This window comes from Odocoileus virginianus, unplaced genomic scaffold (assembly GCF_023699985.2).
Source record: "Odocoileus virginianus isolate 20LAN1187 ecotype Illinois unplaced genomic scaffold, Ovbor_1.2 Unplaced_Contig_22, whole genome shotgun sequence".
Lineage (NCBI taxonomy): Eukaryota > Metazoa > Chordata > Mammalia > Artiodactyla > Cervidae > Odocoileus > Odocoileus virginianus.
Window position 1 is genome coordinate 1139036 of NW_027224339.1, and position 288358 is coordinate 1427393.

At 40.2% G+C, this 288358-nt stretch overlaps 3 protein-coding genes, 1 non-coding gene and 1 pseudogene across 5 annotated transcripts in view; 3 read left to right on the forward strand and 2 right to left on the reverse strand.

Moving 5' to 3' along the window:
* The window catches only part of USP27X (ubiquitin specific peptidase 27 X-linked), a 2455-nt gene extending 572 nt beyond the window's left edge, over positions 1–1883 (forward strand). Inside the window, exon 1 of the mRNA XM_020897506.2 lies at positions 1–1883. This exon is cut by the window's left edge and continues 572 nt beyond it. Within this exon, the coding sequence (XP_020753165.1) occupies positions 1–999 (999 nt within the window). The 3' untranslated portion in view covers positions 1000–1883.
* A 54204-nt stretch (positions 1884–56087) lies between these two features.
* CLCN5 (chloride voltage-gated channel 5) lies at positions 56088–242283 on the forward strand. Of its 2 annotated transcripts, XM_020897507.2 has the most exons (14): positions 56088–56254; positions 58762–58918; positions 191605–191751; positions 213746–213897; positions 217035–217134; positions 221119–221306; positions 224741–224863; positions 225792–225998; positions 228838–228918; positions 229187–229729; positions 231870–232056; positions 233039–233437; positions 234085–234301; positions 235520–242283. In XM_020897507.2, exons 2-14 carry the CDS (start codon positions 58903–58905, stop codon positions 235608–235610), a joined length of 2451 nt encoding a protein of 816 aa, XP_020753166.1. In that variant the 5' UTR covers positions 56088–56254; positions 58762–58902; the 3' UTR covers positions 235611–242283. The 2 variants fall into 2 exon arrangements, with proteins under 2 accessions (XP_020753166.1, XP_020753167.1); XM_020897508.2 differs by lacking the exons at positions 56088–56254; positions 58762–58918; positions 191605–191751 and adding an exon at positions 211445–211635.
* On the reverse strand, positions 79844–80461 carry LOC110139561 (large ribosomal subunit protein uL23). Its single transcript, XM_070464280.1, has one exon. It carries the CDS (start codon positions 80454–80456, stop codon positions 79980–79982), a length of 477 nt encoding a protein of 158 aa, XP_070320381.1. The 5' UTR covers positions 80457–80461; the 3' UTR covers positions 79844–79979.
* On the forward strand, positions 125366–127685 carry LOC110139560 (polyadenylate-binding protein 4 pseudogene; annotated as a pseudogene).
* Positions 219486–219557, reverse strand: TRNAE-UUC (transfer RNA glutamic acid (anticodon UUC)). Its single transcript has one exon. It is a non-coding gene; the product is annotated as a tRNA-Glu (tRNA).
* Positions 242284–288358: the final 46075 nt, after the last annotated feature.

Here is a 288358-nt window from a genome sequence, read left to right on the forward strand (position 1 = left end):
CTCTCTGACAGGCACAGATGTGAAATGCCGAGTCCGGAGTTGTGTCTGGTCTGTGAGATGTCTTCGCTTTTTCGAGAGTTGTATTCTGGAAACCCATCTCCTCATGTTCCCTATAAGTTGCTGCACCTGGTATGGATACACGCACGGCATTTAGCAGGGTACAGGCAACAGGATGCGCATGAGTTTCTCATCGCAGCGTTAGATGTCCTGCACAGGCACTGCAAAGGTGATGATGCTGGGAAGGCGGCCAGCAATCCCAACCACTGTAACTGCATCATTGACCAAATTTTCACAGGTGGCCTGCAATCTGATGTCACCTGTCAAGCCTGTCATGGTGTCTCCACCACAATAGACCCATGCTGGGACATCAGTTTGGACTTGCCCGGCTCTTGTACCTCCTTCTGGCCCATGAGCCCAGGGAGGGAGAGCAGTGTTAACGGGGAAAGCCACATACCAGGAATCACTACTCTCACGGACTGCCTGCGAAGGTTTACGAGGCCAGAGCACTTAGGAAGCAGTGCCAAAATCAAGTGTGGTAGTTGCCAAAGCTACCAGGAATCTACCAAACAGCTCACAATGAATAAATTACCTGTCGTTGCCTGTTTTCATTTCAAACGGTTTGAACACTCAGCCAAACAGAGGCGCAAGATCACTACATACATATCCTTTCCTCTGGAGCTGGATATGACACCGTTCATGGCCTCGAGTAAAGAGAGCAGGATGAATGGACAGTTGCAGCTGCCAACCAATAGTGGAAACGATGAGAATAAGTATTCCTTGTTTGCTGTGGTTAATCACCAAGGAACCTTGGAGAGTGGCCACTACACCAGCTTCATCCGGCACCACAAGGACCAGTGGTTCAAGTGTGATGATGCTGTCATCACCAAGGCCAGTATTAAGGATGTGCTGGACAGTGAAGGGTATTTACTGTTCTATCACAAACAGGTCCTGGAACATGAATCAGAAAAAGTGAAAGAAGTGAGTACACAAGCCTACTGAAGTGACACACAGACCTACCTACCTGGAGTGGAAGATGACAGTGCCCATACTACAACTGGCATCAAGATTTAAAGGACCTACTTGCATGGCCCACGGGCCTGATAGAGTAAGAATTGAACAGTTTCCAGTGTCTAAAAGGTCCTGATTGTAAGAGGAATAGAAGGGGTGGGAGAAGAGGCTCTAGTCTAAGCAGTCACTTAAAGGAAGATTAAATGGCAGGATGCTCTGGGCGGGGCAGGCAGGAGTAGGGAAATCAGACACTGGTCCATATCCTATATTCCTCCAAAAGATTGTGTGGGAAAGTGTGGGGTGGGAGGGGGGTGGTGTGGGGGGGATGTGTGCCCTTGTAACTGTAAAACATCTTTCTCCATGGGTGTTTCAGCTTCAACTGACCAATCACATAACAGTTATATGTTTGGGGGAGAAAAAAGAAAAGCTTATACAAATGTAGCCCATTACATATATGGGTAGGAAAGTGGAAAAGCGGAGGAAGCAGGGATATTTCATTGACAAACACCTTTGCCAGTTTCTTTGTATTCGTGATTTTTTTGTGCTATTAAATGCAGTATTAAACAAAGAAAAGCCCATGTGGGCCTGTGAAACAAGAAAAGGGGGTTTTTGTATAAGGGGAGCAATTGCTCCAAAGGTAGAGAAGACAAGAAACACTGTAAAATAAACCAACACAGACAGGCCTCAGCTAAGAGTTTAGTGTGTGAGTGTTTAAAAAAAAAAGCTGTATGATATACTTGAGCAAATCAATGAACCTCTTTGCGATTGTTTTCTCATCTGTACAATGCAGATAATTCCTACCTTAACGGGTTATTGTTAAAGATTAAGTGATATAAAATGTGTCAAAGTATTAATTAAAAAGGCTTGGGACTTTGTACGGGCTCAGTGAACATTTGTTGCATCTGAAACTTCTTTGGTCCAGGACCAGAATGCGTTAGAGGTGAGGGTCAGCCCTACCTGAGACCCACGGACAAAAATGACACACACTGTGTCAGATGCAGTCACACACACACACTTATAACTTCCTCCCCAGTACTGTTTTTTTTTTTTTTTTGAGCCCCCAAGGCAGTGGATTCCACTATTGTCCCTTGGGTACAGGGCATTACAGTCAGTGCCACATTCAGGACTGGGGGGAGAATCACAGGTGTCCCCCCTCAAAGTCATTATTCTGTCCAGTTGGAAGACTCATGTTGTTATCATGACTCAGCACCCCAGGGATGGGACTCGGGGCCAGTAGGCTGCTCGGCTTCCACGTGAGGGTGTTGGTGGTCTTTGCCCTCCACAAGTGTTATGGACATGGCTGCATCCACCTGCTGGCATAGATCATGAAAAAACTTCCAAAGCTCACTGGTCTACCAGCCCAGGGATAGTGGGGGAGTGGCATGTTGGCCCCCTCCCTGATTCTCACAGAGGGCTAAGCCCAAACAGATGGGATGTGCCCAGGACGGGTTAAGCCCTGGTGGTGGTTCCTTCTTTTATCCTCTTCATCAGATACAAAAGGACATATTACTTAGAAAATATGAGGGGGAGGGGAACTAAACATTTCAGACCCGTGGGACTTGCATCCACTGGCTCTGGTAAAAGGCTGGGCTCCTCCCACAGCCCCCCAAGTCTACTTCATGGTCAGTTCATTTGGTAGTATATGTTTATTTGTGTGGTTGTGGCTGCATCCCCAACTAGCTCACAGGCATTTTTAGGACAGGGATTGTCTCTCCTCCTGTACCCTGGGCTGCATTCTCAGTCCCTAGAGCAGCCCCTAGGACATAGTATTTGAAACATTTTCTGGATGGATGAATGAACTCAAACACCTTCCTTTATAACCAAATTTTCCTCACTCCCCACTCCCAGGGCTCATTATCCTCAGGAGAAAATGTAAAAAGTCTTACTTTTGGTATCTTGTAGGCTGGGGGAGAGCAAGAGGCAAGTGGCCTCGGATGCCACTTGGCACCTTCATGCAGGTATCTGACTTCCCTTTGGGATGTGTGGGAGCCCTGCCTGGGCAGACAGCCACGTCCTCCTTCCTCATCCCTCCCACAGGAAGAGTTCAGTCAGGCATGTCCACCAGATCCTGACTGCTTGCACAGACACTTTGACATTTGTAAAACACTTTTATTTGGAAGTGATTTCTATTTTACAGGAAACTTAAACAGTTTAAAGAACATCCATATACCCTTTACCAGATTTACCTATTGCTAACATTTTACCCCCTTTGCATCTATGCACTCGTGTGTGTGTGTGTTTGGACCAACTGAGGCCAAATTACATCATGGCCTTTTATGCCCAAGTACCTCAGTGTGCACTTCCTACAATTAGGCATAATCCCTACATCACAGTATAGTTAACTGCTTCAGCAAATTTAACATTGATATAATATTGTTATCTACACTTGTACTCCAGTTTTGTCTGGTGACCCAGTAATGTCCTTAATAGCATTTTCCCTCTTCGTCATAGCATCTGGTCCAGGATGAGGTGTTGCTTTTAGCTGTCATGTCTCTTTAGCCTCCTTTAATCGGTAATATTTCCACAGCCTTTCTGCATCTTGTATGGCATTAGCATTTTTAATAGAACATTCCTCACTCTGGGTTCATCTGATACAGAAACTGTCTTTTAAATACCCTATACTCAGGAATAGGTCTAAGATATGAATGGCATTGAGACTGAAACTGACCTCCCTGTCCCCACTGGTGAAAGGCATAGACCACCAGAGGGAGCAGCTGTACCTGGCACTTTCTGATTGAAACATTCACCTCCTCTGTCTGGCAAACACCACTGTCCCTCAGCAACAGGGGAGCCATTCGAGCCCAGCCCTATGCTCTCCCCATCACGAACTCCCAACTGAACCGTGGAGTGTAACAGCAGCAGGGCCTGCTTTCAGATCACATCACTGTGGAGCCCAGGGCATCGTGTACTGTGCAGGTATGTGTTAGCTTGAGCTCAAATGCAATTCAGGCATGTTTGAGCATGTCTGATACACTGGTGAGCACCTCCATGGTCGGGGCCTTTAGGGGGTCAGGAGGTAGCACCCTTGGCACCTTCTTCAACGTTCCCATGGTGGGAACAGCAGCAGTGGGGTGGCAGGGGAGGGATAAGTAATTTTGAAGCAGCTTCATGGACAAAGCACACAAAAATGGGGCACAGACTTAAGTGAGGAGGAACATGGGAAAGGCCCAAAACAGATTGGTTTCTGACATAACTGAGGACTTTCAGACAGCATTGGGCTATTTTACATGGGCGCTGGAATTCCGGTAGGAGCAGATACGGGCAAGAGCTGGTGAAATTTAAGGTCGTTCTTTAATTGAGACTCTCTACTTCCACAAGCTGGTAAGGCCAGGGAATCTCAGTTCATATATGGATTTATGATCTGAGCCCAGAAGGGTACAGGCAAAAGATGGGTGCTTGCACCTGGGAGCTCATCCACACACAGAACTCACGGGGACTTACATTTCATCCACTGTACATGCTTCCTATGGGTTCTTGGCCTGATTTAATTGGAAATCCAGAACCCTATCACTTCCCATTTCCTGGAGTAACCAGGTGCTGAAACTTATTCTGGCTTACAGGTCACATTAGGTAACTGCTTTACTTCTTCCCCTTCCACTGGGAATCCTGATCAGGGATGCCATCAACCAAGAGGTCTTTTCCAATCAAGAAACAGAGTGGCCTCCATACTACTCATTGCCATAATACAAAAGACCTGGTGCTAGGAACCTATGTTTGCATCAAATGTATATTTCACATCCAGAAGCAAAGGCCCCCATCCTCCGAGAGTATGTAGCCCAGCACCCACAGCAGTGTATCATTTACACACTGACTTAATGCTATGTTTAAATTCTTGCATCAAAGCATGTCAGATATACAGGAAATGCATATATCATCAGGGTGCAACTTCATGAATTTTTGTAAAATGAGCACATCTCTGTGAACAGCACTCAGATAAAGAAATAGAACATTACCCATAAGTCAGGCCCCCTTCCTGCCTCCTTCAAGTCAATAACCCCAAAGGGTAATCCCTATCTTGACTTCTTTCACTGTAGATTAGTGTTGCCTTTTAAAATGCCATCTATAAATGGAAATGTTCAGTATGTACAGTTTTGTGTCTGGCTTCTTTTGCTCAACATTATTTTGTGAGCTTCAGATCTGAAGTCTTGTTATCAAGCAAAATTATGTGGAATGTCATTATTTCTGTCTAATGAACTGAAAGTAAGGATTTCGTACTCTTCCTAGTGATATCTCACTTATTGAACCAATTCGAAGGGACCCTGGTCATTGCAAAGTTGGACCTTGCGAGGGTCTATAATGGCCTTCATGCACAAGAAAACAGTGGATGGAAAACAGCCGGCCAGATAAGTTTGGGCTTATTTAAGCACCCAGAAATGTTCATCTTGGGCAGTACTCCAGCCTTGTTCCAATAGCTCCTGGATGGGATGCTCTATTGTAGTAAGGCCTCACACATAAACGTGCATCAGAGTCACCTAGAGGGCTTGTTAACACACAGGTGGCTGGGTCCTGCCCCCAGAGTTTCTGATTTCAGTAGATCTGGGATGGGGCCGGTGAGGGGGGTTGAGAATTTGCATTTGTAACACATTCCCAGGTGATGCTCATGCTTCTGGCTCTGGGACCACACTTTGACAACCACTGATCTATTCAATTTGTTTTCACACTGTGGTACTTGGGGCCAGAAGAGTCTATGAAGATGGCCTTGGGGAACAAGAGGAGGGGCAAATTAGTGAGGATCAGGAACTCTGAAATATAAAATCATTAAGAAGAGTTATTGATTTTGTATTTGGAAATTCCAAGTAATATTTGAAGAAAGTTCTGCTACTAAAATGTTTTAGAGTTGAAAATCACTCTGCTAAGGAACTTTAGACCCCAGGGGAATGATGTATTTAAACTATGTAGGTGGTATATCTGGAGAATGATGCAACATGCTGCAAAGATCTGGCCTCATATGTGCCCTTAATCTAGATGATCCCGAGGTGGATTAATTTCCTTGGAACTCAGAGAAGTTCATATTTATGAGGACGGATGTGATAAGGGAAAATTCTTAAAGTATAAACACAGCACAAAATCATATATATAAATATGATTTTCTTCTGGCTGTACAGTGCACTAAGATGACATAAATAGCACCCCCTCCAAATACAAACACATATTAACATGAGATAAACTAACAAAAATTTTAATTTATAGTCAAACTTAAAAAAATAAAAAGTAAAATCTTCAGAGAAAACGAAAAAAGCCAGTCTAGTAATTGTAAATGGACACTGCAATAACCTATTGTAGTTACTGGTTCCAGATATTAGGCCCTAGGGGCTAGGGGCTCTGAGCCGGGAATCTAGTGCTCAGGCAAGTACTGGCAATACAGCCTCAAGTCCACCAGAGGCAGAGAAACCTTCACTGAAACCTCTGGATAAAGCCTTAGTAGCTTCTCTGTTCATTAGAATGGGATTTGGAAAGTAAGCCATGAAAAGTCTTATGCTCTCTCTGGAGCCATGAGCAGAAATAAAAACCCCAGGCCTATGTCATATGTGGTTAGGAGGGATCTACATTTACCTCACTGCATGTTATGGGAATCACATACTGAAAAATTAAAACAAATATTGGAGCAGAATCATTGAAACTTCTAGAACCTCAGTGAAAGCAAAAATATTTTTATAATACACAACACATAGAAGCCCACAAAAAAAGACCATATCTGCTGAACATGTGCTCAGAAACAAGCAATAAAAATATTGTACTTGCAAAGAAATGAGACGCCATGAAGGTGAGTCACCAGTTGCCACAAGGAGGAGAATTAGTACCCCCAAGCAATATTGATGAGATGAACTTCTACTCTTTTTCTTTGAGAGTAGAATAAGGACATTTTCAGAAAAAATAAACCTAAGAAAGTTTACCAATAATAGACTCTTACTAAAATAACTACTGGAAGATATACTTCAGGAAGAAGGAAATTGAAATTGGAGAGAAGGAATGAGTAGGAGGCAAGGAACGGTGAACAAAAATTGGTAAATGTGAGGCAATCTAAATAAGCATATAAAACAATGATAATGTTGAATCATATGGAGGTATAAAAACAAGCTGGCACTAAAAACATTGGAGCACAAAAGCATGTAAAACAGCAGGAAACTATTACTATTTAAAGCATTCTAAGGCTCTTGTTTGGGAGGAGGGTAGGGATACTGCCTGCATTCGGACCTTGTTAAGTCAAATATGAATATTTAAACATTTAAGAGTGTGAACTTCTATTGAATAGTTTCTGGCAATGGCAGGCTTGGTTATTTGATTCAACTTTCCTATTGAAGTATTGAAATATACCAGATAAAAATTTCAAAACTGCTTAAAAAGCACTAAAGAGCTGAGAGAGGACAGAGGGAAATGTTCACGTCAATTTTTGGATGAAAGCTTATAATCAGGCAGATAAGCAGAGTATTGACACACCAAAGCCATTGGGTTTGAGGGTGTTTGCCTACATTGCCCACCTGAGCTTTGAATCAGTGGCCACAAAAGGCTGGAGGGGGAGAAGTTAAGGCTCAGGGCCAGCACAAGATAGGGGTTTAATATGACACCCTCTCTACATTAAAATGAGATCCTGAAGAGCTACACTGGCTGCATAAGGTTCTGCATCCCAATCAGAACTAAATCTGCCCTGTTTCCAACAATCCCAGATAACTATACAAAAGGCTGCCTTAGCACCAAGAAGGGCTCTCTTCCTAAAAATAAGGGGTATAAAAGGGGGGAGTGGGACGGAGAACCATATGGAGGTTCCTTAAAAAAAAAACAAAAATAGAGTTACTATATAATTTATGATCCCACTCCTGGGCATATATCTGGAGATAACTCTATAATTTGAAAAGATATATGCACCCCATATTCATAATGGAGGAGGAAATAGCAACCCACTCCAGTATTCTTGCTGGAAAAATCCCATGGACAGAGGACGTCTGGCAGGCTACAGTTCATCTGGTTGCAAAAGAGTCAGATATTACTGAGTACTGAGCACATGTTCATAGCAGCACTCTTTACAATAGGCAAGACATGGATGCAACCTAAATACCCATTGACAGGTGAATGTTTAAAGAAGATATAGTACATATACACAATGGAATATTACTCAGCCATAAAAAAAGAATGAAATAATGCCATTTGCAGCAACATGGATGGACCTAGAGATTATCATACTAAGTAAAGTAAGTCAGACAAAGACAAATATATGATATCACTTATATGTGGAATCTTAAAAAATTATACAAATGAATTTATTTATAAAATAGTAATAGACCCATAGATATAGAAAACAAAGTTATGGTTATCAAAGGGGAAAGGGAGGAGGAATAAATTAGGAGTTTGGGATTAAAATATACACACTACTAATATGTAAAATAGCTAACAAAGACCTACTGTATAGCACAAGGAACTATACTCAGTATCTTGTAATAACCTATAATGGAAAAGAATCTAAAAAAGAATATATATATTATATATATACACACATATATAATATATATTCATAAGTGAATCACTCTGCTATACACCTGAAACTACCACAATATTGTAAATCAACTATATTTCAATAACAGTTAAATAGGGACTGCCCTGGTGGTCCAGTGGCTAAGACTCTGCACTCCCAATGCAGCAGGCCTGGGTTCAATTCCCTGGTCAGGGAACTAGATCCCACATGCTGCAACTAAGAGTTTGCATGTCACAACTAAAGATCCTGAGTGCTGCCATGAAGACTGAAAATCCTGTGTGCCACAAGTAAAACCCAATGTAACCAAACAAATATGTACAAAAATAAAATAAATAGATTATAAAATTTTTAAAAGGGAGGAGTAGGTTAAAAATTCATCCCTGAGAAAAAGAGGCCACACTCCAGTCCTCAAATAGATTTGTAACCCCATCACTCATGGACTGAATCAGCCAGGGAACTTCAAGCTGTGACCTTGGATTTAAGTGGCTTCCAGACAGGTAGTACTCCATGGTACTCAGTAAAAACAAATACAAATACAAAGCCTCTGAAGGAGAATCTATCCATTACAGGTTTTAGGGAATCCCTACAAATAAGTTTTCAAGGGCACAATGACCAGAGAGCAGACTAAATTTGTCATACTAGGAACCAAGGAAACTTAGTTAAAAATTCAAGTTAAACTGAAGGGAACTCAAGTTAAGAACAGCAGGAACAGTAAACAACAGAAACAGACTCACACAGATTTCAGATAAGAGAATTACCAGACACATATCTTAAAACAACTAAGTGTACATGTTTAGAGAAACAAATTACTAATTTAAAAATATCCACAGGGAAGAAAAATCTATAAAAAAAAGTGGCAATGCATCTTGTGGAAAAAAATGAAAAATGACTTCTGGAAGTGAAAAATACTGACTCAGTGAATGTATCTGGCAGAAAGGTGGATAGTGGACATAAGTGAAGAGAGGATTAATAAGCTGAAAACATGATCAAGAATGCAGTATGGAGAGAGGAAAAAATAGAAAATACAGGAGAGAGAGTAACAGACAGGGAGGATACAATGAGAAAATCTAGCACACATCTGATTATAATGTGAGAGAAAAAGAATATGAATATTAATGGAGCAGAGTCAATATTTGAAGAGATAATAGCTGAGAAAGTTTCTAGACTTAATGAAAAGAAGTTAACTTACACATTCAAGAAGCCCAACAAATCCTGGGTAGGATAAATAAAGAGGTCTAACCCAGACACTGAAAAAAACCAAAGAGAGAGAAAATGAAGTCAGAGAAAGATGACAGATCATGTCATAGGGACAGCAATTAGATTGATAGTGGAATGATCTTCAATTTATTGATTGTTAACTTAGTATTCTAAAATCAGTAAGAAAAAAACTAGAGTGAAATAAAGACATTTTCACACAAACATTGAGAGAGTTCTTCACCAGCAGATCCTCATTAAAGAAAATCCAAAAGAGTGTACTGTAAGTAAAAATAGAAGGAAAATTATCCCAAGGGTAGGATGGCTTGGGAGATTGGGATTGACATATATACACTATTGACACTATGTATAAAATAGATAACTAATGAGAACCTACTGTATAGCACATATAGCACAGGGAACTCTACTGTGTTCTGCAGTGACCCAAATGGGAAGGAAATCTAAAGAGGGAATATATGCATACATATAGCTGATTCATCCTGCCCGTGGGGTTCTCCAGGCAAGAATACTGGAGTGGTTGCCATTTCCTCCTCCAGTGGACCATGTTTTGTCAGAACTCTTCACTATGACCTGTCCATCTTGGGTGGCCCTGCACAGCATGGCTCATAGCTTCACTGAGTTATGCAAGGCCCTTTGCCACCACAAGGCTGTGATCTGTGAAGGGGCAACCTACTCCAGTATTCTTGCCTAGGCAACCCTATGGGCAGTATGAAAAGGCTAAAATATATGACTGCCAAAGACCCCCCAGGTTGGAGGGTGTCCAATATGCTACTGGGGAAGAGCAGAGGGCAATTACTAATAACTCCAGAAAGAATGAAGAGGCTGGGCCAAAGCAGAAATGATGCTCAGTTGTGGATGTGTCTGGTGATGAAAGTAAAGTCTGATGCTGTAAAGAACAATATTGCATAGGAACCTGGAATGTTAGGTCCATGAATCAAGGTAAATTGGATGTGGTCAAGCAGGAGATGGCAAAATTGAACATCGACATCTTAGGAATCAGTGAACTAAAATGGACCGGAATAGGTGAATTTAATTCAGATGACACTTATATCTACTACTGTGGGAAAGAATCCCTTAGAAGAAATGGAGTAGCCATCATAGTCAGGAAAAGAATCTGAAACTTTGTGCTTGGGTGCAATCTGAAAAATGACAGGCTAATCTCGGTTTGTTTCCAAGGCAAACCCAACCACTATGGCCCAACCACTAATGCTGAATAAGCTGAAGTTGAATGGCTCTATGAAGACCTACAAGACCAACTAGAGCTAACACCAAAAAAAAAAAAATGTCCTTTTAAGCCTAGGGTAATGGAATACAAAAGTAGGAAGTTAAGAGATACCTGGAATAACAGGCAAGTTTGGCCTTGGAGTGAAAAATGAAGCAGGGCAAAGGCTAACAGAGTTTTGTCAAGAGAACACACTGGTCATAGCAAACACCCTTTTCCAACAACACAAGAGACAACTCTACACATGGACATCACCAGATGGTCAATACCGAAATCAGATTGATTATATTCTTTGCAGCCAAAGATGCAGCTCTATATAGTCAGCAAAAACAAGAACTGGAGCTGACTGTGGCTCAGATCATGAACTCCTTATTGCAAAATTCACACTTAAATTGAAGAAAGTAGGGAAAACCACTAGAACATTCAGGTATGACCTAAATCAAATCCTTTATGATTATACAGTGGAAGTGACAAATAGATTCAAGGGATTAGATTTGGTAGACAGAGTGCCTGAAGAAATATGGATGGAGGTTTGTAACACTGTACAGGGGGCAGTGACCAAAACCATTTGAAAGAAAGAAAAAAGTTAAAGAAGGCAAAGTGGTTGTCTGAGGAGGCCTTACAAATAGCTGAGAAAAGAAGAGAAGTGAAAGGCAAAGGAGAAAGGGAAAGATATACCCAACTGAATGCAGAGTTCCAGAGAATAGCAAGGAGAGATAAGAAGGCCTTCTTAAATGAATAATGCAAAAAGAAAAACAATAGAATGGGAAAGACTAGAGATCTCTTCAAGAAAATTGGAGATATCAAGGGAACATTTCATGCAAGGATGGGCACAATAAAGGACAGAAATGGTAAAGACCTAACAGAAGCAAAGAGATTAAGAAGAGGTGGCAAGAATATACAGAAGAACTATACAAAAAAGATCTTAATGACCCGGAAAACACCTAGAGCCAGACATTTTGAATTGTGAGGTCAAGTGGGCCTTAGGAAGCATTACTATGAAGAAAGCTAGTGGAGGCGATGGAATTCAAGGAATCTATTTAAAATCAAAAAAGATGATGCTGTTAAAGTGCTGCACTCAGTAAGTCAGCAAATTTGGAAAACTCAGCAGTGACCACAGGACTGGAAAAGGTCAGTTTTCATTCCAATTCCAAAGAAGGGCAATGCCAAAGAATGTTTAAACTACTGTACAATTGCACTCATTTCACATGCTAGCAAGGTTATGCTCAAAATCCTTAAAGCTAGGTTTCTACAGTACCTGAACCAAGAACTTCAAGATGTATTAGGTTTAGAAAACACAGAGGAACCAGAGATAAAATTGCCAACATCCGTTGGATCATGGAGAAAGGAAGGGAATTCCAGAAAAACATCTACTTCTGCTTCATTGACTACATTAAAGCCTTTGACTGTGTGGATCACAATGAACTGTGGAAAATTCTTTAAGATATGGGAGTGTCAGACCACCTCATCATCTTCTGAGAAACGTATGCAGGTCAAGAAACAAAAGTTAAAACTGGACATGGAACAATGGACTGGTTCAATATTGGGAAAGGAGTATGACAAGGCTCTGTATCATCATCCTGCTCATTTAACTTCTATGCAGAGTACATCTCATGAAATGCCCGGCTAGATGAAGCACAAGCTTGAGTCAAGACTGTGAGGAGAAATATGAACAACCTCAGACTTGCAGATAACACCACCCTTATGGTAGATAGTGAAAAGGAACTAAAGAGCCTTTGATGAGGGTGAAAGAGGGGAGTGAAAAAGCTGGCTTGAAACTCAACATTCAAAAAACTAAGATCATGGCATCCAGTCCCATCACTTCATGGCAAATAGAAGGGGGAAAAGTGGAAGCAGTGACAGATTTTATTTTCTTGGGCTCCAAAATCACTGTGGACAGTGACTGCAGCCATGAAATTAAAAGATGCTTACTCCTTGGAAGGAAAGCATGACAAACCCAGATAGCATATTAAAAAGCAGAAACATCACTTTGCTGATGAAGGTCTGTCTAGTCAAAGGTATGATTTTTCCAGAGGTCATGTACAGATGTGAGAGTTGGACCATAAAGAAGCTGAGTGCCCAATAATTGATGCTTTTGAACTGTGGTGTTGGAGAAGACTCTTGAGAGGTCTCTTGGACAGCAAGGAGATCAAACTAGTCAATCATAAAGGAAATCAGTCTTGAATATTCATTGGAAGGACTGATGCTGAAGCTGAAGCTCTAGTACTTTGGCCACCTGGTGGGAAGAGCCAACTCTTTGGAAAAAACCCTGATGCTGGAAAAGATTGAAGGCAAAAGGAGAAGGGCACAGAAGAGGATGAGATGGTTAGATACCATCACTGACTCAATGGACATGAATTTGAGCAAACTCCAGGAGATGGTGAAGGACAGGGAAGCCTGGCATGCTATAGTTCATGGGGTTGCAAAGAGTCAGACATGACTTAGTGACTGAACAACAATAACAACAAAGCAGTGATAATGAAAGGGAGGTCCAGTGGCCCCTCAGGTCTCCAAGATCCTTTTAGGGGTCCACAAAGTCAAAAGTATTTTAATGAGAATACTGAGATTCTCTTTGCATTTATCACACTCTCCATCAAGTGTTCAGTATTTTTCCAGAAGTTACGTGACCTATGTTATTGCAACAGATTGATGCATAAGCCAATATGAGAGTCCAGCTGTCTTCTATTCAGCCAGACACGAAAGAGATTTGCCAAGATGTAAAACAATGACATTATATTTTTGGATATTTTGGAATATATACTTACCTTTCATTGCAAGTGTGTTATTTACGTAACATGTAATGATTTTTCTACTGTTACTGTTTTAAATTCAGTTCAGTTCAGTTCAGTCACTCAGTCATGTCCAACTCTTTACGACCCCATGGACTGCAGCACGCCAGACTTTGCTGTCCATCACCAACTCTGGAGCTTGCTCAAACTCATGTCCATCAAGTCGGTGATGTCATCCAACCATCTCATCCTCTGTCATCCCCTTCTCTCCTGCCTTCAATCTTTCCCACATCAGGGTCTTTTCCAATGAATCAGTTCTTCACATCAGGTGGCCAAAGTATTGGAGTTTCAGCTTCAGCATCAGTCCTTCCAATGAATATTCAGGACTGATTTCCTTTAGGATGAACTGGTTGGATCTCCTTGCAGTCCAAGGGACTCTCAAGAGTCTTCTCCAACACCACAGTTCAAAAGCATCAATTCTTTGGCTTTCAGCTTTCTTTATGGTCCAACTCTCACATCCATACATGACTACTGGAAAAACCATAGCTTTGACTAGACAGACCTTTGTTGGCAAAGTAATGTCTCTGCTTTTTAATATGCTGTCTAGGTTGGTCATAGCTTTTCTTCCAAGGAGCAAGTGTCTTTTAATTTCATGGCTGCAGTCACCACCATCTGCAGTGATTTTGGAGACCCCAAAATAAACTCCCTCGCTGTTTCCACTATTTCCCCATCTATTTGCCATGAAGTAATGGGACTGGCCCCGCCCATCAACAGAAAATTGGATTAAAGATTTACTGAGCATGGCCCCACCCATCAGAACAAGACCCAGTTTCCCCCTCAGTCTCTCCCATCAGGAAGCTTCCATAAGCCTCTTATCCTTATCCATCAGAGGGCAGACAGAATGAAAACCACAATCACAGAAAACTAATCAAACTGATCACATGGACCACAGCCTTGTCTAACTCAATGAAACTATGAGCCATGCCGTGTAGGGCCACCCAAGACGGACGGGTCATGGTGGAGAGTTCTGACAAAACGTGGTCCACTGGAGGAGGAAATGGCAAACCACTCCAGTATTCTTGCTGTGAGAACTCTATGAACAGTATGAAAAGGCAAAAAGATAGGACACTGAAAGATGAACTCCCCAGGTCGGTAGGTGGCCAATATGCTACTGGAGAACAGTGGAGAAATAACTCTGGAAAGAATGAAGAGATGGAGCCAAAGCAAAAACAACACCCAGTTGTGGATGTGACTGGTGATGGAAGTAAAGTCCAATGCTGTAAAGAGCAATATTGCATAGGAACCTGGAATGTTAGGTCCATGAATCAAGGCAAATTGGAAGTGGTCAAACAGGAGATGGCAAGAGTGAACATCAACATTTTAGGAATCAGTGAACTAAAATGGACTGGAATGGGTGAATTTAACTCAGATGACCATTATATCTACTACTGTGGGCAAGAACCCCTTAGAAGAAATGGAGTAGCCCTCATAGTCAACAAGAGTCTGAAATGCAGTACTTGGATGCAATCTCAAAAATGACAGAATGATCTCTGTTCATTTCCAAGGCAAACCATTCAATATCACAGTAATCCAAGTCTATGCCCCAACCACTAATGCCAAAGAAGCTGAAGTTGAATGGTTCTATGAAGACCTACAAGACCTTCTAGAACTAACACCCAAAAAAGATGTCCTTTTCATCATAGGGGACTGGAATGCAAAAGTAGGAAGTCAAGAGATACCTGAAGTAACAGGCAAATTTGGCCTTTATGAAGCAGGGCGCAGGCTAACAGAGTTTTCCCGAGAGAACACACTAGTCATAGCAAACATCCTCTTCCTACAAAACAAGAGAAGACCCTAGACATGGACATCCCCAGATGGTCAATACCGAAATCAGATTGATTATATTCTTTGCAGCCAAAGATGGAGAAGCTCTATACAGTTAGCTAAAACAAGAATTGGAACTGTGGCTCAAATCATGAGCTCCTTTTGCAAAATTCACACTTAAAGAGAAAGTAGGGAAAACCACTAGAACATTCAAGTATGACCTAAATCAAATCCTTTATGGTTATACAGTAGAAGTGACAAATAGATTCAAGGGATTAGATCTGACAGAGTGCCTGAAGAACTATGGACAGAGGTTCATGACACTGTACAGGAGGCAGTGATCAAGACCATCCCCAAGAAAAAGAAATGCAAAAAGGCAAAATGGTTGTCTGAGGAGGCCTTACAAATAGCTGAGAAAAGAAGAGAAAGGAAAGCTGAAGGTAAAGGAGAAATGGAAAGATATACCCATTTGCATGAAGAGTTCTAAGGAATAGCAAGGAGAGATAAGAAAGCCTTCCTAAGTGATCAGTGCAAACAAATGAGGAAATAAATAGAATGGGAAAGACTAGAGATCTCTTCAAGAAAATTAGAGATACCAAGGGAACATTTCATGCAAAGATGGATACAATAAAGGACAGAAATGGTATGGACCTAACAGAAGCAGAAGATATTAAGAAGAGGTGGCAAGAATACACAGAAGAACTGTACAAAAAAAAATCTTCATGACCCAGATAACCATGATGGTGTGATCACTCACCTAGATAGTGCCAAACGCCCTAGAGTGTGAAGTCAAGTGGGCCTTAGGAAGTATCACTGTGAACAAAGCTAGTGGAAGTGATGGAATCCCAGTTGAGGTATTTCAAATCCTAAAAGATGATGCTGTGAGGGTGCTACACTCAATATGCCAGCAAATTGGGAAACTCGGCAGTGGCCACAGGACTGGAAAAGGTCAGTTTTCATTCCAGTCCCAAAGAAAGGCAATGCCAAAGAATGTTCAAACTACCACACAATTGCACTCATCTCACACACTAGCAAAGTAATGCTCAAAATTCTCCAAGCCAGGCTTCAACAGTACATGAACCGTGAACTTCCAGATGTTCAAACTGGATTTAGAAAAGGCAGAGGAACTAGAGATCAGATTTCAACATCTGTTGGATCATTGAAAAAGCAAGAGAGTTCCAGAAAAACATCTACTTCTCTTTTATTGACTATGCCAAAGCTTTTGACTGTGGAAAATTTCCACAATAAACTGTGGAAAATTCTTCAAGAGATGGGAATACCAGACCACCTTACCTGCCTCCTGAGAAATCTATATGCAGGTCAAGAAGCAACAGTTAGAACTGGACATGGAACAACAGACTGGTTCCAAATCAGGAAAGGAGTACATCAAGGCTGTATATTGTCATCCTGCTTATTTAACTTATATGCAGAGTACATCATGTGAAATGCCAGGCTGGATAAAGCACAAGCTGGAATCAAGATTGCTGGGAGAAATATCAATAACCTCAGATATGCAGATGACACCACCCTTATGGCAGAAAGTGAAGAAGAACTAAAGAGCCTCTTGATGAAAGTGAAAGAGGAGAGTAAAAAAGTTGGCTTAAAGCTCAACATTCAGAAAACTAAGATCATGGCATCTGGTCCCATCACTTCATGGCAAATAGACAGGGAAACAGTGGCTGACTTTATTTTTTTGTGCTCCAAAATCACTGCAGATGGTGATTGCAGCCATGAAATTAAAAGACGGTTGCCCCTGGAAGAAAAGCTATGACCAACCTCCTTAAAAAGCAGAGACATTACTTTGTCAACAAAGGTCCGTCTAGTCAAAGCTATGGTTTTTCCAGTAGTCATGTATGGATGTGACAGTTGAACCTCAGAGAAAGCTGAGAGCTGAAGAATTGATGCTTTTGAACTGTGAGAAGACTCTTGAGTGTCCCTTGGACTGCAAGGAGATCCAGCCAGTCCATGCTAAAGGAAATCAGTCCTGAATCTTCATTGGAAGGACTGATGCTGAAGCTGAAACTCCAATACTTTGGCCACCTGATGCGAAGAACTGATTCATTGGAAAAGACCCTAATGCTGGGAAAGATTGAAGATGGTTGGATGGCATCACCGATTTGATGGACATGAGTTTGAGTAAGCTCCGGGAGTTGGTGATGGACAGGGAAGCCTGGCATGTTGCAGTCCATGAGGTCGCAGAGTCGGACATGACTGAGCGACTGAACTGAACTGATAGGACTGGATACCATGATGTTAGTTTCTTGAATGTTTAGTTTTAAGCCAAATTTTTCAGTGTCCTCTTTTACTTTCATCAAGAGACTCTTTAGTTCTTCTTCACTTTCTGCCATAAGGGTGGTGTCATCTGTGTATCTGAGGTTATTGATATTTCTCCTTGCAATCTTGATTCCAGTTTGTGCTTCATTCAGCCTGGCATTTTGCATGATTTACTCTGCAAATAATATTTATTTTTAAGTGATTTGTAACTTCTATAATGGCAAATATTGATAGATATAATCCACATAAACAAAGCTCTTTAGGAATTTCAATAATTTTTAATTAAAATGAGCATATAGTAAAATTGATTTTGTTGGCATAAAATTTGATGAATTTTAACAGTTGTATAGGCTCATGCAACCATCACCACAAACAGAATAATAAAAAAAATTCCATTAACTCAAAATAAAAAATAGATTAATATGTAAAACAAAAAACTATGAAATTTTTAACAGAAAATATACGAAAAATAGCTTCATGACCTCGGGTTAGGTAAACTCCAGGTGCTGTCCTTTGGTTATACCATCTTCCCACCCCTAAGCCTTGACAACCACATATCCATTCTCTGTCACTATAGTTACATCTTTTTGATAATGCCATATAAATGAATCATACAATATGTAACCTTTTGAGACTTGCTTCTTTTCTTCAGCATAACGCCTTTGAGATCCATTGAAGTTGTTGGGCAAATCAATAGTTCACTCTTTTTTATTGCTGAGTAGTACCACAATTTTTTTTTTATCCATTCACTTGCTAAAGAGTGAATTTGGGGCTGTTACAAATAAAAATGGGCTTCCCAAGTGGTGCTAGTGGTAAAGAACCTGCCTGCCAATGCAGAAGATGTAAGAGATGTGGGTTCGATCCCTGGGTTGGGAAGATCCCTTGGAAGAGAGCATGACAACCCACTCCAGTATTCTTGCCTGGAGAATTCCATGGACAAAGGAGCTGCAGTTCATAGGGTCACAAAGAGTCAGACATGACTAAAGAGACTTAGCATATGTATACAAATATAGCTACCATGATCATCCATGTACAGGTTTCATGTGAACGTTTCTCTAAGGCAAATACTCAGGAATGGGATTGCTGATAAGTGTATGGTTAACTTTATAAGAAAATCCTAACTGTTTTCCAAAGTGGTTGTAACATTTTGCATTTATTATTTTTTTTTTTACATTTTGCATTTAGAAGAGCAATGTAACAGTCCCAGTTGCCCTGCATCTTTGCTAGCAATTGGTTTGGTCAGTATGTTTTATTTTAACCTTTCTAATAGATATGTAATGGTTTTAATGCATATTTTCCTAGTGGTTAATGATATTGAAAATCTTTTCATGTGTTTATTTTTTATCCCTATATCCTCTTTCTTCATGTGAATACTCAAGCTGTTTGGCCATTTTTTAATAAAATTTTTATTTTCTAACTCTTGCGTTATGCGAGTTCTTTACATGTGCTGGATACAAGTCCTTTGTCAAATGTGGGAATTGCAAATATTCTCTCCCAGTGTGTAGCTCCTCTTATCATTTTCTTAATGTGTCTTTCACAGAACAAAAAGTTTCCATTTTGATCAAGTCCAGTTTATCATTCTTTCCTTTTATGGTTCATGCTCATGGTGTCCTGTGAAAAAAAAAACAAAAACCTCTTTACCTAACCCTAGGTCATGAAGCTATTTTTCCTGTTTTCTGTTAAAAGTTTCATAGTTTTGTGTTTTACACATAAATCTATTTTTTGATTTTGAGTTAATTTTTGTGCAAGGTATGAGGTTAAGATTGAAATTCATTTTTTGTGTGCATCTAAGTCCAGTTGTTCCAATGTCATTTATTGAAAAGATTATTGTTTCTCCATTGAATCGCCTTTGCACTTTTATCAAAAATCACTTGGGTGTATTGGTGTGGTTCTACTTCTGGACTCTATCCTGAATTGATCTATGTGTGTGTCCCTTCACCAAATACCACACTGTCTTGATTTCTGGAAGTTCAAAGTAAAGTTCATAGTCTTAAAATCAGGTACTGTGATTACTTTGACTTTATTCTTTTCTAAATTGTTTTAACTATTTTCATTCCTTTGTCTTTTCGTATAAATTTTAGTATCGACTTGTCAATGTTGATAAAAAATATTATATTCCTTGGACTTTGATTGGAATACATTAAATGTATAGATTAATTTGGGGAGAACTGGAATCTTTACTATGTTGAGTCTTCCAATCCATGAACATGCTATGTCCCTCCATATTTAGACTTTTACTGATTTCTTCCATTAGCATTTTGTCATTTTTAGCATACACTTTTGGACTTCTGTGAGTCCACACCAGGTTACACCAGAAGAAATAAAATAGCAAACTTACTGATAATTCAGTGATACTACAAAATCTAGTCTTCTTCCCCAATCTACTCTATTATTTACTTTCAGAATACTCAAATAGCTGTTCCATGCATTCTGTCCAGGTTTCACAGCTATATTTGTTGTGAGAGACAGTTTGGAGTTCGTTTATTCTAACTCAGCAAAACAAAACAATAATTTTTAAAGTGTAAACAGATTATGAGATGAAAAAGCTTGAGAAATGCTGCATTGTAGGTACTGGAGTTAGAATACTGTCCCAAAGATTGAAGATGAGGCCACAAAGCAGGAACTGAATTTCATCCATTAAGCCCTTTCACACAAGGGGCACTAGTAAAATTTCACCTGCAGGGTCAGAAATACAGCAAGGGAACTCATCATTTGTCCAACAAAATAGGTGGGAAATGGTCACCGTAAAAGAAAGGGCATGCAATAAATTACTTCAAAATCATTAGAAAATTTTTAAAAAGTTATTAAGAGAGGCAGGAAGGGAGGGGGAACAAAAAGAAAGTATGATTCAAAGGTAACACAAGGACTTTCTCTTCCAATCATGGTGGACTAAAAGGAATTGGGTTTACCTTCTTGCCTTAAACAATGAAAAGGAATTAATAAATTATATAAAACAATGGTTTTCAGACATTAAACATCAGGCACCAAAGGACATTGATCATTGAGAGAAAGAAAACAAAAAAGTGAGCCTTATGATTACCTCAATTTACTGCCTGGAGAGTAATCTTGTAATACACAGAGGTTTGGACAGAGTCCTCAGGAAGAGTAGTGCCACAGTCTCAGTTAAGCTCAGTCGCTCAGTCGTGTTCGACTCTTTGCGACCCCATGAACCGCAGCACACCAGGCCTCCCTGTCCATCACCAACTCCAGGAGTCCACCCAAACTCATGTCCATTGAGTTGGTGATGCCATCCTACCATCTCATCCTCTGTCGTCCCCTTCTCCTCCTGCCCTCAATCTTTCCCAGCATCAGGGTCTTTTCAAATGAGTCAGCTCTTCGCATCAGGTGGCCAAAGTATTGGAGTTTCAGCTTCAGCATCAGTCTTTCCAATGAACACCCAGGACTGATCTCCTTTAGGATGGACTGGTTGGATGTCCTTGCAGTCCAAGGGACTCTCAAGAGTCTTCTCCAACACCACAGTTCAAAAGCATCAATTCTTCTGCGCTCAGCTTTCTTTATAGTCCAACTCTCACATCCACACATGACAATTGGAAAAACCATAGCCTTGACTAGACGGACCTTTGTTGACAGAGTAATGTCTCTGCTTTTTAATATGCTGTCTAGGTTGGTCATAACTTTGGTCATAACAGTAGAGGACAATATTAGCCTTTAACTGCTGTTCTGATCTATTGGAGAAAAACGAAAAGTAAACTTTCCTGCCAATCCAGGAAATACTCTCCATGAAGGTAGACAAGAAAGAAAACAGTTTTTTATTGAATAGGCATTAAACCAGATTGCTGCATTATAGACAATCTGCTAATGAGATTGGAAAGAAATAACTCCCATTCTTCTTTATGCAATGTCTCTATTACATACTTGTTTTTAAATTATAATGTGTTCTTATGTAAGAGGACTTGAAAGTACTATTTGCTACACACTCTTTCATAGTTCATCCTAAGTTCACCCGGTAATTGGGGTAACCATCTGTGCTAGTTAATTGCCTTTATCTGAAGAAAAAATACAGTTTCTCATATCTCTATGATGAACAGCTGCTTACAGCTTAGGGCAAAGCACCTAGGCTAAAATCCCAGGATGATAGAGAAATATAGGGGCATTATTGTCCTTGATGTTTACATTTCAAAGAGATGTCCCTTCAGAAATACATTTCTGAAGAAATACAGTCCCTTCTAAAATAAATTTCTGAATTATAAGGCTGGCAAAAGACTCATTTAATCCTTAAAAAAGATTTACATACATATCAAAGCAAAACAGGATGGATGAACAAATACTAGATTTCTCCAAAAAAAAAAAAAAAACCTCTAAGAAATGGGAGAGAGTAAAGGTCTCTTTCCATTTTGGCAATAGGGAAAATTCAATTTTATTTTTATTTACTCTTCCAGATTTTACCTTACAAAGATGAAAAGCAAATCTAAAAAGATCAAGTCCTTTCCAAGTAACTTAACTATATCCTAGAAGAAGCTAAAAATCATTAAAAGAAATTCAGAAAATGTAGTACCCAACAAAATAAAATTCACAATGTTTGGCATCCTATAAGACATTACTAGGTATGGAAAGAAGTAGGAAAATATGACTCATAATAAGAAAAGTATAATAATAGAAAAAGACCAAGAAATGGCACAGATGACAGAGTTACTAGTCAAGGCCATTAGAACAACTGATGTAAATATATTCCATATATGTAGAGGAAAGGATGAGTATGTAAAGGAGAGAAACAGAAGATATAAATAAAGATCCACACTGAATTTTTAGAGATGAAAATATACATCTATGATATAAAATACAGTGGATGGGATTAAGAGCAGATTAGACATGTCAATAAAAAAGACTAAAAAAAAAAAAGACTAGTGAACTTGAGGACATAGCACTTAAAATCATTCAAAAAGGAAACACAAAGAAGAAAAGTCTGAAAATAAATGAATAGAACATTAGTGAGCTGGGGGATGACTGCAATCAACCTAATATATGTATTAGGAGAGGCAAGGAAATGGAAAAGAAAAATTATTAGGAGAAATAATAGCTAAAAATTTCCCAAATATGATAAACTCTGTAAACCCCATAAATCTAAGAAACTCAATAGACTCTGAACACAAGAAACAAAGAAAACTACATTAATGTATGCCAAAATCAAATTTCTCCAAAAAACAAACAAACAAACAAACACCCAGTGTTAGAGGGAAAAAAAAAGAAACTCCTAAAAGAGACCAGAGAAAAGATATATTATATTCAGAGGAACAAATATCAAAATGATACATGTTTTTCATCAGAGACCATGAAAGGCAGAAGACAGCGAAGCAACATCTATAAAGGACTTAAAAAATTGTCAATGTTGAATTCTATATTCAGCAAAAATATTTTTAAAAATGAAGGAAAGTGAAGACCTTTGCTTAAACATACAAGCTGATAGAATTAATCATCAGCAGACCTGTACTACAAGAAAATTTAATGGAGGTTTTTTAGGCAGAAAGAAAATACCAGGTGGAAACCTGGATCTACATAAAGAAATTGAAGAGATTGTAAAAGACAACTATGTGGGTAAAGACTATTTCTTTTCCACATTTTACACCTTTCTTGAATAGATCATTGGTAGCTAAAAGCAAAAAGGATACAATGTTTATAGCATATGTAAAAACAAAATGTATGAAAACAACTGCACAAAGGCAAGAAGAGGAACAGAAGGATGTTGTTGTAAGGTTCTTATACTGTATATGAACTGTTATTACCTGAAGATTGATTGTGATAGGTTAAAGATATATACTGTAAATCCTAATACAATCAGCAAAGTAACACAACAAAAAATTACATCTAATAAGCCAGAAAGGAGATAATGTGGAATAAAAAAATACTCATTAATCGAAAAAGAAGACAATAAAAGAATAAAATGGGAACAAAGAACATATGGGATAGAGAAAAAAATCAATATCAAGGTGGCAGATTTAAATATCATATCAACAATCACATTAAAGGCTCATGGTTTAAACACCCCAATTAAGAGGCAGAGATTGCCTGATTGGATGAAAAAGCATCACCCAACTATATGCTGCCTACAAGATATCCATTTTAAATATAAAACCATAAATATATTAAAAATAATTCTATGCTAAGCAGAAGGAAGCTGAAGTGGCTATTTTAGTATAAGACAAAATAGATTTCAGGGCAAATAATTTTACCAGTGAAAAAGTTGGCTTAAAACTCAACATTCAGAAAACTAAGATCATGGCATCTGGTCCCATCACTTCATGGCAAATAGATGGGGAAACAATGGAAACAGTGGCAGACTTTACTTTTTTTTGGGCTCCAAAATCACTGCAGATGGTGACTGCAGCCATGAAATTAAAAGACGCTTACTCCTTGGAAGAAAAGCTATGACCAACCTAGACAGCATATTAAAAAGCAGAGACATTACTTTGCCAACAAAGGTCCATCTAGTCAAAGCTATGGTTTTTCCAGTAGTCATGTATGGATGTGAGAGTTGGACTATAAAGAAAGCTGAGCACCAAAGAATTGATGCTTTTGAACTGTGGTGTTGGAGAAGACTCTTGAGAGTCCCTTGGACTGCAAGGAGATCCAACCAGTCCATCCTAAAGGAAATCAGTCCTGAATATTCATTGGAAGGACTGATGCTAAAGCTGAAGCTCCAATATGTTGGCCACCTGATGTGAAGAACTGACTCATTGGAAAAGACCCTGATGCTGGGAAAGATTGAAGGTGGGAAGAGAAGGGGATGACAGAGGATGAGATGGTTGGATGGCATCACCGACTTGATGGACATGAGTTTGAGTAAGCTCCGGGAGTTGGTGATGGACAGGGAAGCCTGGTGTGCTGCAGTCCATGGGGTCACAAGGAGTCAGACACGACTGAGTGACTGAACTGAACTGAATTTTACCGGAGATAGAGTATCAGTCCTACTGATAAAATGGTCAATTCAGCAAATAACTGAACTTCAAAATGCATGAAATAAAAACTGAGATTTTCAAGGAGAAATAGAATTCACAGGTATGAGACTTCAACACCCCTCTCTCAATAAATGATAGAACAAGACAGAAAATCAATAAGGGTATAGAAGACTTAAATAAAACTATTAACAAAAATGGCCTAATTAACACTTATAGAAAGCTTTACCCAAAAGAGCAGAATATACACTATCAAGGGTCATATAGAGTATGACCAAGACACCAAATTCTGAGCCATAAAAAGTATCAATAAACATAAATTGATTTAAGTAAGACGAACTCTGACCATCAAATAATTAAATTACAAATCAGTAGCAGAAATATATTTGCAAAATCTCAAGATATTTGGAAACTAATTAATGCAACTATAAATAACCCATGGGTCAGATAATAGAAACAGCAGGAGGGATTAGAAAGCATTTTGAACTTAAAGAAAATGAAAATATGGCAACAACAAAGGGCAACAACAAAACAGTGCTTGGAGGGAAACTTATAGTCTTAAACATTTACATTATTAAAAGATAAAGGTCTCAAATAAATAACCTATGCTTCCATCTTAGAAAACTAGAAAAAGAGAAGCAAATCAAACACAAATTAAATAGAACAAATATAGCTAAATATTAGATCAGAAATCACTAACATAAAATTAAAAAATCAATAAAACCAAAAGCAGTTTCTTTGAAAAAAATCAATATAATTAATAAACACCTGCTTAGATTGTATAGGGAAAAAAAGAGAAGATACAACTTACTTGTATCAGAAATAAAACAAGGGAACATCACTACAGATCTTAGACATATTAAAAGGATAATGAGGGAATATTATGGACAACCAGTTCAGTTCAGTTCAGTCGCTCAGTTGTGTCCGACTCTTTGCAACACCATGAATCGCAGCACGCCAGGCCTCTCTGTCCATCACAAACTCCTGGAGTTTGCTCAAACTCATGCCCATCAAGTCGGTGATGCCATCCAGTCATCTCATCCTCTGTCATCCCCTTCTCCTCCTGCCCCCAATCCCTCCCAGCATCAGGATCTTTTCCAATGAGTCAACTCTTCGCATGAGGTGGCCAAAGTATTGGAGTTTCAGCTTCAGCATCAGTCCTTCCAATGAACACCCAGGACTGATCTCCTTCAGGATGGACTGGTTGGATTTCCTTGCAGTCCAAGGGACTCTCAAGAGTCTTCTCCAACACCACAGTTCAAAAGCATCAATTTTTCGGTGCTCAGCTTTCTTCACAGTCCAACTCTCACATCCATACATGACCACTGGAAAAACCATAGCCTTGACCAGATGGACCTTTGTTGGCAAAGTAATGTCTCTGCCTTTTAATATGCTGTCTAGGTTGGTCATAACTTTCCTTCCAAGGAGTAAGCGTCTTTTAATTTCATGGCTGCAATCACCATCTGCAGTGATTTTGGAGCCCAAAAAAATAAAGTCAGCCACTGTTTCCACTGTTTCCCCATCTATTTCCCATGAAGTGATGGGACCAGATGCCATGATCTTAGTTTTCTGAATGTTAAGCTTTAAGCCAACTTTTTCACTCTCCTCTTTCACTTTCATCAAGAGGCTCTTTAGTTCCTCTTCACTTTCTGCCATGAGGGTGGTGTCATCTGCATATCTGAGGTTATTGATATTTCTCCCAGCAATCTTGATTCCAGCTTGTGCTTCCTCCAGCTCAGCGTTTCTCATGATGTACTCTGCATATAAGTTAAATAAGCAGGGTGACAATATACAGCCTTGACGTACTCCTTTTCCTATTTGGAACCAGTCTGTTGTTCCATGTCCAGTTCTAACTGTGCTTCCAGATTTCTCAAGAGGCAGGTCAGGTGGTCTGGTATTCCCATCTCCTTCAGAATTTTCCACAGTTTATTGTGATCCACACAGTCAAAGGCTTTGGCATAGTCAATAAAGCAGAAAGAGATGTTTTTCTGGAACTCTCTTGCTTTTTTGATGATCCAGCAGATATTGGCAATTTGATCTCTGGTCCCTCTGCCTTTTCTAAAGCCAGCTTGAACATCTGGAAGTTCAATAGCTCACTCTAAAAGAAATAGATAACATACACAGACTTGGAACTAATAAAGAAATTAAATTTTTATTTACAAACCTTCCCACAAAGTAAACTCCCGGCAAGATGGCTTTTCTGACAAATTCTACTAAAGTTTAAGGCAAAAAAAAAAAAAAAACAAAAAAAACCCCAAATTCTATACAAAGTCTTCCAGAATATAGAAGATGTAGGGACACTTTCTAATGGTGTGCAGCCAACATTACTCTGATATCCAAATGAGACAAATAAATTCAAAAGAAAACTACAGACCAATACCTCTAATGAACATAAATGCAAAAATTCTTAAAATTTTAGAAAATAATGTAAAATATCATGAACAGGTAACTTATTCCAAGAGTACAAGGAGGATTTAAAATTTGAAAACCAAGAAAAGTATTTCACAATAAAAGATGAAAAAGTAATGAACCATACGATCAATTCAGTAGATTCTGAAAAAGTACTTTACAAAATCTAACATCCCTTCATGATAAACATTCTCAGCAAACTAGGAAAAAAAAGGAATCTCCTGAATCTGTTAAACAAAACCCACAAAAAACCTACGTGTAAAATCATACTTATGGTGAAAGATGGAATACTTTGAGGCCAATCAGGTACAAGGGAAGATTATCTACTCTCTGCTTATATTTGTTATTCTATTGGAGGTTTTAGCCAATACAATAAAGACCAAAAAAATTAAAAGGTATACAGAGTATAAAGGGGGAGGTGAAACTCCAAACTGTCAGATGACAAGAGAATGCTACGTAGAGAATGCTAAGGAATCCACAAAAGAGGCTACTAGGACAAATACGTGAATTTTGCAATGCTGTAGGATACAAGAGCAAGATGCAAAAATCAATTGCATATTTTATACAATCTGCATACTATTGGAAATTGAATTTTAAAATTCTACATCATAAAATACTTAGAGATAAAAGTCTAATAAAATATGTGCAAGATCTATGCATTGAAAACTAGAGAGACTTCCTTGGCAGTCCAATGGTTAAGATTTCATCTTTCAATGCAGAGGGTGTGAGTTCAACCCCTGGTTAGATAGCTAAGACCCCATGTGCCTCACAGCCAAAAAGCCACAACATAAAAAAAAACAGAAACAATATTGTAAAAATTCAGTAAAGACTTTAAAAATGGCCCACATTAAAAAAAACTTGGAAAAAAACAAAACTAGAAAACATTGCTGGAAGATATTACAAAAGATATAAATAAACCAAAAGGCACATCCTCTTCATGGATCTGAAGACTCAATATTGTTAGGATATCAGTTGTCTTCAAATTGATCTAAAGATTCAATTCTGTCTCAGTAAAAATCTTAACAGAATTTTGTAGAAACTGACAAGCAAATTCTAAAATTCATAAGTTAATGCAAACATCTAGAATAGTCAAATACAATTTTTTAAGGGACATGCAATTGATTCCAAGGGCAGATTGCATCTTTGTTTAAAATACTAATATTATATTTTATTCAATATGTATATTTGCATTAATTTTGATTTTTAAAATACTGTAATAAGCCACTACTTATTACTGAGTTTTTTGGTGCTTGCTTGAATTTTTCCAGCTTTTTTGAGATGCAGTTGACATATAACATTGTGCAAGCTTAACATTGTACAATCTGATGATTTGATACATTTATTCAAACACAATTTTGAAAAAGAATAAAGTTGGAATACTTACAATAGCTGACATCAAGACTTTTATAAAGATACAGTAATCAAGACAGTGTGGTATTGGCATGAATATTGGTAAATAGATCAATGGAACAGAATAGAGAGTCCAAAAATAGGCCCAAAGAATTGATTTTTGACAAAGATACAAAGGCAATTCATTAGGAAAGAATAACATTTTCAACAAACAGTGCTCAAATGTTAGATATCCACATGCAAAAAAGTAAACTTTGATGCATGCCTCTTTCCGTTTATAAAAATTAACTCAAAATGGTCATAAATCTAAAGCCATAAAACTTCTGGAAAAGAACATAGTAGAAAATATTTTGTTTTAACCTTGAGTTAGACACATATTTCTTGTACATAATGCCGAAAGGATGGCCCATGAAAGAATAAATTGGTAAACTGAACTTTATTAAATTGAAATTTGTCTTAGAGAAATGTTAAGATAATGAAAAGACAAACACCAGACAGATCAGGATAAAATATTTGCAAATCCATACTTAACAAAGGACTGTATCCAAAGTGTATAGAGAAGTTTCAAAAGCTGAATATACCTGTAACTATTGGGGTGGCCAAAAAGTTTGTTCGAATTTTCTTGTAACATGTTATTGAAAAGCCTGAATGAATATTTTGGCCAATCCACTATTAAATAAGTCAAAATGGTAGTAAAAAAAAATCCTTAAGAAATGGCATGAGGCCAAAATGACTTATGATGGCTTTCTTTTTTTTTTAAACCAACCTTAAAAAATTATATAACCTTAAATTTCCTGGTGAATAGGGCATTCAAACTTTTGTGGCTAGAATAACCTTCATGTCCAAACCTGACCAAGACAGGGCATGAAAAAAATTTTAAAGGACAATCTTGATTATAAACATAAATGAAAACTTCTAACTAAAATACAAGCAGATTTATTCCCTCACATTTAAAAAATATGAACAAATAGGGTTTATACCATTATTTCAAGAGTGATTTAGAGAATCTGTTAATATAATTCACCACACTAATAGTTAAAAAAGAGAAAAACCACACGATCATCTTAGTTGTAGAAAAAGTAACTATTAAAATTTAACACCCATTCATTCAGTTCAGTTCAGTCACTCAGTCATGTCCAACTTTTTGCAACCCCATGGACTGCAGCACACCAGGCTTCCCTGTCCATCACCAACTCCTGGAGCTTGCTCAAACTCATGTCTATCAAGTTGGTGATGCCATCCATCCGTCTCGTCCTCTGTTGTCCCCTTCTCCTCCCACCTTCAGTCTTTCCCAACATCAGGGTCTCTTTCACTTTTACCAAGAGGCTCTTTGCTTTCTGCCATAAGGGTGGTGTCATCTGCATATCTGAGGTTATTGATATTTCTCCCAGCAATCTTGATTCCAGCTTGTGCTTCATCCAGCCTGGCATTTCACATGATGTACTCTGCATATAAGTTAAATAAGCAGGGTGACAGTATACAGCCTTGACATACTCCTTTCCCAATTTTGAACCAGTCTGTTGTTCCATGTCCAGTTCTAACTGTTGCTTCTTGACCTGCATACAGGTTTCTCAGGAGGCAGGTAAGGTGGTCTGGTTTTCCCATCTCTTGAAGTATTTTCCACAGTTTATTGTGATCCACACAGTCAAAGGTTTTGGCGTAGTCAATGCAGCAGAAATAGATGTTTTTCTGGAATTCGATTGCTTTTCTATGAGCCAATGTTGTGTTTAGTCATTATGCCATGTCCAACTCTTTTGCTACTGCCAGCCTCCTCTGTCCATGGGATTTGCCAGACAAGGATACTGGAGTGGGTTGCTATTTCCTTTTCCAGGGACCCAGGGATCTTCCCGACCCAGGGATCAAACCCGCATCTCCTGCATTGGCAGGCGGATGCTTTACCACTGAGCCACCTGGGAAGCCCATGAAGCCACCTGGAATACATTCCATGATCCAGTGGATGTTGGCAATTTGATTTTTGGTTCCTCTGCCTTTTCTAAATCCAGCTTGAATATCTGGAAGTTCTCAGTTCACATACTGTTGAAGCCTAGCTTGGAGAATTTTGAGCATTACTTTGCTAGCATGTGAGATGAGTGCAATCATGTGATAGTTTGAACATTCTTTGGCATTGTCTTTCTTTGGGATTGGAATGAAAACTGACCTATTTATTATTTAAAAACAAATAAACAACAAAACACAAGAGATATAGAGTTTAAAAAGGGTATACACCTAAAACCTACATGAAACCCAGCACCATTACTAGCCAACATTAAATTAGAAATTCTAACAATGTACTAAGATGATAAAAAGAAAAAAAACTGGAACAAAGATCAAAAAAGAAGATATATATATATATATATATATATATATACACAATGTGGCTGTTTATATAAAAAAGCTATGAGGACCTACAAAAGTATTAGAATAAGAGAATTCAACAAAGTTGGTAGAGACAAGAATTTCTCATAAATGACAGTAGAGTTCCTATATGGTAACAATTAGCAGTTAAATATAATTTTCAAGGAGGATCTTATTGGGCGGGAGGTGGGAGAGGAGATTCAAGAGGGAGGGGACATATGTACACCTATGGTTAATTCATGTTGATATATGACAGAAATCAAACCAATATTGTAAAGCAATCATCAATCAATTAAAAATAAATAAATATTTTAAAAAGAAGTAAGTAGAAAAAAAAACACTATGAGGTGCCTAGGAATAAATCTAAAACCAGTATTTTACTTAAAGTAACATACATGTATATAATATCTTTTAAAATTTATTTCTATCTAATTATTTATACTTTTGTCTCCATTCAATCAACATTTTTACTACCTACTCTGTACAAAGTCATTCTTGTTAGGGCCATAGATGTAATGATGAATGAAAGTTCTAGCCTTCATGAAATTTACATTCTAGTGGGAGGAAGTGATAATAAATAAAATGGGTAAAATATATAGCCTTGTAAAAAGTGCTTGAAGAAAAATAAATCAAGGGAATTGATGACAAAGGAGGTGGCATTTTAGGAGTGGTAGAAGGGAAGGGTAACATATGTGATAGAGACCCAAATGAAGTGAGGAGCTTGCCAAGGGGATATGTGGTAGCAGGGAGGGGGAAGAAGAGCTTTCCAGGCAGAAAGAGCAGCGAGAGCAAAGGCCCTGAGGTTGAAGGGCATGGCAGGTCTAAAACAGCAATCCAAAATTATGTGTATCCAGAGGAGAGTTGTGCAGGGAACACATCATGGGGTCTTTCTTGCAGACCATGATAAGGTGTATGGATTTTTGTTTGAATAAGATAAAGACACTATTAGAAAGTTTTGAACACAGGAGTAGTATTATTTGATGTGTGTTATAAAAGGATCGATCACTTTGACGTCTGTATTATGAACAGAATATAGAGTGGCAAGGGTAGAATCTGGGAGACTAATCAGGAGAATATTACAGTAACTCATGTGAGACATCATGATATTTAGGAACAGTGAGGTAGTGTTGGTGAAGGTTAGAAATGGTGTAATTTTTGGTGTATTTGAAGAGAAAACCAAAAGGAGTTGCTAATAGGTTGAATGTAGGATGTGAGAAAAAGAGACAAATCAAAGAGAATTGAGGATACAATTAGGGTTAAGGCTATGATCAATGGATTTTGGCTTGAGGAAGGATAGTTTTCCATCAACTGAGATGAGGCATGGTGGGGGTGGATCACATTTTTAAGGAAAAATCAGGGCTTCAGTATCAAATATATTAAGTTTGAGACACCTATTAGACATCCAAGTTGAGATGTCAAGAAGGCAGTTCTATGATCTGAAATTTAAGGGAGATGGTAGGTTTAGAGTGATAAGCTTGGAAGTCATAAGCATATTTTTAAAAATGTATTTTATTGAGGTATCAGTCAGTTCAGTTCAGTCACTCAGTTGTGTCCGACTCTTTGCAATCCCATGAACTGCAGCATGCCAGGCCTCCCTGTCCATCACCCAACTCCCAGAGTCCACCCAAACCCATGTCCATTGAGTCGGTGATGCCATCCAACCATCTCATCTTCTGTTGTCCCCTTCTCCTCCTGCCTTCAATCTTTCCCAGCATCAGGGTCTTTTCCAATGAGTCAGTTCTTTGCATCAGGTGGTCAAAGTATTGGAGTTTCAGCTTCAACATCAGTCCTTCCAATGAACACCCAGGACTGATCTCCTTTAGGATGGACTGGTTGGATCTCCTTGCAGTCCAAGGGACTCTCAAGAGTCTTCTCCAACACCACAGTTCAAAAGCATCAATTCTTCTGCGCTCAGCTTTCTTTATAGTCCAACTCTCACATCCATACATGACCACTGGAAAAACCGTAGCCTTGACTAGACGGACCTTTGTTGACAAAGTAATGTCTCTGCTTTTTAATATGCTGTCTAGGTTGGTCATAACTTTCCTTCCAAGGAGTAAGCGTCTTTTAATTTCATGGCTGCAATCACCATCTGCAGTGATTTTGGAGCCCAGAAAAATAAAGTCAGCCACTGTTTCCACTGTTTCCCCATCTATTTGCCATGAAGTGATGGGACTGGATGCCATGATCTTAGTTTTCTGAATGTTGAGCTTTAAGCCAACTTTTTCATTCTCCTTTTTCACTTTCTTATTGAGGTATAGTTTATTTACAATGTTGTATTAATTTCTGGTTACAGCAAGATTACTCAGTTATACAAATATATAGTAGTTTTCGTCTGCTAATCCCAAACTCCCAATCCACCCCCCTAGTCCCCATTCCTCTTGGCAACCACAAGTCTGTTCTCTATATCTGTGAGTCTGTTTCTGTTTTGTAGGTATGTTCATTTGTGTCATATTTTATTTTATTTTTTAATTTTAATATTTATTTATTTTGGCTGCTCTGAGTTTTAGTTGTGGCACTCAGGAACTTTAGTTGTGGCATGTGGACTCTTAGTTGTGGCATATGGATCTAGTTCCCTGACCAGAATCAAACCCAGGCCCCCTGCATTGGGAGTGTGGAGTCTTAGCCACTGGACCACCAAGGAACTCTCTACGCAGTATTTTAGATTCCATATACAAGTGATATCATATGGTATTTGTCTTTGTCTTTCTGACTTAGTTCACCTAGGATGTAATCTTTAATTGCCTCCAAGTTCTTGCAAATGGCATTATTTCATTCTTTTAATGACTGAGTAGTATTCCATTTGTGTGTTAATATATATAATATATATATATATGTATATATATATATATATATATATATGCCACATCTTCTTTATCCATTCATCTGTCAGTGGACATTTAGGTTGCTTCCATGTCTTGGCTATTGTAAATAGTGCTGCTATGAACATAGGGGTGCATGTATCTTTTTGAATTATAGTTTTGTCCAGATATATGTCCAGGAGTGGGATTGCTAGATCATGTGGCAACTCTATTTTTAGGTTTTTGAGGAATCTTCATACTGTTTTCCATAGTGGCTGTACCAACTTATATTCCCACCAACAGTGTAGGAGAGTTCCCTTTTCTCCACACCCTCTCCAGCACTTACTGTTTGCTGATTTTTTGATGATGCCCATTGTCATTGGTGTGAGGTGATACTTCCTTGCAGCTTTTATTTGCATTTTTCTAACAGCGACGTTGAGCATTTTTCATGTGTCTGTTGGCCATCTGTATGTCTTCTTTGGAAAAATGTCTTTTTAGATCTTCTGCCCACTTTTTTGATTGGGTTGCTTTTTGCTGTTGTTGCTGTTATATTGAGCTGCATGAGCTGTTTGTATATTTTGGAGATTAATCCCTTGTTGGTTGCATCATTTGCAAATATTTTCTCCCATTCTGTGGGTTGTCTTTTCATTTTGTTTATGGTTTCCTTTGCTGTGCAAAAGCTTTTAAATTTAATTAGGTCCCATTTGTTTATTTTTGTTTTTTAAAAAATTTGTAAGACTGTTTCTGTTTTGTAAGTAAATTCAATTGTATCATTTAAAAAATTAGATTCCACACAAAAGTGATATCATATGATATTTCTCTTCGTTGAACTCACTTCACCTAGTAATGAATATTTCTAGGTCCATCCATGTTGCTGCAAATGGCATTATTTCATTCTTTTTTATGGCTGAGTAATATTTCATTGTATATATATATCACATCTTCTTTATCCATTCCTCTGTTGATGGACATTTAGGTTGCTTCCATGTCCTGGCTATTGTAAATAGTGCTGCAATGAACACTGGGGTGCATGTATCTTTTTGAATTATGGTTTTCTCTGGATATATGCCCAGGAGTGAGATTGCTGGATCATATGGTAGCTCTATTTTTAGTTTTTTAAGGAACCTCCATACTGTTTTCCATAGTGGCTGCACCAATTTACATTCCCACCAACAGTGTAGGAGGGTTCCCTTTTCTCCACACCCTCTCCAGCATTTGTTATTTGTAGGGAAGTTATAAGCATATTAGTGGTAATTAAAACCATGAAATAAACTCACCTAGGGAATGAACATAGATAAGAAAAGAGGAATAAGAGATGTTGAGTAATACAGTATCATCTTAAACCATTTGTTCTTGTGCAGTTAGGGTTTTTTTTCCTGTTCAGCTTTGTATTTCTACTTGTGTCAATGTTAGTGTGTTTCCCTATAGGTTCTGTTGGAAATACCACTGAGTCCCTTGTCTTTCCCATCCTCAGCTTTTCACAGGTTCAGTTCAGTTCAGTTCAGTCGCTCAGTTGTGTCCGACTCTTCACGACCCCATGAACTGCAGCATGTCAGGCCTCCCTGTCCATCACCAACTCCCAGAGTCCACCCAAACCCATGTCCATCGAGTCAGTGATGCCATCCAACCATCTCATCCTCTGTCGTCCCCTTCTCCTCCTGCCTTCAATCTTTCCCAACGTCAGGGTCTTTTCAAATGAGTCAGCTCTTTGCATTAGGTGGTCAAAGTATCGGAGTTCCAGCTTCAACATCGGTCCTTCCAATGAACACCCAGGACTGATCTCCTTTAGGATGGACTGGTTGAATCTCCTTGCAGTCCAAGGGACTCTCAAGAGTCTTCTCCAACACCACAGTTCAAAAGCATCAATTCTTCTGTGCTCAGCTTTCTTTATAGTCCAACTCTCACATCCATACATGACCACTGGAAAAACCATAGCCTTGACTAGACGGACCTTTGTTGACAAAGTAATGTCTCTGCTTTTTAATATGCTGTCTAGGTTGGTCATAACTTTTCCTTCCAAGGAGTAAGGGTCTTTTAATTTCATGGCTGCAATCACCATCTGCAGTGATTTTGGAGCCCAGAAAAATAAAGTCTGCCACTGTTTCCACTGTTACCCCCATCTATTTGCCATGAAGTGATGGGACTGGATGCCATGATCTTAGTTTTCTGAATGTTGAGCTTTAAGCCAACTTTTTCACTCTCTTCTTTCATTTTCATCAAGAGGCTTTTTAGTTCTTCTTCACTTTCTGCCATGAGGGTGATGTCATCTGCATATTTGAGGTTATTGACATTTTTCCTGGCAATATTGATTCCAGCTTCTGCTTCATCCAGCAAAGGGTTTCTCATGGTATACTCTGCATATAAGTTAAATAAGCAGGGTGACAATATACAGCCTTGACACACTCATTTTCCTATTTGGAACCAGTCTGTTGTTCCATGTCCAGTTCTAATTGTTGCTTCCTGACCTGCATACAGGAAATCAGACTGATTATATTCTTTGCAGCCAAACATGGAGAAGCTCTATACAGTCAAAAGAAACAAGACCGGGAGCTGACTGTGGCTCAGATCATGAACTCCTTATAGTCAAATTCAGACTTAAATTGAAGAAAGTGGGGAAAACCACTAGACCATTCAGGTATGACCTAAATCAAATCCCTTATGATTATACAGTGGAAGTGAGAAATAGATTTAAGGGACTAGATCTGATAGAGTGCCTGATGAACTATGGACAGAGGTTCATGACATTGTACAGGAGACAGGGATCAAGACCATCCCCAAGAAAAAGAAATGCAAAAAAGCAAATGGCTGTCTGAAGAGGCCTTACAAATAGCTGTGAAAAGAAGAGAAGTAAAAAGCAAAGGAGAAAAGGAAAGATATACCCATTTGAATGCAGAGTTCCAAAGAATAGCAAGGAGAAATAAGAAAGCCTTCCTCACTGATCAGTGCAAAGAAATAGAGGAAAACAATAGAATAGGAAAGACTAGAGATCTCTTCAAGAAAATCTCTATAGCAAGGGAACATTTCATGCAAAGATGGGCACAATAAAGGACAAAAATGGTATGGACCTAACAGAAGCAGAAGATATTAAGAAGAGGTGGCAAGAATACACAGAAGAACTATACAAAAAAGATCTTCATGACCCAGATAACCACGATGGTGTGATCACTCACCTAGAGCCAGACATCCTGGAGTGTGAAGTCAAGTGGGCCTTAGGAAGCATCACTATGAACAAAGCTAGTGGAGGTGATGGAATTCCAGTTGAGTTATTTCAAATCCTAAAAGATGATGCTGTGAAAGTGCTGCACTCAATATGCCAGCAAATTTGGAAAACTCAGCATTGGCCACAGGACTGGAAAAGGTCAGTTTTCATTCCAATCCCAAAGAAAGGCAATGCCAAAGAATGCTCAGACTACCGCACAGTTGCACTCATCTCACACGCTAGTAAAGTAATGCTCAAAATTCTCCAAGCCAAGCTTCAGCAATACATGAACCAAGAACTTCCAGATGTTCAAGCTGGTTTTAGAAAAGGCAGAGGAACCAGAGATCAAATTGCCAACATTCGCTGGATCATCGAAAAAGCAAGAGAGTTCCAGAAAAACATCTATTTTCACAGGTAGGCTTATTAATTTCCTCATCTGTAGTCATTTCAGTTTCAGTTCCCCCAAATAGTTCAGACTGGAAGCACAAAGAGTTCAGAAATATCAAAATCTTCCTCAGTGGCGCTTAGGATTCAGCTTTAGTCTGACTGGGAATAGAACTCCCTTATCCAGAGCTTTGCATCTCCATTGGAAGAAGTGAAGGGCAGGCCACAGTTAGCCACTCATTTCTCCTTCTCAGCACTCACAGACTTGCCACCACACTCTGCCTTAATATCACCAGAACTAAGCTCCTCATGACCTTCAACTTTATGTCAATCATTACAAAATGCCTGGGACTTCTTGGTCACTACCTGCATATTTCATGTTCTAGTGTCACACAATTTTGTGTATTCACCTAACCTATTCCCACTTCTTAGCCTTGAAATCCTTCCACTTTGTCCTGTAGAATCATAGCCCTGGTTTGCCCAGGACAATTCCAGTTTATACATGGTGTGCCACTGTCTCACCCAGTTTAATGTTTGTCATTTTCATAAGTATCCCAGCTTGGATGATAAATTATATAATCATCCTATATAGTACTCAAAGTCTTCAGTAAAACTCTATATTTTTCCCCTGTTTACTGAATGCTTCCCTCACCTTCTTAATCTGACTGAAATCTGAATCTACCCAAGGACCTTACAATCATCTTAAGCACTGGTTATTTTTATTCCCACAAATTGAAGTCCCTCACTGCTATTTTCAAATCATTCTCTTTCTCCTCCCTAGAAATCCCCATCTTTCTTTGAATTTATTATCACTTAATATGTTAAATATATTAAACATACTGTATAATATGTATGGACTTTCCTGGTGACTCAGATGGTAAAGAATCTGCCTGCAATGCAGGAGACCCGGGTTTGATCCCTGGGTCGGGAAGATCCCTGGAGAAGGGAATGGCAACCCACTCCAGTATTCTTGCCTAGAGAATTCCATGGACAGAGAAGCCTAGCAGGCTATAGTCCATGGGGTCACAAAGAGTTGGACACGATTGAGTGACTAACACACATATATAATATGTACAGTTTAGCTTCTGTCTCACTGCAACTCCCTGCAATTAAGCTTGTCTTAATTCTTCGTGATTTCAATATCTTAACACCTTATTCTTTTAACACTCTAGCCTCTCAGTCCCTTGAAATCCTCTCCTACAGTTTTGTCCTCCACCTAATTGCAGTCTCTTCCTCCATTTTGTCATTTCCAGTGACTCCTATCCCTCTCCTATATCCCTGGAGCGGAACATGGCTAGGGAAAAGCACAAAATTACACTTTCACTTTAAATTCAAGACCATCAACCTCAAGTGGGCACTTAATGTTGCCAGGAAATCACATAATATTATCCTAGTCCATTTACTCTCTGTTTCCTAGACAACTATTTCATACCTTCTCCTCTCCCTTCAAACCTCTAACACCTCCGCACCCGTGTCCTCACTCTCAGCTCATGACCTTGCTTCCAATTTCACTGAAAAAACAGAGGCAATCAGAAAACAAAGCCCATAAATTTCTACCACTGCATCTACTACTTACCTATCTAAATCTGTGTACATATTCTACCCTTTCTCCTATGACTATGGACGAACTGTCCCTGCTCTTAGCTGAAGCCAACCCCTCCACTCCTCTTCCGGTAATTCTCTCCTCTCTTGCCCCTCAAGCTTTTTTCCTGTTCTACAGAGTTTTCCCATCAGCTTCAACCATTCCTCTCATTAAAAAAATTGTTAAGTCCTCTTTTGAATCGCCTTCTCTTGCTCTCTACCCACCTGATTTCTCTGTCCCCCTTTACAGCAAAATTCCTCATCAGAATCATCCATATTTAATGCCTACAAGTCCTCCATTCTTTAACAAATTTTTTAAAATTTGAAATAATTATAGATTCACAGGAAGTTATGAAAATAATATGGAGGTCCTTTGTAAGTTTCACCCAGATTTCCTCCACAGTTACATGTTACAAACTATTGACAATGGTATAGGAAGTTGACATTGATACAAAGTGTGTGAATACTTCTATGCCATTTTTATCACAAGAGTAGATTTGTGTAACCACCACTGCAATCAAGATAAACAGCTGTTCTATCACCATAAAGATCTCCTTTGTGCTACTCCCTTTTATTCACTCCCCTTCCTTCACTATTCCTCATCCATGGCAACCATTAATTTATTCTCCATCTCTACAAATTTCTCATTTTGAAAATCTTAAGTAAATGGAATCCTATAATATGTGACTTTTTGAGATTGCTTTTTTACACTCACCATCCTCAATATCCATTTAAGTTATTGCATGTATCAATCGTTTCCCCCTCCCCACATCCTTGTGTTTTATAAATAAAAGGAAAGCATTGCATGGGGATGATGACAATGTCCCTGTGTCTAGAAGTGGGTGGTGATACTGTAAGTCTCTATCAGCTCATCTAGGACAGTGCTGGGTATGGTGATCTTGGCCAGCTCACAACACTCCAGTTTCGAAGTGAAGACAGCTGTTGAGCATCTGGGACGAGGATGGTCAGCACCACATTCTATAGAATGTGATAGTCTATGCACTACACCTAACCACCATGGGGCTTGAGGCCAGCAAGATGTGGCAGCATGGTGGTCAGCCTGTTCTTCAGCTTCGGTAGCCTCTGAAGCCCTATGTCACTGCCCTGTGTGACAAACCATGTGACATGCTTGTTCTTCCACACCACTGACTTTTTTGGTGGGCCTTTAGGTGGCCTTTCACCCAGGGTCCTCTAGATCATATTCACTTAGGTGCCCACGTGGAAGCCTGCTTCCTGCAGCAGGCACATGCCTCTGGAACTCTCCTTGGCTTTCAGCAGGTACAGGTAGACGATGAGCTTGTGGTCTTGGGCAGACATACTGAATCCCAGCTGAGTATTGTCCACCATGAGGTCTACAATGTACACCTTGAGGGCTTGTCATCCCAAAACCAGAGGCTCAGAGTCTTGCTCTCCTCCTGATAGCATAGCAGTTGAAATGCTCTTCATAACAACCATGGCTAGGATGAAATGCTCCACACTAATTACCTGGTGGAAGTACAGTTGTGTGCTAATAAAGACCATGCCTGTCAGCTTGCTGGGCCACATGCTCCATAGAAAGCTCTTCTGGTTGATGGCTGCCATCAGGGGGCAGTTGCAGTGACACAGGGTGGTCATGGGCCCCTTATGTTCCTCCTCATACAGCACCTTGAGTTTATTCTTGGTTATATGCTAAGTATATGTTTAGTTTATTAAGAAAATACTAAGCTATTTCCAGAGTGACTACCATTTTACATTCCCACCAGAAATGTATAAAACATCCAGTTTCTCCACATCCTTGCCAGCATTTAGTGTTATCAGGTGTTTTGTTTTGTTTTGTTTAGCTTAGAAGTTCTAAGAGGTGTCTAGTGATATCTCACCATAGTGTTACTTTGAATTTCCTTAAATGCTAGTGACATTGAGCATCTTTTTAGGTGTTTATTTACCTTCTATTTATCCACTTCAGTGAAATGTTTCTTCATGTTTTTTGCTCATTTTCTAATTGGATTATTTGCTTTATTTTACTGTTCAATTTCAAGTGTTCTTTATGTATTCTATTCTTTTGGCACTTGAAAAGTGTTGTTCCACTTCCTTCTGGCTTCCATTGTTTCTGATGAGAACCATGTCTTAATTCAAATAGCTCACCTCCTCCTAAGTAAGGTGTCATGTCTCACTTGGTGCTTTCAAGGTTTTTTTCTCTGCTTTTAGTTTTCAAAAGTTTGATTATGATGTACCTTGGTGTGGATTTCTTTGCATTTATTCTGTTTGTGGTTTCCAAGCCATTGGATCTGTAGGTTCATATCTTTCCCCCAAATTTGGAAAATTGCATATTTTCCAGTTCTAAAATTTCCATTTGGCAATCCCTATCAAAATATCCATGACATTTTCCACAGAACTAGAACAAATAATCCTAAAATTCATATGGAACCACAAAATACCCTGAATTGCCAAAGCAATCTTGAAAAAAAGAACAAATCTAGAGGTATAATCCTCCCAGAGCTCAGACTATACTACAAAGCTACAATAATCAAAACAGCATGGTACTGGCACAAAAACAGACACATAGCTCAATGGAACAGAATAGAGAGACCAGAAATAAAACCATGCACCTATGGTCAATTAATCCATGACAAAGGAAGCAAGTATGCAGAATGCAGAAAAGACAGTCTCTTCAACAAGTGGTGCTGAGAAAATGGGACAGCTACATACAAAACAATAAGAACATTCCCTTGCATTATATTTAGAAAATTCAAAATGGTTTAGAGACCTAAATGTAAGAATTTAGGTAAGCTGTAAAATGCCTAGAAGAAAACATAGGCAGAACACTCTTTGACATAGATCATAGCAATATTTTTTAGATCAGCAAAAGAAATAAAAGCAAAAATAAATAAATGGGGCCTAATTAAACTAAAAAGCTTTTGCACAGCAAAACAATCCATCAAAACAAAGAGATAAACTACTTAATGAGAGAAAATATTTGCAAATGATATGACTGGCAACTGGTTAATATCCAAAATATACAAACAGATACAACTCAGTATCAAAAAACCAAACAATCCAATAAAAAAAATGGGCAGAAGACCTGAATAGAAATTTTACAAAGAATACATACAGATGGCTAACAGGTACATGAAAAGTTGCTCACTGTTAGAGAAATGCAAATCAAAAACAACAATGAGATATCAACTCACATCTGTCAGAATGGATATCACCAAAAAGTCTACAAGGACTTCCCTGGTGGTCCAGTGGTTAAGAATCTGCCTGCCAATGCAGGGGACATGGGTTCAATCCCTGGTTTGGGAAGATTCCACATGCCTCTGGGCAACTAAACACATGTGCCACAACTACTGAGCCTGTGAGCTGCAACTACCAAGCCTGCATGTTACAACAACTGAAGCCTGCATGTGTAGAGCCTGTGCTCTGCACTAAGAGAAGACACTGCAATGAGAAACCTATGCACCACAATGAAGAGCAGCCCCCACTCACCAAAACTAGAGAAGGGCTGCATGGAACAGTGAAGAACTAGGACAACCAAAATAAATAAATAAATAATGTTTTAAAAGTCTACATATAAAAAATGTTGGAAAAGATATGGAGAAAAGGAAACCCTTATATCCTGTTGGTGGGAATGTAAACTGGTGTAGCCACTATGGAAAACAGTATGGAGGTTCAGTTCAGTTCAGTTGCTCAGTCGTGTCTGATTCTTTGCAATCCCATGGACTGCAGCACATCCAGGCTTCCCTGTCCATCACCAACACCCAGAGCTTGCTCAAACTCATGTCCATCAAGTCGGTGATGCCATCCAACCATCTCATCCTCTGTTGTCCCCTTCTCCTCCTGCCTTCAATCTTTCTCAGCATCAGGGTCTTTTCAAATGAGTCAGTTCTTCACATCAGGTGGCCAAAATATTGGAGCTTCAGCTTCAGCATCAGTCCTTCCAATGAATATTCAGGACTGATTTCCTTTAGGATGGACTGGTTGGATCTCCTTGCAGTCCAAGGGACTCTCAAGAGTCTTCTCCAACACCACAGTTCAAAAGCATCAATTCTTCTGTGCTCAGCCTTTCTTTATGGTCCAACTCTCACATCCATACATGACTATTTGAAAAACCATAGCTTTGACTAGACGAACCTTTGTTGATTTTAAATATGCTGTCTAGGTTGGTCATAGCTTTTCTTCTAAGGAGTAAGTGTCTTTTAATTTCATGGCTGCAATCACCATCTGCAGTGATTTTGGAGCCCCAAAAAATAAAGTCTATCACTGTTTTCATTGTTTCCCCATCTATTTGCCATGAAGTGATGGGACCGGATGCCATGATCTTAGTTTTTGAATGTTGAGTTTTAAGCCAGCTTTTTCACTCTCCTCTTTCACTTTCATCAAGAGGCTCTTCAGTTCCTCTTCACTTTCTGCCATAAGGGTGGTGTCATCTGAATATCTGAGGTTATTGATATTTCTCCCGGAAATCTTGATTCCAGCTTGTGCTTCATCCAGTCTGGCATTTTTCATGATGTACTCTGCATATAAGTTAAATAAGCAGGGTGACAATATACAGCCTTGACGTACTCCTTTCCCAGTTTGGAACCAGTCCGTTGTTCCATGTCTGGCTCTAACTGTTGCTTCTTGACCTGCATACAGATTTCTTAGGAGGCAGGTAAAGGTGGTCTGGTATTCCCATATCTTTAAGAATTTTCTGCAGTTTGTTGTGATCCACATAGTCAAAGGCTTTGGTGTAGTCAATAAAGTAGAAGTAGATATTTTTCTGGAATTCTCTTGCTTTTTCTATGATCCAACAGATGTTGGCAATTTGATCTCTGGTTCCTCTGCCTTTTCTAAATCCAGCTTGAACATCTGGAAGTTCTTGGTTCATGTACTGTTGAAGCCTGGCTTGGAGAATTTTGAGCATTATTTGCTAGCATGTGAGATGAGTGCAATTGTGTGGTAGTTTGAACATTCTTTGGCATTGCCTTTCTTTGGGATTGGAATGAAAACTGACCTTTTCCAGTCCTGTGGCCAATGCTGAGTTTTCCAAATTTGCTGGCATATTGAGTGCAGCACTTTCACAGCATCATCTTTTAGGATTTGAAATAGCTCAGCTGGAATTCCATCACCTCCACTAGCTTTGTTCATAGTGATGCTTCCTAAGGCCCACTTGACTTTGCACTCTAAGATGTCTGGCTGTAGGTGTGTGATCACACCATCGTGGTTATCTGGGTCACTAAGATCTTTTTTGTATAGTTCTTCTGTGTATTCTTGCCACCTCTTCTTAATATCTTCTGCTTCTGTTAGGTCCATACCATTTCTGTCCTTTATTGTGCCCATCTTTGCATGAAATGTTCCCTTGGTATCTCTAATTTTCTTGAAGAGATCTTTAGTCTTTCCCATCTTATTGTTTTCCTCTATTTCTTTGCATTGATCACTTAGGAAGGCTTTCTTATCTCTCCTTGCTATTCTTTGGAACTCTGCATTCAGTTGGGTATATCTTTCCTTTTCTCCTTTGCCTTTAGCTTCTCTTCTTTCCTCAGCTATTTGTAAGGCCTCCTCAGACAACCATTTTGCCTTTTTGTGTCATTTCTTTTTCTTGGGGATGGTCTTGATCACTGCCTCCTGTACAGTGTCATGAACCTCTGTCCATAGTTCTTCAGGCACTCTATCAGATCTAATCCCTTGAATCTATTTGTCACTTCCACTGTATAACCATAAAGGATTTGATTTAGGTCATACCTGAATGATCAGTGGTTTTCCCTACTTTCTTCAATTTAAGTCTGAATTTTGCAATAAGGATTTCATGATCTGAGCCACAGTCAGCTCCTGGTCTTGTTTTTGCTGATTGTATAGAGCTTCTCCATCTTTGGCTGCAAAGAATATAATCAGTCTGATTTTGGTATTGACCATCTGGTGATGTCCATGTGTAGAGTTGTCTCTTGTGTTGTTGGAAGAGGGTGTTTGCTATGACCAGTGCATTCTCTTGGCAAAATTCTGTTAGCCTTTGCCCTGTTTCATTTTGTACTCCAAGGCCAAACTTGCCTGTTACTCCAGGTATCTCTTGACTTCTTACTTTTGCATTCTCCAGTCCCCTATGATGAAAAGGACATCTTTTTTTAGTGTTAGTTCTAGAAGGTCTTGTAAGTCATCATAGAACTGTTCAACTTATTGGCATTAGTGGTTGGGCATAGACTTGGATTACTGTGATGTTGAATGGTTTGCCTTGGAAACAAATGGAGATCATTCTGTCATTTTTGAGACTGCACCCAAGTACTGCATTTTGGACTCTTGTTGACTATGAGGGCTACTCCATTTCTTCTAAGGTTCTGCAGTGCTTCAGTGTTCTTAGCAATACTACTTGCAATAGCGAAGACATGGAAGCAACCCACATGCTCATCAATAGATGATTGGATTAAGAAGATGTGGTGTGTGTGTATGTGTCTGCTTATACTGTAATATTGTTGTTGTTGTTTAGTCACTCAGTCATGTCCGATTCTTTGTGATCCCATGGACTGCAGCATGCCAGGCCTCCCTGTCCCTCACCATCTCCTGGAGTTTGCCCAAGTTCATGTCCATTGCATTGGTGATGCCATCCAGCCATCTCATCCTCTGACACCCTCTTCTCCTTCTGCCCTCAATCTTTCCCAGCATCAGGGACTTTTCCAGTGAGTCATCTGTTTGCATCAGATAACCACAACACTGGTGTTTCAGCTTCAGCATCAATCCTTTCAGTGAATATTCAGGGTTGATCTCCCTTAAGATTGACTGGTTTGATCTCCTTGCTGTCCAAGGGACTTTCAGGGGTCTTCTCTAGCACTACATTTCAAATATTACTGTAATATTACTCAGCCATAAAAAAGAATGAAATTCTGCCATTTGCAGCAATGTGGATGGACCTAGAGAATATTATGTTTAGTGAAATAAGTCAGACAGAGAAAGACAAATACTGTATGATATCACTTATATGTGGAATCTAAAAAAACTACAAATGCATGTTTATGCAAAACAAGAACAGATTCACAGATACAGAAAACGAACTTGTGGCTAGCAAAGAGGAGAGGGACAAATTAGGGGCATGGGATTAACAAATATGAACTACTATTTATAAATTAGATAAGCAACAAGATACACTGTATAGCAGAGGGAATTATGGCCATTATCTTGTGATAGTCTATAATGAAGTATAATCTACAAAAATACTGAATTACTATGTTGTATACCTGAAACTAATATAACATTGTAAATCAACTATATTTCAATTTAAAAAACTGTACTAAGGATAAAATTTCCATTCAGTTTTCCTTTATGTCATATATTTCTTTGCTGAGCCTTTCTATTTTTTATTCATTTCAAACCTGTTCAGTACTGCTCTTTGAAGCATTTTTATCTTGAATGCTTTAAAATCTTTGTATAATTTATGTAATTCCATTATAATTCCATATAATTCCAACATATACACATGTTCAACATGTGTGACATAGGTCTTTGTGTCTGTTGGTTGACTTTCTTGCTATTACAGGTTATTTTCATTTATATTCTGGACATTTTTTGTGGTATATGATGGGACTCTGGATTTTATTTAAATTGTCTGTTTAGTTGACCTCTTCTGATACTATGTCTGAAAGGGGATGTGGCCTTGTTACTACTAGTTGGAGGTAGAAGACCATATTTCCTATCTTGTTTTCACTGTGGAGCAGGAGAGGCGCCTGTACAATTGGGAAGGAGAAAAAACAGAAAGACAAGAAGGGCGCAATTTACTGATTCCAGTTGGACCATAAAGAAAGCTGAGTGCAGAAAAATTGATGCTTTTGAACTGTGGTGCTGGAGAAGACTCTTGCGAGTCCTTTGGAAAGCATGGAGATCAAACCAGTCAACCTTAAGGGAAATAAACCCTGAATATTCATTGGAAGGACTGATGCTGAAGCTACAATACTTTGGTCAACTGATGTGAAGAACTGACTGGAAAAGATCCTGATGCTGGGAAAGATTGAAGGCAGGAGAAGGGGATGACAGAGGATGACATGGTTGGATGGCATCACCGACTCGATGGACATGAGTTTGAGCAAGCTCCGGGAGTTGGTGATGGACAGGGAAGCCTGGCGTGCTGCAGTCCATGGGGTCACAAAGAGTTGGACATGACTGAGTGACTGAGCTGCAGCTGATTCTTAAAAGCGTGGCATCTCTTCCTAGAGTTCTGTTCTTTATTCCACCAGTAGATGGCGCACGTTCCACGTGATTAGGTTACAGAGCATGTCTAACAAGTAACAGTGGTAGTCTCTCAGTGGTGTCTGACTCTTTGCGACCCCATGGACTGTAGCCCGCCAGGCTCCTCTGTGCATGGGATTTCCCAGGCAAGAATACTGGAGCGGGTTGCCATTTCCCCTCCAAGGGCTCTTCCCCACCCGGGGATTGAACCCGTGTCTCCTGTATTGCAGGCAGATTCCTTATCACTGAGTCAACAGGAAAGCCCCTAATGCCCTTTAATGGGGCCCTTCTAAACCAAACCTAATTTTAATAACAACCAGTCTTTCTGAATTAGGTACCTGGCTATTTATATTCACCATTTAGTTAGCACGGCCTAGTGGAGAAGTTATCATTATCCCCATGTCAGAGATAAGGAAACAGGCTCAGAGGGGAAAATCTCTTGCTAAAGCCTGAATTCCAGACTAGCTCTTTAATTCCGGAACCTGTGTTCTTTCCATCACACCATCAAGCCAGGAGGCCCTTTGGAAAGCTTAAGGCAAGTTTTTCTAATTGGTGGAATTCTTGGGAGGCTCTCTTTGACTGGAAGGTTTTCTCTGTGCTGCTACCACAAAGTGCAATAGGAGTCAGAGACTAATTTGGGCTGTTTTCAGTCCAGGCAAGTCACTTAATCTGCATGCCTCATCTTCTTTATATGAGAATGATAAAATCTGCTCTACTTAATTCTGAAGGTGGTATGATGGTAGAAGGAGGAGAGAGATGTGAAAACTCTGCAAAATAGAAAACACTAGAAGAATGATATAGTCAATTCAGCACTTATTCATTGCCTTCTATGAGCTGGGCACCGTGGTGGTCCTGGGAAACAATACTACTCAAAGTGTGGTCCACGGCTCAGTGCCCGTCCACAAACTGTTAATCACTGGTCTGCAATAAGAAATTGGGAGTAAATGTTTCAAAACCTTAACAAAACCTTGACAGAATAATTTTATGTTTGTTGAACATAATCAGAAAAGAATTGGACTTGTATTTTTTATGTCTTTTTGATTTAATTTTTCTAGTTATTCACTTGTATTTTACAAAAGTATTGGTACACAATGGATTTGACAAAAAAAATGGTCCTTCACCACAAATGGTTTGAAAAGCTCTGCTAAGATAAATATAAAGGAAGAATAGGTCATGGACTGTGCCCTCAAGGAGTTCTCACAGTAGTGGGTGACCAGGCATCACAGTGATTCTGAGAAAGCACCACCACTGTTCCATGAGCTTGCACTCCTCCATGAAACAGAAAGCAATACAGAGCTTGATGAAATACAGAGTAGAGGCCTGCACATTGTCAAAACCACTCCCTAAACAAACTCTCCTATTTGCTCCTTTAGACTCAAGCAGCTCTAATCTAGATAGAATTGAACTTCTCTCAAATAGAGGGCAGTCTGACATGGAATTTTTACAAAGTAAAATTTCTCTGAAAACCATCTGTCAAAAATTTTGCTGGGCCCAATTAGAGAACTATAAAGACTGAGTTTTTGCATAACATAGATTTTCTTGCATAACAAGATCTCCTGGAAAAGAGAACAGCAACTCACTCCAGTATTCCTGCCTAGAGAATCCCATGGACAGAAGAGCCTGACAGGCTATAGTCCATGGGGTCGAAAAGAGTTGGACACGACTGAGCGACTAATATACCCACACACAAGGCAGAAAGCTGACCAACTAGCTCTTCAATCTAAACACCATCCTTGACAGGCTATTAAAAAATTTTTCTGTATTACTTTTTAAGATATATAATTGAATAGGTGATACACTTCCATGGCATAAAATTGAGAAAGTGCACAACTCCACACCTTCCTTTTTTTCATAGAATTTTACATATAAGTACATAAAAAACATATATAAAATAGATAACCAACAAGGACTTACTGTATAATACAGGGAACTATACTTAATATTTTGTAGTAACCTATAAAGAAAAAGAATCTGAAAAAGAATATATACACACACACACATATATCTGTGAATCACTGTGCTGTACATCTGAAACTAACGCATTGTAAGTCAGCTATACTTCAATAAAGAAATTACGCAAAGAGCTTTCTCATTGGGTAGATGTATCAATATTTATTTGAACAATCTTCTTTTGATGAAGATCTGGTTGTTTCTTATTTTTATTACAAACAATTGCACACAATAGATTACACCCATGCAAACACAACTGAAAGAGAGATTTCTAGAAATGGATTTTTGGGATCAAAGTCTCATGTATTTGAAATTTTTATAGTTATTGCAAAGTTGCCCTCAGTTGACTAATTGCACTACCACTAGCATTTTATAAGAGGACTCCCCCAACCTTCAGCTTTTTCACCAAGTATATTACTAACATTTTATGCTCTACTAAGGTACCACACTGTGGTTTTCGTCACTGTTTCTCCAATCATGAGGTTAGCTACCATTATGTCCTAGAAGACATTTGTTGATTAAAAAGTTTTTTTTCATTTTGGCCACACCACGTGGCATACAGGATCTTAGTTCCCTGACAGGGATCAAACCTGTGCCCCCTGCAGTGGAAGCCCAGAGTCTTAACCCCTGGACCACTAGAGATGTCCTGCCATTTGTTAATTTTGATACTCAGCTCTTCAAGTACAAAGTAATTGTAAGTGATCCTAGATTACCCTATTTTTAGACTTCTTAACCTACTGTCTTGATAGATCCCCTGAACTAGAGAACTTTGCTCATTTCCTTTTATTCAGCCTCATTTTCCTAGAACTATTTCAGGCATTTCTTGTGCACCCAAGATATTTTATTTATGCATGGTATTTTACTTTATTTTTTAATTGAAGTATAGTTGATTTACAATGTTGTGTTAGTTTCTGGTATACAGCAAAGTGAATTCAGTTATATGTATATGTATATATTTCATATTCTTTTCCATTATAGGTTATTACAAGATATTGAATATAGTTTTCTGAGTTATACAGTAGGCCCTTGTTGTTTATCTATTTTATATATAGTGGTTAGTACCACATATTTTATTCTAAAACTAGTATCCCTAGGCTAACATAGTGAAAAGTGAAACCATTGGGGAAAACCTGGACACTAACCACACACAGCCCACCAGGTTCCTCTGTCCATGGAATTCCCCAGGCAAGAATACTGGAGTGGGCAGTCATTCCCTTCTCCAGGGGATCTTCCTGATCCAGGGACCCAGGGATCCAACCTGCATCTCCTGCATTGCTGGCAGATTCTTTACCATCTGAGCTACCAGGGAAGCCCAGGGGCTAACACTGTGCCTGGCACAATAGTAAAGACTTGAACAAAATGTGGAACAAATAAAGAACAATACCAGAAACATTTACTTACTACTTGACAAGGCTATGTACTCATATAACTATTTCAGTCTGGATTTGCAATGACAATTTCAAAATTAAAGATAAAGCTGCTTTGCTATTTATAACAACCGAAAAACATGGAAGCAACCTAAATGTTCATCAACAGATGAATGGATAAAAATGAATATGTGTACATATACACACATAACACACACAATGGAAAAATGCCATTTTCAGCAACATTGGATGAACCTAGAAATTATCACATTAATGAAGTAAGTCAGGCAGAGAAAGACAAACCATATATCACTTATACGTAGAATCTAAAAAGATATATACAAATGAACTTATTTACAAAGCAGAAATAGACTCACAGACATAGAAAACAAACTTATGGTTACCAAAGGGGAAAGTGGGGGGAGATAAATTAGGAGTTTGGGATTAACATCTATATACTGCTATGTATAAAATAAATAAACAAGGACCTACTGTACAGCACAGGGAACTATATTCAATACCTTGTAATAACCTATAATGGTGGAGAAGGAAATGTTAACCCACTCCAATATTCTTGCCTGGAAAATTTAATGGACAGAAGAGCCTGGCAGGCTAAAGTCCATGGGGTCACAAAGAGTCGGACACGACTAAGTGACTATCACTCACTCACAGCCTACGATGGAAAAGAATTTGAAAAAGAAAATGTATACATATATATATATATACACACACACACATATAATATCTATATCTATCTCTCTGTGAGTCATTTTGCTGTTCACCTGAAACTAATGTAACATTGTAAATTAACTGTACCTCAATTTAAAAAAATGTTTTTTTAAAAAAATAAAGCTGCTTTAGACATGCCAGTTTAGGTGCCACTGTGGGCTATTGACCTAGAGGTTTTTCTTTTGTAACATTAACTCTAAAATGCTACCTTTTATTATACAGAGAAATTCACTGTTTTATTGCTTTAAAATTAACTTCTAAATTCCATATATATGTGTTAATATACTGTAATGGTCTTTATCTTTCTGGCTTACTTCGCTCTGTATAATGGGCTCCAGTTTCATCCATCTCATTAGAACTGATTCAAATGAATTCTTTTTAATGGCTGAGTAATATTCCATGGTGTACATGTACCACAGCTTCCTCATCCATTCGTCTGCTGATGGGCATCTAAAGATGGTAACGATAACCCTATATGCAAAAAAAAGAAAAAGAGACTCAGATGTATAGAACAGACTTGTGGACTCTGTGGGAGAAGGCGAGGGTGGGATGTTTCAAGAGAACAGCATCGAAACATGTATATCTAGGGTGAAACAGATCACCAGCCCAGGTTGGATGCATGAGACAAGTGCTCCGGCCTGGTGCACTGGGAAGACCCAGAGGGATGGGGTGGAGAGAGAGGTGGGAGGGGGGACCGGGATGGGGAATACATGTAAATCCATGGCTGATTCATTTCAATGTATGACAAAAACCACTGCAATGTTGTAAAGTAATTAGCCTCCAATTAATAAAAATAAATGGAAAAAAAATAAAAATAAAATTAACTTTTAAGATCACATTGTGTTTACTCTCTACTTTGTAAGAACTGAAATGGCTTTTGACCAAAAGTCTGGTGAGCACTGTGGCGGATAGGAACATTTTTTCGTTTTTCCAAGGAAGGAAGAGAATAGAGGGTCTCAGTTATCTGCACTATTGATCTATCTACACTCTTTTGGCCAGATCCACTTGTGACCATGTACACACACTTGTAGGGCACCTGGCTAAGGTTCTCATGGGGAAGAGAACAGTTAACAGAATCTGTAACTCCTGATTAAATGATTAACTTTGCCTCATTAGCACCACACTCTAATCATTACACTTGGGAAAGTATTTTTGTATAGGCATTTTTTACTCACCACATAAATAAGTTCTGCAAAATTTGTGGATCCAAAGGGGCCTAAGTAATCATCATCACCATTGGTAGCAATACTAGCTCACATGTATTGAGCATTTAGCCTTTTCCAACTATTTAAAATCTATTAATACATTTTATAATATTATTCATTTTACAGATAAGAAACCTGAAGGAGAGTGAAACTTGAACGAAGGTGATACAGCTAGTAAGTCTCTGAATCTGGTTGGTTCTGAGACCAGGGAGTCTGGCTCCAGAGCCCACTCCCATAATTGGTTTTGTTTTGCAGTTTGCAAGAGAGAGAACAATCTTTTACAAAGCACATTCCTAAAATCCCCAACAGGAGCCCTTCAAGCTGTCAGCGGTCAGTGGCGACACCACGTGGTCATATCGGTGTACTGCAGCCTTCATACTCCATAAATCACTCCTGAACAAGCCCCCCCAAAGAAACCTATATTCCAAGTAAAGCCAATATTTGCTCCCTTTACAGCGGTAGCTTCCAACCAGAATAACATCCTTCAACTTACCTTTTTCTTTCTCACAAGAAAAGGTATCTTTTCCCAGCTTAGCTTGCATCTCATTTCTATCTTCCCATGTATTTTACTCCATTATTTATCCCCCCCTTTTCTTGCCTCTTCAATTTCTGTTTCACTAGTGGATCTTCCTGCTCAATCTAAAAATAAGCTCTGATTTCTCCTATACTGCAATGACAAAAACAAATCAACTAACCTACCTCTCCATGAACATGGACCTTGTTAAAGAAGAGTGATAGATGTTAACTAGACTTATTGTGGAAATCATATTGCAATATATACAAATAGTGAGTCATCAGCACACCTGAAACTCATATAATGTTAAGTGTCAATTATACTTAAATTTTAAAAAAGTGGTCCAATAAAGGGATTACCTTTCTCAAAAACTTTAATTCTTTTTCAATCACTTTCTGAATTAAGTATAAATCTCAGCCCAACATTCAGGATCCTCCAAGACTGGGCCTCAATTTATCTTCTAGTTACATCTCCTACAACTTCTGTGAACTTCTTTGTCCTAAGCTTCAACCATAGATGACTACTCACAGGTCCTCATATGTGATTCCCTGCCTGCACACGTTTGTACAAGGTATCACCTCTCGTTTACCATCTTCAGAGGACAGCACAGTTCAGTTCAGTCACTCTGTTGTGTCCGACTCTTTGTGACTCCGTGGACTGCAGCATGCCAGGCTTCCCTGTCCTTCACCATCTCCTGGAGCTTGCTCAAACTCATGTCCATCAAGTCGGTGATGCCATCCAACCATCTCATCCTCTGCCGTCCCCTTCTCCTCCTTCAATCTTTCCCAGCATCAGAATCTTTTCCAATCAGTTCTTTGCATCAGGTGGCCAAAGTATTGGAACTTCAGCTTCAGCATCAGTTCTTCCAATGAATATTCAGGACTGATTTTCTTTAGGATTGACTGGTTGGATTTCCTTGCAGTCCAAGGGACTCTCAAGAGTCTTCTCCAACACCACAGTTCAAAAGCATCAATTCTTTGGCGCTCAGCTTTCTTTATAGTCCAACTCTCACATCCATACATGACTACTGGAAAAACCATAGCTTTGACTAGATGGACCTTTGTTGGCAAAGTAATGTCTCTGCTTTTTAATATGCTGTCTAGGTTGGTCATAGCTTTTCTATGTCCAAGGAGCAAGTATCTTTTAATTTCATGGCTGCATTCACCATCTGCAGTGATTTTGGAGCTCCCCAAAATAAACTCTTTCACTGTTTCCACTGTTTCCCCATCTATTTGCTATGAAGTGATGGGATCAGACTTGCCCCAATTCTTTTTAGTTACTTGTGGCTATTCCCCTGGACTTCCCAGGTGATGCCAGTGATAAGAACCCACCTGCCAATGCAGGAGATGTAAGAGATGCGGGTTTGATCCCTGGGTAGGGAAGATCCCTTGGAGGAGGGCATGGCAACCTACTCCAGTATTCTTGCCTGGAGAATCCCATGGACAGAGGAGCCTGGTGGGCTATGGTCCACAGGGTCACAAAGAGTCAGACACGACTGAAGTGACTTAGCACACAGTATTTCTCCCAAAGACACGCTGCAGCTATGAGAGAATAACAGCCCCATTATTTGGGTGACCACCATGTTTTTCAGTTCAGTCGCTCAGTTGTGTCCGACTCTTTGCGACCCCATGCATGTTTTTTACTCACTGAGAAACTTTGTTCTCTACAATCACAGGCTATCAGGAATTTTACTGCTTGAAATCATGTCAGTGAGAATAAAACATTCCACATTTGTCTGGAGCACAGAAGTTTCTTGGACCCAGAGAAGCAGCCTCAATTTCCAATCCAGGTGTAGAGCTTCAGATAAGGGGTATTTGAACATTCCATATCTATCTTTACTTTGTGGTTCCCAAGGAAACAGGACTCTGGGTTCACTTCGAAGTCCAGACCTGATATCGACCCCTTCAGACAACCCCACTTCAAGCTTACTGAAACAGTGCTTCATCTAAAATTCACTGAAACTCTATCCTTCCCCCAACATCATAATGACTCTTTTTGTTTGGTGAGATGCCCCAGGCTTTCTCTTGTGTGCAGACTCTCTTGTTGCAATGGGTCCAAAAACTGGACTTTCCTGATTATAGATTTGTCGGTGGCCTAGTGCTGACTAGGCTAGGGTACATACAGGTCTTGTATCTCACACCACTTAGCTTGTCCAGAGGAGTAGTTCAAAATTGTTCACTGCAGTAGACTCTGAATTAGAGTACTGGGGTCCTAGTTAGACTACCTGGATTGAGTATACAAATTCCAGCCTCATTTTTGCCAATAAATAATTAGCTGGATCATGTTAAGTAGGTCAACACACCCCAAAGGCCTGTTTTCTCTTTTGTAAAATGAGGGGCTATTTCTTCCAAGCCTAGGGCTTCAGAGTCAGGTAGGCCTAGGTTGGAATCTCAGTTCTACCCCTTCCTAGTTCTGTGATTTTTGCTTTCCTGGGCCTCTGTTTTGTAAGTATTAAAAATGGAGACAATACCCAAAACCGTACTGTGGATTTTTCAGTGTTACTATGAGGATCATGTTGGCTGTTAGAAGCATTACTGTATTTGATCACTATTGACACTACTACTATTATGTGAGCCCGGACAACCTTTCCGTGCCTCTGTTTTCTTATGAATAAAAGTGGAAAAATAATAGTACACAGCCCAGTGGGGTTATTGTGCGCATTAAATGAGATGAAAAAACTAAAGGGCTAGAACAGTGCCTGGCATATAATCAGAGGCTCAAAATAAGTGCGTGTGTGCTAAGTCGCTTCAGTCGTGTCCGACTCTTTAAGACCCTCCAGGGGGAGGTTGCCATGTCTTCCTCCTGGGAAGCCCAAAATACGTGAGCTAATGTAATATTCCATCAGCTTCCTTGATGGCTCAAGAGGTAAAGAATCCGCCTGCACTGCAAGGGACGCAGGAGACGGGGGTTCGCTTCCTGGGTCGGGAAGATTCCCTGGAGGAGGGCGTGGCAACTCGCTCCAGTATTCTTGCCTGGGAAATCCCACGGCCATCGGAGCCTGGCAGGCTCTAGTCCACGAGGTCTCAGAGTTGGACGCGACTTACATTAGCTCACGTATTTTGTGGGCCAGAAGCTCAGGAGAAACAGTCTAGTTCTAAGGACAACAGCAAAAAACCGGACCGCAGGCTCGAAACAGTGAAACATAAAGCAGCATTTATTTTTCAAAAGCAACTGACACGCCCAGCACTGGGCGAGGACCCGCCCAGTCCTTATTAAATATGGCAGCGAGCAAGGCCGAGCTACTGCGGCTGCGCGCACGGAAACTCCTCCCTGCACCGCCTCCGCCGCGGCTCTCCCCGCCCTGCTAACTCCCGGGCGGGGATCACCTCCTCCCCACCTCGGCCGAGGAGTGGGGAGCGTGCTGGCTGGGGCGCGCACGCGCAGACGGCGGCCGTGCTTGGCAGATCTTTGCGAGGCGCCTGTCACATGAGCCGCGGGCCCGCTCCGCTCCCCCTCCTCCTGGCTGGGCTGTGAATGAAGCTCTGCCGGCTACGTGGGGCGCTAGCTCAACTTAGAGTCCCGGACGCCAGAGCCGACTGAGCGCTCGGCCCGCCGGCGGCGGACACAGGCTCCGTCGCTCCGGATCTCGGCGACAGGTAAAGACAAATGGGCTGTCTCTACTGCAGCAGGTCTTAGGCGGGCCCCTGGTCCCCGGCCCACCCCCAGAGCACCCCCTGGGCGTAGAGACACAGGGGAGGCGCTCCCCCGCTGCCTCGGCCCCCCGGAGATAGGGGTTCCCCGTGCCTGGCCGCCACCGCCTGGCACTCGGAGGAGTTAGACCGGCCAGTTCTAGCCAGTGCAGGGCGGCATCTTCCAGGGAGCCCAGCCCTATTCTCCGAGCCAGGGTCCCTGCGCTGTCCCAGCGAAGTTTCCTCGCGGAGCCGCGCCAAGCCCGCCCAGCTTTTGAATGGGGGAGGGAGGTTAGCTGCAGGCGTCCCCTTTCCACGATTGAGGCAGGGTGGCTTTGGCTGGTAAAACCCCGTTGAGGCCCCGTTCTTATCCATCCTGCTCTGGGCTGGCAGGTTTGTGTGGGTCGTAACGAAGAGGAGTCCAAGCTCTCGGAAAAGTAGTTGCTGCGTTTTTCTTTTCTCACTTAACGCGGGGAGCTGGCTCTCTCCTGACTTTCCAGGCTTGCGCTTGAGCGCTTTCTCCTCAAGGGAAAAACTTTCCCTTCACGTTGATATGTGTGTACCTTGTTAATATTTCAGAGCAAATCACGTTCCAGGAGTGCCAAGTGAAGTTGTACGTGTGCCCATATGATAACGTCAAGAGTAAGCTATCCTGAATAAGTGAGGGAGATCCAGAAGTGTGAAGTATAAAAAGCCAGTAAGAATCTGCTTTATGTACTCTTCATAGATTTATTAGCAGCTGCCCAGGTTTGACTTCGGAGATGTTAAATTCTCCTGGTCCCATGAGGCGCGTATCAGTACTGCACGCTAAATAAGAGGAGAAAAAAAAAAAAAAAAAAGGCAAACCAAAACAAACTGCTCTAGGTTCCAGATAAGTCATCGAAGCAATTTTCCTGGTGATTCCATCCTGGGACTTTGTGAGTTCCTAGTTTTCTTGGACTTTGCAAGCCTTTCCTTAGCCAAAGCATTCTTTTCTCTCTTTTGTCTTCTTGGGGTTAGTGTGCACATTCACACTTTCGTTCTTAAAAAAAGTCATTTCCATGAATAAGAGGGCTTCCCTGGTGGCTCAGACGGTAAGGAATCTGCCTGCAATGCAGGAGACCTGGGTTCAATCCCTGGGTCGGAAAGATCCCCTGGAGAAGGAAATGGCTACCCACTCCAGTATTCTTGCCTGGAGAATCCCATGGACAGAGGAGCCTGGCGGACTACAGTCCATGGGGTCGCAGAGTCAGACACGATTGAGCTACTAAGCATACAACCATGCATGAATAATAATAGACAAAATGAGATTGACCAGTTGATATTTTTTTATCTAGTTGATAGGTATCTGGGTGTTTGTTATGTTACTCATTCCTCTCATGTATATATTTGAGCTTTTCCGTTAAAAACCTTGGCTAACTATCTGTTAAGTAAAACTCAAATCTAAAACAACAGCAAAAAACATCATTTAAAAAAGGCCAAAATGATGACCGTCAAGTTCGTTGTTTAAAAAAGGCCAAAATGATGACCGTCAAGTTTGCTGTTACTCCTTAGTGTGTCTATTGTCAGCACTTTAACTTAGAGCGTGGAAGTGTTGCTTATATGAAAGCTATGGAAATAGCAATCTATTTTGAAGTTCCCTGGGTCAAAAAGGTGAGGACTTTTACTTAGAAAAAGCAGATCGGCTTGTATACTACGTAAGAAAGACCACTTTAATACTTAAGAACATGTTTAAATGGACAAAGTGTTTAATATAGTCATCTTCTAAATCAAATAAAGTAGTCAGACATTTCATTTTTTTCTTCCATTCCTAGTGCCTTTCTTATCCTTTCAAGCAGTACCGTCCAAAGACTGAATTTGACATTTTAAAAATAGAAATTATCTGAATTAATTTGGTTTTACTTAGAGTTCTACTTTTACATTTTTCTTTTCTTTTGGTTCTTTTCCTTCCTGATTATAAAAGCAATCTAAGCTCCTACAGGACATTGGCAAAATGTGAGAAAATATAATGAAGTAGAGAGGAAGCACCACGACCTTGAGGGCATGGCTCTTATGCAAGATCCATTTTAAAACTTTAGTCACAAAATTTGCTCTCCTTTCTATGAAATTTCTTAATGTAGAGTTGGATGTTTTGGGGGTTGGGAAGGGCATTGGGTATTATGCTGTTCTTCATTCCCCAAAGTGTGGAACTTGGAGGTCACGTCAAGAGACACTTAATGGCTATCTCATCCAACCACCCATCCTTTGAGACTCTGAAACCTAGGTACTGAAGATCCAGTGATTCATGCAGAATTGGACAACACTCAAGGGCAATATTAACTGACTCTAGATCTCCCCGTTCTTTTTTCAGTGATACCTTGCTGCTTAGGTAGAAATATGACACTTAACTGTCTCTGCTTATCATGGAAAGAGAGGTCCAGAGAGGGACAGGAGATGCTTTTCAAGGATTTGAATGTTTTTCATTTAGGTATTCATTTTCTTATTGACATTTTCAGGTTCCAGCTTGAGCATTCTGCAGAATACAAGACGATACAGCTGCTGTTCTCTCCACATCCCAGTCGATTCTCCCTACAAAACTGGGGGGTCTGGGAAACTCTGAGCTTGCTGACCTCAGCGTGGGAGAGAATAGGATCAAGATGGCCACGTGGCAGGGTAAGAAGTTAGTACTTACTCCTCCAACTGGTTTTTCCTCCTCTATCCTCTACCACAACCCAAACCCCCAAGCCAGAGGCAGGCAGCCACACAGCTGTTTCTTTAATTTAACCGTTTGTCTTCGCCAGGACAAAGCTTTTTAGTTCAAAAGGAGTTGCTGCTAGCTAGTTCCGATTATTTTAAAGTAGGAGTGAAGAGGCGTGTGTGGAGAGTAGGAATAGCAGGAAAATGTAGTGCCAGGAGCATTTTCAAAGAACTCCCTTCATTTGAACATGTGCTTATGGGGGTTACAGGTCAGGAGACGGAGGATATTTTTTTTCATATTTCAGTTTATTTGTTTCTGGCAAATTTCCATCATAAGGTTCTCAAAGGTGGGGGAGACAGATGTCAGCACCTCTCTGGCTTTCTCTTCCCAATAAAGACTTTAAAGGATATTCAATGTTATACGTTAATATTAATGTCTGTTCTAATACAATGGCATGACTTGAAAGCAAAGCTTAATGCTATCTTGCCTGATAGAGCACATCTCTTGTGAACCTGTGATTTCTTACCACAGAAGTAACTTTTTATTTTTTGGTGGGTTTGGAGAGTATCAGAATCTCCAGGGTTGCATGGGATTTTTATGTTTATCATAAGGGAGTATGGGTTTAAGAAATGGTAGACAAACACTACGTAAATTGGTCTGTGACCCAAAAAAGGTTAAGAACCACTTAGATGGAATAGAATGAAGGGAGCTCAAATGTCTATAAATATTCAACAGGTAGGTTTGTTGGTGGTCTGATATTTCTTTTAAAACTGTCTCCTGTTGGTTATAGCTGTAACAAGTATTTTTGATATGCTAGGGTTGTCACTTTAAAGATACTTGTTGAAATGAGATTCGGCCTATATGCCTGGTTTGACTCATCCAATGGGCAGTTATTGGGAGGAATTTGGATATTCTTGTTTAAATTCTGAGACATTCTTTTAATTCAACAAGTAGAATATAGAAATGATTAAGATGGAGAACCCTAGAGGGTTCCTTGTCTTATCGAGGAGACAAACTATATAAGCAAATAGTTGTGTCAGGTTGAATAAGTGTTATAATAGAGATGCAAAATGTGATGGATGCTCAGAGAAAAGCATGATGAACTGTGGGTTTTGAGCTGGCCTAAAAAAATGAAAAATGAGTGGGAGTTTGCCAGATGGGCAAATGAGAGAATTGCATTCTGGGCAGACAGAGAAGCACTGTTTGGAAACTTCCAAGTTGTTCTGTTGGCCTCATGTGAGATGTGTGGGCCACGACCTTGGATGAAGCAGGAGAGGTGGTCAGAGGCCAGATAATAAAGAACCTTGTATGTCCTAAAAAGGATTTTACACTTTATCCTGAAGACAAAGATTCTAAACAGGGAAGTAACATAATCAAGTTTTATTTTAGAAAGATTACTTTGGCAGCATTATGGAGGTAGGGTTGGAGCTGGAGAGAATGGAAACCAAGAACCAGTTGGGAGGTTTCTGGTATAGTGACTTAGGGAAGAGATGGTGAGGGTCTGAGCAGAAGGAGGGGCAGCAAGGATGGAGAGAATGAGATGAATTCTGCGAACATTCTGTAACTGGATATGGGAAGAACTGAGCCTGGGTTGACACCCAGTTTTGGGTGCCTGGGGCCAGTGGCGCCATTCATTGAGTCGGGACCATGAAAGGTATGTGGGGTGTGGGGGTGGTGGGAAATTAGTGTACTGCGTTTGGTTTGGCCTGTTTTGTTTGAGGTGCTATGAGCTGTCAGGTCAGTGTTTAAAAGACAGTGCTGAAGGTATGGAATTAGAGTTTGTGCAGGTGGGGAGCTAAAGTTGTGCTCCTGAGTGCATGCTAAATCACTTCAGTCGTTTCTGACTCTTTCTGACCCTGTGGACTGTAGGCTTCTCTGTCTATTGGGATTCTCCAGGTAAGAAAACTGGAGTGGGTTGCCATTTCCTTCTCCAGGGGATCTTCCCCACCCAGGAATCAAACCTGCGTCTCTTGCATTGGCAGGTGGGTTCTTTACCTCTAGTGCCACCTGAGAAGCCCTAGACTTTGTGCAGATGGGGAGCTAAAGTTTTGTTCCTAATGATGCATTAAAAGCGTGTGTTTTCTTTCTGTTTAATGGAAATGTCATTAGTAAGTTAATGATTTATAATAAAAAACATTTTAATGGATAACAGTTCTTAATAAAAATGTCATAATTTCTTAATAAGTAATATATTTTGCTATCTCAGGCCCTGAAATTTGATCTGCTTAGAATCACATTGGAGGCAAACAGCTTTTCTAGCATTAATGAAGAGGGGGAGTATTCCACAGCAGTAACTGCAACTCATTCCTTTGTGCAACCTCTGAAGTGACAAGTATAGTACAGTGATGGTTTGGGTGTCAGTATGGTAGAGTAGTTACAGTGTGGGTCCAGGTTCAATTGTGTTGGTTGTCACTTGGTAGCTGTGAGACCTTGGGCAAGTCCCTTAATCTCTCTGTGTCTCATTTTTCTCTTTTATAAAATGGGGATAACAATAGAACTTAACCTTGCAAGGTTGTTTTGATGATTAAGTTAATATTAAACAAAACACTTGGAACATAGTAAGTGCCATAAAAGTTTATGCCACTATTATTAGTAGTAAGCCATTTGGAATAATGTCTATCACACAATAAGTGCTCAGTAGAATTTGGCAACGGGCTGCCCAGGTGGCTCCATGGTAAAGAATTTTCCTGCCGAGAAAGATAAATACCATATGATCTCATTTATATGTGGAATCTAAAGAAAGAAAAAGCAGCTCACAGATTCAGACAATGGATTGGTGATTGCCAAGGATGTGGGGTGGGGTTGGGCTAAATGTATAAAGGAAGTCAAAAGGTACAAGCTTCCAATTATAGAATAAGTCATAGAAATTTAATGTATAGCATGGTGCTTCTTGTTAATAATACTCTAGTGTATATTTGAAAGTTGCCAAGATAATAGATCTTAAATGTTTCTATCATAGTGAGAAAATCTGTAACTGTGTATGGTGATAAAGGTAAACTAGACTCATGGTGATTGTTTAAATATACATGCAAATACTGAATCAGTATGTTATATCTCAATAAAAAACTTATAAATAAGTAAAAAAAAAAAAAAAATCCCCAAAAGAATCCACTTGACAGTTCAGGAGCTGCAGGTGACAAGGGTTCAATCCCTGGGTTGGGAAGATCCCCTGGAAGAGGAAATGGCAACCCACTCCAGTATTCTTGCCTGGAGAATCCCAATGGACAGAGGAGCCTGGTGGGCTGCAGTCATGGGGTTGCAAAGAGTCAGACACAACTGAGCGACTGAGCACGCACACACAAAATTCAGCAATAGCTGTTATTGTTACTAGTACTCCTATTAGTATCACTACTACTGATTCTACTACTGTCATTATTATTTGCTATATTCTGGAATGGACCTGGGACCCCATTCTGTGGAGGGAATTTTGGGTTGTTCTTGGAAGGCCTGCCCCATAGTAGTCTATTAGGGTCTTTCTTTTTTAATTTATTTTTAAATTGAAGGATAATTTCTTTACAATGTGTTAGTTTCTACTGTACAACAACATGAATCAGCCACATGTACACATATATCCCCTCCCTCTTTTGTTTAGGTCTCTATGTAGAGGTTTAGATCTGAAGAGATCCTTAGAAAACATCTAGCCCAACCCCTAGAGGTTTAGTGACATGACCGTGGTCAAATAGGTTAGCAGTAGTGACAGAACTAAAACTCAGGTCTCCTGATTCACTATTTCAATTTTTTCTTATTGACTCTTGGAGCAGGGAATGTGTGGTTCTGTCCTCAGCTCAAGGAAGCTCTGAGTCAGTTTCTGCATCTGCTAGAGCAACTCTTCAGAGCGAGAGGAAGCCAAGTGTTGTTAGTCTCTCAGGTCAATGCTATCTAGTTCCTCCATGGAGAATTGAATCAGAATTCCCATACCTCTTAAACATGGCCAACATTATTATTTTGACTTTGTTTGATGGAGTCCTCTAAGACATTTCCTGGCCATTTTAAACAGAGTTTACTGAGCATAATTTAATATTTTTGATAACTCAGAGTCATCATTAATAACATCAGTTTCATTGGTCTAATGGTCAAGAAAATATTGAAGAGAACAGTAGCCGAGTTGGGGTGGGATGAGGGTGGAGACTTGTGTTGTCAGGTGCCATTTATTTCTTCAATTAACGTCCAGCACCACTTGTGTACCAGGCACTATGTAGAGCCCTGGAGAACACAGGGCTGGGCTCCGCTGTCACAGAACTTACCGACGAGGATAAAAGTAGCATTTCAACTTCATGAAATGCTTGATTTAACAAACATAGTGAAGTAACTTGGAAAAATGACACCAGTGTAAATTTAGAAGGATTAAAATAGTGTTTCTTAATAAAAAGAAGGGGGTGCATTGGAAGTGCCTTTTAAAAATATTCTTGCTCAGTTCTCATCCCCTCAAATTGTGATTCAGTCTTAAGACCTGAGTGTTTAAAGAACTGCTGTGAGCAATTCTGATGTGTAGTCCTGTTTGGGAACTGCTGCATTAAAGAATTAAAAGTTTTAAAAAAATGATAAAGGAACTCAAAAATTATAGGAGGATACTCACATAATTTGGGGGTAGGGAAGATGTTTGTATGCATAATATGAAAGGTAGACTGATGAAAAAGTTTAATATAACCAACTATTAAAATTTCTACACAAAACCATGAGAGAACTAGAAACAACTGCAAAAAGACTCATTATCCTTAATATATAGACTCACAGCTTAATAAGAAAAATGCACGTATTTTACTAGAAAAATATGCAAAGGATGGGAATAGGAAAATACATAAGCAGAAATCCAGATGGCCAATAAACATGAAAAAATGTTCTGTCTCAGTAGTAGTCAAAGGAGGGGGGGGGAGAAATAAAATGGCATACCATTTTCTCCAATATAATTTCCAGTCATTAAAACGAAATGACAAAATGCAGCTTTGGCAAGGACACAAGCAAGTAGGCATTTGCATACACTTCTGGTGGGAATGTCAGTTTGGCAATATTTGTCAAAAGCTTTAAAAAACATGTTTACCTTTTCACCCAGCAGTTCCTTTTCTTGGAATTCATCCTAAGGAAATAATGAAGGATGTACAGAAAAATGTATCAAAAAGGATATTGATTGTAGCATTTTCTATAGTGGGGAAAATTGATAACACTTGCATTCTGATGCATTGATACAATGGAATACTATAGTTATTAAAAATGATAATGTGGATTAATTATACTTATTAACATAGAAATGGGTTCACAATATGGTGTTAAATGCTGGGGGTGGGAAGTACATCCCAAATTATCAGCATTTAAAAGTGTGGGCTCTGGGCTTAGAGCTAGATGGAAATCCCAGCTTTATGAGCTGCGTGGTTTTGAGAAGTTACTTGCCTTGTGTCCAACTCTTTGTGACTCCATGGACTATACAGTCCATGGAATTCTCCAGGCCAGAATGCTGGAGTGGGTAGCTGTTCCCTTCTCCAGGGATCTTCCCAACCCAGGGATCGAACCCAGGTCTCCCATATTGCAGGTGGATTCTTTAATGTCTGAGCCACCAGGGAAGCCCATCCTCAACTTTCATGTTAGTTGAAAGAGGGATAAAACAGAAGTGAACCTAACAGTTCCCAACCTGTACATCCATTAGGATCACCTGGGGATCTTTAAAGCACCCCCCCCCCAAACCCAAGCCTCACCCAGACCGATGAAATATGAATCTCTAGGACTGAGATCCAGTGCTCAGGGATTGAGGCCCGCCAGGCGACTCCAGTGTGCAGAGGAAACTGCTGAGCTAATCTGTAGGGTGGTTGCAAGGATTACATCAGAAAATGATGAGAGTAAAGTAAGTCAGAAAGAGAAAAACAAATATCATATATTAACACATATATGTAGAATCTAGAAAAATGGTATAAATGATCTTATTTGCAAAGCAGAAATAGAGACACAGACATAGAGAACAAATGTATGGATACCAAGGGGGAAGGCAGGGGTAGGATGGATTGGGAGGTTGGGATTGACATATGTGAACTATTGATACTATGTGTAAAATGGATAGCTAATGAGAACCTACTGTATACACAGGGAACTACACTCAGTGCTCTGTGGTGACCTAAATGGGGAGGAAATAAAAAAAGAGGGAATATTCATATACATATAACTGATACACTTTGCTGTACAGTAGAAACTAGCACAACATTGTAAAACAATTATACTACAATTTTTTTTTTTTAAAAAAAAGAGTACAGTAAAAAGGGAGAAAAAAAGAAGATCACAGTGCCTGGCATGTGGTAAGTACTCAATACCTGGTAACTATTGTTAGTAACTGTTACTTTTTATTATTAATAATATGATCCCATATTAATACATGTGTCATGTCCATGTATGTTTCTACAAAGAAAAGTCTAAGGGGATAGACCCCAAAGTATTTTTTAAAATAATTGCGGTTGACTTTCTTTTTGCTTATTTGTATCTTTTAATTTTTCTGTATATAACATAGATTCCTTGTTAATTTTTACAAGTATAATTTATGAAGGAACTATCAGATATATATATGCAACTTTATATGCTAAGGTATTTATAAATGGTGAAAAAATGAAGCTTTATATACTAAGGTATTTATAAATGGTGACAAACTAACATAGGGGAATGTTAGTAAATTACGACAGGTTCACAGAGTAAAATATTTGGCTATTAAAAATCAAGACCAATGCTGAAGAAAATCTTCATGGTATAATGGAAGAGTATGGGATTATTCTACTTCTGTCTTTTCAATGTAACTGGGAGTTTATATATATCTCTATGTGTTTACATCTGTATACCTATGAATGTGATGATAAATACAGAATGGATGGAAATGATCCAAAGTTGTTGAACTGGCTATCCCCAGGTAGTAGGATGCATTTATATTTTTTCCCTTTTGTACTTGTATTTTCCAAATTTTATATAAATATGTATTTCTTTTAAATCAGAGAACAAGTTGTTTGGAAATGAGGTATAAAATAGCAGTGCCTTCAACAAGGAAAGAAGTGAATTGTGTGGACTTCTAGACAGCTGTTTCAGCCTTTCTGTGCCCTCTACCTCCAAATAAGAAACAAAACAAAACACACTAAATCCCTGAAGGTTTTGTTAGAGCAGTTTTTTTTTTTAAATATTCTTCCTTAAGTATTCTTGTAATTTTTGACTGTCTCTCCTGTTGACTCCAAAAAAACTCTTTTGAGAGTGAGATTGGGAACAGGAAAAGTGTGCAAAAATGGGGAAATTACACTTAATCTAGTGTGGGAGTTACATAATAAGGTGAAGTGGCAAAATATGTCCGGGTAAGCGTGAAAATAAAACAGATGCAGTGAGAAACTGTTCTGTTGGCTTCAGATCCAAGGGAAGTAAATTTCAACCTTGCAGTTTTTTTTTTTTTTTTAGCACATCACAGTGTATTTGTAAACACTCTGGTGATTTAGCTAACACTTGGGCGCCAAGGGGAGCATCACAAAGCAGTCAGTGAATTGATCACAGAGCTTCAGTGTGAAATCTCGATGGCTGTATGGCTTGATACTTGGACCACCATCACCTAGGAAAAGCCATCTGGTCCTGTTCTGTTGACCAAAACGTTAGTATGTGTGTTACTCTCAAATAAAAGGGATGGTGTTAGCACAGGAGTAAAGAAACAGAGCGTCCACTCCCCTTCTTTTTTCTCTGGTGCAGTGTCTCATCTGTGGCAGGTACAGGAAATGAGTTCTTCGTCTCTCTGCATTATTGCCCTACCACAACTCCTCACTGGGGCAGAATGGGATGGGGTATGGATTATGATGAAAAACACTGAGTAGGGGGTAGCCAAAAAGAGACTTTCAGAAAATTTTTCTCTAAGAGCCAGCTATTCCTTCCCAAGCGTCCAGTGTGGAAGGAACATGGGCCTTGGAATCTGATACACCTGCATCTGAACCCATTTCTGCAAGTTGATAACCAGAGTTCTCTGAGCTCCAAAAGCCTCAGTTATGTCCTCTGGGGTCAAGTGTCTCTGGAGACAGACTCCCTGGGTTTGTATCCTGGCTCTGTTGCTGCTAGCTATAGGCAAGTTATTTCATATCTTTGGGCCTTACCCTCTTCTGTAAAATGGGGTTAATAATAATCATACTTCAAAGGGTATATTGCATCACTGTGTACTATTTATAATTACATGTGAATCTACAAATTATGTTTTTATCTCAATATAAAATTTTAATTAAAGAGAATGGGAAGAAAGACTTTCTCCTCCATAACAATAATAGTGTTCACACTCAAGGAATTATCACCTATACAATAATTTTATGTAGTTTATAGCCTATATTTTTTCAGTTATCCTAAAGTATCTTTTAGGACTTCCTTGGTGGCTCAGACAGTAAAGCGTCTGCCTACAATGCAGGAGACTCGGGTTCAATCCCTGGGTCAGGAAGATCTCCTGGAGAAGGAAATGGTAACTCACTCCAGTATTCTTGCCTGGAAAATCCCATGGATGGAGAAGCCTGGTAGGCTACAGACCATGGGGTCGCAAAGAGTCGGACACGACTGAGCAACTTCACTTCACTAAAGTATCTTTTATAGCATTTTTGAGGAGGCATTTGGTATCAAATCCAGGGACAAGTATTTGATTATCTGTCCCTTTTGTTCCTGTTTCTTTGTTTCATTGTGATACATTGATAGTTTTGAAGAAGCCAGGACAGTTGTCATATAAAAAACATTCCTCAGTTTGGCTTTGTGTGATTGTTTTCCTGAGATCAGATTCGAGTTATGTGCTTTTGGCAAGAAATTTACATAGGTGATGTTGTGTACATCCACTGCGTTACATTTTCGGTGAAGACATGTAATGTCAGTTTACCCTGTTATTTGTGATGCTAAAGTAATCACTTATTAAGGTGGTATCTGCCATATCTCTTCATTGCTGAGGTTCTGTTTTTTATAGATAATTAACAAAAAGTATCTGTGGCATGGTACTTTAAGACCTTATGAATATCCTGTTTCCCAAATCATTCCTCCAACAGTTTTAGCATTGGCAATCTTTATTCGAATTTCTGAAAAGCAATAATTTTTCTAATTTTATCATCCCTCATTTTTTTTCAACTGGAATTCATCTATAAGGAAGTGCTCCTCCACATTTTATTTTTTATTTAACTATAGTTGATTTACAGTATTATGTTCGTTTCAGGTATATAGCTTCAGATTCTTTTCCATAATAGGTTATTATAAGATACTGAATATAGTTCCTTGTGCTATATGGTAAATCCTTATTGTTTATCTGTTTTATTTATAGTAACGTGCATCTATTAATCCCATACTCCTAGTTTGTGCCTCCCCTTCTTTGGTAATCATAAGTTTGTTTTCTCTGTGTGTGAGTCTGTTTCTCTTTTGTAAATAAGTTCATTTGTATTATATTTTTAGATTCCACATGTAAGTGATATCATATAATATTTGTCTTTGGTTGAGTTATTTCATTTAATATGATAGTCTCTAGATCCATCTATGTTGCTGCAAATGTCTTTATTCTTTTTTATGGCTAACACTCCATTGTATATATGTACCATATCTTCTTTATCCATTCATCTGTTGATGGACATTTAGGTTGTTTCCATGTCTTGGCTGTTGTAAATAGTGCTGCAGTGAACATTGAGGTGCATGTATCTTTTCAAATTCATTTTCATATTTTTCATATATATGCCCAGGAGTTGGATTGCTGGATCATATGGTAGTTCTGTTTTTAGTTTTTTAAGAAACCTCCATACTGTTTTCCACAGTGGCTGCACCAATTTACATTCCCACCAACAGTGTGGGACTCCCACAGTTTTTAAGAGAAACAAATTGTATCCTAAAAGACAAATGCTCATTTTTTCCTCCTGGGAAGTTTCTTTTTTAATTGTGGTAAAATACACATAACATAAAATTTACCAGTTTAGCTATTTTAAAGTACACAATTTAGTGACATTTGGTACATTCACAATGTTGTGAGTACTCTCTAGTTCCAGGACATGTTCATTACATTTCCAGAAGGAAATCACCTACCCATTAAAAAATGATAATCATGTTGTCCTTTTCTATTACCATATCGTTTTGCCTAGAATATTGTTTCCCTCACACAGTTGTAGGTGACAGTGAGAATCACCAAAATGCCTGGCCTGTCATGGCTATTCTCATTGTATTGTAATTGTGACAGAAAGGAAAAATCACTATGCTCTTACAGGGATGTTTTTTAACTGGAAAGAATCTTTTGAGATGATCTGTTTCCAGAATCTCATCTTACACAGGAAGAAACTGAGGCCCAAGGAGACTCATTCTGGTCTTACAGCTGTCACATGGGGCATAGAGCCAGGATTAGGTCCCCAGCTTGATAATCAGTGCCAATCTGTGTGCCTGTTTATCCCTACTGCATTACACTGCTACCACTTCCGCAGGCTTGTCTATTTTATAATTTTCTGCTAAATGTTTGTTTTTTCCTACTGTTGCTTTCCCTGTTTTATTGCTGTTTTGAAAAGTTTGTTTTTTCCTCCCCAAAGAATTGCTTTGTCATGGAGGCTTCCAGGATGTGTTTTTTTTCTTCCTGTGTCTCTGTTAGCATTTTTGAAATAAACTATAGGTTCCTTAGGTTTTAACCAGAATTGTGATTCAAAGCTTCCTGTTTCATGTAACACTGTTCTGTGTGTGGCGGGGCAGGGGGAGGGAGGCCTAGAAAGTTTCACTATGGGTGGCAACAGATGTCAGATTTTTCTTCTTCCCATCTTCTGTTTTTTTAAAATTATTTTATTTTTGGCTGTGTTGGGTCATTGCTGCACACAGGCTTTCTGTAGTTGTGGAGAGCAAGAGCTACTCTCTAGTTGCAGTGCATGGGCCTCTCATTGCAGTGGCTTCTCTTGTTGCAGAGCTGGGGCTCTAAGCATGCAGGCTCAGTAGTTGTGGCACACAGGGCTTAGTTGCTCTGTGGCATGTGGAATCTTCCTGGACCAGGGATCAAACCCTTGTCTCCTGCATTGGCAGGCAGATTCTTTACCATTGGACCACCAGGAAAGTCTCCTACCTTCTGTTAACATGCAGGTATTTATAAGACCTGTTGTCAGACCAGAGAAGCTGTTGAGTTAATAGGATGTGGTAACTCCCTAGTAATGGCATATCTTCATGCTTTTCAACCCAATACCATTCAGGGGTGAGGTAGCATTTTATTGTATTTATTTAGGATTTCTGCCCTTACTACTTCCATGAAGAGCATCAGAATCCACTGCCCTCCCTTGGCCTGGCTTGACCTATGTGTGGCCATCTATGACTAAGCACTGAATATTCCCAGGTTGAAATCATGATCTTTCCTATTTAGCTTGAGAGTGATGAGAGGCAGATGAACAAGGGAACGGACACTATCCAAATGCCAAACTCTGCCAATGGCTTCTTTTCCTTGGGCTCTGGACCCTGGTAATTAATAATAATAGAACTACTTCTTACATTCGCTATACTGCTTGATCCACTATCCGCCCAGATATCAAAGCCAAAAGTTTGTATGGCAGCACATGGTCCTTGCCATTCCCCACATACAGTCCATCCTTGGTGGTCTAGAGCATTTCAGTAGGTCACTTTCCTGACAAATGTCTACTTATCTTTCAGTAATCAGCTCAGAGGTCATGTCTTTTCTGTAGCCCTTCCTGAAACCCTGCTTATCCTCTGGTAAAATTCACTTCTTTGTGTATTTCCCCACTATATTGTATATCCCTTGAAGGCATTGCCTATTTTTGTTCAGTACTTTTGTTTTTGTGTCTTCTCTATGCCAGACATTGTGTTGGGTGGGTGCTGGGGATATAGTAGTGGCCACAAAAGTCATGATTCTTGTCCTTCTAAGCCTTGCAGTCATGTGGGAGAGTTGGAATGCAAACAAATAAATGCACAAATGTTTCATTATGAAGTGTTGTGAGTGCTATAACGTCCTCTGAAAAAGAATAATAAATGAGATGTAATTTATTGGGAGGAAAGGTCTGGGGGAAAAAGTGACAAGTTTGGCTGAGGCTGAAGGATAAGCAGGAATTATCCAAGCGAAGAGTTGGGGGAAGGGCATCCCAGGCAGAGGAAACAAAGTGAAAATCCCTGAGGTGGAAAGAACCTGGATTCTTCCCTAGCACAGCCCAGTGGGGCTGTACCATAGTGAAGAAGGTACAAAGGGGCATGGGATGAAATTGGATGGAAGGGGGACTTCCCTGGTGGTCCAGTGGTTAGGACTTGGCACTTCCACTGCAGGGGGCACAGGTTTGATCCCTGGTTGGGGAACTAATATCCTACATGACAAGCAGTGCAGCCAAAAAAAAAAAAAAAAAAAAGGAAAAAAAAAAAAGGAATTGGAAGAGTGAGCAGAGAACTAGTCACTGGTCACACAGGGTTTCATAGGCCATGTAACCAAGTAACCTAAGTGCAGTGTGGAGGCTTTGCAGATAGATTGGACAGAGCAGTTTTCAGTGAAGGAGAGGGGCATGTCTCTCACTTTTTTAAAAAAATTCATTTTAATTGGAAGATAATTACCTTACGATATTGTGATGATTTTTGCCATATGTCGACATGAATCAGCCACGGGTGTGCCACGGGTGTACGTGTGTTCCCCCCATCCTGAACCCCCTCCCAGCTCCCTCCCCACCCCATCCTTCTGGGTTGTCCCAGAGCACCGGCTTTGAGTGCCCTGCTTCATGCATCAAACTTGCACTGGTCATCTATTTTACATATGGTAATATACATGTTTCAATGCTGTTCTCTCAAATCATCCCACCCTTGCCTTCTCCCACTGAGTCCAAAAGTCTGTTCTTTACATCTGTGTCTCTTTTGCTGCCTTGCATATAGGATTGTTGTTACCGTCTTTCTAAATTCCATATATATGTGTTAATATATAGTATTTGTGTTTCTCTTTCTGACTTACTTCACTCAGTATAATAGGCTCTAGGTTCACTCACCTCATTAGAACTGACTCAAATGCATTCCTTCTTATGGCTGAGTAATATTCCATTGTATGTATGTACCACAACTTCTTTATCTGTTTGTCTGCTAATGGACATCTAGGTTGCTTCCATGTCCTGGCTATTGTAAACAGTGCTGCAGTGAACATTGGGGTACATGTGTCTCTTTCAGTTCTGGTTTCCTTGGTGTATATGCCCAGCAGTGGAATTGCTGGATCATATGGCAGTTCTATTCCCAGTTTTTTAAGGAATCGCCACACTGTTCTTCATAGTGACTGTACCAGTTTGCATTCCTACCAACAGCGTAAGAGGATTCCCTTTTCTCCACACCGTCTCCAGCATTTATTCTTCGTAGACTTTTTAATGGTGGCCATTCTGACCAGCATGAGATGATACCTCATTGTGGTTTGATTTGCATTTCTCTAATAATGAGTGATGTTGAGCATCTTTTCATGTGTTTATTAGCCATCTTATGTCTTCTTTGGAGAAATATCTGTTTAGTTCTTTTGCCCACTTTTTGATTGGGTTGTTCATTTTTCTGGTATTGAGCTGCATGAGCTGCTTGTATATTTTGGAGATTAATTCTTTGTCAGTTGTTTCATTTGTTATTATTTTCTCCCATTCTGAAGACTGCCTTTTCACCTTGCTTATAGTTTCCTTCATTATGCAAAAGCTTTTAAGTTTAATTAGGTCCCATTTGTTTATTTTTGTTTTTATTTCCATTACTCTGGGAGGTGGGTCATAGAGGATCTTGCTGTGATTTATGTCAGAGTGTTCTGCCTATGTTTTCCTCTAAGAGTTTTATAGTTTCTGGTCTTACATTTAGATCTTTAATCCATTTTGAGTTTATTTTTGTGTATGGTGTTAGAAAGTGTTCTAGTTTCTTCCTTTTACAGGTGGTTGACCAGCTTTCCCAGGACCACTTATTAAAGAAATTGCCTTTCCTCCATTGTATATTTTTGCCTCCTTTGTCAAAGATAAGGTGTCCATAGGTGTGTGGATTTATCTCTGGGCTTTCTATTTTGTTCCACTGATCTATATTTCTGTCTTTGTGCCAGTACCATACTGTCTTGATGACTGTAGCTTTGTAGTATAGTCTGAAGTCAGGCAGGTTGATTCCTCCAGTTCCATTCTTCTTTCTCAAGATTGCTTTGGCTGTTTGAGATCTTTTGTGTTTCCATACAAATTGTGAAATTATTTGTTCTAGTTCTGTGAAAAATATCATTGGTAGTTTGATATGGATTGCATTGAATCTATAGATTGCTTTGGGTAGTATACTCATTTTCACTCTATTGATTCTTCCATTCCAAGAACATGGTATATTTCTCAATCTGTGTCATCTTTGATTTCTTTCATCAGTGTTTTATAGTTTTCTGTGTACAGAAAATATTTTATTATTTTTGTTGCAGTGGTGAATGGGACTGTTTCCTTAATTTCTCTTTCTTATTTTTCATTGTTAGTGTATAGGAATGCAAGGGATTTCTGTGTGTTAATTTTATATCCTGCAACTTTACTATATTCATTGATTAGCTCTAGTAATTTTCTGGTGGCATCCTTAGGGTTGTCTATGTAGAGGATCATGTCATCTGCAAACAGTGAGAATTTTACTTTTTGTTTTTCCAGTCTGTATTTCTTTTTCTTATCTGCTGTGCCTTGGACTTCCAAAACTATGTTGAATAGTAGTGGTGAGTGATACCCTTGTTTTTTGTTCCTGATTTTAGAGAAAATGCTTTCAGTATTTTTGCCATTGAGCATAATGTTTGCTGTGGGTTTTTTCATATATGGCCTTTATTATGTTGAGGTATGTTCCTTTTATGCCTACTTTCTGGAGAGTTTTTCTCATAAATGGGCATTGAATTTTGTCACTTTTGCATACCAACTGTGTAGCAGAGAGTACCTGCCACACACTATATGTTCATTGAGGCTTTGTTTAATGAGTAATACTTGGCTGGCCTTCCTACCAGGATTTCCATGAATATTAAAGTAGGTAAAATATGCTAAAGTGCTTTGCAAAATGTAGAATGTTAAACAAGTGTTATCCTATTAGATGTGATTCACTGGATTCTATGCAGTGATGCTTACAGATGTTCACTACCATTGTTGTGGGGAGGAGGGAAACATTTTAAACTAGTGAAATGTCAACCAGATCATTCCAAGCCATTAATACATTAATGTACTCATTTCTTACATATTCAAAGTGTGCCTCTATTACCAATGTCTTTAACTAATTATGAGTGAGTGTAAACCACCTTATATCACACCATTATGTAGCACTCCTGGTGTTAGAGATAATTATGTTGCCAGAAGCAGTATAGGTTTCTCTTCTATGCTGAATTCTCTCAATAAAATCTCTGAGCTTAAGGAATTCATTATTGAAGAGCTGGGTAAATTGTGAAGAATAGCACCCTCTGAATTTGCATTTGGATGGGGCAAGGCTAATCACAGCAGGGTGTGGCTGCCACTAGCCATGGCATCTAGTTTTCCTGACTGTTAAAGATGTAACAAAATCATCAGTGCGCTGCTATTTTTGTGTCAGATATCTGGTTCCCTATTTGAACTGCAGGAACTTCAGACCAGGTAATTGACTTTTTTAAAGCCCACCCTCTGTGCAGTGTTGGTGGGAGTATAAGTTGTTAGAGCCCATTTGGAGGGCAGCTTGAACGTTCTTATCAAAATGTAAAATATGTGTCCCCTTTGTCCCAGTGACTCTAGTCTAAAAAGAAACTGCACAAAAGCCACTTGTTACCTCGATGTTAGGTGCCTCATTATTGCCATTATTGTTGATAATTGTGATGTTCATCATGAGAGACAAGTTACATTAATAATGGTGTATATACACTATGGAATGTATTTCATTTAAAAGAGGGAAGATGGCCAAGATAGATTTTAACTGGGAAAAGAAAGGTGCAGAATGGTATTGTATGGTCCCATCTGTACAGCAGAACAAAGTGGGGAGGTATAGGTTAGATAGATCTGAGTTTATATGCATAAGTAATTTACATATGCATAGACATCTTCTGGAAGTGATACTCACGAAACAGTTATCAGTTCTTTTAGATTAGGAATGGCTAGCTGCAAGCTGTCATTTTCTTTTTTTTTTTTTCCCTTGTATAATTTATTTATTTATTTATTTATTTATTTATTTATTTTTTTTTTTAATCTTTTTTTTTCCATTTATTTTTATTAGTTGGAGGCTAATTACTTTACATCATTACAGTAGTTTTTGTCATACATTGAAATGAATTAGCCATGGATTTACATGTATTCCCCATCCCGGTCCCCCCTCCCACCTCCCACTCCACCCGATCCCTCTGGGTCTTCCCAGTGCACCAGGCCCGAGCACTTGTCTCATGCATCCCACCTGGGCTGGTGATCTGTTTCACCCTAGATAATATACATGTTTCAATGCTGTTCTCTTGAAACATCCCACCCTCGCCTTCTCCCAGAGTCCACAAGTCTGTTCTATACATCTGAGTCAGAGAGACACGTGCACCCCAATGTTCATCGCAGCACTGTTTATAATAGCCAGGACATGGAAGCAACCCAGATGCCCATCAGCAGACGAATGGATGAGGAAGCTGTGGTACATATACACCATGGAATATTACTCAGCCATTAAAAAGAATTCATTTGAATCAGTTCTATTGAGATGGATGAAACTGGAGCCCATTATACAGAGCGAAGTAAGCCAGAAAGATAAAGACCAAGCTGTCATTTTCACTTGACACTTTTATATTGCTTGACTTGTTTACAACAAGCTATACTGCCTTTTAATAATAGTCACTAGATTCTTTTCTTGACACTGTTATATGAAGAAATGAAAGATGTAATAGTGGCTGAGGTGAGAGGTCAGGTCTGAAGCACAGGAGGCAGAGTCTGGACAAATCAAAGGCCTTTGAAAGCTACCAGGGAATCATCATGACCAGGAGGCTTGGGGGATGAGGTGGGGGTGGGTGTGGCTTTGTTAAAGCTTAATACTAAGAAAATGAGATAAAATTAGGTGAAAATCAGGATTTTGTTAGGTTTTCTTGATGAAGCAATTTTAATTATGTCATTAGTTTTGATACATGGATATTTTAATGCCTAAGTTGCATAATAATTGTATTCTAGGCCACAATTAAACAATTAAGTGTCTGAATAAATATCTGTTGTTCTTGTTCCACTTGTTTAAATATTGTAATTGAATGTTACACTACAATTTCTTAAGCTTTTTTGCTTAAGGATGGAGGAGGAATGCCAGTATAGTCTTATGTTTGAGGCAGAGAAGATTTAAGTTATCTGTATTTGCATAATAAAGTTTTGATTAAGTTAAATCTTCAAATGCTTCAGGCTCATTTTTAGCCCACTCTCTCCTCAGCAAAAGAAGGCTTTTGCCTGAGCTGCAAGAAGTAAAAGTTACTCCCAGTTGACTGTCCTCTTGATTTGGTATCATGAATAGTTCCCTCACCCAGTTGTGTGTATGTGGAGACAAGAGTCACTATCCAGTCTTGGCTGAACCTGATTCTTAAGTATTTGGAATTTTAGCCAGGAGATGAATGGTAGAAGACTTAAAAATGGATTAAAAAGCAAGACAGGTTTTACTCTAGGATGTATAATTGTATGTCTGTGTAATTATGCAGGTGGCAGAGGCTGGAGGGATGGAAACAATTGTGAGAAAGGAGAAAGGCTAAGGACTTTCAGGCTGAAGATGGGCATAGAAAGACTGGAATCAGAGAGAGTGCCACTTTTGAGAGATGTTTCTGGTTCTAGAAACTGTAGAGCATGAGGAGCTGCCTGTACTGTGGCTTTATGTTGAGCCTGAACCCAGACCTGGAAGTTATGCTTAGAGAACAGACAGGAAGATTTTTTTCATTGCTGATGATCAGAGAAGATGTTAGAAGTGTCCCCAGCTTGGACTAGACATAAAGGAGGGGGAAACTGGGAGAAGAAACAGACATCCTAGAAAGACAGGCAGGTGGAAAGGAGATACTGGAATTGCAGAGGATTAGTTAGGAGATTGCTACAGTGTGAGGGCCTGGATATAAGATGTTAATTTGGGAGAATTAAAGGAAGAAGGATGAGGCTTCTTTTGTAGCTCAGTTGGTAAAGAATCTGCCTGCAGTGCAGGAGACCCGGGTTTGATCCCTGGGTCGGGAAGATCCCTGGAGAAGGAAATGGCAACCCACTCCAGTATTTTTGCCTGGAGAATCCCATGGACAGAGGAGCCTGGCAGGCTACAGTCCATGGGGTTGCAAGAGTTGGACACAACTTAGTGACTAAACCACCAAAGGAAGGATAAATGTGAGAGACATCACAAAAGAAGATATGACAAAGCTTGGCTACTGGTCAACTTTGGAGGGAGAAGCAGAGTAAAGAACAACCCAAGATTTCACATTATTTAACAAAAACATTATGAGCCAAAAGTAGCCATTGTAACGTAAAAAGATGATAGGAGTTTTTATTAGCTTTCTAGATTAAGAGAAAATCTGCTTCTCAGTACAGTTGACTTGTTGTTCAGTCATTTAAGTTGTGCCTGACTCTTTGCTACCCTGTGAAACTGTAGCACACCACGCTGCCCTGTCCTCCACTACCTTCTCGAGTTTGCTCCAACTCATGTCTATTGAGTCAGTGATGCTCGAATCAGGATCTTTTCTAATGAGTCGACTCTTCGCATCAGGTGGTCAAAATATTGGAGCTTCAGCTTCAGCAACAGTCCCTCCAATGAATATTCAGGGTTGATTTCCTTTAAGATTGACTTCCTTTAAGATCAGTCCTTTCAGTTTGATCTCCTTGCAGTCCAAGGGACTCTCAAGAGTCTTTCTCCAGCACCACAGTTCGAAAGCATCAATTCTTCAGGGCTCAGCCTTCTTTATGGTCCAACTCTCACATCCATACTTGACTACTGGAAAAACCATAGCTTTGACTATAGTCACCCTTTTTTGGCAAAGTGATATCTCTGCTTTTGAATACACTGTCTAGGTTTGTCATAGCTTTCCTTCCAAGGAGCAAACATCTTTTAATTTCATGGCTGCTGTCACCGTCACCAGTGATTTTGGAGCCCAAGAAAATAAAATTTGTCACTGCTTCCACTTTTTCTCCTTGTATTTGACTTACTGGTTTATAATCAAATTATTTAACCCTCCTTTGTCAGTATTTACTCATCTGTAAAATGTAGTGTTACCTGTAACTGAAATAGCCCCTGAAATAGCATAGATTGTCTGAATGTTTTTTTTTTTAACCTTCATATTTCAGAATTTGAGTGCTTGTGCTCAGTAATGTAAAATTGAATCTCAGTGTGAGTACACTCACTTTTATATCTTATATTGGCAAAACAATAATCATAATATTGATAATGATGTTTCATCTCCCTCTTCTGAACTTCTGCCTCTGTTACTGCCTTTAACTAATTGTCAGATGAATTCTAACACCCGCCTTATAATATCTTTTCTATCATTATCTCAAGCTGCTGTTTAAATTCTTTATTATGGTTTAACTTTTTAAAATGTTTGTATTAGCTCCCCATATAGAGTGGAAAATACTTGAGGGACAGGAACATTCATGTTTCTAATGCCTTAAATAGAGGCACCCAGGAAAGTTATTGATTTGTTTTGACCAGTTCATATGGTATAGTAGGACTGTCTCTTTTGTATTGTCCATTATGCCTTATTAATATGGCCTCAGGTAACACTGAGTTTTTCACAGCTACATCTTACTCTGAGCTCATAATGAGCCCAAAGCCTACTTCTTACTCCAAGTATGTCTGTCTTTCTCACTTCCTTTTTAAATATTTTTATTTACAATAAACTTTCTGTCTAGGCTTTTACTTAAACCTTAATGTAGTTAAATTTTTATTTCTTGTTCATCCTGTTAGTTTTAGCATTATTATTGTACATATGTCATGAATATCTTTACCCAAGTAATTAATAAAATAGTGCATGGTGTATTAGTTTTCTATTGCTGTACAATAAATTACCACAAACTCAGTGTATTATTTCACAGTTTCCATGGTTCACGAGCCTGTCATGGCTCGGCTAGGTCCTTTGCTCATTCTCTCAGGCTGTAATCAGTGTGTTGGTTGGGACCACAAGTCTCACCTGAGGCCTTGGGGTCTTCTTCCAAGCCTACATACCTGTTGGCAGAATTTAGTTCTTCAGTTGGTTGTAGGATTGAGTCCTTCACATCCTAGTGGCTACCTGTAGTTCCCTGCAACATGACCCTCGTCACGGGCACTTCACAACATAGTAGTTCACTTCATCAAGGCCAGCAAAGGACAAAGTCTGTATGTCACCACAGCAAGAAGGACTCATAATAAACATGGGAATGACATCCATCACCCTTGCTGTATTCTGTTGGCTAGAAGCTGGTCACAGGTCCCACCCTTACTCAAGGCAAGGGCATAAACAACAGGAGGTAGGAATTATTGGAGGTAGCCTACAAGTGTCTGTCACACACGGCATAAAACTGAATGAGGATAATTGAAGACTTGCAATTTACCAGTAAGCCATCAGTTCAGTTCAATTCAGTTGCTCAGTCATGTCCGACTCATTGCTACCCCATGGACTGCAGCATGCTAGGCCTACCTGTCCAACACCAACTCCCAGAATTTACTCACACTAATGTCTTGAGTCGGTGATGCCATCTAACCATCTCATCCTCTGTCATCCCCTTCTCCTCCCACCTTCAATCTTTCCCAGCATCAGGGTCTTTTCCAGTGAGTCAGTTCTTCACATCAAGTGGCCAAAGTATTGGAATTTCAGCTTCAGCATCAGTCCTTCCAGTGAATATTCAGGACTGATTTCCTTTAGGATGGACTGGTTGGATCTCCTTGCAGTCCAAGGGACTCTCAAGAGTCTTCTCCAACACCACAGTTCAAAAGCATCAATTCTTTGGCACTCAGCTTTCTTTATAGTCCAACTCTCACATCCATATATGACTACTGGAAAAACTATAGCTTTGACTAGATGGACCTTTGTTGGCAAAGTAATGTCTCTGTTGTTGTTTTTTTTTTCCTGGTTACTTAAGTGTTTATGTACCACAGTATGGCCCCTCACCCAAAAATCAACATAAAGACAAGAAGCATATACATAGTGAAAACTTTTATATTTGGAATTAGCCAGCTGGACTCAGTTTAGATGATCCCAATTTTGTTGGCAACATCCAAAGCATCATAGTCAGGAGCCAGTCGAACATATGCCTTCTTCTCTCCATCAGGCCTGATCAGAGTATTGACCTTAGCCACGTCAATGTCATAGAGCTTCTTCACAGCCTGTTTAATTTGGTGCTTGTTGGCCTTGACATCCACAATGAATACCAGTGTGTTGTTGTCTTCTATTTTCTTCATGGCTGACTCGGTGGTGAGGGGGAATTTGATGATGGCATAGTGGTCAAGTTTGTTTCTCCTAGGGGCGCTCTTCCGAGGATATTTGGGCTGCCTCCTGAGCCGCAGTGTTTTGGGCCGCCGGAAGGTGGGTGACGTCCGGATCTTCTTTTTCTTGTGGCTGTGGACACCTTTCAACACTGCTTTCTTGGCCTTCAAAGCCTTTGCTTTGGCTTCAGCTTTAGGAGGGGCAGGGGCTTCCTTCTTCGCCTTCGGCGCCATCTTCATGAAAAGGCAATGTCTCTGTTTTTTAATATGCTGTCTAGGTTGGTCATAACTTTTCTTTCAAGGAGCAAGCGTCTTTTAATTTCATGGCTGTAGTCACCATCTGCAGTGATTTTGGAGCCCAAGAAAATAAAGTCTGTCACTGTTTCCATTGTTTCCCCATCTGTTTGCCATGAAGTGATGGGACCAGATGCCATGATCTTAGTTTTCTGAATGTTGAGTTTTAAGCCAGCTTTTTCACTCTCCTCTTTCACTTTCATCAAGAGGCTCTTTAGTTCTTCTTCACTTTCTGCCATAATTATGGTGTTATCTGCATATCTGAGGTTATTGATATTTCTTCTGGCAATCTTGATTCCAGCTTTTGCTCATCCAGTCCAGCATTTCTCATAATGTGCTCTGCATATAAGTTAAATAATCAGGGTGACAGTGTACAGCCTTGATGTACTCCTTTCCCGATTTGGAACCAGTCTGTTGTTCCATGTCCGGTTCTAACTGTTGCTTCTTGACCTGCATACAGATTTCTCAGGAGGCAGGTCAGGTGGTCTGGTATTCCCATCTCTTTAAGAATTTTCCACAGTTTGTTGTGATCCACACAGTCAAAGGCTTTGGCATAGTCAATAAAGCAGAAGTAGATGTTTTTCTGGAACTCTCTTGCTTTTTCTGTGATCCAACGGATGTTGGCAATTTGATCTCTGGTTCCTCTGCCTTTTGTAAATCCAACTTGAACATTAAGCCATCAAGGGATACTTACTGAGCAAGGCTGTTCTAACAGCTGTGACTCTTTATTGTCATTCAGTGAATGTTTCTTTTTTCACCTTACTTACAAAGATATAATGAGAGGTGATGTTCAATAATTTACCTGATATCATTTATCATGTGGGGCCTTCCACTGAGACAAAGAGCACTCGAGCAGGAGTAGAGCTGTGGAGATGGAGATTTCAGTTAAGATACCTGTAGATATCCAAGTAGAGATTCATCTTGCCGGGTTTGGGGCTTACTAAAGGGTTTGGGCTTCCCCAGTGGCTCAGATGGTAAAGAATCTGCCTGCAATGCAGGAGACCCAGGTTCAATCCCTGGATTGGGAAGATTCCCTGGAGAAGGGTATGGCAACCCACTCCAGTATTCTTGCTTGGAGAATCCCCATGGACAGGGAAGCCTGGAGTGCTACAGTCCGTAGGGCAGCAAAGAGTCAGACATAACTCAGTGACTAACACTTTCACTTCACTTTGCACTGGAATAGAGATTTGGGAGTCTTTCTTATAAAGATGGGGCTTCCCTGGTGGCTCAGACAGTAAAGAATCTGCCTGCAATGCAGGAGACCCAGGTTCGATCCCTGGTGTCAGGAAGATCCCCTGGAGAAGGGAATGGCAACCCACTCCAGTATTCTTGTCTGGAGAATCCCATGGACAGAGGAGCCTGGCGGGCTACAGTCCATGGGGTCACAAAGAGTTGGACACGACTGAGCGACTAACACACACATACATAAAGATGGTAAAAAGTTTTCTAGGGTGTGTGTATAGTTTGAGAGAGGAAATGTACCAAGGGTGAGGTTCTGGGGAAACCTGAGTACTTTGAGTCCCCTGACCTCCTAATCCAACAATTTAAGTGGAAAAAGGGAACAAGTTATCCAGCTTCAGAGGAAAAGTTGTTTTATTTTTGTTTGCTTTTGCCTTCAGTCCCATCTCTTCCTGTCCATTCCAGGTAGCACTTATCCAATTATCCCCCTTTTCTTCTGTTATGTTCTCTTTCTTTCCACTGGACCCATTTGGTAGACTCTATAAACATGTAGTGGTCTCTCTTTGCTGTGCCATCTAGCTATTAATACCTACTTAGCCAGCCATCTAACCTTTCTGGGCCTCAATTTTCTCAAAGATTGAAGGGCATAATATAGGGAGAAGGCTATGATTTTTAAGCAGCCTCTTTAAGAGGCTTAAATCTTTTAAGAGGCTTAATCTTTTAAGATCTAGATTTTGTTCTGTCATCTTATTTCTCCCTTCTTTCCCTTTTTGGTTCTGTTGACAGTTCAGTTCCTTTTTGAAACTTCCCTCCCTTGGCCACAGAGTTGTTGTATTCTTCTAGTTCTCTTTCTGCCTGCCTCTCCTGCTGTTGTTTCTTTGCTTTTGCTTCCTTCTGTCCCCTAATTATCTTCATATTTGGGTGGGTTGAGTTCTTTGCCTTTTCTCGCTTTATGTTCTCTCCCTACGAGATTCCATCTCCTCTTTTTTTTTTAACTTTTAATTTTTGTATTGTGGTATAGCTGATTAACAAACAAATGATGTGATAGTTTCAGGTGAACAGCTAAAGGACTCAGCTATACATAAACATGTTTCCATTCTCTCCCAGGGGCTTCCTGGGTAGCTCAGCTGGTAAAGAATCCACCTGTAATGCAGGAGCCCCTGGTTTGATTTCTGGGTCAGTTTCCCTGGAGAAGGGATTGGCTAACCCTCCAGTAGTCTTGGGCTTCCCTCATGGCTCAGTTGGTAAAGAATCTGCCTGCAGTGCAGGAGACCCAGGTTCAATTCCTGGGTGGGAAAGATCCCCTGGAGAAGGAAATGGCAACCCATTCCAGTATTCTTGCCTGGAGAATCCCATGGACAGAGGAGTCTGGTGGGCTGTAGTCCATGGGTTGCAAGGGTCGGACACAACTTAATGACTAAACCACCATTCTCTCCCAAACTCCCCTCCCATTCACACTGCCACATAACATTGAGCAGAGTTCCATGTGCTACATAGTAGGTTATCCATTTCAAATATACCAGTGTGTACATGTCCACTCCAAATTCCCTAACTATCCCTTCCCTCCATCTTTCCCTGCCTCCAGCAATCATAAGCTCCATTTCTCTAAGTCTGTGAGTTTGTTTCTGTTTTTTAAGTAAGTTCATTTGTATCACTTCTTTTTAGATTCCACATATAAGGGATGTCATGTCAATATTTCTCCTTTTCTCTCTGACATATTTCACTCAATATGAAAATCTCTAGATCTGTCCATGTTGCTTCATGTGGCATTTTTCAGTCTTTTTAATGGCTGAGTAATATTCCATTGTACCACATCTTCTTTATATAGTCTTCTGTTGATGGAAATTTAGGTTGCTGCCATGTCTTGGCTATTGTAGTTTTGATTTGTATTTCTCTAATAATTAGTGATGTTGAGAATCTTTTCCTGTGCTGATTGTCCATCTGTATGTCTATTTAGGTCTTCTGCCCATTTTTTGAGTGGGTTGTTTGTTTTGATGCTGTTAAGCATCATGAGCTGTTTGTAAATTTTGGAGACTAATCCCTTATTGGTCACATCATTTGCAAATATTTTCTCCCAATCTGTGGGTTGTCTTTTTGTTTTGTTTATTGTTTCCTTTGCTGTGCAAAAGCTTTTAAGTAGGTCCCATTTGTTTATTTTTGTTTTTATTTCCATTATTCTGGGAGATGGATTGAAAAGATGTTGCTGTGATTTATGTCAGAGAGTGTTCTGCCTGTGTTTTCCTCTAAAAGTTTTTTAGTGTTTGGTCTCACATTTAGGTCTTTAATCCATTTTGAGCTTATTTTTGTGTATGGAGTTAAAGAATGATCTAATTTCATTTTTTTTACATGTAGCTGTCCAGTTTTCCCAGCACCATTTGTTGAAGAGACTGTCTTTCCAACATTGTGTAGTCTTGCCTCCTTTGTCATAGATTAATTGACCATAGGTGCATGGGCTTATTACCTCTTGGTTTTTAATTGTAGAAGTAACATGTGATTACATGTTTATCTTAAAAAATAATATAGAATCATCTTGAGTAAAAAAAATGAATGTTCTCTTTTAACCTCCTCCTCAGATGTAACCACTATTGTCATGTTGGTATCCTTCCATGTGTTGAGTCCCAAACCCATAAACTTAGCTCTCAGCTCAGTTCAACCACTCAGTCATGTCCAACTCTTTGCGACCCCATGGGCTGCACATGCCAGGCTTCCCTGTCCGACATGAACTCCTGGAGCTTACTCAAACTCATGTCCATTGAGTCGGTGATGCCATTCAACCATCTCATCCTCTGTCATCCCCTTCTCCTCCCGCCTTCAATCTTTCCCAGCATCAGGGTCTTTTCCAATGAGTCAGTTCTTCGCATCAGGTGGCCAAAGTATTGGAATTTCAGCTTCAGCATCAGTCCTTCCAATGAATATTCAGACTGATTTCCTTTAGGATGGACTGGTTGGATCTTAACTCTACTTTTTCATCTGCAGCTTCAATCTGAATACTGTTAGCTCTAATGCTCTACTAGACTTCCCTGGTGGCTCAGATGGTAAAAGCGTCTGCCTACAATGTGGGAGACCCGGGTTTGATCCCTGGGTTGGGAAGATCCCCTGGAGAAGGAAATGGCAACCCACTCCAGTACTCTTGCCTGGAAAATCCCATGGATGGATGGAGGAGCCTGGTAGGCTACAGTCCATGGGTTGCAAGAGTCAGACACGACTGAGTGACTTCACTTCACTTCAATGCCCTACTATCAGCCTATGAAATAAGTTAGCTGAATGATTTTGGGCATGTGGTTGATGTGATTCATTCTGTGGTTGTTTCTGTTCTGTATTTCTTTCATGTCTAATATGTATATATTTTTGTGTCCACATAGCATTAATGATATTCCCTGTATGTTTGGTTGATCCTATTATTTTATGACTGATAAGCTCTCATTAGCCCTTCTTCCCAGTTTGCTTATATGTACAGACCCAAAGAACTAGAATAACCCTCTGTCAAAACTTAGATGAAAAGGTGAATGACTAGGTATAGGACCCAGTCACTGGAAACCAGTACATGTGAGCACTTAGGTGTGTAAGAGGAAGCATGGGGATTTGTTGGAGGAGAATTAAGTAATAGATGGATAGTTTGTTGGAAATTTTTATTTGAAAAGCCAGTGTTCTAACCTTTAAGAGAAATATCATGGGGTCTCAATATGTTAATCTAAAATATTAGCTGCTTCCCAGGTGGTGCAGTGGTAAAGAATCTGCGTGCCAACGCAGGAGACTCAAGAAACATGAGTTCGATCCCTGGGTCAGGAAGATCCCTGGAGGACGAAATGGCAACCCACTCCAGTATGCTTGCCTGGGAAATTCCATGGCTTCAAGAGCCTGGTGGGCTACAGTCTATGGGGTCACAAAGAGCAGGACATGACTGAGTGACTGAGTGCAGAAATAAAATATCAGCTACTGAAATTGCTATTGGTGTGAAAACATTGTTTTGCTCTGAAAAAGATAAATGGATAAGTTCTGCAGTGTGAGTCACTTAACAAAAGTGTTTCCTGGTGTATGTGTGTTAAATGCACATTAATTGGCAAGATTATGCTTTTGAGAATCCAGATTGCTGCCAGAAGTTGATTGCTGCCAGAAGTTGATTACTCCATGTTGTATTATTGATCCTCCATGTTGTATTAATGAGTCTATGTCATAAGCAAATGACACACTGAAAATTGCAAGTCTCTGTGAAGCTTAATTATAAAGGAATTGGGGCTTCCCTTGTAGCTTAGTTGGTAAAGAATCTGCCTGCCATGCAGGAGACCTGGGTTCGATTCCTGGGTCAGGAAGATCCCCTGGAGAAGGAAATGGCAACCCACTCCAGTATCCTTGCCTGGAGAATCCCATGGACAGAGGAGCCTGGCAGGCTGTAGTCCATGGGGTCACAAGAGTCAGACATGACTTAGCGACTAAACCACCACCACCACTGCAAAGGAATTGAGGGTCACCTCAGTGTCTGGAGGCATTTCTGGTTATCACAGCTGTGGGGGATGTTACTGACATATAGTGGGTAGAAATCAGGGTAACTGCTAAATATCCTATAATGCCCAGGTCATGTCCCTCGCCCCCACGAAAGGATGCTCTGACCCAAGATGTCAGCAGTGCTTAAGCTGAGAAACCAGGGAATTTGGGTTGGGGAGAGATCCATGGAGGTCGTCACTGATGCCCTTTTGTGTTCATGCTGATGTCCCATAATTGTTAACCTTGAAGGATATGACGATTATTTGGATTTCAGTGATAGCAGCATAAATATCAGATAAATTACCCTTACTTGCTTTTTAGCTATTCTAATTATTTGGATACCAGAGGAAATTATTTCCAACCTTTGTCAGTACTCATTTTTTTCAGGAGGAACTTGTTGCCAGAACAGGCAAAGAGAGATAAAAAAGAATGTGAAGACCTGATGCAGTTTTGAGTTATTGCTCTGGTGTACTGCATTCAATGGAGAAGGAAATGGCAACCCACTCCAGTATTCTTGCCTGGAGAATTCCATGGACAGAGGAGCCTGGCAGGCTGCAGTCCATGGGGTCACAGAGTCGGACATGACTGAGTGACTAACACACACACACACACACACACTACATTCAAATTCTTATTTATTTGTTTTTGGCTATGCTGGGTCTTTGTTGCTGCGCAGGCTTTTCTCTAGTTGCAATGAGTGGGGGCTACTCTTCGTTGCAGTGCATGGGCTTCTCATTGCAGTGGCTTCTCCTGTTGCAGAGCACAGGCTCTAGGACATGTGGGCTTCAGTAGTTGCAGAGTGTGGTCTTAGTAGTTGCAGTTCCCAGGCTCTAGAACACAGGCTCAGTAGTTGTGGCACATGGACTTAGTTGCTCTGTGGCATGTGGATCTTCCCAGACCAGGGATTGAACCCATGTCTTCTGCATTGGCAGGTGAATTCTTTACCACTGAGCCCCCAGGGAAGCCCTGCATTCTAATTCTTAATCCTAAATATTGAAGGTGAATTTATCTTAAACTGAGATGTAGCTTAGGAGTTTAAGTGTGTTGCCCAAGGTCACATAGTGATTTAATTATAAACCCTGGGCCAGAAATCAGGTCTCCTGACTTCTAGACTATTATTTTTTCAGTTCTGCCATTGCTTCTGTGTTGCTTCTTTTCCTGAAGAGCACAATCAAGTATGTCAAAGATTGGATGGTCTTGGATACCAGATGTTTTGTGAATTTTTGCAAGAATATTCAACTTCATTGGTCTTCTAAGAAAAAAGCAACAAAATAATCCAAAATACTGCAGAGTAAAACTCAAGGAGTTATACATTTTCACCAATTAATATGGATACAATATTACCCAAATGGGGGATGGAGCTTAAGGAAGTGGTAGGGTGCAAAGACCTTTAGTATAGCACAGCTGGATGGCATTTCTTTAAGCTACCATTTTGAAGAATGTTGCCTTTTGGACTGACTCCGAAACTCCATTTGGCTAGCACTTTGGAATTTAAATGGGAAAAAGGTATGATTTTCCATTGCTCCCAACTGCCCTGCATGGTTTACTAGATGAGTATTTAAAAGGAAATAGAACCAGCATCGATTTATTTTGTGAACTTACGAAGTTCTGCTTAGTTTCTTCATATGCTCAGGTCTTTCATATAGTAAATGGAAGATGTTAATGATAAAGGTAGTTAATTGTTTTGAAAATTATAGATATCTTTTACTTAGGATTAAGAACATCCAAAGGTAGTATGCTATTTATTGATGGAACCACAAAGGTTGAAAGGATATGAGGTTTGCAGATTGTCATAACAGCAACAACATAAGAAGTTCTTTACACACATCATCTCAGACTATCATAATTAGCTTACAAAGTGGGCCATATTGTGTTATTTTACAGATTAAAAAAATGAAATTTACAGAGCTGTTTTGGTAGAACATAGAACTATTTAACTTCCTAAAGGTAGTTAATATTTATTGAGCCCTTACAATTTGCCAGATACTGTCCTAAGCCCATATGTTTAAACTTCAGATCAATGCTCTAAGGTGCGTATTGTTATTCCCATTTTAAAATTGAGGAAACCGAGGTAAAGACAGGTTAAGTGAGTAGCTTTTATAGCTAATAGGAAATGCCTATTATGAATTGATATGAATTGAGATATGCTGTTGGAGAAGGCAATGGCAACCCACTCCAGTACTCTTGCCTGGAAAATCCCATGGACGGAGGAGCCTGGTAGGCTGCAGTCCATGGGGTCGTGAAGAGTCGGACACGACTGAGCAACTTCACTTTCACTTTTCACTTTCATGCATTGGAGAAGGAAATGGCAACCCACTCCAGTGTTCTTGCCTGGAGAATCCCAAGGACAGCGGAGCCTGGTGGCTGCCATCTGTGGGGTCGCACAGTCGGACATGACTGAAGCGACTTAGCAGCAGCAGCAGCAGAAATATGCTGTAAATGGAAAATACCCACTAGATTTCAGAGATTTAGTATGATAAAATGAATATACAGTATTTCAATAATTTTTTAAAGTACTGATTCCATGTTGAATAATTCCATGTTAGATATATTGAGCTAAATAAAATCTATCATTAAAATTAATTTTACCCAATTTCTCTTTACTTTTCTTAACGTGGCTTCTAGAAAATTTAGTGTATGTGGCTGGCATTTGTATATTTCTGTGAGATGGCATTGCTCTAGAGAGTTTTATCAAGCTAGATGCCAGGGGTGGGTGAAATCTCACCCCATTATGTACATGAAACTAAGAGCTGAGGAAGGCAAAAATATTAAAACCTTGGGCTAAAGTTTGCTGCTGTTGCCAGTGAGTCTCTTAAGGGGGAATGTTAAGGCTCTTCTCTAATCCTTGCATTCTTAAGGGGTGGGGAGGGAAGATGCTTTTCAACTTATGTAAGTTCTAAAGTTTTATTCCTGCACACATCTAGTGAATAACCGTGGAAGACACTGTGTTTATACTGTGGCTCAGATAAAAATCAACAACTCAGACCTTGCCACCAAGAAGCTTATTATCTAGTAAAAGAACTTGGACCCATTTGACTCTATATAAAGTCATGTGTAATGAGTGGTAGAAACAAAGGGCTTAGAATCTTAAGAGGATGAGATGTAATTTGCAGCTGTGGTGAGGGGGAGAGAAGGCTTGGGAAGGAGGTGACATTTAAGCTGATTGGAGAAAGATGGATAGGATTTGAATAGATATCCCCTCTGTACTCAAAATGACCTGCAGAATTTGGTGACAGTTCATTGAACTGGCGTGGTTTTCTGCTTACCAAACAGAAGCTGAATGCAGCACAAGATGGAGAGAGGATCCATACATCAAAATGGGGATTTGTTAAGGACCCTTCTGTGTTGCTGTGTCTTCCTTGACAGACCCTTATCTTGCACAGACATGGAAACTTCCACTCACAGAGCAGCTTACTTATCTAAGTCTCTGATTTCTGATTAGCCAGATAGCCAAGTGTTGCTTAAGCACTTTGCTTGCCTGTGCATGTGTTTTTAGGCATGTATAGATAGATGGGCAGGCAGATAAATTGTTTTTAAACAATGGGTACAATGGGTCAAACTTGAAATTTACATTTAACACTAATTTTTTCTTATAAATGATTGTCTAATATCTCAAGCAAATATTTGTAGCTCCTTCCATGGGGAAGAGTAAGTAAAGGGGTATAAAGAGGCCCAGAACGTTTACTCTAACAGAGGCCTCTCTACTTAGAAAGGAAGTAGGAAATAAAATCATCCCCTCTCCCTCGACCATTACCACTGTGTTCAATTCTGTCTTGTCCTTCCACCTACCAATTGTGCATCAAATTGACTGGTTTGGTTTTGTGTGGAAGTCAGTTGGCATTATAAAAAAGACTGTCAGGAGTGGGAGTGGAGGGAAGAATATTGCTTTCAAGATAAAGTCCCCGAAGAAGAGCACTCTGTAGCCTTAAATGGTGGGGCCTCTTCACACTATACTTGCGGGGTCTTTGTGTTCTAGGTGGATTTTGTTTGTTCATTTTGTGCTAATAGAGTTTTGCCCCACTAATGTAGAAGATGCAGCAGTGACTCCTTCCTGCTCTCCAGAGGATACCATGCAGTTCGTTGGTTTTTCCTTTAATAGAGTCCAAAAATCTTAAAGCTACACAGGGACACTCTTGTAGAATGTTAGCGTGACTAAGTCCCTTAGAAATGATAATCAATCACTTCTCTTAAAATAAAACAAAAACTGATGTAGTTTGTTTTTATTGTAACCAGCTTTTAAAAATTAAAAAAATACAAATAAGGGACAGAGAATAAATTTAACATCCAAAATTTTAAAAAGAGAACATTTTTAGCACCCATAGGTATAGCCTTTTAGCCTGTATGTGTAACTAATGATAAAATGAATTGTACTTTTTAAGCCACTTTTTTTTCATCTTTACATTATACCTGTTTCTCTATTGTCAGCTTTTTATTTACAGTTAACACTTCTGAATGCCCCATTATATTGATGCACCCTGATTGATTTAACCAATCCCTTGTTGGACATTTAAATTGTTTCCAGTTGTCTGTCATTACCAGTGTTGCCATGAAAATCCTCGGAGTTAAATTTTTGTCATATCCTTCATTATTTCTTTGGTATAAATTATAGAAAGTAGAATTGGATAGGTAGGGGCTTCCCTGCTGGCTCAGTGGTAAAGAATCTACTTGCCAATGCAGGAGACATGGGTTCGATTCCTGGTCCAGGAAGATCCCACATGCCACAGAGCAACTAAGTCCTGTGTGCCACAATTATTGAGCCTGTGCTCTAGAGCCCAGGAACCACAACTGCTGTGTCTTGTGTGTTGCAACTGCTGAAGCCCGTGTGCCCTAGATCCCATGCTCTGCAACAAGAGAACCCACCACAATGAGAAGCCCGTGCACCACAGCAGAGAGTAGCCCCTGCTCACTGCAACTAGAGAAAAGCCTGAGCAGCAATGAAGACCCAGCACAGCCAAAAATAGATAAATAATATATATATAAATAAATATGTAGTTTTTTAAAAAGAGTTGGATAGATAGGGTAAAGCCTGATCTGTTTATAATCTTGAACTCTTACCAATCTTGTGTTTCATCATTTGGAAAATATTTGTCAGTTTGATGAGTCAGAAAGGGCCTTTTGTTGTAGCAGCATATAATTTTAATTATGAGTGAGGTTGTGCTCTCTTTGTATACTTGTATTATTGATAATTCCTTATTGGGTGGTCACTTTTTCACTGATTTAAGAGTTATTTGTTAAGGGAAGTAACTGTCATAATGTACATATATCTTCTCGGTTTTGATATGTGTTTATTACTGGTTTGTTTTTAATATCCACAAGTTTTCCCTTTTTATATAGTCAAATGTATTGATCTTTTCCTTTGAGATTTGTAGTTTACACAACTCTTACCAAAAGGTAGGGCCAAGGAGATGTGCCCTCCCAAAACTTCTGCCTGTTCTTTCTAGATGAGACTCCAGGTGCTTAGAAGCTGAGAATTCCCTACTCAATCTGCTTCCAGGGCTGGCCAAGGCCTCTTCTCTGGGCCTGTTCTAAGAGGGGACTGTGCCATAGGTGTGAGCTCTCCTAAGTCTAAGGGTTGGTTGTTTGGTGGGAGAGACGTGGGGGTGGGTAGAGCTACTGAGTCCACATGTATATGCCCAAGGTTCCTAGTCAGGGAGGGAGGAGTGAGGTCAGGGGAAGGGGGAGAACATCGAGGGGGTTTGTGAGCCTCCATTTATATTCTAGCCTCCGGCCTTACAGAAGTCAGGGATGGACCTGTTTCTCCCAGAAGTATTTATGATTTTAATTACATTTAAACCTTGAGTCCACCTGGCTTTTCCTTTGGGCTGAGATATGAAGTCTAAAACTAACTACCCTCCCCCAAATGTTGTCCGTCTTGTTTTATAGATGGGGAAACTGAGCCTTAGGTTATAATTATCCAGAGTCACCAGGCTGGCTAGTGGCAGAGCTGTTTCATGTGACTGTCAGACTAGTACTCATTCCTTTGAGGCAGACAGACCTGGACTTGATTGACTCTGGATTCTGGTCCTAATTGGTCTTTCACACGTTATATAGGATCAGAGGATCAATTAAATTTGAACTCTGACAAATTATAATTCATATTTGTGCTACCACAAATTTTAAAGTTATCCTTATAATTTAAGACAGAATTGAAATAGGAACTGAGTCATCCCACTGGTGTTCTTGCTCGCTCACTTGCTGTCTTTGTCACCTGTTCACATATATCTTCTATTTAGGGTGGATGATGTTACCTCAAAGAATCTGAGCTTGCTATAGCTACATGTGGTCCCATAGCCTACCAGCGTGCTTCCTGTGTAGCAACATGGTGTTCTTTAGTCATTTCTCCTTTTTCCCTTTCAGGATGATGAGACATTGATGATATTATGAGAACTTTTCCCTTGAAGTATTTTATTCCTCTTAAACAGTAGCCCACTTAAGAGTTACCATGGTCTTGTCTTGTAGAAATCTCCATCCCTGATATCTGGAATATCTTGGTACCTATCAGACATTTTTGTCCTTGGTCATTACCCAACCATACTTAGGATGACATGGCTGTGTTTCCTAAAGTTTCTTTCACTTCTACTTTTACCAATCAGTTCTTCTTTCTTAGTCAAACTTTTACAGAATTGTAGTTCCTTTCACTGCTTCCTCAGCATCCTAAAGAATGAAATTTCCCTCTTACAAGTTCAGCACAGCCCTTCCCCTTTCATAGGCATATTGTTCCCTGGCTGACACTCCCTTCTCAGATCCCTTGTGGCCACCAGAACTCCTGTTCTTTGGTCAGGAAATGTCTGTATATTCTCAACCATTTTTCTGGAACTCTGCCTTGATGACACTATTTTCTTGACTGCTCTCTTAAATGGAAGTTGCTCATTCTCTCATAGTTCCTCAATCTCGAAGCTAGTTTCTGCTGCCAGGATGTTGTTCAACACCTTCCTTTCCCCTTATTCTCGAATGTACATGCCATTGGGTAGTAGACCAACTCTCATCATTGGCATAGACTGGTCGCTGGCTTACTTGCACACATTCTTCAAGACCTCTGGCACCTAGCTTAGTGTTCTGTGCTATCCTGACTCCTGGCATCATCCTAGATCGTGTCAGTGCCCATACTGATGCATCATCAAATGCTCCAGCATAACACTTCCTTGACTTCCAATACTGTGACTTTCATCTTTGCTCTGCTTCAGTAAGTTCATCTTACGGCTACACTTTGGGCCTTGCCTTGTCACCAACTGGAACTAGTCTATCTCTGATATTTCAGACTCTGAAATTCAATTTTTTGACTAGCACCTCTAGCTTTTTCACATCCCATATTCCCTTCCTCTCACAAAACCTTTCTGACCTCATCAACACATCTGGCCCCTTCTCTTTTCTTCCCGATTTTTAGTCATCTTCTGCTTCTACTGTCTTTCCCACTCATTCAGCCATTTCTCACTCTCACTTGGCCCTGCCAGACATTTGATATTAATTCCCACCAGTATGCTCAATTCCTTCACATTCCCCTTGTTCCCCTGCACCTGCCCTGCCAATCCCCAAGCGCAGATAGACTTTAGCATCTGTTTTCTTCTGCCCTGTTCCCAGGCTGCTGAGTTGTCCTCAGGAAAATCACCTCACCGTGCTGATTATACCCGTGACTAAACTGTGATTTCTGACCACAGCTGGATCCTCAACGGCTGCTCACTAATCCTTTTTTACACATTCCTAGTTGGTTCCTTTTCCAGTTTCCCACAGCATCTGTTCCATTTTCTTACCACACCCCTCTAGTGCCCTAATTTAGCCTTCCCTATCCCCAGCTCCTCTCAACAGATAATCTAGTTACATACTTCCCTGAAAAGACAGAGCCCACTGGTCACAGACTCTCTTTCCCTTGAAACATTTATTTACATGTCTAGTTTTATCTTCATTCTTCTTGTATATCTTTTCCAAGGCTTTTTACCTATCCCTCAGTGCCTTCTTAAAGATATTCTGTTTCATTAATCTCTTCTTTCTTTCTATTATACTTTTGTATTTTCCTCAAAGCACTCTTTTTCTTCTGCTTACTCATGTCCAAGAATCCCTCTTTCACCTACTTTCCCTCAGTTTCCATCCCTGCAGACTAATGGGAAACCTTTTTCCTTTATCTGAAAACTTCTTGAAAGAGCCATCTATGCTTCCTCATTTTTCAGCCTTCAACTCATAAAATTCCCTCTATTAAAAACTGACCTCTTATAGGTCAGCATTGACTTTGAAATTCAGATCATGGGGATTAGATGTCCCAAGATAATAGAAAACAGAGGAAGGGAAATATGTGTATGTGTATGTGTGTGTGTGTGCGTGCATGTGCACACGTGGGTGCACAAACAAGATTGCCCATGCTTGTTTAGAGGGGCAAACGAATATGAGGGAGAGGGGATATAATTCATACTATATCTTTTTTCTCTTTTAGAGAAGTTCATAAATAACATGATCTAATAACATCACTTCTTTCTCTTTGCTTTTATACTCAACTATTATTTACCATGTTTCCATCATCTGATTTAATAAGAAAGCACTGCCTTTTTACTGCAAATGATGATGATGATGATGATGATAGTGGCCACCTTTGGGGTGCCTACTCTGTGCCACATACTGTGATAGATATTTGAGTGCACTATAGCCTTTGGTTTTCATAAGAGCTTAGTGAAGTAAATATAAGTGGATCAGTGATAGTTCATAGAGGGTAAGTTTTTTAACCAAGATCACAGGACAGACAAAAGTCAGCACCCTGGTTGGCCTGGCTTCAAACCTCTCCTTGACCATTATACTCTACTACCATCTATGATCTAGGGCCAGATGCCATCTCACTAGCTCCTGATTATGGTAACTTATCTGATTATGGTAAGATCGTGTGGGCTTCCCTGGTAGCTCAGCTGGTAAAGAATCTGCCTGCAGTGCAGGAGACCCTGGTTCGATTCCTGGGTTGGGAAGATCCCCTGGAGAAGGGATGGGCTTTCCTGGTGGCTCAGACAGTAAAGAATTCACCTGCAGTGTGGGAGACCTGGGTTCGATCCCTGGGTTGGGAAGATCCCCCTGGAGGAGGGCATGCAACCCACTCCAGTATTCTTGCCTGGAGAATCCCCATGGACAGAGGAGCCTGGTGGGCTATACAGTCCATGGGGTTGCAAAGAGTCGGACATGACTGAGTGACCAAGCACACAAGATCATACTTGCTTTCTGATGTTTCATGTGCCCCAGTGACTTGGTTTATTACTGCCACTGTTTAAATAAGTCTGAGGACTTCTAAAGCCCTAGGCATGATTTCTGGCTCTTTTGTCTGGTTTTCTCTTAAAGAGTAGAGGGCATCTCTTCCACTATGGTTTTTATTTCTATGTCACATTTTTTGTGGCATTTTTTCCTTTCCTTAACATTTTTCTTTAAGTTCATATTCATTATGTTGATAAATCTCCAGCAAAATCATTTCTTTCTGGTCTGTGAAATTTCCCCCATCCCTTGCCAGAAGTTCATCGTTCTGCAGTCTTAAGGGATTATCCAGAAAACCACATCCTGTTCTTTGACATCATCTTAGTAGCAATACATTAATTTCCCCTATCTTCCCTTCTGGTCAAAAGTCATGACCTTCAACAAGGAAGAAGAGGTAACAAGCTCTCAGGTGCCCCTAAAGTCTTCAGTTTTCTACCTAAACTTACAAGGTCAGTAGGTATAGTCCAGGTTCTTCTTGGTTGTATAATTTGTTGCCAGATCTAAACACTTTCTGGACTAAAAATAAACTCAAAGATGCATAGCATCCATGCCCATCTCACTGAAAGAGTCAAAAATGTCTGGGATGGGAGAATTAGCTGGGACTGAAAAAAAATCAGCTTTTGCTGTTAATTGGGTTGGGAGGACAGACACTAATAAAGACAACTGCAAAGTTAACAGGAAACATTGTTTCTCCCAAAGTCAGGCAGCAGCTGTAAAAAGCTATAAGAATACCCTCTTCCAGTGAATACTGCTTTCTTGTTAATGATGCCCCAGGCCCACTCTGCTGTGCCCATCTGTTACTGGGGATTCCCAACTATTCAGCTGCCCTTGCCTCAGAAAAGCACCCAACCCCTAGTTTATCCCTGCTTTTCCCAATCTTGCTTCAGAAATAAAAACCAATCCATAACTGATCCCCCTTTAGTTAAGCCCCCTCAGAATCACTGAAACACCCACAAAAGATGTTTCCCTTCTCCTTGAACAGCATCCCATGGTTCTGCTGGAGCATCCTCCCTCATGATGAGTGAGTAAATGTAACATTATTAAACTACAGGCTTGTCCTTGGTGGTCTCTAGGTGATTAAGCTTGAAATGTCACTCTCACCTTGAGCTTTCCCCTAGATAAGAAATTAGCTTATGTGATTAAGCTCCAGCCTGCCCCAGTGCCACATTTCCTGCCTTGAGAATGAAGGTCCCCATATCCTTCCTGACCCAACCCAGGTATAGTGCTGACAACAGATTGAAATGGTGCCATTTTAGCCTGGAGGCAACAGCATGAGCTGAAAATCCAGTATTAGAACATGATTGGGGACTTGACATACACATGGTGGTAAAAGGGATGCAGACTTTATGAGCAGAGAGCCAGTGGCCCCAGAAGGAGGTGAGTGGTAAAAAGAAGTGAAGGAATTACCTTGGTTTTTAAAAAAAATTAAGAGGTGTTTGACATGGGTTGGGGTGGAGGGGCAAGAGCAAGTGATTCTGGGTAGAGAAGAATGACTTGTGTAAAAGGATAGAAGCCAGAACAAGAAGTCATGTTGGAGCAATAGCCCTTCTCTTGAGACTGGAGAGTCAAAGAACGAGAAAACTTGTGTTTGTTGATCTCTCTTCTCAGTGAAGTGCATGGTTTGAGAATTGGGGAGAAGCTAATTGGGATTTAGGAAGAAACTGCTGCAGCAGGTGGCCGTCACAGTAGTGTAAAAGTAGTCTTGAAAGGAGGAGGAAAGGAAGTAGTCTTGAAAAGGAAACAGAAATGTCTGGCAGTGCCCAGGACAAAGTGGTAACCACGTGGCTGCTTCTTTTGGGGACACTACTTGCCACCTTTTTGCTCAACTGTTATTTACCATGTTACCATCATTGGTTGAATAAGAAAGTGCTGCCTTTTTACTACAGATGATGATGATGATGATAGTGGCCATCTTTGGGGTGCCTACTGTGCCACGTACTGTGATAGATATTTGAATGCATTATAGCCTTTGGTTTTCATAAGAAAAAACCAAGTGGAGAGGATACTTTCAACTTCTGCTTACCTGGATCACTCAAAGCAAGGAAATATTTCTTCCTGATTGATTCTGACCTTACATTAGGAAAAGGGAATTTGATTGCCATCCTTAGAAGGTATGTCAGGGCAGAAATTATAAATCAGTTTAGTGTTCCCCTAAAAAGAAGGATGATAGGTGAATTCCATGTCAGTTACTTTGAAGACCTGCACAGGTTCCTAGTGAGGCCATTTAGGATATAGTCCATGTTCTTCCTGTTTGTGGACCATTAAGTCTGTCTTTTTTCTTGTAATCACCAAGAAGTGCTAAGGAATGCCTGCATAGCATTGTCATTTTGGCTGAAACCAAAGCCTTAATTCTGCTGCTTTTGTAGTGAAGTACACCTTTCTTGGGCTTCCCAGGTGGCGTGGTGGTAAAGAGTCCACCTGCCAATGCAGGAGATGCAAGACACGCAGGTTCGATCCCTGGATCAGGAAGATCTTTTGGATTATTTCCTATTTGGATGGGATGCATGTTGCATTTTTTTTATTAGTTGGAGGCTAATTACTTTACAATATTGTAGTGGTTTTTGTCATGTTGCATTTTTAACTCTAACTATAAAAGCAGTAATGTTATAGTTAATTATGGTAAATTTGCTTTGGTCTGCAAGAATTTGTTCAGCAGCTATTTATTTAACACCAACTATGTACCAGAGAATGTCAAACAATATTTTGAATAATTGAACTGTTTTTGTTGAAATTAGAGTTCCCTGGTAGCTCAGACAGTTAAAGAATCTGCCTGCAGTGCAGAAGACCCAGGTTCAGTCCCTGTCAGGAAGGTCCCCTGGAGAAGGGAATGGTAACTCACTCCAGTATTCTTGTCTGGAGAATTCCATGGACAGAGGAGCCTGGTGGGCTACAGTCCATAGGGTTGCAAAGAGTCAGACACAACTGAGTGACTAACACAACACTTTTGTTGAAATTATAGCAGCAAACAAGATATGTTCTTTTGAAAGAATTGTTATCAAGAGTAGGTGAGACATTACTTCTTGAAAAAAACTTCGTTAATTCCATCCAATTGTAGGAAAAGTCACTGTATTTTAGCAAAAAGTGTATCTTATACAAACTTTTGCCAGTTACAGCTTTAATAAACAAGTAGCAATTTAGTACCAGACTGTGTTCTAAGCATCTTACAAATATCAACTCACGAATCTCCCAACATCCCTATGAGGTAAATATTATTGTTACCTTCATTGTATAGTTGAAGAAACTGAGTCACATAGAGGTTTAGCATCTTGCCCAATGTTACAGTATACTGAGTCATGATGTTATGATTTGAAATACAGGCAGTCTGTACTACCTGTATCAACTGCAAATAGATTCTTCCTGAAGAACCTGTAAGTTTAATTAGCTTAATTGAATTTGTCATGCCCCCTGAAATCTTGCTTATGCTATTGACTTGTTTATTGGACTCCTTTGTCCCTATGTGAAGGTTTTTTTGTACCTAGCTATAATCCAGATTATGACAAATTCTGAGTTAGCAGTATTTATTTTTTAATTTTGTTGTTTTTATTATATTATTTTTAACTTATTTTTGAGCACTTACTATGAGCCAGGTACTTGTCTCCAAGGCTCATTTCTTCAGTCACTCATCAGAGCATTCAGTTCCACAAGCCCTCTCTTCCATTGCTTCCTCAGCAGCTCCCTACAAACCCCACAAGGGATGACTTTATCTTGCCTTAGGCTGTTAGTGACTAAGCATCTCAGGTTCAAGGAAAAACCTTTCTTGAACTTTATCAATAGGTTCATGATGGAAAATTGTGTCACATACAACAAATATATGTGCTTCCAGGACACCCAGAAGGGGGACTGTTCTGTGTTGTCTTGTGCTGCTCATTCTACTTGGAAGGTGAACACATGGGGTCATATTCCTCAGCTTAAACCAGGAGCATCAAAGTGACAAAGGGGCCGAAGGATATGCCTGGGATTAGTTTAATGATTTGTAAGATTCTGTCTGGCTTTGAGAACATGTGATTTTTATCTCTGTTTTATCAGCTTTATTAAGACATAATGACACACAATAAAAATGACACATATTTAAAGTATAAATGACACATTTAAAGTATAGGGAGCAGGGTGGGGAAGGGAAAGACTGGGAGTTTGGAATTAGCAGAGGTCAACTGTTCTACATAGGATGGATAAACAGCAAGGTCCTACTGTACACACAGGGAACTGTATTCAATTTGTTGTTGTTGTTTAGTCCCTAAGTTGTGTCCCACTCTTTGTGACTCATGGACTACAGCACACCTGTCCTCCACTATCTCCCAGAGTTTGCTCAGATTCCTGTCCATTGAGTTGGTGATGCCATCCAACCATCTCATCCTCTGTCGCCCCCTTCTCCGAATGCTCTCAATCTTTCCCAGCCTCAGGGTCTTTGCCATTAAGTTGGCTCTTTGCATCAGGTGACCAGAGTATTGGAGCTTCAGCTTCAGCATCAGTCCTTCCAATGAATAGTCAGGATTGATTTCCTTTAGGATTTATGGTTTGATCTCCTTGTTGTCCAGAGGACTCTCAAGAATCTTCTCCAGCACCACAGTTTGAAAGCATCAATTCTTTGGCACTCAGCCTTCTTTATGGTCCAACTCTCACATCTGTACATGACTACTGGAAAAACCATAGCTTTGACTATATGGACCTTTGTTGGCAAAGTGATGTCTCTGCTTTTTAATATGCTGTCTAGGTTTGTCATAGCTTTTCTTCCAAGGAGCAAGCATCTTTTAATTTCATGGCTGCAGTCACCATCTACAGTGATTTTGGAGCCCAAGAAAATAAAATCTGTCACTGCTTCCACTTTTTCCCCTTCTATTTGCCATGAAGTGATGGGACTGGATGCCATGATCTTAGTTTTTTGAATGTTGAGTTTCAAGCCAGCTTTTTTCACTCTCCTCTTTCACCTTCATCAAGAGGCTCTTTAGTTCCTCTTCACTTTCTGCCATTAGAGTGGTATCATCTGCATATCTGAGGTTGTTGATATTTCTCCTGGCAGTCTTGATTCCAGCTTGTGATTCATCCAGCCTGGCATTTTGCATGATGTACTCTGCATATAAGTTAAATAAGCAGGGTGACAATATACAGCCTTGTTGTACTCCTTTCCCAATTTTGAACCAGTCTGTTGTTCCATGTCTTCTAACTGTTGCTTCTTGACCTGCATACAGGTTTCTCAGGAGACAGGTAAGGTGGTCTGATATTCCCATCTCTTTAAGAATTTTCCAGTTTGTTGTGATCCACACAGTCAAGGCTTTAGCGTAGTCAATGAAGCAGAAGTAGATGAAGCCAGTCAATCCTAAAGGAAGTCCCCTATTGGAAGGACTGATGCTGAAGCTGAAGCTCCAATACTTTGGCCACCTGATGCAAAGAACTGACTCATTGAAGGAAAGACCCTGATGCTGGGAAAGATTGAAGGCAGAAGGAGAAGAGGGTGACAGAGGATGAGATGGTTGAATGGCATCACTGATTCAATGAACATGAACTTGGGCAAACTCCAGGAGATAGTGGAGGACAGAGGAGCCTGGTGTGCTGCAGTCCATGGGGTCACAAAGAGTGGGACACAATTTGGTGACTGAACAAAAATAATGAACCAGAAAAGGAAAAGGAAAGTGAAGTTGCTCAGTCATGTCTGACTCTTTGCCACCCTGTGGACTGTAGCCTACCAGGCTCCTCTGTCCATGGGGATTCTCCAGGCAAGAATACTGGAGTGGGTTGCTATTTCCTTCTCCAGGGGATCTTCCCGACCCAGGGATCGAACCTGGGTCTCCCGCATTGCAGGCAGATGCTTTACCTTCTGAGCCAGATGCTTCAGAAGCCCAATGAAGCAGAAGTAGATGTTTTTCTGGAACTCTCCTTGCTTTCTCCATGATCCAGTGAATGTTGGCAATTTGATCTCTGGTTCCTCTGCCTCTTCAAAACCCAGCTTGTACATCTGGAAGTTCTTGGTTCAGGTACTGCTGAAGCCTAGCTTGAAGGATTTTGAGCATAACCTTGCTAACATGTGAAATGAGTGCAATTGTACGGTAGTTTGAACATTCTTTGGCATTGCTCTTCTTTGGGGTTGGAATGAAAATTGACCTTTTCCAGTCCTGTAGCCACTGCTGAGTTTTCCAGATTTACTGACAGGTTGAGTGTAGCACTTCAGTAGTATCATCTTTTAGGATTTTAAATAACTCAGCTAGAATTCCATCACCTCACTAGCTTTGTTTGTAGTAATGCTTCCTAAGGCCCACTTGATTTCACACTCCAAGATGTCTGGCTCTAGGTGAGTGATCATACCATTATGGTTATCCAGGTCATAAAGATCTTTTCTGTGTAGTTTTCCTGTGTATTCTTGCCACCTCTTCTTAATCACTTCTGCTTCTGTTAGGTCCTTACCATTTCTGTCCTTTATCATGCCCATCCTTGCATGAAATATTCCCTTGATATCTCCAGTTTTCTTGAAGAGATCTCTAGTCTTTCCCATTTTTGTTTTCCTCTATTTCTTTGCATTGTTCATTTAAGAAGGCCTTCTTATCTCTCCTTGCTATTCTCTGGAACTCTGCATTCAGTTGGGTATATCTTTCCCTTTCTCCCTTGCCTTTTGCTTCTCTTCTTTCCTCAGCTATTTGTAAAGCCTCCTCAGACAACCACTTTGCCTTCTTGCATTTCTTTTTCTTTGGGATGGTTTTGGTCACTGCTTCCTGTACAATGTTATGAACCTCCATCCATAGTTCTTGTGGCACTCTTTCAGATCTAATCCCTTGAATTTATTCATTACTTCTACTATATATTCATAAGGGATTTGATTTAGGTCATACCTGAGTTGCCTAGTAGTTTTTCCCTACTTTCTTCAATTTAAACCTGAATTTTGCAATAAAGAGCTGATGATCTAAGTTATAGTCAGCTCCAGGTATTGTTTTTGCTGACTGTATAGAGCTTCTCCATCTTTGGCTGCAAAGAATATAATCAATCTGATTTCTATATTGACCATCTGGTGATGTCCATGTGTAGAGTTGTCTCTTGTGTTGTTGGAAAAGGTGTTTGCTGTGACCAGTGTGTTCTCTTGACAAAACTCTGTTAGCCTTTGCTCTGCTTCATTTTGTACTCCAAGGCTAAACTTGCCTGTTATTCTAGTCCCCTGTGATGAAAAGGATATCTTGTTTTGGTGTTAGTTCTAGAAGGTCTTGTAGGTCTTCATAGAACTGTTCAACTTCAGCTTCTTCAGCATTAGTGGTTGGGGCATAGACTTGGATTACTGTGATATTGAATGGTTTGCCTTGGAAATGAACTGAGATCATTCTGTCATTTTTGAGATTGCACCCAAGTACTGCATTTCAGACTCTTTTGTTGACTATGAGGGCTACTCCATTTCTTCTAAGGGATTCTTGCCCACAGTAGTAGATATAATGGTCATCTGAATTAAATTCACCCATTCCCGTCCATTTTAGTTCACTGATTCCTAAGATGTCAGTGTTCAATCTTGCCATCTCCTGCTTGACCACGTCCAGTTTACTTTAATTCATGGACCTAATATTCCAGGTTCCTGTGCAGTATTGTTCTTTACAGCATTGGACTTTACTTTCACCACCAGACACATCCATAACTGAGCATCATTTCTGCTTTGGCCCAGCCACTTCATTCTTTCTGGAGCTATTAGTAATTGCCCTCTGCTCTTCCCCAGTAGCATATTGGACACCTTCTGACCTATGGGGCACATCTTTCAGTGTCATATCTTTTTGCCTTTTCTTTTTTTTTTCCTTTATTTTTATTAGTTGGAGGCTAATTACTTCACAACATTGCAGTGGGTTTTGTCATACATTGACATGAATCAGCCATGGAGTTACATGTATTCCCCATCCTGATCCCCCCTCCCACCTCCCTCTCCACCCGATTCCTCTGGGTCTTCCCAGTGCACCAGGCCCGAGCACTTGTCTCATGCATCCAACCTGGGCTGGTGATCTGTTTCACTATAGATAATATACATGCTGTTCTCTCAAAACATCCCACCCTCGCCTTCTCCCACAGAGTCCAAAAGTCTGTTCTATACATCTGTGTCTCTTTCTGTTTTGCATATAGGGTTATCATTACCATCTTTCTAAATTCCATATATATGTGTTAGTATACTGTAATGGTCTTTATCTTTCTGGCTTACTTCGCTCTGTATAATGGGCTCCAGTTTCATCCATCTCATTAGAACTGATTCAAATGAATTCTTTTTAATGGCTGAGTAATATTCCATGGTGTATATGTACCACAGCTTCCTTATCCATTCGTCTGCTGATGGTCATCTAGGTTGCTTCCATGTCCTGGCTATTATAAACAGTGCTGCGATGAACATTGGGGTACACGTGTCTCTTTCAGATCTGGTTTCCTCGGTGTGTATGCCCAGGAGTGGGATTGCTGTGTCATATGGCAATTCTATTTCCAGTTTTTTAAGGAATCTCCACAGTGTTCTCCATAGTGGCTGTACTAGTTTGCATTCCCACCAACAGTGTAAGAGGGTTCCCTTTTCTCCACACCCTCTCCAGCATTTATTGCTTGTAGACTTTTGGATAGCAGCCATCCTGACTGGTGTGTAATGGTACCTCGTTGTGGTTTTGATTTGCATTTCTCTGATAGTGAGTGATGTTGAGCATCTTTTCATGTGTTTGTTAGCCATCTGTATGTCTTCTTTGGAGAAATGTCTGTTTATTTTTTGCCTTTTCATACTGTCCTTGGGGTTCTCCAGGCAAGAATACTGGAGTGGGTTGCCCTATCCTCCTCTAGTGGACAATGTTTTGTCAGAACTCTTCACCATGACCTTTCTGTCATAAGCATGGCTGTGCCCATGGCTCATAGCTTCATTGAGTTACACAAGCCCCTTTGCCATGACAAGGCTGTGATCCATGAAGGGAACTATATTCAATATCCTGTGATAAACCATAATGAAAATAATAATAAAAAATATGTGTATGTGTATAATAACTAAGTCACTTTCCTGTATAGCAGAGACTAACACAACATTGTAAATCAAGTATACTTCAATAAAAAATAAAACTAAAAGTATAAAGTGTATAATATGATGTTTTGAGATATGCGTATAACTATTGAAGCTATCATCAAAATCAAGAGAGTATCCTTTGCCTCTGAAAGTTTCTTCCTTGTTCTGTATTAATTCCTACCTTCTCAGCCAGTGGGAACCCCACTCCTGCCACTGCCAGCAATGTGTCCTTTCTATCGCTCTGTGTTAATTTGCATTTCCTAGAGTCACGTAAGTGGAATCATACACTATGTAGTTTCTTTTGTTTGACTCCTTTTGTTAAGCCTAATTATTTTGAGATTCATCCATGTTGTACATACCAGTAGTTCATTGTTTTTTATTATCCTGTTTTATGGACGTACTACAGTTTATTTATCCATTCCTTTGCTGATGGACATTGAAATTATTTTTGGTTTTTGGGTACTATGAATAATGCTACTGTGAACATTTTAGAGCAAATCTTTCTATGGACATATGCTTTTATTTCTATTGAGTAAATAGCTATGATTGGAATGACTATGTCGTATGATATGTGTATGTTTAGCTTTTAAGAATCTGCTGACCTGTTATCCAAAGTGGTTGCTGGTGGTAATGTAAAATGATAGAGTCATTGAGTTTCAGTTGTTCCACATCTGTCCCAATACTTGAGTATTTGATTTTGGCCATTTTCGTAGGTGCATAGTGGTATCTCATTGTGGCCTTAAATTATCTCTTACTTTTAACTCATTTATGTCATTATATTTTCATTTCTTTTTTTTATATTTTCATTTCTTTTGGCTATATACCGAGGAGTGGAATTGCTGTCATATCATAACTCTTTGTTTAATATTTTGAGAAACTACCAAACCATTTTTTTTTCTAAAGCAGCTGCAGTTTTACATTCCTAGAAGCAGTTTTACATTCCTAGAAGCAATATATGAGGGTTCCAATTTCTTCACATTCTTGCCAACACTTGCTGTTGTCTGTCATGGATGTCTTTCTATTTATTTAGGTCTTCTTTAATTTCTTTTAAGAATATTATAGACTTTTCAGAGTATAAATTGCATTTCTTTTATTAAATTTATTCCTACATATCTTACTATTTTTGATGGCATTATAAATGCAGTTGTTTTCTTAATTTCATTTCAGATTGTTCATTGATAGTGTATGAAAATGCTATTGATTTTTATGTTACCCTTGTGCCCTGTGACTTTGCTGAACTCATTTATTAGTTCTCATAGTTTTTTAGTGACTTCCTTAGGATTTTCTGTATACATGGTCATGTCATCTGTATTTGCAGATAGTTTTGCTTCTTACTTTCCAATCTGGATGCTTTTAATTTCTTTTTCTGGCCTAAATGCCTTGGTTAGAACTTCCAGGACAGTATTGTGTAGAAAATGTGAGATTGTACACCTTGTGTTTTTCCTGATTTTAGGAGGAAAGTGTTGTCTTTCAACATTAGTTATGATGTTTGCTCTGTGTTTTTTTTTTTTGGTGGCATTTAATCAAGTTGAGAAAGTTCTTTTCTATGCCTAGTTTATTGATGGTTTTATCACAAAAGGGTGTTGGAGCCTCTGTCCTAGAAGTTAGCTGGAGTGAGGGTGAACAAGGCCCAGTGTTCTTGTCCTGCTGCACCTGGAATAGAGTTTCTACCCTACAGCTGTGAGCTGGGTGAGCAAGGGAGGCTTGATCTTCTTGGCTGCTCCTGATCAGAATGCAACTTCTGCAGCAGAGGGCAGGCGAATGAGGAATACCAGCAACCTGCCCCACCCCGGGAGGGAGAGGAGCCCCCATTTGCTTGGCTACCCAGGGTAGAGCCTCTTCACACAAAGTTTTGGGGAGTGTAATAAGAAGCAGGTTGTAGCTCAAATGCCATCCACTCTCACTGTTCTTACTGAGATTTAATAGATTTTCTTCAGTGTATTTTCTTTTTTTCTTCCATTTGCTGTATACCCTTAGGACAATTTCTAGAGACTTAAAATGGTCATTTTAAAAAATAATTTTTACCAGGTAAATTGTTGCTTTGCTGAGGAGAGAGTGGGCCAAGTTCATTACCTTACCATTCTATAAGTCCTAATGATTAGATTTTCTAGTTAAAAAAAATTATTTGAAGATAATTTCAAACTTACTGAAACTTTGCCAGAAAAAGAGAAAAGCAAAGACCACCATTACACCTTTTACACAGATTCACCTACTTTTAGCATTTTACTCCATTTGCAGGCCCTGGTGTGTGGGTGTGTATGCTTGTACACATATTTTCTGCACCTCTTGAGGATAAAGTGCATACATCATGGCCCTATCAGTTCAGTTCAGTTTAGTCTCTCAGTCACATCCAGCTCTTTGAGACCCCATGGACTGCCAGGCTTCCCTGTCCATCACCAACTCCCGGAGCCTACTCAAACTCATGTCCATTGAGTTGGTGATGCCATCCAACCATCTTATCCTCTGTCATCCCCTTCTCCTCCCACCTTCAATCTTTCCCAGCATCAGGGTCTTTTCAGATGAGTCAGTTCTTTGCATCAGGTCCCTAAAGAATTGCATGTATATTTCTTAGGAATAGAGATAAAGTGTTACAGAACTATAGGATAGTTATCAATTTCAGTAAACTTAAGCATGATTGTTATGCCATGGAATCTAATCCTGTATTTTTACCCCATGCTTCTTTCCTCTGTTTTGTATATGTTTTATGCGTGCTAAGTCACTTCAGTTATGTCTGACTCTGTGCAACCCTGTGGACTGTAGCCTGCCAGGCTCCTCTGTCCATGGGATTCTCCAGGCAGGAATACTGGAGTGGGTTGCCATGCCCTCCTCCAGGGGATCTTCCTGACCCAGGGATCTCTCACATCTGTGTTAGCAGGTGGGTTCTTTACCACTGGCACCACCTGGGAAGCCTGTATGTTTTATATTGTACATAATATTAATACATGAAAGTCCATATTAGTGTTTTTGTTTTTGTATGTGTGGGTTTTAGGTTTTATTTTTTTCAAACTTTGGCTTTTCAACTCTGAATTGTAATTTATTTATTTTAATTGAATTATAGTTGATTTACAATAAATTGTTTGTTTCAGGTGTACAGCAAAGTGATTCAGTCATATATATATATATATATAAAATTCTTTTCAGATTCTTCTGTTTTTCTACCGATAGACATATGCAATAAAAAGATTTGGGAAGCAGCCCACCCAGAGTTTGACAAAATGCTTTTGCTGTCAACTCAGCTGATTCTACCACCACCCTGTGATGCAGGCAAGATGTATTTTCCCACTCCTATCAAATATGAAGAAACATTGAGGAATTTACTAAAGATATAAAACTTAGCAAGTGTTAGACCTGGGCCCCGTCCCCAGGATTTCTGATCCCAGAGTTTGTGTCTTTCCACACCAAGTGACCTTGCTGAATGAGCTCTTAGCTATCTACACGTGACTTTTTTACTTAGGAATTTTAAAGCCATTTAAGATTATGTGATTCTAAAACCTGTGCCGGATGCTTTCTAACATATAGATTTAAAGACATTGGGGCCCAGGAGGTTAAGTGGCTGTCATTTCCTTAAGCAGAGAAGGAAAAAGGAAACATTACTGCTATTTCCCTTCCTCCTCTCACAGTGACCCCACACATCCTCAGAAGCATTTGACTTGACTGAGTAATGGCAACATTATTTTGTACATTACCAATTGTAATGCATTTTAGTACATTCCATCCACACCAGTACATTATACATCCACACCAGCCCTGGGAAAACAAGTCCCAGGTTGATGCACATGTATATTCAGGTCTGAGAAAGGCTGGTCTAGGGCATTGACCTTTGTTTCAACTCAAGCCTGGCTCTCATTTTCCCTCACCAGCCTGTCTGGCAATGCTCGTGAATCCTTTTCATGGCCAGTGCCAGACAGACTTTCTCTATAGCAAGACAATTTCTCTTTAGTCAAAGGTGGCATTCCTTAGAGTGGAATATATAGGATAATTTACTAGGATCAGTTCAGTTCAGTCGCTCAGTTATGTCCGACTCTTTGCGACCCCATGGACTGCAGCACACCAGGCCTCCCTGTCCATCACCAACTCCCAGAGTTTACCCAAACTCATGTCCATTGAGTCAGTGATGCCATCCAACCATCTCATCCTCTGCTGTCCCCTTCTCCTCCTGCCTTCAATCTTTCCCAGCATCAGAGTCTTTTCCAATGAGTCAGCTCTTCCCATCAGGTGGCCAAAGTATTGGAGTTTCAGCTTCAACATCAGTCCTTCCAATGAACACTCAGGACTGATCTCCTTTAGGATGGACTGGTTGGATCTTCTTGCACTCTACTAGGATATCGGAAGCAAATAATTAGAAAAAAATTTTTTTTGCCATTTTTCTAGCTGTTCCTCTATTATACTTTTTAGACAGCTTTATTAAGATATAATTCATGGGCTTCCCTGGTGCTGTGGTGGTTGAGAGTTCACTTTGCAGTGCAGGGAACACTGGTTCACTCCTGTTCTGGGAAGATCCCACATACCACGGGGCAGCTAGGCCCATGGGCCACAACTACTGAGCCTACACTCTAGAGCCTGTAAGCCACAACTACTGAAGTCCATATGACCTAGAGTCTGTGCTCCGCAACAGGAGAAGCCACTGCAATAAGAAGCCTGCACACCTCAACTAGAGAGTAGCCTCTCCTCGTTACAACTAGAGAAAGCCCACACACGGCAATAAAGACTCAGCACAGCCAAAATATAAATTAATTAATTTAAAGTAAATAAAAATAAAATCTTTTAAAACTATGTAATTCACATATCATCAACTCACCCATTTAGAGTATATGATTCGATGGTTTTAAGTATATTCACCCCCGCCCCAACCTTAGGAAACCACTACTCTACTTTTTCTCTCTGTAGGTTTGCCTATTCTAGGTAATCTCATATAAATGGTATCATGTGATTGCAATATGTGATCTTTTGTGTCTGGTTTCTTTCACTCAGCATAATGTTTTCAGGGTTCATCCATGTAATTAACTGTACTTCATTCCTTTTTATTGCCTAATAAAATTCCATTGTGTTGATATACCATATTTTGTTTATCCATTCACTAGTTCATGGACATTAGGGTTGTTTCCACCTATGTACTATTATGAATAATGCTGCTGTGAACAGTTGCATATAAGTTTCTTGGTGGACATATGTTTTCATTTCTCTTGGATATTACTGTGTGCCTGATCAGCATAAATGTTAAATTTTGAGAAAAGAAAACAGTAGGAAAGTAAATATGGTTCTCTCATGTAATTAAATTTTTATTTCTTCTTTGGCTTTTCATGTCATCCCTCTGAATCTTTCCCATTTTATTGACTTTCTTATTTATCTCTTTACATGTCTTCCTGACTGCTACTTACTCCTGCTAGGGATGCTGTGAGGGTAAAGGAAACATTTATTACTGAGTAACGTAACGTTTAACTTCATAGCAACCTATGTAAGGTTGATACTGTTAAACCCATTTAAAGGAAAGGAAACTAAGGTTCTGAGATTATAACTTGTTCAAAATCACCTAGTAATTAAGAAGCAGGAGTGAGAGGAGCCCACTTCTAATTTGATTCCAAAGCCCATGCTCTTTCTGTAGTCTGTCTGCCAGATGAAGTATTTAGTGAGGTTCAGGGGATAGATCTTGCCTCTCACTGAAGACTCCAAGATGAATATATGGAATGAGAAAAACAAGAAGTGAGGGGGATTATGCCAAGATTTTGATGAGACTATGTGCATGGGGTATATAGGAGCTGGAGGGATGGTAGATGAATATAGAAGTAGAACCTGGTTTGGGGAAGGAACGTGTTGGTGAGTGTTCAGTTTGGGACATATAGAATTTGAGGACATTATTCATTCAGGTGATATTTAGTTTGAGTGGCTTGTCTGTGCTTGACATTGTTCAGGACACTGGAAATACATTGAAGAAAGGGCTAGCCATGGTCCCTGCTCTAATGGAGACTGTGGACTTAGTGTAAGGGTAGACAGACAAAAACAGTTATAACTAAGTGTATTGGGTGTCATGAAGTAAGGGGGATAATTTAATATAGACACCTGGAGAAACTGATTCTATAAGGCTCCAGGGTTAGTAGAAAGATGTTTAAAATGGCTGTAGCTTGGATAAACAAGGTCCTACTCTATAGCACAGGGAACTATATTCAGTATCCTGTGATAAACCATAATGGAAAAGAATATGAAAAATGTATGTATGTATGTGTGTGTGTGTATATATATATATATATATTCAGAATCAGGATATATATACAGAAATTTGCTGTACAGTAGAAATTAACATTGTAAATCAACTATACTTCAATAAAATAAATTTTAAAAAATGGCTATAGCTTAAGGTACAAATGGAGGAAGGACAGAGAATTATCAGAAGTGGATATAGGAGATACAAAGGTTAAAGAGTTGATAATACTGTTTTCCCCTAACTTGCCCCTTCCTACACAGGGCAAAAATGATGATTGCCTCCAGCTATAGGGAACAACTGGTAGTTCCCTGATTGTCACGCTTTGTTGCCCCCATGACTTCTGCCTGGAATTTTCCTCCCCTGTCCATTTTGTCTGGCCAACTCCTGCCCATCTTTATCATAATCTTTCAGAAAGCCTGCTGTGTCCCCTTGTTCTATGTCCCCACAGTTTCCTGAGCCTACTGTTCACACTGTCTCTTCTATTAATTGTAATTGCAGTAAAAGCAGGGACCTGTTCATCAACCTGAGTAGCCCCCCAGTGCTTGACACATAGTGGGATGGGTGCATGGATGAATTAAACAAAAATGATCACATCTGGAAGAGAATCTGCATTTTATGCACAAGAGGAAGAGGTTTCATCACTTCATTAAAAGGGAACTTGACTAAGTCAGTGGTTCTTAACCTGGGGTGATTTTGCCTCTCCCCACACCCAACTTGGAGCACTTGACAATGTCTAGAGACATTTTTGATTATGACAATTGACTTGGGGGAGGGGCACGTGGTTATAAGCATTGAGTAGAGGCCAAGGATGCTAAGCATCCTATAGTGCACAAGATAACCCTCCACAACAGTTATCCAGTCCAAAATATCAGTAGGGCTGAGGTTGAGAAACCCAGGTGTAACCAAGTTTAGCTGTCTTCTGCCTAAAGCAGTGGTTCTCAAAGTGTGCCCCCCACCCCTGCCAGTGGCAGCATACACCTGGGAACTGATAGAAAGGCAAATTCTAAGATCCCACTCCAAAGCCACTGAAAGAGAAACTCCAGGGATGGGCCCACTGTGTTTGAACAAGCTCTCCATGGAGTGTGGTGCAGGCTGACATTTGAGAACCACTTCTAAAGTAAAAAACACCGGTTGGCAGGCATTCCCTGGAAGTCCCGTGGTTAGGAGTCTGTGTTTTTACTTCAGAGGGTGGGGAAAGTGGGCTGGTAATAAAGCCAGGGCCAAAACTTCAAGAGACTCCCGGGGTGGGAGAGTGGGTAAGGAATAATGGTAAAACAGTCCACAGGAAGTTAAGGGCTCCAGGGTGAAGTGGTCCTTGATATCAGATATTTCTGAAGAGTTGCTAAATATGAGAACAGGAAAGGGGAGGTGAGACTGCTGCTAATAGTTAAGACTCCTGAAATGGAGCGAGGCAGGGATAATGTCATTCAGAAGTGGCAGGTTTGAGCAGCGGAGGCCTGAAAGCTTTCAGTTTGCAGTCATATGTGTGGAAGAACCACTTGTAAAAATTTGTATTTAATGTTAGGTTTCTGGAAATAACTTGCTAGGACTCTCAACCCCTCTAACACAGAAGCTCTTATTCTTTTTGTGTTTTCTTTCAGGCTTTAGTTTATGTACATAGCTATTTTTACAGTGGAGAGTTGCTGTCACAGTAAATTAAAAAGTGTTTTCCAAGGTTATACCAGAGCAGTAGGCAGAGGAGGTAAACTAGATCCCATGACCAGTTTGTTCTGCTTGGGTGCACGGTGGTCATAGGAAAAGCTAGGCAGGTGCCTTAGGCTAATTTTGGTTCTCTGGGAAGAAACCAGTAAAGTCAACTTCAGAACAGAAATTCTCAAGCTTCATTAAGGAAGTCAAGGATATAGATAAGACAATGGGAGAGGAAAAGTCTTCTTTAGGGGAAAAAACTTATAAATAGTAGATACTCAGAGCCATTCGGATTGGATAGTTTTATGAAGACGTTTTTTATTGAGTGGATGTGAGGGGAGAAAAGAATTTTAGAGCCTTGTCTGTGTTGGGAGAGGGAGAGTTAAAATAGGTGCTGGTGTTAGGGATTTGTTTCCCTAACAAGTTGAGTATGTTAGGGAACTGCTCCCTAGTGTTGATTGTATTTTTAAAGCAGTTGTTTCCATAGAAGACTTAAAAATTTTTTTTCTTTAGAAGGAAATTTCATGACTATATGTGTGTCAGGCACAGTGCAGTGAATTTTTAAGCACACTTCATAAGCCAGGGAAATTAATGGTGGTATCCCCAGTTTGTAGTATGAGGAAATTGAGGCTCTAAGTAAAATGATGGGGCTAGAGTCAGACAGCAAGTAAGTGTCAGGGATAGAATTCTAAACCCTGGTATGTTTTTCTCCAAGACTACTGTAATTAACATAGCAAGAGAGTTGCTGTAGTGATCAGTTTCCTAGAGGTTATCTGATATATCTTTGTACCTCCCCTTATTGGACTAGACTCAGTACCCAAGGTTGTATGTACATCATAACTGCGAGGAGATTTTTCAAAATAATGTGGTCTAAGCTTCCCCCAAAGAAGTTCTATGGAGGAAGACTTTTAACAAAAGAACCACTTTCCCCCCACCCCCATTTCCTCCTAGTGTCTCCTCTTTCCCAGAAGCCAGGCTGTACAAAGGCTGATTTTAGAGCATGGAGCAGGTGTCAGGCAGGGCTGGGCCAGCCAGCTTCAAGCCAATTCAGCTGTGATGGTGACAGCTGCTCCTCTCCAGTTGCCTGTAACTAGCGGATCTTAATCACCTGGAAGAGGGACAGGGAGCACAAGGGTCTTTTGTGGCCATGGGCAACTGGTGTGAAGCTTTCTGGATTCAGATTTTTCTCTGTTGTAAATCAGTGGTGTGACCTGGGGTAAGCTGATCCCTTAACTACTTTTTTTTTTTTTAATATAGTTATATTGCATAGAAGACCAGCAGACAGGATAAAGTAGTGGTTGGGTAGGTTTGGCCTATAGACTCTCCCTAAAGGATGGGCTTTTTTCCAACTAATGTGGAAGATAAAGGTAGGAGCAGAGTCTCTATGGATGGGGCGGGGGTGGGGGGAGGTGGCGCGTGTATATTACTGGAGGGGACAGCAAGATTGAAATAAAGGAGTATTTGTGATTCTGTTTTAAATGGGAGGAATGGACCACATGTGTCACTGGAAATACAGGAGTCCCTTGGAGACAGTTGAAGCACAGGCCCACACAAAGGTGAGGAAGAAGATAGTCAAAATGCAGGTTAGGGGCCAACTTTGAAGAGGATGGGGGGCATTTTGTCCTCTGAAACAAGCATAAATAAATTGAAGATAATATGATGTTTTTATTTACTATATACTAATATATCTTAAAAGAGGGCAATACCCTCCTCACAGAGTACCAACTACTTATGCAACTCTTATCTGTGATTTTTACCAAACAACAGATGTTTGGTATTCTATCTTCATTTTATTTTATTGAAATCTTGCCTACAGCTCACTTCTTTTCACATCCTCCACCATGGGCCACACATTTACCATTTTTTGTGTTTTGATGGCTAGATTGTAGTCCATCACTGCTATACCACAGTTTGTTTAACCATTGATCAATTTAAAAACTTTTGGGAAGCAGATGATTTGAAAGAATGAACTTGTCTACAGTTTTCTCACATTGCTGGTTTCTGTGTATCACAGGATAGTTCTGAAGCTTTTTTTCTACCTCAAATTATTTCTGTTCTGCCTCAAATTTTTTCAGTCTCTACAAATATAACTCACTTTCAGCCCATCATACATATCTACTTGTTTGGCCATGTCTTTGTGAATTTAAAAAATGTCCTCCTAGTGTTCAGGTGACTTCTTAACTTCTCTGCCTGTTTTACTTCTTTAGCTATGCTTTCTTCACTTTTTGTTGCCTATAATTCTTTTCTATTGAAGCAACTTTACTTTTATAACTTCTAATTAGTCACATTAAAAGTCCAGAACTGTCTAATGTATTTAGGATTAATGATACAAACATTATCGGGATGCTGAATTAATTATATGTATGTATCTCTTAGTTTTATATTACATAGTTAAAATAACATTTATTTTTGTTGATATAATTAACATATAACATTGTTTTAAGATGTACAGCATGTTGGTCTGATATGTCTATCATAAATAATGTTTAATATCTAATGCCACTTTAGAATAAATTCAGCCAGTCCTTCAATCCTGTTGAAAGCTTTGTTTCTTATAGGCTTTATTGAATCAAAATAGTTAAAATAGCCCAAAATGTCTTCTTAGAAGTATGCTTTAAATGTAAAATCACCAGAATGTGTACAAAAATTATTAATTGATAATAAGCTTGTGGCCGGAAATATTTTCAACCAAATTTCCAAAATCAGTTTCATTTAATGACAGAAATAAAGTGGAAAAATATTTATGAAAGATTGCCAAACAAATAGATTTATGTATAAATGACTAAAAAACCTTAAATTTAAAAAAATCTGAAAGGAACTGAAATGCTAAAAATACACCCTAAAAGTTACAGAACTATCCTAGTGGTACATGGAAATGATCAGTATATAAAATGCCAGTGACTGAAAAATACGGATTTTTCTACTATTTGTTGCTTTAACTAATTCACCTGGAGCCAATATAATACTATATTCTTAAAAATTAGTATCGTTTATCAGGAGAATAAAATATGGCTGTAGCCACATTTTATTATACTTCATTACAGAGTTAATAGGTAGTGCTTTAATTGCTGATGAGTCTAAACAGATTTTGTTGTTCCTTTTTTGATGACTGACATAAGATTTTTATATTTTTTAGCCACTAACCCAAAGGAAAGTAGTATTAACTATCAGGTTGTATTAGATTTTCATTATTTTCTGTGTTAAGTTCTTTTTTCATCAAAATCATGGCTGCTTTTATCTGTATTGCTTTCTTTTTATTTTTTAAAATTAAAAAAATTGTTTCTGTTTTTTTAACTTTTTTTTTTTTCAAACTTTAAACTTTTTATTTTGTATTGGGGTATAGCCAATTAACAATGTTGTGATAGTTTCAGGTGAACAGTGAAGGGACTCAGCTATTTCCACTATTTCCCAAACCCCCCTCCCATCCAGGCTGCCACATAACATTGAGCAGAGTTCCATGTGCTATACAATAGGTCCTTGTTGGCTATCCATTTTAAATATAGCAGTGTGTACATGTAGATCCCAAACTCCCTATTTTATTCCTCCCCACCATCCCTCACTGGTAACTATAAGTTTGTTCTCTAAGTCTGAGAGTCTGTTTCTAAGTTTAGTAGGTAAGTTCATTTGTATCATTTCATTTTAGAGTCTGCATTTATGGGATGTCATGCCATATATCTCTCCTCTGTCTGACTTACTTCACTCAGCATGACAACTTCTAGGTCCATCCATGTTGCTGCAAATGACATTATTTCATTCTTTTTAATGGCTGAGTAATATTCCATTGTGTGTATGTACCACATCTTCTTTATCCATTCCTCTGTCAATGGACATTTAGGTTGCTTCCATGTCTTGGCTAAACAGTGCTGCAGTGAACATTGGGGTGCATGTATCCTTTCAGATTGTGTTTTCCTTGGAGTATATGCCCAAGACTGGGATTGCAGAGTCATATGGTAGCTCTATGTTTAGTTTTTTTAAGAAACCTCCATACTGTTCTCCATAGTGGCTGTACCAGTTTGCATTCCCACCAACAGTGTAGGAGGATTCCCTTTTCTCTACACCTCTCCAACGTTTATTGTCAGATTTTTTGATGATAGCCATTCTGACTGGTGTGAGGTGATATCTCACTGTAGTTTTGATTTGCATTTCTCTAATAATGAGCTATGTTGAGCATCTTTTCATGTGTCTTTTGGCCATTTGTATGTCTTCTTTGGAGGAATGTCTGTTTAGGTCTTCTGCCCGTTTTTGATTGGGTTGTTTGTTGTAATGCTGTTAAGACTAATAAGCTGTTGGTGAATTTTGGAGACTAATCCCTTGTAAGTCACATCATTTGCAAATATTTTCTCCCAATCTGTGGGTTGTCTTTTCATTTTGTTTATTGTTTCCTTTGCTGTGCAAAAGCTTTTGAGTTTAAGTAGGTCCCATTTGTTTATTTTTGTTTTTATTTCCATTATTCTGGGAGACTGTATTGCTTTTTAAACTTTGTAAAATTTTTAATGTATTAAAGTTTTATTTTTATTTAGTCATATTCATCACCTATAGGTGATAATTTCTTCTTTTGTTTTGGTATTAATAGAATTCCTTCACACGTTGAGTATAAATGCACCCTTCCATTTTCTTATAGTGTCTCAAAATTTTTAAAAAGTTTGAATCCTTGACTCATCTGGAATGAGTTTTTAACAAAAGCATTTTTTGAAAGTTCCATTCCCCAATGAACCACCATTTCTCACACTGTAATTCAAAGACATTGTGTGAATTGTTTTTCTGCTACCCATTCTCCCACATAGTTGAAGTTGCTTGAATTCTAATTTCAGATTTCATGGTAAATGCATTTCTCTATCTCTGAGCCTTGTACGTGTCTTTCCCTACTTAAAAAATATTTCCCTACTTTTTAATCTGGAAACTCAACCCTTTACTACCTAGTAACCAAAAAAAAAATAGTGATAAACAGAAAACTGTATCTTGAAATTGCACAGAAAGATACCATAGGTATGGAATCCCCTGTGGCTCAGACGGTAATCTGCCTGCAATGCAGGAGACCTGGGTTTGATCCCTAGGTCAGGAAGATCCCCTGGAGAAGGGAATGGCAACTCCTTCCAGTATTCTTGTCTGGAGAATTCCCATGGACAGAGGAGCCTGGCAGGCTACAGTCCTTGGGGTCACAAAGAGTTGGACATGACTGAGCCACTAACACTTTCACTTTCATACCATAGGTATTTTATTTTATTTTTCCATGTGTCAGCAGTCTTAGCAGATTTTTATTCTGTTTATTTACTTATTTTCTAAGTGAAGTTTTTAAGTACAGAAGTCAGGTCTTTCTAGATTCAGAGTTTAAATCCAAATATTACTAAATTCATTTCTCTCTAGCAGCCAGAGAGCAGCAGCTGTTGAGCTTTTGAGAGAATAACAAAGAACACAGAGAAGAATGTATTTGAACTACCGTTAATTGCGTTTGAGCTAAACTATGAATCTGAAACCAATAGAATAAACCTTCTAAAGATTAAATTCACCAGACGCTCAGTGGCATCATTAAGGAAATTAGTCTAAGTCCTTGGATCCTGTGTTCTTTGCTTCTGAGTCTGAAGGCTTTGTGATGCTTCTAACTGGAACCAGTGGCCATACATGCGAAGGAATCTGGGGAAGTTGTTTGGCTTGAGTCGCCGTTCCTCTTTTCTCTTCAACTGCCATTATCACCCCTGCTCATTTCTTTCTCTGTTTTTAATCTCTTAATTTTGAGCTGTCTTTCAGAGTGGCACAGAAACAAAGCATTGTTTTTAATGCAGGTGACATTTAGGAGCAAAATAAGTTAGAAGTTTTAAGACTTAAGTCCCTTAAAATGTCTTAAAGGGCCAGGGGAGCCTAAATGTAGAGCCCCACAACCCCCACCTCCTGCTCCCTGCTCCCTGGTGGGAAACTTGTTATGTGGACTTTGAAGATTCCTTTTTACATTCCAACAAGTAACATCACATAAAACATGGTGAGGAAGCTTGTGTTTTATTTTTTTCTTTCAAGGATCACTGACTCACTGGAAGATTTCAGTTAAGAATCATAAGTTTTAAAAAAGCAGTTTTTTAAAAGGAAAGAAATATGTACCATTCATCTGGTTTTAAGATTAGAAAAGGGGAACATAAATCCTACTCTTCAATAAATGTACCAAGTAATTCGCAAGAACTACTTGAGTTTTATGTTATTGAAAGAAGAGAAACAGAGGAGAAGGAAAAAGAGGGGTGTACTGAATTATATATTAATATACAACTAGTTTCCCTCTAAAAAACAGAAATAGAAACAGTAGATAATGCCAAACTTTGCCATTGAAAGCATTATAGAAGTTGTAGTGCAAGTTTGTATGTGTATGTGGAAAACTATTCCCCAAATTTAGAACACCAGTTGTTTGTATTCTTGTCCATTTCTTACACATTCTTGTCTCTCTCCTTTGTTTCTGTTTGTGTGTGTGTAGAGAGAAAATCTTGCCACATTGTTTTCACCATAGATTGTCCTGTTTTTTTTGCTTTGTCACTGATAGACCTCTTCAGCTTACATTATTTTTTAACATTTTCATGTATCATGTAGCATGATATAAACATTTATTTAAATGGTTGAATTAAATAATCACCCAAGTTTTTTGAGATTAGAGACTGCATGTTTTACTTACGTGTGTATCACTCAAATGATCAATGAGTAAGGGAAGTAAGCACTATATCGGAGTTGTTTTAATCACATCTCTGGGATTTTAAAAAAAGATTATGAATGCAGTTGTGACAAACATCTTTTGTACAAAGCACCCTTTTTACATGGGAGAGGAGCTGTCTAATTTGGGGGTAGGGTAGGGGAATCTGTTCCTGAACTGAGAGTACTGGGTCAGACATTTTGTTTATGGGGTTGTATAGTCAACAGCATCTTGAGTGTGTCTTCATTACCCAAATAGCCCACAGTTATTTGCCTTTATCTGTATTATTTTACTAACACAGTGGGTGAATATTGTAATAAGTAGTCATTTACTTGTGATTGATTTCATTCATTCCTTTTATTTATTTTTTGGTGTTCCTTCATATTTATTTATTTATTTTTCCCGTTTATTTTTATTAGTTGGAGGCTAATTACTTTACAATATTGTAGTGGTTTTTGCCATACATTGACGACATTCATTCCTTTTATAGAAACCGTCTGTCTCTAACTTCTTGTTATGAGAAGCTTGAGCATTAAATTTATAGTTAGATGACAAACTATTTGTACATCATACTGTCACATTACAGAAGTAAAATTGACAGGATTCAGCAAATGTCCAGGTGGAAATGAAGTCCTAAATGTTTCTATACTGTATTAAATTGTTGTCATCTTTGCCATGTTTAGTCCCATGACATATATGTGCCCAGTTAGGGTAACTGTTGGGTTAATTTTTTCTGGTGGTTGTTGCTGTGGTAAAATAAATTTCTGTAGATGTTTATTATTGGAATGTAAAAGAGTTTTTAGATTTTATCTTATAATTTACCCCTTTGTTGAACTCATTACTTTTAGTTTCTTGAATATCTTTGTCTTTTAGGTTATATAATTATATAAAGTGCAAATATTGTTGTTTTAATTTTATCTCCTTTAGATTATATAATTATATAATGTGCAAATACTGTTTTAATTTTATCTCCTTATGTTGCTTTCATTTTTCATACATGGTTACAATGATTCAGTTTTCTAACATGATTAATTAGGAATGGTGACTAGATATCTTTGTGTAGTTTTCTGCCTTTTTTTTTTCTGGATGAATACCTCTAGTGTGTGTGTTTTAAGAATAGTGTCGACTTCTCTCAGGCATACCATATTTATAGTTAAAAGAAAATCCTTCTTTTAATATCAGAAATGAATACTGAATTTTCAGGCCATTTAAACTATTTGTTGTTGTTCAGTTGCTAAGTCATGCCCAACTCTTTGTGACCCCATGGACTGCAGCCCACCAGGCTTCCCTGTCCTTCTCCCAAAGTTTGCTAAATCTTGTCCACTGAGTCAGTGTTACCATCCAACCATCTCATCCTCTGTTACCCCTTTCTCCTCTTGCCCTCAATCTCTCTCAGCTTCAGGGTCTTTTCCAGTGAGTCAGCTCTTCTTATTTAAACTATTATTTATTCACTTAATTTTATTTTTTCTGTTTTTCTTGTGAATCTCTGGTCTTATTTAAAATCAGCCTCAGGATAAAACCTTAATGCCCATGAAGATCAATTCTTTTAAACTGCTGGTGTATGGTTTGGTAAAATTTTGTTTAGAATTTTACATCTATGTTCACAGATAGGACCAAACTATAATTTTCCTTTTCAGGGTATAGCCCTAAGTCAGGTTTAGTTCAAACTGACTTTCACTACATGAAAATGAATTAGATAGGACATGTTTAAGGAATCTTTGTGTGATAGAATTATTATTCATTTACTGTTTAGACATTTAAGTGCCATTTTTGTTTCTTTTGAAATTTATTGATAATGTTGTTTATTTCTATGGTCTAGATTCACTTAAATTCCTGATTTCACTTTGGGTACTTGAATTTTCTTTTCTAGAAAGTTATTCCTTTTCTTTTTTTAAAGAAAATCTGCATATGGAATGCCCTGATAGTGTATATCATCTTTGCAGTAATTATATATCTTTAAAATCAATAATTTGCATGCTTTTCTCTTTTGTTGAATTGTACTAGCGGTTTATCAGTTTTATTACTTTTTTAAACCATCCTTTTCCTAAGAGAGACATGTAGAGCTATTGATATATTTTGATTCATATTTGAATTTTAAATAGTCACTTTCTTGATTTAGTTGTCATTTAAGAAAAATTTATTTCACAATTTCCATGTGGTTTGTATTCTTTTATCCTACTTATGTTTTTTGCTATGTAAGAATCCTGCCATTTCATATTTGAGACTTTTTAAGCCTGAGTATATTATAAATTTTTGTGAAAAACACTTTCCCAAACTTTTCCACCTGATTATTATGATGAACCTGATAATTACATTCTATTGTTTTGTTTAGATATATTGAACTCTTTCATTGTTGTTTTTGCTGCTAATTTGCTTTCCCATATTGAAATAATCAAACAGTTCTTCAGTTAAATTGTGTTTCTCATGTTAAATTTATCAGTTTTTTGTTTTATTAAAAATCATTAGATTTTGTTTTACTTCCTGGATATTTAAAAAATCATTATCTCGTGCTTTAAAAAAATCATTTTGTAATATCTGGTTTTGGTTTAAAATTTGCTTGTTTAGAAGCAGATTCTGTGACTCAGATCTTTTAATTTGCATTAGAAAACCTAAAAGGAATAGCCTTTAAAAAAATGAAGTATAGTCGATTTATAATATTGTATTGGTTTTAGGTGTACAACATAGTGATTTAGTATTTTTCCAGATTATACTCCATTATAGGCTATTACAAGATAATGGTTATAATTCCCTGTGATACACATTGTATCCTTGTTGCTTATCTTTTTTATACTTATTTTTATTTATTTATTTGGCTGTTCTGGGTCTTAGTTGCAGCACATGGGATCTTTAGTTGTGGTATGTAGGATCTTAGTTCCCTGACCAGGGATTGAACCCAGGGCCCCTGCATTGGGAGCTTGGAGTCTTAACCACTGAACCACTAGGGAAGCCGAGCTTATCTATTTTATACACAGTAGTTTGTATCTATTAATTCCATGACCATAATCTGCCCCTCATCTCTTCCTTCCTCCCTCCCTTTGGTAACCACAAGTTTGTTTTCTTTATCTATGAGTCTGTTTCTGTTGTCATTTGCAGAAGTAGACATTTTTAAATGTATTTTTATAATCAGGGTCAGATTTCATTTAATTCAATGTATAATTTTTATTGTATTTACTGCATAAAATTTAGCATTATAATTAGCCTGTATTTTTCACTTAGGGAACTTTTTTCTTTTAAAATTCAAACTGTTGTAAATTTAAGAGATGTTTAAATGATGTGGGAGGATAGCTTTAATTCCTTAATTGATAATATTGCCTCAATTTCTTTCTTAAAAATTTTTATTTATTTATTTTTGGCTGCACTGGCTCTTTGATGCAGAGCATGAGCTTTCTCTAGTTGTGGTGAGCTGGGGCTACTCTTCACTGTGGTGCACAGGCTTCTCATTGCAGTTGCTTCTCTTGGTTGGAGCACAGGCTCTAGGTGTGCTGGCTTCAGTAGTTGTAGCATGCATGCCCTAGAGTGTGTGGGCTCAATAGTTGTGGTTCATGGGCTTAGTTGCTCCACAGCATGTGGGATCTTCCTGGACCAGGGATTGAACTCATGTCCCTGCATTGGCAGGCGGATTCTCAACCACTGGACCACCAGGGAAGTCCTCTCAATGTCTTATAGGTGTGTTCAGTGATTCTTTTATTTTTTAATTATCTAATGGATATTTGCCAGAGAATGGTAGTCTTTCTTATACACTGCTTAGGCCATCTATCTTATATTTGTTTTTCTTATACTATCTTAATTGCTCTTTTCACTTTATCCTTGTGACTTTACATATTTGCTTTCAGTGTTGTGAAACTTTTTACTTGATCCTGGTTTGCTTTTTAAATAATGGCTGGAAATTTCCCTGACCTGGGGAAGGAAACAGACATCCATATCCAGGAAGCCCAGAGACTTCCAAATAAGAGGAACCCAAAGAGACCCACACCAAGACACAATTAAAATGTCACAAGTTAAAGACAAAGAATATTAAAAGCAGCAAGAGAAAAACACCTTGTTACACAGAAGGGAATCCCCCAGAGACAGATTTTACAGCAGAAACTTTGAAGGCCAGAAGAGAGTGGTACAATGTATTCAAAGTACCGAAAGAAAAAAACTTCCAACCAAGAATACTACCTGGCAAAGTTATTTAGAAGGGAAAGAGAGAGAGTTTCTAGGCAAACAAAAGCTAAAGGAGTTCATCACCACTAAACTAGCCTTATAGGAAATGTTAAAGGGATTTGTTTAACCTGAAAAGAAAGGGTGTTATTTAGTAACACATATGAAAGACTAAATCTCACTGGAAAGGTAAATATATAGTAAAAGTAGTGGTTTAATCACTTACAAAGCTAGTATAAAGCTCCAATACTTTGGCCACCTGATGCGAAGAACTGACTCATTGGAAAAGACCCTGATGCTAGGAAAGATTGAAGGCAGGAGGAGAAGGGGATGACAGAGGATGAGATGGTTGGATGGCATCACCGACTTGATGGACATGAGTTTGAGCAAGCTCCGGGAGTTGGTGATGGACAGGGAAGCCTGGCATGCTGCAGTCCATGGGATTGAGCTACTGAACTGAACTGAAAGTTAGTATGAAGCTTAAAAAAAAAAAACAAAAGTAGTAAAAATACTGATTACAACAATTAGCTGTATAAGGTGAAAGATAAATGTGACATGAAAAACATAAAACATGATAAGGGGAGAGTAATAATGTTGAGCTTTAAAATGGGATCAAACAAATTATTGTCAAGTTAAAATAGCCTGTTATAAGTTGTTATATGTAAGCTTTATGGTAACCTTAAAGCAAAAAGCTTCCCTGGCTCAGATGGCAAAGAATCTGCCTGCAGTGCAGGAGACCTGGGTTCAATCCCTGGGTCAGGAAGATCCCCTGGAGGAGAGCCATGACAACCCACTCCAGTATTCTTGCCTGGAGAATCCCCATGGACAGAGGAGCCTGGTGGGCTACAGTCCATGGGGTCACACAGAGTCAGACATGACTGAGCAATTAAACACACACAACCATAAAGCAAAAACCTATAGTAAATACATGGAAGAGAAGGAGAAAGGGATATAAACTTACCACTAAAGAAAGTCATCAAACACAAAGGAAGAGAGCAAGAAACAGAGAGAAACTAAAAAAAAAAAAAAAAAAACAGACAGAAAACAATTAACAAAATGGCAATACACACACCTATCAATAATTGCTTTAAATGTTAAGACCCTTCTATATGTTGCCTACAGGAGACTCACTATAAATATAAGGACACACAGAGACTGAAAATAAGGGGATAAAAGAAAGATATTCCATGCAAATGGAAACTAAAAGAAAGCTGGAGCACCTTGAAAAAGGAAAAACAAAGCCCAAAGTTAATAGAAGGAAGGAAATAACAAAAATTAGAGCAGAAATAGATTGAGACTAAAAAGATAGTAGAAAAGCTCAATGAAACTAAGAACTTATTCTTTGAAAAGATAAATAAAATGAACAAACCTTTTCTAGACTCACCAACAAAAAAAAGGGAGAAAGAAGTCAGATAAAAACAAATGAAAGAGGAGATGTTACAACTGTTGCCACAGAAACACAAAGGATCATTACTATGGACCAATTACACTGTAATAAATTGGACAACCTGAAAGAAATGGATACATTCCTAGAAAAATGCAGCCTATGAAGACTGATGAAAGAGAAAATATAAAAAACCTATTACTAGCAAGGAGATTGACTTAGTAATCAAAAACCTCCCAAAAAATGAAAGTCCAGGGCCAGAGGCTTCACTGGTCATCCAAAGAAGATGCCTTCATTTTATTAACAGAAGAATTAATGCCAGTCTTTGTCACATTCTTCTAAAAAATAGAAGAGATGGGACTCTTTCAAGCTGATTTTGCAAGGCCAGCATGACCCTGATATCAAAACCAGATAAGAATGCCACAAGAAAAAGATTAGAAGCCAATATCCCTGATGAACATAAATGCAAAAATCATCAGCAAAATATTAGCAAACTGAAACCAACATTTACATTTTTTTTTATTGTAGTGGTTTTTGTCATACATTGACATGAATCAGCCATGGATTTACATGTATTCCCCATCCCGATCCCCCCTCCCACCTCCCTCTCCACCCAATTCCTCTGGGTCTTCCCAGTGCACCAGGCCTGAGCACTTGTCTCATGCATCCAACCTGGGCTGGTGATCTGTTTCACCATAGATAATATACATGTTTCGATGCTGTTCTCTTGAAACATCCCACCCTCGCCTTCTCCCACAGAGTCCAAAAGTCTGTTCTGTACATCTGTGTCTCTTTTTCTGTTTTGCATATAGGTAATATTACTCAGCCATTAAAAAGAATTCATTTGAATCAGTTCTAATGAGATGGATGAAACTGGAGCCCATTATACAGAGTGAAGTAAGCCAGAAAGATAAAGACCATTACAGTATACTAACACATGTATATGGAATTTAGAAAGATGGTAATGATAACCCTATATGCAAAACAGAAAAAGAGACACAGATGTACAGAACAGACTTTTGAAACCAACATTTACATTTAAAGGATCATAGTAGGATTTATTCTGGGGACACAAGGATGGTCCATTCTCAAACAGATTAGTCAGTGTGATACACTACATTAACAAAATGAAAGATAGACCCCATGGCGTCCCTGTATATGGGTGACCTGCACTTGGACGTCACCGAGGCCATGCTGTATGAAAAGTTCAGTCCTGCCGGGCCTGTGCTGTCCATTCAGGTCTGCCGTGATATGATCACCCGCCGCTCCCTGTGTTAATGCCTACGTCAACTTCCAGCAGCCGGCTGACGCTGAGCGGGCCTTGGACACCATGAACTTTGATGTAATTAAGGGAAAGCCGATCCGGATCATGTGGTCTCAGAGGGATCCGTCCCTGAGAAAATCTGGTGTGGGAAACGTCTTCATCAAGAATCTGGACAAATCTATAGATAACAAGGCACTTTATGATACTTTTTTGCTTTGGGGAACATTCTGTCCTGCAAGGTGGTGTGTGATGAGAACGGCTCTAAGGGTTATGCCTTTGTCCACTTCGAGACCCAGGAGGCTGCCGACAAGGCCATCGAGAAGATGAACGGCATGCTCCTCAATGACCGCAAAGTGTTTGTGGGCAGATTCAAGTCTCGAAAAGAGCGGGAAGCTGAACTTGGAGCCAAAGCCAAGGAATTCACCAATGTTTACATCAAAAACTTTGGGGAAGAGGTTGATGATGAAAATCTGAAAGAGCTATTTAGCCAGTTTGGTAAGACCCTAAGTGTCAAGGTGATGAGAGATCCCAGTGGGAAATCCAAAGGCTTTGGCTTTGTGAGTTACGAAAAACACGAGAATGCTGATAAGGCTGTAGAAGAGATGAATGGAAAAGAAATCACTGGGAAGGTCATTTTCGTTGGCCGTGCACAGAAGAAAGTGGAGCGGCAGGCCGAGTTAAAGCGGAAGTTTGAACAGCTGAAGCAGGAGAGGATCAGTTGCTATCAGGGGGTGAACTCTACATTAAGAACTTGGATGACACCATTGATGACGAGAAGTTAAGGAAAGAGTTTTCTCCTTTTGGATCAATTCACCAGTGCTAAGGTGATGCTAGAGGATGGGAGAAGCAAAGGATTTGGCTTTGTCTGCTTCTCATCCCCTGAAGAGGCAACCAAAGCAGTCACGGAGATGAATGGACGCATTGTGGGCTCCAAGCCACTGTATGTCGCTCTGGCCCAGAGAAAGGAGGAGAGGAAGGCTCATCTGACTAACCAGTATATGCAGCGGGTGGCCGGGATGCGGGCACTGCCTGCCAACGCCATCTTAAATCAGTTCCAGCCTGCAGCTGGGGGCTACTTTGTGCCAGCAGTTCCACAGGCTCAGGGAAGACCTCATTATTACACACCTAACCAGTTAGCAAGCACAGTTGAGGCCTAATCCACACTGGCAGCAAGGTGGGAGACCTCAAGGCTTCCAAGGAATGCCAAGTGCTATACGCCAGTCTGGGCCTCGTCCAGCTCTTCGCCATCTGGCTCCAACAGGGTCTGAGTGCCCGGACCGCTTGGCTGTGGACTTTGGTAGGGCTGGTGCCACCCAGCAAGGGCTGACCGACAGCTGCCAGTCTGGAGGTGTTCCCACAGCTGTGCAGAACTTAACGCCTCTGGCTGCTGTTGCTGCTACTGCTCCTCGGGCTGTTGCACCTTACGAATAGGCCTCCAGCGTCTACAGTCCTCACCCTGCCATCCAGCCCCTGCAGGCACCCCAGCCTGTGGGCCACGTGCAGGGGCAGGAGCCGCTGGCCACCTCCATGCTGGCTGCAGCACCCCCCCCCCCCCCCCCCAGGAACAGAAGCAGATGCTCGGTGAACGTCTGTTCCCACTCATCCAGACAATGCACTCGAACCTGGCTGGGAAGATAACTGGCATGCTGCTGGAGACGACAACTTGGAGCTGCCGCACATGCTGGAGTCCCCCGAGTCTCTCCACTCCAAGGTGGATGAGGCTGTGGCGGTCCTTCAGGCTCATCATGCCAAGAAAGAAGCTGCTCAGAAGGTGGGCGCTGTCGCTGCTGCTACCTCTTAGACAAGGACGAACCGATTCAAAAGCCAAATAAACCTTCATGGAATTCAGCTCAAGGTTTGAAGACTTCCTAGCTTGTCCTATGGACCTCAACACCAAGAACCGCAATTGCAAATTTAATAGGTCATTTTGTATCAAAAGGTCAATTATGAAGCACCTAGAATTTTTCAATTTAAAGAATATATTCTCTGGGCTCTGATATGGCCCAGACAGTGTTAACTTTTTTTTTTTCTATTGTGGGTTTTGATTTTTTCCCCCAGAAATTGGTTTTATTTGATGTACCCAAATCTTGCTGCTGCTGCTAAGTCACTTCAGTCGTGTCCGACTCTCTGTGACCCCACAGACGGCAGCCCACCAGGCTCCTCTGTTCCTGGGATTCTCCAGGCAAGAATACTGGAGTGGGTTGCTATTTCCTTCTCCAATGCATGAAAGTGAAAGTGAAGTCGTTCAGTCATGCCTGACTCCTAGTGACCCCATGGACCACAGCCTACCAGGCTCCTCCGTTCATGGGATTTTCCAGGCAAGAGTACTGGAGTGGGGTGTCATTGCCTTCTCCAACCCAAGTCTTAAGTTTCTCAATAAAGAAAAAAATCTCCATTAAAAAAAAAGAAAGAAATCATAGGATCATCTAAATAGATGGAGAAAAAGCACTTGACAAAATTCAGCATCCATTTATGATTAAAAAAATAACAAAGTAGATTTAGAGGGAAGGTACCTCAACATAATAAAGGCCATATATGATAAGACTACAGCTAACAACAGTGAAAGGTTGAAAGCTTTTCTTCTAAAATCAGAAACAAGTTAAGGATGCCCAGTCTCACTATTTTTATTCAGCATAGTATTGGCGTACCTTGTTTTACTGCACTTTTCTTCATTGTGCTTCATAGATATTGTGATTTTTACAAATTGAAAGTTTGTGTCAACCCTATTTCAAGCAAGTCTCTTGGTGCCATTTTTTCTAATAGCATTTGCTCACTTCATGTCTTGGTGTCACATGAGTCACATTTTGGTAATTCTCACAATATTTCAAACTTTTTCATTATTATATTTGTCATGGTAAACTGTAATCACTGATCTTTGATGTTACTATTACAATTTTGGAGGATGCCACGAATCCTGTGCATATGACAGTGAACTTAATTGTGGTTGTGTATGTTCTGACTGTTCCACTGCCAGCTGTTTCCCTGTCTCCTTTCCCTTGGCCTCCCTATTCCTTGAAACATATAGTATCGAAATTAGGACAGTTAATAATGCTACAATGGCCTCCAAGTGTTCAAATGAAAGGAAAATTCAATTAGTGAGGCAAACTTCACTATTGTCCTGTTTTAATAAATTGCCACAGCCACCCCAACCTTCAGCAACTACCATCTTGACCAGTTAGCAACCATCAACATGGAGGCAAGACCCTCTATCTGCAAAAGGATTATGACTTCCTGAAGGCTCAGTTGATGGTGAGCATTTTTAACAATAAAGTATTTTTAAAATTAAGGTATGTAAGGAATCTCCACACTGTTCTCCATAGTGGCTGTAACAGAACTGGAAATAGAGCTGCTTTAGGACCCAGCAGTCCCACTGCTGGGCAAACACAGTGAGGAAACCAGAATTGAAAGAGACACATGTGCCCCAGTGTTCATTGCAACACTGTTTACAATAGCTAGGACATGGAAGCAACCTAGATGTCCATCAGCAGATGAATGGATAAGGAAGTTGTGGTACATATACACAATGGAATATTACTCAGCTATAAAAAAAGAACGTATTTGAGTCAGTTCTAATGAGGTGGATGAAACTGGAGCCTGTTACAGAGTGAGGTAAGTCAGAAAAACCACTACAGTATATTAATGCATATGTATGGAAATTAAAAGACAGTAATGACAATCCTATATGCAAGAGAGCAAAAGAGACACAGATGTAAACAACAGACTTTTGGATATGAGGGAGAAGGCAAGTGTGGTATGATTTGAGAGCATAGCACTGAAACATGCATGTAATCATATGTAAAATAGATGACCAGTGCAAGTTTGATGCATGAAGCAGGGCACTCAAAGCCAGTGCTTGGGACAACCCAGAGGGATGGGGTGGGGAGGGAAGTGGGAGGGGGGTTCAGGATGGGGGAACACATGTGCACCTGTGGCTGATTCATGTTGATATATGGCAAAAACTACCACAATCTTGTAAAGTAATTATCTTCCAACTAAAATAATTAATTAAAAAATTAAGATATGTACATTTTTTGACATAAGTTTATTTCATATGCACTGGGAAACCAAATAATTCATATGACTTGCTTTATTGTAATATTCGCTGTATTGCTATAGCCTGGAACCAAATTTAAAATAACTCTGAGGTATGCCTGTATTGGAAGTCCTTATGAGAGGAATTAGGCAAGAAAAAAAAGGAATTGTTCAGTTGCTCAGTTGTGTCAGACTCTTTGTGACCCCATGGACTGCAGCATACCAGGATTCCCTGTCCTTCACCATCTCCTGGCGCTTGCTCAAACTCATGTCCATTGAGTCAGTGATGCCATCCAACCATGTTTTTTTCCTCTTTCATCCCCTTCTGCTCCTACCTTCAGTCTTTCCCAGCATCAGGATCTTTTCTAATGAGTCTGCTCTTTGCATCAGGTGACCAAACTATTGGAACTCAGCTTCAGCATCAGTCCTTCCAATGAACACCCAGGACTGATTTCCTTTAGGATGGACTGGTTGGATCTCCTTGCAGTCCAAGGGACTCTCAAGAGTCTTCTCCAACACCACAGTTCAAAAGCATCAATTCTTTGGCTCTCAGCTTTCTTCACAGTCCAACTCTCACATCCAGAGTACATCATGTAAAATGCTGTGCTGGATGAATCATGTGTTTGAATCAAGACAGCATGGAGAAATATCAATAACCTCAGATATGCAGATGACACCACACTTATGGCAGAAAATGAAGAACTAAAGAGCCTCTTGATGAAAGTGAAAGAGGAGAGTGAAAAAGTTGGCTTAAAACTCAACATTCAGAAAACTAAGATCATGGCATCCGGTCCCATCACTTCATGGCAAATAGATGGGGAAACAATGGAAACAGTGACAGACTTTATTTTCTTGGGCTCCAAAATCACTGCAGATGGTGACTGCAGCCATGAAATTAAAAGATGCTTGCTCCTTGGAAGAAAAGCTATGACCAACCTAGATAGCATATTAAAAAGCAGAGACATTACTTTGCCAACATGTTCTGTCTAGTCAAAGCTTTGGTTTTTTCATTAGTCATCTATGGATGTGAGAGTTGGACTATAAAGAAAGCTGAGCGGCCAAAGAATTGATGCTTTTGAACTGTGGTACTGGAGAAGACTCTTGAGAGTCCCTTGGACTGCAAGGAGATCCAATCAGTCCATCCTAAAGGAAATCAGTCCTGAATATTCATTGGAAGGACTGATGCTGAAGCTGAAGCTCCAATACTTTGGTCACCTGATACAAAGAGCAGACTCATTGGAAAAGACTCCTGATGCTGGGAAAGATTGAAGGCAGGAGCAGCGGGGATGACAAGAGGATGAGATCGTTGGATGGCATCACTTGCTTGATGGACATGGGTTTGAGCAAGATCCAGGAGTTGGTGATGGATAGGGAAACCTGCCATGCTGCAGTCCATGGCGTCACAAGGAATCTGATACAACTGAGTGACTGAACTGAATTTATTTTTTAGTTTAATTATTGTGTCATTTATTGCTGATAATCTGTTCTTTATTTCTTCTTGAATCTTCATCAAACATTTCTTGTATCTTCTCCATCCATGCCTTATCCTATTTATCTCTGACTCCATTTATTTCCAAGATTTTGGGTCATCTTTACTATCATTGCTCTGAATTCTTTTTCAGGTAGACTGCCTATTTCCTTCATTTGTTTGGTCTTGTTGGTTTTTACCATGCTCCTTCATCTGCTGCATGTTTCTCTGTCTTTTCATTTAGTTCAGCTTACTGTGTTTGGGGTCTCCTTTCTGCCGGCTGCATGGTCATAGTTCTTTTCATTTTTTGTCTCCCTCCCCCCTAGTTGGTAGGGTTGGACCACTGCCTTGTGAAGATTTCCTGTTAGCGGGAACTGGTGCCTGTGTCCTGGTCGGTGGAGGTGGATCTTGTCTGTGAAGGGACAGTGCGTTTCGGGCTCTCTGTGAGCTTGGTATGGCTTTGGGCAGCTTGTTTGCAAATTGGTAGTGTTATATTCCTGGGTTTTGTTGTTGTTTTAATAGCAAAAATATTTTCATTTATGTTTTAATTTTACCTTCACTTATTATTTCTCTGATGGTCATCCTTCTTTATGTAGATCTAAGTTTCTTTTTTATTTCTTCACTTTATTTTTAAATTTATTTATTTATTTTAATGGAGGATAATTTTTGCCATATATCAGCTTGAATAGGCCATAGGTATATGTGTCTCCCTCAGTTTGAACCACTCCTCCCACTTCCCTCCTCACCCTATCCCTCTGTGTTGTCCCAGAACACCAGGTTTCAGTGCCCTGCTTTATATGTCAAACTCACACTGGTCATCTGTTTTACATATGGTAATGTATGTTTCAGTGCTATTCTCTCAAATCATCCCACCCTCTCCTTCTCCCACTGAGTCCAAAAGTCTGTTCTTTATGTCTGTGTCTCCTTTGCTGCCCTGCACATAGGATTGTTGGTATAATTTTTCTAAATTCTGTATTTATGCATTAATATACAGTATTTGTCTTTCTTATTTTGAGTTACTTCACTCTATATAATAGGCTCTAGGTTCATCAGCCTCATCAGAACTGACTCATATGCATTCTTTTTTATAGCTGAGTAATATTCCACCATGTATATGTACCACATCTTCCTTATCAGTTCACCTACTGATAGACATCTAAGTTGCTTCCATGACCTAGCTGTTGTAAATAGTGCAGTGAACATTACAGTACATGTGTCTTGTGTTCCTGTTTTGTAGGAGGTTTGGTGTGAGGTGTCCAGAACTGGGAGTTTTCTGGCCATTAGGTGGGGCCAGGTCTTTTTGCTGGGGGGAGGCCTTTAGGACAGCTCTTGCTGATTAATATTCCATGGGCTCAGGAGTTCTCTGGTGGTCCAGCATCCTCGATTTGGGTCTCCCATCTTGAAGGTTTAGTCCTTACCCCTGGCTGGAGCATACACAGGCCACACAGCACTGAAAAGAAAGAGAACAAAAGAGATAGCAAAGAAAAATAGAAAAAAATACCATGAACAAACATACAAAGAAAAAAAGAAAGGACAGACTAAACCCTAAGACAAATGGTAAAAGCAGCACTATACAGACAAGGACACAGAAAGAAACTCACACAAGAAAGGAAAGAGTAAAAGCAGAAACCAAAAAAAAAAAAAAAAAAAAAACCCAAAAAGAGAGTAATCAAAAGAAAGAAACCCATAAATGAAAACAAACACTAAAAACTAGACTAGCAAAAATACAAAATGATAACTATGATTTAAAAAATGCAATATAATGAAAAAGTACTGTAGAAATAGGAAAATATAAAATAAATTTATTTTTTAAGTAAAAGGATTAAAAAGGGAAAAATAAATACAAATTAAAGGAATAGTAAAAAAAAAAAAAAAGAACAATAGAACAGTATGAAAAAGAAAAAAGACAAAAATATATATAGAGTGGTAGTAAGAAGAATATTTTCCTGTGGCCTCAGTTGTCCTTGCCACCACATAGTGAGCTCCAGCCAATCTGCTACTCAGAAAGTCCTCCAATATTTCTAGGAAGGTCTCTGGACCTGCTGTGGTCACTCTGGGGTCAGCTCAGACTCTGATCTGTCCTTATTCCGGCTCATACTTGCTTCCAAAGTCTACAATTGCCCCCCAAGTCCACAGCCACAAGCCAATTGGGATTTAATACCCTGCTCCTGTGACTGTTAGGAGTGAATTCCCTTCGGTCACATAGCCTCTGGTGCTCAGCATTGGTTTTGGCCCTGCCTGCTTTTAGGCTGCCCTCTGGCATCTGTTCCCTGCCCAGACATGAGGGAGTGAAAGTAGTGACTGCCTAGGGCCCACTTACGCAGTCTGCCCAGAATGGAGCAGACAGAATTGGGATGTGTGGGGAGTGCCTGTAGTGGCAGAGGCCCACAGGAATTTGCTACAACCTGAGACAGGTTGTGCACTCTTCCAGGGGAATTGGCCATGGGTCATGGGTCCCTCAGCAGTGGCAGGCACAGGCTACCAGGAAGGTGTCCACAGTGCCCTGTGCCTTCTCTGCTGTCTTGGACCTCACGTCTTCCTCGGGGGTCAGGGACTGCAGTCATGGCCTATCCCGCGGCCTCTGAATATTAACTCTTTAAAATAAAATTATCTCTGCCACTCTTTTCACCTCATTCAAATGTGCCTGAATCATTTTTTTTTTGTTTAGCATAACAGAAATTTAGAAAAATACATTAATAGTAATTATATTTTTTTCCCAAAAAATTCACATGAATCTTTTTATCCTCTTCTAGTATACTGCTTCATTTAGTTTTTATTTTAAATACTGATTTTAAAATACTGTGCTTAGGCAAGGCAGCCTTCCTACACAGTGTTTTCTAGGAGGTTCAGAAGCATTCTAAGAGGGGGAGAAAATGTTTTTAAACACCATAGAATAATCATACTTAAAAATTTTTTGAGGTAACATAACCAAGTGTTCCAAAATTCAGTTTAGAAAATGCTGGTCGAAGGCCTCTTCCAAAACAAGCTGCTGGACTTGATAGTCTTTAAAATCAGAAGCTTATGTAATAAGGAAAAATGCAAGGCACACTCAACACAGATCAAAAGCTTGAGTGCTGACAATAGAACCAACTTATATTACCAACACATTTTTGAAATGACATATTTTCATCTTCATAGGTGCCCCCACCCCACCCTATGTCTCTAAAATATTTCAGTGGCAAATGTTCATTGACATTGTCTGTTTATTGAAGTTTCAAGAAATTTGACCTTTTCAGAGACTGTAGCCCCATAAAGCTAAAACTCCAGTATTTTGGTCATCTGATACAAACAGCTGACTCATTGGAAAAATCCCTGATTCTGGGAAAGAGTGAGGGCAGAAGGAGAAGTGGGCATCAGAGGATGAGATGACTGGATGGCATCACCGATGCAATGAACATGAACTTGGGCAAATTCCGGGAGATGGTGAGGGACAGGGAGGCCTGGTGTGATGTAGTCCTCGGGGTCCCAAAGAGTCTGACATGACTGGGCAACTGAACAACAACAGCCCTATAATCCTTTCTTATCTTCTGAACTTTCCAAGGTTGTTTGTGGTCTACCTTACCCTTATCCCCTTGGTAGGTGGTGTAAATAACACATTTCTTACACAAGATAGGTGATATCTTATCTGGTAACACCTCTCTCAACCAAATTCTGGGAGAGATGTGTATATCCTTTTGAAAAATTACTAACAGTAATATACTTATATAAAAGCAGTCTTATTAAATACTGCTTATTAGAATTGACCCCTGACAGGTACAAGGGTTGATAATTATGACAAGGGGGAAAAAATTACAGCCCCTTATATAAGATATCCTTGAAAGTACTTATGTACCATAAACCAAATGTTAACAAACCAGTGTTGTTATAAACTTTGTATGAGAATGTTTTCAAGGCATTATAAAACATTTTCCCTGGAAGTCCCCAAGCAGAGGACATCTTAATTAGACTCCGTTAAATCTCAGGTAACATTGTGTTGCCTGTGCTTGTGAGAAGGAGACTCAGGGAAGCACAGCTGTTTGGATCTTTACGAAAGGCCACACCCCCTCATTGTGGCCATTTTAACATACACTAACTCCAGTGCAGAGGGATCTCAAAGTAGAAATTGTATAGGTTAGTTTATAGATTATACAGATTTGATGAGGTATAGATACTTAGTATTTATAGTGTTAACTCTTCTAGACCTTTCTTGCTTCCCATGGTTATACCCCTTGCCTTCCCCCACTCCCCAGAAAAAGCCCTTCATCTTACAAGTGTTTTGGGTCCCTCACATACCTTGTTAGTCTGCCTTTACCTGTCATCCTCATTCAAGGCTTAGCTTTTCATTTTGGAGAAGTGAGGTCCCTTTGTGTCTGGCCTCCAGCAAGAAACCTTGGAGTCCTGTTTTGCCTTTATCACCCCCAGATAGCCAGTGTACTAAACTTAGCCCCTTGTTCCACGGTGTGATTGTCCATCACCCCAGGATAGGGGAGAATCAAATTCAGTTTCTTCACCAGATTTCCAGATTACTCCAATCTCTTTATTTCCCAAGAGACTGAACTCCCTTCCAATCAAACCCAACTAATGGACTCTGCCCTACAAAACAGCTGCTTTCTTTTAAAAAAATTTTTTTGGAGTACAGTTGATTTACAATGTTGTGTTAGTTTTAGGTATACAGCACAGTGATTCAGTTATACATATATCCACTCCTTTTTTAGATTCTTTTCTCACATAGGCCATTGTTGTTGTATAGTTGCTAAGGCGTGCCTGACTCATTGTGACTCTGTGGACTGTAGATTTCTCAGGCTCCTCTGTCCATGGGATTCTCCCAGCAAGAATACTGGAGTGGGTTGCCATTTCCTCTCCAGGGGATCTTCCCAACCCAGGGATTGAACCTGCGTCTCCTGTTTTGGCAGGCAGATTCTTTACCACTGAGCCACATGGAAAGCCTATTACAGAGTCAAAGTAACTGCTTTCTTCATGTCACTTCCTTATTGGTGAACCTAGAGTGATTTTCCAGTGCTTATTGTCTTCAGCATAAACTCCTACATGTGCTTGGGTTTCAAGGTCTTTGTTATCTTGCCTTACCTCATTTATACATGTTTGTTTTCTCTTACCTCTTCTCCATACCCCAGCCCCTTGGGTCAGATGTTTCATCATCCTCAACCAGTGTTTCTCAAGGAGTTGTACTGAGAGACCCACTGGTTTTGTTTGTTGGTTGTTTGGTTTGTTTAGCTTTTAGCTCATAGTGGGTTGATACTTTTACATAATACAATAAAAATCATTAGGAGAATCAAATTAAAAATGCATAGTAAATAAAGACATACAAAGTAAATAAAGATATATTTATTGTTAGAGTCACAAAACATCAAATTACTCTGTCAAAGTGCTATAAAATGTTCTAAAATGCTTATTAATTTCTGGACTAGCCTTGGGGAACACTGGTAGTAATTTTTGGGGACTGGCACAAGGCTTTGCAGGCTTTCCAGGTGGTGCAGTAATAAAGATTCTGCCTACCAATGCAGGAAATACAGGAGACCTGAGTTCGACCCCTGGGTCGGGAAGATCCCCTGGAGAAGGAAATGGCAACCTACTCCAGTATTCCTGCTTGGAAAATTCCATGGACAGAGGAGCCTGGCAGGCTATAGTCCATGGGGTCCCAAAGAGTCAGACATGACTGAGTGACTGAACACACACAAGGCTTTGAACTATGCTTTGAGTAGCACAGCTCTGCCTCTTGCTAATTTACACTGCCTTGCCCTTTGCTTAGATGTACCTGCCCTGGCTTGGAACACCCTCTTTTTCAGTAACTTTACCCACCCATACTAGAAGACCCATATTATGTACCCACTCCTTCCTCCACTTGTGCAGCTATTGCTTGGACTATTGCTGCTCTACTTACAGTTAATACTGTACTGCTTAGCACCTGATTACACATCATATTTTATTTTTCTACAATTTTTCCATCTCTGTTACTAGTAATACTACCCACCCCCCTGCCTTCCTGAATAGCCTGAGATGCTAAAGAGTATAAAATATGTCTTCCAAAAAAACATTGCATCCTGCCACCTAGCCATATAAGCCCTTCAATATATATTAGTTGGCTGAATCTTCTTTTATCCAAATAAAAATAACATTTTATCCCCCTAAAATGTGTCTCCCACAGTGCATAGTAGGCCCTTGATTAAAACACGTACCTTAAAAGCATATTAAGTTAATTATAGTCTGGGTACATATAGAGTACTCACCTTCCAATACCGTCCTGTTACATAACCTTTTGACCACTGTGTAGGGTTGACTGTGTCACAGGTTTGGTTACGTGTCCTGACTCACAAAGGCATTTTCTGCTGATTCAGACCAGTTATTCTCAGTCCTGATTTGATGATTCCATGCAGTGTCACATATTAAGAATGTTGTGAAACTTCAAAAATTGATTCCTAGTTACCCAGTTTCTATTAATTTTTGTTACATATTCAAATACCATGTTTTACTTTTTATTTAGTATAGCCATTTTGACAATATTGATTCTTCCAATCCATGAACACGGTATATTTCTCCATCTGTTTGTGTCCTCTTTGATTTCTTTCATCAGTGTTTTATAGTTTTCTATGTATAGGTCTTTTGTTTCTTTAGGTAGATATACACCTAAGTATTTTATTCTTATTTGTTGCAATGGTGAATGGTATTGTTTCCTTAATTTCTCTTTCTGTTTTCTCATTGTTAGTGTATAGGAATGCAAGGGATTTCTGTGTGTTGATTTTATATCCTGCAACTGCAAACAGCGAGAGTTTCACTTCATGTATTACTTTTTAGAGGTTAGAGGAAACTTTAAGAGAGTTTACAGTTGCTCCAAATTTGGAAATTGTTGAATTGGCCTGTTCTAGGTTAAGTGGCCCAGTCTGCCCACCCCTTAATCAATGAATAATTTCTCCCCTATACATTTAGATGCAAGGTTGGTTCTTATTATCCATGTGACAGCAGTCCACAAGTGGTTATATTTCTATTTCAACCAGCGAGCCTGTTTATTCCAAGTGACTGGAATGCTCTGCCATTTAAGTGTTTCTGCAATAAGGTGTTTAATGGAGGATGCTGGTAAGTTTTTTTTTCTTTTTAACTTTTATAACACATGTACAAAATAGCATGCAAATCCAGAGGTACAGCTTAGAGATTTACTGCGAGGTGAGCACGCCTGTGTAACCAAGAGTGGTGAGAATTTGGCTGGGAACATTCTTCCTTTCACAACCCGAATGATGGTTTCTTAAACATATGGCATTAGTGTAAGTATGAGCCATGCCTTGTAGGGCCACCCAAGATGGACGGGTCATGGTGGAGAGTTATGACAAAATGTGGTCCACTGAGAAGGGAATGGCAAACCACTTCAGTATTCTTGCCTTGAGAACACCATGGACAGTATGAAAAGGCAAAAAGATAGGAAACTGAAAGATGAACTCCCCAGGTCGGTAGGTGCCCAAATATGCTACTGGAGATCAGTGGAGAAAATAACTCTGGAAAGAATGGAGAGACAGAGCCAAAGCAAAAACAATACCCAGCTGTGGATGTGACTGGTGATGGAAGTAAAGTCCAGTGCTGTAAAGAGCAATATTGCATAGGAACCTGGAATATTAGGTCCATGAATCAAGGCAAATTGAAAGTGGTCAAACAGGAGATGGCAAGAGTGAACATCAACATTTTAGGAATCAGTGAACTAAAATGGACTGGAATGGGTGAATTTAACTCAGATGACCATTATATCTACTACTGTGGGCAAGAATCCCTTAGAAGAAATGGAGTAGCCATCATAGTCAACAAAAGAGTCCAAAATGCAGTACTTGGATGCAGTCTCAAAAACGACAGAATGATCTCTGTTCGTTTCCAAGGCAAACCATTCAGTATCACAGTAATCAAGTCTATGCCCCAACCAGTAATGCTGAAGAAGCTGAAGTTGAACGGTTCTATGAAGACCTTAAGCCCTGAGCACTTGTCTCATGCATCCAACCTGGGCTGGCGATCTGTTTCACACTTGATAATATACATGTTTCAATGCTATTCTCTCAGATCATCCCACTCTCGCCTTCTCCCATAGAGTCCAAAAGTCTGTTCTATACATCTGTGTCTCTTTTTCTGTCTTGCATATAGGGTTATCGTTACCATCTTTTTAAATTCCATATATATGCATTAGTATACTGTATTGGTGTTTTCTTCTTCAAGGTCTTTTGTGGTTTGTGTGGTTGGCATTTTAATCAGTAACCACATGAAAATAACCCAGTGACCATCCAGGTACATCAGTGTGGTACAATCTCTGAGACCTCTGTTTAGGAAGAAAACTGGAACAAAGAGAAAAACTACTTAAATACTGTGATTTGTTTCAAGAAAAAAAAGCCACAGTGCTAAAATCTATTGCAACACAACTAGTACTTTGCTATTACAATATGCTGAGTGTTCTGCCTTCATTTTCCCCCAGCAGTAATTTCTTAAGTCAATGATACATTAACTTTGCAGCAAGCCAGCAACTTTTTTTTTCAAAAGATTGTTTTTAATGCAGGTAATTTGCTTTCCCTTATGATTAATTGAGGAATGTGTTGAAATCTAAACGTTTGCATACATGTAGAGCTATAATTTTTCCTTGGTTTATAACATAGTTAATTAAGTTCTCCTGGCCCATAAAAACCTAACTGCTGCAGTTACTTTTAGGCAGAGTACAGAAGAGCATGTGACTAGTGTGTTGTTGATTTCTTAAGGGCTTATTACTTGGTGGCTGTTGGGTGATAGGATAAGCAATACAGTAACTTAAACAGATTTAAGCATACAATAAGGCAGATTGGCAAATGAGACCTTCTCCTGCCCCTTGAACTTCTGACATTAGAGAAAGATGTGCTGGGCTCCAATGGATTTAGGTGCTTTCCTCCCTTGGCTTGCTCAGATTCTAGGCATTGAGGGTTTCCTTCCCACACCCACCTTCTCCACCACCAAGGTCAGCCTCTGAGCAGCGTTTACCCCCGGGCCTGAAGAGGAAAGGTTTCCAGTTGTCCTTGCTTTTTGATTTAAAGGCTTTGTTTAGTCTGAGTGCTAGGAGGCAGGGTTGGGGAGCAGTTTTTCACATTTAAGGGAAGTATTTAGCTGTATTTTATGGTCCTTTGTTACTGAAGTTCTCAAGTTACAGGCTTTTAGTATGATCTGTATGTTTTTTGTGTTAACATTTCATGTGTTAAAGGTAAGGAGAGGGGTAGGGAGATGGACCAGAGTGTCATGACTTTCTTGGGCCCTTCAAGATTCACTGTGTGATCACTGAGGAGAGAAATTAGAGCAGGGGCTTTCAAATTAAATAATATAGTTTGAATGCTAATTATTGTGTACCCCAAAAACATTTCTTGAGTACTCATGTGCCTACCACTGTGAAACAGGATATAAGAGAAAAATGCCGTAAACCTAGCTTCTCTGAGCTTATTATTCAAGAAACAACGAGGGTGGTAAAGGATGAAAATATAATCAAGAAGAGAGTAGCATTGTCCAGTGGGTATTAGGAAAAGCAGAGTGTCATCAAAGTGAGACTTGAGCTGGGCCTTTAAAACAATTAACAATTGGACATGTAGAAAGGGGAGGTGACAGTCCAGTCTGGTCCAGTAGCACAAGTCTGGTCAGGTGTGGGTGGGGGTCGACCATGAGGAAATTGGCTTTATTGAGCAAGAGAATTTAAGAGATTCTGAGAAGCAGAGCAGAGGAGTTGAGATTGAATGTGGCAGGGAGGGGACTGGTCTTGGAGAGGAATAACAGATCATGAAAAGTATAAAGGAGCCAGGCCAGACTCCAGTGAGAAAGGCGAGGATATAAAGTAAAGGAACAAATATGAAACATTACAAACCAGGAAGTTCCGACTTGGTAAACAATTAAATATAGAAATGACAGTAGGAAGGAGCTAAAGATAATTAACATTCTAAATTGGCAAGCTCAAAATAGCAATGGTGACTGCAAGTAACTTGGGGGGAAGGAAATTTGCTTTGGGGAAAGGTAATAAGTTTAGCTTTAGTGTCAACCTTTTTATTTTGTGATAAATGGTTTCAAATATCCTGTGGCTTGAATGGGAGAGCAGGAGTAGATACTTAGAAGTTGTGTGAGAATAATGACATCTGAAACCCAAAATAGAATTCAGAGAGATGATTAGAAAGCTGAAGATATATTTTTGTCAGGGAGTAGCAGATAAGGGGTGAGGAAAGACTGTGACACAGTAGGAACTTTGAAGAAGGAAGAGGTGGCAACAGACATTGAAAAGAAGGAAAGCTCAGAGAAGTAGAGGAGAATCACACTATAGTATAGAATATAAATGAAGATGTGGGCATTTCAAGGATTGAGGAGTCACCTTATATCAGATCTTAAAAAAAATTAAGCAGAATAGAAGGTTTAAAAAATTCACTTTAACTGTGTTAGATTCTAGTGGATATTAAGCCCTTTAGACCATGTAAAATTAGACCATGTAAACCTATTATAGGTTATGTTTTACATATATATATAAAACCTAAAATAGTGCAGAATTTAATACATTCTTAGACTCCATTCCAAGATCTTACCCACAACTCAATTCCTCTGTGTAAGACACAGGCTTATGTATATTGTCCTGAAATATGTACAGTAGGTCACAAACGTTAAACAAGACTGGGTAAATTTTTCCACCAAGTTTCAGCAGATTGTTTTCTCTCCCAAACAAATGTTTCGTCATATCACCATGAGTATGAAGCAGCTAAGATGCAGAGGTGTCAGCCACTTGCTTTAGTATTCAGATAAAGTCAGTGACAGGGTTGGAACTAGGATCCAGTTCCTCAGATTGGTTAATATGTGTTTTTTAATTTTTTTTCTCTAGCCCATTCAGAGACAAAGGATTAACATTCCACTCTGTATGGAATTCCACTCTTATGTCTTGGACCCAAATTCAGATCAAGACTTATTCATAAGCTTACATTTTTTAATTACAGAGTGAGGTGTAGCTGGTATCTGTCAGGCTAGTAGTCGACACACCTCAGGTGGGTGGTTAGGTAGAACACTGACTGAAGGATGGACTATGTGTGTGTCCCCGAACCTGACACACCCTGAAATCTTCCTGGATTAGTAAATCATTTTATCAGTATCTTCTTGCACAATAATGGGGAAGGGGAAGTAATTTGAAGAGCCACTGATAAGACATTTTTGGGGCCTCATAATGGCAGTACTTCAAACAGAATCAGAGCAGCTGTACTTAGCCTGAACACAAACATTCATTTCACAGATAGTTATTGACTTCTACCCTGTATCTGAGGCCTCCAAGTGAAGTTAAGGTCAGTCTTTTCCCTCTGGAGGAGATAAGGCACAGTGCAAATAACTGGAACGCAGGGCTGAATGGATGTAGGTGCTATGGGAGCTAGTCAGAGGACAGACTGTCTTAGAGTAGGTTCTTGGAGGAAATGTAGAGTGCAGAGGCCTGACAGCTATTAAGAAAAGCATAAATGAAGAGATAATAACTCTATTCATTCTGCCAGTCCTCCAAGTTGTAAGACGTAATTAGTTTATGTACCGAATGAATGGTGTAACTGTGTCTATTTTTAGAGGGGACTTGAGCTCATGAGTCAAGTCCTTCCAAGTTGTCGTTTTTTGTTTAAATTTCTCTTGAGCAATAAAATAAAATCCACTTAACTGCCAGTTTTATCATGTGTTGTATCTTGGCTTTCGAGCTACAGGGGTTGGGAAATGAGAGGAAAATTTAATGTTTCATCTTGGGAACACCAGCACAGTTAGGTAGCTTGCCCAGAATTCAGAGTAGCAAAAGTATTTTAAATGCATTGGTACCTGTGGAGCAAACAACGTTCTTTTATTTTATTATTGTTGTTTAGTTGCTAAGTCATGTCTGACTCTTGCGACTCTATGGACTGTAGCCTGCCAGGCTCCTCTGTGCATGGAATTTCCCAGGCAAGAATACTGGAGTGGGTTGCCATTCCCTCCTCCAGGGAAACTTCCTGACCCAGGGATTGAACATGCAACATCTCCTGCATTGGCAGGCAGATTCTTTACCACTGACCCACCAGGGAAGCTCGATTCTGTTGTTTAGTGCTTTGCAATACAACGTGATCATTTCAGTGAAGGATGCTAAGATCCCCAATACATAATGCTTTATCTGTGTAATAATGCTGGAACCTTTGGAATTTTTCTGTAATCATGCCTCGGTTTAATCATCCAGGTTCTGCAGATTGATTAAAGTATCCCTCATGCCCATCACATTTATATTGGCTCAGCTACCACCCTAGTCAAGCCTTTCTGAACATTGTTATAAAACTCGCTACGAAGAGCTAGTTGCCAGTTCCTGCTCTTGGAATCTACCAAATCGCTTCTCACCACCCTGCCCAGCATCACTTCCTCTCACAGCTGTCAGTTGTGAGAGCTGAGCTTTTAAATTGATTCCCCTCATGCCAATCCATATTTCTGCTTGCTGCTAGACTAAACTTCCTGAAGGAGCATTTTGTTCTCCAACTTATAAAATGCTGGGAACTGCCCATTGCCTGAAGCTGTGTTTTTCGGGCATCCTAGTCATTTGTATATTGCCTTCACAATCTTCATGTCCATCTGGACTTGTTATCTTCCTTTGAATCAGCTCATTTAAAAAATTAAATCTTTCTTTCTGTCCCATCTCACGCAATAAACTCCATACAGACTCGAACTGGGGTTAGTTTTAGTGTATTACTCTTGACATTCAAGTGGATGCACTAAGAATTCCCTTTCCAGAGTGGTTGCTCACTGCACTGATGTGCAACTCATTATTATTCTTGCAGCATTTAGGGACCACAACATGTTCTTGGCCTTATTCACCCTCATCTTCCTGGCAGAACTCTCCACTCCAGCTGAACTGGTTTATTTGTGGCCTCTTCGGTAGCACCTTTACATATTCTTCCACCTTTTGGAATACCCTCCTCTACCTCCTCTTCCCCTTGACCTGTCAGCATGTTTCCCATTCTCTTTGGTTACTCTTCACGCCAGCCTATCTGGTCTACAGCAGTGTCTCGCCTCTTTAAATCCCTGCCTTTTACATCTACTGCCTTGTATCACTAGTTAAGCATTTCATTTTATCTGGCTTAAGTCTGTCCTTAGAGCATCACAAAGACTGAGCTGGGATAGAACTCAGAGAACTTTGCCTAGGACTTTCTTGATGTAAAGACTCTAAGCTCACATTATACATATCAAGCCCCAAATGTACAGCTCCTTTTTAAGGTTTTCTGCACTCTGTCCTGTGGTTAGTCGCTCGGTTGTGTCTGACTCTTTGCGACCCCATGGATTGTAGCCCGCCAGTCTTCTCTGTCCATAGAATTCACCAGGCAAGAATACTAGAGTGGGTAGCCTTTCCTTCTCCAGGGCATCTTCCCAGCCCAGGGATTGAACCCAGGTCTCCTGCATTGCAGGTGGATTCTTTACCACCCGAGCCACCAGGGAAGCCCTTTCTGTACTCTGGATACCATTAAATGTGCCATTGTCTCATTTTTCAGAAGCTCATTATCTAGCTTATCCTGCTGATCCCCAGTGTTTCCCACAGAGCCGTCAGAATCACCACTTTATTATCTCACCTCCTGTGTGTCGTGTTCCTGTTGAACAGTCTGTGCCCTTCACGCTTTTCCTCAGTGCCTTGCCCTTACCTCCTGAACACATTATGTACAGCCATCTCGGCCTCCGGTTCATTTCACCACTTTTTCCTTTACTTCCAAATTTTATCGGTGAACATTTTTTATGGAAGATTCCACCTCCAGATCTATCTCCTTAGTTCTCTGTTTCTCTTTCACTTAGCCCCAGGTCCAGGCAGGTCTACCCTCCTTTAACAGCTCCTGGCCCCAGACAAGGAGAAGGTGAATGGTTGGTGGCCCTGCTCACTTACCCTCTCACTACCTGCCACTGCACATCCCTGTATAGAGGGGTGGACCATCTCATGAGCAGCCCCACAGAAAAGGTGCAGAGAAACAAGACTTCTCACCTCAGACCTATAAGCATACCCACTGTCTGACCTGCTTGCTACCTCATGAGCCTTATGTATGTCAGTGTGTGAAATTAAAAAAATATATTTTTAATTTTAAAAATATTAATTTTTTTTCCATTTATTTTTATTAGTTGGAGGCTAATTACTTTACAATATTGTAGTGGTTTTTGCCATACATTGACATGAATCAGCCATGGATTTACATGTATTCCCTATCCCGATCCCTCCTCCCACCTCCCTCCCCACCCCATCCCTCTGGGTCTTCCCAGTGCACCAGCCCCGAGCACTTGTCTCATGCATCCAACCTGGGCTGGTGATCTGTTTTAATTAAAAAATATTTAACAGAGTGTGAAATTTTCTCAGTCCCCCTCCCACACTGAAAGTTTACAGCAAATGAGCCTTTCCATGTCTTCTCACACAGAGGACTCGAGAGAAGAGCCTTCTGACCCCATCACCCTTTTATATGGCTTGACCTGGGGAGAGCAGACTTTCCAAATTCCACCCGCATCTGTGGAGTTTGCAGAAGTGAGCCTTCGCCCAGCAGGCAGGACAGAGATTTCTTCATGCCTTTCTCATAGGCATGGTGCATGAGACTGAACTTTATTACAGTGACAGCCTATCTGCCCTAACACATACAGATGATGCATGCCGGTGGGTGAGAGGAGGAGGCGCCTGATTATCTGCTGCCTCCCTGTACCTGTGTCAGTACACGTCCTCTGTCTGTGAAGAGCAGCAACCTCCTGACCTGTTGGGGCTCTCCTGCCTCACATGGTGGGTGTGAGCTGACTCAGGTCCCCTCCCACACACAAGTTTTACAGGTACACACCCTTTCTGATCTGTGCCCTGTCTCTTACACCCAGCTTTAAAGTTCCCTTCCCATAAGCATGCTTTGTAGGACAGCAGTGAACTTAAAAAAAATTGACTCAGAGTCACAGACATATATGTGTTCAGATGTGTATGCAAACATACACATACATGAAGTGAGTGAGAAGAACCCTTCTGACTATTAGTATTTGGCTTGTATGGTGGGTGTATGGAAGAATAAAAGTTATTAATATCTGCCTCTCTTAACTTAGTGGGGAAACCAAAGGATCAGAAACCAGAGTTTATCCTTCAAAGATGGCAGGGAATTTCTAAACTTTCATCTGTTGGCCAAAAAGATTGAAGGCTAAAGAAAAAGTGTCAAGATGACTATACATTGGGTTCTTTATAGTAAGCATTGTCAAGCAACTGACATGTAAGGAAAAGAATATGAGAGTCACCCTACAGTTAATATTTGCTTGCTTAGTCTATCCATGAAAAGCCTTTTAGTTGTTTCAAAGGTTTTGGAACTTTGTTCAAATGATAAGTATATCCATCATGAAAACAGTGTAAATGTTTCTGTTTTAACATTTTATAAGATTCATCAGTAAGCATTCTTCTTATACCTGTCCCATCTCTGCCTCTGCTCCCTGCTCAGCCCCCACCCCCCCCCCCCACTGTCAGTGCAAGAGTACAAGCCTCTTGACTAGTCCTACTATCTTTTCCATCTTGAGCATGCAGGACTATGAGCTTGTTTTTTCTTAAGCATGTTTCTCCAAACACACACACACAGAGTGAACTTGCTGACAGTGTATTCTCTCTATTACATGTCCTGTCTGTTGGTGTGTATTTTCCCACTCCCATCCCACTTGCCTGTCTCTCATATCCTCCACTCCTCTTTCTTTCTTTCACCTGCAAATGTATATAGTCTATGTGTAAGAGAGACACTTGAGCTTTCCCATTTCATCCAGTGTTGTTGGACTGTAGGACTTCTAGTGCTGCCCACCTCCCATCCCATGCATGGCTTAAATGAACGTAAAATTAACCTTGTTGTTACACTCTCTCAATGCACGCGTTGCTTATGCTACAGTGCCAGCCTCCCTATTACTCTTTCTCAGGCGTGCCCCCTGCCACCTATGACAGCAACTTGAGCCTTCCTATTATATACCCTTAATCTTTCTTCTATTTCCCCTCTCCTTTTCCCATACATGTGTGCCCAGGATGTGCAGAAAACTTAGTCCTTATCACCTGTGGTTTTCATATGTGCATGGGTACACACAACTTGGGGTTTGGTGGTTTGGTGTGCCATCTTGGCAGTCAGATGGCCTGTGGTAGAATCCTACTGTGATCCCTTATCAGCTTTGTGATCCTGGACAAGCAACTTTTCCTCTTGGTGTCTCAAATTCCACCATATATATGCATGTATATATATTAAAAACAAAAAAAGTTGAAAAATTAAAGAAGGAAAAGGCACTCCCTCCTTCCTTGACCCTACAAACTGCTCCAGTTTCTCCCCATTTTTCAATTCCACTTTATAGAAAAATTCCTTGAAGGAGCTGACTCCATTCATGCTTCTCCTATTGTCTCTTGAACACTCTCCAGTTAAGCCTTTAATCCTCACCACACCACTGAAATTACTCTTGTTACAGTCCCCAGTGCTCCTTGCACCCCTCAGTTCATTGGGCAATCTCACCATCTTTCTTGACGGATTCACACAGTTGTTCATTGCCTCTGTCTGGTTTCCGGAACTCCACAGTCTCTCGGTTGGTTGTCCTTTTCCACACCAGCCTCTTTCTCACTCTCTTTTTGATGTTTCCTTCTCTTTCTTCTTGAATTCTAAGCCTTAGAGAGAGACACAGGGCTTAGACTTTGGATGATTTCTTTCTACTTCTCATTAGTCCTCAGAGGTTCTCATCTTTTCCTGTGGCTCTTAACACCATCCTGTGTGGATGCCTTCCAAATTTATATTTTCAGACTGGACCTCTCCCTCTCTCCCCTACTTTCTCCCCTTCCTTCCCCCTTCCCCCTCCTCCCCCTGCCTCTCCCATCTTGTCTGTTTCTGTCTCTTTCCTCTCTCTCTTCCCTCTGCCCATACTCAGCTTTCTTCTGACCCCCTACCCCTGTGCAGTTTGAGCCAACTGGGCAGCCTCTCCCTTGCTTCCAGCCACCACACTTGCAGAGTGCAGGGACACAGGCCTGCAGGAAAATGGGCCCAGGCCCTGGTCTTGTTTTTCTACCTGCCCACCCATGGCTTAGTACTCCACATTCTTTTTGCATCTTGTTTGGGGTGTGTACATACACACACACACACACACATTCAGGAGAGTAAATCAGCTCACCTCTTTTGCTTGGTGGAGGGCAAGCTTCTGAAACCATTGCTGATATGCAGGAGGGAACCTTGGCTTACCTTGCTCTCTTGCCAGTGAATAAGACTTGTCTTCTACTCTCTTTCTATTTTGCACCCTTTGCCTGCAGAAAGCTGTACTTTTTGAATCTCCCTCCTGTGATCTGCCACCAAAGAAAATCTTCATAGCAAGTTGATAATTTCTCCCTCTGAGACTCTTCTGTTCTGTCTTCCCACACTCGGACCACATGCCAGAGAATGAGACTCCCTGTTGCATCCGGCACACATGGAACCCACATCCCCTCCACCTCATTCACTCACACCCACACATCCTCCCCTCCCTGCAGCTCGGAGGGGAATGAGGCCCCTGCTTATTGCCTTAGGCAGCCTCGGATTCCTGCTCTTTTTCACCATCATATGATACAATTGAGCCTGTTTTTTGGGGGGCCTCTTTCTAAACAGCAGTGTGTAAGATTCTGAACTTTCTTACCGTGTGTCCTTTCTGCACTTTCTAGTGTTAGTTCATCTATAAAATAGGGAGACTGATGATTACCTTGTAGATATTTTTTTTTCCATTTATTTCCATTAGTTGGAGGCTAATTACTTTACAACATTGCAGTGGTTTTTGTCATACATTGAAATGAATTAGCCATGGATTTACATGTGTTCCCCATCCCGGTCCCCCCTCCCACCTCCCTCTCCACCCCATCCCTCTGGGTCTTCCCAGTGCACCAGGCCCGAGCACTTGTCTCATGCATCCAACCTGGGCTGGTGATCTGTTTCACCCTAGATATACATGTTTCGATGCTGTTCTCTTGAAACATCCCACCCTCGCCTTCTCCCACAGAGTCCACAAGTCTGTTCTATACATCTGAGTCTCTTTTTCTTTTTTTGCATATAGGGTTATCGTTACCATCTTTCTAAATTCCATATATATGTGTTAGTATACTGTAATGGTCTTTATCTTTCTGGCTTACTTTGCTCTGTATAATGGGCTCCAGTTTCATCCATCTCATTAGAACTGATTCAAATGAATTCTGTTTTAATGGCTGAGTAATATTCCATGGTGTATATGTACCACAGCTTCCTCATCCATTCGTCTGCTGATGGACATCTAGGTTGCTTCCATGTCCTGGCTATTATAAACAGTGCTGCGATGAACATTGGGGTGCACGTGTCTCTTTCAGATCTGGTTTCCTCAGTGTGTATGCCTAGAAGTGGTATTGCTGGGTCATATGGCAGTTCTATTTCCAGCTTTTGAAGGAATCTCCACACTGTTTTCCATAGTGGCTGTACTAATTTGCATTCCCACCAACAGTGTAAGAGGGTTCCCTTTTCAACGAACATAGTAAAGTTGCAGGCTATAAAATTAGCACACAGAAATCTCTTGCATTCCTATACACTAACAATGAGAAAACAGAAAGAGAAATTAAGGAAACTATACCATTCACCATTGCAACAAAAAGAATAAAATACTTAGGAGTATATCTACCTAAAGAAACAAAAGACCTATATATATAAAACTATAAAACACTGATGAAAAGAAATCAAAGAGGACACAAACAGATGGAGAAATATACCGTGTTCATGGATTGGAAGAATCAATATTGTCAAAATGGCTATACTACCCAAAGCAATCTATAGATTCAATGCAATCCCTATCAAACTACCAACGGTATTTTTCACAGAACTAGAACAAATAATTTCACAATTTGTATGGAAATACAAAAAAACCTCGAATAGCCAAAGTAACCTTGAGAAAGAAGAATGGAACTGGAGGAATCAACCTGCCTGACTTCAGACTATACTGCAAAGCCACAGTCATCAAGACAGTACGGTACTGGCACAAAGACAGAAATATAGATCAATGGAACAGAATAGAAAGCCCAGAGATAAATCCACGAACCTATGGTCACCTTATCTTCGACAAAGGAGGCAAGGATATACAATGGAAAAAAGACAACCTCTTTAACAAGTGGTGCTGGGAAAACTGGTCAACCACCTGTAAAAGAATGAAACTAGAACACTTTCTGACACCATACACAAAAATAAACTCAAAATGGATTAAAGATCGAAATGTAAGACCAGAAACTATCAAACTCCTAGAGGAGAACATAGGCAAAACACTCTCCGACATAAATCACAGCAGGATCCTCTATGACCCACATCCCAGAATTTTAGAAACAAAAGCAAAAATAAACAAATGGGACCTAATGAAACTTAAAAGCTTTTGCACAACAAAGGAAACTATAAGCAAGGTGAAAAGACAGCCCTCAGATTGGGAGAAAATAATAGCAAATGAAGCAACAGACAAAGGATTAATCTCAAAAATATACAAGCAACTCCTGCAGCTCAATTCCAGAAAAATAAATGACCCAATCAAAAAATGGGCCAAAGAACTAAACAGACATTTCTCCAAGGAAGACGTACGGATGGCTAACAAACACATGAAAAGATGCTCAATACCTTGTAGATATTTTATGGGGATTTAATGAGTTAATATATGAAAAGCACTTGGATCAATGCCCTCTAAATAATAAATGCCATACTAGTATTTGGAATAAAAAGATAAAGAAGGAAAATGGACGAAATAGGTAACAGATAGTGAACACTCTTGAAGGTACATATTGTGCATTAAATATGTACAATATAATATTTAAATATATAGTTTATACATTAATTGTACATTAATTTATATTATGGGGAATAATGACATACATACCAGGGCTTCCCTGATAGCTCAGTTGGTAAAGAATCTGCCTGCAATGCAGGAGACCCTGGTTCAATTCCTGGGTTGGGAAGATCCCCTGGAGAAGGGATAGGCAACCCACTCCAGTATACATACCTGTCCAAAGTATCTGGGACAGACAGACAGACACACACACACACACACTGTACAGGAGAGCAAACCTCCTGGCTTGCTTTCTCTCTTACATGCCTTGAGTGTAGGACCGTTGGCATCTTAATTACCCTCCCACACCCAAGGCTTGCAGGAGGGCCAGCCTTTTCCTCCCTCGGCAGTGCACAAGCATGAGCACACATACACACTGAAGGTGATCCAGGTCTTGTTGTAGCCCCTCCCTCCTAAATCCTGTGTGTCCTATACCAACCACTGCCCCCACAGCTGTCCCACTCCTTACGTGCCCCACCTGGCTTACCCCCTAGCACTCCTCCCTCGCTCTTTGCTGCCCATGGGCAACCCGTAGGGTGCTGCTTGTGCCAAGAGAGTGAACCTTTCCCTGCTCCCTCTCTCACATCCCTTGCATGGTGGAGGGTGGGCTTTCTGAAAACCCCTCCCACATGCAGGGTTTGCAGGATGGTGAGCCTTGGCTTTTCTTGCTCTCTTGTGCCTCTGCTCATATACATATATGCATCTTCAGAAAAGACGGATGCACACACCAGTTGTGGGAAGGGGGATGGTCCTGCGCCCTGTGTCCTTTCTCTCATCTCAGTCATCCATAGATCTTGCAGGAGAGGGAGTTTCTTCCTTATCTTGTACAAAGCATTGGTTCTCATACTCAGGGATGAGGACAACTTAGGAGGGTGAGACTTTTGACCTCTTCCTTCCTTGTCAGCACCTAGTGGGGAGGAGAGAGGGCCTTTTCAGGATTCCCATACATGTGGTATGCTAGAAAGGGAACCGTCTAGCTTATTCCCACAAACTCAATGTGTGAGGGACATTAATAAGTATCTGTTGCTTAACACATATGTGTTAGTCGCTCAGTTGTGTCCAATTCTTTGCAACTCCATGGACTGTAGCCCTGCCAGGCTCCTCTGTCCATGGGATTCTCCAGGCAAGAATACTGGAGTGGGTAGCCATTCCCTTCTTCAGGGGATCTTCCCAACCCCAGGATCGAACCCACATCTCCTCCATTGCAGGCGGATTCTTTACCACTGAGCCACCAGGGCAGGCTTTCCGTAACACGTATGGAAGTGTGCATACATACACACACACATCCATATACGGTGTAGAAAGTGGGATTCCCCCACTGTCCCATGCCTTCCCCAGTGCCCATTTATTTGCACAAGAGGGCATGTAAAGATTTGTTTTCTCAGACATTCACATAGACATAAATCAGGGAGAGCTTTCTCTGTTCTCTTCCCAGATGCAGGATTTGCAGCTTATTCAGTGAAACATTCATTCATTTAACAAATATTTACTGAACATATACTAGGGATTGGGTAGTTTTCTATGCTCCAGGGATATATCAGTGATGAAAAAACAAGAATTCTTTCCCTAGTGGGAGTGAGACAGGCAGTGAACAAAATAAGCAAGTAAAACACATAGTATGCCAATTGGTCAGTCAGTAGAGTTGCTCAGTCATTTCTGACTCTTTGCGACCCCATGGACTGCAACACGCCAGGCTTCCCTGTCCATCACCAACTCCTGGAGCTTACTCAAACTCATGTCCATCGAGTTGGTGATGCCATCCAACCATCTCATCCTCTGTTGTCCCCTTCTCCTCCTGCCTTCAATCTTTCTCAGCATCAGGGTCTTTTCAAATGAGTCAGTTCTTCGCATCAGGTGGCCAAAGTATTGGATTTTCAACTTTAGTATCAGTCCTTCTAATGCATGTTCAGTACTGATTTCCTTTAGGATGGACTGGCTGGATATCCTTGCAGTCCAAGGGACTCTCAAGAGTCTTCTCCAACACCACAGTTCAAAAGCATCAATTCTTCAGCACTCAGCTTTCTTTACAGTCCAAGCTCTCACATCCATACATGACTACTGGAAAAACCATGGCTTTGACTAGATGAACCTTCATTGGCAAAGTAATGTCTCTGCTTTTTAATATGCTGTCTAGGTTGATCATAGCTTTTCTTCCAAGAAGGAAGCATCTTTTAATTTCATGGCTGCAATCACCATCTGCAGTAATTTTTGGGCCCAAAAAAATAGTCTGTCACTGTTTCCATTGTTTTGCCATCTGTTTGCCATGAAGTGATGGGACCGATGCCATGATCTTAGTTTTCTGAATGTTGAGCTTTATGCCAACTTTTTCACTCTCCTCTTTCACTTTCATCAAGAGGCTCTTTGCTTAGATCCTCTTTGCTTTCTGCCATAAGGGGGGGGGGTGTCATCTGCATATGTGAGGTTATTGATATTTCTCCCGGTGATCTTGATTCCAGCTTGTGCTTCATCCAGCCTGGCATTTTGCATGATGTACTCTGCATATAAGTTAAATAAGCAGGGTGACAATATACAGCCTTGATGTACTCCTTTCCTGATTTGGAACCAGTCTGTTGTTCCATGTCCAGTTCTAACTGTTGCTTCTTGACCTGCATACAGATTTCTCAGGAGGAAGTAAGGTGGTCTGGTATTCCTATCTCTTGAAGAATTTTCCAGTTTGTTGTGATCCACACAGTCAAAGGCTTTGGTGTATTCAGTAAAGCAGAAGTAGATATTTTTCTGGAAATTCCTTGCTCTTTTGATGATTCAGTGGATTTTGGCAATTTGATCTCTGATTCCTCTGCCTTTTCTAAATCCAGCTTGAACATCTTGAAGTTCTTGGTCCACATACTGTTGAAGCCTGGCTTGGAGAATTTTGAGCACTACTTTGCTAGCATGTGAGATGAGTGCAATTGTGTGGTAGTTTGAACATTCTTTGGCATTGCCTTTCTTTGGGATTGGAATGAAAACTGATCTTTTCCAGTCCTGTGGCCACTGCTGAGTTTTCTAAGTTTGCTGGCATATTGAGTGAAGCATTTTCACAGCATCATCTTTTAGGATTTGAAATAGCTCAACTGGAATTCTGTCACCTCCACTAGCTTTGTCTGTGGTGATGCTTCCTAAGCCCCACTTGACTTCACATTCCAGGATGTCTGGCTCTAGGTGAGTGATCACACCATCGTGATTATCTGGGTCATGAAGATCTTTTTTGTATAGTTCTTCTGTGTATCCTTGCCACTTCTTAATATCTTCTACTTCTGTTAGGTCCATACCATTTCTGTCCTTCATTGTGCCCATCTTTGCATGAAATGTTCCCTTGGTATCTCTAATTTTCTTGAAGAGATCTCTAGTCTTTCCTATTCTATTGTTTTCCTCCTTTTCTTTGCATTGATTGCTGAGGAAGGCTTTCTTATCTCTCCTTGCTGTTCTTTGGAACTCTGCATTCGAATGGGTATATCTTTCCTTTTCTCCTTTGCTTTTCACTTCCCTTCTTTTCACAGCTATGTGTAAGGCCTCCTCAGACAGCCATTTTGCTTTTTTGCATTTCTTTATCTTGGGGATGTTCTTGATTCCTGTCTCCAGTACAATGTCATGAACCTCCATTCATAGTTCATCACGCACTCTGTCTATCAGATGTAATCCCTTAAATTTATTTCTCACTTCCACTGTATAGTAATAAGGGATTTGATCTAGGTCATACCTGAATGGTCTAGTGGTTTTCTCCACTTTCTTCAATTTCAGTCTGAATTTGGCAATAAGGAGTTCATGATCTGAGCCACAGTCAGCTCCCAGTCTTATTTTTACTGACTGTATAGAGCTTCTCCATCTTTGGCTGCAAAGAATATAATAAGTCTGATTTTGGTGTTGACCATTTGGTGATGTCCATATGTAGAGTCTTCTCTTGTGTTTTGGAAGAGGTTGTTTTCTATGACTGGTGTGTTCTCTTTGTAAAACTCTATTAGCCTTTGCCCTGCTTCATTCTGTACTCCAAGGCCAAATTTGCCTGTTACTCCAGGTGTTTCTTGACTTCCTACTTTTGCATTCCAGTCCCCTATAATGAAAAGGACATCTTTTTTGGGTGTTAGTTCTAGAAGGTCTTGTAGGTCTTCATAGAACTGTTCAGCTTCTTCAGTGTTACTGGTCGGGGCGTAGACTTGGATTACTGTGATATTTAATGGTTTGCCTTGGAAATGAACAGAGATCATTCTGTCAGTTTTGAGATTACATCCAAGTACTGCATTTCTGACTCTTTTGTTGACTATGATGGCTATTCCATTTCTTCTAAGGGATTTTGCCCACAGTAGTAGATATAATGGTCATCTGAGTTAAATTCACCCAGTCCAGTCCATCTTAGTTCACTGATGCCTAGAACGTCGATGTTGACTCTTGTAATTTCCTGTTTGACCACTTCCAATTTGCCTTGATTCATAGACCTAACATTCCAGGTTCCTATGCAATATTGCTCTTTACAGCATTGAACCTTGCTTCTATCACCAGTCCCATCCACAACTGGGTGTTGTTTTTGCTTTGGCTCCATCCCTTCATTCTTTCTGAAGTTATTTCTCCACTGATCTCCAGTAGCATATTGGGCACCTACCGACCTGGGGAGTTCATCTTTCAGTTTCCTATCTTTTTGCCTTTTCATACTGTTCATGGTGTTCTCAAGGCAAGAATACTGAAGTGGTTTGCCATTCCCTTCTCCAGTGGACCACATTCTGTCAGACCTCTCCACCATGACCCATCTGTCTTGGGTGGCCCTACATGGCATGGCTTAGTTTCATTGAGTTAGACAAGGCTGTGGTCCATGTGATCAGATTGGCTAGTTGTCTGTGATTGTGGTTTCAGTCTGTCTGCCCTCTGATGCCCTCTCTCAGTGCCCTATCTCAGATGGATAAGGTAAGAGGCTTATGGAAGCTTCCTGATGGGAGAGGCTGACTGAGGGGGAAACTGGGTCTTGTTCTGATGGGTGGGGCCATGCTCAGTAAATCTTTAATCCAATTTTCTGTTGATGGGGCTATGTTCCCTCCCTGTTGTTTTACCTGAGGCCAAACTATGGTGGAGGAAATGAAGATAATGGGGTCCTCCATTGCCAAATGAAATGCCATTTGCAGCAATATGGTTAGATGTAGAGATTGTCATACTAAGTGAAGTCAGATAAAGGCAAATACCATATGATGTGACTTATATGTGGAGTCCTAAAAAATGGTACAAATGAACTTATCTACAAAACAGAAATAGAGTCACAGATGTAGAAAATAAACTTACGGTGACCAGTGGGGAAAGGAGGAGAGGGAGAAACTAAGAGATTGGGATTAACATATACACACTACTGTATATAAAATAGATAACTAATAAGGACCTACTGTATAGCACAGGGAACTCTACTTAATACTCTATAATGACCTATATGGGAAAAGAATCTAAAAAGAGTGGATATATGTATATGTATAACTGACTTACTTAACTGTATAGCAGAATGTAGCACAACACTGTAAATAAACTCTGTGTGTGTGTGTGTGTGTGTGTGTGTGTGTGTTAGTCAATAAATCGTGTCGGACTCTTTGAGACCCCATGGATTGTAGGCCGCCAGGCTTCTCTGTCCATGGGATTTTCCAGGCAAGAATACTGGAGTGGTTGCCATTTCCTCTTCCAGGGGATCTTCCCGACCCAGAGATTGAACCCTGGTCTCCTGCATTGCAGGCAGATTCTTTATTGTCTGAGCTACAGGGAAGTCAAAGGGAGTAAATGTTTCCACTCAGTTTTGAACCGAGGACCTCTCCCATGTTAGGTAAGTGTGATTACCACAACACTGTGGAACCTACTATATCAAGTATATTCCAATAATTTTTTTTAAGAAAAAGAGAGGTCTACTGTGTTCTCGGAACGACAATAAGGTCATTGTGACATGGGAAGTAGTAAGATCTGATGGCGGAAATGGAAAACTGATTATTGGTATGTATATCTGTAGAATCCCATGGCTATCCACTGAGAACTTGTGTTCTCAGTGCTGAGGGTCCGACCCCAGGTTGGGGAACTAAGATCCTGCAAACTGCATGGAGCAGCCAAAAAAAAAAAAATAAAAAAGAAATTAGGATCCAAGTAAAGTCCATACATTGCATTTGGTTGATAGGTATCTGAAGTCTCTGAATTATACCTTCTCCCACCATCTATATTTTTTCTCTGATTGTAAAGTGGGCCATTTGTCGTGCAGTGTCCTACAGACTGGATTTTTCTGACTGCATCCCTGTGGTGTAGTTTACATGTTGCTTTCCATTGTTTGTATTTCCTATAAATTGATAGTTGTATCTAGAAGCCTGAAGAGATTCAGGCTTAATTTTGGAGAAGTGGGCAGGAGTACTTCATCAAGAGGTATATAATGGTTGGTTGTCCTTTCTTTGGTGATGTTGGTTGCCATTGATGCTCAATTCCTGGGGCCATTATTTCATTAGGCCTGTAAAATAATGATACTCTGATTCCATTATTCTTTCTTAATTTATTAGCTGGAATACTTCTGTAAAGGAAAACTTACCCTCAACTACTGTTTGATTACCCAGTACTACAGTTTTTATAGAAAAGGCAGATACATGATTGATTCTCTTTATTTATCAGTTCTGAAAATAATTAGTTGGCTCAGTAGTGTACTCCAAAAAGGATCTTTAAAAAATTATTGTCATAAGCTCATGGATTTAAATATATTTGATCTTCCCATTGTGGTTCTTGTCCTCAGTAGAGCTCAAATGTCCCATCTTAGCCAGGAGGGCATCTTCAAGTTGGTTTCTGAGTTCTTTGGACATGGCCCCAGTCCTTATTCAAGAGCTTCTCTGCTTTATGGATTGATTTTGTTCCAGGCTTATCTTAGACATCTCCTTCCCCAGACCTGGAATCTGCCATGTCTTCAATAAGCCTTGGTTCCTTTTTATAACACATGGTATTTGGAGGCCTTATTCTAGGTCCTCCAGGTGCTCATTACCTCTGGATTGGTCATTGTTTTCAGGCTTCTTCAACAAAAAAGCTTTGTCATATTTTTAGATAAAACATGAAATCAGGGAGTTTCTTGGTGGTCCAGTGGTTGGGACTCTGTGCTTTTGTTGCCAAGGGCACGTGTTCAATCCCCGGTTAGGGAACTAAGATCCCACAAGCCATGTGGTGCCACCAAAAGGAAAATAAAACAAAAAACAAAAAAACCCCACATGAGATCATTCTTACACTTCCAATTCAAAATCAGATCACATGGGTTTTACATGCCTTTGTTTTAAAAGCATTGTTCTGACTGTTGTGTGGTAAATAGACTATAAGAGAGAGCATGTGCAGAAACAGGGAGAACAATTGAAATAATTCAGGTGACAGGTTGATGGAGACATAGTGGTGAAGGTGAAAACTGGTCAGATATGGATCTTTTTAAAAGTTAGGGCCAATTGGATTTACCGACATATTGGATATGAGGTATGAAAGAAAGAGGGGTCAAAGATGAACTGTTCTTTTTCCTCTTTTTCATTTATGAGTTGGGCATCTGTGCTGATACTGCTTGTATGGGTGCTCTAGTTTTCTGCTCTGTTCCCCTGTCTCCAATCTTAATGCCCAGATGTGGGTATTGTCTCAGTGCAGTGTACCTGGGCAAGGATTCACAGAAGATAAGTGTCTTCTACCCAGAGAAGAATGGAGTGCCTGTCACCTCTCCTCATTCCTTTCACAGATCTTTTTTAACATCTCTTGGATTTAGGAATCTAAGCATACATCAGAAGTGCTTGCTCAGCTTACTGTCCTTTGACCGTGTGCCAGAGAATAAAATTCCTCACTCCCATTAAGCCTGCCTTCATGTATTCAAGGGGCTGGGAAAAGTGAGGATTTTCTGTCCTTCCCACACCACTCCTGGGAGCCCTCTCATTTGCTGCTTTTCTCTAATCCTTGGTACCTGGTTGCTAAGTGCTTTCTACTACAGTGTGCCTGGGCAGGGATTTAGAGCAGGCTGAGCCTAATCTGCAGATGGAAGCACAGAGTGCCTGTACATCATCTCCCTCTTCTTCCTGCCATTATTTACTTACTTCCTACTATGTACCAGATAGTTCGCTGGAGCCAGCAGCAAACAGGACGCTCATATTACTCTGAGTGTACCGGCTAGTGGACACATAAAGGTGGATGAGTCTCATTTGTACCCCCTGTGCAGGTGTGCACACATGCTGGTGAATGAGATTATACTCTTTAGTGTCTACTGTCCAAGCACCCCGCCCCACCACCATGACAGCTGGGCATCTATGGAGGGGTGAGGACCTGCATGCACAGAGTCCCATTGACAAAGTGAGCAGGGATGGAGCCTTCCTGCCCTTACCCTGCCCTTTCATACCTCCCAGGAAGAGCAGTGAGCGGTCTCAGTGTTCTTCCCTTGAGAAGTTATTGAATAGAAGGCGCACTACTTGTTAGTGCTGGTCTCTCGTTCATAGCTACCAGACATACAACACACCATCAAGATAGATAGGATTTACATGTATTCCCCATCCCGATCCCCCCTCCCACCTCCCTCTCTACCTGATCCCTCTGGGTCTTCCCAGTGCACCAGGCCCGAGCACTTGTCTCATGCATCCAACCTGGGCTGGTGATCCATGGCTGATTCATGTCAATGTATGACAAAAACCACTACAATATTGTAAAGTAATTAGCCTCCAACTAATAAAAATAAATGAAAATAAATAAATAAATTAAATAATTAAAAATAAATAATAAAAAATAATTAAAAATAAAATAAGAAAAAAAAAGATAGATAGGAGAGTGAGCATGCACGATAGGTCCACACATGGCCGTGTCCGCAGCATAGACAGGCAGATGAGCTTCCAGAGACAGGAGGCACTGGAACCTTTGGCTTCATACTCATAGGGGCAAATACCCCATTCTCATTCATCCACTGGTATTTTTTTTTTCTATTTCTCCTCCATCTCTCTCCTCTTCCCTCTCCACCCCTTGCCACAGGCACACATGGACCCTCACTCAGAGCTCACTTCATAAGTCATTCTCTGCTACTTACATGCATGGGAAACATTCAGGAGAGGGAGCCTCCTCACCTCCTCCTTCTCATGTCCGTTGCCTAGGGGAGGGTGAGCTTTCTAAAATTCCCTCCAATAGTCAGGGTTTTCAGGAGGGAAGCCTCAGCTCCCTCATTCTCTTGTATAGAGGGCATGTGCTTTCCTGCTCCCCACGCCACCCCCGCCCCCGCCCCACCACCGCACATGCTGAACTTCACACGTGGTGCATCCCCACTAGGAATGCACAGGCTCTGACTCCACTGCTCTTGCAGTTGAACAGCGAACTGTCTAAATACCATTCCTGTAGGCTGCATTTGCATGAGAAGGCCAGGGTGCACTTTCCTGTTGCAGTGCTCACACTGGCTCTCTCCCCACCCCATCATTTTCTCAGACACAGCACAGAGTAGAGGACAGGGAAACTTCTGATGTTTTCCTTGACATTCTTTAATATGAGGATAGGGTGTGAACTTTGTTGATAAGTGAGATTAAGGGAGAGACAGACTCCTCAACTCACTTATACACAAAGGAATTCAAGAGAATGAATCTATCTATTCTCTCCCCCCGCCCACCACAGGTACACAGTTTCATGGGTATTCAGACCTCTTCCCTCTCCCCTGTCCCTTGTGTGCAGGAGTGAGACTCCTGCCCTTAAAAATGCACACTCATTCAAATACACAGATGCATGTAAGTGGAGGGTAAGAAATACAAGTAACGATAGCCATGTGCTAGGTACTGTGCTCCATTTTGTGTTTATTTGTCATCCTGTTTCATTTTCATGGCACCATTAGGAAGTAGGCTTTCAGGTCAGTTCAGTTCAGTCGCTCAGTTGTGTCCGACTCTTTGTGATCCCATGAACCACAGCATGCCAGGCCTCCCTGTCCATCACCAACTTGCAGAGTTTACCCAAACTCAGGTCCATTGAGTCGGTGATGCCATCCAACCATCTCATCCTCTTCTGTCCCCTTCTTCTCCTGCCCTCTATCTTTCCCAGCATCAGGGTCTTTTCAAATGAGTCAGCTCTCCGCACCAAAGTATTGGAATTTCAGCTTCAACATCAGTCCTTCCAATGAACACCCAGGACTGATCTCCTTTAGGATGGACTGGTTGGATCTCCTTGCAGTCCAAGGGACTCTCAAGAGTCTTCTCCAATACCACAGTTCAAAAGCATCAATTCTTCGGCACTCAGCCTTCTTTATAGTCCAACTCTCATATCCATACATGACTACTGGAAAAACCATAGCCTTGACTAGACGGACCTTTGTTGACAGAGTAATGTCTCTGCTTTTTAATATGCTGTCTAGGTTGGTCATAACTTTCCTTCCAAGGAGTAAGCGTCTTTTAATTTCATGGCTGCAGTCACCATCTGCAGTGATTTTGGAACCCCCCAAAAATAAAGTCAGCCACTGTTTCCACTGTTTCCCCATCTATTTGCCATGAAGTGATGGGACCAGATGCCATGATCTTAGTTTTCTGAATGTTGAGCTTTAAGCCAACTTTTCCCACTGTCCTCTTTCACTTTCATCAAGAGGTTCTTTAGTTCTTCTTCACTTTCTGCCTTAAGGGTGGTGTCATCTGCATATCTGAGGTTATTGATCTTTCTCCCAGAAATCTTGATTCCAACTTGTGCTTCTTCCAGCCCAGCATTTCTCATGATGTACTCTGCATATAAGTTAAATAAGCAGGGTGACAATATACAGCCTTGACGTACTCCTTTCCTATTTGGAACCAGTCTGTTGTTCCATGTCCAGTTCTAACTGTTGCTTCCTGACCTGCATACAGATTTCTCAAGAGGCAGGTCAGGTGGTCTGATATTCCCATCTCTTTAAGAATTTTCCACAGTTTATTGTGATCCACACAGTCAAAGGCTTTGGTATAGTCAATAAAGCAGAAATAGATGTTTTTCTGGAACTCTCTTGCTTTTTTGATGATCCAGTGGATGTTGGCAATTTGATCTCTGGTTCCTCTAAAACCAGCTTTTTCTAAGCCTTTTCTAAAACCAGCTTGAACATCTGGAAGTAGGCTTTATTGACCTCATTTTTCAGAAGTGTCGACTCTCTAAGCTCATTCGTGGTGGAACTTGGATTTGAGCCACAGTTATGTGAACACCAGAGTCCATGGTTTTCCTACCACACCACTGTAGTCCCAGCAGCCACAGCATCTCCTGGGAACCTGTTACAATTGCAAATTCTTGGGCCCTTCCCCAGGCCTATGGAGTTGCAAACCCCTATAACCTGTATATTACCAAGCTCTCCAGGTGATCCTGATGCATGTTAGAGTTTGAGAACAACTGCACTCAACTATGGCCTTCCCTGGTGGCTCAGATGATAAAGAATCTGCCTGCAGTGTGGGAGACCCAGGATTCAATCTCTGGGTCAGGAAGATCCCCTGGAGAAGGGAATGACTGCCCATACCGGTATTCCTGCCTAGAGAATTCCATCCATGGACAGAGGAGGCTGGCGGGATATCCAGTATATGGTCACATGTTAATAAGCCTCAGTGATATTCATTCATTCGCTCTTTCCTCTCATCCTCTTCTCTCGGTCTCTTTGCCCTTGTAGGTTTAGACTTCTTTGTTGTTGCTTTGTTGTTATCTGAGAGAACAGAAAAGACATGTGTTCAACTAGACATCTTCAGTGGGAAGCTTCAGTATCTTCTCTTCCGTATCACGAGTAAGCAGCTTCTGTGAAGAAGAGTGAGCCCTCTCGTTAAGCCCACGTGGGACCGTCTGTTCTGGCTCCCCTCTCTAATTCTTGCTCCCCAGGTGAGAGTGCTTTGTGAATGCAATCCACCTGGGCAAGGATTCTGAATGTGAGAGCTCCCATCTTCCATATGGGACAGAGCACCTTTCCCGCCTCTTCCCAGTCATCTCACCAGTGGTTATTGATCACCTCTTCCATACACGGTACTAAGCTGGGTGGTGAGACTATAGTCATGAACAGGCACACCATATTCCTGCCCTCATATTGCTTACAGTTGAGGGAGAATGGAATTCTTCATCAGCCTTTGTTCCACCTGCCCTGAGGGTGGGTGAGCCACAGAGTGGACTTCTCATTGCTGCTGTCACCCACAAGTACACAAAAGAAGGAATCTTCTCTGATCTCATACAGAATGTTCTCTGCCTCTCTGTAAAATCAATCCTCCATGTATATACATGAGACCAAGACTCTGTCATAGCTACACACGCACACACAGGGCAGGTGCCTGAGCCTTCTTGTCTGCTCCCCCTCTCGAATCCTTGGAACCTAGGTGTGAGTGCTGCTCTAATGCAACACACCTATTCAAGGATTCAAAGAGGCTGAGCCTGGTCTACGTGGAGAAGGACGGAGTACCAATACATGACCTCTTCCACTGACTCATCGTCTTTCAAACGTTTCATTTCCTAGGAGGTACGCTGCACTGGGTGGCAGAGATTCACTGGTGAATGATATGGACTGACCCAGAGTCCTCAGCCCTGGGCTTTCTGGAGGACAGGTGGGAGAAAGGGCTTCATTCCCCTGTAGCGGGCTTACACCTGTGTCAGGGTGTGAACTTTCTCTTTATTCTGGCTTCCTACATTCATACACTAATGGGGAAACATGCAGTGGGTGATGACACAACCAGTCATTGCCCTCCCCGAGCTCATAGTTTGTCAGAGGAGTAGAAAGGGGTAAAGTAGCCCCTTTACTGTGCCATCCCCAGCGTGTGCATACACATGCATGCCCCCCTCTGCCCCCTGCTAGGTCATCCCAGCCTTCTTGTTAACCCCCAGATGCACAGCCAACACATGTGAACTTTCACATACGATCTGAAAAAGGTGCTGCTCACAGCCTGTATTCAGAGGCTCTGTCTGAGAGAGAATGGCCATGGGACCTTGTGTGTGGTGATAAGTATACATGTACATGCTTGGGAGAGGGGGATCACTCTGTTAAAAGCATGTAGTGATGCTTTGTGGGGATGGGACCATGAGAATTAAATTTGTACATCTGCACATGTACAGGGTGCCAGCCCCAGTGCTTTCTGCTCTGTTTCTCCTTTCCTTCTTTGTGCACAAGTGAGAGCGCCTTCTAAATGCTGTGCCCTGGGGTGGAGATCCTTGAGGGTGAGCCTGCTCTGCATGGAGCAGGACAGATGATCTGGCTGTTCCCTCTCAGCTACTTGCTGCATGCTTGCTTGCTGTCTGTCCCTCATTCATTCTTTCCTTTCGTGAATAATATTTATGAGGCACTGTGCTAGGTATAGGACACAGAAGATGGATAAGACGGACTTGGCCCCTGTCCTCCTGGATCTTCCAGTCCAGAGAGGAGAGTAGACTTTCTCATCACCGCTGCATGTACTCGGGGTGAACAGCCATGCAGGGGACTTACTTGCCCTACCCCATCCCCCAACTTACTAACAAGTACAAAACTTCTCGTCCTCTGTTACACTGATCCATGCAGGAGCACCTTCTTTTTTATTCAAGCCTGTGTAAATACAGTGGGCAGGAGTGGTGAACCTCCTTGTTAAACATACATGCAAGGTATGCAGGTGCTGGAATCTTCTGTTATGGCTCCCCCTCTCTAATCCTTGCTACCTGGGTGAGAGTGCTTTCTGAATGCAATGCACCTGGGCAAGGATTCTGAGAGAGGGAGCACTGTCTTCGCCTAGAACAGAGCACCTCTGTGTCCTCCTACCCCCCGTTCTACAACTACCTACTGAGTACCTGCTCTAGCTCAGGTGTGGTGCTGGGCAACCAGCCCATGAGAAAATGCACTGCATCTGGTCCTTCCCTGCAGGTTGGAGAATGGACCCCTTTTCATTCATCATGCCCACATGTCCTCAGGATGGGCGGGCTGCACATTGGGAATTGACATAGCCGCCCTACACCCTGGTCATAGACAGATGTGTGTAGGAGAATCTTCGAAGCCTCAGTACAGTTCCACATAAAGGCACTGTGTGCAGAAGAGGGGCCTGACTGGGTGCATACACATAAACATGTACCACAGGGTGGGCCCCGGCTGGGTGCATCCCTCTCCCTTGTTCAGTCTGGGAGCTGGTGCTGTCTTGAATCACTGCTACTGTTTGGGACTCCAAGGCAAGGAGCTTTGTCTACATGTAGGAGGACAGAGCAGCAACCTTTCCTCCTTCTTTCTCTTCCCCAAGATATTTGAGTGTCTCCTTGATGCCAGGTACTACCTCATCACAGAGGATGTAGCAGGTGTCAAAATGGACACAGTTGTTACCCTTATATTCTTGTGGGTGACTGACAAACACACCAACACATGGATGCTGCACACTAATAGGCCACTGTTGAGAGAAATGGAGTAGATCTCTGTGGTTCCTGCTGCCTGATCTGCAGACCCAAACATATGCAAGATATGCCAGAGCGAGATTTGTCATCACCCCAGCCCCCAGACACACTTAGTTACATGGACCTATGTGCAGAGACTCCTGCTTACAACAAGGGCAGAAGAAATAGACTGTTGTGCTATCCCACTGCCTCTCCAGCGTGTAGACCCACCAACTTTCCTAACCTTCTATGGATAGGACTTAGTGATGGAGGCCTCACTGCTGCTCCCATCTGTACTGCTGTGTGGGATAGAGCCTGTCTCTCCCTTTCTGTAGGATCACTTGTGAACACACTGGATGCAGAAAAGTGAGCCTTCCCTGCAAACACACACACACACACACACACAGTGCTCAGGCATAGAGACACAGAAAGTGTGTACCCTGTACCCAGAGTGACATCCACAGAGTATGGAGGATACTAAGTGTCACTAGCAGTGTGCTATTTCCCATGTCCAGTGTGCAAGGCAGTGAACTTTCTGTATGCTCCTTCCACAGCCAGAGCTTGGGTGGAAGTTGCCCTTACTTACTGCTTATCCCCCGCATGCGTACGCAAACAAGGCATGTCCCCTTTGCAATCATAGGAAAATCACCTGTGAGCAGGGAGGTGACATTTCTTGTATACACACACACACACACACACACACACACACACACACACACTGATAGACTAGATCTGAAGAGCTCTGAGCTTCCTATTCAGGTCCCTCTCATTCTCAGTGCTTTGGGACAGATGCTGTCCCAGTTCATTGCCCTTGTACAAAATTTCATAGAGAGGGAATCTCATCTGTGTTTAAAATAGTAGAGAGTCTTTACATCAGCTATCCCATTCTTTCATCTGTCTTATGTCCGTTTAGAGTGGTGGCTCTCAAAGTGTAGTCACTAGGCCAGAAGCGTCAGTATCACCTGGGACACTGTTAGAAATGCAAATTCTTGGGCCCTCCTCATGAACTGCTAAATTACGGACCACAGCCATGTGTATTCTCACAAGCCTTCTCACTGGCTCTGATGTTCGCTCAACTTTGAATCACTGATTTAGTGGAAGTGCTGGGGATGCAGTGGCAAGCAAGTCAACCTCCTCTGAGGGACTTAACCTGTAGAGGGGGGGAGGGAACGTGATTCCCCATTTCTTATGCATATGCCCAGTGTTGCGTCCCTGAAAGCTGTGGCAGAGGTACATCTGCTCACAATGCACGCTTGGTGGGCGTGTGAGGTTAAGCGAGATTAAGCGAACTCACAGCCAAGACCATGTCAGGGAAGACCCTTATCATTACTTTTCAGGGTGTGCTATTAACACAATACATGCGTGCATGCATACACACACATGATGTGTAGAAGAATGAACTGCTCCTTCTCCCGTACCCATTGCATATCGGAGCTGTGAATTCTCAAAGCACCTCCTATGTGCATGGATTACAGGAGGGGGGAGCCCTGTCATCAAGTGTCTTCTGCCAAACAATCCAATCAACATATGTGTATGTATTGATGACTTTTTGTGTGTCATGCACTGGGCTGGGAGCATCCTGCTGAATATGAGAAAGCTTCTCTCCTTACAGGACTTCTTGTCTAGTGGAGGTGTGTGTTGAATGAACTTCCCTAAGCCTAGAGAAGAGGAACGCAGGGTGTGCCCAGAATTGAGGCCTCTCATTGTGTACATGCAGATCCACACAGACACACCTAGAGACACATTTCCGCACAAAACTCAGAGGTAGGAGAGAGACTGTGTTCGTATCTACACTTGTCTGCAGAAGCGTGCACTTCCTTGTTGTGTGCATGCACTCAAAGGCACATATGGGTGCCTCGACTGGATTTTCATTTCCACTCTGTCTTCTTGCATCCTAGACTGAGTGTAGGGCAGTGGGCTTGTGCAAGGGTGTGAGACTGGGGGACTTCCTTGGTGGCCCAGTGGTTAAGATCTGCACTTCCAATGCAGGGGGCACAGGTTTGATCTTGGTCAGGGAACTAAAAGCCCACATGCCATGTGGTGCAGCAAAAAAATTAAAAAAAAAAAAAAAGAGGATGTGAGATTGGGAGCCTGGTCTCTGTAGAATGAAGCCTATCCAGCATTTTGCCTTCCTGTGCTTTGCTGATCTTTCAGTCAGTTATTTGTTGTTTTTTTATTAAATAAGTTTAAAAAATATTTATTTATATTTATTTTTGATTATACTGGCTCTTTGTTCCTGTACATGGGCTTTCTCTAGTTGTGGCAAGAGGGGGCTACTCTTTGTTGCAGTGCACGGGCTTCTCACTGTGGTGGCTTCTCTTGTTGCAGAGCACAGGCTCTAGGCACATGGGCTTCAGTAGTTGTGGCTCATGGGCTTAGTTGCTCCACAGTGTGTGGAATCTTTCCAGACCAGGGATCAAACCCATGTCCCCCTGCATTGGCAGGCAGATTCTTATCCACTGTACCACCAGGGAAGTCCATCAGTCAGTTATTTATGTGTGCATTTGTCTGTCTATCCGTTTAACACATTCACTGAGCTCCTCTTCCTTGGGGATGCCATGGTGACCTAGCCAGTCAGGGACACCAACTTCACTGTCTAGTGGATCCTGGGACAGTCATCTGCTGCTGCTGCTGCTAAGTCGCTTCAGTCGTGTCCGACTCTGTGTGACCCCATAGACAGCAGCCCACCAGGCTCCGCCGTCCCTGGGATTCTCCAGGCAAGAACACTGGAGTGGGTTGCCATTTCCTTCTCCAGAATGCATGAAAGTGAAAAGTGAAAGTGAAGTCGCTCAGTCGTGTCTGACTCTTCGCGACCCCATGGACTGCAGCCTACCAGGCTCCTCTGTCCATGGGATTTTCCAGGCAAGAGTACTGGAGTGGGTTGCCATTGCCTTCTCCGTCTGTGCCATCTAATATCCTGCATATGCTGAGTTCAGTTGTGTGGCAGAATGGGGCTTTTAAAATTTTTTTATTTGTTTTTAATTGAAGGGCTAATTGTTTTACAATGTTCTGTTGGTTTTTGCCATACATCAACATGAATCAGCCATAGGTATACATATGTCCCCTCCCTCTTGAACCTCCCTCCCACCTCCCACCTCTCTCTACCCCTCTAGGTAGTTACAGAGCAGAATGGGGCTTTTTAGGAATTCCCCCTCTAATGCTCACAGTGTGCACACTTCTCTTTCCTGCTCTCACACTGAGCTAGCCTTCTCTGCATTGAGAGCAGTGGGTGCTTGAGCCTTCTGCCCTGCCCACCCCCCTAGCCCTTGCTTTCTGGGTGCTAGTGCTGTCTCCATGCAATGCACCTGGGCAAGGATTCAGAGAGGCTGGGCTGAACTGCACCAAGGATAGAACCTATATGTCCTCCCTCTTTCCCTCCTTCATTTCCTTTTCCCCTCCCTCCCTCCCTGCTTCCTTTTCTCCCTCCCTCCTTCCCTGCTTCCTTTTCTCCCTCCTTCCCTTCTGTCTTCCTTCCCAGTAAGAGTTTTTTTTTTCTTATTTTCTTTTCTTTAGTAAGAGTTTTTAAGTGACTGGTGGATACTGGAAAAGCACAGGAGAACAGAATAGATAGGGATTTGGGCTGTCTGTCTGGTGGGCTGATCTGTGTTCTAGAAGAAATGTCCTTGTTAAATATGTGCTCAGGTGCATAGAGTGTTAGAGAGTGGGTGTTTTCTGTACTCCCTTCCTGCCTTCTTCTCTACACGCAGCAGCAGGTAGGGACCAGAGCCTCTTACCCCCTTGACTTCCCTCCTCTCCCTTTCAGCCTAGGGGTGAGTACTATCTCAAGTTTTGTCAGAGCTCTGTTCCAGTAAGAGCTTTGAAAAGAGGGAGCCCCGCCTACATGGGGCAGGACTGAGTGCATTCTGTGTCTCTTCTCACCTTCCTGAATATTTATGGAGTTTCTGCCATGTGTCAGGCACTGTGTTGAGGATCCAGTAAGGAACCAGGCAGGCAGAATCACGGGATGTGCCCTCTGCTGGGCATCTTTAGGAGAAACCCATGTCCACAATACAGATGGGTGCAAATGCTGAGAGTGCCAAAGTGTGAACCTAGCTATTTCCCCCCATCCATGGAGGGCACCCTCACCCACTGCCCTCTGAGGATGGAAAGATGTGCACGATTGTCGAGAAGCTTCTTGCCTACAGGATGTGTAGGAGTTTGCACTCATAAGTTGTCCCTGATCTTCCAGGACCTGCAGATAGGACTGTGAGCTTCCTTAAGATGCCTACTTCATACTGTGCTTGAATTGGATGTGGGTAAAGGGCAGGGGACTCTTCTTACTGTTCATCTTATATGCACAGCACACAGTATGGAGACGAGAACAGCCTAGATCTTAATATTACTGTACTATTTCCATCTCTCTCTGTTTCCTTGTCTGTCTCTCCTAGGGCATGTAGGTGTATGTTTGAATTTCCTCCATCTCTCCTGTCCTTGGTACCTGGGCCTAAGTATTCTCACTGTAGTGCTCCAATACAAGGATTCTAAGAGGGTGAGTCTTAGGACATATATATATATGGAATCCAGAAAGATGGTACTGATGAACCTATTTGCAGGGCAGCAGTGGAGACACAGACATAGAGAACAGACTTGTGGACACAGTGGGGGAAGAACAGGGTGGGGTGGATTGAGAGAGTAGCATGGAAATGTATACATTACCATATGTAAACATAGATAGCCTGTGGGAATTTGCTGCGTGATGCAGGGAACTCAAACCTGGTGCTCTGTGACAACCTAGAGGGTGGGATGGGGTGGGAGGTGGGAGGGAGGTTCAAGAGGGAGGGGACATATGTATACCTATGGCTGATTCATGTTGATGTATGGCAGAAACCAACACAATATTGTAAAGCAATTATCCTCCAATTAAAAATAAATTTAAGAAAGAAAAGTGTGCATTGTGATCATATAAGAGGACCATTCAGCTTTCCATCACTTCCCTCAGATTTGGTCACTTTTCGAGCAGTTATTTAGGGAGCATTTATAATGTGCCTGCTACTGTGCTGGTTGCTAGAAAAACTGCTCAACATGATAGACAGCACTGGATGTTTGGCCTTGTGGACACATATTGGAGTTTCTTAGAAACTTTTCGTATGTTCTCCATCCACCTTTTGACTTTGTACATGTTTAGGCTTCCCCTGAAGTTCAGTCAGTAAAAATATCTACCTTCAATGTGGGAGACTTGAGTTCAATTCCTGGGTTGGGAAGATCCCCTGGAGAAGAAAATGGCAACCCACTCCAGTATTCTTGCCTGGAGAATCCCAATGGACAGAGGAGCCTGGCAGGCTACAGTCCATGGGGTCACAAAGTTGGACACAACTTAGTGACTAAACCACCACCACAACCACGTTTGAGTGTAGAGAGAAGCAGAGGGTATTGTGCTCGAGTTCGTAATTGGTGTCAGTTGCACATTTTGTCTCCTGGAAATGAGGGGACAGTCTAGTGAGTCACACCGTCTGGGATCAATCTTTAAGAGAAAAGAGGGAGGGGATGGAGAATGCAGATTTAGTCCAGCATCTTTAGGTGGTCTTAGGAGTATTCTCAAGTGTACTCTCCACTTCAATTAGGCCAATCTATTCATTCCTACCTTTCTTTTTTTTAATTTATATTTTTTATTGAAGGATAATTGCTTTACAGAATTTTGCTGTTTTCTGTCAAACCTCAACATGAATCAGCCATAGGTATACATATATCCCCTCCCTTTTGAACCTCCCTCCCATCTCCCTCCCCATCCCACCCCTCTAGGTTGATACAGAGCCCCTGTTTGTTTGAGTTTCCTGAGCCATACAGCAAATTCCCGTTGGCTATCTATTTTACATATGGTAATGTAAGTTTCCATGTTACTCTTTCCATATCTCACCCTCTCCTCCCCTCTCCCCATGTCCATAAGTCTGTTCTCTATGTCTGTTTCTCCATTGTTGCCCTTAAATAAATTCTTCAGTACCATTTTTCTAGATTCCATATATATGTGTTAGAATACAATATTTATCTTTCTCTTTCTGACTTACTTCACTCTGTATAATAGGTTCTAGGTTCATCCACCTCACTAGAACTGACTCAAATGCATTCCTTTTTTATGGCTGAGTAATATTCCATTGTGTATATGTACCACAACTTCTTTATCCATTCATCTGTTGATGGACATCTAGGTTGCTTCCATGTTCTAGCTATTGTAAATAGTGTTGCAATGAACAATGGGATACATAAATCTTTTTCAATTTTGGTTTCCTCAGGGTATATGCCTAGGAGTGTGATTGCTACATGGTGGTTCGAGTCCTAGTTTTTTAAGGAATCTCCATACTGTCTTCCATAGTGGCTGTATCAATTTACATTCCCACCAACAGTGCAAGAGTGTTCCCTTTTCTCCACACCCTTTCCAGCATTTATTGTTTGTAGACTTTTTGATGAGGGCCATTCTGACTGGTGTGAGGTGATATCTCATTGTAGTTTTGATTTGCATTTCTCTAATAATGAGTGATGTTGAGCATCTTTTCATGTGTTTGTTAGCCATCTGTATGTCTTCTTTGGAGAAATGTCTATTTAGGTCTTTTTCCCACTTTTTGATTGGGTTGTTTGTTTTTCTGGTATTGAGTTGTATGAGCTGCTTTATATATTTTGGAAATTAATCCTTTGTCAGTTGTTTCATTTGCTATTATTTTCTCCCATTCTGAGGGTTGTCTTTTCACCTTGCTTATAGTTTCCTTTGCTGTGCAAAAGTTTTTAAGTTTAATCAGGTCCCACTTGTTTACTTTTTTGTTTGTTTTATTTCCATTACTCTAGGAGGTGGGTCATAGAGGATCTTGCTTTGATTTATGTCATCAAGTGTTCTGCCTGTGTTTTCCTCTAAGAGTTTTATAGTTTCTAGTCTTATATTTAGGTCTTTAATCCATTTTGAGTTTATCTTTGTGTATGGTGTTAGGAAGTGTTCTAATTTCATTCTTTTACATGTAGCTGTCCAGTTTTCCCAGCACCATTTATTGAAGAGGTTGTCTTTGCCCCATTGTATATTCTTGCCTCCTTTGTCAAAAATAAGGTGCATGGGTTTATTTCTGGGCTTTCTATCTTGTTCCATTGGTCTATATTTCTATTTTGTGCCAGTACCATACTGTCTTGATGACTGTAGCTTTGTAGTATAGTCTGAAGTCAGGAAGGTGATTCCTCCAGCTCCATTCTTCTTTCTCAAGACTGCTTTGGCTATTCAGGGTCTTTGTGTTTCCATATGAATTGTGAAATTTTTTGTTCTAGTTCTGTGAAAAAAATGCCATATTGGTAATTTGATAGGGATTGCATTGAATCTGTAGATTGCATTTGGTAGTATAGTCATTTTCACAATATTGATTCTTCCTACCCAGGAACATGGAATATCTCTCCATCTGTTTATGTCATCTTTGATTTCTTTCATTAGTGTCTTATAATTTTCTGTGTACAGTTCTTTTGTCTCCTTAGGTAAGTTTATTCCTAGATATTTAATTATTTTTGTTGCAATGGTGAATGAGATTGATTCCTTAATTTCTCTTTCTGATTTTTCATTGTTAGTATATAGAAATGCAAGTGATTTCTGTGTATTGATTTTGTATCCTACAACTTTGCTAAATTCACTGATTAGCTCTAGTAATTTTCTGATACTATCTCTAGGGTTTTCTATGTACAGTATCATCTCATCTGCAAACAGTGAGAGCTTTAATTCTTCTTTTCTGATCTGGATTCCTTTTATTTCTTTTTCTTCTCTGATTGCTGTAGCTAGGACTTCCAGAACTATGTTGAATAATAGTGGCAACAGTGGACATCCTTGTCATGTTCCTGATCTTAGAGGGAATGCTTTCAGTCTTTCACCATTGAGAATAATGTTTGCTGTAAGCTTATCATATATGGCCTTTACTATGTTGAGGTAGGTTCCTTCTATGCCCATTTTTTGAAGAGTTTTAATCATAAATGGGTGCTGAATTTTGTCAAAGGCTTTTTCTGCATCTATTGAGATTATCATATAGTTTTTATCTTTCAATTTGTTAATATGGTGTATCACATTGATTGATTTGCATATATTGAAGAATCCTTGCATCCCTGGAATAAACCCAACTTGATCATGGTGTATGAGCTTTTTGATGTGTTGCTGAATTCTGTTTGCTAAAATTTTGTTGAGGATTTTTGCATCTATGTTCATCAGTGATTTCTTTCCACTAATTTTTGGGTTTTGTTGTTCTTCTTTTTCCAGTTGTTTTAGGTGTAAAGTTAGGTTGTCTATTTGATATTTTTCTTGTTTCTTGAGGTAGGATTGTATTGCTATAAAATTCCCTCTTAGAACTGCTTTTGCTGCATCCCATAGGTTTTGAGTTGTCATGTTTTCATTGTCATTTGTTTCTAGAAATTTTTTTATTTCCCTTTTGATTTCTTCAGTAACCTGTTGGTTATTTAGAAATGTGTTGTTTAATCTCCATGTGTTTGTGTTTCTTACAGTTTTTTTTTCTTGTAATTGATATCTAGTCTCATAGCATTGTGGTCAGAGAAGATGCTTGATATGATTTCAGTTTTCTTAAATTTACTGAGGTTTGATTTGTGACCCAAGATGTGGTCTATCCTGGAGAATGTTCCATGTGCACTTGAGAAGAAGGTGTATTCTTCTGCATTTGGATGGAATGTCCTGAAGATATCAATGAGATCCATCTCATCTAATGTATCATTTAAGACTTGTGTTTCCTTATTAATTTTCTGTTTTGATGATCTGTCCATTGGTGTGAGTGGGGTGTTAAAGTCTCCTACTATTATTGTGTTACTGTCAATTTCTCCTTTTATGTCTGTTAGTGTTTGTCTTATGTATTGAGGTGTTCCTATGTTGGGTGCATAGATATTTACAATTGTTATGTCTTCCTCTTGGATTGATCCCTTGATCATTATGTAGTGTCCTTCTTTATCTCTTGTAATAGTCTTTATTTTAAGGTCTATTTTGTCTGATATGAGGATTGCTACTCCAGCTTTCTTTTGCTTCCCATTTGCATGGAATATATTTTTCATCCTCTCACTTTCAGTCTATATGTGTCTTTAGGTCTGAAGTGGATTTCTTGTAGACAGCATATATATGGATCTTGTTTTTGTATCCATTCAGCCAGTCTGTGTCTTTTGGTTGGAGCATTTAATCCATTTACATTTAAAGTAGTTATTGATATATATGTTCCTATTGCCATTTTCTTAATTGTTTGGGGTTGATTTTGTAGACCTTTTTTCTTCTCTTGTATTTCTTGACTATATAAGTCCCTTTAACATTTGTTGTAAGCAGCTGGTTTGGTGGTACTGAATTCTCTTAACTTTTGCTTGTCTGAAAAGCTTTTTATTTCTCCATCAATTTTGAATGAGATCCTTGCCAGGTACAGTAATCTTGGTTGTAGATTTTTCCCTTTCAGTACTTTAAATATATCCTGCCATTCCCTTCTGGCCTGCAGAGTTTCTGCTGAAAGATCAGCTGTTAAGCATATGGGGTTTCCCTTGTATGTTACTTGTTGCTTCTCCCTTGCTGCTTTTAATATTCTTTCTTTGTGTTTAGTCTTTGTTAGTGTGATTAGTATGTGTCTTGGTGTGTTCTCCTTGGGTTGTCCTGTACGGGACTCTTCATGCCTCTTGGACTTGATTGACTATTTCCTTTTCCATGTTGGGGAAATTTTCAACTATAATCTCTTCAAAAATTTTCTCATACCCTTTCTTTTTCTCTTCTTCTTCTGGGACCCCTATAATTCAAATGTTGGTGCATTTGATATTGTCCCAGAGGTCTCTGAGACTGTCCTCAGTTCTTTTCATTCTTTTTACTTTATTCTGCTCTTCAGAAGTTATTTCCACCATTTTATCTTCCAGCTCACTGATTCGTTCTTCTGCTTCAGATATTCTGCTATTGATTCCTTCTAGAGTATTTTTAATTTCAGTAATTGTGTTGTTTGTCTCTGTATGTTTATTCTTTAATTCTTCTAGGTCTTTGTTAATTGATTCTTGCATTTTCTCCATTTTGTTTTCAAGGTTTTTGATCATCTTTACTATCATTATTCTGAATTCTTTTTCAGGTAGTTTGCCTATTTCCTCTTCATTTATTTGGACTTCTGTGTTTCTAGTTTGTTCCTTCATTTGTGTAGTATTTCTCTGCCTTTTCATTATTTTTTAACTTATTGTGTTTGAGGTCTCCTTTTCCCAGGCTTCAAGGAAAGTTGAATTCTTTCCTTGAAGAAGGTTGAATTCTTTCTTCCTTTTGGTTTCTGCCCTCCTAAGGTTGGTCCAGTGGTTTGTGTAAGCTTCATATAGGGTGAGATTTGTGCTGAGTTTTTGTTTGTTTGTTTGTTTTTCCTCTGATGGGCAAGGCTGAGTGAGGTGGTAATCCTGTCTGCTGATGATTGGGTTTGTATTTTTGTTTTGTTTGTTGTTTAGATGAGGGGCATCCTGCACAGGATGCTACTGGTGGTTGGGTGATGCTGGGTCTTGTATTCAAGTGGTTTCCTTTGTGTGAGTTCTCACTATTTGATACTCCCTAGGGTTAGTTCTCTGGTAGTCTATGGTCTTGGAGTCTCAGGGCTTGATCTCTGGTCAGGAACAAAGATTCCACAAGTGGTTTGTTATGGCATTAAGTGAGATTAAAACAAATATCCAAAAACGAGAAACCAAAGATGAACCCCAGACAAATGGCAGTTACAAAATCAGGCAAATAATAATTAAAATAATGGAATATACACATATACATATACACCCATGAGCAAAGTCAAAACAGTCCAACAAAAATAAAGTACAGTAGATTGACCAGCAAACAAAGGAAATCAAAAATTATATTTACCAGTTAAGAACAAAACTAACTAAAGCACAAACTAGAAAACAAAACTAAAGCAAGGTGCCAAGTGGGGAATAAAGCAATGAAAACAAAACTAGCAAATATGTTGAGAGGAAAGGAAAAAGAAAAGAAAGAAAGAATAGATATGCAAAGTTAAATAGAGGTAGATGAAGAAGATTTATATACATTAAAGATTAACTGCAAGGGGAAAAGAACAGTAGGAAAGGCAAACAAAGGAATAAATGTAGAAAAAATAATAGGTTTAAAAAATTAAAAATTAAAATTATAAAAAAGAAAAAAAAAACAGAAGAAGAAAAAGAAAAAAGGAAAAAAAAAAAAGGAAAACTCCACAGAACTGCAAAAGCCCAATGTAGAGGCAGAGGTTTATAACAATAAAAAGTGTGACTGAATATACACATATACATATACACCCATAAGCAAAATCAAAACAGTCCAACAAAAATAAAGTACAATAGATTGACCTGGTGAACAAAGGAAACCAAAAATTATATCTACCAGAACAAAACTAACTAAAGCACAAACTGGAAAACAAAAGCAAGGTGCCAATTGGGGAATAAAGCAATGAAAATTAAATAGAGGTAGATAAAGACTATTTATATATATTAAAGATTAACTGCAAGGGGAAAAGAACAGTAGGAAAAGCAAACAAAGGAATAAATGTAGAAAAAATAATAATAGGTTTAAAAAATTAAAAATTAAAATTAAAAAAAGAGAGAGAAAAAAAGGAAAACTCCACAGAACTGCAAAAGCCCAACATAGAGGCAGAGGTTTATAACAACAATAAAAAAATGTGACTGAGAAAAAAAAAGCTCAAAAGCTTAATTGGATTTCTTAGTGCCAATAAAATTGACAAGTAAACAGCAGGGGGTGGGGGGAGGAAAAAAAGAAGAACATCCAAAAGAATCTACAGAACAAGTCAAAAAATAAGAATAATAAATGTTTTTCTTGAGTCTCTGCTGTCAGAGTCCTTTCCCTCACTGGGAGTCACAGTCCACCTCACCTCCCTAGGATGCCCTCTGACACTGTGCTGATCTCTGGACCTGCTGTGGGGGCAGCTCAGATTCTAATCTGGTCCTACTCCTCTGTGTTCTTGCCTCCAAAGTCCACAGCTATCAGAACTAGTGTCTTTCTTTTGTGGGAGCTCTCAGTGACCTTTTATATATTCCATAGACACAGAGTCTGCCTAGTTGATCTGTGGATTTAATCTGCAGCTTGTACAGCTGGTGGGAAGGTTTTGGGTCTTCTTCCTTAGCCACACTGCCCCTGGGTTTCAATTGTGGTTTTATTTCCACCTCTGCATGTGGGTTGTCCACTGGGGTTTGCTCCTGAGGCTGCCCTGGAGGACTTGGGTTTGCCCCTGTGAGGGCCAGGTGTGGAGGTGGTGCAGCTGCTTGGGTCACAGGGGTTCTGGCAGCACCAGGTACTCAGGGGGGTTGGTGGCTAGGGCAGCAGGAAATATAGTGCTCTAGAAGGGTATGGCAACCAGTATTGGCCAATACGCTCCAGTATTCTTGCCTGGAGAACCCCCCTCCCTGACAGAGAAGCCTGGCAGGCCACAGTCTACAGGGTTGCAGAGTCAGACACGACTGAAGTGACCCTGTGTGCATAGATGCAAGACTTTTTTTGCCTGTGGCAGCTCTGCCCCAGTGAGAGTTGAGCGTGAAGGTGGTGCAGCTGCTTGGCTTGCGGGGACCCTGGTGGTGCCAAGTGTGCAGGGACACAGACTGCCTCCACTGCAGGAGTTATGGCCCTATCAGAGTCTTTTTTCCAGCCTTGGATAGCTGACAAGCAGAAGGCCTCTTTGGCCAGTCTTTCTCCATAGCTCCACCTGTTCAGGCACTTAGAGGGCTCCCTTGCCTGGGGTCCTTCTCTGTTGTTCAGCATGTCAGGCACATAGAGGGGCCCCCCTGGCTGGGGTCCTACTCTGTAGTTCAGTGCATCAGGCATTTGATGGGCCAGCCTCTCTATTGTTCAGCTGCCAATGCTGTGTTGTGGGGAGTAAGAGGCTATGGTGATGGCTCCACCCCCTACATGTGACTCAGCAGTATCGCCTTGCTTCCATGGCTGCCTGGCTTTCCTCCACAGGCATTTCCCACCACAATCTCCTCCCTCACATCCCCTTGATCTGTCTCTCTGCAGTCAACAGCAGCCCTCACCCTGGGATTGCTCCACAATCCCTAAACTCCAGCTCCCAGCCACTGCACCTTCCAGGGGACCAGCATTCCTGTCTGGGGTATGTATGGCTGCGGCAAGGACTGTCTGATTCTCATTCCATTTAGGCTGCCACAGATCAGCTGTTTCAGCCTTAAATGTTTCTCCTCTGACTCAGACAATTGCCCCATGTGGGGATCGGACCCCTGCTTCAGTTCCCCCACCCACCAAGGGCAGGTCCAGTCCTGCTAACACTCCTGTTTTTCCCCTAGTTCCTTCGTCCTACCGAGTTTTGCGTGGGTCTATATATTCTTTTCCACTGGTCAGGTACTCCTGTCTGCTCTCAGCTGGTGTTCTGCATGCACTTCTGTCTGAAGGTGTATTCCTGATGTATCTGTGGAGAGAGATGTATTCCATGTCCACCTATTCCTTCGCCATCTTGTTCTCCCATTCCTACCTTTCTTAATGCCTTTGTCCATTAAGTTTTGTGTGCCCTATAGCCCCATTTTGGTGACTCTTTGGCCTTGCTTTTCTTTTTCTCAGACTTCATATTTTTCTCGATGCACAGGGCCAGCACCATCAGCATTCCCTGGGACCTCATTAGGAAATCTAATGGTCAGGTCCCACCTCAGACTTAGAGGAATCAAAAGTTGGGGTGAGGTCAGGTAGGGGGCCTAGCAGTCTGTGTTTTAATGAACCCTTCAGGGGATTCTGATGCACTATGAACTTGGAGAATTGGTTTAAATAGCTTTAATAGAGATTTCTGTGTTCCACAGGATGATTTTTAAGAGTAAAAGTTTCCTTATGCGTAAACTGCCCATTTAGTTTCCTTTGATTTTTTTTAAAACTTAATAGATCTTTTTTTTTTAAGTGGTTTCAGGTTTACAGAAAAATTGAGCAGAAAGTACAGAGTTCCCATATACTTCCCCTACCTCAGTTTCCTCTGTTACTAATATCTTGAAGTTAATATATAGTATACTTGTTATACTTGATGGGCCAATATTAATGCATTATTATTAACTAAAGTCCAGAATTTCCCTGATAATTTCCCTGATAGCTCAGTTGGTAAAGAATCTGCCTGCAATGCAGGAGACCTGGGTTTGATCCCTGGGTTGGGAAGATCCCCTGGAGAAGGAAAAGGCTACCCACTCCAGTATTCTGGCCTGGAGAATTCCATGGACTATATAGTCCATGAGGACTGTATAGTCCATGGGGTCACAAAGAGTCAGACATGACTAAATGACTTTCACTTTTCACAAAGTCCAGAGTTTACCTTAGGGGGTTCCCTCTTTGTGTTTCATATTCCATGGGTTTGAACCAATGCATGTATCCATGATTAGGGTGTCATACAGAATATCTTCACTGCCCTAAAAATCCTCTGTGCTCCGCCTGTTCATTACTTCCTCTTCCCACACCCCTGACAGCCACTGGTCATTTTACTGTCTCCACAGTTTTGCCTTCCAGAATGTCATATAGTTGGAATCATACAATGTGTAGCCTTGTACAAATGGCTTCTTATACTTCTTTTAGAATGCCTCCATATCTTTTGGTGACTTGATAGCTCATTTATTTTTTTCACTGAATAATATCCCATTTTAAAGTTAATAATATTCCATTTTCCCATTACTATGGTTTGTCTATCCTTTCACCTACTGAAGAACATCTTGGTTTTTCCCAGTTTTGGCAATTATGTGTAAAGCTGCTATAAGCATCTGTGTGCAGGTTTTAGTATGGATGTAAATTTTCAAATCATTTGGGTAAACGCCAAGGTGCATGATTGCTGAATCGTATAATAAGAGTATGTTTAGTTTTGTAAGAAATAGTCAAAAGGTCTTCCAAAGTGAGTGTGCTGTTTTGCATTCCCACCAACAATGGAGAGTTTCTGTTGCAAAAAGTTATATTTTACTACGTCCGACTTAATTCATTTTGTATCCTTCCATGGTCAGAAATAACTTTGTTTATCCACCACATCTGGGATGAATATAATATTCTGTGTTCTGTTTAAAATCAACTCTAAAAGTTTTCCCTTGTAACTTACTGCAGTGTGGTATATGTTATAATTGTTTATTGTTTTCTATTTTGATATCTAGCAATCCAACTGTTTACTAAAAAGTGATTGAATCTTTTCTTATATTTGCTTTTGCTTGCTTTGCGTTGCTTCTGATTTATCAATTATTAAGTTTTAGAAACAGAATATATCCATTGGTAGAATCTCTATTCTTAATCCAGTGCTGTAAGGTTTTGGTGATTGTTTCTTTGTACAAGATTAAACACTGATGGGTTGTTTGCTATATTTACTTTTAAGAAAATATATATACTAGTAACCATGCCTACCTATTCTTCCAGGTGAAGTTCACTATAAATCTTTCAAGTTATCTAAAGAATGCCATGGGGACTCTAGATTAGTATATAGTTGTAATACAGTTCAGAATTCAAATTAGTGTCTGTCTCATTCTTACTGTATTTAAACTTTCTATCTAAGAACATGATGCATGTCGATTTATGTCATTCTTTTTTCCCTCATACTTGAATTTTATAAATTTTAAGGTAATATATTTTGTTTCAAGATTATGTCTCTATCATAAATAGATTTCAGCAGTAAAGAATCTGCCTGTGATGCAGAAGATGCACGAGGCCTGGGGTTCAATCCCTGGGTAGGGAAGATCCCCTGGAAGAGGGCATGGCAACCCACTCCAGTATTCCTGCCTAGAGAATCCCATGGACAGAGAAGCCTGGTGGGCTATAGTCCATAGGGTCGCAAAGAGTTGGACACAACTGAAGTGAATGAGCATGCAGCATATTGTGTTTCAAGATTATGTCTCTATCATAAATTGATTATACTTGTATTTTCTAGTTCTGTGATAGTTCATGGGAATGCGGTTGTTTTGTATACCTTATAATTTCTGAATTCATTTGTTACTTTTAGTTATTCTATATTAGCTAATATTCTTAGAGTTGTATAAATTTCCATTCGTGCAATCCAAACATCAAAATTGGATATGTATTCCTTTCCTATATACATTCCTCACTTTTTTCCTCTTAAAGTTTTATTTTACCATGTTAAATATACTAGGTAGCAGGAGGCATCATTGTCTTCCTGTATTAAGGGGAATGAGATTTTGCTTCTTGGTTTTAATTTAAATATTCTGTATCATGTTAAGAAACAAATTTTCCTCCTGGGATATTTTTCAAAATATTTCAATCTTGAATAGATACAATTTTTAAAAAATACAATCTTGACATCTGTTGAGATGATTATGGCCTTTTAAAAATCTATTAATCTGATAAATGATGTTGATAGATTCCTTGTGGTATCAATCTTGTATACTTAGAATAAACTCTTCTTATTTATGGTAGGCAAACTTTTCAGTGTAATGCTATATTCAGTTTCTTAAAGTTTATTTGGTGCTTTATGCATATATTCCAAAGTGAGAGTGATCTATAAATTTTGACTGGTGTCTTAAGGACAAGTGGCAGGCTCTTGTCCTTGAACTTCAGGGTGCTTCTCTAGGTATCTTGTTTGTCACTCTCTTGAAAGTCTTCCTCTAACAGGGTTCTATGGTATTTGAAGAATCTCTGTGGTAATTCCCTAGTGGTTCAGTGGTTGCTGCTGCTGCTGCTAAGTCACTTCAGTCGTGTCCGACTCTGTGTGACCCCATAGATGGCAGCCCATCAGGCTCCCCCGTCCCTGGGATTCTCCAGGCAAGAACACTGGAGTGGGTTGCCATTTTCAGTTCAGTTCAGTTCAGTCGCTCAGTCATGTCCGACTCTTTGCGACCCCATGAATTGCAGCACGCCAGGGCCTCCCTGTCCATCACCAACTCCCGGAGTTTACTCAAACTCATGCCCATCGAGTCGGTGATGCCATCCAGCCATCTCATCCTCTGTCGTCCCCTTCTCCTGCCCCCAATCCCTCCCAGCATCAGGGTCTTTTCCAGTGAGTCAACTCTTTGCATGAGGTGGCCAAAGTACTGGAGTTTCAGCTTCAGCATCAGTCCTTCCAATGAACACCCAGGACTGATCTCCTTTAGGATGGACTGGTTGGATCTCCTTGTAGTCCAAGGGACTCTCAAGAGTCTTCTCCAACACCACAGTTCAAAAGCATCAATTTTTCAGTGCTCAGCTTTCTTCACAGTCCAACTCTCACATCCATACATGACCACTGGAAAAACCATAGCCTTGACCAGACGGACCTTTGTTGGCAAAGTAATGTCTCTGCTTTTTAATATGCTATCTAGGTTGGTCATAACTTTCCTTCCAAGGAGTAAGCGTCTTTTAATTTCATGGCTGCAGTCAACCATCTACAGTGATTTTGGAGCCCCAAAAAATAAAGTCTGACACTGTTTCTACTGTCTCCCCATCTATTTCCCATGAAGTGGTGGGACCAGATGCCATGATCTCAGCTTTCTGAATGTTGAGTTTTAAGCCAACTTTTTCCCTCTCCTCTTTCACTTTCATCAAGAGGCTTTTTAGTTTCAGTGGTTAGGACTCTGCAATTTCACTGCAGGGGGCGCAGCTTCCATTCCTGGTTGGGGAACTAAGATCCCAAGTGTCATGGTGGTGGTATTAGTTGCTCAGTCGTGTCCAACTCTTGCGACCACAGACTGTAGCCCTCCAGGCTCCTCTGTCCATGGGTTTCTCCAGGCAAGAATACTGGAGTGGGTTGCCATTCCCTTCTCCAGAGGATCTTCCTGACCCAGGGATTGAACCCAGGTCTCCTGCACTGCAGACAGATTCTTTACTGTCTGAGCTACAGGGAAGTCTAAGCCTTATGGCACAGCCATCAGGGGCGGGGGAACAGAGTCTTTGAGAAATGCTAACGGAAGGTAGTATGTTACTATTTCAATTTTAATTTCTCAAGTTTTTAAAGCCCCTTTAATAAATTATCTACTTACCAATATCTTATGCCCTCTCTTCTGTTGGGATTCAGTTGCAGTAATTTGAACAATCTCTTTATATATCAAAGCTATTTGTCCTTTGGCAAAGTATTTTTAGGAAGTACTAGTTTGTTGTTTACTTCACTTCCACTTCTTTCATCTATCAGCATAGTCTCATCTGACTGTTTTGTCCTCTTCTTCCTTCTTAGCAATCGTGAGTATTGCCCAAGTATGGTTTATCCATTCTGTGTCTTTTCTTTCCTTTAACAATTCTCAAAGAGTGGTTTGAGCTTCTTGAGCCCAAGAGGTCTACAAAGGGGTAGCCTGTCAAAACTATTTTCATATTAATATTAAGACCCCCTTTCTCCTTTTCATTCTCATTTTCTCAAGAATGTTCAGTGGAGTTTTCTAGAGGTTGTATCACAGGTTCCCATGTCATTGCTGTGATGGCAAATCGAATATGTGTCCTCTTAAGGCAAACATTAAAAATATTTATGGAGGATTTCCGTGGTGGTCCAGTGGCTAAGACTCCATGTTCCCAATGCAGGGGACCCAGATTTGATCCCTGGTCAGATAACTAGATCCCACATGCTGCAACTAAAATCCTGCATGCCACAACTAAGACCTGGTGCAGCCAAATAAATAAAGCATACTAAAAAAAGAGGTTTGTGGGAATTCCTTGGTGGTCCAGTGGTTAGGACATTGTGGTTCCACTACAGGGGGCCTGGTCAGGGAACTAAGATCCTGCAAGCCATGTGGTGCAACCAAAAATATAAAAAATAAATAAATTTGTAAATTAAAAATTAAAAGGATTTGCAAAGTGCCTCTAAGTTTTTTTTAAAATATAGTTTTTTCCCCCAAAGTTAATGTTAACAAATAATTGGATGAGTTTGTTATATTTAAAAACATTAATAACTATTTATTTTAAATATTTCTGGGTTTGATTTCTAATTCAGTAAATATCTGTAGATATTAATAGAATCCTTGTAAATAAAAGTTCTTTAGGTCCCTCAATAATTTTGAACATTAAGGGAATCCTGAGGCCAAAAGATTTGAGGACTGCTGTTTTTGTACTGCCTGTGCTGAGTCCTGTCTTTTCTCCTAACACCTACTCATCTATGAGGATGACTCCCACATGAAGACCACACTGTGAGAAGAAGCACTATTATTCCCTCCTGGGATTTTTACTTGAAATTTTGACATGTGAAGAAGGTGCCTTGGGTTAAGGATTGGCCCAAACCTCTGAAATAAGGCACTTCAGCTAATATAATGCTAGGAAATATCTGTGCTTCTTGTTTAATCAAGTTTAGACAGTAACTATTTACTCCCTCATATGATATTCATATGCTTCTTCTATCATCCTCTATTTTTTATTTATATAATAGTTTTCTCTTGTTTACTTTTTAACCTTGACAGTGTACTTAAATCTCTACTGTCCTCTTAACACTTGAAAATAATTCTTGACTTTCTAATACAGTGATATTTTTATTCTTACTTTCTTCTTTCCTACACTACCTTTATGTCCTTCTTTCATCTGCCACTTTTACTCTGACATTCTCTCCTGTAAATGCTACCCATTGTTCTAAATTATAGACTAACTGTAAAAGCTGAAAATAAATAGATGTCAACAAAATCAACAAAAAAGAAATAAGGCACCTCAGAAACTACTATCCAAGATGTGCATTTCATTTCTGCCTCTCAAAATAAAGTAACTAAAGCAGGAATTATTTACTGAGTTCTGTCTTTGAGTCAAGCACTTAGTAACAAAAATTTAAGTCACTTTGTCCTCAAGCAGTTCAAAACATAGTAGGCAGAAAAAGGGTGAGTTTATGTGTGTGCTAGTTCTTAACCACCTTCAAGGTTATTCTTAGGGATGAGTTAATGTTCTTTCTATTAAGACTTGTGCTGTGCTTAGTTGCTCAGTCATGTCCAACTCTTTGGGACTTCATGGACTGTAGCCCACCAGGCTCCTTTGTCCATGGGGATTCTCCAGGCAAGAATACTGGAGTGGGTTGCCATGCCTTCCTCCAGGGGATCTTCCCAACCCAGGGATCAAACCCAGGTCTCCCACATTGCAGGTGGATTCTTTACCATCTGAACCACCAGGGAAGCCCAAGAATACTGGAGTGGGTAGCCTATCCCTTCTCCAGGGGATCTTCCTGACCCAGGAATCAAACCAGGGTCTCCTGCATTGCAGGTGGATTCTTTACCAGCTGAGCTATCAGGGAAGCCCCAAGACAATACTTATATCTTGGCAAATAGTATAACACCCTATTTAAACTCTTTGTTCCTCTTGTATCCTCCCTTTCCCACATTTGTGGTACCTGGCATATATTACTTACACAGAATGCTATGTGCAGGTAAACAGTTTTTGTTCTTGAGCAAAAATAAAAAATAGAACATTTCATTGTTTCTTCATGCTTGTTATCATTGGAGTATGTGGTATATTTTATATTTTTATTTGAAGGGTCATATGTATCATACTACTCATTGGTTTATATACTTGTTTTGCCAAATGGGCTAGTTGAGATGGAAATATTAATTTATTCATACCAACGTGTGTCACTGTCATTAGTTAAACAAGATGCTAGTACACCAGAATGTGGTACCACCTCACGAGTCAGAATGGCCATCATTAAAAAGTCTACAAGCACTAAATGCTAACGAAGGTGTAGAGAAAAGGGAACCCTGCTATACTTGTTGGTGGAAAAGCAAACTGGTGCAGTCACTATGGAGAACAGAATGGAGGTTCCTTAGAAAACTAAAAATAGAATTACCATGTGATCCAGCAATCCCTGGAATATACCTGGTCAATACTATAATTCAGAAAGATACATGCACCCCCATGTTCATAGCAGCACTGTTCACAATAGCCAAAACATGGAAACAACCTAAATGTCCATCAACACATGAATGGATAAAGAAGCTGTTGTGTGTGTGTGTTTGTGTGTATATAATGGAATACTACAGTCATAGAATGAAATAATGCCATTTGCAGCAACATGGATGCAACTAGAGATTATCATACTAAGTGAAGTAAGTCAGAAAGAGACAAATACCACATGATATCATTTATATGTGGAATCTAAAATATGACACAATGAACCTATCTACAAAACAGAAACAGACTCATAGACATAGAGAATGGACTTGTGTATGCCACGGGGGATGGGGGGAGGGAGAGGGATGGACTGGGAGTTTGGGGTTGGTAGATGCAAACTATTACATTTAGAATGGATAAACAACAAGGTCCTACTGTATAACATGGGAACTATCCTCAGTGTCCTAGAATAAACCGTAATGGAAAAGAATATTTAAAAAGAATATAAATATGTGTATAACTGAATCACTTCGCTGTACAGCAGAGTGGCACAACATGGTACATCAACTATATTTAAATTTTTAAAAAAGTGTTGTTGTTGTTTAGTTGCTAAGTCATGTCTGACTCTTTTGCGACCCCATGGACTGTAGCCTGCCAGGCTCCTCTGTCCATGGGATTTCCCAGGCAAGAACACTGGAGTGGGTTGCCATTTCCTTCTCCAGGGGATCTTCCCGACCCAGGGATTAAACCTGTGTCTCCTGCATTGCAGGTGGATTCTCTACCAGCTGAGCCACAAGGGAAGCCCAAGAATACTGGAGTGGGTAGCCTATCCCTTCTCCAGGGGAATCGAACCGGGGTCTCCTGCATTGTAGGCGGATTCTTTACCAACTGAGCTATTACTCCCCAACTAGATCACAAATTCCTTGAGAGCAGTGACAGGGTAACAAATGCTTTTTGTATCCTTAATCCTCTTCCCTCATAGTTGAAGGCATAAATTTATTGAGTGTTGGCTACATAAATATGTTGATTAGCTAATACCCTTCCTCCCCAACTAGAATCCTCCTCAATAAGTGTTTATTGAATACCTTCTCAGGAACAACACTAGAGTTGTTGAGACAACAGAAGTGAGAAGGACATGGTGTAGTCACAAGACTCAAGTGGAAGAGATTATGCAATCAGCATAGATGTCTGAACAAAGGGGGCTTTGAGGGAAAAGCCTGTTTGAGCTGGCCCTAGATGGATTGAAGGGGATTTCACCAGGCTGAAAAGAGGATGGCGGCTGGATGGGATTTCAGCTGGAATATCTGGACCCGACGAGCAAAGGCATGGAGATGTAGAAGTACAAGGCCTATGTGGAGTATAACAAATCTGTGGCAAGAGATAAGTCTGTCTGAGAAGATGGGATTTAGCTTTGATAGGGCTCTGAATGCCATGCTAAAAAAAAATGTAAACCTGACCCAGAGGCAAAAGAACCAGCTTATGATTTTAAGCAAGAAGGTGACAAAAGGCCCTGAAAATGTCAGCTATGTAATGCAGATATCAACCAAACAACATTTTTCCTTGTTTACCCTCCCCTGTAGCCCTCCATTGTGTGACAAGCCCTATAGTAATCCATTAGTTGGGATAATAAAACAAATCCCCTTTGTTCCTGGTCTACCCTAAATTCTGGCTGACCTCACGCATGTGACCATCTAGAGATTTGATTTATTCCAGATGTGCCATTCTCTGGACTGCATCTCATAGGGAAGCTCAAAAGTATTATGGAGAGAGCAATAGACTTGGAGTTCAACTAAATGCAGGATCAAATCTTAACTGTAGGAACTTTACATTATTTCCTCAGTATTCTGCTGCCTTAACTTTTCTTATGGAACTGTTTTATATCTGCAAAATAAAAACTAAAGACTACCATAATGTATTATCCACAGGCAAGATACCACTTTTGAGTTTTACTGATTATGGTTATTTTCTCTGTTGAACCCCAAGTCTGTTGCATCTGTTTTGCTTGATCTGCTTGCTTCTTATAATTTTCTTTTGTTGATACTTTATTTCTATATGCTTATTAAGGAAGTACTTTATAATCCAAACACTGAACCAGATAACTGCTGCAGGAAATGTTTGAAATGAGGCAGCTCAATTTAGCCAGATTGTTCTGTGTCAGTGGGTTACAGGAAGGAGTTTGTAAGGCCCCTATGGGGAAATGGAAAAGTTTTCCAGCTTCTCCTTTGTTGAGTCTTCATCGTGTAGTGTCATTATTTTGTTTTAATGAATTCCCAGAACAATAGGTACACCCTCTAAAAATATGACTACAGGACATATTCCAAAGCCAAATATAAATTATTTTTGGACTCCTCATACTTTTTCTTCTTATGATTTGTGTGGCTAATGTAGAATTGCTGGAACTGTGTGTTTTAAATCATTTCCTGGATGAAATATGTAACCAGTGAAGAGAGAGGGAAAGGATTCTGCATCGTTTTGCAGTTTTTTTTTTGCCTACTTTTCAGTGCTAGTCACTGGAATTCATGGGTGTTGGATGAATTTAAACAGAAAGAAAATTTCTCGAGTTCTTCTCATCAGCTAAAATGGTGCTTATTTTCTTTTAAGATTTCTAGAAACCTGGAATACCTACTGCTAAGATTGAGTGCTTTTATAGGTTTGTTGAACATAGTAAATCCCAGAGTTAGACCAATATTAAGTGTAGATATTGACTCTGATGCCATCTACATTTAAAAGGGAAAGTTGATTTGAGGGGTGAGGGCAGGGAACATGCCTTGTTTGGAGGTTATTATTTGTATTTAGGTTAAGGTTATTTCTGCTTGTTTCTGATCTTCATCCTGTTGGGTTTGAAACAGCAAAAGAAGTGTATACGGAGTTCTTGGGAATTTAGTTTCTGGAGCTTAAGATAGAGATGAGAGCTAGAGATAGTAGGTTTCCTTAAAGGATAAGGATACTCAGAGTAAGGCACGGTCAGATCCAGAGCAAAGTATAGAAACTGTTTTTTCTTAAGTAGAGAGTAAAGACAGTTCTTCCTGAATGACAGGAGGGAAGACTGAGAGATTCAGTTTCCTCTGTGTCCTTGTTGTTGTTGTTCAGTTGCTAAGTTGTGTCCAACTCTTTGCAACCCCATGGACTGGCAGCATGCCAGGCTCCTCCATCCTCCACTATCTCCCAGAGTTTGCTCAAATTCATGTCCACTGAGTCGGTGATATCATCCAACCATCTCATCTTCTGCTGCCCTCTTCTCCTTCTGCCTTCAGTCTTATCTCCCAGCATCAGGGTCTTTTCCAGTGAGTCAGCTCTTTGCATCAGGTGGCCAAAGTATTGGAGCTTCAGCATCAGTCCTTCCAATGAATATTCAGGGTTGATTTCCTTTAGGATTGACTGGTTTGATCTCTTTGCTGTCCAAGGGACTCTCAAGAGTCTTCTCCAGCACCACAATTCAAAAGCATCAATTCTTGGTGCTCAGCCTTCTTTATGGTCCAACTCTCACATCTGTACATGACTACTGGAAAAACCATAGCTTTGACTAGATGGACCTTTGTCAGCAAAGTGATGTCTCTGCTTTTTAATATGCTGTCTAGGTTTGTCATCATAGCTTTTCTTCCAAGGAGCAAGTGTCTTTTAATTTCATGGCTGCAGTCACCATCTGCAGTGATTTTGGAACCCAAGAAAATAAAATCTGTCACTGCTTCCACTTTTTCTCCTTCTATTTGCCATGAAGTGATGGAACCAGATGCCATGATCTTAGTTTTTTGAGTGTTGAGTTTCAAGCCAGCTTTTTCACTCTCCTCTTTCACCCTCATCAAGAGGCTCTTTAGTTCCTCTTTACTTTCTGCCATTAGAGTGGTATCATCTGCATATCTGAGGTTGTTGATATTTCTCCTGGCAATCTTGATTCCAGCTTGTGATTCATCCAGCCTGGCATTTCTCATGATGTACTCTGCATATAAGTTAAATAAGCAGGGTGACAATATACAGCCTTGACGTACTCCTTTCCCAGTTTTGAACCAGTCCATTTTTCCATGTTCAGTTCTAACTATTGCTTCTTGACCTGCATACAGGTTTCTTAGGAGGCAGGTAAGGTGATCTGGTATTCCCATCTCTTTAAGAATTTTCCACAGTTTGTTGTGATCCACACAGTCAAAGGCTTTAGCGTAGTCAATGAAGCAGAAGTAGATGTTTTTCTAGAATTCCCTTGCTTTTTCTATGATCCAACAGATGTTGGCAGTTTGATCTCTGGTTTCTCTGCCTTTTCTAAATCCAGCTTGTACATCTTAAAGTTCTTGGTTCATGTAATACTGAAGCCTTGCTTGAAAGATTTTGAGCATAACCTTGCTAGCATATGAAATGAGTACAATTGTACAGTAAGTTGAACATTCTTTGGCATTGCCTTTCTTTGAGATTGGAATGAAAACTGACCTTTTCCAGTCCTGTAGCCACTGCTGAGTTTTCCAAATTTGCTAGCATATTCAGTGCAGCACTTTTTATAGCATCATCTTCTAGGATTTGAAAATAGTTCAGCTGGAATTCCATCACCTTCACTAGTTTTGTTTGTAGTGATGCTTCCTAAGGCCTACTTGACTTCAACCTCCAGGATGTCTGGCTGTAGGTGAATGACCACACTGTCAAGGATCATTAAGACCTTTTTGGTACAATTTTTCTGTGTATTCTTGTCACCTCCTCTTAATCTCTTCTGCTTCTGTTAAGTCCTTACTGTTTTTGTCCTTTATTGTGCCTTCTTGGAACTACATTGCCTTCTTGCATTTCTTTCTCTTTGAGTAGGTTTTAGTCACTACCTCCTGTACAATGTTACAAACCTTTGTCCATAGTTCTTCTAGCACTCTATCAGATCTAATCCCTTGAGTCTATTCATCACCTCCACTGTATAATCATAAGGGATTTGATTTAGGTCATATCTGAATGGCCTAGTGGTTTTCCCTACTTTCTTCAATTTAAGCCTAAATTTTGCAATAAGGAGCTCATGATCTGAGCCACAGTCAGCTCCAGGTCTTGTTTTTGCTGACTGTATAGAGCTTCTCCATCTTTGACTGCAAAGAATATAATCAATCTGATTTTGGTATTGACCATCTGGTGATGTCCATGTGGAGAATTGTCTCTTGTGTTACATGGTAAGGGTAGCAGTGCACTATATCTGGAGGGTAACTGAATATGTTAAGTAGTTTGCGTGTCTATATTATTTAAATAATAACATAAAATAAGACATAGGAATAAATGGTAACCCAAAAGTTGAAGACTACCTAAATGTCTAGCAACTGATAAATGAATCAATAAAATGTGGTATATCCATACAATAGATATTATTTAGTCCTGAAAAGAAATGTAGACTGATACATATTACAGCATGGTTGAGCCTTGAAAAAAATATGAGAAGTGAAAGAAGCCAGACACAAAGGGCTACATACTATATGGTTACATTTATATGAAATATCCAGAGTTAGCAAATCCACAGAGAGAAAGAAAATAGAGGTTATAAGGAGCTGGGGTAAGAGGGAGACGGGAAGTTACATTTATTGCATAGTGAGTTTCTGTGTGAGATGATGAAAAATTTCTGGAAATGAAGAGTGATGATGATTGCGTGTCATTGCAAATCTGCTGATTGCTATTGAATTGTCAGTTTAAAGTGGTTTAAGTGGTAAATTATTTTACGTGTATTTACCACAATAAAAAAAAAGAATAAGTGGTAAGGGGTTTGGAACTCATTGTAATAAACCTCCTGTTTTTCTTTTTGTGCAGGAGCCATGGATCACAGAGGCTTTCACCAGGGGAGTTTTAATAGCTTCCAAAGTAGCTCCAGTGATGAAGACTTGATGGACATACCAGGGACAGCCATGGATTTCTCCATGAGAGATGATGTTCCTCCTTTAGATGGAGAAATAGAAGGTATATTATTACTCCTGATGATAATTTATCTTTTTCAAAATTATTTCTAATGTATATACAATAATATTAATTTATCTACTGGTACCCAATCCTGTGAGTTTTAACATGTGTGTAGATTACTTGTAACCCCTCCCAACAACAGGATATAGAATAGTTAAACACTTCCAAAGAATTCCTTCTTCTTAGCCTTTGCACTCAGACCTCCCCTACGCCCAGCCCCTGGTAACCACTGATTTGTTCTCTGGCCCATAGTTTTTCCTTTTCGAGAATGTCATATACATGGAGTCACATAGTATGTCAGCTTTTTATTTTGCATTTTTGACTGTGCTGGGTCTTCGTTGCCACTTGGGCTTTCTCTAGTTGAGGCAAGTGGGGGCCGCTCTTCATTGTGGTGCATGGGCTTCTCATTGTGGTGGTTTCTCTTGTGGCACACGGGCCCTAGAGCACACAGGCTTCAGTAGTTGCAACTCTCGGTCTCTAGAGTGCAAGCTCAGAAGTTGCTCCGCAGCTTGTGGGATCTTCCTGGACCAGGGATCAAACCTGTGTCCCTGCATTGGCAGACAGATTCTTAACCACTGGACCACCAAGGAAGACCAGTATGTCCACTTTTGAGACTGACTTCATTTACTCAGCTTAATGCTTTGGAGATTCACCCAAGTTGTTCATTCCTTGCTGAATAGTATACCCCAGAGTGAAATCACTGAATAGTGTGATAAATGTGTGCTGAACTTTATAAGAAGCTGCTGAACCATTTTCCACAGTGGCTGTACCATTTTGCATCTGAGCTAGCCACCTTTGGTAGGTAGTTCCACTTGTCCTGCATTCTCCACAGCTTTTGGTATTTTCATTAATTTTTATTTTAACCATTCTAACAGCTATGTAGTGTTATCTCATGATGGTTTAATTTCATTTTCCTAATGGCTTATGATTTTGAACATCATTTCATGTGCGTATTTGCCAAATTTATATCCTCTGATGAAATGTCTGTTCAAATCCTTTCCCCCTTTTATAATTTTTTTTTATTATCTGGAATATATTTATGAATGGAGAATTCCTCGTATGTATTGTTTGGTTATCCAGTAATGTCATTCTTTTCATTGGCTACATATAATTTCATGGGCTAGCTATAGCATAGTTTATTTAACTAAGCTTCTATTGATGCACATTTCAGTTGTTTACAATATTTTCCTATTTGTGTGTGTATGTGTGTGTGGGGGGGTATGTATCTTTTAAGTGTATGAGAGCATTTTTGTAGCATGACTGTGTAAGAGTGTGTATTTCCCCACCACCTTACTGGTGCTAAATATTATAATTATTTTTTCATCTTTACAATATGATGAAATAAATATATCTCCATTATTTTAATTTTTACTTTTCTAAATTAATGAACTTGAGCATATTTTCATGTTTATTAACCATTTAAATTTCTTTTTCTGGGAAATTCCCTGGTGGTCCAGTGGTTCAGACTTTACTTTCTCACTGCCAGGAGCCTGGGTTCAATCCCTGGTTGAGGAACTAAGATCCCACAAGCCCCATGACATGGCCAAAAAAAATTCTTTTTCCGAAAGTTTCCTGTTCATACGATGTTCCTGTTTTTCTAATGGGCTATCTTATTTTTTTTATAAGAGCCCTTTATAGCTCAGTTGGTAAAGAATCTGCCTGCAATGCAGGAGACCCCGGTTTGATTCCTGGGTTGGGAAGATCCACTGGAGAAGGGATAGGCTACCCACTCCAGTATTCTTGGGCTTCCCTTGTGGCTCAGCTGGTAAAGAATCCGCCTGCAATGTGGGAGACCTGGGTTAGATCCCTGGGTTGGGAGATCCCCTGGAGAAGGAAAAGGCTACCCACTTCAGTGTTCTGGCCTGGAGAATTCCATGGACTACAGCCCATGGGGTCACAAAGAGTCGGACATGACTGAGCGACTTTCACTTTATATCATTATTCTTAATCTTTTTTCTAATGTAGGTTGAAATATATTTTTTCTCTTCCTGGTTTGCCTTTGTTAGCTTTGTTTTTTTAATATTCAAATATTTTAAACTTTGTATTTAGCTACATGTGTATAAACTTTGTATATACCTTTTGTATCTGCTGCATTTCTTGTTATAATTAGAAAGGACTGTATCACTTTAAGATTAAATTTAGGTACTTAAAACTGTTGTCTGTTTCTTTAAGTTACTGGGATTGCCATTCTCAAAGTGAAGTCATGGGGCAAGAAACTACTGTCAGAATTCATTATTTAGCAAATTTGTGTTAAGAGCATATGACATTGCAGTTATTTTTCTAGGTTCTGGGAATTACCAAGGCTTTAAGACACCATACCTGCATTCATGAAGTTGATTCTAGCTAGCCTAACAGAAACATAAGTATTTATGACAGTATCTATCTCTTAGAGTTGTTTTCAGGATTAAATGAGATGATAATATATCAAATGCTTATGTACCTAGCATCAAGTTAATGCTCAATAAAATGTTAGCTATCATCATCATCATTATTTTATGTCTATTATAACCCTATATTATAAGTGCTATAGCTCTTATAAGAACTTAGCAGAGAACGCATTCTGTGTGTGGGGAGGGGGGGGGACTGGAAAAATTTTCACAGAAAAGGTGTGTTTGAGAAGGGCCTTGGAAGATAAGTTACTTTGTAGGAGGAAGAGCATTCAAGGCAGAAAGTAAGCTTTTACAGAGCAGCAAACATAATATATAGAGGTGTAAAATGGAAGATATAAGCCTAAATAAGTAAATTTGGGTTTTGAATGTCATGCTGAGAAGTTTGAATGAACCTTATTGTCACTGTGAGGACAAACTCCTTCACATACTCATCGAGCACTTGCTATGAACCAGATACTGCTATAGGCACTAGGAATACAGTGGCTGGATTAACATAGATAAGATCCAAGCTGATCTGGAATTTAGATCTAGTTGGATAAATAAACAGACAGATTCTCTAGTTAATTATGACAATAGATGATAACCGGGAATAATACTGTAGTTGGAAAGGTCAGGAAAGGCTTCTCTGAGGGGAGGTGAACAACTTGGGATGAATATACCAGTATGAAAAACATGGATTCAAAAGGATAACAAGGGGCTTTCCTGGTAGCTCAGTGGTAAAGAATCTGCCTACCAGTGCAGGAGACACAGGTTTGATCCCTGATCCAGAAAGATTCCACATGCCGTGGAGCAACTAAGCCTCTGCACCACACTATTGAGCCTGTGCTCTAGAGCCTGGGAGCCACAACTACTGAGCCTACGTGCCCTACAGCCCATTCTCTGCAACAAGAGAAATCACTGTAATGAGACGCCCGCATGCCGCAACTAGAGTAACCTCCACTCGCCGCAACTAGACAAGAGCTTGCACAGCGATGAAGACCTTGCAAAGCCAAAAATAAATACACGCCACAACTAAAGTAACCTCCACTCGCCGCAACTAGACGAGCTTGCACAGCAATGAAGACCTTGCAAAGCCAAAAATAAATGAATGAGTAAATAAATAAATTTTAAATAAAGATAACAAGAAATTTGCCTGGTAAAGTTACCTCAGGGCAGTGACAGTAGAAGAGAGCCCCTGAATTTAAAGTTCATAAGAGAGAGGTACTCATAGCTTAGTATTTGGTGGGTTTTCCTATTTGCCTACTAATGTAAAGGGAACATTTGTGTATCATGTCCATTTATGTGTAGTTATAACCATAATGAATCAGTTATGCTAATTACCGGCTCCACTGAAGTGGTCAGTTAGGGCATCTGTTAACTACCTCTACTTAAGCCTTCTGGCTAAACCAGAGTAGTTTAGTTATCATCATTGCTTTTAATGAAAAATGATTTCATATGGCATCTGTGTGACCAAAGTACTTTTTGTGTGTCCATATTGCTCTCGGTAGGTGATGGGGGTGAATATCCGTTATTCTCATTTAATAAACTAGAAAACTGAGGCAGGCAAGATTTTGACATTGCTTATGATTGTAGAATACGGTTTTAAGTGAGCAGTCCTTCACTTTGCACTGTCCTTTACAGGAGAATTACTACTTGTGGTTTCCAGAGTCTGACCATATAATAATGAAGCTGTTTTCCATGAACCATGCACAAAAATCAGTCCACTTACAATACTCTGTAATGATATAATTTTCTTGCTTTGCTTTTTAGTTGTTCTTACTTTAATGTTTTCACACAGGATTTCCTAATGATCATGACAACGGCAATAGAAAAGAAAGGTCATAAAGTCCTTGATATTCGGTGGTGAAACTGTGCATAAATTATTACATTTTGTACCAGGCACAATAGCACGTTCTAAAAAGATTAGTTAAAAGGAACTTGAAAGGCAGTAGAAGTGGTTCTTGCTTTCCAGATGGCTGGAGGGGCTGATTTATGAGGAATGAATAAATAAATTATGCATGGCACAGTTAAATGCATCTGAGGTAGTGTTATAGTAGTCTGTAAATTACAAGAAACATAAACACAGAGATCTGAATGAATGGGAGGAGGCGGCAAATAGAAAAAGGGTTTGAGTAACAGGAAAAAATTCAGAGCTATTCTTGTAGTCCATCTGTTCTCACTTGCCTGCCTCCGCAGCCTGGAACTCCTTGTCAGCAATTCAGTCATGCATGCATTCAGTATTTTATGGAACACCCAGATATGAACTGTACTGTTTTGGTAATGTTCTTCTTCCTCTCACTTCCTCACGTTTCTACCTAGCCTGCCTTGCTGCTACTCCCTAACTGTAGAATGAAGAGATATTCCTGGCAGAGAGTGCAGCATAGGTAAAGGAAGCAGCAGCATGAGAGACCCTTTTCTGCTCAATAAACAGAGGCTGTGAGTCTGGGGCATGAGGCTCAAGGGTGGGGATGGTTGACAGTTGGAGTAGGAGATAGGTTGGGAGAGCTTTTAGACCTTACCTTGTAACCAAGCAGTTACCAAATGATTTAAAAGCAGAGGAATGATGTGATTAGATTTATGTTTTAGAGAATGTATGGCAGTGTGGAGGATGGATTCAGGGGAAGGGTATGCGGAGACTGGAAGACCATTAAAATATTAGTTTTGAGCAATATAGGCAAAAGAGCAAAGGCCTAAATTAAGACAGCAGGAATGGAGATGGGGGAAGAATAAGTTCTGGAGAAATTTCGGAGTGAGCATCAATAAGACCAATTAGAGATGGAGAACAGACCAGAAACATCAGAGATGACTTAAAAGCCCAGGTGGAGTATGCTGCTAAGTCACTTCAGTCATGTCCGACTCTGTGATCCCATAGACGGCAGCCCACCAGGCTCCCCTGTCCCTGGGATTCTCCAGGCAAGAACACTGCAGTGGGTTGCCATTTCCTTCTCCAATGTGTGAAAGTGAAGTCGCTCAGTCATGTCCGACTCTAGCAACCCCATGGACTGCAGCCTACCAGGCTCCTCCCTCCATGGGATTTTCCAGGCAAGAGTACTGGAGTGGGGTGCCATTGCCTTCTCCGGCCAGGTGGAGTATAGGCAGGCCATTTCTCCCTTGCATGTGAGCATATGCCCAGACCACCCCTGCCAGCCTCAGCATAAGCTCCTGATGTCCCAGGGAAGGGGAAAAAACTCTTTTAAAAGGAAAAATATGACAGTGCGTGAAATACACCATGGAAGTTGTGAAACAGTTCTACTTGTTCTGCCCTGCTATTAGAAAAAAAACCAGAATGGAAAAACCTACCATCATCATCTCAGTTAGGCTCTCCCAAACTGACTCAAGCAATTTGTGTGCATGGTATGAGAAGCAGAAGGAAACGGAATTTGGGATCCATCACCCTCAAGATATCCAAACTTCCTAAACACTTAACCTAGTAATAGTAGCAGCAGCAGTAGCAGAAGTAGTAGTAGTAGTAGTGTTAGTTACTCAGTCAGAATCCGACTCTCTGCAACCCATGGACTGTAGCCCACCAGGCTCCTCTGTCCATGGGATCCTCCAGGCAAGAATACTGGAATGATTTGCCATTCCCTTCTCCAGGGGATCTTCCTGACCCAGGGATCAAACCCATGTCTCTTGCATTGCAGGCAGATTTTTTAAACACTTAGCCTAGGAGAATGGCAATTGTTATTGCTGCTTTTTGAGCTTGAAAAAAGAGTGACTGATATCAGAAGCTCTGTGCAGCCGTAAACCTCACTTGTTTTATATGCTGAACCCATAAAATGAGGTGTATGGTGATGGTCCACAGGCTTGAAAAGCTTTAAAGTTTCCTTAATGGGAAAATACCTGGTCAGATTCTAGAATGTACACCCTGTAATCTCTCCCCCATTTATGTGTTTATATTGTTGTCTTCAGTATATGTTTTATTTGGATCTACTGAGTTTTTACCCAGTGTCCCACCCAGGATACAACATTACATTTCATCATTGTGTCTCCTTGGGCCCCTCTTGGCTGTGATGGTTTCTTAGACTTTCTTTCTATTTGGTGATCTTGACAGTTTTGAGGAGTACTGGCCAGGTGTTTGTAGATTGTTGCTCAACTGGGATTAGTTTGATGTTTTTCTCATAATTAGACTGAAGCTTGGGGGAGAAGACTAGAGGTAAAATGTCTTTCTTACCACATTCATATCAACGGTATATGCCGTCAGTATGACTCATGACTGCTGATGTTCACCTTGATCACTTGGCTGAGGCAGTATTTATCAATTTTTTTGACTGTGAAATTATACTTTTTTCATCCTTTTGAAATGTGTTCTTTGGAAGGAAGTCACTGCATAGCTGACAAGAATAAGGAAGTTATTCTCTACCTCCTTGCGGATGAAGTATCTAAAGATACTATTTGGAATTGTTCTTCATTAGAGATTTCTCTATTCTCTCCCAGTTATTTATTCAATCACTTATTTATAACAGTAGGGACTCATTTCTTTAATCTTTGGACTATAATCTATTATTATTAATTTTATTCAAATGTTTCTAGCTGGGCATTCAAAGCTCTTTCAGTTGGCTCTGTTTCCCTTTGACATACCCCTGTCACTATGGAGGTTTCTTGAGCACTTACTTACTTCCTGGTACTACAACATACTCCAGGCCCATGTTATGTATTTCCTGACTCAGTCCTAGAATCAGCCATTTCTCCAAGGAGCCCTGGTTCCTTTCATTGGAGGATGGTATTAGAAACCAAGATCTGGGCCTTCAGTGTGCTTTTATCGATTGGGGTGTTGTTGATTCTAGGCCCTCTCAGTAAGGAAATACAAATATATCTGTATAATGACCTACATATTTAACTATCTGCATCTATATTAAGCTTAACATGAGATCATACTGATGTCTCTAATTCTAATGCATTAACACATGGTTCATTCTTGCCTTCTTCCCTTACTTGTCTGTAACCTTCCCCTTAAGGTAGTGAGAAACATGGCTCTCACCATCCACCATCCAATTTTTAACTGTTCATTTCCAGTGTACATGCGTGGATTTCAAATTGTTAACCCATATCCTTCATGGGAAACTACTTTATCAACTAGAATAAAGCACTTATACAAAATTCCTTTTGCCTTTACTTTTAAAAACTCCATTCATTTCTAGTTACTTGGGTCAGCATCTTTTTCTTTTACCCCTTTTAGTGAGGCTGCTTCACAAATTTGTAATATAATTAGATTCTTTTGTCACTTAATGCATTTCATCCTGGGATTTTTTTTAAATTGCATACATTAAGGTCCACTATTTGTGCTTTAAAGCTCTATAGATTTTGACAAGTATATGGTGACATGTATATAATATAGTATCATGCAGAATAGTTTCACTGCCCTGAGAAATCCAATGTCTTACCTATTTAATGTCCTTTCTTCTGAGCCCCTGGCAACCATCAATCCATTTTCATCTTCATAAATTTGTCTTTTCCAGGATATCTTTGGGCTTCCTGGGTGGCTCAGCCAGTAAAGAATCTGCCTGCAGTGCAGGAGACGTGGGTTTGATCCCTGGGTCAGGAAGATCCCCTGGAGAAAGGAATAGCTACCCACTCCAGTATTCTTGCCTGAAAAGTCCCATGGACAGAGGAGCCTGGTGGGCTATAGTCCATGGGGTCTCAAAGAGTTGGATACAACTGAGTGACTAACACTTTGAGAATTTCTTTATAAACGGAATCATACTGTGTGAAGAGTTTTCAGATTGGCTTCTTTCATTTAGCAATATGCATTTAAGGTTCTTCCATGTCTTTGTGTAGATTGATAGCTTATTCCTTTTCATTGCTGAATAATATTCCATTGTCCAGATATACCACAGTTAGTCTATTCATTCACCTACCTACTGCATAACATCTTGGTTTCTTCCAACTTTTAACAATTTTGACTAAAGCTGCTACAAATATCTGTGTGTGAGCTTTCCCATAGGCATAAGTTTTCAAGTCAGTTGGGTAAATATATGGGTGTGATTTCTGGATTATGTGATAAAACTTTTTAGTTTTATGAGAAGTTGCAAAACTGTCTTCTAAAGTGGCTGTGCCATTTTGTTTCCCTGTCAACAATGATTGATAGTTCCTGTAACTCCACATCCTTGCAAGCAGTTGGTATTGTTAGTGTTTTAGATTTTTGCCATTCTAATAGGTGTGCAGTGGGATCTCATTGTTAATTTGCTTTACCCTAATGACAAATGATGATGAGCATCTTTTCATTTGTTATTTGCCATCTGTATCTCTTCTTTGGTGAGGGTCAGATCTTTTGATTTTAGATCTTCTTTTCTAATATATACATTTAATACTATAAATTTCTAAGGACTGCTTTTGCTGTATCCCACACATTTTGTTATGTTGTATTTTCATTTTCACTTCAGAATGTTTGAAAAGTCATCTTGAGAGCTCTTTAACCCATGGCTTATTTGGAAGTGTGTTGCTTAATTTCCAGGTATTTTGACATTTTCCAGCTATTTTTCTGTAGGGTTCTAGTTTAATTCTCTTGTGTTAAGATTTATGTTAAACTGGCTAGGAATTGGGCTGTGTTTAATGTTTGGTGTAATCATTGGTGCTAGGAGGCTAAATCTCTCTCGTGTCCTTGTTTTTGTCTCCTCTCTTGACTGAGTTTCCTTAAGCACAACTCCCATTCTATGTCTTGCAGCTGTAATTCACTGTTATTAAGTATGAAAGTGAAACCATTAGCCACTCAGTCGTGTCCGACTCTTTGTGACCCCATGGACTGTAGCCCACCAGGCTCCTTTGTCCATGGGATTTCCCAGGCAAGAATACTGGAGTGGGTTGCCATTCCCTTCTCCAGGGGATCTTCCCAACCCAGGGATGGAACCCAGGTCTCCTGCATTGCTGGTGGATTCTTTACCTTCTGAGCCAGTATACAGGAGCCCTATTGGTATAGTGGTATGGTATGGGGGAATAGGTTATTTTTACAATTTTCTGGTTAAATCACAGTGTCTTTTGGACCTGTGTTTTGTATTTGACCTTCACAAAATATAATCCAGTGGTATAGCGTTTTGTTTTCCCTGCCCCTTACTCCTGTCAGCATTTCCAATGCATTTCCAGGAAGCCCAGACCCCTGACTTGGCTTTTTTTCCCTTAGGTTAGATTAGGAGGCTGGAGTGGGGCTGGAGAGGGAAGAATACCCTTCCCCCACCTGGGATAAGTCTCACGCAAAGTATTTTCCCCTGGAGCATAGGCCTTTGTTAGAATGACCTGTTTGGCCTATTTCACAATGAGAACTCTTAGCTTCTGATCAGAGTCTGGAGGAGGTCTTTCTTTGAGAACACCAAAGTATAGGCTCAGAAGTTTCTTATTCTCACATAAGTCCACACTCAGCCTTCAGAAATTAGTCAGAATTGCCATTTAAGTGGCCAGGTAAGCAGATCTTTCTCGGTGTCTTTTCAGATAAGCCTGTCTCTTCAGATTTGGGGGTTGGAATTTCCCTTGCAACCTTATAATTCCCTGGTGAGTTCTGGAAAAGTTACTCATTTTTCAGTTTTTTCTAGCCTTTTCTTGTTCAAATAGGAGTGACTTCTTTTTTATTTATTTATTTTCACTGAAGTATAGTTAACTTACAGTGTTGTATTAGTTTCAAGTGAACAGCAAGACAGCTGAGCTATTTACTTGTAAGGGTTGAATCTGGAAGCTCCCCATTTATTTTCTAATTAGTTACACCGCTTTGGTCCCCTCTTGAAATAAGAAAATTAGAGGACAAACATTTGACCTCTAATAAATCCTGAGTGGATTCTTTTGAACCGCACTTGTTCCAGTTTATGACATTCTAGGGTAGAGGAAAGGGTTACTCTGATGTTTCGGGAGTGTTGTGGTGAGTGTTTCTGGGGTCTGTGGCTAGCGGGTTCCCCAGAGATTTGGTAACCATGTTGGTATAGCTCTGGTTAGCCGTAGACCAGATGCATTTGGTCCTAGGTGTGCCCTCCTTCACTGCTGAGCTGAATCTTTCTTTTCCAAGATTAGTACCATTTTATGATCTTGCCAGAAGAGTATTCTGTAACCATGCAATCAAAATACCTTTGAAATTCTTCAAAGCTAAGGTCTTCTCAAAAGTCATTTAGCACAATGTATGAATGATACACAAGTAGTTGTTGCTAAAATAATGAGTATGAGGGTGGGAAAGGACTGTAAAAATCATACATGTTAATACACCCTCATTTTACAGATGGGGAACCATAAAGCCACAGAGATGAAGGCAGTTGCTCAGGGTGACAAAATTACTGAGTTATGGAGCTAGGCTTAGAATCTGTATCTTCTTACTGCTGCACAACAGGCCTGATCACGAAGACTATTTTTCCCATTGACTTTCACTTAAAAATTTAGTAAGCCATCTTCTTTCTGGTACATTTCTCCTGGTGTTGTCTGAAACCTGTCGCCTGTTTTGTTTACAAATACCCCAGTGGTCTGCCTCTCACAATAGAAGTCTGTCCTTCGCAATGTCTTCTGTTTCTAATCTTCTAGCTGCATTATTGTTATTTTTCTTTTTAGAAACACACATAACACATAAACACACCTCACTGTTAGAGATTCAAACAATGCACATGTATATAACATGTAAAAGTCCTCCCCCTCACTGCCAACTTCCCACTCCAGAGATAACCCTTCGAAATAATTCAGTTATGACCCTTTCAATTCTTTTTCTATCCAGTTAACACAGAGATACACAATTAATTTTTTAAAATCTACTTATTATTTTGGAAATAGCTTTTTTCACATAGTAAGTTTGGGAGATTTGTCTATTTCAGTACACATCAGTCTGCTTCTTTCCTTGTGCTATTCCCCCATTACTGGACTCTTTCATTGTTCCCAGTGCTGCAGTGAATAACATTCATATGTTGGTGTACGCAGGTCCAAGTGTTTAAGAGCAATTCCTAGATTATATGTGTGTGTGCTTAACTCATTTTTGTTTGGTTTGGGTGTTCCATATACCATGTGGGATCTTAATTCCCTGACTAGGGATCAAACCTGTGCCCCCTGCATTAGCAGCATGAGGTCTTAACCACTGGAAGTCCTAAATAATTTTTTTGTCCATAATATCACACTATTCCTATGAGTTTGGGAAGAATCTCCTACTTGCTGTTTCCTCTCTTGAAGTTTTTCCCCCTGCCAAAGAATGATTGCTAATCTCTTTTTCCCCAGCTTCCTTTTGGAGATTAATAGAGAGAAACCAATGTAGGCTCAGTACAGAAGAACTGGTGAGTTGCTGCTTCTAAAATAATAGGTATAAGTAATTACATAGGCTTGTGCTAGCCAAAGGGTTTCTCAATACTCTGGTATGGAACGTACTTCTTAGAGCAAGATCTCCCTATCCATTACATTTCCCAGTCCTCTTGTCAGTTCCTTGTAAAGTATAAAGTTGAGAAGGAAGGGATGAAGAAGCAAGTAAGGGAGCAGAGGGCTATTTTCTTTATATAGACAACCCTCTCAGCAATACTGTCAAACCTAGCCCTTCTAATTCCATTTCTGCATCCATTTTGTACAGTGGTACCAAACCAAGCTCCTCAAGTTGTTTTTGCAAACACTGGTAACTCTGGCAGTTAGCACCCTGGCTCCACTGGTAATGAAAGTGAGTTGGGTGGGGGAACTTCTAGATTACAACAGATGGCTGGGAACAGAAAGCTTAAAAGATACACCGTCAAGCAAATGTCTACAGTCCTGTGGGGACAGAGCTGTATCCAATGGGAGCCATGGAGTCTGAAGGTGTTATTAGAATCTAGATAAATGCTTATCTCAAAAGCCTTTTTTCCTGTCCCTTTCTGCCATGCCCCATCTTCCTGTATACTTCTTGTAACCCTCAAACTTTATTTTAATAGCACATATGTATTTGTTACTGTTGTTGCAGTTCTGATGCCCATCTCTCTCAACATCTGATTGAACTTGTGTCTCTTACGTCTCCTGCATTGGCAGGTGGGTTCTTTACCACTAGCGCCACCTGGGAAGCCCAGCTCTCAGCAGTCAGTCCTTACATGGGTGCAGGGTTGACCTTCAGAACAACACAGGCACCGAGCCGACAGGTTGAATGTCCCGGAGCTTCTTGGTGTTCCAGCTCCTGCATCATGGGAAAGTGCAGGAGCCTCTGGGGGATGGTTGTGGGGGAAGAGAGTCCTTAGGAAAGAGTAGTTATCTCTCTACAGCTACTCACAAAGTGAGGTATTTCACTATGTAACAACCAGTATGGCTTTACAGATATGTATCAATGGAATGCGTGCCTGCTAAGTTACTTTACCACTAGTACCACATGGGAAGCCCAATCAATGGAAATAGTCACCCTGAACAAGTGCCCTAGGAGCCAAACTAAGATAGTATATTAAAGCATAACAGTCCTGTGACACTCTCCAGGGCCTTGATGAGAGGGCTGCTTCACTAATATTTGCTTTTCAACTGGTGGGTATGGGTTAGTGGGAAAGCAAAATGGAGGCACAAACTGATAGAAGGGTCCTAAAAATGTTGACTAATTACTGAGGCTTCAACTGTAATATATTCTCAACCATAGAGGTGAATGGAATGTGAAAGAGTTCATGGCTTGTTGGGAGATCTGGAAGAGATGAACCAGTACAAGAAGGGAAAGGGGTGCAGATAGGAAAGTGAGAAGTGGCTCATAATAAACTCTTAGTACTTGCTGTTGAATGAAGGTACAATTTTAAAAATCACAGGATGAATATCTGCTGATGTGTGCTCGGTAGAATGTTGACTGTTTTTGTATGTGTGCTTTTAGCTTTGCAAAAATACAAAATATCCCCGTAAAAACTGAAATATATTCTAAAAATGGAACTATTTTCCAAGTCCTCTGATGCATACCAATAGCCCTGCTGCATTTCTCTGTGTGCTTATTTCTATCTTTAGGCAGCTGCCAATAAGTGAGCCCACATGTAGTGTGGTTCTCACTAAAGCAGTATGTCAGGGTGCACAAGGTTTCTTTCTATCCTCTTTCCCCTTGTGTTTCTGTTAGTGTTTAACTAATTCACTTAATCAGTTACTGTTCAACTCCCCCAGGAAATTCCTAATGGCATATTGGTTAGAGATTGAAATAAACATTAATTCTCAAATTGGAATTTATTTTCCTGTATCTTAAGGGGTTTTCTAGTTTTAAGCATCATGTGATTTTTAGAAGATATTAGAAAGTGGTTTCCATAAAGGGAAATGAGCAAAATACATTCATTTATATGCATCCTAATTCAGCCATGTGCTTTTAAACACCCATTAATTAAGTTTTTACACCTCACCAGGAAAGCTGTTTCAAGGTTGACTTTTTTTTCTGACTAGTTTTTCGTTCATTTTTGTCCCAGACTCAAGCAAAGCAGATAAGCTTTAGGGGACCTTTCTTTTATCATTTGAGATCCAGAGGTACTTTAACTTGAATCATTTTCCTGCTAGAGCATTAAAACCATTTCTTATATAACTTATGTTAAATGGCACACTATGCCTTCAAAACTTATCTAAGTTTTACCTTTGCGTGTGTGTGTGTAGACACAAGAATATAGACTTGCCTAAGTTCCGAAGAATAGCCAGGAGAGATAAGAAAGCCTTCCTCAGCAATCAATGCAAAGAAATAGAGTAAAGCAACAGAATGGGAAAGACTGGAGATCTCTTCAAGAAAATTAGAGATACCAAGGGAGCATTTCAGGCAAAGATGGGCTCAATAAAGGACAGAAATGGTATGGACCTAACAGAAGCAGAAGATAGTAAGAAGAGGTGGCAAGAATACACAGAAGAATTGTACAAAAAAGATCTTCATGACCCAGATAATCACAATGGTGTGATCACTCACCTAGAGCCAGACATCCTGGAATGTGAAGTCAAGTGGGCCTTAGAAAGCATCACTATGAACAAAGTTAGTGGATGTGATGGAATTCCAGTTGAGCTATTTCAAATCCTGAAAGATGATGCTGTGAAAGTGCTGCACTCAATATGCCAGCAAATTTGGAAAACTCAGCAGTGGCCACAAGACTGGAAAAGGTCCGTTTTCATTCCAATCCCTAAGAAAGGCAATCCCAAAGAATGCTCAAACTATCGCACAATTGCACTCATCTCACACGCTAGTAAAGTAATGCTCAAAATTCTCCAAGCCAGGCTTCAGCAATATGTGAACCGAGAACTTCCAGATGTTCAAGCTAGTTTTAGAAAAAGCGAGGAACCAGAGATCAAATTGCCAATATCTGCTGGATCATTGAAAAAGCAAGAGAGTTCCAGAAAAACATCTATTTCTGCTTTATTGACTATGCCAAAGCCTTCGACTGTGTGGATCACAATAAACTGTGGAAAATTCTGAAGGAGATGGGAATACCAGACCACCTGACCTGCCTCTTGAGAAACCTGTATGTGGGTCAGGAAGCAACAGTTAGAACTAGACATGGAACAACAGACTGGTTCCAAATAGGAAAAGGAGTATGTCAAGGCTGTATATTGTCACCCTGCTTATTTAACTTACATGCAGAGTACATCATGAGAAATGCTGGGCTGGAAGAAGCACAAGCTGAAATCAAGATTGCTGGGAGAAATATCAATAACCTCAGATATGCAGATGACACCACCCTTATGGCAGAGAGTGAAGAGGAACTAAAAAGCCTCTTGATGAAAGTGAAAGAGGAGAGTGAAAAAGTTGGCTTAAAGCTTAACATTCAGAAAACTAAGATCATGGCATCTGGTCCCATCATGGGAAACAGATGGGGAGACAGTGTGTCAGACTTTATTTTTTTGTGCTCCAGAATCACTGCAGATGGTGATTGCAGCCATGAAATTAAAAGACGCTTACTCCTCGGAAGGAAAGTTATGACCAACCTAGATAGCATATTAAAAAGCAGAGACATTACTTTGCCAACAAAAGTCTGTCTGGTCAAGGCTATGGTTTTTCCAGTGGTCATGTATGGATGTAAGAGTTGGACTGTGAAGAAAGCTGAGTGCCGAAAAATTGATGCTTTTGAACTGTGGTGTTGGAGAAGACTCTTGAGAGTCCCTTGGACTGCACAAGGAGATCCAACCAGTCCATCCTGAAGGAGATAAGTCCTGGGTGTTCACTGGAAGGACTGATGCTGAAGCTGAAACTCCAATACTTTGGCCACCTGATGCAAAGAACTGACTCATTGGAAAAGACCCTGATGCTGGGAGGGATTGGGGGCAGGAGGAGAAGGGGACGACAGAGGATGAGATGGTTGGATGGCATCACCGCGACTCGATGGGCATGAGTTTGAGTAAACTCCAGGAGTTTGTGATGGTAGGGAGGCCTGGCGTGCTGCGATTCATGGGGTCGCAAAGAGTTGGACACGACTGAGCAACTGAACTGAACTGAAGGACCCCAATCTTGATATTTAGAGCTGTTGTTTAATTTTGCTTTTTTTCTTGGCAGAGTATTTACACACCAGAAGCTTAACTTTTAAAAAAAAATCTCCCTGTTTTTAAATTGAAGTATAGTTGATTTATAGCATTTCAAGTGTACAGCAAAGTGATTCCGTTTATATATACTTTTCCAGATTATTAATATTTTCCCTTATAGGTTACTACAAGATATTGACTATAGTCCCTGCATTATACAGTAGGTCCTTGTTTATCTAAAGAAGCTTAAGTCTTAATCCACTGTTTTTTGGAAAGCTTTTTGTGTTTTGCTACTGTTTGTACCTCAGTAGTTGATCTGGAATGGAATCATTTCTACACTTGTTCTTGATAACTTAGTTTTATGAATTTAATATTTCTTTCTACTAAGTAAAAAAAATGCTAAGAAAACAGACCAATTGGATGTGGAATAAGACTCACAGCTTAAGCTATTTGTCATCAAGTCATATATAGATACCTCTGTGAAAGAGTACAGTTTCATCTCTCTCATTGATAAAACCTTAAAAAGTAGTAGTATCATTGTCATCATCCTTATTATACACTTAAAGTATGTTTTCCTATTCTAAAAACTATGATGAATATCTTCTAATTTCTAGTCCATACTGGTGTCAAATCCCCATTAAGTGGTCTTCCTATGTTGAAAGTTTTAAAAACTGTTGTAGGAGCAACTAACATATTAGAAACAGAAAATGATCTGATCAGATCTGTGCTCCACAAAAATAACTCTGTCCCCAAATATTAACTTTATTGTTGTGGTTTTATCATAGGATACATTAAAATTGGTAAGCATTTCTTTCTCTTATTTCATAGTAATTGACCTACACCTGACAGCCTGTATAAAGGAACATGTGCTAGAGATTATACCTTTGGCAGAGAAGGGAATAGTGGGGTAGAAGAGAGTAAAAGAAATATAATGTCAAATTCTGAATACCATTGCCTCATTTATTTTTTTAATTGAAGTATAGTTGATTTATGATATTGTGTTAATTTCTGGTATACAGTAGAGAGATTCATTTATACATTTTGGGGAGGATGGGAGATAATTTTTTTTTTGGAGAGAATTTTAATGTAGCCACCAAATTAAAGGATAAAAACATACTGTAAACATAACTTAATTTAGAATCATAAACAAAATGTGAAGTAGACTGACTAGTAAAATTCATCAAATGTTGGTCAGGAAAATTTTATAGTAATAAAGTAACACAGGTGCCTCCTTTTCTAAAAATCACAAGAAGCAATTGCATAAATTACAGCCAAAAATTGAATACAACAATTCTCATTGTAGTTTTAGTGTGTGCGTGTGTGTGTATATATACACTAAATATATCTATATTCCTTTTCATATTCTTTTCCCTTATAGACTATTACAAAATATTGAGTATTAGTTTCCTATGTTGGTTATCTATTTTATATATAGTTGTGTGCTTCTGCTAATCCCAAACTCCTAATTTATCTCCCTTTCCTTCCTCTTTAGTAACTGTAAGTTTGTTTTATATGTCTGTGAGTCTGTTTCTATTTTGTAAATAAGTTCATTTGTATCTTTTTTAGATTCTGCATATAAGTGGTATCATACAACATTTGTCTTTCTCTGCATTACTTCACTTAGTATGATAATATTTAGATCCAACCATGTTGCTACAAATCCAGTGCCTCATTTCTTAATCTGAATTGTAATTAAATCTCATTTTAGTAGGAGGACTGTGTCATAGCTGTCAGTCCTCTAGTTTTCAAAAGAGGTAAATTTACGTGGAATAAAATAGTTCCTCCACAGAAGCACTGATGGAGCATTTGAAAAACACATGAAATTTCACCAGAAGTTATTGACATGGTACTAGTTATGCAATCCAGTTACTGTGCATTGAAGATCTATACATTTTTTAAGTACCAAAAACTAGTATGTTATAGTGTAAATAATTAATAAGGTAATGAAGTCTTAGTATAAGTGAATATATTCTGTAGTGGTCTTCAGATACTACACATAGAATCCCATTTAGTAAAGAAAACTTGGAAGGAGGCTTGTGAGGTTGGCCCTGTCATCCTCTTTAAGTAAGAAATACGTACTTTTCTAAAAGTATAATTGTACAATACAGTCACACTTGAGTCATAGCTTTTGCTTTTTAAACTTGTTAGTTTTTTGCCACAATACTATCAGTTGCTGCTTCATTTTACTTCTTGTTAGTGCTAGGTTAGTTCATCAAGAACTGGGATACTGTCATAGTGATGGACTGGACCAAAAGCATGTAGGTTCCATGTTTTATTATATTGATATTTTAGGATGCATCAGGCCTTAAGAATTGGTGAGGGTAATCACAACATTTTGAAACACCATATTTAGGTCTGATTATTGGAGCACACCGACTAGATTAATGTTTATAATAGTGGCTGTTCTGTGCATTCACTTAGGTGGTTAGGAGATGGCAATTTTCTTTTCTTTTTCTCCAGTTCTGTTGAGAAAAAATTGACATACATCACTGTATAAGTTTAAGGTATAAATCAGGATGCTTTGATTTACATACATTGTGAAATGATTACTACAGTGAGTTCGACTAACATCCATCTTCTCATATTGTTGTTGTTTAGTCGCTAAGTTGTGTCTGACTCTTTGTGACCCCATGGACTGTAGCCCACCAGGCTCCGTCTGTCCATGAGATTCTCCAGGCAAGAATACTGGAGTGGGTAGCCATTCCCTTCTCCAGGGGATCTTCCCAACCCAGGGATCAAACCTGGGTCTCCTGCATTGCAGGCAGATTCTTTACCCTCTGAGCCACCAGGGAAGCCCATCTCATATAGATACAATAAAAGGAAAAGAAAGAAGAAAAGAGAAAGTTCTCTCCTTATGGTGAGAACGCTTAAGATTTACTCTCTTAACAACTTTACTATATATATACACATATATATATATATATCAGTGTTACCTCAGTGTTACCTATATGTAGAGATGGCAATTTAATTCTTCTTTACTGCATTAACCTTTTGCTTATTGCACAGTTCATTAAGACTTGCTGAACAGTAGCCTTCAGAATAGGACCAGAGAAGGGAAAGTCTTTAAAACAGTGCAGATGTACTAGTGAATTAATTTTCATGGCTGAAATAACTACTTTTACCCAGGTTGGATTAATGAGACCAGACTTGATACTGCTTTCTAGGTAGAGTGCTACTGCTAAGTAACAACTCATTTTCTTGACTGCTTTCTGAGTTTTCAAAGTTACTAGGAGGTATTAAAGACCTGACTTTGTATGCTAAGTTCATATGTGGTTCAGTTTTTCATAATTTTCTCTATAGAAAGACATAAGCTATGTGTATACAGTTTAAAGAATAATCATAATGTGAATACTCAGGTAACCCCTGCCCAGATTAAGAAAAATTGCCAGCTTCCCAAAGCCCAACCCTCACCATGTGCTCCATCCAGAAGGTGACTCCCCTCTCTCCCTAGTCAGCTACTGTCTTTACTTTTGGCATTTTCTTGTTTCCCCTTATAATGTAGTCACTTACATGGGTATCCTAAAACCATATAACTTAGGTTTGTCTGCCTTTGAACTTACATGAATAAAATCATGTTATGTGCTCTCTTGTGTCTGGCATCTTTCATTCATTTCACTAATTTAGCTCGCTACTCAGGTGAGATTTTTATCTGTGTTATTGGTATCCAGTGCATTAAAAAAAAAAGCCTTTCCATATTTGCCTGTCTCTTTTTCCCTCCCCCTTTTTAAAATATTTAAGATCCCTGTAATTTTAAATGCTTTCTGATATTTATAATTTGCCTTCTTAGATTTTCTGCTAAATGAGGTCTGAAAACCTTAAATTTGTCTGAATCCCAGTTTTCTGAACTGACCTGACTGCCTCTGGTTTGATGGCATTTGTTTAGATGAGACTACATCTTTAAGGCTTCTGTGCTTAGTTAAAAATCTTCTTTCTCCAAGGCTGGTCCAAGGGTCTGGTCACGTGATTCCAACAGTGACATCACATTCTGACCGCCAGGGAACATTGGTGGTTCTTTAGGTGGTGTTTGTTCCTGTGAAAGGCAGAGAATACAGCAAGTGCCCTTCTAAAGCAGTTCAGACCGGGGCTCCTTCTGTAAAAGCTCCTCAACCTAAATGAGGAAATGCGGGCTGCCAAGGTTATTTCTTCTTTGAGGCAGAAAAAAAGAAAGCTGTGATTGAAGGTAAGCAGGCTTGAGCCTGGCCAAGGACCAAAGCATGACCCCAGGGAGAAGGGGGTCTGGAGAATCACAAGCAGTCTGTTGTCGGATTCTAATCATTGCCTGCTCTTTCCGAGCTGCCTGACAATTTGCGTTTATAATAGACTATCTACAAAGAAGGATGATTCAGTACTCATGTTACCCAGTGATGTAATAGGATTTTTTCTTTCCTGTTAGGAAGCTGTTGCAGATCTTCATTTTGTCTTAATATCCTTTGAACTGGGGGCCTCATTTGATACCTAGTGTAACATTAGATATCTAGTAGAAGCTTTTTAAAAATCAGTTTCACAAAATCCTTTGAAAATTTCTCCTGAAAGGAGCACACTTAAACCAGAGCAAATTGAATTGAAGCATTAACCTGCTTGAAAAAGTCAGTTTCTGGTTGGTTGGTGTCCTGTGTACATGTCAGCATTTGTCTTGAGAATTGAAAGAGCTTGGTTCCCTCCTGCCCCACATACTTTAGCCTCTTTCTGCCCTCCTTCCCAGCTGGCTGTTTCCCTCCAATCTCTCAGACAACACACCAGCATTCATCTTTATCAGCATGCCACTGACATGATAGGAAATGCTGAGCTGGTGATTCAGCAGACAACCATTTCATGGTCAGGTATGCTTGAAGATACGGAAAGGACTTTGGTTAGGGGTTTTAAGATTAACTTGTTCACCTCCTCCACTCCCCCCCACCTCACCCCCACTTACTGTGATTTGGATTCTGCAGAGCTTTTCCTTTCAGCTGTGCCTTGTTTGTGAAAGGTATGCTGAACTAGGTATTTGGAAGACTTAGAATTTGTAAACCAGGTGCAACTTGGGTGTTAATTCAAACTTGTCCTTTGAGAGTGCTCAAATTGTCTGTTAGTTGAGGATGTAGCTGGGGGGAGACGAGGTCAGCTTGGGCCCACTTTAGCCTTCTCTGCAGAGGAACTTATCATCAAACAGTCTGGATATAGCTTTGTCCCTGCCAAGGTTGGTGTTGCAAATGTGAGCTGTGGCTAGTTGAGTTCATTGATGGCATTACTCTGCATTTTTCCTCAGTGTGCATTTGCATGCATTCCTGAATATAGTTTTACATTTTGTGTTTAATAGTGAAATTTTGTTCTACCAGAGGATTGTGGAAATATGTAAAGAAGTTTGTTAAGTAATACTAAGTAACTTTGTGTAAGTGTCACTTCTGAGTTTAAATACTCCTCCCTCATCCCAACAGTTAATCAAACAAACTTGGGCTCACCTGATATTTACTGGGTTGTGGCAGTGTGCTAGACACTGGAGAAGGCAATGGTGAATCAGAGATAGGGCTACCCTCAAAGAGCTTCTAGTCTAGAAAGGAAGATAAAACATTTACTTAAGTTATTATAGTAGAAGTGCTAAAAACGAAGCAGGTAAATGTGATTGTTGGCCAAATGGATATGTTTCTTTCAGTTGAAGGATCAGGGAGGGACCTGTCATTTCTGAGCCATGCACTTTTCTTTAAATCTCTACTTGGAAATCTTAGACAGTCCTGGCATACTCAGTAAAAGTTTCCACAGGCCCATGACATCAAGGATCAAAGTCTTATACCCATGGAAGTGAAATATGTACATTCCAGCCAGCTTAACTCTGGAAGAGACCCACATGCTTTCTTTGGAGTCCCTACTCAGGCAAAAGCCACCTCTGAGGATTGAATTACTGCCTTGTAAATGTATTAATAAAATGGCTTCTGATGTAATTTGTCTGCAAAAACCTTTGACCCTTTTGTCTTCCTCCCAAAACATAAACTGAAATATCTAAACTGCTCCAAGCTCTTGTCTTTTGTTTCATACATCCTTTTACCCTGTATTTCAACTGTCAGTTCTCTGTTTGTACTGTCGTTCTCATCTGTCCCTTTCCATTCACACTGCCTTGAGACGCTCATTGTTTTGTGCCTAAACCACAGAAACCTCTGAATGTGAAGGATGTTCCTGCCAGGTGATCATTCTGCTTTATCAACATACCCTAACTATAGTCATCTGATAGTTTAAGGGCTCACCTGGTGCTCAAAAAGGAGGTATTAAAAATGTCCAAAGTGTCTGTATTACTAATGTCTTCTTTCTGTTCAATCCAGAGAATAGGTCATACAATGGTGGAGGAATAGGTTCTTCAAATAGGATGATGGACTTCTTGGAGGAGCCAATCCCTGGTGTGGGGACCTATGATGATTTCAATACAATTGATTGGGTGAGAGAGAAGTCTCGAGACCGGGATAGGCACCGAGAGGTAAGACAAAAGATGCTTTGTGAGCTGAGTGTTAGGAAATATCAGGAGAAGTTGAAAATATATATTCTTTCCATATATAACCCTCTGCCCTGGATGTGGCTGAATTTATTTTCTGTTGGCCATGTAGGGTTTTATTTTATTTTTATTTTTAAGGCATCTTGAAAATAATTTATATTTAATGATGATTTATCTTCCTATAGTGAGTGGTTGAAAAGGATCATTGGGTGTAAATGCCTATGTAGAAAGGTGAAAACAGTTGGTGGGAGGGACCAAAATAAATTTCAAAATCTTTCTTCCCCATCTCATCTTTCTTTATGGTTTTCCCTTGAAGCAGAATTTTTACAACTAAGAAAAGTAAGTGGACTCTTTTTAAAGAAAAAGAGTGTTTACTGAAGCTTACAGGATAAACCTGTGATTATAGCTCTTTTACAAGTATAAAACCAAAGCACATTTATGCATTGAAGTAAAAACTGCAAGACCAATCAAATTCAAATCAATGACATTAATTTAGTATGATAGTTAATAGAAGTACTTAGAGCTGTGGCTCAGTTTTGTTTTGAATATGACAAGAGAACCTCCATACTTTTGTCTTTTCAAAGTACTGTGAAAACTTCTCAGAGCAGCCCACCAAGGTCATTTGCCTTTAACTTACTGCTGAGTATCATTTAAATCAGGGAATCACAATTTCTAGTCTGAGTCAGGAGCACGTGGAGAGCTTATTCAGCCCCCATCATCCTGATTCAATGGGAAACATGTCTTCAACCAACAGTAGGTATGATTATTTTTTCTTTTTTTTTTTCTGCTTTGAGTCCAAATTTAAAATTTGCTTTTTAAGTTGACTCCATTTTCTCCTGAGTTCCTTGTTTCCTCCTCTCAGACCTGAGTGAATCTCCTGAGCCGTCAGGTTCAGGTCACTTTTCATTCCTTTCCCGGCTCCCTGCTTTTCTCATGACCACCTGAGCCCAGGATTGTCCCAGGTACAGGTTTTGAGAAGTTTCTTTGTAATCCTTAGACTTGTGATAATCCCACTGAGTTTTCTTCCAACTCAAAAAGGTGATCTCTATAAAACATTTTGTTAAGATTCCTGCTATTTGGGAACATATCCATGTATTCTTTCTATTATATTAATTCATCAGGCAGACTTTAAAATATAGTTTTATAGCCTTAGAATCTTTTTCTCTATATAATTCAGAGTTTAGTTTGTCATCATTTGCTTATTCAACATGTTACTCAGATTGTGAAAACCACCTGTGAAATGACAGGAGTACATTTCCCATTATATCAATATGGTTGCATCTGAGACATTATATCAAATAATAATAATTCAGAATCAATTGAAATGTGTTTATCAAATGTTCAAAGGAGACCTTTTTTAAGCATTAGCTGTTCATCATCTGAATGGAAACACTGTCAGGGAAAAGTGTCACCTCATCTACTTTCGGCATTTCAATTGGAAACTTAAAGTCATAAGTCTAAATGAAATTTTAAAGTGCTTTTAACATCTGCCTGCTAATGCAGGAGATGCAGGAGGCACAAGTTCAATCCCTGGGTTGGGAAGATCCCCTGGAGGAGGAAATGGCAACCCCCTCCAGTGTTCTTGCTTGGAGAACCCCATGGACAGAGGAGCCTGGCAGGCTATAGTCCATGGGGTTGCAAAGAGTCAAACATGACTGAGCAACTAAACACAGCACAGCACACAATAATTTACTCATGATGTAGCTGCAGATCAAGATGGGGTAGCTAACTTTCAGTTTCAAAGATAAGAAATAGAGGCAGAGAAAGGGGAAGTACTAATGCCAAAGTTGTCAGAATGCTTGGTTTTGAAATGTGAGCACTGAAGAGCTAAATTGACAAGGCTAGGGCCTAAAAAGGTAAACATTTCTGTGCCTCTTGATAGCTGCAGATATTCCCAGCAGGTTTTTGAGAATGAAAGAGATCATCCCTAATATCATTTAGGAACCACAGTCACTACAGTTAGGGGTTTGTGGTATCAAGTCTTAGAATTTGCCTGACCTGAATTACAGCCCCATGTAGTAAACTTCAGATTGTATTTTCACCAAATAAGCCCATATTTATGTATTCTTTGAAAAACAATCAGACTATTTTCTGTGAGTCAAGAGACCATTTTAGGACTATCTGATGTCCAGGCCAGAAGGAGACCACTGCAGTAAGCAAAACAGGTTGATGTTATAAGAAATTAGCAACTATGGGGCTTCCCTGGTGGCTCGGTGGTAAAGAATCTGCCTGCCGATGCAGGAGCCATGCATTCAATCTCTGATCTGGGAAGATCCCATGAGCCAAGGAGCAACTGAACTAAGCCCATCAGTCTGTGTGCCACAACTGCTGAGCCTGTGCTCTAGAGCCTGGGAACTGCAACTACTGAGCCCACGTGCTGCAACTATTGAAGCCCAAGCACCATACAGCCCATAATCCAGGACAAGAGAAGCCACCTCAGTGAGAAGCCCATTCAGCACAACTAGAGAGTAGTCCCTGCTCTCTGCAACTAGAGAAAAACCTGAGCAGCAGCGAAGACCTAGCACAGCCAACAACAACAACAACAAAATCTCTAGAAGGCTTCCCTGGTGGTCCAGTGGTTAAGTATCCACCTGCCAATGCAGGGGACGTGGGTTCGATCCCTCCTCCAGTAAGATCCCACGTGTCGTGGGGCAACTCAGTGCATGTGCCATAACTATGGAGCCTGTATGCCTAGAGTCTGTGCTCTGCAACAGGAGAAGCCACCGCAGTGAGAAGCCTGCACACTACAGCAAAGAGTAGCCCCTGCTCACCACAACTAAAGAAAGCCCATGTGCAACAAGGGAGACCCAGTGCAGCCAGAAATAATAAATAAAAGACAAAGGCCATATTAAAAATAAAAGAAATTAGCTGCTAAATAGGGAAGCCTTGAATAAGGTACTTGCAGGCATTGCAATACTGGAGATGAAGGTGGGGTTTGGTAAAACAAGGTTCAATAAACCTCAAAGTTCTTGGTGACTTTGGTTCAGCCAAAGACTTGAGAAGTAACTCTAAATTGGTCTCCTAATGAATAGGTTTGTCTTTGTGTTTCTTTATTGCACATTTTGATGTGAAAAAGCAAGGGTGTGTGTAAAATCTATCAATGTTTTCTCATTTCTCCCTAGATTACCAACAAAAGCAAAGAATCAACATGGGCCTTAATTCACAGTGTGAGCGATGCTTTTTCTGGCTGGTTGTTGATGCTACTTATTGGGCTTTTATCAGGTATGGTAAACCATGTTAACTTTCTAAACAGATTTCCTAAAATTGTGGTGTGCCTGTCCCCCAAGTCATGAACTGAATTGAATGCTGTGCTTTACTGTTTTCCTACATGAAATCACTCATGGACCTTTTGGAAGCTTGATGACTGTAACTGAAAAGAGGTACTGATACCTCATCTCCTTCATTAAATAAATGAGATTAAATAAGGAAATGCATTTAAGTGCATTTGTATACTATAAAATATTATATCCATTTTAAGGTGCTGTTAGCTCTGACTTTTGAAGCTTATCTTGAGGAAGAACTTGTCTGTTGGAGATGGGATTTTTTTGTTTTGTTTTCATTTTTTTGGGGGGAGGGGTGGGAGCAACTCTGTGACTGACAGGATCTTGATCTCTGACCAGGGATTGAACCCATGCCCTGGCAGTGAAAGCATCAAGTCCTAACCACTGGACCACCAGGGAATTCCCAGTTGTTTTTTTTTAACATATACCACATGGGTAAAGAATCTGCCTGCAATGCAAGAGACCTGGGTTCGATCCCTGGGTCAGGAAGATCCCCTGGAGGAGGGCATGGCTACCCACTCCAGTATTCTTGCCTGAAGAATCCCATGGACAGAGGAGCCTGGCAGGCTATAGTCCATGGGGTTGCAAAAGAGTCAGACATGACTGAGTGACTAAAACTTTTGCTTTCTTTCACGTGGGATTTAGGAAAGAAGATGTAGAAGAGGACTTCTTGAAAGATTTTTGTAGTTACTTCTTAAATATCTTCTCTCTTCATTTAGGGGTAAAATATGTAGGACATGGCTCATACCCTTAAGGGGCCTACACTCTTATTCTTTCATGGTGGTTGAGGACTGGGATGGTACTACCTTTTCCTGTCTTCTCCATCAAGCTCCTAAGCCACTCCAACTATATGGTCTATCTAGGAATAGTATACTTGCTATGCAATACAGCTTCAAAACAGGTCCCTAAGCAGACTTCCCTTCCTGTGGCGGAAGCAGAAAACCAAGAATACCAGGCAGAAATGCTGAGATTTATATCCTCGTGGCATTTAAAAAAAATGGGCCTCAGAAGACTGGGAATAATGAGCTAAATAGAAGTTAGGTGGGAAATCAGGAGGTGGTTGGGATGGAATGGTAGTTAACAGCACAGGCTCTAGTTTGTGGCTTCTTGAATTTGAATCCCAGCCCCACCAATTGCTAGTTTTGTGACTTTAGGCAGGTTTCTTAACCCTTGAAAGCTTTAGTTTACTGACTTGTAAAATAGGGATAATAAGAGTACCCATTTTGCAAATTTGCTGTGAGAATTGAATGAAGTACAACATATATAGTACTCAGCACAGCACCCAGTTGTTCACATGCTGCTGTTACTTAGAGATAATTCATGAGCTGTGGGGTGTAAAATGATCACAGCAGCTAGTGGGAGCTGCTGCCATTCTGTCATAGCACCCTGCAGCCCTGTCTCCCATCAGTGGGCTCCTCGGGGGGACATGCAGGGGATGTTCACCATGTGCCACATTGTTTACATAAAACACCCCCATTTTTCTTGAACGCTGTGGCATTGCCCTTGCCTCTCCAATGCATAGAAACTAACTCTCCACCATCCCACCCCTCATTTCTTTGTCATGGGATAGGAAACTAAGATCCAGTAGGCTTGTTTACCCCCAGATACTTTTGCGACATCAGGCTACCACATAGTAAATCCGGTTTGTTATTTGATTCATTCTGTGTGCTTTGGTAACAGCTCGTGTGTTACAGCCAAATCTGGTGACAATCCTGTGTTTTCTACATCAGTTAAATTTCTGCAGGTCCATTTGCTAAAAAAAAAAAAAAGAAAGATCACAGCAAATGAGAAACTGCTCATTCATAGCAGAGTTTTCAAAGATTATTTCTGGGCCAGGGGTCAGCAAGCTTTTTCTATAAAGGGCCAGACTAAATATTTTAGGATTTGTGGGCCAAATGGTCTCTATAGTACAAATGTAGCCATAGATAGTAGGTACACAAACAAGCTGGACTGTGACCAAGAAAAGCTGTATTTAAAAACACAGAGGTGGATTTGACCCTCAGGCCATAGTTTGCCCACCCATGGTCTAGGGTGTTAATGCTGCCCATTCTCTGGCTCATACAGAAGAGAGAATATGGTCTGGACAGTTTAGAGCTGGCTCATAATAGACTGAGTGGGCTGTAATGTCAAATATTACACAGAGGCTGAAGAGAAGGAAGGGGGCTGAGAAGGGGTTATATAGTTTAGCAGTTAGGAGGATACAAGTGACCTTGAAAAAAATCTTAGATAAATATTAGTAGCCAGATTTTTTTTTTTTCTTTTGGCTGCACCTAGTGGCCTGCCCGATCTTAGCTCCCAGACCAGGGATTGAACCTGGGCCCTGGCAGTGAAAGCACCAAGTCCTAACCACTGAACCACCAGGGAGTCCCAGGAGCCAGATTTAAAGGGGAGGCAACCACTGTAGAAGTTTTGGAGCTACTGGGTAGTCATTGGAAGGAGAGAAGGGACAGAAGCATGAGACGGTAGCATGGACAGGTGGAAGCACTGCATTCTTTAGGGTAGGGGAAACCTGTTAAAATTCATAACCAGGGAAGAAAGAGCCAACTGGGAAAAGAAGAGGGAGACAGAAGGGAAGATAGGATGCAGGGTACCAGGGTTAGGTAGAATAAGACATACACACGTGAAACAACCAGAGAATTAGCCAAACTCTTTAACATCACTTAGTTTTCTGAATTCAGGTAATAAGTGCAATAGGGTTTAGAAGGAAGAGACGATGGGGGCTGGAGTGGCTGAGAGTAGATTCAAACAGTTTGTCAGATTTGACTAGGTTGTTCAAGTGTGTAAATAACCTGTATTAACACTCTTAGCACCTACCAAAACATACACACGGCATGGCCTCCAGCCTGTTGGAACATAGGCGTAATATCCTCAACTTTTTAATGTATGTCTTGTCACTAGGTGGTCAGTGAATATTTTTCTTCCCTTCATACACACAGGGTATTTTGTTTTTAAGCATTGGAGGGCAACAATAGAAGCAGTGTGTCTGAATGCAGGAACAGTGTGGGAATTCAGGGGCTGTGAATTTTATGATGTCTTTGCTATTTCCCTAAAGCACGATTCTAGACCATTTAACTTCTTTATTCCAATGTTTCTTCATCTGGATAACAGAAATGATGAGAAGGCCAGAATTGAAAGTATTATAACTATCTTAACCCTATCAGTCTATTAGCCATAGTGCATGAATCCTCATTCATTCTCATAATTTTCTTTGAGGAATGATCTATATAAAATATTTTTTGCTTCGTCTCACTAAGAAAACCAGAAATTCATGCCCTAGGCTCAGAAGGCTTCAGCCTGCCTATAGCTTCATCTCATCTCCCATGTACATCACAATTTGTGCTTTTATAAATTTCGTTCCCTTAGCCTAGAATGCTTTTGCCATTGCTCAAATTCCCTCGTTCCTGGTGCCAAATCAGTATCAAGACAGCCCTTCTCATAGTTTTCATCAGCTTCCCCCATCAAGCCATCTCAAATACATGTCATATAATATTCTTCAACATGGGCAGTTCACATTTTCTGTCTTATGTATAAAGTGAGAATAAAACAATCTTTAAGAAACTTGACTTTCTTTATGGATCAGTCTTCATCAACTCTCAGAAGCAGAGTCTTTGCCAGGTGAGGCAGCTAAAAGTCAAATCCACTCACTCCACACCCCCAACCCAACCACTTTGCTCTCTTCTAAGTTTCCCATATAGAAATTCTGCAGACACAGTGTTTAGTGCAGACAATGCTTTTTTTCCCTCTTGAACAAGCATTCGAAACAGGTAAAATCTATTAGAGATAATAGGTAGGAAGCAGGCAGACAATCAGGTTGCAAAGGAGGTTGCAGACAGAATGAGAATGTATATACTTGTCCATTATTGTGATTCCTTTTCCCTTATTTTCTCTCACAACTGTAACCTTTCCTTCCCTTCCCTCAAATCAGGTTCCCTAGCTGGCTTGATAGACATCTCTGCTCACTGGATGACAGACTTAAAAGAAGGTATATGCACATCAGGAATCTGGTTTAACCATGAACACTGTTGCTGGAACTCCAAGCATGTCACCTTTGAAAACAGAGACAAATGCCCAGAGTGGAATAGCTGGTCCCAGCTTATTATCAGCACAAATGAGGTAACACATGGTGAAGATTTCTGAACTGCTGACTTAATTATTCTTACATTTACTTCATTTCTTATACTGTCCTCGTGGCAATTGTGGAATCTTCCTTTACATTCCTTTTCAGGAAAAGGGGAACCAGTGCCAGCTGCCTTTCTCTGTGGTTTAAGTGCAGCCCTGTTTCTATATCTTCTGACATGTGGAGTTTGATGCTTATACAACAACATAATTTGTTTTTTGCTTGTTTTAACAAACCGTGTTTCTTCTTAGTTGTTAGTACACGGTGTGACTGAATCTTTCTCTAGTAATTTCCATAGAAATGCCATAGTCAGCCAACAGATGAGCTATAATTTCTAACAAAAGATGTAATGGGTTAAAAATGTGTTTAAGCAAATTTTCCCTGAGCATTGTATTAGAACATTAAAAAAGCATATTCCTTAGCAAAATAGCAGAAACCCAGGAATGAAATTGTTCATGACCCCTTTTGAAATTAAATTAAAATTTCATTTGTCCTTGTCTTCTAGCAAATCGTTTTGGATATAAAAGTAACTTTGTTTTTCAGTTCCTTACCTTTCTCTTACTACTTGATTTGTGTGTTAGATCTCTCCTACTGAACACAAAAGCACATGAAATAACTCAACTCCCAATTCCACTCTGGCTTCTATACAGGTACTTCTAAAACAGGTGCCATCTCAGTACACTCCTCATCTACTGTGTTAGTAAAGTGAGAAGGACAAGACTGGAATAGTTGTCTGTACTTTTAAAATTTATTTTCATACCTACTTTGTCCACAAACAATTTGAAGGGCACACCACTCTGCCACAGACTCAGTCAAGGCAAAAGAAGGATAAGAAAATAATGTCAGAAATAAGATTATTTATGTACATATCTGACTATGCATATTGGCTTGTGAAAGAGGTCAATTAGAGGATTAACTGCATACTATACGTGTGAGAAGTTTATGTTTGTGCTTCTCAAACGGGTTAACATCAGCATACCGGAGGGTATGTGAAACCTCAGCATATGTGCTGTGTGCCTTCCCAGAGTATCAGTGTTTCCCAAGTATTTGGAAGAGATTTTTTTTTTCAAAAATTAAATGTAAACAATTGTTATAAAGGAATGAAGGATTTCCATGTTTAAGATAAAACAGAATCTCTATTTCAGCTCTGCTCCTGTCTGGGTACCCCACCCCCATCCTCTCGGATAGAGAGAAGTTTGAGAAGCCCTGGAATTTAGCATGAGTCTGTGTATGTGTGTGTGTGTGTGTGTGTGTGTGTGTGTGTGAGTGATTCCCTTGATTTAACTCTTTTATTTTTTAAGTAGTTATAGATTCCCAGGAAGTTGCAAAGCAAGGTACAGGAAGGTCCCCATACCCTTCACCCAGCCACCCCCAGTCATGACATAAGTATGTGTGCATATGTGCTAAGTCGCTTCAGTTGTGACTGACTCTTTGCAACCTTATGGACTGTGGTCTGCTAGGTTCCCCTGACCATGTCATTCTCCAGGCAAGAATACTGGAGTGGGTTGCCATGCCCTCCTCCAGGGGATCTTCCCAACACAGGGATCAAACCCGTGTCTCTTACGTCTCCTGCATTGGCAGGCAGGTTCTTTACCACTAGCACCACCTGGGAAGCCCCTTCCATTAGGTATTTGTTGTTGTTCAGTCACTCAGTCATGTCCGACTCTTTGTGACCCCATGGACTGCAGCACGCCAGGCTTCCCTGTCCTTCACCATCTCCCAGAGTTTGCTCAAACTCATGTCCATTGAGTTGGTGATGCCATCCAACCATCTGTCATCCCCTTCTCCCACCTTCAATATTTTCCACAGTCAGGGTCTCTTCCAATGAATTGGCTCTTCACTTCAGGTGGTCAAAGTGTTTATAGTATACTAGCAAAACAAAGAATGTGACATTGTTGCAACCTGCAGACCTTATTTTCACCCATTTTATGAGCATAGAAGAGAAAGAGGGGGAAGGAGAGAGAGAGTGAGTGTGTGTGTGCATGTGCACAGTTCACTGTAATTTTAGCACATATATAGATTTGTGTAGCCACCACCACAATCAAAATGTAGAAGTGTTATTCCGTCACCACAAGGCTCCCCCATGCTACTCCTTTAGAGCTATGTATGTGTGTGTTTAAGTGTTCCAACCGTAACTTTCAAATTGGAGATTTGCTCAAATGATAACTTTCTCTGACTGTCCTTTTAATGAGTGAAATCCTTACCTGGGGAGAGTTAGTTCTAGGTTTTAAAAAGAGTTCTGCTGCCAAGAACTTGGCCTCCTGGTCTCTGCTTCTAGTCAGTTTCAGCCACTTCTCTTTTCTTCCCCTTTCCTCTTTGTTTCCTGCTGGTAGAGTATTCTTCCTCTCTAGCTATATTCTAAAGGCTAAGAGAGAGCAATCATTTGTTCCTCTCAGAGACTAAAATAATGGGAAGCCTATGTCAAAATTATAACGCAGAAAAAAAACCTGAGTGTTAGTTCTCCTCATCTAGATCAATGAATTTTTTTGATAATGTTTTAGGTTTTAAGATACCAAAAGTCCACTGAGTTTTGTGATCCATGTAATTTGAGTGAGTTTCAACTTCTAATATTTCTATCACCAAGCATCGTATGCCAGTGTTCAAAATGTTTTTTTTTTTAAGGCATAGCTATTTTGCAAGGCTTTTAATGGTGGTGAATCCTTACTAATGGTCAAAATTAGATTTCTGGCAGACTTCATTATAATATATAATAATATATATATATTCTTATATAAGATAAGTGTATTATTTCCATTTTAAAAAGTAGTCATCTCTGTTTTATTCTTTGGGCTATCTGACATCTCACTGATTTTGTCTGATGGTCACAGCCCAAAACGTTTTACTGCATATTCTTGCTACTCAACGACTACACCTTTGCTACTACAGTGGCAAAATTCTCTCAAAGATGTGGTCATCTCTACAGAGTATCATTGCTTATTTTAAGGAAAACACCCAAGAATTTTATAACCGCCTATGAGAATTTGACACCAAGGTAGGTAGTAGCCAAAGGTGAATTTAATGGAATTCCAGAGCCAAACTTCACTTGAAATGTGTAGCCAAGGTTCAGTCATTCCAATAAAAGGACTGCTAAGACTTTTAATGAAATTGACATAGTATATATATATTTGACTACAAAATCTATCAAAGCACTCATATGGAAAGTGAATTTGCATTTTCATTCTTGTCCATCCTTAGAAGCCATCCTCAGTTTCCTTTGGGTGGAGCAAAAGCCTCTCATTTTCTGTAGCAAATGAGCTGACAGTGTTTTAGTAGTTGCTTTGCTGAAGGTCTGGAAGAAACATTTTGAGCAATTTAATATTGTTTGTTTGTTTTCTGACCTCCTCTCCTGAAAACCCATTACTTAAGAGCTGCATGCCTCACTGAGGGCATCTAGGCTAAAACCAGCTTCTTTCTTTTCCCTCTGTTCCAGGGAGCCTTTGCCTACATAGTCAATTATTTCATGTACGTCCTCTGGGCTCTCCTATTTGCCTTCCTTGCTGTATCTCTTGTCAAGGTGTTTGCACCTTATGCCTGTGGCTCTGGAATCCCTGAGGTGAGTGTCTATAATGGTTTATAAGTGGTAACAATAATCCTTTTTAGTTAAAACCATTTAATATGTATTCCAGCATATACTGCAGTTGAATATTAAATGAAATCAGATCCCGAGGCAGTCTAGGGCCTTTCTAGATCTTCCCTTAAGTTTCCTCCTAGACTGGGCCACATAGACATTTAAAGGAAGTTGATTCCTAGCCTCCTATGGGTTCCTGGTGAACCAGTCCCCTGAAGAATTCCCCAACTCCCTAACCAAGAAGCTTTTAGGGTCGATTGCAGGATTCTGGTCTGAAAAAAATAGTGGTACTGTCAACTTTTTTAGAGCAGAAGAAATGAAACTATTTTGCTACATTTTTTACAACATGATTTGGGCTAGAAGGAGGGTGGTTAAAACCCTATTTCTAATGACTTTTGGTTTAGATTACTTGACAGTGACTGAAACCACTGAGATTTTAGGTTGCTTGGATGGCTTTGCCTCTCTCGGTTTCCTGATCAAGTGATAGCTACAGATTTTTTGGCAGAGAGTCAAGGCTATACTAGTAAGGGAAAGTAAGAAAAACACCCTCCCTCTCAGTTGCCCCTTCTCCACACACATGCACTCTCATACTTAACAGTACTCCCTTGCCCAGCTATCACATGCCCCCCGCCTCCAAAATGAGGGAGCATAAAACTTTTAAGAACATTTCTCATTTTCTTGGGATCCTGGGTCCCCTCCCAAACTTGAGTCACTGTTTCAAGCTTTTATGTATCACTTGTTTATTAGCACAACCCTCTAACCAACTGAGCTAACCGGCCACCTGATTGTATCACTTGTTTAAAAGGTGCACTTGTTTAAAAGGCTTAAAAGGTCCTATAATAAGGACCAGATTTATTGCTTCTTAACCTTGTTTCCTTACTTACTCTGTGTTCAATCCATGTTTAACCTGCAGATAAAAACTATCTTGAGTGGTTTCATTATTAGGGGCTATTTGGGTAAGTGGACCCTGATGATCAAAACTATCACACTGGTACTGGCAGTGTCATCTGGCCTGAGCCTGGGCAAAGAGGGCCCCCTAGTGCACGTGGCTTGCTGCTGTGGGAACATCCTATGCCACTGCTTCAACAAATACCGGAAGAATGAAGCCAAGCGCAGAGAGGTAATAACAAATGACCTTACCAGTCTCTCTCTCTTTTTTTTTTTGGTGGGAGCGCAAATGGTACAATTTTAGTGATGAGAATTGGGGGATTCTACCGGTGTTAATGCAAATACTCTTTGACCCAGAAGTTCCATTTCTAGAAATTTATCCTGCAGACATTCTACCATGTGTGCACAAAGGTGTGTGGGGATAGGCAGTGCAGCATCTGTCAACATAGTGAAAAACTGAAGCAATCCAAATGGCCATCAGTGGGGGACTGACTGAGTAAACAATATTCTCTCCATACTCTAGAATCCTATGCAACTGTTAATGAGATAATGCTATGTATACTAACATGGAATGATGGCTATAAAATACCATTCAACTTTCAAAAGCCAATCTCAGAATAACGTGTATAGTAAAAGTCAGTTAATGTTTTTGTAAAGTGTGTATATTTGCTCCTAGAAAAAATGGCTGAGAAGTGGTTTCACCCCAAACTGTTTAAAAAAAAGAGTCTGCTTCTGGTGAGGGGGAAAGTGAGGTAGATGCTAGTGAGGAAGAAGTAAAGACTTTAACTTTTTATAATATATAATTCTATACAAGCATGTGTGATTTCTGTTACAAAATAAGTTGCAGAAATCATGGAAGACTTTTTAAAGAAGTTTATTCCTGTGAAAGAATATAGGTTCAGCATGTGTTTCAGATGCCAGCTTTTCTACCTTTTATTTCCACCTAACAGCATACTGTATTTGTTTCTCTGTATTAGATTTCTCTCTCCCTGCCTTCCATCTCAGCCCTACAAATTAGTCCCACTGCAGTATCTCTATAGTTGTTCTCATGTTTATACAGTTGTTAATGTATGTCATTTTGAGGAGGAAGACCATTTTTTAAGAAGTTCCAAGTCATTGGTTACTTTTTTCCTGCTATAATTAAGAATTTGAGAAAATAATGGTTCTTGATTTTTTTTCCCTTGAATTACAAAGAAATCACATATGGAATAGGTCAAGACCAAGGTTATTTCATTAAAGAGGATTTTTCACAAAATTAGAACCTCGTGATTTATTCTGAAAGCAAAAGAAAACAAAATTCCCCATAAGACTCAGAAGAAAATTCAAAGATGTTGAAATTTCAAATATGGAATACATTTTGATGGTTCAAGGGGAAAAGTTCCTGGCAGGAGAGGTAGGCTAGCAGGAGAGAGAGAAGGAAATCCGAGTAGGTTGTTTAGCTATCTGTCAAATACATAAAGGCAGTCTTATATTGGTGAAGTTGTTAGATAGGAATAATATATAACAGAAGCTAAAGAGATGAAAAAAAACATTTTAACTGGCAAGAGTAAAGTGTTGACTGTTGCTGGTTTTGCATAAGTAGAGGTGACTTTGAAACTGTAGATTGGTAATTACTTTCATTTTATTTCATATAAAATTGGCATTTTTGTTCAAACAGTTCTTATAAAATGAAAGAGGAGTTTGATTTGGCTGTTTTTCCATACAGATATCATATATTTCTAACTAAACACATGAATAGTTGAATATGTCATTCACTTCTTATTGCTTATTTAGAGTTTGCAGTTATTTTTTCCTGGTGTTCTCACCATCAGCAGTAACCCTTTTATGTCCTCGGGCCTTGTCATAGTGGCCAGATGGTTGAGTGTAAAATAAGAGATTTGAGAAAGCAGGGCATAGATAGACTGCACTCCACAACTTATTGGCCAGTTCAACTATTCCTTCTCCCTGATAATTCATCCTAAACAAAGTCACTGAAATCCCCTTTCTCAAGTTCTGTGTTAAATGTCCTCATCCTTCTTAGATGAAAGCTATTCTAGTCTTGAATTTTGGAGTCCTCCCCAGCTCGCACCAGAGATCTTTCCCCAACACCCTTCATTTTCCTGGGACATCCTGCACTTCCAGAGAAACCTACCTATTTGCCAAGAGCTATTTTTTCCCTTTAAAAACTGTCAGTTTTATTCAACTTCCTTTTAAAAATAGCCCCTTGATACCACACATCATATATCATTCCACAGAAACCAGAATCCAACAAACTAACTTTCTCAGTCTATTAATTCTGGTGTGTTGGTGTGTTTATCATGCACCTTTTACATTCACATGCCTGTGGCTACTACATACAAAGATGGTACTCTTGAAATATCACTTGCTCTCTTTCCCCACCTCCTTGTCCCTTTTAATTTCTCTCTGACAGCTTCTTCCTCTTTCTCTCTCTCCTTACCTTTTTCCTTGCCATACCTAGACACACTTAGGTCTTAGGACTGTTCCCTTCAAAATCTATCCCCAACTTTGCTTCAAGTCACCCTCCTATTTCTGTTTCCATAGGTCACTAGGTGTGGAGTAGGGCACATAGTACAGGAAACTCTAAATACCTCTTGTCTGAATATTTGCAGCTCCTGATTAGCTGTGAGCCAATCGCTATTTGAAGTTTGTATCATTAGAGCTATCTTTAAAATCTCATTTTAAAAGCTTTTCTTTATAAAGAAAGTGCTATGTAAATCACATAACTGGAAACATTTCATTTAGGTGGTGAATAGGTCTTACAGACCATAAATCAGTTGTGGAATTGGGAGTATGGGGGATGGGAGCATAATTTGGAATCAAGTACATGCCTAAATTAATTACAAAGAAAAGGCCCTCTAGGTGTTCCAGCATGTGAACCATGGGTTCAAGATTCAGCAGATAGTGTTTCCTCTCAAAGTAAATATATTTTGAACTTCAGTTTTGATAAGCTGGGTATAGAGCAGGTAAAGTTTTTTTATGTTTGTTTACGTTTGGTAATATTCCTTTTAAAATGTGACTGAAGGTGGGAAAGTGGCCTTATTCTATCACTAATTTTGAGTTTTGAATCATAGGTCTTGTCAGCTGCTGCCGCTGCTGGTGTATCTGTAGCCTTTGGGGCACCTATTGGTGGAGTATTATTCAGCCTAGAAGAGGTAACTGCTTTTATCTGTCTGTAGAGCCACACTTGTGATTTTGTGCCAGAAATTCTGGCCATTGTCTGTGTATACAAAATTCTGGCCATTGTCTGTGTATACATTGTCTGTGTCCCAAAGTGCTCTGCCCAACTTCAGTGCTTTGCCACGGGACCAGAGATTTCCAGGCCATTTTCATCCTCAGCTCTAATTGCCACAGCACACTTTTTCACCCCAAATAGTTCCTGCATATTCACTTGAGTTGATTTTCTCGCTTTTTCTCCTATAGGTCAGCTACTACTTTCCCCTCAAAACACTGTGGCGTTCATTTTTTGCTGCTTTAGTGGCAGCATTCACTCTACGCTCCATCAATCCGTTTGGGAACAGCCGCCTGGTTCTATTTTATGTGGAGTTTCACACCCCGTGGCATCTCTTTGAGCTTGTGCCCTTCATTCTGCTGGGCATATTTGGTGGTCTGTGGGGAGCTCTGTTTATCCGCACCAACATTGCCTGGTGTCGGAAGCGGAAGACAACCCAGTTGGGCAAGTATCCTGTCGTAGAGGTTCTTGTCGTGACAGCCATCACTGCCATCCTGGCTTTCCCCAATGAGTATACCCGAGTGAGCACAAGTGAGCTCATCTCTGAGCTGTTCAATGACTGTGGCCTCCTGGACTCCTCCAAACTCTGTGATTATGAGAACCGTTTCAACACAAGCAAGGCGGGTGAGCTGCCCGACAGACCAGCTGGCGTGGGAGTCTACAGTGCAATGTGGCAGCTGGCCTTGACACTCATACTGAAAATTGTCATCACTATATTCACCTTTGGCATGAAGGTGAGGAGATTCTTTTGGTCCTTCCTGGATATTTGTGTGTCTATAGGTTTTCAGGGCAAAGCCACAATACTATAAAATTCTCATAGTTCATGGGGTATGTCCAATTTCACCCAGCGTTATCCACTACCCCACCCCAAGGCCCCTTTTACCCGCACATACCCTCAATATCCTCATAACTTCTTAGACAATTGTATGGCTATCTAAAATTGTCCAAGCCTAGTTTTAGGCCAAATGCAAACCTTGGTGATGAGATTTTAAAAGTAGAAATGTTTTCTCCTTTTTTGTGGAAAACATATTTTGCCGCTCAAAAAGGATGGTGAGGTATTTATCCCAGTGCATTTTGTATCAAAGCAATATCTGACCAACACATTTTTGGCCCTTATAAAGTGGCTTTGGAGTTTACCAATAAAGCAAAGTAGTTGGTTGAAGTTGCCAACCATTTGAACCACTGAAATAGCAATTTCATATGGTTCAACCCAATATATAGCTAAATGTATTTTTTACAGTTGTTATCAGTGTCCAATTATTAAGAACTGCATAGGTGACCCTGAATTAATATTTAGACTATCAAAAGCTGATATCAGGACATTATCTTTTATTTTCAGTACTTGTTATAATTTCCATGTGTCAGAGGAAATCAAGAAGGAAAATTTGTTTTTTCCTCATCTTCCTTGGTTTTTATGTGTCCAGGCAACAATACTGGAGTGGATTGCCATTTCCTTCTCCAGGGGATCTTCCAGACCCGGGGATATTCCTGACCCAGGGATTGAACCTGAGTCTCCTCCATTTCAGGCAGATTCTTTATCTGTAACCACCAGGGAAGCCCTTCTTTTCTTTAGCACTCAACTACCAATGTATTTCCTCTATTCTCTAGAGAAATAGATTCAAAACAGAAAATAAGGGCCAACAATGCAGTTTAGGGAGTACAGTAATCTCTGAATTCATATCCATCCTAAACATGTTGAACAGATTTGCAGTGCTTCTTGAGTTACTTTGCACCTCATGGCTTCATTCTTTGATTTAAAAGTGAATTTGCAGACCATCAGACCCACCCCAATTCAAATATATTCTAGAATCAAAGTTGTTTTAAAATAATCTGCTGTTTGGGTTATCCCTGTCATCATTTTCCCTCTCTTAGCACAGAAATTTGAGAATGCACTATTGTATTCTGGTGGTGGTGGTTTAGTCCCTTAGTCATGTCTGACTCTTGTAACCGCATAGACTGTAGCCCACCAGGCTGCTCTGTCTATGGAATTTCCTAGGCAAGAATACTAGAGTGGGTTGCCATTTCCTTCTCCAGGGATCTTCCTGACCCAGGGATTGAACCAGTGTCTCCTGCATTGCAGGTGGGTTCTTTACTGACTGAGCCACCAGGGAAGCCCCAATTACATTCTAGGAGTTCAAAAAAAAAGAGTCAGGAGACAGATGGGGGTTCCTTTTTGGGATAGTCATGCAACCATAGTCACTACCTCATTAAAAAACTTTTTTATTCTTTCTTTTATACTGTTAAACTGAAACCTCATGTGCCATCCTTTTTGTGTGGGCAGTGGATAAAGATTCAATACATGAGAGTGATTAGAAGCATTGCATTTAAACCCCATCAGCAACATTTACTAAATCTTGGCCTTAGATGAGTTCTTAACCTCTCTGTACCTTAGATCCTTTGTGAGTTGAGGATAGTAACACCCGCCTCTTGGGGTGATTATAAAAAACCCACAAAATCCAGTCTGTAGAGCATCCAGCATAGAGCATTGTAGATAGTCAATAAAGGGTAATCGCTGTTGATAAGAATTCAAAATTGGGTAAACTGTCTGCATATATGAGAAACTCCATCTATTTTCCTTTTTCTTTGGGAAAGGCTTAATTTCTACCTCCAGTTCTGTGTTGGTCTGGAGAGTTCAGGCTCTTGCCTGATGGACTCCGAATCAGGGTAAGCATCTTTGCAGTTGTACTTGCCTGCACGTCTCAGAGAACCTCTAGTCCCTGTAGTGTTACACAAATCTTTGCAGCCATTTGCTAGCATAGTGCATAGTTAGATTGTCATTGGCCTGTTTGCTTTGCAGAGGGTCAGTCCTCTAGTCCTTATGAGCCACGTAATTACATCACTTCTCACTGACCATCTGTTGCTTTCTCTTTGCAGATTCCTTCTGGTCTCTTTATCCCTAGCATGGCTGTTGGTGCTATAGCAGGTCGGCTTTTGGGAGTTGGGATGGAACAGCTGGCTTATTACCACCATGACTGGGCCATCTTCAATAGCTGGTGCAGTCAAGGAGCAGATTGCATCACCCCTGGCCTTTATGCGATGGTTGGGGCTGCAGCCTGCTTAGGTGAGTATTGTTTGCATTGATTTCAAAGAAATTGCTACCAAGATGGCATTATAAAGATGAGTTATACTATGCATGACTGACTGTAGGTTTTAAAAATAAAATAAACTATCCATTTCTTGTTGGGTTTGCCATTTTCAAGTGCTTTAAGAAGGCATTCTTTACCATATATCTCCATTCCTCCCCTTTGAGAGGAATTCTCTCAAATTCTGTCATATTGAGGAAGAAACCAGAAATTTGGACAAAAATACCTGCACAAGAATGTTCATCATGGTATTATGTGTAATAGCAAATAACTGTAATCAACCTAAAAGTGCAATAAGGGACTGGTTTTATGGTACATCCATATAACGCTATTCCATGGAGCCACTGAATGTGATGCTAATGTGTTTAATATTTTTAAATACAATGTAAATAAATTTGTACTAATATACAAAGTATTCCTAACATAAAGTTGGGATAAAAGGCATGGTGGGGAATTTAAACAAATAATACAAATTCATCTATATAAAAACATGTTTTTGAAAAAAAGTCACTTGAAATTTTTACTCAGCATATTTCTAGGCAGTGAGTTTACAGGTAAGACTTTCATTTATATACTTTAAAGATATATATAGTTTGCAGTTATTCTACAGTGGGCCTGCATGTCCCAGAGAACCTCTCACATCTGTGGTTTTATATAAATCATAGACATCTTATGCAATTACTTTTATTATTGGGAGTTGGTGGGGAGCAACAAACAAATGAAAAAAAGAGTGAAGGAGGTATCTTTTGTAGAGGTTATTTTGAGAAGTGTGACTCATGTCCATTGTAAACTTGTTTGAATGTAGTTGCAGGAGTCTATGCAGTTGTAGGTGAGGGCCTCCTTTTAGTGATGTTTCTGATAAGTAACTTTTTCTGGATGGGGCCTGTGACAGGCCCATAACTGTAATGAATCCTATACTTTTCCTGCCTTCACTAAGTAGCCTGTTGTCTGTTTTTGCAGGTGGGGTGACTCGGATGACTGTTTCTCTTGTTGTCATAATGTTTGAACTAACTGGTGGCTTGGAATACATTGTGCCTCTAATGGCTGCAGCTATGACAAGCAAGTGGGTGGCAGATGCTCTTGGGCGGGAGGGCATCTATGATGCCCACATCCGTCTCAATGGGTACCCCTTTCTTGAAGCCAAAGAAGAGTTTGCTCATAAGACCCTGGCAATGGATGTGATGAAACCCCGGAGAAATGATCCTTTGTTGACTGTCCTTACTCAGGACAGTATGACCGTGGAAGATGTAGAGACCATAATCAGTGAAACAACTTATAGTGGCTTCCCAGTGGTGGTGTCCCGGGAGTCCCAAAGACTTGTGGGTTTTGTCCTCCGAAGAGACCTCATTATTTCAATTGGTAAGGATTTCATAAAGGGGACAAGGGGAGGTCCACTATAGAAATAATAAATAAATATGCATGAGGGGAGGGGAGGGATAAATTAGGAGATTGGGATTAACATATATACACTACTATATATAAAATAGATGACCAACAAGGACCTACTGTATCACACAGGGAACTATACTCAGTATCTTATAACACCCTGTAATGGAAAAGAATCTGACAAAACGTGTATATATATATATATATATATATATATATTTGTATGTGTGTGTGTATGTGAAAGTTGCTCAGTCATGTCGACTCTTTGCAATCACATGGACTGTAGCCTGCCTCCTCTGTCCATGGAATTCTCCAGGCCAGAATGCTAGAGTGGGTAGCCATTCCCTTCTCTAGGGGAGCTTCCCAACTCAGGGATTGAACCCAGGTCTCCCACGTTGCAGGCGGATTCTTTTACCATTTGAGCCACCAGGGAAGCCCATAGAACAGAATCATTTTGCTGTGCACCTCAAAATAACACAGCATTGTATATCAACTATACAATAAATAAGCATGCATGCATGAAATGGGGAAGACAGAGGGGAGAGGGGATCGGTTAGGGGCCAGAGGATAGAATCAGTCCTTCCTTTTTCAACCTTTTTCCCCCTACTTTTTTCAAATAGAAAATGCTCGAAAAAAGCAGGATGGAGTTGTGAGCACTTCCATCATTTATTTCACTGAGCATTCTCCTCCAGTGCCACCATACACCCCACCTACCCTCAAGCTTCGGAACATCTTGGATCTCAGCCCCTTCACTGTGACTGACCTTACGCCCATGGAGATTGTGGTGGATATCTTCCGCAAGCTGGGACTGCGGCAATGCCTGGTTACACACAATGGGTGAGAGCTCTTTGGTGAAATCAGATTGGGTTAGGAGAAGAAAGAGAACGTAGAGAGATTAAAGAAGGAAGAGCCCAACTCACAGGAACATTAGTAGCACTTATAGACCTTTTGGAAACTCTGAGATGAAGATGGATATGTTTCTCTCATTGTCATAATAGAGAAGACATTTGGGGAAGATAGTGGGTTTGAGAGATGTGAACTGCTGGTTGCACATCATAAATAACTCAGTTCCTCCCCTACAAAGGAAATAATTGTGTTCTTATGAACAGGCAGCACTGAAATTTAAATGGTACTAGGTAGTACATGTATGTTATTTCATCCTTACAATACCTTCATCGTTATTATTTACTGGTGAGAAAACCAGGTTCAAGTGAGGTTTAAAGATTTGCACAAGGACACCCCAGATGATGTCTAGTTGAAGTAGGCTTTAAACACAAGTTTTCTGACTCCTATGGCTAAGGCTCTTTCTTTCTGAGATATTTCTTATCAAGTAAAGGAAGCCATGTTATTTTTATTGGGGAAAAAAAAGCAGGTTGAGGAGAAGGGTGGGTTTTTGTGTATGTGTGTGTGTGCTTGTGTGAACATGGTAATGTTAATCTAGTGATTGTATAAGAATTGCACTCTTGAAAATTTCTGAATAATGTAACAGATGTCGTGTAGAATTGAAATCAGTAAGGGGACTTTCCCTAACTGGTTCATTCAATCTTAACTAAATCTGAACTTCATGTAGGAACATATTCCACTAGATTCTGGGGAGAAACAGAAATAAAAGAGACCACTGTCTGCCCTCAGGGAGTATACAGTGTTCTAGGGAAGCTGATAACAGAGCAAACTGGACAAATGCTACAGAAGAGATGTGCACAGAACATACTTTTCCTAGGAGGAGGGCACAGTTAGTTCTGGCTCGTAGGATCAGGAAAGGTGTTCTGGAAAAGGAATATTTGAACTGGGTTATGAAAGGTAAGACTTGTATATATAGAGAGTAATATACACAGGAAATAGCAGGACCTAACACCTAGAGGAAGTAATGCTTAAAGGGACCCATGCATTTGTCCATTTACCTGGTATATGTAATCTAGTCCTATTATCATTCTATAAGTGCAAATTGTGTTCTAAGACGAAGTTGAAAATGACAGAGGAGGAAAAGTGTCACCTTTGTGAATGTTATTTTAGCTACAAATTGATTTTTGTTTGTTATCTTGTTTTATCTTTTAGGCGATTGCTTGGGATCATTACCAAAAAGGATGTGCTAAAGCATATAGCACAGATGGCGAACCAAGATCCTGATTCCATTCTCTTCAACTAGAATCACAGGGTTTTACTGGATATAAAACAGGAAGGACATTGCAGACTATGGATATATTTTATTAACTGGGTACCCAAAACACATTTCCTACATTTGGGTGGTGAAGTTACATCAGTGTGTTGTCTCTTTCCTGCAAATTAACCAGTTGCACTACGTAATCTCTGGAAATTATTCTTCTCTTTAGGAGAAAATTCTATTAGGCTTCTGTGATATTGCATTAGGAAGATTTCATGAAAGAGTAAACAAGATTGCTATGATTTAATTATTTTCTTTCCTTTTATTTAAAGATTTTTTTTTAATTTAAGACATAATTGTTGGCCAATATGCAATCACTGAAAACTATGCAAGAGAAATTCCAAATGTCCTGACCTATAGCCTGCAGGAAGCTCATAAAAAAGTCACTTTTTTGGACTCTTAACTGTCATTGGTGGAAAATGAAGTGTAAACTAAGGGGCTTTGCTTTTCCAGCCACAGGAAGGAAAGCCAGAAGGAAAATAGTAATGGTATTTTCCAGACTGTGAATTCAGTTCAAATATTATCTTGTTCCTGTTACAGTATTTAGCATTATTAGTTTTGTATGTTTATGTATATGTTAATTCTAATGTCTGATTATAAGACAATGCTGCTTTGGTTAATCTCCTCTAAGTGAATTTAAAGAGATTAACTTTTATAGCTTGCTTGTTCCTGGTACTCTTTTGACGTGCACAAAGATAAATTATAGAATTTTCTCCTTGTCTGCAAATAGGCTAATTTTTCCAGGTGGTCTTTGTTGGCTAGTAGACAAAGACTTGGCCATGAATTTGTTAGTAACAAGGAATGATTTCTCCAGCTTCCTTGAAATGATTAGTAAAATTCTAAGCAAAGTCAATGACTAGGTCTTTCACATTTTTGTGAAGTCCCAATTAATCCTCTTACCCAGATGCCACCTCCATGAGTGATGGTGCTTTCGGCTTCTGGAATATACAAGAACAGTAAAGGGAACCAAATCTAGACTGCATGCTGGTAAACCAGGGAAGATTCCGAGCTGTATCTATGTTTTCATGCATTCCTTCGTAACAACCACCAGTACTAAAATGACTGGGCTCTCATGCCTCTTCCCAGTGTTAAGTACATTTAACAGGCCAGTGTTTTCCCCATGATGGTGAATTTAGGCTTGGGAGTACTTTCAGATATGTTCAAGGCATTGGAACAGGATCGGCAGCTCTGACTCCCTTGAGACTTCTTAGACTTCTAAATGCAGAACCATCCTGCGACCCAGGGATGTGTACAAGGCCTGGTGACACCTTAGGTGCTTGTATCCAATTGAAAAGGTGCCTGTCTCAATTTCCTACCACCTTTACTGCAGTAGAAAACATCTAGGGACACCCGGTGGAGTTACAGAGCCACCACCATCATTCCAACTACGTTTTCTACGTTTTTACCCACATGCTGTTGTTTCCCCTCCATTCTTCTCCCTTTTCCATGCCTTAGTCCTGAGTCCTCTCTTTGGGATTGAGCACTGTGCCCAGTTAATCATTCCTGTTACAAAAAGATAACTCCTGGAGCTAGTTAAATTGTAAACCCAGCCTCCAGAAGCTTACAGCCCATGGACCAGAGAGGCAACACACAGCCATTTGCTTTGCTCTATAGTCCAACAGCTACTGCCATGCCTCCATTCCCATGCTGATGCCCACAGCAGTGAGACTCAAATGCTAGGGGAGAGAGCTGAACCTTTCCCATTTTCCAAGTCTGTTCCCAGCACTTCCCACCATCCTTCCAGCCTAGAATCAGCAGTCATTCAGCATAGCCTTTCCCTCCCTCTGTCTCCTGTGTTCAAGCACCTCAGTGTACCTCATTTTTTAAAGTTGCTGATCTCTGATTCTAGGATTTTTTACCCCTAGTTCTTATGTTTCCAAAATCTGAAATTCTTTTATTGCCCAGAACTAGGGAGCCAAGGCTTATTTCGATTTTTAGCTTTAAAGTATCAAGGCAGTCACCAGAGCTTTTCCTTTAAATATAACACTCTAGCATTTTAATGAAAAAGAAAAGACCCTCCCTAGGTTTTATTATATTATAGTCATGACTCAGTAACTTCACAAGCGACAAATAAGTCATTTGTCTCTTCTTTGCCACTGATTCCCTCAAAAGAGATGTGGCTATTTGCCCTACCACCACATCTGTTGTGCAGAAATCAAAGTTCTTATGTGTGTACTTCTGGTTCACTACCTGTCTTTTCTTATCAGCCGTCCAACTAAAGTTTGCAAAACAGGAAATGTTAATATTTCTGGTATTTGATGACAGTGAAAGGTTTGGTCACATTTCTTAGGGCAGCGGTGATATGGAGGGTATATAAGTTTGCCTTTGTGTTTCTTCTAGGCTCTGTTTTTTATTTGAAACAGATGAGCCAGTGTTCAGGTGCTACTTCAGAGAATAAATTCAAGAAATCAGATAATACTGTGCCAAGGTATACCTTCTAGATGCTAAGCACTGATTGGCCCGCCAGAGAAAAACATCCCTTTGATACCTCACTCCTAATAAATCTCATTCATTAACCTCAGCTTCTCAGGAATCCTTGTAACTATATGCTAAAAGTACCTGTAGTTTATGATATCCATTATATGTCCAGTCCTATGGTTTGGCTCAAAGTTTGGCTAATTGTGGTAGCGCTCTCTGCTAGCCTGCTAGCTCAGCACCTTAACATTCAGAGTTTCTTATCTTGAGGCAAAGGAAAATGTTCTTTCTGCCGTTGCCAATTCAGCAGTTATACATCATTAAACCAACAGAGCTGATATAGGGAGGTCTGTGAGTAGTTAGAAATGGTCGCATACCTCAGTGGCAAAAGACTGGGAGACCAGTCTATTCTGGTATTGAGAGAAGTTTTCCCAACACAAGGGAAGGATTTCTAAAAGAATGCCAATAAGCACTTCGAGAGAGGGTTTTCCAAAGCAAAATATCTGTAGGCATCCAGCCATGAAAGGAGTGTCTAGATTTTTTTTGAGAGTCTAGATTTTAAAAAATCTAACAGCTATGTTTTGTATCTTCAGATCTTCAATGTAAAGAATTAAACGAATAAAGCTGAGGCATGTTTGGATACACCATTGGCAGAAGCAGGGAACTGACTGAACATGCAAAGTAATGGCCACTTTTAAGATCATTTCTGTTCAGACACTCTCCTCTTTTCTGGCTCCAGTCTGGCTCAGCCCAGCTGTGGAGTAGAGGTGGTATAATCCATAGAACCCATATCCTCTGGTGGATAATCTGACATTGACAATACTTTGGATGTGCCAGCTGGCAGAGCAGTCAATCTGTTTTGCTTCTGGAACTGCAAAGGAGTTCAGTTGTTTTGACACCAGAGACTGAATCTGAACCCTTTACAGAAAGAGCAGAGAACAGCATCAATTTCTCTATCAAGTCTTCAATTGCGCTTGACCACAAGAATGATAAATTAATGGGGACTTTGTGTGGTCTAAGACTGTGAAGTAATTCTTAACTATGAATTTATGAACCTATTCAGGTGGAGGGGAGGAGCAAATATGTTTTTTTAAAAACAACGTGCAATAGAGTCCAACAGGGAAAGTAATCACCACTGTATGTTTTAAGTATTTGAATCACCTGTCCTGGTTGGGTCCTGACCTTGGTTTGTTTAGTTAGGTGGTGAGTATACCCCATGGTATCTTTCGGTTTTGTTTTTTTTAATAAATCATAAGGAGTGCAGGTTTTGAAGTTGAATATTTAATAAATGATAGTGAAGACAGTTATTGAAAATTTGAAATGGCCAGTGTGTTTTATATTGCTAAAGTACTTACTGGTGATGGACCACATTGTATTGTGAAGAATTGTTTTACTTTTATCAACTCAGAACCATACTCAGGCCACTCATCTGTTCAGAGAAAGCAGGAGAGTGTCTTTCATGGTGGTACATAGAGTATTGAGCTCTTGAAAACCCGGAGAAAAATTAGGGGTTTAGAAAGTAAAGGGGCGGTGGAATGGTGAGTCCTTAAAAAAATAGATGTCTAAATATGTGGTCTGAACTTAAGTGTCCTACAATCTTGATTTTTTTTAAACCACCTCTGGGATTACCTGGATTCCCTTTGGAGAGAGGGTGGAAAGTTATAGCAGTGGAAAAACCCTAGTAAGAAAATATATGAATTCTTGTAAGATGGTGGGAGGAAGGTCATTCCATGCCCCAAGCCAAACACCCTGACATTTATTAAACTGCTTGATTTATGTGCCTCAAGGGGAGAATAGTTAGTAGTGGCTGAAAGAGCAGGCTTTCCAAGCAACATAGAGGCTCAAAGCAGCATTTGGTTGGAGGCAGTCTACTTTTATGGAGAGGGCTGGCCCAAGACCAGACATCTGCTCATGGAGGAAGGCAGTGTCTCCTGCCATTGCCTAAATGATAAGCTTTTGGTAGATTATCTTGAATTTTGATAGCAAAATATTTTAAAAATCTATGTCGTTAGCCTCCTTGGTATATGCTTATTCTATATTAGAAAGAAAAAAAGTGACAGTGTCTCAGAGCTCAGGGAGCTTTGTAAATTTGAACTGAAATTGGTGTAGTAGACCTGTGGCGACCACTCAACTGTGCTCTGCCTCAATTTTGATTGCTTGCCCCAAGGGGAGACTTTCTTGGACTAGTAGGTATTAGCAACTTCAAGTCACTCCCCAAATGTTTGCTGGTCACATCTCATTTCTAAACATCTGCATCTGGGCAAAGTTTTGAAGTGACATAAGGAGCAAAATTGATTTTCCACCATGTAATCTTATTTTGCCAAATCATCCAAGAAAGAAGGAAAGTCTGTGATGTGTGGAGTTTGCATTTCTTGGATGGAACCTGTCAGGTCATCCAGTTCAATCCCACAGTCATAAATTCCTACCTCTTTAAGTTCCTGCCAAAGGGTCTTCAGCCTCTGTGTGCACACTCATTGCATGAATGCCTTGCCTAAAGTTCAGCCTTTTAAGGGGAAAAGGCGTGTGGCAGTATACAATGTGAGGGTTTAAATAAATGATCTCTCCCTCTCCTCCTCTCTCCTGTCTGCCTCTGTCTCTCTGTTTCTGTCTCTTGCCTGCTATGCCCTAAATTCAAAATTTTATCATGTGTTATAAGTGTGTTGTTTTGAATATGGACCTTGGAGGAGGGAAAAGATCATTCTGAGAGTAGAGAATGACTTCTGAGTTCATGGAGCCAACAGGACTTTGCTCCGCTTTAGGGGCTAGAGCCAGTGATACCTGCTGGCAGTGTCCAGGGCTTTAGCATCTCGATGCAGACATGTGAAATATTCATTGCTAAACGTTATTCTCATCTACTACTGGTCCAAATATGTTGAAAGTCAGAGGCGATCTAGAACTTGATGAGTGAAATGCCTCTTGGCAGAATGAAGGTGAGGGAGTAGCCTGGGTTGATTTTGTCAGGGTGGGGATGTTTCGCCTCATTATCTTCTGACTGTACCTCAACTATATAGTCCTTCAACAGTGCTCCTCCTCCTCCATTTTACTTTATCCCTTATCCTCTCTCTTTCCCCTTGTCCTGCCTTTTTACTCCTCAGATTTTAATAAATATTTACTTTTTTATTATATATTTGGTCCCTTGGGACTAGGTAGTGATTATGAATTGATTTTATTCTAGGTAAAAAAATATATAGTGTGTTTAATATTTTGTTCTTTTAAACTGTCCTTTGAAGCTATGCTGTTAACCAGGTACAGGCCAGGAAGGAGTTAAGCCTGATGGACAGCACCCTGGTCATGTCACCTAAGGATGCCATTGATGTAATGATGGTGATTCTTCTTCATTTGACCAAGGCCAGCCTCCTCTTCTTACCCTCTGTCCAGTCATTTCTGGCTGTGGGAAAAATACCAGCTGTCGAATGAGCCAGTGAGGCCAGGATGATCAGAGGGGCTGGTTCCAGCCCATGGGCCATTCTATGAATATCTCTGTAGTGAGCTCATTTGTAGGGCTGGCTTCAACTGCAGTAGCCAAAGAAAACCTGTCTGACTCAAAATTTTAGTTCCTGAGAGTTGGTAAAAGTTCAAATGAAGCTAATGTATGTAGACATCAGCAGTAGCTAGGTGTCCAGACACTAGAGTCAACCAAAGCTAATAGAGCCTGAGTTTCCATAGGAAGCTTGGTGCTGAGCTGTTCAGAGCAATTATTTATCTGAGTGCTGCCAATGCTTTAGTCACACTTTCTTAGCTTTATTGTAACTTTTAGAGATGTTGGTCCCTGTTCATAGGCACAGCCTGTACCAAAGCTATGGCTTACTGCACACTTCATTCTGCTCCCTGGTCAAGCATAGCAACATAGTCTTAAAGGAAAGATGTGGGCTGGGGAGTTAGGAGACCTAGTTTCTATTCCCTATGCTTCTACTAACTAGCCTCGAGATCTTAACCGCTCTGTGCCTCAGTGTTCCCATCTGCAAAATGGGGATAGTGTTAATTGCCCTACCTACCTCACAGGGTTGTTGTGAGGATAAACTGAGACAATGAAAGGAAAGTACTTTGATAAGTAAGTGCTATGCAAATTGTAAGAAATGGAAACAATCATGTTACAGGCAATGGAATGGACTTTGGCAGAAGGGTTAATGGGATTTTCCAGCCCTTTCTCTGTGTGGCTTAAACCCAGGTCACCATTGCTTTATACATTTTCACTTAGCACAGATTTGTAATTATGCATGTAATAAAGCACAGCCTTATCCAACTTGGTGTCTGGTGTGTTTCTGAAGACCTTCAATTTTGTAGCTATTGATTTCTGATCATAAAATTGCAGTGTGGAGGTTGGGGGAGGGTAGTGTGAAAGGTACCTGAAAACTCCTACTGGCTGGCCTACTTCTTAAAATATTTGTTAAATACTTAGTTATATTTACAGATTGAGTAATACTTTGAGCAAGCTCTGGGAGTTGATGATGGATAGGGAAGTCATGAGGTCGCAAAGAGTCAGACACAACTGAGAGGCTGAACTGAATGCTTTTTACCAGGAGGAGACAAACGAGGAGCACCTGGTGTGTTCTGAATGATTCCCCATACTTCATTATGCTACTTAAATGTTCCTGTCTCACACACTGGTGATCTTTTCCTGATGAAATGAGGATTAACTGGGAGCTGTATTTTTTCTCTCTTTGAGTTTTTAATGATGTAAGGTTATTGGCTTTGACAGGCCTCTTGGCTACAGTCCGTTCTTACAAGGAGTGGGATGGGTGATGGAAATGTTCCTACATTGAATAGCAGAGCTAGTAATATAATCTTTATGGTGCGTTGGGATTAAAATGTCTTCTCTGGGAAACCCTTTGATGTGACTGAGGAGTGGGCCTTTTCAGGGAAGTGGTTGAATGTGCAAACATTTCCTATTCACATCTCTCTAGAACCCAGAAAACAAAGGAAAGCTATCCTTTAGAGCATGGTTTTCCTACTTTCTCACTCTATTTTTCCTGAATCTGATTTCTCCTTACCTCTCCCTCCCTTTCTCTTTTAGACCACTAGGAAGACAGTATACTGTGTTGTCCAAGTTTTCATTTAACAATTTCTCCTGTTGACATTTGATAACATCTGCACTGGTGTACAGGTGTACACTGGATATCTTGTTGCTACCAAGAACTTTAATGCCTTTGGCCTGCTTGGTATTGTTTCAGGAAGGATACGTCTATGTATGAATAACTCCTTCATAAGCCTAAAATTTCACAAGGAAACTTCAGATTTTGATGTTATTCTTCCCAGGTGGCACTAGTGGTAAAGAACCTGCCTGCCAATACAGGAGACATAAGAGATGCAGGGTTCAATCTCTGGGTCGGGAAGATCTCCTGGAGGAGGGCATGGCAACCCACTCCAGTATTCTTGCCTGGAGAATCCCATGGACAGAGGAGCCTGGTGGGCTATAGTCCATAGGGTCACAAAGAATCAAACATGACTGAAGCAACTTAGAATGCACACAATTTTACTGGGCCCTTGCCACACATATTGTCATTCCTGCCTCTAATCTAAATACCTTCTTAGAAAAAAACAGCTATTACCAGCTATCAACAACTTACTGTGAATTAGAGTGTCATGTCTTAGTTGCTGTAGGGCTCAGATAAAAATGGCTTTAATGGAGTACAAGGTACAGATTAATCCATCATCTGGTATAGAAGCTGCCCAGAAAAAAACCTGGAACTGACCACCAGATGTCAGTGCAATCATTAAAATACTGGTATAGCTTTGGTTTGGTCAGAAAATAACTGTCTGAGGGTTGGCAGGGCAAGAAGCGTTAGTCATATCTACAGCTAGATGCTGGGAATACAAAATTCAATCAAGAGATCTCTTGGTTGATCAGATACTCTCTTTTTAATGCATATAGTAAACTATGCTTTTCTTATTAAAACAAATCAATTACATGGCAGTCCCTGCCTTTCAGGAGCTTATTGCCCTGATTTGTTTTTTTTTTTTTCCCTCATTTATTTTTATTAGTTGGAGGCTAATTACTTTACAATATTGTAGTGGTTTTTGTCATACATTGACATGAATCAGCCATGGATTTACATGTATTCCCCATCCCGATCCCCTCTCCCACCTCCCTCTCCACCTGATCCCTCTGGGTCTTCCCAGTGCACCAGGCCCGAGCACTTGTCTCATGCATCCAGCCTGGGCTGGTGATCTGTTTCACCCTAGATAATATACATGTTTCGATGCTGTTCTCTTGAAACATCCCACCCTCACCTTCTCCCACAGAGTCCAAAAGTCTGTTCTGTACATCTGTGTCTCTTTTTCTGTTTTGCATATAGGGTTATCGTTACCATCTTTCTAAATTCCATATATATGCATTAGTATACTGTATTGGTCTTTATCTTTCTGGCTTACTTCACTCTGTATAATGGGCTCCAGTTTCATCCATCTCATTAGAACTGATTCAAATGAATTCTTTTTAATGGCTGAGTAATATTCCATGGTGTATATGTACCACAGCTTCCTTATCCATTCGTCTGCTGATGGGCATCTAGGTTGCCTCCATGTCCTGTATTGCCCTGATTTCTGAAAGTTATCATTTCCTTTTTGAAGCAGTGCCTCAGATTAAAAACCATGAGGAAAGATGGATTCTGGTTCCTCCCTCATTAGGATGGCCATGTAACTTATTGTGTGACTAAGACCCTTTTGAAAGTGGTATGGTGGCATTGATAATTACCCAGGGACAACAGGCACATACTGGGACTTTCCCAGGAGTGTTAGCCCAGGCTGCTGTAACAAATGACCATAGACTGAGTGGATTATAAATAAAAGAAATTGATTTCTCACAGTTCTGGAGGCTGGAAGTCTGAGATCAGGGTGCTGACATGGCAGGGTTCTGGTAAGAGCGTAGCAGACTACAGAATTGTTGTATGATCACAAGGCAGAAAGAGAGCTAGAGCATTCTCGGGGGTCCTTTTATCAGGGCACTAATTGCGTTCATGTTCAGGCTCCCATCTTCTTGACTTCATCACCTCCCAAAGGCCCTACCTCCGAAAACATTGGGAGTTAAGATTTCAACGTATGAATTTGGGGTTGACACAAACATCCATCTGCAATTCTGGTAAAACCAAGAAGTGTGGTCACCTTCTTCCTGAGGGATCTCCAGCTCCAGTCTTTCCTCTCTTCCTTCCCTTGTAACAAGCTCTGTTGCCTTAACAGTTACTGGGACGTGGGGTAGAGAGGTTCAGACCACCACAAATGAAAACAATTCTTATTCTCAAAAATAATAATAGAACTCTGAGCAGAGAGCCACATTCAGGGTAAGAGAAAGACAGCTTTGGCTTTTGAGTTCCCTTAGGCGTCCTTGAGCTGTCCGATTGAACAAGTTCTGTGTCTGTACACTTCCCATTGCTAGTGTATCTAAGCAGATATCATAGAGTCTTGATCCAGGAAGCTGCAGGTAGAATGAAGAAAGCATAGAATTTGGACACAGGGGACCTGGACTTAAGGCTTCCTATAAAGGAATTGCTACCTTTCTTCATCAAACAAAACTCAGGACTTCTGAAACTGGCCTTGGAGGAAGAGTCTCCAATGGGTCTCGTGGATGTCAAAGGGTGACTGTATGTTCTACAAGATTCTCCTTCCTGTTGAGACAATCTTTCTGGTTACCTCACTGGCCATGGGCTATAGTGGAGATAACTCCTTTTTAATATTCTAGTCTGAGTGTACCTCTCTAGCACAGCTGAGATGGAGGTAGAACTTTTAATCTAAAAGTTCAGGGAAAATAAAAGGAAGCCATCATAATGTGCAATGAGCTCACCTGTCTGATCCTGACTGTGCAACAGAATCATTTGAAATGAGTATAAAAATATAGATTCTTGGAGTGTTTGGTGCCAGGTCTTAGACTAGTATTTGAAAAAGCATATGGGGATATTGTGGGGAAGATCCTCTGGAGGAGGAAATGGCTACCCACTCCAGTATTCTTGCCTGGAGAATCCCATGGACAGAGGAGCCTGGTGGACTACAGTCCATAGGGTCGCAAAGAGTTGGACACGACTGAGCAACTTAGCATGCATGGGGATATTTCAGGTTTCACTTGACCCTGAAGCTTTATCAGATTTCAATGTTGTGGGCACCAACTTAGTACCACCTGGGGGAATTCATTGTCCCACTTCTTGTTCACTCTTGTCTCCCAAGTACCAGCTACAGCACAGAGAAAGACCTCCAAAAATACAGTGTTGGTAGGATAGCTGTCTGTGTAAAACTTGCCTTCTTAGTTCCTGTTTCCTGCCTGAAGATGTATCTCTTCCCTAGATGTATCCCACCTTCCAGGGATACCATGCTTACTCACAAGCAGTTCTTAGAATTTATACTGTAAGTCACAACCTAGTAGTCACCATCTCATACAACCCTTTGTAAGTGATAAAGAGCATGTTTATTTCAGGCTCTGCTGCTTGTTCACCTCCTGAACGACCTCGGTGATCTCATCTGTAAAGGAGTAATGATGATAAAAACCTGCCACATGGGACTGTTGAAATGAATGAAACTAGATGAGAAAACTAGGGTTTAGAAGTTGGCTACCCTGGTGGCTCACATGGTAAAGAATCCGCCTGCAGTGCAGGAGACCGGGATTTGATCCCTGAGTTGGGAAGAACCCCTGGAGGAGGGAGCGATTAACACTTTCTGTTTTCATACAAACATCATTGTTATTCATTCGGTCCTGAGAGCTAAATGAGGTAATATATGAGAATAGTCAATTCAGGAAATGGCTGTGCTAAGTCACTTCAGTTGTGTCCAGCTCTTTGTGACCCCATGGACTGAAATCCATGGGATTTCCCAGGCAAGAATACTAGAGTGGGTTGCCTTTTCCTTCTCTAAGAATACTCCAGGCAGAAATACTGGAGTGGGTTGCCATTTCCTTAACCCACTCCAGTATTCCTGCCTGGGAACTCCCATGGACAGAGGAGCCTGGCGGGCTACAGTCCATGGAGTTGGAAAGAGTTGGACATGACTGAGCGCCTAACACTTTCAGACAGTGGAGATTTAGTGAAAGGAGAAAACAGACCCATTCCCCTGATGATAATCCAAAACACAGTCAATTAAAAGTGGAGTCAACCAGTAGTCTATTCTAGTGACAAAGCCTTTTTTTTCCAAGTCCAGTATCTGTGGGCTTAGCAACCCACCTGAGTATTAGAGTCTTAGCACCTCCTCTCCCACCAAAATGTTTTCCAGTTGTTTTAGCCTCTGAGACTCCGGAATCAGATACACTCAAAACAATCTGTCAGCTATGGTTGTCAAGAGGGATGCACCCAATTTGTTCCCTTTGGCTTCAGCCCGTACTTGACCACAGTGAAGCCTGCAGAGTCACTCAGAGAAACCTTCCCTACCCCAGATATCACCCAGCTTGAGAAAGCCAACTTTACCCTTTCCTTCCTTGCCTGTCCTTCAGCATAACTTCTTTTTCTAGTTCTAGTTACAAAATAAGAACTCCCTTGTATGTGGGTGAATATCAACAGATATGGCTGTGTGAAGGTGGCAGGCGGGGAGTGGAGAGGAGAGCTGTCTAGCAGCAGTATAGTATAAATATTTTATTACACAAATACTCTTGAACTTTATAACAACCCTGTGAGATTGGCAGAATATGAGGAGACTAACACTTGTTTGTGATTTGGTCAGTATTTCCGAGGCAGGAAGTGTAACAGAAGATGGAACTCAATGCCTTTGACCCCAAGTCCAGTGATCTTTCTACTACTAATCTTGTGGCTAAGTTCTCCTGTTTGTCCTGTTTCTAGGCCAGTTTATGGGAAGAGAGTAATAGGAGCCTGCCTGATTGGACAGTTGGCCCAGTGTTAAAAATTTTCTGGGGGTAAGAATCTATATAGAGGCATGTGGAGATGATCAGAAAACAATCCTAGTTACTGTATCTCCAATGTGGTTTCTTTTAAAATGTGGATGTGTAGAAAAGTGAGGAGTGGGGATGAATTAGAGTTGGGGAGCAGTCTCTGGGGGCCTGTATTTACTAATTGATTTCCCTTAGCAGTATGTGAAATTTTTACTAGGCACATATATCACTTTATACTTTTTTGAAAGTAAATATCCAGGAAAGAAAACAGTAATTTTATATGCGGCTATAAATATGTGTTCATCTCATTAATTGGATGCTGAATTTGTTTTTCCTGCAAACTAATAATAAATCAAGAAAACTAAAGCCTCAGGTCCAGTAGGTTATTGTTATAATGAGAATTCCCATTCCTAGCGGGGAGCCATATGACTCATGCAGGCATGGGGCTGTTTTCTTTCATATTCTTAACACAGCAGACAGAATGATACTTTTAAAAAATAAATCAGATCATGTCAGTTGGCTGATTTGAAACCCCCTGGTGACTTCCCGTTACATACATCCAGAGGAAATCCAAACCCTTTACCCTGGCCTCTAAGGCCTTCGATGACCTTCATCTAGCCTGTCTTGCTAATTTCATGTTATGGGTTGAATTGTGTCCACTGAAAATTCACGTGTTCAAGTCCTAGTCCCCAGTACCTCAGAACATGCCCTTATTTGGAAATGGGGTCCTTGCAGATATGATTAAATTAGGATGAGGTCATACTGGAGTAGGGCAGGCCCTAATCCAATAATACTGGTGTCTTTATAAGAAGGAGAAATTTGGAAACAAGCTCAGACATGGTAAAGATAAAGGTGGAGATTTGGGTGATGCTTTTACAAGCCAAGGAACACCGAAGATTGCCGGCACACCACAAGTATCTAGGAGAGAGGCACAGTCTCCCTCATAGCCATAGAAGGAAGTGACCCTGCCAATACCTTAATCTTGGACTTTCAGCATCCAGAATGAGGCAAGAAATGCTCCTGTTGCTTAAACTATCTGGTTTGTGGTACTTCGTTACGGCAGTCCCAACAACCCGATACACCTCATCTCTTAGCGCTCAGCCGCTCTCTCACTTGCTACCCCCACAATATCTTTTTTTTTCCCCCCAGTTCCTCACACATCCAGTTTATTCCTGCCTCAGGATCTTTGCACTAGCTATTTCATTTTCCTCAAATGTACCTCTCTCAGACTTACATAATTAACACCTTCTTAATAATTCAGTTTAAATGTCCTCTCTTCTAGAAGTCTTCCCTGACCTCCCAGTCATTCTTAATTGCTTCATGTTCTTTTTTCTTCATCGTAGTCTTTTGTCATCTGAGGTTCTCTTATTTATGTGTTTATAGTATATTTTCCCCAATTAGAATGTAAGTTCCATAGGGATTTTGTCCACCACTGTATCCCCAGCTTCTACCTAGACATTTCTGGCAACTATATGCACTCAATAAATATTTGCTGAATAAATGATTGAATGGATGTGAAGAGTTCTTCACTGATAGATTCGTTTATTAAGCATCTATTGAATCTCTAATACTTGACAGCCACTGTGATAGAACTTGGGGCACAATGGCAAATAAGATAGGGTCCCGGCCTGCTACCTTTCTAAAAGTCTGTGGCTACTACCAGATCCCAAGACTGCTATAGTAGAAAGTGTGGGCTCTGGAATATGACAAGCCTAAGTTCATATCCTAGCCCCGTCACTTATTAGCTGTGTGATCCTGGGGAAGGCTCCTAAACTCTCTGTATCTTGGTAACCTCTTCTGCCAAAGAAGGATAGTATTAATATTTTCTAGAGAGTTGTGGTAAGAAATAGATAGATAATGTAGCAGTGCCTAGTATCTAGTAAATGCTACAAAAATGGCATTCTATTTCACTCTAGTTAAATAACCAGAGCCCTTCTTTTCATAGTTATTTGCCCCCCTTTGGGGGAAATTAACCATTCCACAAGACAGTAGTAGAAATAATTTGGTCTAAAGGGAGTCCCTGGATGGTCCCAGATTCCTGATGATCTATTAGGGATCTCTGGGGAGCCATTCAGGTGGAGGAGACACATGTTGAAAATAAACACCCAGCCCACTTCGCTTCATGCTCCGTATGTGAGGTAGTCATTCATTCATTTGTTCATCCATTCATTCAGCAGGTTATTTATTGAACTTCTATTCTGTCCCAAGCACAACACAGAGAGGGTCCTTGTCTTCATAGGAATTACAGTCTAGGAGAAGTTTGTTTTATTTTTTTTCATGTACTCTTTCAGCAAATATTTATTGGACCTGGTACCTCCAGGCTTTCTCTATTTAGAGAGAATGGTAAGGTCATGCCACTACCAGCTGTTACCCCAGATGAACAAGTAGCCCTAGACCTGGGGCAGGCATGGGCAACAGTGTTCATCCTTGAGGCTTAGGGTTAGAGACTCTCCACAAATTAGCATTTTAAGAAGTTCCACATACTGACCGCTTGCTTTGTTTCAAGCAATAGAGTCCATGCTTTAGATCTATTTTATTTTTCTTTTTTTTTTTTTGCTTTTAATGCCCACAACAACTTTGAGAAACAGATACTGTTATTAAACCCTTTTCTGTCAGATGAGGAAAGAGATGCTCATGCTGATGCGAGGATGAAGTGACTTGTCCTAGGTTATACAGATAAGAAGTGATGGAGGTAGAATTCAAGTCCACTGTATAATTCCCAAACCACTTTCTATAATACTATGATGCTTCAATATTTCCATAGGCTATTTTTGCTAAGGAAGCATTATGCAGGACTTACTGAAAGCGAGGAGAGTTCTTGAAAGAAAGAAATAAGGGTCATTATATAGATAGGAATCTCCAAGTTTCCACACCTTCTTGTATTCGTTGTCTATTGCTATGTAAATTTGTGCTGTTACCACAAACTTAGCTGCTTAAAACAATACACATTTATTATCTCACAGTTTCTGTGGATCAAGAGTCTTGGCAAAGTTTAGCTGGGTTGTTTGCAAGGCTGCAGTCAAGGCATTGGCCAGGACTGGGGTCTCATCTGAGGCTCAACTGGGGAAGAAACCACATCCAAGCTTATGTGTTGTTGGTAGCATTCAATTCCTTGTGGGTTGCCACACTGAAGGTCTCAGTTCCTAGCCTACTGTCAGCCAGAGATCACCTTTAAGTTTCTTTGCTATATTAGTTAGGGCTCACCACAGAAACAGAACCAATAGTGTGTGTGTGTGTGTACAGATATGGAGGCAGAGAGAGAGAAGGAGAGAGAGATTATGAGGAACTGGCTCATGTGATGATGGGGGTGGCAAATTCAAAGTCTGCAGGGTGGGCCAGCAGACTGAAGACCCAGGGAAGAGGCAGTGTTGCAGAATTTCCTCTTGATCTGGTGAGGTCAGATATTTGATCTAGTCAGACTGTCAGCTGATTGGATGAAGCCCAGCCATGGTATGGAGGCCAATCTGCCTCACTCAAAGCAGACTTGAGTTTAAATGTTGATCTTGTCAAATGGAAAAATACACACAACCTAAAAGTTGAGAGTTGTTTTTTTAATTAATTTACTAATTTTTAATTGAAGGATAATTGCTTTACAATGTTATGTTGGTTTCTGCCATACATCAACATGAATCAGCCATAGGTATACATATGTCCCCTCCCTCTTGAACTTCCCTCCTACCTCCCACCCCATCCCACCCCTCTAGGTTGTCAGAGAGCCCTGGTTTGAGTTCCCCAAGTTATGTTTTATTCATCAGAAATTTTTTAGGACTTAAGCCCGGGAGGCAGCAACTCAACCTTAGAGAACTACTTTATGGAGGCAAAGGAGAGAACTAGGTTATGCAGAAGTTTTGCAACAAAGGGCAGGTAGTCAGAACATCAAAAGATTATTGTTAATTAAAGGAAAACCAGATATCTCAAGTTAAGGAATTTAGCACTTTTCTATGTATGGGAAGATGCAAGAGTCTGGGCTCACTGAAATCATTCCTTTGATATGGCCCCCTATCTGGGGCCAGTATCCTGTGTTTTGGGGGAGTGGCTGCAGTCTGATGGCTGCTAAATGGCAGGTATTCTTTTCCTTCTTGAGTGTCCTTAGGCATACCAGCTCACCATTCCATGGTGGCTGCAATCACTGATGACTGTGACATCCTTGTTTACTGATATGGCAGGAAATATTCCATTTCTCAATTTCATACAAACACACCAGAAACATCCAGAATAATGTTTGACCAAATATCTGGGTACCATGGTCCAGCCAAGTGATACTTAAAAATGACCATTACACTTGTCACTGTGGGCCTCCCCAACATGACCACTTGCTTCATCAAAGCCAGCAAGGAAGAGAGTCTCCTAGCAGGAGGCTCCTTGCAAGATGATGCAACATAATCACAGTAATGCTATCCTGCTAGTGTTGCCATTTTCTGTTGGTTAGAAGAAAGTCGCAGGTCCTACCTACATGCAAAGGGATAGTGATGATAGGTTCCTGGGGGGCCATGTTAGAGCCTTTCTGCCATAATCCACCTCTTGACTTCCAATGATTCACATCCCTCCTACATTCAAAAACATTCACTCCCTCCCAATATTCCCCAAAGACTCATCCCTATAGTATCTGCTTAAAGTCCAGAATCTCATCATTTAAATCAGGTCCAGGTATGGATGTGGTCCTCTAGGCATAATTCTTCTTAATATGATGATCTATATAAAACTAAAGAGACAAATGATCCACCACTTATGTAACCAATATAAAATCATGGGGAGACATAGGATAGCTACTATAGACATTTCCATTCGAAAAGGGTGCTGGGGATCTTGGGAGACATCAAAGAGTCCATGGTGATTTTGAAATCCAGTTGGGTTAAATATTCCTTCATTAGTTCCAAAGGCCTCTCTGATCACTTGGTTCTGACCTATAGCTTTTCATGAAAAAGAAATTATCCTTCCTTTTTCATGAAAGATAGCACACATTTGCAGCTGAGTAATTTTATCAGCCTGCTTCCTGCCAATAGAATTTTGGGGGGCCAAAATTTCTTTGATTTTGTACTCTCTGTCTGAGTCTAAGCTAACAGTGTTTCTGCTGAAATAACTTTCTCAAAAACTGTAGGAGTCTTCAGTGGATTTCATTGAATTTCACTCCATTAGAAAAAATACATACACATAGATCTGCTCAAGATAAGCTCTTCTCTACCTTGGGCTCCTGAGATGGCTAGGTACACAGCTCTCAAGGGCCTAATGTTTGAGAGGTTCCAGAAGGCATACTCTCAATCTCTTGTAAGGGCCCAGTGTGTGAGTGAATACCACTCTGATCCTTTGATCTTTCTGAGGTTTTAACAAAGGTTATATAGCCATTCTCCCAGCCTTTCCTCAATTCAATGCTTTCTTAACAGTGCTCGGAGGCCCGCCCTTTCTTTCTTTCTTTCTTTCTTTTCTTTCTTTCTTTTCTTTCTTTCTTTCTTTCTTTTCTTTCTTTCTTTTTCTTTCTTTCTTTCTTCTTTCTTTCTTTCTCTCTCTCTCTCTCTCTTTCCCTCTCTCTCTCTCTCTCTCTTTCTTTCTCTCTTTCTCTCTCTCTTTTCTTTCTTTCTCTCTCTCTTTTCTTTCTCTCTTTCTCTCTCTCTTTTCTTTCTCTCTTTCTCTCTCTCTTTTCTTTCTCTTTCTCTCTCTCTTTTCTTTCTCTCTCTCTCTCTCTCTCTCTCTCTCTTTTCTTTCTTTCTCTCTTTTTCTTTCTTTCTTTCTTTCATCCCTCCCTCCCTCCTTCCCTTCCTTTCTTTTTTATGACTCAGTGTGGCTTATGAATCTTCCTCCACCAGGCACTGAACTCGGCAACAGCAGTGAAAGCCCTGAATCCTAACCACTGAACCACTAGGGAAATCTGCCATTTTTTTCATTTTAGCATTTTCTGCCATCTGGAAAGGCTGAGAATCAATCAAGTACTGGTTTCTTCTAGGTTTAACAGTTATCTTAATTATTTCTCCCCTCTCAAATTTTACTATGAGCAGCAAGAAAATACCAGATCACATCTTCAACACTTTGCTTGGAAGTCTTGTTAAATAAATATGCAGATTCATCACCTTTGTGTTCTACTTTCTTTTAAAAAATTTTTTGGCTGTGCACCACAGCATGTGGGATCTTAGTTCCCCAATCAGGGTTGAAACTTTCACCCCCTGCAGTAGAAGCACAGTCTTAACCACTGGACTGCCAGGGAAGTCCCTCCTGTTCTACTTTTCACATAACTTCAGGAAATAATTTCCGTAAGCTTTTTTCCACTACTTAATATGGACTCACCCATAGCCCTGTGCCTGTCTCACAGTAAGTGCTTAATAAATTTAACTATTGCTATTATTACACATACAGTAAGAAAAATAATGATGCTGAAAGCTCAGCTTCTCTGTTCACCAGTGCTGAATCAAACCTCAGAGACAGAGTTTTGGGTGAAGTAGAAAAGGATAGCTTTATTGCTTTGCCAGGCAAAGGGGACACAGTGGGCTAATGCCCCTCAAAACCGTGTGTCCCCACTTGGGGAAGATAGTGAGAAGTTTTATAGTAATTGTTCAAAGAGGGCATGATCAGCTCATGGACATTCTTCTGATGGGTTGGTGGTGAGGTAAGTAGGAGTCAGCATCATCAACCTTCAGGTCCAACTGGTCTGGGGTCTACATGCTTGTGGGCAGCATACCATCATTAATCATTAACTTCTCCCACCTGGTGGGGGTTTCAGTATCTGCAAAACAGCTCAAAGATATTGTTGTGTGTATCCATTGATGGAAACCAGGACCTTGCCCCAAGGCTGCTCTTGACTGTTTCTCCCTGGTCTCTCATCCCCTCCCTTCCCTAATTAACAACTGCTTGAATCTGCCCATTGGAACTCAGGGAAGGTCATGGAGGCTGAATGAAGGCTGTTTCCTATAATCAAAGAAATGGGGGACACAGAAAGCCTTGTGCCCAGGAGCCCCACAGGGCCCTGCATGGTATCAACAACATCTATCTTCCAAGGTTGTTGTGAGAATTTCATAAGATTATGTGTTAAACTTCCTGGCTTTTGGTAGTTATGCAGATTCCTTCCCTTTTCTTCTGTTTTGGACTGAATATCTGTGTTCCCCTAAAATTCATATGTTGAAGCCCTGGATGCCCCCCGCCCCCCTCCCCCGCCCCATGTAGCTGTAATTGGAGTAAGGAAATAATTAAGGTTAAATGAGATTATAAGGGTGGGGTCCTGACCCAGTAGGATTAGTGTCCCTTTAAGAAGAGACCAGAGAGCTCACCTTCTCTCTCTCTGTCTCTCCCTCTGCTGAGGAAAGGCCATTCAAGTTAAGACACGATGAAAAGGTGGCTGTCTACAAGCCAGAAAGGGAGCTGTCATCAGAAATCGACAATGTTGGCACCCAGATCATGTACTTCCAGCCTCTAGAACAATGAGAAAATAAATTTCTGTTGTTTAAACCACTCATTCTATGGTATTTTGTTGTGGCTGCCTGAACTCAGTAATACACTTTCTTAGAATCTAGCAATCAGAACCCACCCCCCTCAGCTCTCACCTGCTCAACTGATGACACTGGGACATATGGAAAGCAATCTGCTTTTATAAAAATTGAAATGTTTATTTTTCTCTGATTATAGGATCACTGTAAAATTTTTTTAAATATTGAAAATTATAGTAAAGAAAATAAAATTAACTATAATTCCTTCTCAGAGATACCACTGTTAAGATTTTGAATTTTTAAAATTATTTTTCTATAGGCAACAGTTTATATACACACATACAGAATGAGAGTGATGCTAATTCATAATGCCTTATATTCTTTTCTCTCTTCCATTTAGTATTTATTAGAGTAGATTACTTTGCACAGATGTCTTTTTCCTCCACAGTGATTTCTCTCCTGGGCTTTTGACTTCCCGTTCCTCAGTTGATTCTGAGCCAACTTCAGCCTATTTCAGGCCCTGGATCCAAGCCCAAAGGATGTTTGCTTCCTATAGACTTGCCAGAGGTCATATGTTCAGAAACTATGTTTCACTTGCAATCTTGCTGGGGAAGATGAGAGGAAATGGCAGCTCTGGGGACAGGTGAACGTGAATGTGAAAGTCGCTCAGTCGTGTCTCTTCGCAACCCCATGGACTGTAGCCCACCAGGCACCTCTGTCCATGGGGATTCTCCAGGCAAGAATACTGGAGTGGTTTGCCATTTCTTTCTCCAGGAGATCTTCCCAACCCAGGGATCAAACCCAGGTCTCCCACATTGCAGATAGACTCTTTACCTTCTGAACCACCAGGGAAGCCTGTAAAAGGAGTGAACCAGAATCTGTGACTCCTGTTAAGTCACAGACTCAAGTCCTCTTTTATTAAAACACAGCAATAGAACAAAAACTATAAATATTTGTGGTCTGGGAGCAAGTGAATGCAAATAGACACTGTGTGATAAGAAAAACCTAAGGTTAACAATGATTTGATAATAAATGCCAAAAGTAAGGTACCAAACTTTCAGTAAAGTCTGCTACATAAACAGATGGCTTTTGTAACTGATTTTGAAGGAAATTAAGGAAAAGTGACTGAGTCTTATGTAGGGGTTACTTCAGAGAAAGGAGAAAAGATCAGCCACAGGAGGTAAGATGTAAGTGAGATACAGAATAGTCCAGTAACAATGGGTTCTTCAGGCCAAAAGTGATTGAGTGACATAGAGAATATAGATATCTTGGAAAGAACATCAAATTTCCCAGGTCTGGGACAGGGAAAAATTTGTCAATTGACATGGAATTTAAGTCTGTGGCCTCTAGCAGTTGTACTGGTGTGAAAATGTGGCTCCAATACTTACCCGCTATGTGAACTCAAGCAAGTCAATTAAACCACCCTGTACTTCAGTTTCCTCATCTGTTAAATGGGGATGATAAAAGTACCCATCTCGTAGGTTGGTTGTGATGCTTTAAATTACTCTGAAGGTTAAACGAGATCTTATCTGGAAGATATTGAGAATAGTATCTGAAACAAGGTAAACTCAATGAAAATTAATAACTTAATATCATCATCTAGCTGTGTTACAGAAGTAACAATGTCTTTATTGAATATATAACTACCACATTTCCTCAATTATATGGTTTACTTCTTTTCAAATTTCTGAAATTGGGACACATCACACCATTATTTTACATTTGCATTTAAAGTCATTTTTCCCCCTCCTCCCTCAAAAGAATCCAAAACCTCTCTGACTCCCAAAACTGTGCTCTAGGTCAGTGATTCTCAGACTTTCGTGTGTGGACCTTGTGAAAATGCAGATTCTGTTCCAGTAGGTCTGGGGTGGAGCCTAAAATTCCGTAGTTCTAATGCGCTCCCAGGTAATATCAGTGCTCTGGTCCTTGAATCACACTCGAAATAGCAAGGGTCAAAATCTCTGGACCATAACCAGTCTGACGCCAGAGAAACCATAGGTTGGAATGGGCACCACTTTACTGTCAGGCCTCAAAGCAACCTTCTTGATTAGCAAACTCCCGGTCCACCAGGTCTGGCACTGAGGTTTTGGAATAGTGCTGAAATCTATAAGTAGAAAACAATACCTGAGGAGGAAATGCTGCTGCTGCTGCTGCTGCTAAGTCGCTTCAGTCGTGTCCGACTCTGTGCGACCCCATAGACGGCAGCCCACCAGGCTCCCCTGTCCCTGGGATTCTCCAGGCAAGAACACTGGAGTGGGTTGCCATTTCCTTCTCCAATGTGTGAAAGTGAAAAGTGAAAAGTGAAAGTGAAGTTGCTCAGTCGTGTCCGACTCTTAGCGACCCCATGGACTGCAGCCCACCAAGGCTCCTCCATCCATGGGATTTTCAGGCAAGAGTACTGGAGTGGGGTGCCATTGCCTTCTCTGGAGGAAAGTCAGTGTTCCTAAATCAGCATCTTTGGTTACATGTAACAGCTGTGTTAGCCATTCTGAGTCAGAATTGTTTATAGAGGCTAGAAATTCTGGAAAGGAGACCTAAAGACCTTGGCTTCTTTGGTTTTACCTCTAATCAAACCTTACTAATTAGAATCTGCTGTGTCACTGCACACATACTTATTGTGTGGGGAACAGACTGCCAGCTTCAGTTCTCCACCTAGAGTAAAACCAGCCCTATATCAATTCAGCAAACAAGTATAGTTTCCTCCCTTCTTTCCTCGTACCTTAAATAGTCAGGCATCAGGGTCTGGGGATTCTCTTTTTTTAATTTTATTAAAAAATTTATTGTTATAAGAGCACATAACATGGTATCTACTCAAATTTTTAAGTGTATGATACAGTATTGTTGACTATAGGTACAATGTGGAACAGCAGATGTGTACAGCATATTCATCTTTAGTTCAGTCGCTCAGTCGTGTCCAACTCTTTGCAACCCCATGGGCTGTAGCATGCCATGCCTCCCTATCCATCACCAAATCCCAGAGTTTACCTAAACTTATTTCCGTTGTGTCGGTGATACCACCAACCATCTCATCCTCTGTCGTCCCCTTCTCCTCCCACCTTCAATCTTTCCCAGCATCAGGGTATTTTCCAATGAGTCAATTCTTTGCATCAGGTGGCTAACCAAAGTATTGGGAGTTTCAGCTTCAGCATCAGTCCTTCCGATGAATATTCAGGACTGATTTTCTTTAGGATGGACTGGTTGGATCTCCTTGCAGTCCAAGGGACTCTCAAGAGTCTTCTCCAACACCATAGTTCAAAAGCATCAATTCTTCGGTGCTCAGCTTTCTTTATAATCCAACTCTCACATCCATACATGACTACTGGAAAAACCATAACTTTGACTAGACAGACCTTTGTTGGCAAAGTAATGTCTCTGCTTTTTAATATGCTGTCTAGGTTGCTATTAACTTTTCTTCTAAGGAGCAGCATCTTTTACTTTCATGGCTGCAGTTACCATTTGCAGTGATTTTGGAGCCCCACAAAATAAAAATCTCTCACTGTTTCACTGTTTCCCAACTATTTGCCATGAAGTGATGGGATCAGATGCCATGATCTTAGTTTTCTGAATGTTGAGTTTTAAGTCAACTTTTTCACTCTCTTCTTTCACTTTCATCAAGAGGCTCTTTAGTTCCTCTTCACTTTCTGCCATAAGGGTGGTGTCATCTGCATATCTGAGGTTATTGATATTTCTCCCAGCAATCTTGATTCCAACTTGTGCTTCATCCAGCCCAGCGTTTCTCATGATGTACTCTGCATATAAGTTAAATAAGCAGGGTAACAATATACAGCCTTGATGTACTCCTTTTCCTATTTGGAACCAGTCTGTTTTCTCATGTCCAGTTATAACTGTTGCTTCCTGACCTGCATACAGGTTTCTCAAGAGGCAGGTCAGGTGGTCTGGTATTCCCATCTATTGAAGAATTTTCCACAGTTTGGTGTGATCCACACAGTCAAAGGCTTTGGCATAGTCAATAAAGCAGAAATAGATGTTTTTCTGGAACTCTCTTGCTTTTCTGATGATCCAGTGGATGTTGGCAATTTGATCTCTGTTCCTCTGCCTTTTCTAAAACCAGCTTGAACATCTGGAAGTTCACAGTTCACATACTGTTGAAGCCTGGCTTGGAGAATTTTGAGCATTACTTTGCTAGCATGTGAGATGAGTGCAATTGTGTGGTAGTTTGAGCATTCTTTGGCATTGCCTTTCTTTGGGATTGGAATGAAAATGGACCTTTTCCAGTCCTGTGGCCACTGCTGAGTTTTCCAAATTTGCTGGCATATTGACTGCAGCATTTTCACAGCATCATCTTTTAGGATTTGAAATAGCTCAATTATTCATCTTACTTAACTGAAATTTTATACCTATTGATTAAAAGCTCCCCATTTCCTCTTCCCCCCAGCCCCTAACAACCACCATTTCACTCTTTGGTTCTACAAATTTGACTATTTTAGATACCTCATATAAGTGGAATCATGCACTTATATTCATCTTTCTCTTGAGTGTCTAATTTCATTTAGTGTAACATCCTTAAGTTTCCTCCATGCTGTTGCAAATGACAGGACTCCCTTCTTTTTTAAGGCTGAAGAGTATTCTGTTTTATGTATATACCACATTTTCTTTTTCCATTCATCTTAATTCTTTGACAAAAAAACCCACATTTTTGTCATCTGGTTCCTCTTGTGTTAGTATATTCCTGATCTCTCTACTGTACTGCCACAGCTTCCGACTGCAGCACCTCTCCACTGGCTTCCCAATCTCAAATTGTCATGCCCACTTCTCACAGTGGTTTTTGCCCCAAATGTCTCCATTTCCCCCACTGCTTCAGTATCTTTCCTCCTCAGTCATTCTTTTCCTGCACAAATCTTCCATTTCTGGTCAGGTCTCATCTTTGTCCTAAGAACATCATCCCTATTGCAGAATCGAAGCTTTGATTCATTCTGTGTTTCCCATCCACAATACCTTCCCTCTTTCAGAAAAGGTTTTAGAGATAGCTAAGAAGGGCTTACCAGGTGGTGCTAGTGGTAAAGAACCCACCTGCCAATGCAGGAGACTGAGTACTTACTTTATGCCTAACTGTGCTAAGCACTTTACATAGATTATTATTTACTACAATAGCCCAATGACCTAGATATTTTATAATTATTCCCATTTGATGTGAGGAAACTAAGGGTCAAATATTGAGTTGGCCAGAAAGATCGTTTGTTACTTTTTTTTTGGTAGCATCTTACAGAAAAATCCAAACAATCTTTTTGGCCAACCAGTAATTTATCCCAGTCTGTCTCTACACATGAAGACCATGTCTTTGTCTTTTCTTATTAATCCCGGGCCCCACCTCTATTTAAATACCATCTCATTACTTTCAGAGCATATAGGAAATAAATTAATTAAGCTTTGGTTCCTTGAAGTGCTTCTGGATTCTGCTTTAATAAACACACTATTTACAGTTTGCTGTAGGGAAATGGTGCCTCTAAAGCTTTTGAAGGACTTTTAAGTCATTTCATTGACATAAATCATTTAGCCATTTTCTCTGCAGTCTTTATTACTGTTGATGTGCTCAGCAAATCCCTTCTTTCTGGATATTAGAAAGTTGAACCTCGGCCATGCCCTGTAACAGGTATTCCAATCCCAAATGAGAGGAATCAGAATGAGTGCCAGTGCACTGGCATCTAACAGAGTAAAACTCATGGGCACACAGCAGTGTTTCTGCGGCTCTGAGGGGGGAGTGGGACTGATGGCGCTGGGGAGGAGAAGAGGGGTTTTCTCTTTTATTCTTTATACTTCTTTATTGTTTGATTTTTCTTTATACAGTGAATGTTATTTATTACTTGTGTAACAAAAAGAGATACAATAATTTATTTAAAAATAAAGGACAATGGACAAAGAGGAACATTTGGAGAAAGATTATAGATGATTCATAATCATTCAAAACTAGTTATCTCTAGGAATAAACATGTGATGCCTTTTTTGATCTTTCAGAATGGCAAAAAAAAAAAAAAATGAGACTTCCCTGATGGTCTAGCGGTTAAGACTCTGTATGCCCAGTGCAGGGGGTAGGGGTTCGATCCCTGGTCGGGGAATTAAGATTCCACATGACCTGAAGAGTGGCCAAAAAAAAAAAAGAATGGCAAAAAATATTTTAAAGTTTGATAACACTCACAGTTGGCAAGTATAAAGAGAAATAGGTGCTATCCTCCACTGTTGATGGATGTACAGGTTCTTTGGAGGCAACTTTGCAGTGTGCATCAGCATTTACCATTTAAGTATCTTTGACTCGAAAAGATTACTGCTAAGACTTTACCATATGGTTTATACTGAAAAGCATGTCATGATGTAAATGTATAATTATACTTACTGCAGGATTTTTCATAATAGCAAAAACCTAAATGTCCATCACTGAAGTTTGGTTAAACAACTGTGCTTTATCTATTAATATTGAGAACACTAAGCAGCTATTTAAAAGCAAGAGGTAGAGCTGTAGTCCTGATGTGGAATGATCTTTTTTAAAAATTATTTTATTGAAGTGTAGTTGATTTACAATGTTGTGTTAATTTCTACTGTACAGCAAAGTGATTCAGTTATACATATATATTATTCTTTTTTTCATATTCTTTTCCATTATGGTTTATTACAGGATATTGAATATAGTTCCCTGTGCTATACAGTAGGACCTTTGTTTATCCATCCTGTATATAATAGTTTGCATCTGCTAATCCCAAATTCCCAATCCATCCCTTCCCCCCTCCCCCTTGGCAACCACAAGTCTGTTCTCTATGTCTGTGAGTCTGTTTCTGTTTCATAGATAAGTTCATTTGTGTCATATTTTAGATTCCACATATAAGTGATATCATATAGTATTTGTCTTTCTCTGTCTGACTTATTTCACTTAGTATGATAATCTCTAGGTCCATCCATGTTGCTGCAAATGACATTATTTCATTCTTTTTTATGGCTGAATAGTATTTCACTGTGTGTGTGTGTGTGTGTGTGTGTGTGTGTGTATACCACATCTTCTTTATCCATTCATCATTGATGGACATTTAGGTTGTTTCCATATCTTGTCTATTGTAAATAGTGCTGCTATGAACATAGTGGTGCATGTATCTTTTTGAATTAGATTTCTTTCTGGATATATGCCCAGGAATAGGATTGCAGATCATATGGCAAGTCTATTTTTAGTTTTTTTTAAGAAACTCCATGCTGGTTTCATAGTGGCTGCACCAATTTATAGTGATGGAATAATCTTAATGATGTGTTATTAAGTATAAAAAGTAGAAACTGTGACTATAGTGTACTACCCCTTATATCTTTCTTTTTCCAGGAAGAATACATAAAACTGTTAAAAGTAAAATTGCACTTGGATAAAAGGACTAGAATTCTGGGGCTGGAGAGCTTTTAATCTAAAATTCAAGCTATCAATCCTTTACAAATATTTTATCGTGTGTGTATAGCTTCTAAAGAAACAAAAACACCATTCTAAAATATCAAAGAGGGCACTGACAGACTTGAAAAGTTTGAGCTGTGGACTCCAGGTTAAGAACATTTGTTTTAGGGGAAAGAGTCTGCCCAAATATTTAATGTTCCACATCTTCAGTCGGGTAGTTCCCCAAGATCAAGGACTCTCTAGAGACAGTGGTGGCAAGGTTTATACCCCGGAAAGTCACCCCTGAGCAAATAGTCTTTAGCAAACAAGAACCATGTGAGTGAAAATTAAGACACAGCTTTAACTCCCAACTCTAGGTTTCTTTCTTTTTAAAAACTTTTCTTAATTATTATGCACTCATAAGAAATTGCAGCATTAGCACAGAGAGGTCCTATGTACCCTTACCCAGTTTCCCCTAACAGTGATATCTTATATCATTAAAGTTCTTATCAAAAACAGGAAATTAATTGGCTTAACACAATTATCTAGACTATAGCTCTTACTCAGATTTTACTAGTTTTTGAATGCACTCATTTTTGGAGTATGTCTTTGTGTGTAATTCTATTACATCAAATGTACAAATGGATACAACCCTCACCACGGTCAAGAGATAGAAGCATTCTGTCACAACAAGGGAACGCCCAATGTCACCACTTTATAATCATACATTTCCTCTCATTGACTATATGTTCTTAGCTGTTCTCCATCTCTCTATGTAATTTTGTCAATTTTGAGAGTTTTATTCGCTATATTCTCGAAAGAGAACGGAGTCACACAGGGATTACCTTCCTTTCACTCAGCATAAGCCTCCTGGGGATCCATCTCTGTTGCTACCTATATCAGAAGCTTGTTTCTCTTTATTATGAGCAGTAATTCATTGGGTAGATGTGTTACAGTTTGTTTAATCATTCATCCACTGAAGGATGTTGTTTTGTTACCACTTTTTGTTATCACACATTAAGCTCTTATGAATATTCATGTATCAGTTCAGTTTAGTTGCTCAGTCATGTCCAACTCTTTGCGACCCCATGGACTGCAGCATGCCAGGCTTCCCTGTCCATCACCAACTCCTGGAGCTTGCTCAAACTCATGTCCATCAAGTCGGTGATGCCATCCAACCATCTCATCCTCTGTTGTCCCCTTCTCCTCCCACCTTCAATCTTTCCCAGCATCAGGGTCTTTTCAAATGAGTCAGTTCTTTGCATTAGGTGGCCAAAGTATTGGAGTTTCAGCTTCAGCATCAGTCCTCCCAGTGAATATTCAGGACTGATTTCCTTTAGGATGGACTGGTTGGATCTCCTTGCAGTCCAAGGGACTCTCAAGAATCTTCTCCAATACCACAGTTCAAAAGCATCAATTCTTTGGCACTCAGCTTTCTTTATAGTCCAACTCTCACATCCATACATGACTACTGGAAAAACCATAGCTTTGACTAGATGGACTTTGTGTTGGCAAAGTAATGTCTCTGCTTTTTAATATGCTGTCTAAGTTGGTCATAGCTTTTCTTCCAAGGAGCAAGTGTCTTTTAATTTCATGGCTGCAGTGGTTTCACTATCTGCAGTGATTTTGAAATCTAAGAAAACAAAGTCTGTCACTGTTTCCATTGTTTCCCCATCTGTTTGCCATGAAGTGATGGGACCAGATGCCATGATCTTCATTTTTTGAATGTTGAGCTTTAAGCCAACTTTTTCACCTATTCAAGTATAAGTTTTTGTTTTGGCCATGACACGCAGCATGCAGAATCTTCCCCCACCAAGAACTGAACCCATGCCCATGCATTGAGAGTGTGGAGTCTTAACCACTGGACTACCAAGGAAGTCTGTAGGTTTGTGTGTGTGTGTGTGAACACAAGTTTATATTTCTCTAGGACAAAAACCCAGGAGTGCAATCTTGGGGTCCTATAATAAAAAATTGCCAGACAGTTTACCAGTTTTAGTTCCTACCAGGAATGTATGAGAGTTCTAATTGCTCCATATTCTGGTCAGCACTTAATATTGTCAGCACTCTTCATGTTAGTCATTCTAATAGGTGTATAGTGATATTTCATTATGATTTTAATTTGCATTTCACTAATGACCTGTGTTGCTGAACATTTTTTCATGTATTTTTAGATCCATACCATCTTCTTTGGTAAAATGTATGTTCTTTTGCCAGTTTTTGAATCAGATCCTTTCACCCCCTTATTGTTCAATTTAGAGTGCTCTTTGTACATTCTGTGTATAAGCTTTTGTTGGATCTTGGATTTGTAAATATTTTCTCCAAGTTGATGGCTTTTTGTGTCATTCTTTGAACAAGGTTTTCTCACTGAGAAAAAGTTTTTAATTTTTTAAAAGTTAATGTATTTTTTAATAGATTGTGCAATTGACACCATAGCTAAGAACTCTTCTTATGCAAGATCACAAAGATTTTCTCCTATGTTTTCTTCAAAAAAGTTGGTGGGAATGTAAATTGCTACAACCACTATGGAAAATAAAATGGAGGTTCCTCAAAACACTAAAAATAGAGCTAACATAAGATCCAGAAATTCCACAGTCTTGGCATTTATCCAAAGAAAACAAAAACACTAATTTGAAAAGATACATGCACCCCTATGTTCATTGCAGCATTAGTCACACCAGCCAAGATATGGAAACAAAAGTGTCCATTGGTGGGTGAATGAATAAAGAAATTTGTTGTTGTTTAGTCACTAAGTCATGTCTGACTCTTTTGCAACCCCATGGACTGCAGCACACCAGGCTTCCCTGTCCTTCACTATCTCCCAGGGTTTGCTCAAACTCATGTTCATTGAGTCAGTGATGCTATCTAACCATCTCATCCTCTGCTGTCCCCTTTTCCTTTTGCCTTCAATCTTTCCCAGCACCAGGGTTTTTTCAAATGACTCTTTGCCACAGTATTGGAGCTTCAGCTTCAGCAACAGTCCTTCCAATGAATATTCAGGATTGATTTCATTTAGGACTGGCTGGTTTGATCTCCTTGCAGTCCAAGGGATTCTGAAGAGTCTTCTCCAGCACCACAGTTGAAAAGCATCAATTCTTTGGTGCTCAGCCTACTTACATTCACACATGACTACTGGAAAAACTTTAACTTTGACTAGACGGACCTTTGTTGCAAAGTGATGTCTCTTCTTTTTAATACACTGTCTAGGTTTGTCATAGTTTTCCTTCCAAGGAGCAAATGTCTTTTAATTTCATGGCTGTAGTCACTGTCCACAGTGATTTTGGAGCCCAAGAAAATAAAATCTGTCACTGCTTCCACTTTTTCCCCTTCTATTTGCCATGAAGTGACAGGACCAGATGCCATGATCTTAATTTTTTGAATGTTGAGTTTTAAGCCAGTTTTTTCACTCTCCTCTTTCACCCTCATCAAGAGGCTCTTTAGTTCCTCTTCACTTTCTGCCATTAGAGTGGTATCATCTGCATATCTGAGGTTGTTGATATTTCTCCCAGAAATCTTGATTTCAGCTTGTGATTCATTATACATGATGTACTCTGTATATTTTAATTAAGCAGGCTGACAATATATAGCCCTGACATACTCCCTTCTGAATTTTGAACCAGTCCTGTGTTCCATGTCCAGTTTTAACTGTTACTTCTTGAACTGCATACAGGTTTTTCAGGAGGCAGGTAAGGTGGTCTGGTATTCCCATTTCTTTAAGAATTTTCCAGTTTGTTGTGATCCACACAGTCAAAGGCTTTAGTGTAATCAATGAAGCAGAAGTAGATTTTTTTCTGGAATTCTCTTGCTTTCTCTATGATCCAACAAATGTTGGCAATTTGATCTCTGGTTCCTCTGCCTTTTCTAAATCTAGCTTGTACATCTGGAAGTTCTCAGTTCACATACTGCTGAAGCCTAGCTTGAAGGATTTTGAGCATTACCTTGCTAGCATGTGAAATGAGTGCAATTGTATGGTAGTTTGAACATTCTTTGGCATTGCCCTTCTTTGGGATTGGAATGAAAACTGACCTTTTCCAGTCCTGTGGCCACTGCTGAGTTTTCCAAATTTCTGACATACTGAGTGAAATATGTATGTATGTATAACTGTGAACTAGAAAGTTTTTAGGAACCAAGGTAATTCTGTTTCTTTTAGTCACTCTCTCATTCCATGTGGTCTTTGCCTTCCTATATCCACTCCAGTCTTCAATTTGTAACCCTGACTTCTCTGTTTTTCACTAACTTGACTAAATAGGTCTTCTCTTGTTGGGTTACAAGTCCTAGATTTAAGTGACCAGCAGTGACTGACTAGCATCTCTGTATTCCAGTTTGAAATTCTCAGGATGGAATCTGGTTGTCCCAACTTGGATCAGGGATGCTGTATGATTCAGTTAGTTTTGTTCAGAAGTCAGGATGACAGCATGGATGCCAAAACCTTGCCCCTATGAGAGGAAGAATCCAATTGTCAGAGAAAGGGGATGGTGGTAGACCTCTCAAAGCAGACAATGTATGGGGAATCATTGAAAATATATAAGTAGTGGATGATAGATACAAGATGGTGGAATAGAAGGACGTGTGCTCATCTTCTCTTGTGAGAACTCCAGGGTTACAACTTGCTGCTGAACAACCGTCAACAGGAGAATGTTGGATCCCACCAAAAGGGGATACCCCACATCCAAGGGGAGAGGAGAGGCCCCAGCAAGATGGTAGGAGGGGCAAAATCACATTTAGAATCAAACCCCATACCCACCAGAGATGCTCAGAGGGCTCAAACAAAACCTTGTGTGCACCAGGAGACCCCACAGAGACTGAGCCAGACCTGCCTTTGAGTGTTTGAGTGTCTCCTGTGGAGGTACGGGTCAGCAGTGGCCTGCTGCAGGGGCAGGGGCTCTGGGTGCAGCAGACCTGGGTATGGCATAAGCCCTCTTGGAGGAGGTCGCCATTAACCCCACCATAGAGCTGCCAGAACTTACACAGGACTGGGAAACAGACTCTTGGAGGGCACAAACAAAACCTGTGTGCACCAGGACCCAGGAGAAAGGAGCAGTGACCCCACAAGAGACTGACCCAGACTTGCCTGTGAGTGTCCAGGAGTCTCTGGCAGAGGTGTGGGTCAGGGGTGGCCTGCTGCAGGGTTGGGGGCACTGAGTGCAGCAGTGTGTGCATGGGACCTTTTGAAGGAGGTCACCATTATCTTCATTACCTCCACCATAGTTTGGCCTCAGGTCAAACAACAGGGAGGGAACACAGCCCCGCCCATCAACAGAAAATTGGATTAAAGATTTACTGAGCATGGCCCTGCCCATCAGAACAAGACCCAGTTTCCCCTCAGTCAGTCTCTCCCATCAGGAAGCTTCCATAAGCCTCTTATCCTTATCCATCAGAGGGCAGACAGAATGAAAACCACAATCACAGAAAACTAATCAAATTGATCACATGGACCACAGTGTTATCTAACTCACTGAAACTATAAGCCATGCTGACCCAAGACAGCAAGGTCATGGTGGAGAGTTCTGACAAAACGTGGTCCACTGGAGAAGGGAATGGCAAACCACTTCAGTATTCTTGCCTTGAGAACCCCATGAACAGTATGAAAAGACAAAAAGATAGGACACTGAAAGATGAACTCCCCAGGTTGGTAGGTGCCCAATATGCTACTGGAGGTGGTGGAGAAATAACTCCAGAAAGAATGAAGAGACAGAGCCAAAGCAAAAACAACACCCAGTTGTGGATGTGACTGGTGATGGAAGTAAAGTCCAATGCTGTAAAGAGCAATATTGCATAGGAACCTGGAATGTTAGGTCCATGAATCAAGGCAAATTGGAAGTGGTCAAACAGGAGATGGCAAGAGTGAACATCGACATTTTAGGAATCAGTGAGCTAAAATGGACTGGAATGGGTGAATTTAACTCAGATGACCATTATATCTACTACTGTGGGCAAGAATCCCTTAGAAGAAATGGAGTAGCCATCATAGTCAGCAAAAGAGTCCAAAATGCAGTACTTGTGAATGCAATCTCAAAAATGACAGAATAATCTCTGTTTGTTTCCAAGGCAAACCATTCAATATCACAGTAATCCAAGTCTATGCCCCGACCAGTAATGCTGAAGAAGCTGAAGTTGAATGGTTCTATGAAGACTTACAAGACCTTCTAGAACTAACACCCAAAAAAGATGTCTTTTTCATTATAGGGGACTGGAATGCAAAAGTAGGAAGTCAAGAGATACCTGGAGTAACAGGCAAATTTGGTCTTGAAGTACAAAATGAAGCAGGGCAAAGGCTAACAGAGTTTTGACAAGAGAATGCACTGATCATAGCAAACACCGTCTTCCAACAACACAAGAGAAGACTCTACACATGGACATCACCAGATAGTCAATACCGAAATCAGATTGATTTTATTCTTTGCAGTCAAAGATGGAGAAGCTTTATACAGTCAGCAAAACAAGACCAGGAGCTGACTGTGGCTCAGATCATGAACTCCTTATTGCCAAATTCAGACTTAAATTGAAGAAAGTAGGGAAACACCACTAGACCATTCAGGTATGACCTAAATCAAATCCCTTACAATTATACAGTGGAAGTGACAAATAGATTCAAGGGATTAGATCTGATAGAGTGCCTGAAGAACTATGGACAGAGGTTCATGACATTGTACAGGAGGCAGTGATCAAGACCATCCCCAAGAAAAAGAAATGCAAAAAGGCAAAATGGTTGTCTGAGGAGGCCTTAAAAATAGCTGAGAAAAGAAGAGAAGCAAAAGGCAAAGGAGAAAAGGAAAGATATACCCATTTGAATGCAGAGTTCCAAAGAATAGCAAGGAGAGATAAGAAAGCCTTCCTCAGTGATCAATACAAAGAAACAGAGGAAAACAATAGAATGGGAAAGACTAGAGATCTCTTCAAGAAAATTAGAGATACCAAGGGAACATTTCATGCAAAGATGGGCACAATAAAGGACAAAAATGGTATGGACCTAAGAGAAACAAAAGATATTAATAAGTGGTAGCAACAATACACAGAAGAACTGCTGCACTCAATATGCCAGCAAATTTGGAAAACTCAGCAATGGCCACAAGACTGGAAAAGGTCAGTTTTCATTCCAATCCCAAAGAAAGCAATGCCAAAGAATGTTCAAACTACTGCATAATTGCACTCATCTCACACACTAGCAAAGTAATGCTCAAAATTCTCCAAGCCAGGCTTCAACAGTACATGAACTGTGAACTTCCAGATGTTCAAGCTGGATTTAGAAAAGACAGAGGAACCAGAGATCAAGTTGCCAACATCTGTTGGATCATAGAAAAAGCAAGAGAGTTCCAGAAAAACATCTACTTCTGCTTTATTGACTATGCCAAACCCTTTGACTGTGTGGATAAAAACAAACTCTGAAAATTCTTCAAGAGATGGGAATACCAGATGACCTGACCTGCTTCCTGAGAAATGTGTATGTAGGTTGAGAAGCAACAGTTAGAACTGGACATGGAACAACAGGCTGGTTCCAAATAGGAAAATAAGTACATAAGGCTGTATATTGTCACCCTGCTTATTTAACTTATATGCAGAGCACATCATGCGAAATGCCAGGCTGGATGAAGCACAAGCTGGAATCAAGATTGCTGGGAGAAACATCAATAACCTCAGATATGCAGATGATACCACCCTTATGGCAGAAAGTGAAGAAGAACTAAAGAGCCTCTTGATGAAAGTGAAAGAAGAGAGTGAAAAAGCTGGCTTAAAACTCAACATTCAGAAAACTAAGATCATGGCATTTGGTCCCATCACTTCATGGCAAATAGATGGGGAAACAATGGAAACAGTGAGAGACTTTATTTTGGGGGGCTCCAAACATCACTGCAGATGGTGACTGCAGCCATGAAATTAAAAGATGCTTGCTCCTTGGAAGAAAAGCTATGACCAACCTAGACAGCATATTAAAAAGCAGAGACATTACTTTGCCAACAAAGGTCCATCTAGTCAAAGCTATGGTTTTCCAGTAGTCATGTATGGATGTGAGAGTTGGACTATAAAGAAAATCAAAGAGTGCCAGAGAATTGATGCTTTTGAACTGTGGTGCTGGAGAAGACTCTTGAGAGTCCCTTGGACTGCAAGGACATCAAACCAGTCAATCCTAAAGGGAATCCGTCCTGAATATTCATTGGGAAGACTGATGCTGAAGCTGAAACTTCAATACTTTGATCACCTGATGCGAAGAACTGACTCATTGGAAAAGGCCTTGATGCTGGGAAAGATAGAAGGCGGGAGGAGAAAGGGCCAACAGAGGATGAGATGGTTGGATGGCATCACCAACTCGATGGACATGAGTTTGAATAGGTTCCAGGTCTTGGTGATGGACAAGGGAAGCATGGTGTGCTGCAGTTCATGGGGTCACAAAGAGTTGGACATGATTGAGTGACTGAACTGAACTGAACTAAGTGGATGATCCCAGTAATGGTCATCAAGTGTTTCTGTCTGCTACTTTTTATCTCTGTTTTTTCTTTTGTAATAGATTCCATTTCTTAGACCATAAGGATGATGGACACATGATCCAAGATGAATTGATCACGGTACCTCATACCCTGGCCAAGATCACTATGCTCAGTCCTGCTATGTATCATCTTTCTGGAATCCTTCTCCCCTCCATGATCTGGCCATTTAATCCCTCCCATCCTTTTAGGCTTTACCTTGGGCTTTAGCAGTGTTTATATTTTGGCCTGCCTGTTTTCTGCTGATTTTGTACTCATATACCTAATGCTGCCCGGGAAGACAGAGGGAAGTCTTTAGGGAGGCATCTGAGTCACTAGGAAAAGGACGTAAACCTTTCCCAGAAGTCCTCTAGCTGACTTTCTTTTATACTTCACTGGTCAGAACTGGTACCAATTGCTGGTCAAGGAAAAGAGTGTTGCTGTAACTGTCATAAACCAATCATGGCTCATCTTCTAATGCTGGCCCACCCTCCCTGAGATCAAGAGTTTATGTTGGAGACTTAATCAGTGTTGAGCTTCTGTTAGCAAGAAGGTAGGAGAATGCTTGTCAAAATTGTCTGTCATAGTTTGAACTCACAGAGGATAGATTTCTTGTGGTCTGACCCTGTCTTTCTGTCTGACCCTGGCTTTCTTGAACTTGCAGCCCACTTCATCCAGACCTTCATTTTCTTCCTCTGTTCTCCTCCTGTTACATGGTTTTGGATCAGTTTGTGGCTTCTAGCCCATTTCCTAGAAGGGGAACAGCTCAATGAAAAGTAACAGATGTGACAAAGAAGGGTAAGTGAACAAGCTCAAACTACTTTTTACATGCTGTGTCTGCATTCTTGCAGGAAGTGTTAGGTAGGAAATCTCTAATATATGAAGCCACATAGCATAGCGTAGGAGCTGGACTCCAGAGGCAGATTTCCTGCTTTCAAATTCCAGCGTCAATAGTTAATAGTTGTGGTAGTTTTGGGCAAGTAACTTAACTCTTAGTGCCTCAGTTTATTATATACCTCACAGAGTTTTTGTGAATACTGAAATGAGATAGTAAATATAAAACCCTTAGTATAGTGTTTGCTCACAGTAAGTACTCACTAAATGTTACCAGTTACTACTCTATTATTAACACCACTAGAAAAGTCTGGAAGGAGTACTGCTGTGTCTTAATAGTGAGTTTCAGGTGATTTGAAATTTTCATCCTTATACTGTTCTGTATTTTCCAAGTATCCTACAATGAAGCATGTATTTCTTTGACAATCAGAATATGACACACCAAATTTCACTAAAATTGAATCAATATTCCTACCCTCAAATAACCATGACATTCAAGAATGGTCTTAAATGGGGACATTTGAAACCATCAAAAAGAATGTGTTACTGGCTATCAGCATGACTACAGTGTGGGCACTTACTGTACCTCTTAGATTCCACTCAAGCCAGAGAACTCCTGGACGAGTATTTCACAGGATTCCTGGGAGAAAGTAATAAAATGATAGATGAGAAGACATTTTGTAAGACCAGAAACGCATATGGACAGAGAAGATCATGATAACTAGCCTAGACCTTTGAGTTTGGCCAGGCAAAAGGAGACTGAGTTGCTAGCAGTTGACCTTTCTGAATGGGCAGGACTTGGGTCCAGAATGATCAGGTTGGAGGCCAGTTTGGCATTTAGAGTAGACTGGGATCTGGAGAGGCAGTGGGGCTGGGGGTCTGTCCTGAGGGCATCGGGAAGATAGGAAGAAGGGAACTAGCATTTGTTAGTCACCCAGAGCTCTTAGTCTTCACCCACTATTCTGTGATTTTCAGTCCCCAATTAAAAATGTATGTGTTGAATCTCAGAAAGATGAGATGATTTTCCCAAGGCCCCAGGTGACAAGAGCATGGATTTATGGATTTAAACAATATGGATTTTATCTTTGGGCTTCCCTAATAATTCAGTTGGTAAAGAATCTGCCTGCAATGCAGGAGAGCCCAGTTTGATTCCTGGGTCAGGAAGATCTTTACAATGTTTGGGCCTTTATCTTATATAATACCATGTTCCCTGTGGGTAGAGTGACAATGCACCCTGGTTTGCCCTGGGCCAGTCCCAGCTTATACCTGTGTTCATGGTGTAATAAGGAATAGCCTCTTTTTACTTTCAAAAGTGTCCCAGCTTGAATGATATATTGTATAGTTACTTTACCAAGGTCACATAGCAATAGGGGACAACCAGGTCAGAGGGGTTCACTCTCTGGTCCCTCTCTCTTCCTCAAAATGCAACATAACTTATATACTTTCTCCTTTGATCAACAGACTCAACTTAGCTTTGTCTTCTTGTTAAGAATAACAGCTACCATTTTTGAATTCTCATTTAATCCTCATAACTCTATCATTAGCCCCAATTTAAAGATGAAGAAGCAGGCACAGAGGGACATGTGACTTGCCTAAAGGATTCAAAGCTAGTAAGTAGCAGAGGCAGAGCTTCGACACAGATCTGTTTGACTCCGTAATCCAGGACCCATTGAGGAATCTCCATGTGAACTGTCCCAAACTTCAGGGCTTAAGACCTATGAGAATGATAGGCTAGGACACTGCACAGTAGTCTGGTTTCACTCCCTTTCCTGTAGCAGAGGGAAGAAAGATTCATGGTATCCCTGTTCTCTTCCAGATGGTCTCAAAATCCCCAACAAGTCCACTCTACAAATATCAGAAAGACTTCCTATCATTGGAGTATGGCCTTCAGACCTTGTCCCCAAGTCATTAACCATCTTTTCATTCTACTCGCAGATGCCTCTTTTTTTTTTCATTTATTTTTATTGGTTGGAGGCTAATTACAATACTGTAGTGGGTTTTGTCATACACTGACATGAATCAGCCATGGATTTACATGTATTCCCCATCCTGATCCCCCCTCCCACCTCCCTCTCTACCCAATCCCTCTGGGTCTTCCCAGTGCACCAGGCCCAAGCACTTGTCTCATGCATCCAACCTGGGCTGGTGATCTGTTTCACTATAGATAATATACATGTTTCGCAGATGCCTCTTACCATGGTTTTCTTCCATGAAAATCTCATGAAACAAATATCCAGCTATTCATCCCATCTCATTCCTAAGTTAAGCAGGTAGTAGACTTGGGGTTTTGAATAATTGTTCCACTTATAGGAGAGCCCTAGTAGTTTTCTCACTGGGAAAGAATTTGATCAGAGCTAGGTCAAGGGCAAACTCAAAGGCCTGAGTGAACAAGAGGGCCCCAGTCCCAACAAACTGCTAGAGTTTTTAGTGGAGAAACTGAGGCAAAAGACTGGGACTTTGTAGCTAGTTGATACCTGGGGCCTAGAGAGAATTCCAAAAGAAAGAAAGGAAGGAGAGAAATAGAAATGGTTACAACTTGGAAGCCAATCTCAGATTTACTAGATCTACTGGGAAAGACTAGAGTAAGGCAAAGGAGGTGAGGGATGACAAAAAGCTTTTTCAGTAGCCTTACATATTTATTTAATAGAAATAATTAGTAGGGACATATATAAACACAAGGGACAACATAATTCTCAAACTCAGAGGCAGCAAGAACCTACTTCTCCCTTTTCTTCAGCAATAGCATTTTTATCCAATAGGTTAGCCTTCTTCACTTCCTTCATGCTCTGGAGAAAAAGTAGATGCTGCTTGTCCTAGCACGAGCCTACAGGAAGTGCTCAGTGGAGTCACTGTCTCTTAAGTCACTCCCAGGGAATTTAGCTCTCAGCCCCTGGCTACACTCTGCTAGCCCCAGGGATGGTGGCACAGAGGTGAGCACTGTTGTCTTTCTCTGTGGCAGGTCTCCTGCTTCTCTCCCTCCTCACTTCTGTCCTCAGCCTTGTTCACTTTGGCTATCAGGCTCTACATTGGCAGAGGGGATGATATCAGGTCTTCAAGCATCTCATGGACTAAGTTCTTGAGAAAGAAAGGGAGAGGGGGATCCAAAAGGCCAGCCCTAGTTGCTCAGCCAGGGTTCTGGCATCTGAGTATCTGGTTATCTTTTAGTTCTCATGCTGAGGTTTCACAGGTCCAGAAAAATGTGTGATCTGAAATAGACTCAGAGAGAACAGACTTGTGGTTGCCAAGAGGGAGGGGTGGGGGAAGGAAGGACTGGGAGTTTGGGATTAGCAGATGCAAACTATTATATATAGGATGGATAAACAACAAGGTCCTACTGTATAGCACAGGGAACTATATTCAATATCCTGTGATAAACCATAATGGAGAAGAATATAAATAATGTTTATATGTGTATAACTGAGTCACTTTGCCGTGCACAGCAGAGATTGGCACAACATTGTAAATCAACTATACTTCATTAAAAAATATAATTTAATTTAAAAAAAGGAAAATGTGTGATCTAGTCTGGCTACTCCCCAACTCCAGGCTGTGAGCTTGGTCATATGGCCAGAAGGAAAGTCCCTAAATAATTGGGTATTCTGTCAGTGTAATCTATAGAGAGGGATGATTCAGACACAAAGAGCTCCCCCTACTCCTTGACTCCAAGATGCCCAACTAGAATAGTGGCTGTAGGCTACACTTTATTTTAGGCAACCAGCACTTGGTGGCCATACCCTTGAGAAGCAAAATAGGATGGTTGGTGATAATCAGTGCAGCAATTGATACCTGTATCAGCTGCTAGCCCATCAGGAAGGGCTCCTTGTCTTTAGCCCTGCTACTGAAGTGAAGGTAGACCTAGGCGTACACATAGTACTTGCTACCCTGGCTGAGCCAAACTGCCTCTGCCTGGTAGGTGAGGTTGTGCCAGGAAGATAGCAGGTCTCAGGCCTCCCAGCTGTGTACAAGTGAGGACTGAGGTAGCTCCTCAGAATGGATTGGAGTTTCTGGAAGGAAAAGAGGAGCAGGTAGTTGTTAAGGATGAAAGAAACCATCAACCTAGAGTTCCATCAGCTCTTCAGACTCAACTCACCTCTATCCCAGCCTTCCAAAGGCCCTGAAGGTTTTTAAACAGGAGAGCAACTGGTTTAAACTGTCATGAGAACCACAGAGCTAGGGTTGAGTCTGGGCTGTACCACTCACTAGCCAGGAAACTTTGAGTAAGGGATTTTAACTTCTCTAAGCCTCCATTTCCTCAAAATGTAAAACAGGAAAAATAATTTCTACTTCAATGTGGAGATTATATGAGACAGTGTAGGAAAAGGGCCTGGGACAGTTTGACACATAAGGGACATTCAAAACAAAATTTCTACTCTTTATTACTGAAAGGAAGATAAATTAGCTAAATTTTCAAGCCCCTGTATTACATGGCCCTAACCTGTGTTTCAGCCTTGGTCTCCTGCTGCTTCTCTATTACAGCTTTCAGTGCCAATCATGTAGGATAAATTCTTATTTCCTCACCCTGCCCATGAGTGGTTCCACTTCTCTATCTTTCATCATGCCCTTCCCCTGCTCAGATTTCTATCCCGCTCCTCTTTGCCTAAGCAAATCCAGCCTACCCTTCACATTCCCACCCACTCAGGAGGCAGAGTTCCAGGGCACCAGAGTGAGGTGAACAGAGATGAGTGAGGAAGGGGTGACCAGCTGCCCTTCAGAAGCACTGACAGTGTCCTTCTTGACTCTTGTGAGGGAGGTGGAAAAATAAACCTTATTGGTAAAGGGCATGGGACAGAGGTGGGACGGTGGTGTAGAAAAACATCTTTGAAATTTCTTCCTGGAGCTTCTGTGTCCTTAGATTGACACAGAGGGAAGGGATTGCAAGCCACTCCAGTTAATGAGCCTACACTCTCCCAACAAGAATCTAAATTCTCAAGGCCTGCAGACCAAGTGTTTCTGGGCCCCAGAGCCAAGACCAATTAGAGTTACAATTTCTGGAAATTTACTTTTAAGTACTTTAACAAAGAGAGTGGGACCCATGTGCGTGTATCTGGGTAGTGTTGATCAACATTCTAGGAACTTTTGGTTAACATCTGAAGTATCTTAATTAGAAATGCACAAACCATGTGTTAGTTGTCATTTGAAAAAGCCCATGCTATAGCGGGCTGTCATGAATACTTAAGTGTTCTCCAGTGGACACCAGAGATTGTGATAAAAAATGATGCAAATTAGAAGTGATTTTTTCTCATTGGTGAAATGAATGCTGTTCAAGACATGTAGAGTGGCTAGAAATGCACAGGCTCTCCCACCTTTTGTATAAAGGCTTTAAGAATTTAGCCAGCCCAGTAGCATAATCCCTGTTGAAGAGTGCCTCTAGGCTTAGCAATCCTAACTGGTCCATTCTCCAGAGGCTTACTACAGGATTTGTCACCTGAACCCTACCATTAAAATATGTCACATGACAAGCTCTGTCAAGGTGTCTAAAGGTATCTAGGAATTTAGTGAACTTATAGAAGAGGCCATATTTTTGTACCTGCTTACTCTCTCCTTGTACTCTACATCTGGTCTGTCAGCAAATCCTAATGGTTCAACGTTGAAAATATTTACCCAGAGTGCAATCACTTTTCACCGTGCTCCCTGCCATCATTCTGGTGTGAGCCACCAGGAATCACCTTTAACTGAACGATTGCAAGAGTTCCATCTGGACTTCCTGTTCTGCCCCTGACTCCCCTTAGTCTTTCTTTTTCCGTAGAGCAGCCCTAATGTTCCTTTTAAAATAGACATCACCTAAGTCAGCCCATATCACTTCTTTGCTTCAAACCCTCCAATGGCTTCCTGTCTCATTCAGAAGAAAAACCAAAGTGGCTCCCAAGAAGCTAGCTGATCTTGTGCTCCGCTCACCCACCAATCTCCATTGTTGGTCTTACTTTATTATTCTTTCTGCCCATTCACTGTCCACTAGCTGCATTGGCCTCCTCACTATTCCTCAAGCATTCCAGGCACTCAACCTTCTCAGGCCCTTTGCACTTGCATTTTTCTTTGCCTGGAATGTTGCCCCCAGGTAGATGAATGGCTACTTCCCTTGCCTTTCTTCAGCTCTTTATCCCAAAGGCATCTTTTCAATGTGGCTTTCTCTAGCCACACCATCTCCATCCCAAAGCTTCTTATTCCCCCTACTCTGCTTTATTTCTCTCCTTAAAACTTGCAAGAATCTAGCATACTATATACTTTTACTAATTTCCTTTTTGTTGTTCACCTCCCTTAGGAAAATGTAAGCTCCACAAGTACAAGGATTTTTGACTGCTTTATTTCCCACTACTGTCTTTGGTGCCTAGAATATGTACGTAGTAGACCTTCAGTGAATATTTGTTGAATGAATGAATGCGTGTTTCTATAAGACTGGTATGGCAAAGCATAGTAGCAAACCTTTTCTACCTTTCTCTATCTGAGAGGTAGAGTCTAAATTCCCCTTTCCTTAAATCTGAGCTAGACTTAGTGATTTTCTTGGTCAAAGGAATGCAGCAAAAGTGACACTCTGGAACTTCTGGAGGTAGGTCAGAAGACTTGCAGCTTTTTCCCAGGTCTCTTATAACACTCACTCTGAAAGGCCTAAGCTGCCATGTAAGAAATCCCATCTACCCCGAGACTGCCATGCCACAGAGTTCCCATATAGGCACCTTGCTCAATAATCTCATCTGAGCTCAGCCTTCCAGTCATCCCTACTAAGGTGCCAGACATGTGAGTGAAGCTGTCTTGGATCCTCCAGACCATCCCAATCCACCAGCTGAGAGCAACTTCAGTCACGTGGGACAAAAGAATCATTCAGCCAAACCCTGATGGAATTACTGACTCACACGATTGTGAGATATGAGAAAATGGTTGTTGTTTTAAGCCGCTAAGTTCTGGAGCACCTCGTTACACAGTAATAGATAATTAGGACCCCCAGGAAATATCAACCCATCTTTCTCAAAAGCCCTGCCTGGGCACCTGGGGAAGCAACTCGCCTTTCTGGATGCTCTGCTAGAGAATATTATCAGTCCTTTGAAGGAAAGCTAAGCAACTCTGAGAAGATAAACTTCTGGCTAGGCCCCATATCAGGGGCAGAGGACATGGGCTAGAAGGAGAAAAGAGGCCATTATCACTGGACAGGTCAGATCCTTCCAGGTCACATCCATTATCACATCCTTATCAGGTCGCTCACTCACCAAGGACATATTTCTTAATGCTGTCAGCAAACTTGAAGTACATCTGATTAGGAGTCAGGGGACTCTAGCATGTCCTTGGGCAACTGTAAGCATTTCAACTCTTTGGGACTTCTAAGTGATTGGCTCTTTAAGAAAAACATAATAAGCCCATGACATAACCTTCCAGATGGTAGGAAGCTGAACCTGAATTACAACAGCGTTACCTGTCCCTGACATTGTTCCAAAGGAGCCTGAAGAGGTAAGAGAGGTCCATTTACTAGTTGCACTTTCTAGTCAGGTCTAATTCATTTTTAAAAGTGGAAGATGATCATGATGATCATTTTGTATAGAAGTATTGAATCACTATGTTTTACACCTGGAGCTGACATAATGTTGTAAATCAATTATACTTCAGTTTAAAAAAAAGAAATAAAAAAATCAGAGGCTCAATATCCTTGAGTGTATTTCAAGCTTTAACCTGAAGAAAGTCGTGCATCTAACATTTATTTATTACTGATAAATATATTTTTACATTTCATTGTTCGCTTTAAGGTTAACTTTATGTCTACTCACAAAATGGCAGCTACAATCCCGAGTGTAGAGTATGATCCATTAAAACCAGGTCAATTTGAAGCAAGTCCAAGCCTAGAGTCCTGAATCCAGTGCTAGAAACTGATCAGATGCTTATTACAAAAATAAATTTTTTATATCCTCAAAAAAAGTACTCTAGTGGAAAGATCCTCACTCCAGTTCCAGCTCAGCCATTAACTTGCTGTGGGGACATTTCACAAGGCATTTCATCTCTCTAGGCCTCAGTCTTCTCATATGTAAAATTAAGATGTCTCTCAGCAGTAACCAGCATATTAGAAATGCCAGTTAGTTTGAGCTCCAAGAAAGTGAAAGGAAGGAAGGTATGAGGTAGTGTCGAAAATGCTAAGGTGACTTCAACAGAAGTGCAATAGTAATCCTGAGTCCCATTTGTTCAGGGTTCACAAGTCATGGTTTTCTCTTCTACCCCCACTCCATCTTCCTTCCTGTTCCAGGTATAAGGTCGTGTTTGGTTCTGAGACATTCATTCCATCAATAAATATGTCTTATGGTGGAAGGCATTAAGCAAAGCCCCAAGAATCAGATTGCCTCATCTCCTGTTCTCAAGTACCCCTTCTAACCATACCCCTCCGCTTCTTATTTTCTTCCACTGCCTACTCTTACCTGCCCTCTCTTAGGTAAGTGGTCCTGACTGTGGGTGGGAGTGAGGGTGGGGATGAGAATGGAGGTCCATATTACTCCCTAGAGGCATTTGGGGAAATATATGGTAGTACTTTTCTTTTTCACAATAATTGAGGGGGGCAGGGTTTGGGGTTGCTAAAGTCCTGCAAGTGCACATGACGGTCCTATCTCATGTGACTTTTGAATGTCATGCTAGAACATTCATGTAGATGAAAAGACTATTTGAAATTATCTGAGCTTATAACCTAACTTCATATTAAATAAAAACACCGAGTATTTTTATACAATTTAAATTGACAATAAGTTTTCAACAGATGCAATAGAGTATTAAAAAGCAAAGACATCATTTTGCTGACAAAGGTCCATATAGTCAAAACCATAATTTTTCTGGAGGTCATGTATGGATGTGAGAGTTGGACCATAAAGAAGGCTGAGTGCCAAAGAATTGATGCTTTCAAACTGTGGTGCTAGAGAAGACTCTTGAGAGTCCCTTGGACAGCAAGGAGATCAAACCAGTCAATCCTAAAGGAAATCAGTCCTGAATATTCATTGGAAGGACTGATGCTGAAGCTCCAATACTTTGGCCACCTGATGCAAAGAGCCAACTCATTGGAAAAGACACTGATGCTGGGAAAGATTGAAGGCAAAAGGAGAAGAGAGCAGCAGAGGATGAGATGGTTAGATAGCATCACTGACTCAATGGACATGAATTTGAGCAAATTCCAAGAGACAGTGAAGGACAGGGGAGGTTGGCATGCTGTACTTCATGGGGTTACAAAAAAGTCGGACAAATTTAGCAAATGAACAACAATAACAAATATAAATCAAGGGAAGACTGTGCTTTGTTTTATTCAGAGTTTTACCAAGAGTTGTTCATCATTTAAAAAATCATCATGGCAATACATTTCACGGTATTTGGCCAATACAATACATTTGTATCAGTTGGCATTTCTGCTGGAGGCAACTGACTTCATTATGTCTTCCAGTGTAATCATGACTAAGCATTTAGATGTTGAAATATATTTTATTTTACTAAAAATATAATTTTATGTCCTTAGTATTATAGTTAGGACATTGTACGCTTTTCAGATTATGTATATAGGTAGGTTATTTATCCACAAACTCCATTTCAGGATAATAAAAGTGCTGCTGCTGCTGCTGCTAAGTCGTTTCAGTCGTGTCTGACTCTGTGCGACCCCATAGACAGCAGCCCACCAGGCTCCCCTGTCCCTGGGATTCTCCAGGCAAGAACACTGGAGTGGGTTGCCATTTCCTTCTCCAATGCATGAAAGTGAAAAGTGAAAGTGAAGTCACTCAGTCGTGTCCAACTCTTCACGACCCCATGGACTGTAGCCTACCAGGCTCCTCCGTCCATGGGATTTTCCAGGCAAGAGTACTGGAGTGGGGTGCCATTGCCTTCTCCTAGAACCTTGCTAGCCGTGTAGTAAGCTACCTTAGTAATGAATCCTCCAGCTCCAGCCAAGTCTGCAGGTGATGGCAAGCCCAGCTGACATCCTGTCTTCAATTTCAAGAAAGACCCTGAGTCATCATTACCTATTTAAATTATTCCCAGACTCATGACCAGGATCAGCTGTGTGATATAAATATTTATTGTTGTTTTTCTGATTTCAGAGCCTATGCCTATTTAAAAATTCTATTGAAGTATAGCTGATTTACATTGTTGTGTTAGTTTCAGGTGTTGAGCACAGTGACTCAGTTATATATATATATATATACACACACATATATTAGTTATATATATATTTTTTCAGATTCTTTTCCCCATAGGTTATTATAAAGTATTGAATATAATTCTTTATGCTATACAGTAGGTCCTTGTTGGTTATCTATTTTGTATATAGTAGTATGTATATGTTAATCCCAACCTCCTAATTTATCCCTCCCCATTTATTGTTATTTTAAGCCACCAACTTTGAGGATATTTTGCCAGTGATGACTGACATTTTTTTAATTGAAGTGTGATTGATTTACAATGCTGTAGTTTCAGGTGTGCAACAAAGTTATTCAGATATATATTCATTATTTTTCATATTCTTTTCCATTATAAGTTATTGAATATAGTTCCCTGTGCTATACAGTAGATCCTTGTTGATTATCTATTTTATATATAGTAGTGTATATATGTTAATCCCAAACTCTTAATTTATCTCTCCTCACCCACTTCCCCTTTGGTAAACACAGAATTGTTTTCAATGTCTGTGAGTCTATTTCTATTTTGTAAATAAATCAGTTGTATTCCTTTTTATATTTCACAAATAAGTGGTATCATCTGTTATTTGTCTTTCTCTTTTTGACTTATTTCACTTAGTATTATAATCTCTAGGTCCATCCATGTAGCTGCAAATGGCATAATTTCACTTTTTTATGGCTAAGTAATATTCCATTATGTGTATAAACCACAATTTTTTTTTAATCCATTTGTTTGTCAATGGACATTTAGGTTGTTTCCATGTTTTGGCTATTGTAAATAGTGCTGCTATGAGCATAGGGATGCATGTCTTCTCAAATTATAGTTTTTTTTCTAGATATAAGCCCAGGACTGGGGTTGCTGGATCATATGGAAACTACATTTTTCTTTTTTTGAAGAACCTCCATTCTGTTTACAGAAACAATTTATATTCCTACCAACATTGTAGGAGGGTTCCCTTTTCTCCACAGCCTCTCCAGCATTTGTTATTTGTAGAACTTTAAAAATTTTCTATCACTTATTTATTTGTTTATATTTGGCCACACAGAATGCGAGATCTTAGTTTCCTGACCAGGGATCGAATCCATGTTCCCTGAAGTGGAAGAGTGAAGTCTTTAGCACTAGACAGCCAGGAAAGTACCTATTATTTGTAGACTTTTTAATGATGACCATTCTGACTGGTGTGAGGTGATACCTCATTGTAGTTTTGATTTGCATTTCTCTAATAGTAGTGTTGAGCATCTTTTCATGTGCCTATTACCCTTCTGTATGTCTTCTTTGGAGAAATGTCTCTTTAGATCTTCTGCCCATTTTTATATTGGATTGTTTTTGCTGTTGTTGTTATTGAGTTGTCTGAGCTCTTTGTATATTTTGGAAATTAAGCTCTTGTTGGTTGCATCATTTGCAAATATTTTCTCCCTGACTGCAGGGTTTTTTTTTTGTTTGTTTTATTTATGGTTTCCTTTGCTGTACAAAAGCTTATAAGTTTGATTAGGTCCCATTTGTTTATTTTTGCTTTTATTTCTTTTGCCTTGGGAGACTGATCTAAGAAAATATTGCTATGATTTATGTCAGAGAATGTTTTGCCTATGTTCTCTTCTAGGAGTTTTGTGGTGTCATGTCTTATATTTAATTCTTTAAGCCATTTTGAGTTTATTTTTGTATATGGTGTGAGGGAGTGTTCTAACTTCATTGATTTATATGAAGCTAGGTGACTGACCCTTTTATGCTTTTTCTAGGTTGTTAATCTCGTTTTAATAGAATATAAGCATGAGACGGCATAAACCTTGTCTGTTTTGTCCATTATTGTATCCCCCAAGCATAGAACAATGCTTGGCACATGGAAGCTGCCCTGACATATAAGAAGCTGCCAAAAATTAATTGAATGACTGAATTAACTTTGGCAAAAAGATACAATGATATAAAGGGAAATATGACTATTATTATTTGTAAGCAATATGATTGTCTACATAAAAACTCTAAGACAATCAATTGAGAAACCATTAGAACTGATAAAAATAACTCAGTGAAGTGGCATAAATACAAGAGCAACATACAAAAAAAGTAATATTTTTATATACCAACAATAATGTACTAGACAACATAATAGATAAAAGATCCTAAAAGAAATAAAAAATAAAAAAGATCCTAGTCACAACTCCCAGAAGTATAAAATGCCTAGGGGGATAAATCTAATAACAAATTTTACAAAATCTAGATGAAGAAAAGCATAAAACTTTACAGATGGAAATGGAAGAATATCTGAGTGAAGTGATAGACATGGTAAAACTCAATGTTGTAACGATGTCAACAACCTAAGAACATCTAGAAATTTAATCCCCATCAAAATCCTAATGAAAATTTTTATGAAAACCAACAGATTGATTCTAAGAATCACTTGGAAGAGAAAATGTGCAAGAATAGCTGAGAAAGTTTTGAAAAAGAACAGTGGGATATGACTTGGCCTATTAAATATCAAAACATACCACAGAAGTGTAGTAATTAAAATGATGTGGTAATGGAACAAACACTGACAAATGAATCAATGAATCAGAATAATAAGTCCAAAATAGATCCAAATTTACATGAGAATTCAGTTTTTGACAAAGAAGAAAAGATAAAGTACTCAATAAATGGTCTTAGGAAAACTAGTTCTCCATTTAGAAAAAGTAAAATTAGATCTTTACCTCACAGCTTGCATAAAAGCAAAATTCATTATCTGGGGTGAAACAGATCACCAGCCCAGGTTGGATGCATGAGACAAGTGCTCGGGCCTGGTGCACTGGGAAGACCCAGAGGGATCAGGCAGAGAGGGAGGTGAGAGGGGGGATCGGGATGGGGAATACATGCAAATCCATGGCTGATTCATGTCAATGTATGACAAAAACCACTACAATACTGTAAAGTAATTAGCCTCCAACTAATAAATATAAAGATTCGCATAAAAAAAGCAAAATTCATATAGATTAAAGGCCTAAACATAAAATATAAAATTATAAAAGGAAATATAGGGTAGGGTAGATGTAAAATGTGCTTCCCCGGTACCGCAGTGGTAAAGAATCCTCCTGCCACTGCAGGAGATGCAAGAGACGCAACTTCAATCCCTGGGTTGGGAAGATCCCCTGGAGTAAGAAATGGCAACCCATTCCAGTATTCTTGCCTGGGAAATTCCATGGGCAGAGGAGCCTGGCGGGCTACAGTCCATGGGGTTGCAAAGAATCGGACACAACTGAGCAACTGAGCATAGCATAGCATAGGCATAAAACATAAAGATACAGGTAAATAAACTTGATTGCATCAAGAGCACAAAACATCTCCAAGACAAAAATATGGAAACAAAAGTACCTCATAAATGTCAAGGACCATCAGATTACCTAATATTTGTTATTTTATGCGTTGAATATTAAAAATTATTTTGACAGTTTTTGTTTTGTTTTTTGGTTTGGGGCAATGAATAAACAATCTTTGGTTTATGTTTCAAGACAGCAGCGCCTCTTTATCTTGAGCTACCTGAAAACTGCAGTGTCTATTCTCATGGATAGAGAATGTTATACACAATTAATAAATAATTGTGGGAATTTTCAGAATGGTGTTAGGAGTTTCAGAGTTAGGAGGAGAAAAGGGAACCCTCTTACACTGTTGGTGGGAATGCAAACTAGTACAGCCACTATGGAAAACAGTGTGGAGATTCCTTAAAAAACTGGAAATAGAACTGCCATATGACCCAGCAATCCCACTCCTGGGCATACACACCGAGGAAACCAGATCTGAAAGAGACACGTGCACCCCAATGTTCATCACAGCACTGTTTATAATAGCCAGGACATGGAAGCAACCTAGATGCCCATCAGCAGACGAATGGATAAGGAAGCTATGGTACATATACACCATGGAATATTACTCAGCCACTAAAAAGAATTCATTTGAATCAGTTCTAATGAGATGGATGAAACTGGAGCCCATTATACAGAGTGAAGTAAGCCAGAAAGATAAAGACCAATACAGTATACTAACGCATATATATGGAATTTAAAAAGATGGTAATGATAACCCTATATGCAAAACAGAAAAAGAGACACAGATGTACAGAACAGACTTTTGGACTCTGTGGGAGAAGGCGAGGGTGGGATGTTCTGAGAGAATAGCATTGAAACAAGTATACTATCAAGGATGAAACAGATCACCAGCCCAGGTTGGATGCATGAGACAAGTGCTCAGGGCTGGTGCACTGGGAAGACCCAGAGGGATGGGATGGAGAGGGAGGTGGGAGGGGGGATCTGGATGGGGAACACATGTAAATCCATGGCTGATTCATGTCAATGTATGGCAAAAATCACTACAATATTGTAAAGTAATTAGCCTCCAACTAATAAAAATAAATGAAAAAAAAAAAAAACAAAAGAAAAGAAAAGAAAAGAAAACACTCCCCTTCCCCCACAAAACCAATAATAAAACTTGGAAAAATAATAATAATAAAAAACAACCCCTAGTGACTCTAGAAGATGATGCCAAACAGTTATTTCCAGGAGCCATCAGTGTAGAAGGCTTAGTCAATGATTCACGTAGACCAATTTTCCCTGCCAGAAATTCAGCATTTGGTTATACTTTGAATTTATTTTATTTTATTTTTTGTATGTTTTCAATTTTGATTTTGCCTCTTTGTCCTGCAGGCACAGGTCAAGGTACATAGTGGACAGTCAATAAATGTATCCTAAGTAAATGAATTTTATTATTGTTGTTTAATTTATTTTTAATTGGAGGATAATACAACAACGTGAATCAGCTATGAAGTGAAAGTGAAAGTTGCCCAGTCACGTCCAACTCTTTGTGACCCTGTGGACTATACAGTCCATGGAATTCTCCAGGCCAGAATACTGGAGTGGGTAGCCTTTCCCTTCTCCAGGGAATCTTCCCAACCCAGGGACTGAACCCAGGTCTCCCACATTGCAGGCAGATTCTTTGACCAGCTGAGCCACAAGGGAAGCCCAAGAATACTGGAGTGGGTAGCCTATCCCTTCTCCAGGGGATCTTCCTGACCCAGGAATTGAACTGGGGTCTCCTGCATTGCAGGTGGATTCTTTACCAACTGAACTATGAAGGAAGTTGGAAGACTTACAAACTAGCTATTTTGGAAGACTTACAAACTAGCTTTCCTTCATCTTATGAGGGAAGCCCGAATCAGCTATAAGTATACATATATCCCCTCCTTCTTGAACTTCCCTCCCACCCCTCTAGGTTGTTACAGAGCACAAGGCTGAGCTCCTTGTGTTATACAGCAAATTCCCACTAGTTATCTATTTTACATATGGTAATGTATATGTTTCAATGCCAGTTCTACATTCTTGGATGATGGGTTGTGTACAGAAAATAAATGGTGTCAGTTGGACAGAGCGAGTTTGGGATTTAGCCAACATTTGTTGTGTTGTTCAGTTGCTAAATCATGTCTGACTGTTTTCAACCTCTATGGACTGCAGCACACCAGGCTTCCTTGTCTTCCACTATCTCCCAGAGTTTGCTCAAGTTCACGTCCATTGAGTCAGTGATGCTCTCTAACCATCTGATCCTCTGCCGCTGTCTTCACCTTTTTTGCCTTCATAGCAAAAATAGCCAGGCTTATAATGTAGTTGTAGCACAAGAATATGAGGGAGGGATGACTTTGATAGTTGGCTGTAATAAAATCCCATTATTCATTCAACCATGTTACCAAGTACCAGTCACAAAGCACTGATGATGCAGAAATGAACAAGGCACCAATCCCCTCTCAATGAGTTCAGTGCAGTGTTGGGAGGCACACAATCAACACCTAAATTCAATTCACTGTGATTCAGCCTTGACATTCACAAAGTGCAGTGGAAAGGAACCATTAGCTCTACCAGAAAGTATGATAGAAGGTGAGAGGTCACTTGGGGCTAGGCCATGTCTGATAACATGATGTCATTCATTTAGGGCAATTTAGGGTTATTTAAATAAACAGGTGCCTAAGGCACCAACAAAGCAGGGCATCATAAAAAATGGAATCAATTTTATATTATACATAAAACATGGAAAAATCAGAAGTTGGTTAGATTTTATTCTGTTTTACAATTTACTATCATTTTATTATTTTTTTATTTTATTATTTTTTTATTTTATATTTTTTTATTTTATTTTTTTATTTTATTTTATTTTCTATCATTTTATTTTGAATTATATATGGAGTGGGAAGTGAAGGGCCTATCTTTTTCTAAAATATATTGAAAAACAAATATGCTGAAAGTTATTATAAAGTAAACATCATGTGACCACCACCCAGACAAGAAATATAACATTGCCAACAGCATCCCAGAAGTACCACTTGGAATGGCCAA

What these genes read in the sequence shown, in the direction of transcription:
- CLCN5 (XM_020897507.2), top strand. An exon ending in TTTAGATGGAGAAATAGAAG is followed by an intron (nt 191,752 to 213,745) that starts GTATATTATTAC and finishes TGTTCAATCCAG; the next exon opens with AGAATAGGTCATACAATGGT. An exon ending in TGGGGCTGCAGCCTGCTTAG is followed by an intron (nt 232,057 to 233,038) that starts GTGAGTATTGTT and finishes CTGTTTTTGCAG; the next exon opens with GTGGGGTGACTCGGATGACT.
- LOC110139561 (XM_070464280.1), bottom strand. Translation starts at nt 80,456, where the DNA reads ATGAAGATGGCGCCGAAGGCGAAGAAGGAAGCCCCTGCCCCTCCTAAA.